This window comes from Boleophthalmus pectinirostris, unplaced genomic scaffold (genome assembly GCF_026225935.1).
Source record: "Boleophthalmus pectinirostris isolate CB_2022bp ecotype Guang Dong unplaced genomic scaffold, ASM2622593v1 HiC_scaffold_3, whole genome shotgun sequence".
Classification (NCBI taxonomy): domain Eukaryota; kingdom Metazoa; phylum Chordata; class Actinopteri; order Gobiiformes; family Gobiidae; genus Boleophthalmus; species Boleophthalmus pectinirostris.
Window position 1 is genome coordinate 25,886,958 of NW_026571299.1, and position 232,500 is coordinate 26,119,457.

The window sequence follows — 232,500 nt, forward strand, 5'->3', positions numbered from 1 at the left end:
CATGGAGACAAGCAGGTGAGGGACCCTCCAACAGAATGTACCCTCCAAGTACATAGAGCAGCTTGTAAGTTACTTTTCCTTGAGTAGTAGATTTTCCAAATACTTTTTTTTATTCTACTTGTGTAATTTCTTGAACCGTTACTTTGTACTTCTACTTGAGTAATATGATTTAGAAGTAACATTACTCTTACTTGAGTACATGTTTTGGCTACTCTACCACCTCTGCCGCAGAGTGACAATCCTGTGCTCTTATGAGTCTTATGTATTTGTTTATTTGGGAATCTAGGGGAGGCACGTGGGGTGTGTGAGCACAGCTGTGGTGAGGGACACTCTGTACGTTATGTAAGAAGAAGGCTTTGGATTACTGCTTTTATGTGACAGGATTAAATGTATGTGAGAGGAGCTGGCTCTGTGTTGGAACAGGGCACTTGTTTTATGAATGACTTGATGAGTTTTGTGTGACTGTGGTGCTTGGTACATATCGCTCCTGTTTTACAGCGGCATATTGGCGGGGTGGCTGTTTGTCTGAGCAGACAGTCCTTCTACATCCTGTGTGAATCCAGGAGGGTCTGTAACTGGAACAACCCTCCTCTTAACTCCAACCACATCCACTAACTTGTAGCACGTGTTTCTCAAATGCAGAAGACATCTCCACTCCAAAATTCTTGTATTGTAACAAAATATATCACTTCTTTTATCTGAGATAAAGAACAGTTAAGTTTGGTCAGAGCATGTGGTTCTGGCTGCAGGAAAGGTGGATATAACTCTCTTGTCTCACAGCAGGATAGTTGTCTGTTTGACTGGCCTGGGCCTTTCAGTGCTGAGAAATGCATGTTCTCCCTATGTCTGACACTCTGGTTTCCCCTATCAAACCAAAACATGCACCACAGGAAAAAGCCTCAAGTTAAGGTAGTTCTGACCAAGACCAGTTCAAGATTTGGAGAGGGGTCCCGGGGTGCTGCACCAACTGCACCTGACAGGTTGCTGCAGCAGCACTGAAACATGTATCAAATGCAAAGGATAGATTTTCCAACAATAATAGTGTACCATTTCCTTAAAATGAAGATCCAGCCAACCAGAGGATATCACATATGATCAAGTTTTGAGTAATCTACAAATACATAATGTGGTACATTATCACATTTATACATCTAGTTTCTACCTTACAGACACTCAAAGCTCTTTATTTCAAGGAGCCACTCTTCCATTCAGACAGACATTCACACACCAATGTGGCAGACACAGGGCAAGGCGAGTAAGGTGTTTTGCCCAAGGACTTAACAGCAGTATTCTGTATCTGTAAGAGCTGGAATCTCACTGCCAATGTGTGGGTCAGGGGATCTCATCACTCTACCACCAACGCTGCTTCATGTGGGGAGCAGTGTGTGTGGTGTGGAAAAGCCGCTGGTGCTGCTGTGAGTATTTTTAGCTCTCATTGTTGGGTCCATAGAAACAGTGAAACAGGATCCTCTCTGGAGTCTGGAGGTGAATGGGTTTTTGCACACGTCACTGTCCCGGGGATAACCTGGCTCTTAGCACGCCTAAACCCCTATAGTCCCCCTGGATTAAACACATAAGTGGACGATAAGATGTACGACTTACAATTATGAAGTGCTCAGAAAGAGAGAAGGTGGTATCTGTCTTCGAGATGTCCTTTTGCTGTTCACGTCCAGGATCAGGCCTGGGTCAGGTTTTAAACCAAGGACCCAGTGTTTTAATTTTAAACAGCTTAATCCCTCTCAGCTTTCATAGTTGGACTAGTTATTGCTTTGTGTTACTGTGGGTAGCCCTCCTCCTGCATCTCTTTAAGAAGATTGTGGGTTGGACTCCCCAAGACAATAATTTGAGAGGTTGGGGATACACTTTTGGAGGGCACGCCACTGGCTTGTTTCTATGGAGTTGTTCCACAATATTGCATTAAATGTCTCTCTCATTCCAGGGAGACAATAAGTGACACTACCAGGCAGTCAAAGGGCAAATGCAAGACACATTTAATGTCATAGTAAGGAACATTCTAAACAGAGCAATAACATCTCCTTAGAGACAAGCAGGTGATGGAAAAGTTACGTCGTGCCCCTTTGAATAAAGATAAGGACATATTTTATTTGCTCTGTTGTGAAGTGTCATCTGTGACCACATTCAGTGTTTATAGGGAACACAATCAAAGCACCTGCTCTACACTTCACTCAACGCATACAATAAAGTGTACTTTAACCTTAAAGGGCCCATACTATGATATTTTCTTATCTACATTGCAAATGGAAAATATTTTGTGATGTTATATGCTAATATAGGAAGTGCTCCATTGTGTTCTTAAACTCCATACAGTCATTTTGACAATTTCACCCCTGTAATTCAATCAGTCAATCAATAAATCAAACTTTGTTTATAAAGCTCTTTTGTAACACAAAGTACTTTACAGTGATTAAAAACAATCCCACATTTCCTTCCCACCCACTCAACTCCCACACCTGCCCGACACACACACATACACAAACATGCCCACACACTCACACACACACACTAACATGCTAAAATATATAAAGCTACACATAGTAAAATGTGAGGCTGAATACAGGTGAACCAGTTGAGAAAGCACTGTCAGAGGAGCCCCCTACACCAGGAGCAGCGAGCTGTCCTCCGCCACCAGGAGCCGCCACAGGTCCCAGGGGAGAGATGAAGCCCAAGCATCAGCCCTCCACCAGGAGCCCAGTGGACAGACTCCGTGAGTCGCAGCCGATCACCGCTCCTGATGCAGAGGGCTCCTACACAGGAAACATTGGAAATCCTAAAAATATGTCTAAAATAAATAAATATAATAAAATGTGTACAATAGAAACATGTAAAAGTATAAGATTTCAAATCAAAAGCTAAGCTAAAAAGGTGGGTCTTGAGCCTGCTCTTAAAAACATGAATTTAACAAACATATAATTGCCAAACTCTGCTGAACTAAAGGTAAAAGGTAGCTGTTAACTTAAAAACTACTGCTTCATGACGTCACAAGGAGAAACAAAGCATTTTGAGCTTTGGAGATATAGACAATAAATTCAAATGAATCAAATGAATGAAACAAAACACAACTCCCTGTATGTTTCTGATGAGGTAATAATAGTAATAAATATGAATACATCTTTATTTAGAAAGCACTTTTAAAAACAAGGTTTACAAAGTGCTGTACAAGCAGCAATGAACAATACAAATAACAGAAAGCTTGCAAAATTAGACAATGAAGTAATCAATTAAATTAATTATAATAAATGGGTTAATAAAATAGAATAAAAATAAATAAGGAATAAAATCAAACTAAAACCAGTTAAAGGGAGGCGAGCCGATAAAAATGTGTTTTAAGAAGTGATTTAAATGATGATACTGATGGTGTGAGCCTTATCTCCTCAAGCAGGTCGTGAAGTGCCTGGACTAAAAAGACTCCATCACCTTCGTCCGGAGCCTGGACTTTGGGACAGCCACAGGGACCTGCCTGAGGATCTGCAGCTGCAGGAGGCTCATGCGGGGTTAAATTTCTGAACTATAACTTGGTGCAAGACCTAAACAAGCTTTAAAAGTGATCAGGCAGCCAGTGAAGTGAAGTAAAACAGGGTCATGTCTTGATGTCTGTTAAACCCAGTGAGGAGCCGAGCTGTGTTCTGAACCAGTTAGAGGCGGAAGGTAGATTTGGAGTCAAGGCTGGAGAGGAGGGAGTTGCAATAGTCTAGACGGGAGAAGAAGAGTGCATGGATGACTTTCTGAGGATCAGGGTGGGAGAGGATAGTTTTGATATTGCTAATTGTGCGGAGGTGAAGAAAACGGGATTGAGTGACTTTTTTGATATGAAAGTGGAAGTTGAGGTGAGAGTCAAAAATGATGCGGAGGTTTCTGGCAGCAGGGTGATGATGGGAGCAAGAGGTCGAGACTGTTGCTGATATGGGAGGTAGACTTGGGAGGATTGATTAAAATGATTTTGGATTTGGAGCTGTTGAGTTGTAGGAAGTTCTGTGCCATCCAACTGTTCACGCCATTGAAGAGGTTTAAAACAGCCAGGCTTCCAGGTCTAAAATACAACCTTGCAGCACACCACAGGTAATGGAGACAGAGAAGAAAGTAAAATTGACTGTAATGACTGCAAATATTTTGTCTAAAAGATAGTAATAAAACCAATCAAGTGCAGTGTCTGATGCCAACCCCGTTTTTGAGGCTGTTCATTAAAATTGCAACACTCTAACATGGCTAAAAGATCACAAGAGTCAGTTTTCCATAATATACGGACCTTTAAAGTCTAACCAGAGCCTACAGTTAGCATGACACTCCCAGGGAATGTTGATGACATCAGCTGCTAAGTGTCAATATAAAGCACATATAAAAGCATTTCTTTGTCTCATGTGTGAAGTGTTCTCATGCACAGAATCTGAGCCTGTCCGTGGTATTAAACAGAGTGACAAGGTGGGTGGAGAGGTGAGGGGGGTTACTGGCCCTTGGCACGCTGCCCATAGTTATTCACAGCATCATGCATGACAGACACATGTAGACAGCCAACACCCACTGAGCCCCAATATGGAAGTAAAGTCTGTGCTCGTGTATCATTATTGACTTTTTGATTTCTCTGACAATACGTTTTATAAGTCACTCTCTGTTTAGTTTGATTTAGTCCTTGGTCCAGTCCTGGTTTAGTCCTGGTTCAGTGGTTTAGTCCTGGTTCCAGTGGCATAAGACTGGGGGGGTGAGCCTTTCATTAAACAGCATAAAACATGAGTCCACCAAGATGATTTGTACCTAGGGCCCAGAATTTGGTTCTACACCCCTGCCTGGTTCAGTCCTGGTTCTGTAATGGTTGTGTCATGGTTCAGTCCTGGTTTAGTCCTTGTTTTACTCCTAGTTTAGTTCTGGTTTAGTCCTGGTTTAGTCCTGGTTTACTTCTGGTTCAGTCCCAATCAATGAACAATTTTGTGCTGTACATTGAATTGGAGTATTTATTTGCATGTTTATAATGTATTTGTACATTGTTATCTTTTCAACATGGTTAATGTTCCGCATCTCTCCCATCACCACCAATCAAGCATTATTCATCCTACCGATGAGAATGAAGTGTCTTGCCCAAAGACACAATGGCAGAGTGCAATGTACAGCAGGCTGCAGCTTGGTCTCTGGTGAGTTACTGTTGGCTCTAATACAGCAAAGCTCTTTTACACAACAGACTTACTATAGACAAACTTTATTGATCTACAAGGGAAATTATTTGGACACAGTGGCTCACACACCACAATATATTAGAATAACAAAAAGCAAATATATAAATATGGTAAAAATACATTTAAAATAAGTAGCAAAAATAGCAAGAGACAGGTGTCAAATAAGGCATAATTATACAGCTGTAGTGGTGGAAGTACTTAATTTTGCTGATTAAGTACTGGCAGAAATGGGCTTCCATATATACCAGAGCAAAGACATCCTGAAGTAAAAGTAAAAGTATCACATGAAAAGATCTTAAAAGTAAAAGTATTTAAGTGCCCATTTAAAAATGTACTTCAAGAGAAGTATTTGGCACAGATTTTGAGGTCTTAAAAAGTTTTAAATTTTGTGATTTTGATAAAGATTTGTGCTGAATTTTGTTCTACAGAAACAACTGAATCAATAGTACATATATTTCCAAGCTGTTTTTCTTGGTTTGATCAAACTATGAAATCCTCAGCCTTCAACAGTCTTACACAAAAAACACTTTTACTTTCCAGTACATTTCAAAAATATATTGGAGTAGAAAGTACAATGCTCTCTAATGTAGTGAAGTAAAAGTAAACTATCCACTTTAAAATGTAGTCAAGTAAAGTACAGATACCCAAAATGTTTACTTACTTTAGTACATATCTGCTCTATATGCAAGAGGTAGTGAGAAGAAATAGTGATTGACAGGACATAAGTTTATCTGTTACATAAGGGTGAGTTGTTGTACAGCTGTAGGGAGCATTATCTGTTACATAAGTTTGAGTTGTTGTACAGTTGTAGGGAGTATTATCTGTTACATAAGGGCGAGTTGTTGTACAGCTGTAGGGAGTATTATCTGTTACATAAGGGTGAGTTGTTGTACAGTTGTAGGGAGTATTATCTGTTACATAAGGGCGAGTTGTTGTACAGCTGTAGGGAGTATTATCTGTTACATAAGGGCGAGTTGTTGTACAGCTGTAGGGAGTATTATCTGTTACATAAGGGTGAGTTGTTGTACAGCTGTAGGGAGTATTATCTGTTACATAAGGGTGAGTTGTTGTACAGTTGTAGGGAGTATTATCTGTTACATAAGGGCGAGTTGTTGTACAGCTGTAGGGAGTATTATCTGTTACATAAGGGTGAGTTGTTGTACAGCTGTAGGGAGTATTATCTGTTACATAAGGGTGACTTATATGGAGTATGGTATGAATGTAGTCCTGTATCTCTCTGTTTGAGCTGTAGGAGCCTGTATCACAATAACATACTAGACTTTTTTAGACTCAAGAAATCACACAGGCATGTCAGTGGATACATACATTTACACTATAATGCAGATATAACAGAACACAACTGATCCTTTGCAGCTGGTCTTATCAACATTCCCTGGGGGTGTAAAGCTAACTGAATGCACTACTCAGTTAGAAGCTCTGTTACTCAAGTTAGACTTTAATCTGAGCTTTGTTTTAAGTCAAGATGACCTGAACAAGCTCACTTAAAAGAACCTATAATAGCTTAGATAAACTGTGCTGTTGAACAAGTCTTTCACACATAAAATTACAATCACACCTAAACTGGACCATGCTCTTATTGATCACAAGCTCCTGAAAAACTGTCAATTTAGATTTTAGTCACTATCATAGACTGTATATATAAATGGGCATAGCTAACCCACTAACCCTACGTTCTAAATAGGAAGTGAGCATGGGCATTCTTCTGGCTCCATCATTTCACATAGACTTTACATTGAAAAATTGTCACCCTCTCTCTGTAACTGCTGTAGTGAGTCTTGTCATTTTGGTCATAAAATGTTCACATTACCCTCCTCTACATGATCCTGGTGTTTTTATTTTTCTATTTTTTCCGTAAATAAATTCCTATTCCTAATATGGAACTGGCTCCAAATTTTGCCCTATAACCGCCAACATCGGTGAGCTTCATTTGACTGGAGCTGAACGCTGTCAGTGGCGTCACTTAGTCCACTTCTTTCTACACACCATTTTATTATATAGTAATACAACAAATTCCAGTATTCAGCCATTGACATTATCAACAGTCAAATGCACAGACACACGGACTTCAACTCTACTTCAGAAGGAGCCCAGTCAGATCAAGTGTCTGGCTCTAAGGAGGGGGAAGGGACAGGGAGCAAGTGTTCAAGGGCAAAGCAAAGAAGTGTAAACCAGCCAACAGACTCCGGGAGGCGATGTACAGCAGCTCATGTAAAAATAGCACCATTAATCAAACATTCACACTCACAACACAGCAGGGACCGCACACAGCCAGTGGGGATCACATGAATGGGTTATGTAACAGATAAGAATAAGTCACATTTCTGGATCAAATCTTTGTTGATTCATCAGGGTAGAAGAAAATGTTCCCAGTTAACAGGAACAATAAATCACTACTATGCAATTCTAATTCCTCTATGCATTTTTTTGCTCATAAAAAATGAAAAAATTAAATAATGAATCTGTAACTTGACCTATAATGCTGCTCTCTGTCTTCATGGAGGGAGATGTATTTAATGCCATGCTGAGGAACATTCCAGGCAATAACCTCCCCATGGACACAAGCAGGTGGCAGACCATTTACCAGAAAAGTTAGAGTTACGAGAGACCATAACTTGTGTCTATGAGTATGACTCATTTCACAAAAATAGAATTAAGATCATTATTTAATTTTACGAATTTTCTTCCAAGTTTCACAATATTTTTGGTTTCAAAATGTACTTTCTGTTTGGAAATCATGCCATTACACTGGGGAATTTCATAACTGTTACCTAGCAACCTGTACACTAGGCCAAAACCCCTCTAATCTAGATAAAAATTATTATTTAACAAATAAAATGATAAGAAAACTAGGTTATTTTGTTAAAATCATGTTTAAAAATCTCAAAAAATTTTAGTTTTTTGTGTATGTAAATTGTGCCACAGAACTCTCCCTAGTGTGATCATCAATATGAAACATGGATCTATGGTATGAAACTCTCTAAAATAAAACTCTACTTCTGTAATTTTCAGGATTTTTATTTTATTTTTTTTACTTTTCTTCACAAATTGCTTCTTGATTTGTGTGAAACTATTTATATTTACAAGGTATTTTCCCACCAAATTAAGTCAAAATTACGCACTGCCATATGTACTTTAAAACTGAAATTCCACTGACATATTCTAATTCTAAGATAATAAAAGATGACAGGGTCGTGGCCTTTTTACTGAATACAGTCCTGAAGCTATCTGAAGTAGTCTAAACCTTCATACCCTATTTAAAGTACATAGCTGCGCAATCTGAAATAAAAATCTTGTGCAGTCTTGTCATATTTCAGTTTGTAATAGCCTCATGACCATAACTCTCTGAGGAAAACCAATGCATTTTCACAAGTCTGACCAGCCAACACCTGTCGTCCATCAGGGCCAAAGCTCTGAGCCAGGCCAAAATGACAGATACAGGAAACTGATATGAGCAGGAGTTTCACAATAAAATCTATGCTAACTTTGCAGATTAAAGTTTCTGCAACATTTAATTTGACATAAAGAACAAGGTAACAACATTAAATAACTGTATTGACAAGAAATTGGTATAGAGGTGCATTATGTAACTTTTCTGATAGGGTATCTGCCAGATGCTTGTTACTATGGTTACTGTTTTACCTGAATGTTCTACAGTATGGCTTAACTTGTGAAACTTGCATGATTAAATTATAGTGTTTTTATTGGTCAAAAATACATTGAATAACTTATTGTGAGTGGGATCACCTTTGCACAGATCTGATTCACCCTCTTATCACATAGATAAATATGTTTAATGTCATAACACAAGAGCTCCTTTAAACAGAACGTTAATATAGCCTTGTTTTTCTTATATGATAACTATATTAATATTAGGCTATTTTATTACTATTTTCATTTGGCCAATTATTATTTAGTGTAACTTATTGTCATGTAGAAACTGTACGAAAAATTTGCCCAACAGTGCCATCCCTCCAGTTCCTTGGCAATGGCAATGTCAGCCAAACGAAAAATGCCTGTTTAGGTTCTAATCATTTTATATTTTTAGGTGTTTTTCTTAAAAAAAAAATAAAAATCATATAATAATATTCATCCATCCGTGCTAGTAAAAAAAAGTTTGGTTTTCTTTGGCTTTTGTTTACGGAAGTCAGGTGAGCGCTCCGTTGAGATGACGTCATGACGCAGCAAAGCCCGTTTTACCAGAATTAAAAGACACGCCTCTTCCACGCACAAAAACCTAACACAAACTCCACAAACTTTCTTGCCCTGGGATTTGTGTTGCTGTAAATCAAAAGTAAGTAAAGAAAAAAATATTGTTTCATCATTGTGACACAGGATCTTTTTGTTTAAGCTGCTAGAAGTTATTGCCTCATACTTTGGTGTTTTAGTTCATTTGTTAGCCTATTTTTTTTCATCACAAACGAAACATTGCTATAAACTTCAACTAAATTTGCACTGCGGTACTCATTTAACTTTGTATTGACATATAAGGAATTGCACTTCTTCATAGTTACAGCATATGTGACAGAACTAGATTGTGGTTGCATTTTCTTTTGTGCTTGTTTCTAGTGATTTGCACCTACTTTCTCCTGTGCAGTTGTTCCTGAATAAAGCATAATAGCATAATACTTCGCCATGGATTCAGTTTTATAATGTAATCACTAAAATATATTGACTAAAGAGCACTGTGCTGTCCTATCTATGTGTGCAGGTTATTTGAGTTCCATCTACTTTCACTTCCCTGTTTTGAACCAGTTCCTCCTGGCAGTCAGCACTTATTAAAAACACATAGCAGAAATTTGTCAGTCTATTTTTAAATTGTTATAGGCAATATTATGTCTTAACTTCTTAATAATGCACAATAGAGATTCAGTAGATTACAGCTTCATTATTAAATCAGGGTTTAGCCGTATCAGTAAGAGTAAACTCTTATGAAAGGTAAGTACATAAAACACAATGTATTTGTGTGGGTGACCCTTTACTCTAGTTGTCTAACCCAAGACACATTCCAACAACATGAGTCTAAGACAATGATTCAAATGTCATTGTACTTGAAATAATTATTGTAATCAATCTTAAAGTATGTATTTTACTCTCTGTCACAAAAAACCTTGGAATCATGAATCACAACACATCACACATAACTAACTCGATGAGTGATATATTGAAAAATGGATAATAGTGCAAGTAGTGCAAGATTTGTCTCGTGTTATTTATCTTTTCTGTTCACTTTCGGTGCAGTCCTGATGGAGGAGGCATACGCTCAGCTGTATCAGGAGTTTGTGCGCCTCAGGTCTCTGTGTCTGAGACAGGCCTCGATGCTCCAAAAGCTCACCGCTGCTCTCAAGCAGCAACAAGGTACTGAATACACAATACAGACCTGAGATAGACCTCATGTAGCTCTGGTTTAGCTCTGGTTTAGCCCTGGTTTGGTCCTATTTGACCCAGGTTTAATCTAAGTTTATTTCTGTTTTTTCCCTGGTTTAGCTCTGCTTTAGACCTGGTATACTCTTGTCTAGTAAAACAACAGGCTTTCATTATGTATTCCATCTGGAGAAAGTGGTTTTGTTTGTATGGAATTCAACAAGAAAAGAATTTCACCTGGCCAGGCAAAAGTATGTCTTGGTTTTAGTTCTAAATTTATTCTCATTTTGTCCTGATTTTGACCTGATAAAACCCCAGTTTATAGTTCTGGATTAGACTTTGTTTAGCCCACCTTTTATCCTGCATATGCTGACACAACTTTCTAGAATGTCTGTAGAGCTGGAGGACAGGTTTGAATTCTATAATGGGCTTTGCTGTTTAACTGTCAGATTGGACGTTTGTTGACCTAGTTTATGATTCATATCTCTGTAATTACTGGGACTATCCACATGAAACAGAAACTGGCACAAAGTTCAGCATTTTCTCTGTCAGCACAAATAAAAAAAATCACTCACTCTCCCATAGCCTTGGAATAGACCCTCATACCATATTTATTTTGACTGCTGCTGCTGCAAAAAAACTACAATAACCATTCTATTGATACAAATACATTGCTTTGTGTATTATACCAACCGTATATAGACCAGCTTTTTTTTTTCTTTTCAGGGGGTTCAAATAAAGATCCTGGAGACCTACCAACACAGTTGGACTCTGAATACCCCGTGTACCTGAACTCATCTCCTCACCCAACTCCTCCTCTCCTCACTCCAGCAGCACCGTGTGGCGTTCAGGAATCTTCCATAAATATTGGAAACTTCTCCAACCTCCTGGCACAAGACATGTCCAAGCTGTCTGTGAATACCAGTGTCCAAAAGAAAGACCCCAAATCTGAGCTCAGCATTCCTCAGTCTCTCTCTTCAGTCTTGACCTTGTCCAATGGAGCTTCATATAATAAATGCCTTCATCATAATGGGGAAGATACAGAGAGAAATGTAAGGAGTTATTCTATATTTTTCTATAGCAATTTTTCAGCTTTACAATTTATATTATATTTGCAAATTTTGAGTTTTCAATTTGAGATTCAGGCCACAGTGCACATTTGAAACATTTCTAGGAGCATAAATTATAAACAACTACCCCCTGCTTTTCTCCATGGAGATGCTTTTGCTTTGCTTGGAATGTCGCACAATATGCATCACCCTCTGTTGCATTTATTAAATTACAGCTGTTTTTATTATTTAAAAAAAACTTACATTCTTATTGTGAGCGAGCTCTCCTCTCCACAGATCTGACCTGTAACTTGCCTGAGTGTTGTCACCTCTCAGGCAAGTTACAGATTAATTCCTTGCTTTTTTTTCCTCCATAAAAATATAGCACAGTTAGGTGTTTGCTGATGATACCTAATACTTACACTGGCATTAAAATTAGTCTCTATACTTTTAGCTCAAGAATACTATGAGAAGCATGCATTTTTACTGTGAGAAGGGTCACCTCTTCACAAATCTGACTTGCAACTTGGCCTAGTGGTATCTGCTTGTTTGCAAAAAGATAGATGAGTTAATTCTTAGCGTATGTCATTAATAATACTAATAAAAACTATTCAAAAATGATTCCACATACAGAAACTTGCAGTGATCTGATTCAGACACTGTAGTGTGGCCAAGAGGTGTCCCCTGCTTGTTTCTATGAAGATAAAGAAAGTTAAATGATATAATGTGGAGAGTTCCAGGCAAAGCAATAACATCTCCATGGAGACAAGAAGGTGGTAAACCCTCCACCAGATAAAAAATACATAGTGGCTCTTTAAAAAAGTAAGAAAGACAATGACACCAATAGTTTCTTTTTCTCTCCAATTGTTTTCTACCCAGACCCCTGTAACTGGCTACCTCAACACCTCAGGGACCCCGTACTCCCACCACCTCCCTACCCCTGGCGGAATGATGATTTCTGATGTGACTCTGCAGTCCCACTTGTGTGAGTTCTGTCAGGCTGTGTTCCCCGCTAACACCACCACCAGGGGGCAGTATCTACAACACCTCTACACACACATCACATAGAAGAGAGCCCATGTGCTGAACTGGTTTCTGTGAATTCATGAATAAATATGGGTAGTTTTTAAATACAGAGTAGTATGTATTGTATGAGCCGATCTCCTTTTCTCTAATGGTGCAATAGGCCAGTATTTGTGTATATTATTTTATTATGATATGAAACGAGAATAATATTGATACATGGCGGCTGCTGTCATCAACATTTCCTGGGGTGTGATGCTAACTGAAAACACTACTCAGATCACAACATTGGTTTTAATCTAAATCTTAAAAATTGTGTGTTTTCTCTTGAGTTTTAAAACTGTTATGTCTATGTTTTCTAATGTGTGCATTGTGTCACCATGGAAAACCTCAGAACATTGTGCCATACATATACATGCTGAACACCCCCACCATGATGTCATTGTAAAGTATCAATACAAATCTGGGACAGAGAATGAAACACCATATATTTGCATATTTTGTTAGTGGAATGTAGTCTCTATTCTGTGCGTTGTATATGAAGTAATTGCTAGCTCTTGGTAAAGTACATTGTGAACACTTTAGATTACTTATGGGCATAGTTAGAACCCTACTAGGAAGATCACCGGTTCAGTACTCTGGACTCATATATAGATGGATACTTTATTTATCCCAAAAGAAACTCATTTTAAAAATGTATTTCATTTAATTTTCAAATTAATTTCTATGTGGAGTACTGAAGTGGTTTAGTTCTTTTTTCTATTGCTCTAGACTGGACTCTGGATTAGCTTTAACTTAATTTTGTAAAGTTGTCAAAAGGGGCATATTTTGCTATTTTCCTCATGTCTCTTACATTTTAACATTTTGCAAATATAAAAAAAAATATATATATTCATAGTCCAAAATGTGATGTCAAAATTGTGAACTGAACCATTATTTATTCATTGTAATATTAATATAAAGATCTTATGTCTCTTGTCTTGATCTCTACCTGATTGTGTACGCACTGTTTGTTATCTCTCGTTTAAACAATAAAGCAGCAGAAGTGGAGGTGTTTCAGTCTGTCCCTTTTCTAATATAAGATGATGTATGATGCATGTTTGTTTAGTTTGTGGGTCTGGTCTTGTGACGATCAGCTGTCTGCTCGGAGGAAATAACAGGAGCTAAGAATAGAAGATGAAACTGTGCGATTAGAGACAGTGACAGATGATCAGAGATGGACGCCTCTGTCATCTCCTGCCAAACACTTCCAACAAGAAACCAGGCTCCAGCCAGCGGACACCTTATTAGGTACATCTCCCCTCAACGCAAATATCAAATTAACGTGGTTCTTTTGACTCTTTTATAGCTGTCCACGGGATTTAGGATGATAAGATAAATTAGGACGGCTGTCATAGGAAAAAGCTATTTAAAACAAAATATCCTAGCATTCGAATGATGTAAAGTCCAATTTTTTTTATTTTATTTATAGCTAGGTTTTATCAGTTACTGCCTCAACCTCTAATATGGGAAGAAAAGTACAGCATGGTTAAATAATATCACTTAAAAAATATAGAAAGTACTTATTATTTACCAGTTTTTGTTATAGTATTTTATTTAGTCACTACTGTCTTTATTTTAGCGTGAATGTAGATCTGAATGGTAAAAGCTTTTTTCCACCTTCAAGATTTAAAGCACTTTACACCAAGGAACCACTCACCCATTCACACACACACACACACACACACACACACCAGTGTACACAAACACTGGAGGCGAGATGGGTTCAGTGTCTTGCCCAAGGACACAATGACAGCATTCATCTGCGGGAGCTATTATGGGAGCTGATAATGTTTATGTCAAGAGCAGGATTCGAACCTCCAACCTTCGGAACAGTGGATGAACACTCTGCCAACTGAGACTGTTAATGACTAGTTACGTAATACAATACAATATAAAAACGGTATTGTGTGTTTGTCCTTTGAGCAGACGATACAGGTGAATCACTGACAACAGGAGCCAGATTGTGACGCATGTGCTGCCAGTCAGTCAGAAACACTCTCTCACTTTAGTGCAATAAAATAACATTTATTATGAAGTAACAAAATAAATAATCTCTAAATCTGCAACATAAGAAACCAAAGAGGTCACTGGTGGTCGCGAGAGGAAAGGCCTGAGTGGTGGTTTTCATCATTGGACTCAAAAAGTACCTGATCAGATTTTTTTTTTTTTTAGTTTTTCTGACTTTTTTTTTTGTATTTTTGGTTTGGATCAGTAGTATCTGAACAGAGGTGGGTAGTACTCAGTTACATTTAAAGTCTGAGTAAGTCTACAAGTGACAAAAACTTGAAAAAATATAACATTATTTGAACTTGATTCAGTGTTTTGCAAATTTTTATGGTCTATACCAGATTTGATTCATCATTTGCAACATACCAGTGCAGTTAGAACAGTTGGCAGTGTTTAGTTAAATATACCTGTTCTTGTTTTTAACATTTTCACTTTTTTCTGACTAAAAAGTTTGTTTATATTGGAAAACAGAATAAAGAAATTCGTTATTTTGAATCATTTTTGTTATGTTTCATTCAGTATTAACAAAGGTGGTTAGTACTCAGGTACATTTAATCAAGAACAATTATCTGAGTAACCTTTAAAGATTGTAATTCTTTGAGTATACATTATGTATACATTTACTCCTAATTGAGTAATATATTTAACAGTGTAACAGTACTCTTGAGTAAAAGTGTTGGTTGCTCTTTGTCTAATTTTTGTATCTATCCTTTGAAAATATGAGATTTTGTGCACTGTTTAATGTTTAGTCCTTCCAAATACGTCCACTTCAAATACAAAATCAAACTCTTACTCTTATTACTTGATTAGTAGTTTACCTAAAAGCATTTGTACTACTATTATTTTAAATCACCGAACAGTACTTATACTTGAGCACAATTGTTGACCACTACCCACTTCTGTGTATTAATTTGTAAGATCTCTACCACTGAAATATTGGGCAATTTCATAGTGAGATACTGAAAACTTGTAGTTTGAATAAAGAAATTACCCCTGAACTGGAGGATCACCAGTTCAAACCCCCAAGTCAGACTAATGGGCCAACTGAAAACCACTACTCAAAGGGTAAGACCCAAACTTAGAAGCTGCTGCATTGAAAATCAAGCCATAAGTTACACATTTTACAATATTCTAAATACAATTCCTGAACATGAGCAAATGCAGTTAATTACAGTGGTTTTTGAGCAAATCTATTACTACAACTTCAAATGTTAGCTGCACAGAATCTACATTTCTTTATCTACAGAAAGCTCTCTCTAGTTTTTATATATACAATACTGTACAATCATCTCTGCATCGTATCCCATTGTTAAGTGTCCCCGTTAACTTATTTTACAAAGTTATACTGCCACCTGCTGCACCATTAAAATAAAACCAGTCAAATGAAATCATGATTGTGCACAGAACAATGGAAGAATAGCTTAAAAGGTCCACATTACACTTTTTTCTGAGCTATGTTATAATGTTTCTTAATCAAAAACATACCCGGAGTTGTGTTTTATTTTGTTCACAAATCTTCACTAGAATCATTTGGATAATTTCAACCCTAGAATATCCAATCTCTACAGAACTAAAGGAAAAACGTTAAGGTGGAACTGAGCATTTTGAGCTTTGTGGATGTAGACTAATAATAAAGAATTACTCAAACATGTGCGAATGAAACAAAACACAACTCCAGGTCTGTTTTTGATGAAGTAACAACATTATAACATGACTTAACACTCACAAAAATCAATTTTGTGTAATACAGAACCTTTAAACTAGTTCTAGAAATTTGTCATAATTTCAGATGGATGGATTTTCCTTCTTTAAATTCACTTCTCTTTTGAAAAAATTAGACAGAAAATCTATCTAATATAAACCCTTTTTAAGGTAATTTTGTTTAGTTTTGGTCATGCAGATGTGGTCATGTGAGTAAATACTAGTGTTATCACAGTACTAATATTTCAAACTCGATTTCAATGCTAAGTAAGAGACTTGATACTCAGTAGTGCTTCCAATATCACAATGATAATAAAAAAACACTATTTCTTTAGACAACTGAATATAATTTTCAACATTAAATCATAGTACTTTCTTTTTCCTGCAATCCCTCAGTGGTCCAGGTAGGTTCCATAGTGGTCCATGGACATATACTAGTCTATGTGCTCTTATACTTGTTCTGATACAGCTCAATATCACTTTAAAGCTGTTCAGGATTCATTTCTGTTCTGTGAAGTTTGTATCGGTTACTATCTAAATTTTGATACTTTTGACAGTCTAGTGAATACAGCACATGTCCACAGTGGAGCAGGGTCTGTAAAGTGTAATGGCAGACTTGTAAAATAAAAGTGTCTAATAGTTTATAATGGGTGGCTGGAGGTGATATAGTCTCTGGTTCATTTGACTCGGTGGTTGGACTCCTCTTTGATTACACTGGGGCTGATGCTTCTGCACACCGCGATGGTTCTTCTGTTGTTGTCGTGTTCTGTGAAGAAAAGAAACAGTCAGTACTATACTATGTACTTTGCAGCTGATGTCACTGTCATCCCCTAGGGCTGTGAAGCTCACTGAAAGCATCGTTCTCTTAGAAGCTCGACTCAGGTTAGATCTAATCTGAGCTTTATTTGAACCAAATCTGTCCAGAAAGAGCTGAGCTGAGTTGGAACTGCAACAGGTGAGATGATTTGTGCTGTTAAACAAGTGCCTCTCAAATAAAATTACAGTCACAAGCTAGCTATCAAGCCAAGAGTTTTTCACTTAGTCACACTCATGTTTTGGTTGAAAATCAAACACCTAAACATGACTATGAAAGCTCATATTGATCACAAATGAAAATGAAAATATGTCCCCATGCTAATGTGTGCATTGTGTCAACATAGTAACTGATGTGAATTCCATCCATAGACATAGGCACCACTCCGAGTGATGTCACTGCAAAGTATCAGTCGGTTTCAGTTTCTGGTTACATTTTGAGAACTTATAAAAAGTGAAAAAAATCATAGCACACACAGATGGCTGATGTCCAAAAGCTTTTTTTTTTTTTTTTATCATTATTCATCGGCCATCTGAGTGTGCTATGCATTTTTTCACTTTTATTTTACTGTTCCTTGCATTTGCACCTCTACAAGAACCTTGTGTGTGTTTTCAGCTTGAGTTGTTTGTTCACCAAATACTAGTACTTAAATAATTACTTAGATTACTGCTTTTTACTTTTTGAGTAATATTCTTTTAAAGTTGCAGTCTGTAAAATTTCTAATGGAGGGTCACCTGCATATCTCTATGGAGATGTCATTGCTTTGCCTGGCATGTTTCACAGTATAGCTAATACCTATATAGCATATAGTATATTCTTCAATACTATATACTTAGCATTTATTTAATCACAGGTGGTTTTATAGTTACAAATCTCAGTGGGGTTTCCTCTCCACTGATCTGATATGTAACATGCCCTTGTGGTGCCCCCTGCTTGTTTCCACAGAGATCCATTTAACATTTCAGGCTCAAAAATAATCTCCATGGAGACAAGCAGGTGGAGGACCCTTCACCCAAAACGTTACACAGTGCACCCTAAAAAGTCAATTTGTACTTGTACTTCAGGGAGCGATACAGGGCTGGAAACAGTATTTTTATTTAGGAAATAAACTGTTGTGTGTATAGGCCTTACCGTGGCACACACACATGTTTTGGGAAACATAAGAACAGCTGTATGAAAAACTTGTGCTGCATACATCCTCCCTACTGCTTCTCATGTGTATTCTCCTGAGTTGAGTTTTTACTTGGAAACACATTTTTTCTGCCCATTTTAAAACAATGTACATTCTGTGCCTGACCCCGACATTCACTCAAGGTTAAGTAAACTTTCAAACACAAACACACAAGTCTGTGATGCAACCAGTTGTTTTTAAACTAAAGCTTCAGGGGAATTTTCCAAGAAATTCTCCCACGCTCATGAAGTCATCATGGTCTGACCAACGCCACCACAAAAACTCATCACTCTGCCAGAAAAAGTCTGTGTAACCTGTACACAAAAAGTTCTGTAAAGTTTTGAATTTCAGTAAAAAGTCTGGTCTAGTGTCCTACTTTAGTCCAGGAACAGTGTGTGAAGTGATGAAATCTAAACATGCAGGATTATAAATGTGTGTGTACTAAAAGAGTTCATATATGTTTCTATTGTATTTTATTCTATTAAGAATTAAGTAGGCTATTTCTTATTTATATATTGATACTTAATTTTCCTTGCCATTGTTGGTATCCTTATGTATTACTGCAATACAATTATGTTACAAGCTATAACAGTGACTCTTTGTCCGCACTTGTAAATAGTTCATATAGTTTAATGTAAAATGTCTAAAAAATTTGAAAGAAAGTTCATTGTGTTAGATTAGAAGAGGGCAGTAAGGTTAAATACATTTTCTTCTTCCCACTCCTTTTTAGGCCAATTTTTTATTTTTATTTATTTTTTGTTGTTGTCATTTCTGCTATGATCTCATTAATGTTATATATTCCAGTGTAACAGAATGTACATTTCTTACTTGCCCAAATAAATACATAAATCATAAATCACTCATACTTTGCAGTGACATAATCCTAGGAGTGTTCAACATGGATCTCTATGGGCAGAATGTTCAGCAGTTACCATGGTGATACAATGCACACACATTATCAAACACTGGCAAAAACTTTGGAAACTAAAGAAACTACACAAAATGGTAATTAAACAACACATTTCAATTCCCAAATTATTCATTATTCATTACTCCAAGCAAATCCATAACATCTTCTTGGAGACAACCAGGTGATAGAATGATTCATCAGCCGGTTTCACTTCGTAGAACCTGTCTGACATCACAGTGTTAGAATTCGTTTGCTTGACGGTAGATAGGTACTTTTTATCATTTAACCAATCGCTGCTATTTGGTCATTCTCTTTATTCTGGCTTTAAATCCTCAATCTCGGGAATCGTTGACAAACACAGAATGTATGGCTCTTTGCTGATTGGCTGGTGCCCGAAATCGCACTTTTTTGGAGTTTTTGCGAACCATCTAGTGTATTCTGATTGCTGGAGAGAAATGAAATTGAATGGAGGCACTAGGTGGCGCCAGCCAGGCTACATGGTAGACCTGTAAGCAGTAAAGTTACAAAGTGTATTTTAAAGGTCCTATCTTACACAAAATTTAGTCTTTTGAGCTTTAAAGGACCCATATTACACTATTTTCTGATCTATGCTATAATGTTTCCTCATCACAAACATACCTGGAGTTGTGTTTTCACATCTGTTTAACACACAAATGTTTTCAAGGAGGTAACAGCATTATAACATGAGTCAATTTAGTGAAATATAAGACCTTTAAGTCATGTTAGAATGTTGTTACCTCTTCAAAAACAGACCTGGAGTTGTGTTTTGTTTCATTCACACATGTTTGAGTAATATTTTATTAATAGTCTGTTGACATCTCCAAAGATAAAAATGCTCTGTACACCCTTGTGATGTAATGAAGCTGAAGCAGTACTTTTGTGTCTAATGACGAAACGACATTGTAACATGAATAAAACCAGTGATCCTTCAAACATATGTGTTGAGTCCTGTTCACTCTGGACTTGTGTGGAGAATATAAAACATGGAGCCATGTCTCTGCCCACTCCTGTCTTAATCTGGAGCTGTGTCACTGTGACTCAGAACAACGCCCCGAAAATTAACTCCCACAGCTCACATCGCCCTTCACACCCACTCTCTCTCCCTCTCTCTCTTTCCACTCTCTCCACTCTCTCTCCTGCTATCTCTTCTCTCTCTCTCCCCTCCTCTTTCTCCTCTTCCCTCTCTCTCCACACTCCCTCTTTCTTTCCACTCTCTCTCCCCCTCTATCTCCTCCCTCTCTCTCTCCACTCTCACTCCCTTTGTCTCCATTCTCTCTCCCTCTATCTCCCCTCTCTCTCTCCACTAGCTCTCTCCCTCTATCTCCACTCTTCCTCTCTGTCTCTCCACTCTCTCTCCCTCTCTCTCTCTGTCCACTCTATCTCTCCCTCTATCTCCCCCCTCTCCCTCTCCACTCTCTCTCTCAATCTTACTACATTATCTCTCTCTGCACTCTACCTCTCCCTCTATCGCCACACTCTCTATCCACTCTCCCTCCGTCTATCTCCTCGCTCTCCCTCTCTCTTTTCTGTCCTCTATCTACCACTCACTTCCTCTCTCTCTCTGTATGTCTATTCTCTTTCCCTTCCCTTCCTCTCTCTTCTACCTCCTCTGTTTCCGCTCTCCTATGAGCCTCCCTCTCATCTTTCTTTCAACCTCCCTCTCTTTCTTTCCCTCGAATTTCTCTCTTACCCTTTTCTTCTCTCTCTTGCCATTCACTTTCTCTGTCTCCTTTTGTCTGTCACTCGATCTCCAACATCGTTTGTGTCTCCTTTTTCCTTCTTTTCTTTAAAATCTTGTCCCTCCTCCTTCTTCTCTTTCTTTCTCTCTCTCTCTCTGTATGTCTGTTCTTCTTTATCTATTCTATCTATTCTTTAACCTGCCTCTTTCTTCTTTTTTCTTTCTATTCTTCTTTCTTTGCTTCCTCCATTACGTCTGATTCTCTCCTCTTCTGATTTTTGACTATCTCTTCTTTCCTTCTATAAATCCTTGCCTCTCCCATCTCTCCTCCCTCTCTTTCTTTCTCAATATAATTCTTTATGATGCATGAGTTTATTGTAGTCACAGTTGCCTTGGGGCAGACTGACAGAAGTGAGGCTGTTTGCCATTGCTGTTTTTAAGAACCAACTCTATTTTTACAACAATATTTTTGTTAAGCCAGTACTTGTGCAAAATTACTATGAAATCATCAAAACAGTGAATATGTCAAGTGTCTGTGTCAATAGGATGATGACTGTGGATGACGACTTTCCTTTGGGAGACAGTAACTCTGACAAAATCTGGGAAAACTGAGAAAATGGCCCAGTTTTCTTCATCTAGATGTCATTGTATTCTTTTTTTTTTTCCTTTTATAAATTGACTATTAATTTGTGTATTATAATTTGTCATTGATGTGATTGTAGCGTTCGCTTATGTTCGGCATATATATCCATAACTTAGTATGTGTGTAAAAACACCCTCAGAGAAGTATCTTACTCAAGGACACAAGAATAATATACACACTATCTATCTCTTTCCTCTTGTTAAACAAATGTGATTAATAAATAGATACATGCATACAACTGTTGTCAAGCTATGACTCCAAACAAATTATCAAAAAATATCTATAAAATTAAAAATACATAGATTGAAGCAGTCACCATATTCCAGTGTACTGTGTTGTGGATTAGCTGCACTTTTCCAATATTAGTTTTATGTAGAATCAATATGAATGCAAACATATCACCTACAGAATATCTGTACATGTTTAATATAGCTTCTCTCGCTCCTCATATCTTAAAACTATAAGTTTTCTGGTTCAGGATCTGTCACCTACCCAGGCTGGCGCCACCTAGTGCCTCCGCTCAATTTCATTTCTCTCCAGTGACTAGGTCAGGAATCAGAATACATTAGACGGTTTGCAAAAACCCCGGAAGTTGTAAACCGCGTATGCACCACAGCAATCAGCTGTGAAGCCATGACGTCAAACTCAAGCACATGTCTGGGTCCCTTTTGTGGTACAGCACAGTAAACAACAGTAAAAAATTTCGAGATGCATGTAGACAAAACAGACATTCTGTGTCGATTCCCGAGATCGAGGATTTAAAGTCGGAACAAAGAGAATGTTTGGTGGATTTTATCAAGAGCAAAGACGTTATTGCCCTTCTTCCTACGGAATTTGGTGCATTACATACATCACGACCAAATAGCAGTGATTGATTAAATAAAAAAGTACCCGCCTACCGTCGAGCAAATGAATCCTAATGCTGCGAGGTCAGACGGTTTTCACAAAGTGAAACCAGCTGATGAATCAGACTGTCTGTCACCTGCTTGTCTCATTCAAACTTTACTGCTTTGCCTGATGTTTTAGCCAGGCTGGCACCACCTACTCTCTAAGCTCAATTTCATTTCTCTCCAGTGACTAGGTCAGGAATCAGAATACACTTGACGGTTCGCAAAAACCCCAGAAGTGCGAGTTCGGGCATCAGCCAATCAGCGAAAAGACATACATTCTATGTTTGCAACGATTCCTGAGATTGAGGATTTAAAGCCAGAACAAAGAGAATGTTTGGTGGATTTTATCAAGAGCAAAGACGTTATTGTCCTTCTTCCTACAGGATTTGGGAAAAGCTTAATATATCAGTTAGCCCCGTTAGCGGCGCATTACATATGTCATGACCAAATAGCAGCGATTGCTTAAATAAAAAAAGTAATCGCCTTTCGTCGAGTGAACGAATCCTAATGCATCAGCATTAGGATTCATAATCCTAATGGTCAGACGGTTTCTACGAAGTAAGACCAGCTGATGAATCAAGCAGGAAAATATTCATGTATAAATGTATAGTATATAGTATATAATGTATAGTATAAATCTCTATCTATCTTTAAATTGTGTTTAAAGTGTTTTTATGGCCAAAACAATTAATGGTCTGTTGGAGTTACCAACTTGTTTTCATGTAAAATGCAAAATTAATAAAATTTTGTGCAAGGTTTTGGACCCTCCACCCACAAAAGTGTATACTGCTCCTTTAAACATCACCAATTTGTAGTAACAGCGGGAAAACGATGAAAGGTAATAAACAAATCATGTAATAAAAATCAAAACATGCAGAAGGTGTGAATCTGTGATAAAAATAAAGATTTAAACTTTTACAGTATAAGCTACACAGACATGGGATTTCTCTCCTCCTCCTCCTCTCTTTCTCGCTCGCTCTCTCTGCTTTGTCTCTCCCTTTCTCTCTCTCTCACGCTCTCTCTCCTCTGTGCCCACGCTAATGCTCGCCCGCCCGCCACTCTGACGTCAAAGCCACAGTCACAGGGAGGGGGCGCCAGAGCACGCCACCCACGGAGCACTTCCTCTCCTCCCCCTTGCTCCCCTCCTCGATCGCCCACGCCTCGGCTTCCTCCTTCTACACTGTCACAACTGCACCTGTCCTGGAGAATTATGGGTCCCCTCCATTCAAACCAGAACAAAATATTATGAGAGCAAAGCCAGATATTCAGATAAAGGAAGCGTATGTAAGATTTCAAATTTCAGTTTTATAAACATGCCTCCAGATACAAGGTAAACATGTTCAAATCAAATATAGCTTTTACTGATAACAACTGGAATACTGATTTATTACTAATTGCAAAAAAAAAACCAACACTGGTCAGGTTGTTTATGTTACATTGTGGTGTTTTGGTTTTCAAGGCGATTATCCAGTTGGAAAACAGAATGAGTCAGATCAGTCTTTCCTTTATGTTGCTAGTTTCAGTGCTCAAATTCAGTTGGTTTAAACCTAAAGTGCCTCTCTCTCTGAATCGTCACTACCTAAACTCAAGTATCTGCACACAATCATGAATCAGAGCTAGTGAAATTCTGGAGGTTTCACATGAGGTACGGCCTGTCCTGTCCATACATTGAGAAAGACAAAAACTTCACAATTTGTAGCAAAAGAAAATGTTGTCCTATACCCGGATTAAGTCAGAACTAAACCAGGCTATACTCACACTTATCCTGGTTGGATCCTTTTTTAATTCCATTTAAGTCTGAATGTAGACATGGTTTGGTCCTGTTCTAGTCCTGGTTTAGTTCTGGTCTAGTCCAGGTTTCGTGCCAGTTTTGATAAAATGTGTGCGTAATAGGGATGTAACAATAACCGAAATATCATGATATTGTATCATCAAAGTTCTCACAATAATATCGTGGACCATCACAATATATCGAATTATAAGTCTCTTTGCTTAAATTAAGAGTTATGGTGCAGTAATATCAGTAATAATAGTAAAAGTAATAGTAAAAAAAACAAACAAACAAACAAAAAAAAACAAAAAAACACACAAGAAACTACATAGACCATGATCCTTTGCTCCATTTCAATGTATACTACATGATGAAATAACAGTTTTAAGCACTACTAAGTTTTAGTTCTTTGGATTAAGTCTTGCCAAGGCATTTTAAGAGGAAAAAGTAGCATATTTACAGTTTGAGCTGTTTAGCCTCTACAAAATATCGCAATAAATATCGTATCGTGAGATGTATATCGTGAAAATATTGTACCGTGAGACGTATATCATGAAAATATCGAACTGAGAGATTTGGATGCATCTCTAATCGTGAGCCTCCCCACCAATAAATATCGCAATAAATATCATACTGTAACGATATCGTATTGTGAGATTTGGATATCGTTACACCCCTAGTGTGTAAATATGAATGCATTATAATTAGGGGTGTCAAATTATCGCGTTAATTGCGATTAATTAATTACAGTCATATTTAGCGCGTTATGTTTTTTAATCGCGTTAATCTAATTTTTATTCTCTAACTTTACTGTTTCTGTATGCGAGTTGCTTTATTATAAAACCTGTTTTTATGTGTTGTTGGGACAACAACAACAACAACACACACACACACACACACACACACACAAAACACATTTATAATTTTTTTTATTTCGGTAATTCCACTCATTGCCGGAAACCCACACAAAACGCGCGCAGTAAGAGCGATGTAAACATTATGTTAACGCTGGCGGCCTCAGTCGCACAATGGACGAGGTCGAAGAGCCAGTAGAACAGAAGCAGCAGTGCACAGGTAAAAACACATTCGTGTCTTGGAAATTATTCTCCCGAAGTGAAATATAAAAGAAAATAACAAATATAAAATCGCCTACAACTTAAATGTCACTGGTGAAAACAACCTGCATAGACTCATGATGTCTGCACTACTGTCCTATAGTGACCTGCCACATGAGAGGACACGCACACAAACACACACAAACACACACAAACACAACACAACACAAACACACACAAACACAAACACAAACACACACCTTCATCATCGTCATTAACCTGAGAACGCGCGGACCACGTTTCCTTCCGTAGTTACTGCGCGGACAACGACGTGCTCCCATGCGCCGCGTGTGGATCGTGTTTTCTCGCGTACGCGGCGTAAACCGCGCTTCCTCCTGTGAACTAACACCAGAACTAACACCAAGACTAAAACCAGGACTTATCCAGTCCAGGACTAAACCAGGTCTAAACCAGGACTAAACCAGTCCAGCACTAAACCAGAACTAAAACCAGAACTAAAACCAGGTCTAAACCAGGTCTAAACCAGGACTAAACCAGAACTAAAACCAGGTCTAAACCAGGAATAAACCAGAACTAAAACCAGAACTAAAACCAGGTCTAAACCAGGTCTAAACAAGGTCTAAACCAGGACTAAACCAGAACTAACACCAGGACTAAAACAGGATTAATCCATTCCAGGACTAAACTAGGACTAAAGCAGGTCTAAACCAGGACTAAAACAAGGACTAAAACCAGTGATCTCATATATAAAGCATTTCTCTATCAATAATATTTTTAATATGGTTAAGGAAAGACTGGACTTTTTATTGTCTTTAAGTAGACAAAAGTTATTATGTTTAGATTTCCTAGTCTTTGCTACTTTACAGCAAACAGTTTCTTATTCATGGAGACTTGGGCTCAACAGCCAATTTGGAGAGATTTGTTAAACAATAAATGACTTTATAAAGTCACTTTTTTTAATCTATATCAGTCTTTTGATCTGCCACAATAATGTAATAATGAATTTAAATGAAAATACCTCAAATTGAAGGCTTTTCTCAGCAATTTTTAGGTGAGATTAAAATGAGATTAATTAGATTAATTAATTACAGATCATAATGAATTAATCTCTCAATTTTTTTAATCACATGACAGCACTAATTATAATAGGTGTAAACTAGATCTAAACTTAGTCTAAACTTGAACTAACCAAGGACTAAATCAAGACTGAACCAGCTATAAAATATAACCCAAATCAGGCGTAAACTGAAACTAAATCAGGACTAAAACTAAAACTAAGTAAATCAAAACCTGGACTAAAATAACAAACCACTACTTTGTCAGAACTATGTAACTTAGTATTTGAGAAGTGTGTGTCTGTTTCAGGGTTATTTTCAGTGTGTTATCAAAGCCTCTCCTCTTCACTTTGTTGTTCAGGCACTTTTTCTTGTGACTCTTGTTGTGAGATTGTGAGATGTGTAATTTTTCACTGTGCGCGTCTCAAATGGAGGCGTCGCATCCTGACTCACTCCAGTTCAAAACAGACCGTCAAATATTCATTGTAAGAGTAAAGGTTAAAAGGATCACTGCCTATGGGATTTTCAACCCAAAACCCTAAGACAAGATCAGTGAGTCACTAGTGAGGAACACGAGTAACATTGTACTGTTTATTCTCAGACAGTGGTGTAAGAAAAATGCAAAATCATACAAAAATACTGCTACTGCAAAATTACTGAAGAAGTCAAATAAGTATATACAGTTGTGAAATGTATTACAATTATAAAAATGCACTGCCACATATTATCTCTATGCTTCCTCTGAAATATTCCATAGCATGACATTAAAATGGTCAATAACTCACTACTGAGGGATAGGAGGAAGGGACTTTGTACTGTTTATTCTCAGACAGTGGTGAAAGAAATATCCAAAATATTCTATAAAATATTTTTACAAGGGCCCTACCGATATATTGGTTGGGTGATATTATTGGCCGATGTGGACACTTGGAGACATATCAGCTATCGGCTTAAATCTCGCCGATATGGGCCGATAGTCCACGTGGGCATGTTATACCTCGTTATAAAGGTTAGATTCCCTATGTTATGTCAATTGAATCCAATTTACAGACAGATAAATGTCCTAATATGTGGTGCTGCATCAGTATTTATCTGCAGAGTCATTTGTCTGTGTGCATGACGCCGTACTGCCCCTGAATGCACCCCTAGAGTCACGTCACTCATGTGCACTTGTTTATAAGATCCATGTGCACAACACTGAGGCGCTGCTTTAATTGTCATTCTGTACTGATCTACAGTACAGAATGTCTGATACAATACTGATGAGAAATAAAAGCGAACTTCATTACAGTTTAAACCTACAACAAAACTACTGCTTGTTTCTTATCAAACTTATTAGTGCAGACTTGCGATCTGAGAGGAGCCTGTGTGAGCGCTGAGTGCTACAAATGTGTTGGTAATGAAGCTACTTTCTCACTGCTTAGTGATTAGCTTCTGTAGCTCCCACACATAAACAGCCTGTTTTCTCTTATATTGGCCTAGTGTAAAGTGACTATAGTGACTGCATTGATATGCAAATGAGCTGTGAATAGAGGTGTGAATGGTCATCATTTACACATATAATTAATTACTGAACACGCAAGCATTTACCGCTAAAGACTAATAGCATTAGTTTACTTACTCTCTTTACTGGCTAGAATGTCATGCAAAAATGACATTAGGCCGACCTACTGTCTTTAAATATGACTGTAAAGAGGCAGAATAACAATAAATGTAGTCTAAATGAACCCAATATTAAATCCAGTAGAGACCTAAGATTAACAATCAACTGAAGATTTACAGTAAATTTTTATACCACTAAATATACTGGCTTTTATATCAGCTATCAGCACCTCCAACTCCCATTTTATTGGGATCATGTTGGCCGCAAAAAAATCCATATTGGTCGGGCCCTCATTTTTCCTATTAAATTATTGAAGTGCTCAAATAAATGTATGCAATTATGAAATGTATTACTTTTGTAAAAGCCATCACTATGAAAGTAATCACTATGCTTTGGAATGTTCCACAATATGACATTAAACTGATCTACCTTGCATTTATTCAACTGCAAATGATTTAATGCTAAAATACCATGGAGATAGATACATTTAAAGCCATACTAAGTAACATTACAAGCAAAGTAATAACATTTCCATGAAGACAAGTGTCCACCATCAAAAAAGTTACAGTTACAGTTTTTACATCAAATGTCCTTCCTTTTACCATCTTATACGATCACTGCAGTCGGATATTGGGTTTATCCACTCTTATATGATAATCTTTGTGTTTACCTGTTGTGTGGTTCCCCTCCGGCCCCAGGCTGATTTTGGCGGTTCGATCATGTGACACCAGTCTGGCTAATCGCAGCCCTTCGTCCATGAGCGTCTGCTGCATCAGATGACGGCTCCAGGTCGCGTGATTGGACGAATCGTTGTGTGGGCGAGGAGAAGGCGACTTGTTACACTGTGACCCTACGTCTAAACAAGAGGAGAGCATTTGAATGATGGGATAATGAACCAATCACAATGCACTGATCAGTTTTTTCAATATATTCTAGTGTCAACTCTCCTTTCTGTTTGAATGCACGGAGGACTGGGCACATACTCTTTAAATGTTCAATCACATACATTTATTTGTAGTACATATCCCTCAAATGATAGTAAATCTGAGTAAAAAATGGGCAACTCTTCCCAAAGTTTTTTCTTTCTTGCATTGCTCTTTTGGACATATATATATATTTTTTCAGAACAGCTGTACCTAATAAAGTGTCCAGTGTCTTCATGCGATTTATTTACCGTGGGAGACACTGTCCAAGCTCTCTGCTGATAAACTGTCTTCATCATTGCGTTGGTTCAGATTTTCTGGACCTTCCACTCCCAAAAGAGACAAGTTTTCAGGAACCAAAACCTGGAACATGTCACAACATTTGGAGCTGACAATTTATTTTGCTAAAGCTGGCAGATATTTGTTAAATAAAATATATTGAATATGAATAAATAAAGTATTGCTACTATTAGTGCTACAGCTCAAAATATTCTACTGTGACTACTATGAGTATCGCTATTAAAAAAACTCTCCTCTACTGCTCCTTTTGTTAATACTAAAAGTGTTATTATTACTAGAGGGCTTTTGCTATTACTACTTCTACTACCACAGCTACTTCTGCTAGTACGACTACTACTTTCTTCTGCTAATACTATCACTACAAAACATTTTACTTATATTGTGTATTACATATTTCTGACAAATAATGTGGAAACTCACCTCATGTCTTGGTCTCTTTAGAGGCAGTATGTGGTTCTCCTCTGGATTGGTCCTGGAAATTTAACAAAGACATTTCAATCAATATATTTTATTAAAAAAAATAAAAATAAATTAGTAAAATAATTGTATTGCTTTTTGCCTCATTTGTATTGCATGTCTTTAAAAGTGCCACAGTCCATAACAGCATATAACAGTATATAACAGTGGGTTACATCTGTGAAGTAACTATAACCACAGCTGCCCTGGAGCAGATTGGTAGCCTTGCCTCCGTCAGTTTGCCCCAGGGCAGCTGTGGTTAAAGTTACTCAGCCCCCTCAACTAAAACCAACACTCACAAGGACACACCCATTCATGTTAGGCAAGATGATAGAAGTGACCTGCACAAAGACACAACAACAGCATGCATTGGAGCAGGGTGTAAATAGTCAATAATCAGTTTGAGTCTTGTTAATGGACATGTCTACATCCAATCCTCTGTCAGTGAAAGCATGTGGTTTGGAGCAGAAGGTCAGACTTTGGAGGAAGAAATCTGTATATCTCTTTATCAACCTTTATTTAACCAGCTGAAAACCCTGTTGAGATAGAAATCTATCTTTCAAGTGTGACCTAGTTTGCCATTTTTCTGTTTTGTTTAATTTCAGACAAGTCATATTTGAAGCCATTTAAAGGCCTTTTAATTCAACAAAATAAACAAGAATTGAAAACTGTGATTGATCAGTATGAGATTTTTTTTCTTTGCTCAGCCCTAGAACTGTTGATTGATTTGTGATTTAGTCTGATTGAAGAGTTATAATTCTTAACAGATTACACACAACTGAAAAACATCAAAACTCATCCTTTTACACCAAAATCCTGACACAAGTCTTGAATGGGGACAAAAATTCACTTAACAGAAGGAAAAATAAGTACAACACGACATGATGTTTTAGAGTGATTCATTCCTTTCACTTCAAGTTGGTCCAAGGTTCTTCATCAATACATTTTATTAATAGCACCAAAACAAGGACAAATTCAAGGTGCAATCAAGCTATCACTGCAGGGGGGGTTTGGTCATCGGTTGCTACGGCAGAGGTGAATAGCACGCTCTTCTAAAGGGCTGCTGTTTCCTGGTGTTAGTTGAAGTATAATAGCACATAGATGAGTAAATGCCCATGAAACACTTTGGAACCAACCTGGACCACTGAGGGATTACACACATATAACACAAGGGAATATAAAAGAAAGTACTATAATTTAATGTTGAAAATCACATTCCATTGTCTAAATAAAGACTGTTTTTTATTTTCATTGTGGTATCAGAATCTCAGTATTGAATCTATTCGAAATTAAGTTTTAAATTTTAGTATCATGACACTACTAATTTGGGTACAGAACTGCTTTCAAAAAAAAAAAAATATTGGATCACGATATGGCCATTTTACCAAAAAGCATATCTTCACAGAAATAAGATCATGATTCGATTAGATCACCATATCTCCCAGTCCTACCTGGCGTGTTTGAGCGTGGAGGTGTAGGCACATTTCCGGGCCACCTGTCGTGCCAAAGAGAACAGCTCCACCCGTCTAAGGAGGAGGGCGTTGTCTCGAATACAGAACTGAGCGGCTGCTTCATTTATGATCAACTGAAAAACAAACAGATGTTCATTACATTTTCAGTTACAGTTTCAGTTATAGTTTTATTTGTTTTTCTAAATATGTGTTCATAATAAGACCTAAGATTGACCAGCCCTATGCATTGGTCCCATTAAAATCCACCTTGACCTGCTACTAACTTCTTGGGCTCTTTTTAAAGACAATACAATGGGAGATGTATTTACCTTATTGAAATCTTCTGAACTGTCACTTGTGCATATCGTGACACTTCAGCAGCAGAAACATGTAAACGAGGTAAATAGATCTCCTACTGTATTGTCTTTAAGAAGAATTCAAGAAGTTAATCCACAAAAGAAGACAAACTGAATGTTTTTGGACTACAACTGCTACTACTTCTGTTACTACTACCAATAACAGTACCACTACTACTACCAAAACAAAACCTTCTACTTATATCGCTGATACTTTCTCCAGCTTTCAACAGTGACATTGAAAGATTGTCCAAATGAGGAAGAGACATTAGTTACAGGAACAATAAAGACTAACCTTAACCTACTACAACAACTACTAATTACTACTACAGAATCTACATATAACAAGACATAATTAATAGGATGCTAAGTAAGTAGTTACTAAGCCTGATTCATTCTTAAAGGTACAGTATGTAAATTTCTGGAGATGGCATGTCACCTGTGTCTGTTTCCATGGCAATAGAAAGTTAAACCACACCTCAGAATATTCTCCATTAAAATAGATAGTAGTGTGTTTGACAAAGTAAACTTAAAAATACACAAATGTCTTTCACTTGTTATATTAAAGGTGCAGTCTGTAACTTTTCTGCTTGCCTCCATGGTGATATTACTGTTTTGCTTTAATTATTCCACAGTAGTAACTTGGTATTCACAATGGAGACAGGTTAATTGTCAGGTCTATGGAGAAGCGAGCCTGCACATGGTAAGAATTCATGTTTTGTAAGGTGTTCTTGAGCGATAAAACACCTGTAATTGAAGAAATACAAGGGGGATATGTTTAATGCCCTACTGTGGGACATTCGAGGCAGAGAAATAACAAGCAAGTAGTGAACCCTCCATCTTAGAAGTTACACAATGCTTCTTTAAAAGAAGTTTCTTACCTCGTGATGTGTGAGCTGTTTCCCCTCTCTCCTTTTCGAATCAAAGCGTCCGTAGATCAAACTGTACTTTCTGATCTCCTCTTCTTTGTTCACATCTTGCGCGCCCATTTTGAAGATATGCCCCACTGTCTTCGCCATCTTCTTGTTCATCCTCAGCAGTGTCTTCACCTCTGTAGGATCTGACCTGGGTAGTGTCCTTAATAGTCTATCCACGCTTTCTATCACTGCTTTGGTTGTATCCGGATCCAGCTGACCCCCGGACCAGGCCGACAGAGCGGAGGAGGAGGAGCTGGGCGAGGCGGAGGGCAAGGGGCAGATAGAGAGCAGAGGGGGGCTGGGGGTATCTTCGTCTGGGCCGGAGGGGCAGTTAGCATCCTGGTCGGGGCAGAGCCATTGTGGGTCCATGGGGGAGAGTTTGTCCCGGTAGTGGTGGTCCGGAGGCTGGGGAGAGGGCTGAGAGCACGGGCTCCTGGGGCTTCCACTGTGCATGGGCGTCAAGCAGGCTCTGTCCTCCCTGGAAGAGAAGAGGAAATTATGTCACTTTTTTACCAGTGGAAGTCTTAGGGTTGGGCAATATGACTGTAATATACTATCACTCTCTATTTTGTCTCTATTTTATTTTTATTCTGAGTCATTAAAACAACATCCTTTATTACACAAAATGGACTTTTGTGAGCTTTAAGTGAAGTTATAATGTTGTTACCTCCTCAAAAACAAACCTGGTGTTGTGTTTTGTTTTATTCACACTGTAGTCTGTCTACATCTCCATAGCTCAAAATGCTCCGTTCTACCTTGTGATGTCATGAAGTGATAGTTTTCAAGTTAACAGCTCCTTTTACCTCCTTTTTCCTTTTTGGCAATTCCGGGGCTGAAATCATCCAAATAATTCTAGTGAAGGTTTTGTCAACAAAAAGCAACTCCAGGCAGGTTTGTGATGAGGAAACAATATTACGACAGATCAGAAAATTGAGTAATATGGGGTATTATGCAAAAGCAATTATTTTCAGCTTTCTAGCATGTTATAAACTTGTTCCCTCATTAAAAACATGCCTGAAGAGGATTTAGATGTCATTCATGCATGTTTGAGTAATCTAGCGATCTCTCCCAGGCCCTACTCAAACCCTGCTTACCATTAGGTGCAAGATTCTGTACAATACTCTGCCCACAAAGCCTCCGTCATCCGTGCTCCCACACGACAAAAATACGCTCACTTGACAAACTTGACGCAAATAATGAGGTGCCGTAGTTTCATTAGGGGGGTGCATGCTGATTGTGTTGTGATAGCGCTCTGAAGGGGGAGCGACTTGTTATTTTCTGCAAATAGCATTTTCAAAACAATAAAAGGTAACATTGTGATCTAAATATGTTATGTGTTACCAGCTCATACCCCATAGAAGTAAAATACCTCCTCTCTAAATTTATTTTGAGGACTATTGAACATTCAAAAGATATAATATTTTCATCATCCTGAGACCTATGGCTAAAAAGTGGCCTATAATGATGCTCAAAGACTTTAAGACTTTAAAACTCCAACTTAAGACAGTTAATAAGGCCCAGATGGACCAGTGCCAGTGAACACTTGTGTCCTCTAAAGTTGCTACACATTGCAAGCTGTTTTTAAGAAATGTCATGTATAAATTGTGAGTGAAAATATGGTATCCCCCACACTTCTCAGCTGTGGGAACACTAGTATAGTTCTCTCCTAAGAGGTAAGGCACCTCTTACTGTTTAAAAAAAATAAAATAAAATGCTTTTATAGTTAGTTTTTACTTTAGTCTCCATAAATATATCTATTCATAGCTGGGACAATTCTACACTCACCTTTCACATGGAGACCCCGGCTGCCCGTTGCTCAGACTCTTTCCTGCTCTGGTCCCTGTCCCATCCACTTTAAACATTGGCAGCGCCCCCAGTGGCACAGAGGACATGGGCTGGCTGAACACAGCGGGGTTAGCAGCCCAGTCCCTCAGTGCTTTCTGCAGACGCCGCACGTGCAGAGGTTTAGTGGCCATTCCCACCAGAGCCATGATCTCCAGAAACTCCTCCTCCGCCGCCTCACAAAGCTGCTGCACGTCGTCGCCGCCCTGCTGGATGAACGTGTCGTAGTAGGAGAGCAGATTGGCCCGCTGCAGCACACGGTACAACTGAAGCTCACCCAGGGTCCGAGGGAGAGACATGGCACTGTGGAAGAAAGAGAAATATGGAGTATTTGGACAGAGAATATACTTTTTCAAGGGTCAAGGCCTATCTTATTGATACTTTGCAGTGACATCACGATGGGGGTGTTCTGCATGTATCTCTATTGGCGGAATGTACCAGGGAGACACAATGCACAATAAAAAAAGTTTTAAGATCATCTGAAAACTCAAGAAAAAATACAACACATTTTCAGGCGCCTGTGAACAGTCTGAGCATTCATGGTCATGTTTAGGTGTTTGATTTTCAACAAAAAGGTGGGAGTGACTTACTGAAAAACTGTTGGCTAATACTAGTTAGCTTATGACTGTAATTTTGCATGTGAGAGGCTTGTTTAAGCGCACAAATCAGCTCACCTGTTGTAGTTGCAGGTACACTGGGCCATATGGTGATAATGATTGAATTGTTGATCTCATCCATGTGACAATCTGCTCTTTTGGTGATCTCACTACATAGTGATTCAGTGGTTGTCTGTTTAATGCAAATCTCAAACACAGATAATTCCCCCAGCCCACGCCACCTACTGGCCAACCTCCTTAAGACTCCACGTGAGTGACAGGTGGAATTAACCAACCACAGTGAAGTATGAACTCTCAGAACAAGCAGAAGACTTTATTGACCACTTAAAGGCAATGGATGGGAGACAGCTAGGTGCCATGTGCCACAGTAGTGCAGCAGTAAACAGTTGTGTCCCAAGACAAGGCACTTCACCCACTTCTATTATAAATGTAGTATGTGTGTGTTGACGGTGGTGGGAAGGGCTTATGATGCCGCTGTGGTTACAAAAGTAGCTTACCACCACCGAGTGTGGAGTGAATGAATAATGTGTGAAACTGTAAAGTGACTTTGAGCGTCTGTAAAATCACTATAAGATACTGGGCCTATTACCATTTACAGTTATACATGTTCCAGCCATTGAAGTTTGTCAGTTCAAAGAGTACATTTTGTGTGCATAAACTAGTACTTTGGGTGGCAAGAGCTAAGTTGGAACATCAAATCTGAAAGTCAGAGGTTCAGTCCCTACACTCAACAATGCATTGTTGTTGTGTCCTTGAGCCACTTCTGTCCAGTGTTTGTGTACAGTGTTTAGAGTGTCCGATAGAGATGGAGTAGCACTAATCTAACTAATGTACATGTGGCCATTTGACCTTGCAGCAATTATCTTAATAATGTTCTGACTCACAATTTAAATAAAACACAGACCAAATGAGATGTCTTTTCTGTTTATATGTAATTGGTAAAATTATAATGTTCAACCTTTAGTGACCCACGCACAGATCCCCCACAACCTTTCAGTCCCCACCCACAACTTGGTAATTACAAATGACTAAAAACTGCAGATGCTTGGTTCAGCAGCTGCCCATTGTCCAAGTCCTCACATGTAGGCTATTACATCTATTTTTATAGGAGAGCATATTCATGGAAAAAAATAAAATAAAATAAAAAATAAAAGAACTGTAAACTCTAGTTGACAAAAGTGTTTTAGAGAGACAGAGAACATTACCGAAATTACCACTGCTAAAAGGCTAGGTAAAACGGCACCAAATTGCTCATTACAATGCATTAAATTACGCATTAAAATTACGCACGATGGCACCACACGTATAAAGCCTCGGCAGATCCAACGCTCACCTTCTTTCGCTCAGGTACACGGACGCGCCGAGAGGGGACCGACGTAATTACGCAAATCGGGTCTCCCCAACGAACGATGACACCAACGGCGCGCTGCTACGATGTTCTGACGCGCAAGACGGACAAAAATAGTTTTACACAGGCATTAAAACCTCAAATGTAAACACGAATTGAAAAGAAATGTAAAATTAGCTTAGGTTTAGTGTTATTTAATTACCTTGCAGTTTTTGCCCAAAGCGTCCTCGGATCAGACTGTTGTGAAGTGGATCCCCGTGTAGCTCGTCTGCACCAGTCAGTGGCAGAAATCCTCCGCGGGCGCACCGTATTGGTTGCTGGCTGCCTTTTTGCCGTGTGTGTGGGCTGGAGAATGGCGGGGGCGGACTGCAGCACGCCATCTGACCGAAAAAGAGCCTTCCTCTCCCGGTAGAGAGGCGGCTTTCAAATTGGAGATGTGGGTGGTGGGCGTGGGGGGATGAAATTAACCCTCTGCGTCTCTCCAGAACTGGCGCTCCTACTTCTACTTCTGCTGCTGCTACTGGGGGCCCCATAGTTCACTCATGTACTTAGACATGTCCAATTATTATGCATTTAATAGACAATTTAACCAATAATCTTACCTATTATATAAAGTCTGTAGAGTTGCCTATGGCCTATTAATTGCACAATAAATCGTATCAACTCTGTAACAAAGCTGGGTCCCCATGGTTCAGTCATGCACTAGACATTTCCAATTATTGTGCATTTAATAGACAACTTAACCAATATTATGATCTAATATAGTCTGTATTGTAGCGTTGCATACTTCTAATTGCATAACAAATCACATTAACTCTGTCCAAACTATGGCCCGGGGGTCAAACGCGGCGTTAAGACTAATTTTTGTTGGCCCTCACGCTCTCTGCTGAATTGGCCCAAATGATCAAAGGCAGTGCTGCAAATTAGTAAGTATTTCTACCACTGTATTATGTTATTATAATGATACAGACCTATACAGACAATACAGATGCGATACAGACCTCTTTTAACTGTGATATAGTGCATTTATATTACTATATTTGATTTATAGTACTTGTACATACATTTATACTGTATAATTATGCCTTATTTGACACCAGTCCCTTGCTATTTTTTATTGCTTCTTATTTAGAAGTTTTATTACCATTTATATCTTTTTTACTCTGTGTTATTGTGATATAATGTGTTGTGTGAGCTACTGCATCCAAGTAATTTCCTTTGTGGATCAATAAAGTCTGTCTAAGTTTAAGTCTAAGTCAAATTCAAACCTAAATTGGACCTGGAGTTTGTGTTACAAGACTTGTTCTGGTTCTGTAAAATACATCTATCTGAAAGTCTAGCTGTACTAAACACCCGTCTATGTCCTCTATTACAAAAGTGTTTGAAAAAAGTTTGAAAAAGAACACATTTCTATACAATAGGCAAGGTGACTTCATGTCTGTCATATAGGCCCACAGTGGAAAATGTGCAAAAGCAAATGACCAAAATGCATGGGGATTTTTATGAGAAACTTTTTAAAAGTACACTATTTCATGTTTCTTAGCTTTTTTCAATGAGATGAAATTGCTTTCCTGAGATTAAATGTCTTCTGTTTCTTGTATTTAACTAAAACACTAGCACACTTTGATAGTGGGAGAGGCTAAGGGGGGCGGTTAGGAATGCATGTGTTTATATATAGGCTATGTTGTTTTAAGAATAGTATTTGAATGATGAGACCCCAGGGAATATCTGCTTTATTTTATTAATTTGCATTTATTGACTCTGTACATTTAATCTGCATTTTCTGTTCACACCAACCGCAGGCTCTACAGGTGTACACGAGCATCCATATAACCTGGCACCAGCATCTCTCCTGTGACTTTTGTCTTGGTTCGGTATTGTTGAGCACTGTCCCTATACAAATAAATGCGTACCATACTATATTATACCATACATGCACTTACTCACTCATACACCAGCGTGTGCATAAACTGGGCGTTATTTAATGTTTTTGAAAGTTAACCAAACTATCAAAAAGCACATTGGGAAAGATGTATGTTATTATTGTATTCTATTTCCCGTGACTGTTACACTATAGGTATGAAGCACACACTGAGACCTGTGCTGCTGCTGCTGCTGCTGTGTAGGTTTATGTTTATTACAGGTGCTCTATATATAGGTCTACAGGGAAATACAAAGCAGAAATTATTGCACAGGAACACAGGAACAATTGCACACTTTTAGCCTATACAATTCTTAGATGTGAGATTATGATGATGATAATAATTGTATCTTGTTTATCTGGGTTAATGTAACAGAATTCATCACCACCCTGGACATTTGAATGCATTGTTAAATGTACTGAATATAATGTATATGAATGTTGTCAGTTTTTCAAATTCAATTCAGACACCAATGTAAAGACAAAAAATAGAAATTTATACATATACTGTATATCTGTCTCCAAATTGGACTACACAAAAAATTGCATGATTATTATTATCTATTTAGACCTGTCTTTGAATGTAATAAACATAAAACCATTCACAATAATAAAAAAAATATTTATATTGATCAATTCATTTGTGGTACAATTATGTATGCATTCGTTCAAACTTGCACTCATTTGGTCCTGGTTGAAGCCAGTTTGGTTCTTATCTAGAATCAAAAAAAAAAAAAAAAGATTCCAAAAATACTCAGATACAAATGAGGGAGCGTCATAGCTCTGAGAATGTAGTGATATAATATTCTGACCTGGCTTGGGGTCACTGTGTCAAATGTCCCAAGCTATGGAGGAAAAAACAAAACAAATACACTATAAAAATGCTTTAAGAAGCTGTAAAATTAAGATCTGAACATCTGTCAAATATCCAGTAGTTTAGTCCTGGGGTAGCCTATGTTTAGTTTCAGATTTAAGTCAAGTTATAATGTTTCGTTAACACATGTTAATCCTGCATTATTAGTCTGTCTGCATCTCCAAAGCTCAAAAGTCTCTGTTCCACCTTATGACATAACAATGCAGTAGTGTTCAAGTTAACAGCTGATCCTAGTGAAAATGTCCTGGGGTAGCCTATGTTTAGTTTCAGGTTTAAGTCAAGTTATAATGTTTCATTAACACATGTTAGAGTAATCCTGCATTATTAGTCTGTCTACACCTCCAAAGCTCAAAAGTCTCTGTTCCACCTTATGACATAACAATGCAGTTGTTTTCAAGTTAACAGCTGATCCTAGTGAAAATGTATGGAGTTTAAAAACACAGTGGATCACTTCCTGTGTTACTACATGACAAGATGGAACAGTGTTTTCTGTTTGAAAGAAGATCTTGGCCTAAATATGCAGGGTTTTTGTGTTAAACATGTGGGAATGAAACACAACTCCAGGTTTGTTTGTGATGAGGAAACATTGGAACATAGATGACAAAATAGCGGAATACGGGCCCTTTAATTCTCTGTTGTGGAGATACACCAAAGGCCCAGTTGATGGCGCGTTTGATTTTTGCTTCTTTATGAATCTCAAACTCAGCACCGTAGAAGAAGAACCAAGGCGGAAGTAAGAGAAGAGGCTAAAATAAACAACACGGACACTTCACAAACTAGCGCAGAAATGCATTAAAAGGTACACGATCATTGACATTTTTCATATCCAAATGAAATATAACATGCATTCTTTTTGATCTGGCAAGCTGTTTAATAAAAACAATTATGTAACTTGTCAAACATTGCAGGAAGGCGTTTATATTAGCTCGACCCTGCTCACTGCTAACTTAGCTTCAGGGTTAGCAACTTGTTTGGAAAAATGGATCAAAAATAATATGAACGAAGTCGATTTTATTGTTACCGTCCCAGCTTTACAGTCGTCGTTAAAGAAGGTGTTTTCCTTTTAATTTCTTGCTTTTTAAACGATGGTAACTGAGGAAAAGCATGCTAAATTTAGACTACTGTGAAATCATACTTGGCAGAGCAGTGCAAGGCTTGTGAGTGAGCTAACATTAGCAATTCAAATATAATCTTTGGATTTGTTTAGGGAAATTAAAGCAACTGTCTAATGAATATCAACGTGACTGTGTGCATACGTAAAGTCCCGTAGATGGCAGTTTTATAGCTTGATTACTAAAATAGAAATGACTGAACGTGATCGCAGGACGTGTAATGCTAACTTCCTCGTAAAAAGGTGTTATTTTCAGCACTTCAGACACATTCTGTAGTTATTATTTAATAGATTATAGCGTGCACCAATAATAAAAAGTTTAATATTTAACATGTAATATCGCGATTGCGTTAATCTTCAAACTTTATCGTGCAATGTGATTTGTATTTCCTCATGTAAACCAATTCGATTTTAATTGATTGTAAAACTCCAGTCCAGATTACTGTCATGCCAAAAGAGCCGTTTAAGCTTGTTTTTGTACTATATTTACAAAGTTAAAAGGTAAATAGTTTCCTTCTTATCTTAACTTAGCTCTACTTTCGCTTTACTTTCTGCGTGGTCAAATGTGCACACTTTAGTTTAACCGCAAAGTATGACTTTATAACACAGACCGATAAAAGCTGGCAAAAGCAGTTTTATTAGTATTTACTATTATTATTTAAATATTACTGTTTGAAACATTTTATAATTATTTTCAGATGATATAAGAATTTTCTTATTTTGCTTGAGTGGTTGAATTATAAAGTATCAGCGTTTGTACTTGGAATTTGAGAACATCACCATTGTATTTTAAAGGTCTCTTGTGAGTTTTATGCCATATTACAATGTTGTTATGTTCTTAAGAACACCTGGAGTTGACACACATGTTTTTACCTTTTAGTTCAGTAGAAATGGGCAATTCCGGGGCTGAAATTATCCAAGTGATTCTAGTGGTGCTGTATAGAGATAAAAACACAATGGAACACGTCTTGTATTACCACATGACATCACAAAGTGATCTCTCAAATGGAGTGTTTTGCGTTTGAGAGGAGATCTCCGCCTAAACATGCAGGGTGTGTGTTTTAAACGTGTTACTATGGAGAAAAATTTTTCTCCATGGTCTTGGGCTGCTCCCTTTCTTCCAACGCACATATCTCAAGTAATTGATGTGCGAAGTTCTCATTCTTTTAAACATGTGTGATTGAAACAAAATACAACTCCAGGTATGTTTGTGATGAGGAAATAGCATCATAATATACAGAAAATAACATAATAAGCCTGCAGTTGATTGACTGAGGTACTAATATATTACTAAGTATTTATACTAAGTATTTACTATTATTGTACACATCCATTAATGAAGTATTACTTTTAGGTTTGGTTTATCAAACATTATTATCGCTTAGATACTAATCAATACTAAAACTAGTATCAACATTAGATAGTACTCATGTGTTTCAGCTTCCTCTTATGTGGTTCCATTTTGAAGATAGACGATAATGCAAAAGATATAAAATCTTGTTTTGAATTATTAATTGGTATGGTAACGGCTCCATCTTTTCATCATTATGAAAACCATGAACACCAAAAAGCATTCATAAGACAGAGTTGGACTTTTCTTAAATAATTTTAGATATTAGACATATTATCACATGTATATTTAATAAACGTTGTGGTATCAAAATTAATATTAAAGGCACATTGTGTAACTTTTCTGGTGGGTCAGTCAAAGGCTTTCATCCATGGAGATGTTATTGCTTTGTCTGAAATGTTTCACAGTATGGTATTAAACATTTTATCTTCGTGGAACTAAACCAGACCAAGTTACAGGTCAGATCTGTGGAGAGGTGACCCCACTCACAGTCAGAATTTCTGTTTTTCTAGGTATTTTTGAGCTATAAAACCACCTGTAATTTAATAAATGTAAGGTAGAGCTGTTTATTGTCATACTGTGGAACATTTCAGGCAGAGCAATGACATATCCACAGAGAAAAGTATTTGATGGACCCTCTGCCAGAAAAGTTACCTAGTGCACCTTTAATTAAGTACATTTAATTTTGTAATATTAAGTAATTTCATCAGAAATGTAGTTTGACATTTTTTGTATTTTGATGACTATTTTGGATACAGATTTTGCTGCATTTACCTTAGATGTTAATATACACTGGTTAGAATAATTAAGAAATGGAAATACGACCTATGTTTTATAACCTGTTTATTTTTTTCATTTTGTGTCCAGGTAAAGAACATAATGTGACATCTGAATCTCTGGACTCCTGGAAACCGCTGCTGCGATGGTGGTGAACTGGGGCTGGACGCCAGTGTCCTGGAAATTGTATCACTGTACAAGTCTGGCATGAAAACTGTACAGACTAAAAAATGACTCCAGGAAATCAAGATTGAGTTTTTGTTTTGTGAATAAGCTGTTCAAAGATGGCGGCAGAAGGCGATGAAAAGGAGTTGGAAGGGCTAATGGAGCATGAGGAGACAATGAGTGGCAGTAATTGGGATACGTCTGTGGGTCAAAGCTTAGAAAATGAAGACGAAGAATTATCACAAGACAACCAAACTCCATCCAGCCCTCATGATTCTGGCATTGGTGAATCCGGTTTCTACGAGCCTAGAGATGACACCGAGGAAGTTACGGAGGAGATCTCAGACGAACTGGACCCTGATGTGGAAAATATGCAAGACGAAGATGATCAGAAGGAGATGAATGGAGAGAGCGGCTGGAGGAATGCAGGAAAAAAAGGCAAAGTTAGAAGCAGCGGATCGATTTCAGAGTCAACTTCTGCCTATGTTCCTAAAGGCAGCAGCGTACCTAGACATAAACAAGCCCGAAGACGCAACCATCATCATCACCAACAAAACCGCGGGCGACGAAGGACTGGCAACCAATTATTTTCGTCTTTTAAGGAAATGCTATCCGAATCTGTTAGTTTATGGTGTATCTCTTGCGTCCATATGATGATTGAAATTATAGTGACTTTGACTCATAACTGCGGTGTGGGCGTGGAAGCCGGGGGAGTAAAACTGTACAACTTTGGACAAAAACTTATTGTTAAAATCTCGGATGTCCCTGGGATGAAGGCGGATGCGACGAGGTTGTACAATTGGACTAAAAGTAACGCTTTGAACTGTAAAGATAAACTAGTCACATTTGGAAAATTCACAATGTCTTCTGCCTTATCTTGCTCTAAGCTTTTCTGTGCACTGGCTTTTCTCACATTTCTTTGGGTTAAAGGAGTTGTAGGACGGATCGGAGGAGAGAGGGGGAAGCGATTTTGCACGTATATTCAAGAATCAAGGTTTTGGCAGAAGTTGGTGGGGTTAGTAGAGAAAGTGAGGAACTGTTTTAGGAGGAAATGTGCCCCTTGCGGTCCTGAGTCGCCTGGAGGTCAAGGGGTGAGAGGAGCACCGGGGCAGGAGCTGGAGCGGCTTCTGGCGTTGGCAGACGTCCCAGAGGAGGAGCTAGACCCCTTCTCTGTGCTTGGGGTGGAAGTGCATGCCACAGAAGCCGAGCTCAAGAAGGCCTACAGGCAGCTGGCGGTGCAGGTGAGGGAGACTTGAGGAAATATTAGCATTAGTTTAGATCTGTTAAAATAACGTGAATTCACAATATAAGTCTAGCTGCTTATATTTAGGGAATTATGTTATATATATTTCTTTCACAGTTCTTAAAAGCTATGACGGTAATCCCAATTTGGAAAGGCTTCCTTTGAAATCGTATAAGAAAGGCATATATTTGCATTTGTTTGGCTCAAGCATGACTCATGACGAGTCCAATTAAAAACACATTTGCAAACAGATTACCTTGAATATTTGAATTAAAAGAACAAAGTGATTTCTATTGCTTTGTTCCTCTTAAATATATAAAGCAAAATTCTAATGAATTTGATCAAGTGTGTTATTAATATATTAATTGCATTAAGATAGATTTGGCCATTAAAAACACTGATACAAAGAGTAGTTTATAAGCTTAATAAGTTTTTAATAAGTGAACAAATTTTGTCAAAATGATTTTGGTTCTAGCAGAAGAAATCTTTCTGAAAATGTAATATTGTCCTTGTCATTGATTACAGTCTTTCTTGTTTTGCCAGTGCACTTCATTTATCATTATTATAATGAATATTACAACACCACTTGTATCTGATTTGTTGATAACTGTGGTATGACAGAGTAGTACTTCCTCCTTGGCATATTACTGAAGAAATATTATAAATGCAGTATTCTGCAGCTGAAACTGAGTGCTGTTTTTTCAGGTTCATCCAGACAAAAACAAACACCCTCGAGCCGGGGAGGCGTTCAAAGTGCTGCGTGCTGCCTGGGACATCGTCAGTAACCCTGAGACCAGGAGGGAGTATGAGCTGTGAGTCTAAACACTGAACACCATCACGTCTGATTACATATTATATATTTTCATGTCAAAAATAATAATCAAAATTAATTTTACCACATTTGTTTTTTTCCCTCATATATTTCTTGTACATTATTTCTATGATATCATTGTCTGCTTTTATTTATTAATTTTTTATGTGACAATAACTTGTATTTTATATTTCCACACAGGAAGAGGATGGCGGCATCTGAGCTCTCTAAGTCAATGAATGAGTTTCTGACCAGACTCCAGGACGACCTGAAAGAAGCCATGAACACCATGATGTGCACCAAATGTGAAGGAAAACACAAGTATGTACTTTAACAACAGACATTGTCTCACTGCTTATACTGCTTTACATTTTAAATATCTGGCCTTCAACATGTCACAGACTACTATTAACATAAAACCAGGACTTAAAATGAGAGTTACGTCTGTAACTACAGTTCTATGAATCATGGATCATCATCCATTAGATGGCAAATGACATTTGTGTGTTCAGGCGTTTTGAGATGGACCGTGAGCCGTCCGAAGCGCGGTTTTGTGCCGAGTGTAACCGTTGCCATAGCGCTGAGGAGGGGGACTTGTGGGCGGAGTCAAGCATGCTGGGCCTCCGCATCACGTACTTTGCCTGTATGGACGGCAAGGTCTACGACATCACAGGTACTAGGACAGTTATGTGTTATCTGTTTACATTCAGCAGTGTCAAATACAAGCACTTGTGAAATATTTCAAACTTGATATTTGGTCCTGTCAGAGTGGGCGGGCTGTCAGAGGATAAGCATCTCTCCGGACACTCACCGCGTGCCGTACCACATCTCGTTTGGAGCCAAGAACAGCAGCTCCACACGACACAGGTCTGCACACTGAACACCCTTACATCAGCTATTTATGTATGTTTATCAGTTGTAGTGAGATGCACTTCATGCTTTTGACCATGGTATGACAGTGTTCTCTCATTGTATTTTGATTGAGTCATGCATGTTTGAGTAATCCTGTATAGTCCTGGGGGTGTACTATGAGGCAAGATAGGTCAGTAAACTGGGTTAGTCAAGCTCAAACCCTGGATTTCCTGTATCCCAAAGGCAGCTCACTTTTCAGTGTGGTTACCTCATTATAGTAACAGAGCAGAGCTATAGCAGAGGTAACCTGGTCTGAGGCAGGTTAAGGAGTTAAGACTTTCATCAGATCTGTCTCTCTTTGAACAAGTCTTTGTGCACATATTACTGATGAATGCTGTAGTGTGAGTGTGTGGCTGTACTCTGTACTCTGGGATAAACCCTCTCCATTACTTTTAATCACTTAGAAACACGAGCATGCAGATGGAGGCTTAACTCACTGAGGCTCAAAGGCACAGCATCCACCAGTGGGGGCGCAGCTCTTCAGTCCACTTTAGCTTCCTAGTTTGATTGTTTGTGCACTGGCAGTGATGTTTACAGTATAATGCCTTTTCCAGTGCATTTTAGACTACAGTTTATGAAACTAAAGCTGTTAAAATCTGCACAAGTAAATTCAAATGAGCAATGATCTGCTAGATGTGGGTCAGTTTACAGAAATCTGTTTTGTTTATTAGTAGCTTTTATACTTGTTTCGATTAGGTTGTTTCAGATCAATATTGCAGTTTACAATGAAAAAATGAAACATTATAATCTATGTATTTTAAAATTTAATACAAAATGCCCCAAAATAAGGATAATGTCTTCTTAAAAATATATTTAGAGGCTCTGTACCTGATTTTTACCAGCTTAAAAACATGAAAAGCTCATTTATTTTACAGTGGTCCAAAGTTATTCCTCACTTACCTTATGCATTCTGCACATCCTAATTATTCACAGTGAGAAGTTTATAAGCATTTTTCACAACTTTCAGAGACCAGAGGGTAGTTTGCCATCACTGTAAAGCCAACAATTAGCATGCTAACTGTGCACTTCCTGGGAAGACGCTTTATCATTAGATGCAGACAGTATACAAAGCAGCAAGACAATTTTTGCTCAAATACATAATAGAAATGGTGTATATGGTCTTTAACTTTGACCTTTTTTTCCAGAGCACCTTCCGAGCACCCCCCAGGCCCCACAAACCCGGCCGACCTCCAGGACTTCTTTAACCGCATCTTTAAGGGAGCGGCGCCCCCCACTGACATGTCTGCCAATGGCGCCTTTTTCCCCTCTGCCCCACACCCTCCCCCGGGCCCCGGTACCACATCTGGCCCGGGCCCTACCTTCCCCCCTCCGCCTCCGGGACCCTCGAGCTTCTTCATGCCCGGAAATCAGCGCTCGGAGCCGGGTGAGAGCTGGGCAGAGACTGGGAAGCAGCCGAGGAGGAGGAAAAAAGTGCGAAAGCCTTTTCAGAGGTGAAGACTTGTGTGTTGTCTGAGGAAGGGACACAGGAAATAATGGCCATTTTGGATCTCACGCGCAGTGGGTCGACAGAGACGCAGCTAGTTTCAATGAAGTTTTGCTGTTGGTGCTTTGAATTCATGCCACATTGTAGATTTTCTCATTGGCTTTGGGGCAAGTTTTGAAGATTATAAATTTTTACAAAAGTACAAATTTTAATAATTTCAAACTCTTATCCTGATGGCGTTGCTCATTTTAAAACCATCAAAAACAATCCAACTAAAATCAAACTCTGGTCACTATGTAGTAAAGTGGAGATGCCAGCAGAGGGCAGTAGGTCTTGGCTCTGTTATGCTCAGTTGAACAGAAAGTGGGACGAAATTGTGTGTCTGATGCAATTTTATTACAAATATAGCTGTTAATAATGAATGGTATCACAACTACAGACACTAGGCCTGTCAAAGTAACACATTTTTAAAGCTACAATATGTCACTTTATTTTTCTTGGAAAGGGTCCCCCACCTGCTAGACACAATACAGATGTTACTGGTTTGTCTGGAATGTTCCGTGGTATAGCATTAAAGATGTCTATTTCGCATGTATTCAATTACAGTTATTTTTACGAAAAAAAAAAAGAAAAGAAAAAATGGCGTTACTGTAAGCAGGGACGTCTTTCCTCAGATCTGATCTGTAACTTGGGCTGGTGGCATTATTTTTTCATATTTTTAATGCTATAGTATGTAACAATCCTGGCAAAGCAATAACATCTCCATGGAGACAAGCAAGTGGACGGACCTTCCAGCAGAAAAGGTACACATTACGCCTTTAAAATCCGTGTATCATTCGTTCATTTGTTTTTCAATATAAAATCAAAAATAAGAAAACGAAAAAAAATCCGTGTATCATTCGTTTTTCAATATAAAACCAAAAATAAGAAAACGAAAAAACAACAGTTTTCTTCGCTATTTGTCTCCAAAACCAAAATGAAAAAACGGATAACGATTCGTTTTTTCAGTTTTCGATTTTGTGTTTAAATGACGAATGGAAAAAACGGATAACGGCCGTTTCCCGTTTATGTGACTTCCGTGACTGCGATGCCGAACTTTTGCACCGCGTACGGACTGAATCAGGACTGATCCAGGTCCGAGACCAGACCGGGACCAGAGCGGGACTGAGACCGGGACAGAGCTGCTCTGGTCCTCCGCGCTCAAGAACCGCGGCTGGTTCCGAGGTGGTGCAAAGCCTCCGACTGACGCATTCACACCAATGAAAATGAATCGAACTAAGAGCTTTTGGTTCAAATGGACCAGGTCCGGGACCAGACCGGGACCAAAGCGCTACTGAGACTAGGACCAGACCGGGACCAGAGCGGGCCTGAGACCGAGACAAGACCAGGACCAGACCGGGACCAGACCGGAGGCTCAGAGCCCACGGCAGGGCCGGAGCTCGAAGCTGAGGCTCGGACCCTGTGGAGGCTCGGAGTCAAAGCTCGGAGTCCGCCCTGGTCCCGCTCTGGTCCCGGTCTGGTCCCAGTCTCAGTCCCGCTCTGGTCTCGGTCTGGTGACGGACCTGGATCAGTCCTGATTCAGTCCGTACGCGGTGCAAAAGTTCGGCATCGCAGTCACGGAAGTCACGTAAACGGGAAACGGCCGTTATCCGTTTTTTCCATTCTTCATTTAAACACAAAATCGAAAACTGAAAAAACGAATCGTTATCCGTTTTTTCATTTTGGTTTTGGAGACAAATAACGAAGAAAACTGTTGTTTTTTCGTTTTCTTATTTTTGGTTTTATATTGAAAAACGAATGAACGAATGATACACGGATTCTTTAACATCATAAATAAAGGTACAGAACGACACATTGTTCTTCTGTTATTGACTGAAATATAGTTGGAGTAATTATTTTGACAGGCCTACTTTTTTTTTTTGTCTAAACGTATTAGCATGCTACAAAGCTCAAACATGTTTATTTAGCATATATCGGTAGGTTTCAGAGTGATGTTAAGTATTGCACAGTTGCCATAGCAATTCAAAGCAAATATCTTCTTGAATGGAGAAAAGCTATCAAACTGGCATTTATAAACGGGAAGCAGAAACACACAACAAATCTCATATTTTCTTTACTTTATCTTTGAGTTTTCAACAAAATTCAAGACAAAATATTTCAAGATTTGACCCAAAGCCACCGAGAAAACGTGTTGATCTGAAGCCTTTTGAGTTCTGATAATTAAGCTGAAATGTTTTTTTTTGTCCTGCCAAAATCGCACCTGCATTTTAATAACAGTTTTTCACAATTTTATGTTGAATTTGCTGAAGAAAGGGATTGTGAAGAAACCGACTTAGAGGCTAGAGTGACGGAGGCACTTTTTATGAAGAATGAATCTAAACATTTGAAATCCATTTTCTTTTCTCTTTTTTTTTTTTTTTTTTTTTTTTTTTTTTTTTACAGCAAAAACAAAAACAAGAGCTGCTTAAAGATTCATACAATGGCACTTTTTAAAGTTTAGTAGGTGCACTGTGTAGCTTTTCTTCTGAAAGGTCCACCTGCTGCTTGTCTCTATAAAGATGTAATTGTGTTGCCTGAAATGTTCCACAGTATGGCATTAAACTATCTATGCATTCAATTAAGTACAGATGTTTTTATTGCTAAGAAATTCTTCGTGTGACTGGGCTTCCCCTTCCTGCAGATCTGACGTGTGAGTTGACCTGGCAGCACCAATTATCGGCCTATGTATAATTAAATAAGTATAATGCCATACCCTGGAACATCTGAGCAAAAAAAACAAAACATCACCATGGAGACACAGGAAGGAGAAACGTTGCATGGTGCACCTTTTAAATAATATTGTCCCAATTTGCCTTTGAAAACCTTATCATTTTTCCACATAACTGTGCATACTTTAAAATAATATAAATGACAGACAGCACCATTGGAGTAATTAAATCCCCTATAATTTGTCTGGCAATTATTTTTTTCTTCATTTTTATTTTACCTCAACTCAAAAAATCTCTGAAAACCTTATTATTGCCTTTTCTATCTACAGTGTTACAACATCCTATTTGGAGTATTTTTTTTGCGAAAATATTCTAGGGTTTGATTCGGGATTGATTTGAGAAAACTTAGAAATTGTTGCGGTTTTACTCCCAGTTGAAGACACAACGGTTCATTTGTTGCTGTGATTTCATGATGTTATTTTTGATGAGTTTCGAATGAAAATCTTGGCTTTTATTTGTGTCATTTGCACAGAGCCTCCTCCAGCTGCAGAGGTGTAGGAGGTGTGTAGCGGTTTCAGGATAACGGCTCAAAAATGTGGTTATTTTTGGGTAAAATTTGAATTTCAATGAGTGACAGGTAATTTTAATAATACTTAAAGAGGGAGTATTTTTTCAGCAAATTTTGCATTTTCAAAAGAATAAAAGGGAACACGGTGATCTAAATATGTTCTGTGTTACCAGTTAATACCCCATACAATTAAAGTACTCCCTCTTTAATAAGTTTATGTTTTGGAGGAATGGACCTGTTTTGCAAAGTGGGTTTAACTGACTCTGAAATGTAAAAAAAGCAGGTTTGACTTACAACTAATTAAGGCAGAGCAGTTTTGTAAATAAATTTGAATTAATGAGATTTTAGTCAAATAAAAATGCTGTAAAAATGCAACAATACAAATTTTAAAGATTCTTCAATGACAAATCCCTTAAAATTGTAAAAAAAAAAAAAAAAAAAAGCAATTCTGTTTCGCAATTTCATCAAAATTTTAGAAAACTTAATTTATTTTGCAGTGGTAAAAATATAATCTGTGAGTTACTATTACTAGTTACAATTCGACTCCTAAAACCAGTTATTTGTTGCTTTACTGTGGCTGGAGTTAGTATTTTTGGAACTATTTCACAATGGCTCAAAATTACAAATAGATAAATAAGCATCAATGTAAATTTTTTGGGGGTAGTTATCGAACACGCTAACTAACCAATCAGAATAGCAATAGCTTCAAATAAGGACGCGAATTAACAAATCAGAGAGCTGCATCAGATCGCTCAAGCTTATTATTCAGAGTCTGAGTTAAACCTGCTTTTTTAAATCAGGCAGAAGTTGTTCCGATTATTTTGTTGCCATGTTTTCGCCATATGCTGACATCATTTTTGTATCGATCAATTACAATGTTCTTCAAGACTGTAGCTATGTTTTTCTATTTCAAATTATTGTTTCTGGTCAGTCGCCTAAAATATCTCTCTTGGTTGTCTGCGAATCTTGTTATGCTTTGCTCTCCTCATGGTTGTTTTGAAGAATGTAAAGGCTGACACAAACGGCTAAAGATGGCACGTCCATGGAAAGGAGGGCAGACCTGTGCAGAGTTTGAGAATTTAATTTTTACAGAATAATATGCAGAAGTTACGCAAAAAATATGACAATCATTGTTTTGTAGGAAATACAGACGGGAGATCCCAGGCAGACAAATTAAGTCCTTTTCCTGCTTTCTCTGGTTTTCAAAATAAAAGTTTCCTACATGCACAATTTGTTTCTTCCCTTTTAAATAGACTGCTTTACTTTTTAAATTTTTTTTATTTCTGACCCAAGAAAATGTGTGCAGTTCCTCTGATTCAAGAACTAAACTTAGTAGTGGAAGTTCTGTACTTAAAGGTTTTATATTACACAAAATTCACATATTATATTGTTATGTTACCTCCTCGAGTTGTGTTTTGTTTCATTCACACATGTCTGAGTAAATATTATAATTCTGTCTGTATCTCCAAAGGCGAGGAGGATTCTACCTGGATGACTGAGGGAGTCTTCACATGAATCTCCAAAGCTCAAAATGCTCAGTTTCACCTTGTGATGTTATGAAGTGGTAGTTAATGGCTGCCTTTGACCTTTAGTTCAGTAGAAATGATCAATTCCAGGTCTGAAATAATCCAAGTGATTCTAGTGGAGGTGTGTGGAGTTTAAAAATGCAATGGATCACTTCCTGTATTACCACATGACATCACAAGGTGGAAGGTTTTCTGTTTGATGGAAGAACTAAATGTGCAGGGTTTGTGTGTTAAACATGTATGAATGAAACAAAACACAACTCCAGGTCTGTTTGTGATGAAGAAACAACATTATATGTAGATCAGAAAACAGTGTAATATAAGCACTTTAAAGGTGCACTGTGTAACTTTTTCACAACCTACTTGTTACTGCTTAACTTGGAATCTTAAATCAAAAATATCCATAATACTAATATTGTACCATTGATGGGAAGATCTTCTTAGACCAAATTGCTACAAGATTATACACATATGAGAAATATGATCTTGTGAGTTTTTCTTATTTATTTTTTCCAAGTTGGAATTTGAGAAAATGGGTTAAAGGGCCCATATTACATTTTATTTTTGGTTTGTTGTAATGTTTCTTCATCACAAACAGACCTGGACTTGTGTTTTGTTTCATTCACACATGTTTAACACACAAACCCTGCACATTTAGGCTGAGTTCTTCTCTTGAACAGATAACAATCTGCTCCACCTTGTGAAATCATTTGGTAATACAGGAAGTGCTCCGTACGCCCTCACTAGAATCAACTGGATAATTTCCTACTGCTACTACCACTACTAATACTCCTGCTGCTGCTACTACTACTACTACTACTACTACTGCTCCTACTACCACCACCATCACCACCACCACTACCACTACAACTACTATGGCTACTACTACTACTATGGCTACTACTACTACTACTATGGCTACTACTACTACTACTATGGCGACTACTACAAGGCTACTACTATTGCTACTGCTAGTACTACTACTGCTACTCCTGCTGCTACTACTACTAACTACTACTGCCACTACTGCTACTACTACTACAACTACTACAACTATAACTAATGTTAATCAAACATGTGAATGAAACAAAACACATCTCCAGGTCTGTTTTTGATGAAGTAACAATATTCAAACATGGCTTGAATCTCACAAAATTCTGCAATTCTACTTAATATAGGACTTTAAACGATGGCTCATTACACCTCTTGAAAAGCCAGAGTTACAAAAAGCAGTCCTACAATGACAGCAAAAATATAATAGGAAGTCTAGAGAAAATTGCATATACTGTATAACTTATGACTCATCATTCTAATTTAGGCATCTGTGTTATCTTTAACTGTGAGAGATAAGACGGATGCCTAAACCAGACCAGTTATAATCGTCACGTCAGACTCTTATTTTGAAAGGGTGTCTCATAAATAGCTTTTGGGAGCAGTGATCAGTTTTCCCTCATATGGCCAGTGTTTCTCTGCCGAAAGGTGTTGAAACAATGGAAAAAGATGAAGATTGCATAAGACCTGATCTGTTCCATATAAGGAGCAGATCGTCCAAGCTCATAATCCTGGAGGCAGATATTTATCTCCCTCTTGTCTTTACTACGCACCACCGGGATGAGAGATGAACACATAAAGGTGCACTGTGTAACTTTTCCGTCGGCTGTTAATGGTCCTATGTTACGCCAAAATGAATCTTGTGGGCTTTAAAGTTGCATTGTGTAACTTTTCTGGTGGAGGGTCCTTCAAATGCTTTTCTCCATGGAGATGTTATTGCTTTGTCTGGAATGTTCCACAGTATGACATTAAACCTTTCTATCGTGATGGAGACCAAACCAGACCAAGTTCCAGGTCAGATCTGTGGAGAGGCAACCCACTCACAGTCTAGTTTTTGTGTGACCTGTAACTGAATAAATGTAAAGTAGAGCTGTTTAATGTCATACTGTGGAACATTCCATACAGAGCAATGATATTTACATGGAAACAAGCAGGTGATGGACCCTCCACCAGAAAAGTTATACAGTGCACCTTAAAAGATCCAATATTATGCAAAATTTTATCGTGTTAGCTTTAAGCCATGTTGTTTTTAAGCTATAACAATAACATACACTACTGCTGCTGCTACTACTACTGCTACTACTACTAGTACTACTAATACTACTGCTACTGCTACTACTACTGCTACTACTACTAGTACTACTAATACTACTACTGCTACTACTACTACTACTTCTACTACTGCTACTACTACTACTACTACTACTACTACTAGTACTACTAATGCTACTACTGCTACTACTACTGTTACTACTACTACTACTACTTCTACTACTACTGCTACTACTACTACTTACTACTACTACTGCTACTACTACTACTAGTACTACTACTACTAGTACTGCTACTACAGCTACTATTGCTACTACTACTACTAATACTAATACTACTAGTACTACTACTGCTACTACTACTCCTACTACTACTATTACTGCTACTACTACTGCTACTACTGCTACCACTACTAATACTACTACTACTACTGCTACTACTACTGTTACTATTACTACTATTACTACTTCTACTACTATTACTGCTATTACTACTTCTGCTACTACTATTCCTGCTGCTACTGCACTGCTTGTGGTCATACTGGCTTGTCAAAGCCTGATCCCATCAGATCTCAGAAGCTCAGCAGGGCCGAGCCTGGTTAGTACTTGGATGGGAGACCAGGAAAATCAGGTGCCACAGGGGGGTGCCAGTTGTAAAAACTGTTGTTGTGTCCTTAGGCAAGGCACTTCACCCTCATTGCCTAGTATGAAAGTGGTGTGTGTGTGTGTGTGTGAGTGATGGTAGTGGTCAGAGAGGGGCCGATGGCGCAGATTGGAAGCCTTGCTTCCGTCAGTCTACCCCAGAGCAGCTGTGGCTACAGCGGTATCAGGTATGGAGTGAATGAATAATGATCTGTAAAGTGTCTTTGAGTGTCCAAAAAAGCTAATGCATTATTATTATTATTACTGCTACTACTACTAACTACCTCTACCTCTACTACTACTACGCTAACGCTCCTACCTGTCTACTACTGCTGCTACTACTAGTTACCTGTATTACACAAATGAATAATGAAAGAGAATAGTGTGTTCATACATTTATAGTGGTACCAATATTTACAGTTTGTATGACAGCAAATATACATTTATTTTTAAGAACAATATTAACCAAGTTACCATAAGTAAATCTTACTGGACATACACTTAAAAGCTAGAAGACAGTTAAATAAAAGGAACAGAAAAAAAATCGGGAAAGAAAAAGAAAAAGAGAAAAGCTGTAAAACATATAATATTAAACTCAGCTCCAACTTTGTCTTACATCATTAAAATCAGACAAAATATACAATGTCATATACTGTATTTATAAGCAAATAGTATGTTAAACTAAATTTAAAAAATCATACTCTGCATAGTCTCAATAAAAGCAAAGAGAAAAATAAACCAAAGTCAGTTATTGCACAAAGCTGTATACGACATATAGAGCAATATCATTAAAAGGTGCATTGTGTAACTTTTCAGGTAGAGGGTTCGCCACATGCTTGTCTCCCTGGCGATGTTACTTTTGAGCAATTAAAAAAAAACAAACATCTAATTTAAAACACAAAATACCTAAGACTAATGCCACAGTGTCAAACATTCCAGGGAAGTCCATAATATCTCCATGGTGACAAGCAGGTGTCAGACCCTCCATTGGAAGTTAGACAGTGCACCTTCAGTTTAAATTTATACAACTTCCTCCACCTGCTTTAGTTTGCATGAAACGTACCACAGTATGGCATTAAGACTATGAATCTTGATGCACACAAGCTGGTGATCTGCGGGTCAGATCTGCAGAGAGGTGACTCAGCTTCAAGCAAGAATGCATGTTTTTCTAAGGTATTTTTGAACAAAAGGTGTAGTTTAGGAAGCAAGACAGATAAGGAAACTAATGCCAAACTGCGGAACATTCTAAACAAAGCAATAACATCTCCATGGAGACAAGCAGGTGGTGGACCCTCTATCAGGAAAGTTTATCGTTTCTTACATTACCCTAGGGTTGCATTATATTCTGTAAATAAAGGCAGCTCAACTGGTACATCTTTTTCAGCCCCATTTTTTCATTCACTTAAACTTTTTGTTACATAAATCATTATTTACATAAAATAATTGCATTAAAAGTCATGATTGCATCCATTTGTTATTAAAATACTGCATCCATAACATATATATATATATTTATCACAAAATCAAGTTCTGGATGTGAAAGACAGAAAAATAAACTCTAAAAACCACACCCAGATCACTCTTTAATCTTGTTCCAGCCTTACTGAGAATCTTAAAAGGACCTATACGGAATTCAAAGTACTGAATAATAGTCTTGGCATTTCCTGTTAGAAAACTATACAAATCAGGTTCTGTACAGGGCCTTTTTCTAACAGTGACACATAATCCTTCTAAGGAGAAAAAAAGGACACAAATAAACCAAAACTAGTGTACCACATGGTGATATTAAATAAAATGTTGTCTCGTGTTGAAAAGATTGATTTCAAATATTTTTATGATCATTGCGTTATTGAACTCAGTGCTAAGTATCAAACTTTATCCTTAATACCAAAGTTGAGGTTTAAATTTTAGTATCAACACTGTCTTAAAGTACTTTTTTGATAAGAATAAAGTGTTATAAGTTTTAATCATGTTATAAGTACTAAAGCTAAATATAGGACATTTTAAATAAAGATGCTAACAAAAAATACTGATTAAATGCAAGAGTCTAGGGTGTTCTCACTCATTTACTGAATGGATGTATCAAATGCAGAGAAGTGGTCAGGATACCTTTGCTGGAGATGCAGCTAACTGCGGTCTACAGCTTTTTAGGACTTAAATAGTGTTGTATTGAAGTCAGTGTACAAAAGGCAGTTCAATTGGTACAGTTCACTTCACAGCATAATATAGAACTTTTAAAGATACCATCTGGAAGTTTATTACATTTTTTTCACCAGTAGATGGCAAATGTGTTCCCCTCGCCCCTCACCTGGCCTTTGTTCATGCTCACCTGTGCTCTCTGCTCTTCTATCAGGCCAAAGCTGGCACACTATCAGACAGCAGTAATGTAGATAGCCTCTAGTGGTGATATGTGAGAATACAACATGGGTCGGTCAGCCAGTCTAATTACAGATGATAGATTTAAAATCAAGATAAAATCCACGTGTGTGAGTGTTTGTCAGAGGGGTCAATGGTCAGTCTGTCCCAGGCAGCTGTGGCTACAATAGTTTACCACCACTGAGTATGGTGTGAATGAATAATGTATGAAATACTATAATTATGAGTGTTGTATTGAATTCCGTGTACAAAGGCAGCTCAGTTGGTACAGTTTTCCTTATTCCTAATAAAAACATAAAATAGAACCTTTTCAATGAAGATCAAATCATTTGTAAAATTCTGTTCAGATGTTGCCTTTCAGCACTGTAAGAAGTTTAGACAGCTGATCCCGGTCCCTGTAGGCTATGAGTCCCCCACTGTTGGCCCAGCGGTCGGCCCCTGCGTGCCCTGTATTGGGCTGGTGATAGGTCAGTTCTGCTTGATTTACTCCAGACTCCAGAGTCTTATTGAGGTCCACCACACCCCCGCCTAAGGCCTTAAGCAGCACATGTGGAGCACACGAGTCCCATTTGAATGTACTGCCCTCTGAGAGTACATAGACATCAGCCAAACCTTGAATCACACAGAGGATTTTGAAGCCTGCCCCTGAAGCATACATGAGTTTATCGGGGTGGCAGATGGAGGACAGGGCTTTTTTCACTGAGGGTTTTTCACTGGAGCTCAGGACCACGGACAGATCCGAACCAGAACCAGAACCAGAACCGGGTTTGGGAGGAGACACAGAGCACAGGGCCAAGCCATCACAGGACACACCCCAGAAGTGCTGCCCACGCCAGCTGTGGAAGAACAAGAGAATATCTTGAGAATCATTAGAAGTAGTAAGTCGGTTCTTGCATATTAAAATAAATGTTGTACTTTTTCTATTAAAATGCCTTGACAAGCTTTTAGAGAGTAGATTGCTTCTACATACTGTGACCTCAATGAGCGATTTTATTTTATCTTCAAATAAAAGTTCCTTTTAACAGAGCAGTGTGTTGGTTACACATACCAGGACTAAACCAGGACTAAACCAGGACTAAACCAGGACTAAACCAGGACTAAACCAGGACTAAACCAGGACTAATCTTGGACTAATCTTGGACTAATCTTGGACTAATCTTGGACTAATCTTGGACTAATCTTGGACTTGAGGGAGAAAGAAAGAATGCCAAGCCCATGGAGCAGGGTGTCCGCAAAAAGCAATTGGGCGAAGGCTGCTCCATGGAGTGCGGAGCTCTGTGCATTTCACCTGTGGTCACCTGACAGTTTACGCGGGCGAACCTTCGGGCCTGTCCTGACACGCAGTCCTGGTTCACTTCTGGTTTAGTCCTGGTTGATCAAACTCCTCAAATGCATCAGGGCTAAGGTGATGACAGAATTTTCCTTCCTTCTTTTTTCTTCAGTCAAAGGCCTTAAGTCATAGTGTGCATACAATACTGAAACCCACAGTATCCCATACTGACCCGCTGCTGTCTGGAGACTTGTGGTTGAATGGTTGGTTGATGACACCCATCACCGGCTCCCCGCTGCCCCGGAGGTAAACCCCAATGAGCACCAAAGCACAGTGCAGCCCTGAGGGACACAGGACCCCCTGCTGGAGCTCCTCCTCCTTACCCTCAATGTACTGACTTGTGGCATCTGCAGCACACAAACACATCTCACATGTAACAACAACATGCACTGATTATGCACAGAGCCACAGATCCTTTTTGAATTGAAAATACATTTAATCAACGTTTTTCTTTCTTTTCTGTAAATGCTATTTTTGTTAATGTACTTAGGACGGCCTTGCAAATGAGACGTTACATCTCAAAGGGTTTCCCTTATAAAAAAATAAAATATGCCTTTACTACAACCTTACTTATTTATGTGTAAATATGTGACTTGCACTCATAGACAGTATATGAATGAATGTATATATCTAGCCTGCTAGCCAATCCACAATAGGAAGTGAGTGAAAAATCATTGACCACTATGGGTGATGTTACACTCCGTCAGTCCACTTCTCTATACAGCCTATGCATGCCATAAACAAAATAAAGATATTGACACTGCTAAATACTGGCCAGAACAACAAGACAAATACCCAATAAGCCCAATCAGGCAATCCTTACTTTCTACTTACAGTCCCGTGTAATAACTCTCTCTTACCTATAGGGTCTATCCAGATGCCCAGTTGTGAGGGCTGCAGGGGGATGCTGAGGTGGTCAGCGTCAGTGCAGATGGAGGCGGGGTCCTGGTGAATGGCTCGAGCCAAAAGTGAAGCGGCCGTTGAGTCTCCATCTAAAACTGTGGACAATAGAGACGCCGTATCTGCTTCAGAGGGACACACGGTCACCACCACACTCTCTCCTGCAACAACAACAGGGAATCAAGTCGAGGTCAAACTTTAAAGGGGGCATGTTATGCTTTTTCAGGTATGTAAGTATTAAAAGACCTATATTAGGCAATTTTAAAAAAATCTCTGTTATAATATTGTTTCTTCATCAGAAGAGTTGTGTTTTGCTTCATTCACTCATGTTTCACACACAAACCTTACATAATTAGATTGTATTCTCTCACTCTGAAAACGCTCCACCTCCACTGTTCCACCTTGTGATGCCATGTGGTAATACAGAAAGTGCTCCACTTTGTTTTTAAATGCCATACACCTTCACTAGAATTGTTTGGATGATTTGGATGATTTGGATGAACGGTAGCTGTTAACAAGAAAACTACCACTTCATGACATCACAACATGAAACAGAGCATTTTGAGCTTTGGAGATGAGAACCAGGAATCCAGGATTACTCAAACATGCAACGCAATAAAACACAAGTATGTTTTTGATGAGGTAACATTATAACACAACTTAAAACTCACAAGAGTTAAGTCTGCGAAATATGGGACCTTAAAGCTACAATCATTATTTTGCACAAGACAACTCAGACATACATGAATCTTTGACTAAACTAATGATGGTGTTTCATAAAAGTTTTTTATATAGCTACTGGGCATCTGGATAGATCCTGTAGGTAAAACAGAGGTAAACCGATTACTGGTAGAATATTATACCATATCAAGAGATCAACAGACAACAAAGTCAGCTTTGGTTCTGAAGTAAAATTCCCATTTTTTTTCCATATACTGAAAAATTTATGAAAATTGTTCTGTGGTAACTCATTTCCATAGTGTGATTATATTCATATCTAAACCTTTAAAATATGGCAACATTTCTGCTGTAGACTTGTACTAGCAGTCACACTTTACACAGACATGATCACTCTTTAGTTCTATTAAACACAAATGATGTGGTGACATTTGCCTTCAGTAAAATCCTGCTGCAGCTCCACACTCACCAAGGCCATTCTCAAACTTATTTGACTCTTCTCCATGAATGAAACCGACCATTTCAGGAAACTGCAAAACAAAATAAAAATACATGTACACAACTGTTCTGTTTTCATGCAGTTATGATATCTACAGAAATAATTAATGAATAAGAAATTATGCCATAATTAGAACAATTTTACAAACAAACAATTGTAACTTCTTTCTGCTAATTGGCATTTCCTCTACAATTACAAATTATGACTTTTATAATTTTTCCATATACAATATTTTTATTCATAAAATCAAAAACTCACACAGCTGTTGTACATTCACCCTTGTACAATCACTGCATCAGTATTGGAACTCAAATAGGACTAAACCCAGGACTTAAGCAGGACTTAAACCAGGACTAAACCAGGACTAAACCAGGACTAAACCAGGACTAAACCAGGCCTGGAATAGGACTGGAACAGGACTGGAACAGGACCATCCTGAATGCATCAAATACAACATTACATTCATGTTGTGTCTTACTTGAGCTCCCACATCATGCCGAATCATCTCCTGAATGATCACATCGGCGAGTGTTTTAAAATCCTGTACAAACTTCTTGTTCTTGTCCGCTCCGGTTTTCTCCTGAACGAGGAGCTGGAACAGTGGTGCCTCCTGTCTGCAAACTCGGGCAACATTAGCTGCCTTCTCTGCCACTCGGAGCAGACACTTCAGCAGGTCTGCCATATCTAAGAACAGGAAAGAAAAGACATATTTTTATTCCAATAATGATCAATATTATGCATATACTCAGTGATGGTTAACATTTTCTTTGGCCACGGCTGCCCTGGGGTAGACTGACAGAAGCGAGGTTGACAATCTGCACCACCTGCCCCTCCAACCACAACTATGTTTTACTGTGAGAGGTCTTGCCTCTGCCCAAAATCTGACCTGCAACTTGGCCTGGTGACATAACCTCTCCATGGATTTAAGTTTATTGCCATACTGTGGAACATTACACCCAAAGCAGTAAACATTTCCATATTTTCTCCAAAAAGAAAAATTACTGCTATAAAGTTTAAATGCATCTTTAAACGTCCAGCATAACCCAAAATACTATACACGACTAATGAAATATTGGTGATGTTAAAGCAATAAAACCAAGGCTGTGGCTCAACATGAAAATAACATTTAAAGTAGATGAATTAACTGATTTTTAATTTTTACTGAAAATAAATAAAAAACACTCAAACAAAAAGCTGATGTGTGTATCAATGTATTTCAGTTAATGTGTCGGTTGGATTGAGGACACTATATTTTATTTTTTACAGTACAGATCATGTGTAAAAATGACGGTTTATAGAAGAGCTTCCACAAACATTACAAAACTAGTATTTCTATAGTATAGAGAGAGGATGACATAGTGTGAGAAAATGGGTGCAGAAAGCAGGCCAGAGTACTAATTATAGGTTGTAAAAATGGGGCACTACAGAAATGGGTGGGGACTTTAAACATTTGTGTTTCAACTGTACAAAACACTGACATGAGAAATGACAGCAAAAGTTAAAATCAAAAACTTAACCAAACTCAAAATGTCTCTGAATATGAATAATACTTGATAATAACATCAATAATGGTAGTTGGATTGAAATACAACAGAAGTACTAGCAGTAATAAGAAATATTAGTAGTAGTAGTAGTAGTAGTAGTAGTAGTAGTAGTAGTAGTAGTAGTAGTAGTAGTAGTATCGGTATGAGTAGAAGTAAACATGAAATTCGAAGTTTTGATTCAAATCTAGATCTCGATTTGAAAACCAGGTTGAGGTGTGTAGTCGTAGTATTTCTTGCATCTACAGAATAACTTTAAAGCACACCAATATTGTAGGTATATTAGGTCATTTTGAAGTAATCTAGTTCGCATTTTTCACGCATAAGGAATAAAAGAGGACCTGTTATAATCACTGCCACGATGGAACATTTGTAAACACAGAAGCTGGATTTTTCAAGGTAGCGTATTTTTCGTTGTTATAATCCTTACATTATTGGATCAATACAATTTAATAGATTTCAAATGATCATGAACAACGTATAGCAGATTGCCACTTGAAAATCAGTGTAGAAGTAAAAAAATGTTGGATAACTTTACCTTCCTCTAGAAAAAAAGGGATTTAACCAGGCTATCTCCCTTGGATCAGTAGCCCCCGGTGCGCTGCCGTGCTCTGTCCGCCCCGTGACTTCTCAAAGGCGGGTAAGGCGTGCAGGTAGACCTCGGTAAGACCCAGAGGTCTGGCTTATTTGATGAGAAATGTGCAAAGTTTCCACTGAGGGAAATAAGGGCTTGGCTTTTTAAGCTCCTGCAGCGGCAAAGTCACAGCGACGTCACCAGGAAGTAAAGAGCACACGTACGACAGGGGGCGCGCACGTAAAGAAAGCAAAAGCACGTGTACGTAAAATAAGCAAACAAATGAAGAAAAAAAATTGTACTTTTTATATAATTTTTACGTATTTTTATTGCTTTCTGTGATAGCACGATTTTAGCATATACAGAAATAATTTTAATAGATCCATGGCGTGCACGTACAGAAAGCAAAAGCGCGTGCACGTAAAATAATCAAACAAATGAGCCAAAAATACGTACTTTTTTATCTTTTAAAAGCAACACATTATAAGACTAACGCAAAACAAACAAAAGAACAATAAATAAATACTCTCTCTCTCTCTCTCTCTCTCTCTCTCTCTCTCTCTCTCTCTCTCTCTCTCTCTCTCTCTCTCTCTCTCTCTCTCTCTCTCTCTGTAAGGGGTGGGGGTTGTGGGTTGTGTGTTGTACAGAGTTTCTCAATTGAGTGTTTGCGTGTGTGTATTTTTGTACATTTTTTGTATATTTTTGTACAATGTACATTTTAGGGCTGTCAATTTGCATTTACATATTTTAAGCACACATACAGTAAATCATACAAGCATATGAATACACACATCTTTAGACAACAGTATATTATTCTGTTTTACTGTGCTTGTCCAAATGGGGTTTTGCCACAGTCCATGGGCCAATAATGTGTTTGTTTTTTGTGTCCAACAGCTGAGCAGCCTGCTCTAGAAATAAAGTCCAAAAAGTCTTTGTACCAATTGTCTATGTCAAAGCACTTATGTTTACATTACTTCCAGTTCATCATAATAATACGTTTAGCTGATAAAAAAGCCAATGATAATATGTGGTCAGATTTTTGGGATGAAAAGTCTTGAGTTTTTATTCCAAGCACAGCAGTGGACATGAAGAGATTTGCACATCAAACATACAAGACAGTCTATCAGTTACAGTGTTCCAATGTAGTGTCACTTGTCACTTTTACATATGCTGCTTGTTTTTTGTGATAGCACGATTTAAGCATATACAAAAGTAAATATTACAGTCTATTATTGAACATGTTATGGTTTACAGTTATAGTAAACAAAAGAAAGAAAGAAAAGGTTTAAATTCAAAGCTTTCTGGTGGTTCACTGGTTTGTCTCCATGGAGAATGAACAAGAATAGAATTAAACATATCATTTATTCAACATGTTATATTGTATTATATATTTGCATATGAAATATACTAGTATATTATGTTGCTTGTAAAATATGAAAAACATGCATTCCTACTGTGAGTGAACTCGCCTCTCCACAGATCCTGACTTGTAACTTGGTCTGCTGGCATCATCTGCTTGTTCCAATGATTAGAGAAAGGCCATATTGTGGAACTTCCCTGGTAAAGAAATAGTATCTCCATGGATACAAGCAGGTAGTAGACCCTCCATAAACATTGCACCTTTAACCTACTTTTCCATGGATGAATAAATACACATGATGGTGTAACTATCGGTGTGTAGAGAGGTAACCATTATAGAAATACACAAATGTATTTTGTTTTGACAGTTTAAAGGTCCTATATTTCCCAAAATTGACTCTTTTAAATTTTTTGCCATGTCATAATGTTATGTCATCAAAATCCTTTAGTGTTAGTCTGCCTACATCTCCAGAGCTCAAAGGCTCTGTTCCACTTTGTGATGTCATGAAGCAGCAGTTTTCATTTTATCACCTTTTGTGGTCATATCGGCTTGTCAAAGCCTGATCCTGTCAGATCTCAAAAGCTCAGCAAGTCCAGGCCTGGGTAGTACTTGGATGGGAGACCACTGGGAATTCCAGGTGCCACAGGAGGGCACCAGTAGCAAAATCCATCATTGTGTCCTTAGGCATGACACTTCACCCACATTGCCTAGTATGAAAGTGGTGTGTGTGTGAGTGATGGTGGTGGTTGGAGGGGCCGATGGCGCAGACTGGCAACCTTGTTTCTGTCAGTCTGCCCCAGGGCAGCTGTGGCTACAGTAGTAGCTTACCATCACTGAGTGTTGAATGAACAGCGCTATATAAATGCAATGATTATTTATTATTATAGAGATTGGCAATTCCAGGGCTGAAACTATCCAAATAATTTTAGTGAAGATGTGTGGAGTTTAAAAACACAGTGGAGCATTTCTTGTATTACCACACAACATCACAAGGTGGAACAGATTGTTTTCTGTTTGAGAGAACAAAATATGCAGGGTTTGTGTGTTAAATATCTATGAATAAAACAAAACACAACTCCAGTCTCTTTGTGATGAGGAAACAACATTATAACACAAATCAGAATGGGCCCTTAGAACATTCATCTACATTTTGTCATTAGGGGTGTGCAAAAATATTGAAATATCAATATATCATATCGCTTAATGTGATGATACAGTATCGATATTGTGGGCTGCTGTATCGATATATCGCACAAAATATTTTTGGTATATTCTACTAAATTATTTTGTTACAACTACAGTTTTGTTGCTTGTTCAGGGGAAGGAAAATCATTCATGCGACACTTTTGACTTCTTCTTTCACTGTTTTGATGAGAAAAATTGGTGTTTTTTATGAACTTTGCACAATAAGTGGTTTAACACTTTTAGTATCACACCCAATATTTAAACTTTATTTTTTATTGAACCGTACTGAATAGTTTTGAAATATAACATATCGAATCGAAAAGCTCACTGTATCGAGATATGTATCGTATCGTGGCCTATGCATCGAGGTATGTATCGTATTGTGGCCTGTGTACTGAGGTATGTATCGTATCGTCAATTTCTTAATGATACCCAGCCCTATTTGTCACATATTTTATCTGTCAAATATAGGATTAGAGTAAACTTTGCTCCTTGTTTACCATATGTTTACTAAATTATAGAATTACCAATGCACACATCACATCACATCTGCTGCTTAATCATTCATTCAATAACTGTCTTTATCACTGAGGGGAAACTTAAATATTTGAAGAAGTTAAAATAAGCAGTTAAAAGACAAGAAAAGTGACAAAAACACCTAAATGTGCAGCTCAACACAAGGTCAGAAGAAGATCGTCTTCTCTCTTTTCAGGAAGTAAAATTGAAAATGCTAACAAACCTGTCAAATTTTAAAAAGGAAATTTTAGAAAATTACTTTTTCTATAAATGTACAGTATATATCCATAATTGTGTAATTATGGGTGTGTATAGAGGTAGCTGTGATAGAAACACACTTTTGCAATATCCTTATGTCCAAAAGTATGCACCCATGCAGTTTGTGTAAAACCTGTAATACTGTCCCCAGTAACCACTTTTCAGAAGAGAGAAATTATGTCTGAAAAACCACTAAATCTATTTATAACTTCCCCAGACCACATCCTTGTCTTAGACAAGAGAGTCTGAGGAAGTGAAGCTATGCATTATGTTCAGCAGGCAAAGTATACACGACAAGAAACTTCAGATTTGAGTCACTGTTTCTGATAGAAGAGCCCCACCTACTTGTCTCCATGGAGAGCTGCTACTTTACCTGAAATGTTCCACTGTACAATATTAACAGTTTATACATTCAGTTAGACAGATACTTTATTTATCCTGTCCAGTGACTGTGCTCTGTGGGGGGTGCTGGGGATGATCCAGGATGGACAGGAACTTGTTTAGAGACCTCTTCTCAGCCACAGATATGAGTGAGTCAAGCTCTGCACTAGGGCTGGGTATCCTTAAGAAGTTGCCGATATGATACATACCTCGATACACAGGTCATGATATGATACATATCTTGATACAGTGCACTTTTGATTCAATACAATATATTTCAAATTTATTCAATACGGTTCAATAAAAAGTAAAGCCTAAATAATGGATGTGATACTAAAAGCCTTTATTTAAACCACTTCTTGTGCAAAGTTAATATCAAACACACCCATTTTACTCACCAAAAGAGTGAAAATGTCAAATGTGTCGCATAAATGAGATTCGTTCATTGGAACAAGTAACAAAACTGTGCAGCCCATGATATCGATACTGTATCAGCACATTAAGCAATACGATATATATATATTTCAATATTTTTGCACACTCCTACTATGCACCGACTACAGATGCTGCCTTCCTCACCAGCTCATCCAGTCGCACAGTTCCTTCCCAGCAGACCACAGCGTTGAAGAGGACACTGAAGATTACTGTCTGGTAGAACATCAACAGGAGCTTCTGTTTGAGATGTTAAAGGGACAGTCTGGAATGTTGGACATAGGCGCTCATTTCCTACCTTGCATTTTAAGGATTTATGTCTGAGCAGCAGCAGGTTGTACTTCCTGATAGAAAGCTTGGCACCGGCGGACTGATATATGAGAAAATAGTCCCTCAACATGCTACGATTCATGCGATGCAAGGTTAGTTTTATTTCAAATATTATTCTATCAACACAGACATTCACATCAATAGTCTGGCAAAATAATAGTTGTGCCTTGGATGTTTTGTGGAGTGGGTAAGACTGTTTTTAGTGGCAGAATAACTATGACCATTGACATGCACTAGCCTAGCACCAGCGACCATTGCAAATGCAAGGACTGGATGGAATATTTTAAAAACTGTCTCCACACATCTCCAACACTCTGGCTCACTAGGAAATGAGGTCTTATGTCCAAAATTTCAGACTGTCCCTTTAAAGGACTTCAGGTCTGTATTCTCAGACCAGTCCAGTCTGTGGTCGAGCTGTAGGCCCAGGTACTTTTAACACTTTATGACCTCCACAGTGTCCCCCTCAATGGTCTCAGGTTACAGCTGTGGCCTGCTCCTCCTAAAGTCCACCACCATCTCTTTAGTCTTTGCAGTGTTCAGATGAAGGTGGTTAACCCTGCACCAAAGTCCTCAATGAGCTCCTGTACTTCTCTTCATCACTGGTCCTAATACACCCCACACTGGCTGTGTCACTTCTGCATGTGACACTGCTCTGAGCTGTGTCTAAAGTCCCACTTTATCATTATTTATTTATTTGTATTAGATTTTATCATATACTGTTATCAGCCAAATATTCTGTAAATTAAATGTTAGTCTTTGTTTACCATATGGTTGCCAACTTACAGAATTACCTATGCGTCACTCTGCTACATCACATCACATCTGCTGCCCAATCAGTCATTCAGTCACTCAAATAACTGTATTTAAATGAGTTAAAATAAGCAGTTAAAACACAAGAAAAATGAGGAAAAACTCCCAAAAGTGCAGTGAACAGAAGAACTGGTCTGGTCAGGAGGTCTGGGGGAGCCACGTCAACAGTGAAAAGGAACGCTCTCTTCTCTCTTTTCTATATCCAACCAAGAAGTAAAATTTTTATTTTCATTGGCACAGGGGAACTTTCTTTTTGTACAAAATTAAATTTTCTTGAATCTGTATATACGTATGTGAAGTGTAAGCCTTCTGGTTTGTTGTGGGTTTCAGCTTTCTGCATCATTTGAGGCCTTCCTCCCACATCTTTTCAATTGTTAATCGCTATGGAAACTGCTCTAATTTGTCATAATTATGAAACCCATGGATAGCATCCTCTACTCCAGTTAAATTCATTATTCAATTTTCCAATCAGACATATTTCCTTTTGAGCCCACATTATCTCTCTCTCTCTCACATATGCACTTTCAGACCACAAGTCCAGGTCATGTGACCAAACCAGGAAATGCATGTGTGTCACAGCACTGACCACAGAGCTGTCCATTACCAGAACGATTATGAGGAGAGTGGGAAGTGTGCACACGACTAATACAAACGATCAATAACAGAACAAGAAAGAAAAAGAAGAGAGAGAGAGTAAAAGAGGAGAAGAGAGAGCGAAGAAAGGGAAGAGGAGAGAGATGGAAAGGGGAGAGGGAAGAGGAGAGAGAGGAAGAAATGAGTTAATGAGAGAGAGAAAGAGAGAAGAGGAGTGGTGAATATGATAGACAGTGGAGTGGACAGTAGAGGGGAAGAGAGAGGTAGAGGTAGAGATGAAGGAAATGAGAGAGAGAGAGAGAGAGAGAGAGAGAGAGAGAGAGGATACAGAAAGAGAGCAGAAAAGAGGAGAGAGAGGATGGAGAGAGGAGAAAGGGAGAGGAGAGGGATGATGGGAGGAGAGAGGGAGTGAGAGATGTAGAAAGAGAGAGAGCAGAGAGAGAAGACAGGAGAGAGGATGGAAAGAGGAGTGAGAGAGAGAAACAGTTAAAAAAAGAAAGAGGAGAGAGTGAGTGAGAGAGAGAGAGAGAGGCAGTAAAAAGGGAAAGAGGAGAGGGTGAGGCTACAGAGGCAGAGGCAGCACTGACACTGATCAACTTCAGAATGGAGGTAAGAAACAGATTTGTCATCATTAGTTCAGTAAAGGAGAGAAAATGAGCACAATAATGAGTGTAGAGTTACTTTTTAATTCTTTGTAGAGTTTCTTTCAATGTACAAGCTCTTTATGTGTCATTATATGTGTGTATGAGGATTGGGTCAGGGTTACTTCACTTGATAACGTGGTAAAAATCAAATCTTACAACTGTGTATTTCAAGATTTAGTTAGATTTATAATAATAAAAAAAAAAATGTGCCTTGTAAATTGTAAATCCTTTAATATTCAAGTATGAAATAAAAAAGAAACTTAATAACCAAAGAAAAGAAATGCAATGAATGAAAAAGGACCAAATTGAAACCAAATTTTGCAAAAGATAAAAGTTTGGGCTCGTCAGTGTTTATGTTTCACTGGAAATCCAACCCTAATCTGATTTCTGGAGTTATCAGATTATTAAAATGTCAGAATAGGTACATCTGATGTGAGTAATCTGATTTCTTTCTCATTGCTCATGTGCAGGTTCTGACAAAGAAAAGACAAAAAATAAAAATGTTTAAGATTGAAATTGAGTTTTAATAAAAATGACTGTAGTTTGTTTTTTGTACTTTTAAACACACCAAAATTCAGATCTAATTATTAGGTTATTTTGCTATTCTAGTTATCGGCTTTTTATTACCTCCGCCAAGGAGGTTATGTTTTTGCCGGCGTTTGTCTGTTTGTTTGTCTGTTAGCAACATAACTCAAAAAGTTATGGACCGATTTTGATGAAATTTTCAGGATTTGTTGGAAATGTGAAAAGGAAGAACTGATTTCATTTTGGGGGTGATCCGGAAGAAATCCTGGATTCTGGATCACTTTGAAATTTTAGTTAACATTGTGGTAAATGGGGCCAAAAATTTTGTTTCTCAATATCTCGGTTAATTATTGACCAAACCCCATGAAATTTGACTCAGGGATGGACAATGGGATCCTCTTTCATATTCCAAAGGCTGATCCGGATCTGATCCAGAAGACTGATTTTATCGCAATTTAGATAAAAAATGGGGGTAGTCTTTGGCGGAGGTCTGCGCTCTCTGAGTGCTTTTCTAGTTGGTATTGTAAATGTACAGTATTTTTCGCACTATTAGGCGCTCTGGATTATAAGACGCTCTGTCATTGAATGGTCTATTTTTAAACTTTTTTCACAAATAAATCGCACTGTACTTTAAACGAAACACAACAGTTGAACGGATGAGTCAGTGGGACTTTGTTTGTCGCATTCACAGTGACTCTGGGATTTGTTCAGTTGTGGCGTGCAGGGAGGGTGCTGTTTTCTGCTCCACCAGAAAAGTTACACAATGTACCTTTTAAAAAGTGTGTTTTCTGATCCCAGGCATCAGAGGACAACATGTCGGAGCTGGAGAACGGAATGTTGGCGATCATTAAAGTTTTCCACAAATATTCTGGACAAAAGTGCAAACTGAGGAAGGCGGAGCTTAAGGAGCTGATCAACAATGAGATGAACCATTTCATAAAGGTCAGATCTGCAACAGAAATGACATTAGTGTTTGCTATCAAATCACAAATTGGATCCTTCCTGAATGTTTTTATAATTCAGTTAAGAAAGTTTGCATGGTAACATTACAGAAACTGCAGTGACTGTTAAAAAATACATTTGCACATAAAATAATGTTATTATGTGTGCACATTATTAATATTAAATGTATATTTAGATAATCATTCAAACCATTACTACAGTAAAACCATGGAATCTTACAATTGCAGGGTTTCAGATGGAATTTTAAAGATATAGATAAAGGGGACAGCTAAAATGAATATTGTTAAAATAATAAACTGCATAAAGAAGTGGACTAAGTGAGTGTGACGTCACCCATAGCGCTCAGCGCCGCGCAAATGAGGCTCGCAATGTTCATGGTTACCGGAGCCAATCTGGAGCCAGGCTCTATGTTATGAATAAAATTTTTCTGATGGACAAAATAGCGAAAAAAATAAATAAATCATGTGTCGTGGGTTAATATGAACATTTTAAGACCAAAATGTCAAGGCTCACTGCAGCAGTTACAGAGAAAGGGGCCACAAGATCCCAATTTAAATCAATTGGAGCCTGGGTCAGAAGGAGCCGGAAGAGCCTCCTGGCGAACTTCCTATTTGGCACAAGGCGGCTAGTGCGTTAGCTATGTCCACTCATATATACGGTCTATGGTTAAAATGCAGATTTGTGTGGTAATATATAAATGGACATGGCTAACACGCTAGACACGTTCCAAACAGTAAGTTCATATGCGGGCACCGGCTCCTGCTCACCCTGTCTCCCACTGACTTACATTGGAATATTGTGGCCCCTCTCTCTAAATGCTAGCCAGGCTGGTGCCACCTAGTGCCTCTGCTCAATTTTATTTCTCTCCAACAACTAGGTCAGGAATCAGAATACAATAGATGGTTCGCAAAAACCCCAGAAGTGCAAGTTCGGGCACCAGCCAATCAGCGAAGAGTCATATATTCAGTGTTGGCAACGATTCCTGAGATCGAGGATTTAAAGCCGGAACAAAGAGAATGTTTGATGAATTTCATCAAAGACGTTATTGTCCTTCTTCCTACGGGATTTGAGAAAAGCTTAATATACCAGTTAGCTCCGTTAGCAGCGCATTACATACGTTACAACCAAATAGCAGCAATTGGTTAAATTAAAAAAGTACCCGCCTACTGTCGAGCAAACGGAATCTAAGGCTGTGAGGTCAGACGGTTTGTATGAAGTGAAACGAAGTAAAACCGGCAGATTAATCAGGCTATGTAACTGCTGCAGAGCCTCATTCATTTTGGTCTTAAAATGTTCTTATTAACCCGCTCTACATGATCCTGTTTTTTTTTTTTTTTTGCTAATTTGTCCATCAAAAAAATCCTATCCATAACATAGCCTGGCTTCAAACTTGACCCTGTAACCGCTAACATCGTGAGCTTCATGTGAGTGGCGCCAAATGCTATGGGTGACGTCACACTCACTTAGTCCACTTTTTTATACAGTCTATGCTCTATGCACAACAGCGCCTGGCAACCACACTCACTACTTCCTGTCCAATTTGATCTCTATGTGGTTTTTGCTGAGTCGTGCAAAAATGAATAAATGTTTAAAGATAAGACAGTGAACAAGGAGCTGAGGGTGGATGTGACTGACATCATGACAACAAAGTACACAAAAAATAAAATGAATACTTCAGTGGAGTACACTTCTGTGCTAAAAGAGATGTTTGTGTCTCAATGCTAACTGTAGCGGCCAAACTTGCCCTGTGCAAGATCTACGGCTGCAGTGTGTGTGGCATGTTGAACATGTGTCTGCCTTAAAAGAGTCAAAAAATAGTGTGTTCCTCGATAGTTTATTGGCATCACTCACAGCCATACACAGATCTAGCCCTCTATAGACCATGACCAAAAGACTGTTTACCTCCACACTACAACACCTGAGTGCGCTTTTTGCTCTCCTTTTATTGGGAAGGTAATTACATAAAAAATTACAAATAGCGTCTCACAGTGGTGGGAGCTACACACAGGCAATATGGCTCCAACACTAACGCTAATGCTAATTTTGAGGTACAATAAATATTAAAACAATACCAGAAATTTAAGTATTCTACATATACAATAACTGAATAAAATCATTCTGTAGTCTTTATTTTCATTAATTAGAATTTGAATTGGTTCTTTATTTTGTATTTTATGATTTCAGTAAAAGCGACTGTTAGCTTTGAGACACAGTGAGTGAGACAGCGCGCTGCTGTGCACAAACTTATTTGTGAACTCCATAAAGGGTGTGTCAAGATTCAAGAACAAACCAGTTGTTTATGTGTTCGTAAAATAAAATGTTTGTTTCCGTTAGCACTGTTATAACTATTACCAAATCTTTTGCATTGTGAAAAAAAAAAACTAAGCAAAAAACAAGTTGTCCCATAGAACCCATGAAACAGCCTTGCAATTCACTGACAATATATCAGGTAGTACTCTGCCTCAGTCCTTAAATACTGATTGTGTCTTTTTTTTTCTTTTTACAGACAATCCACGAGAACGAGACCCTGGACCAGCTCTTCACAGACCTGGACCAAAACGGAGACCAGTGGATCGACTTCCCGGAGTTCATCACCCTCATTGCCATGGTGACGTCTGCCTGTCACGACCTCTTTGGGGCCAAAAATTAGTGTCTATGACAGACTGGACTACTCATTTGTCATTATATTTAGATTTTTCCAACAAAATTTGAAATTCTTTCCCAGTTTGACCATTTTTAAGTTCAAAATTTTACTTACATCACAAAAGGAAATTCCGCAACTGTTACCTACCAACCATGTTATAGAGTGGTCTAAAACCCCTCTAAAGATTATACAAATAAAAACTTAAGAAAACAACTTTATTTTGTTCAAGTAATGTTGAAAGTATCTGAAAAAATGTGTTTCTAGTGTCAAATGAGCTGAACTTTTGGATAGAATTCTCCCTATAACGTGATGTCATGATTTTGTTTTAAAACTCTCTACTTCCTGTAATTTTCAACATATTTTCCACTTGTCTTCACAAACTGCTTCTTCATTGATGTAAAACTCATTTATATTGACAATATATGTTAGCAAGCCAAATTTAGTCTAAATTTGAAAATCATGAAACCAAACATGCAAAACTAAGTGTACAACAGGACTGAACAAATTTAACTGCATGTTTATATAGTCAACTGAAAATGAAATGAAAATGTGAATATTCCTTAGTTTATAGAATGTTTATCGATCATTTATAACATGATTATACTTTAGGTTCTTATGTACAGACCTCCATTAGTTCAAGGTATGAAAAATAATAGAGGTCTGTACATAAAAATCTAAAGAATAATTTGATATGTTTTTGTGATTTTTAGTCATTACTTTTTGTGAGTCTAATTTTTCAGTTTTTAGGATGCTGTTTGTAACTTTCCTAATGAGGCACCTGGCATAGCATGATACATGTTTTCATATTTTGTTTAATTGCCTGAAAAAATGTGCATTTTGCAAAAATAATGGCGCCAAAGAACAACCCAGTGTTGTTTATGTCTCAATAAAACAAAAGTTGCCTGTGGTTTATGTGTCATTCTTTTCAACAACAACTGTTCCAACAAAGAGAAACACAATTTATTTAAAAAGAAACAAAATACACATGTATTTAAAGGCTGAAGAAGGTTGAATATATTGCATGTTTATTCACCTGCTTCTGACCTTATTGAATGACTGCAGCATTTCTTCTAAGATAATAAGACAAATTTGTGTGCAAAGAATGAACTAAATGTTTAGTCCATAAAGGCAAGTTTTAACACATAATGGGATCTAGTGCAATGAATAGTGTCAATCCAAGTCCTTGCTTGGCAAATCCAGAATGAGAACTAGTTGTTTAATTACATAAAGTTATCAGTCTGGTCCCCACTACCTCTGTCCAGGCTTAAGTTATGATCGTCCAGTCAGATTTGTTTTTCCAATGACACATGTGAAACAAAGAAGCATTGGTTAACCATAATTTATAAACAAAATTACATTTCTCTCACCTCAGATTACAAGTTTAGTTTTTAGTGCTTTAACATGATCTAAACACAAAGAACTGACATAGCTGGAACTAGAACAGGTGAGATTATTGGTGAGATTATTTGTGTGGTTAAACAAGTCTCTCACACATACATTTAAAGTCACAAGCTAGGTAGCATTAGCCAACAGTTTTTCAGTTAGTCTTACCTTTTGTTGAAAAAAAAAAAAACTAAACAGGATTATGAAAGCTTTAATTGTTCTCAGGCTCCAGAAAATGTGTTGTTTAAATCCATTTTGTGTTTTTCCTGAGTTTCTTGCTTCTTTCTGCTAACATGTTAAAACACTAACACTACCCCAAAACAATGGTTTAACCCAGTGCTTCTCAATTTTCTGTCATGCCCCCCCTAGGAAGAATAAAACATAAATAAATAAATAATAAATAGTATCATTTGTCTATAAAATTGTTATAAGTACAACTCTGCATAACACTGCCACCTTATATGATGCCAAGAACGCTCGCTGGTTTACTGAAGTAGCAGTCACAAAGCGGGATGATTGTCGGCAATATTCGGCATGTTTTCGCTGAAAAAACTCAAGCGGCTTATCAGAGTGATTGGGGTGTAATGTATTTAAGTGACGCCTTAATTTATTGGGCTTCATGCTGTCGGCTGCCAACATTTTTAGACACAGTAAGCACACCGGTCTTTCCTCGTCTCCCACCGTAGTCACAGTGAAGCCAAGCGCTACATACGCTTCGTCATATTTCCTCGTCTTAGCTTTCGGGAGATTTTCGTTTGTCTCTTTATCTCCGTCTCTCTCCACCTGTCTTCTCATCCCTGTTAAATATTTTTTCATGGTGTCACTTGAGGGTCTGCTACACTTCGTGTCTACACTTCATACTCAAACTCTGTGCTGTGTGCAAAGTGCGCATGCTCAGTGCAAACAAAACTCCTACACCACCGAGCGAATGCTCCCTGCGCACACTCTGCCAATGAGAGCGCCACTTTATTCTAGAACAGTAAAAAAAAATAAAAATAAAAAAATAAAAAAGCATGTTCCCCGAGGTCAAACGCGCCCCCCTTGACGGAGCCTCGGGGGGCACGCCCCACTATTTGAGAAGCACTGGTTTAACCCAAGCCATTTTCCACATATTCACATAATCCTGTTCCTAAACTTAACCATGACCCTAACCATAACCATAATCATAACCAGTTTTCTAACTTCATAAACTTCATCTAACCCATTTAAGCATTAGCCTTTTGCAGTGTTGGGAGTAACGCGTTATAAAAGTAACGAATTACAGCAATGCATTACTTTTTGCTGTAACGCAGTAATGTAAGGCATTACAGGGGAAAAAATAGTAATATTTTACTCGATACAATGTTTTTTTTTTTACCTGGATTGAAGTGGTGGGTTTTTCTTCATACAAATTCGCTAAAATCACCTCGATATCAGCAGCGGTGAAACGCCGGAGATGCGCCCTCATAGACCTTCAGGTAACCGCGGGCGAAAGGACTGACAAAGAACTCCACGCTGTTTAGACCTGGTTTAGACCTGGGTCAGTTCTGGTTTAGACCTGGTTTACACTCGTCCCTCCCTCTATCGCAGTTCACTTTTCGCTGTTTCGCAGATTTTATTTTTATTTTTTTGTGCAATTTTGCATGCCTTTTTTTTTTTTTTTACATTGTATGAATGGGTATTGCGTTCCTCCCGCTGCGTCCTGACTGGCCTAGGGACTCCTGTCTCCTGTACAGAACAGTACAGAATGTGTTCAGCTGCCAAATTTAAATACATGTTCAGTCTCTAGCAGTGTGATTCTGAAGTGCTGTACGGTTGCAAGTTTTCTTCCCGACGAAACCCACAACGTCGACGAAACGTTCTGCACCGACAAAGGCTCCTCCTGCACCCAAAAGGCAGAGGAAGATGCAAACCACCACACAAAAAGTTGGACTTCTGGACACGCTGAAGGAAGGTAGAAGTTACGCGCTGTAACAGACTCTTGCACCGGCTCGGGTACCTGCAAATAGTTGCTGAAATCAGGGCCGCGAGCCCGAGCAGCAGGGTCCATAAAGAGCGATCGGGTGACAGCCGCTCTTACCTCCGCGAGGTGCGGAGCAGAGCCGCTCCTTTCTCCTGCGGTCTCCTTCGAGCCCTTCCCTACAGTGAGTCCTGTTTTAGTCCTAGTTCACTTCTGGTTTAGTCCTAGTTCAGTTCTGGTTTAGTCCTGGTTCAGCTCTGGTTTAGTCCTGGTTTAGACCTGGTTCAGTCCATATAGAGCGCAAAAGTTACTTTGGTGAGAGTAACTTAAAGTAATGCAATAGTAATGTAATGCCTTACATTTTAAATGCAGTAATATTGTAATGTAATGAATTACTTTGAAATGACAGTAATAGGTAATAAATACCGCATTACAGTTTCAAAGTAACTTGCCCAACAGTGGCCTTTTGTGGACTTGATCAGAATATAGAAGGAACAGGCTCGTCAGACAAATCCATTCTAATGGTGTGTAGAATACGCACCAGAATATAAGACGCATCAACTAAGATATATATATATATTTTTTAACATATATAAGTCGCACTTGTCTATAAGCAGCAGGTGTCCACATTCTAACTTGAGATATTTACACAGAAAGATGGTACACAGAAAGATTTTTAAAAATTTGTATTAAATACCAGTACATGCGTTTTCCAAACAGTGCTTGTAACACGGCACTTAAAAGTCAGTATTACGAGAGGATTATTTATTACAAAGAGCCTCTGTCCTGTCTGTATCATGTCAGTGTTTTGTAGGATTTCAGCAGATTTCAGGCTCTCCTGGGGGCGGGGCTAGGTGAATCGAGCATGTATGAGTGGATGTTTGGCTACTGAAGTTTGATATGTTTCTTCTCCTCATTTAAACACTCACCTGCGTTTAACACATACGGGTCATTAAACTGTATCCCCCTCTCTAATGTTAATTTAGCATCATAACTTATTTTAGCACATGTTTTCATGCACTGACAGCTGCACTAGCTAGTGTTGCAACTTCATGTTAACTTCACAGACAGCGGTGCTTTCTGCACTCTGGCTGCAGGCACATCCGTTGTGTTGATAAACAAATAATCCATCCATATATTAGCCACATCGTTGTATAAGCCGCAGGGTTCAAAGTGTGAGAAAAACGTAGTGGCCAGTAGTCCGGAAATTACCGTAGTCAGGTGCCATTTTAATGCCCTACCCTCTGTCTCCTCTGAGGTGAGTTTCCATGAACTGGTGTACCTTTCTCCATGCTTTTTCAGTGTAGTGTCGTACTGGCACCAGTGGAGACAGACTCACGTTTCTTTGGTTTGACGCTCCACAGACCCATTCGGGTGCTGGGGGTAAATGGAGGCTCGACAAGGTGCCCGGCTCCTGGATACGACAGGCGGGTGAACAGGTGACCCTTACCACAGGCGTTTAGGGTCTGCTCCAACTGAACAAGAGGAACAAGTGTTAGACTAATCAGGCAACACATGAAAACCACCTCTGACTCACTGCTTCTTAAAGAAAAGGCGTTCTACTTCTATGGATTCAATCTTTTATCATTTAAAAAAATGCTGTATCTGTCAGAAACAATGTATTAACATGTTTTATAAGTTTCACTTTCTTTTTTGACTCTGAGCCTCCCTTTGCTCTCCATGCTAAGTCACTCCCTCTTCAGAGCGGTATCACAGCTTACATTGTACTAATGAAACTACAGCACATCTCCTCAGATTTGTCGAGTTGTATCATGTTTTTCTATTTATGGAGAATTGTCATGTGCGAGCATGGGCGATGTAGGCTTGTGGGCGGAGCATTGGACAGAATCTTACATCTTAACCTTTACACATATTACTGCACCCTCCCAATGTGCACTAGATTTAGTTTTGTTTGCTTTACTTTGGATTGCTCTTGTTCACATTCACGCACATCATTCACCCCAAACATGCAGCATGAGCCACATGAGAGCCATTGGCTGATCAATTTTTATTTTTTATTTATTTTTATTATTTATATTATTATTTATGGACTTATTTCCATAACACTGGCTTCAAGGGAACAGAGCCCCGTGAATATGCACGCATTCGTGAGGACTATACACGCTGGTGTATAGGCACGTGGCTTTTTGTGCGACATGCAGACAGACCCGGGATCACCTGTGCAGACAGACCCGTTGTCACCTGCGCAGACAGATCCGGGGTCACCAGGTGGTCTCAGAGCTGACTGATAATGTGAATCAGAATGTGGCTGTTATGTTCACACCAGCTGTCAGAGCAAATGCTCTTTTACATCAATTTGACGAGTAGCAGCGTGAAAACCTCAAACTTATTGACCATTCCAGTGTTTGTAAACAGTCCTGATAAATACTACATTCACTTATTGTTCAATATGAATGCTGAAACAATATATTTTGGGGCTAAATATTTATTGTGTGTACAGTTTCTTTGCAATAGTGAGAAGATTTTTATTTTTTTTTATTTTTTTGAGTTGTAGAGGATTGAAAAAATAACTTCTATTATTAGTTCAATCTGCAATTGAATTGTTGCACTTCATGCTTTTTAATGATACAGTATATTTAAAAATAGGTTTACTGGGATTATCCTGCTTTATGTCAGTGGAATAAAGTAGTTTTGCAATATTTCTTTGCAACTATATTATGCTTTGTTTGTTGTTTGTTTTCGTGACCTTTAACTAATGAAAAACTATGATACAAGGGTAAACTGTGGTGCTATTCTTCTAAACCAAAAGTAATTATTCCAAAAACTTGAAAACTATAGGCACTTGAAAATAATAAACAGCCCTTACCAGATCAGCGTTCTCTGCAGAATATGCCATCAAGTCATTCCCACTGACAATATACAAGACCGGACAAGAAATCTTCTCCATCTCAGAAAACAAAAACAAAAAAGCAATCAGTAAAATTGTGAAACAGACTGACAAACACAGAATAAAGTATAATGCATTACTGTGGTGGATACCTCTGCCACCACTTCATAGTGTCAGTATTATTTAATTTCACTTACATTGATTCATTACATTACATATAATTTAATTCCTTTTATTTAGATTTATATTCTAATTTGAGTACACACATTTTAGTTAATATAAATCTGATTTACTTACACTTGTTCTTTTTGGGTTTTTTGAGCACCGGACACAGGATCCTTGGGAGAGACCATCATGACTCAACAAGAAGGGGGGAGCACTATTTAGTTAGTTATATTCAGTTACTTTGTTTAGTTTGTGTTGAGGTCACTTTATTATCATTTATTATTTTCTGTATTATAATTATTTGCCTTTTGTTACTTTGATGAAGTTAGTAGTTTTAGTTAATTAATTAGTGTAATTCCTCCCTCTTGTGTTCAGCTTTAGTTGGTCCTCTGGTATTTAAACAGCCCTGTTCCTTTGTCTGGTTAGGTTAGTTTTGTTCCGTTCAGTTTGATTTTGAGTTACCCCAGTTGGGCCCGGCTTTTTTTGTTAATAATTTGCCTAATTTGAGCCTTTGTTAGTTGTTGTTGGACTTTATTAAATTTAAACTTATTTTTATACCTTGTCTTTGCCTTTCTGTTTGGTCCACTACAGTTACCTTGACTATGTGTGATGGTAGTAGATTCGCCGGGAGGGAGGCTTCCCGGAAGATAATATGGCCATCATAGATGAAATTCCAGTATTTTGGGTGACTAAAACACAATTACCAGTAAATAAAATATTAGTTAATTGTCTTGCTACAAGTAGGTAATCTGTTTCCCATTATCTTTGCATATTACAGTTTGATGACAAGCATAGACCATGAGCAGTGGTGAACCCTCCACACAGCAAAAGCACAACCACATTCTGGTGGTGGCACTTCCGGGGATCCCATTCATTTAAATAAAGTGAACAGAATTAAAATGTACACGGTAAAATCTTGAGTTCTCCCCTCATCGTCAGAGAGTGGAGCGACGCTGCCCACTGGTCCATTTATGCAAATCAAACAAGACAGCTGCAAAAAAATAAAAATAAATAAAGGTGCTGTACATGATTTTTTTCCCCATATATTTGAGCAGAGTTAGTTTAGCTCTAGTTCAGATATATTTTAAAAAAGATGTTTTTATGTCAATAAGTCCACTGTGCACTACCTACATCTACTTATAAAGCATTTTATTGCCAGATAGCATGCTGTTGTTAAACTCCACCTTAAATTCCACTTAAGTCTCTAAAAGCTGTGAAAAAAGTTCATAACATCATGGTGAATAATTAGAAAGCTCTGTATACAAGTTAAGTGAGGAATACATTTGGACCACTGCAAACTGTTTACAACTACTTTTTTCAGGTTTTTAAAGATAGGAAACATCTGGTAGGACTAAGTTTTCAAATAAACATTTTTACAACCTGACATCAGAGTAAAACAATATCAAAAATACTATTAGACCTGGAAGTTTTTTCATCATTCTGTTGCTACTTTGCAGTTGATGTCATCAACATTCCCTGGAGGTATGAATGTAACTATAGGCACTGCTCTGTTAGAAGCTCTGGTACTCAAGGTAGACTTTAATCTGAGCTATATTTTAACTAAAATATAAAAGAGCTGATTTAGTTGGAATCCCATCAGTAGATCTGATTTGTGCTATTTAACAAGTTTGTTTGAAAATCAAAATCAATCAATTTGTTGAAAATCAAACTCCTGAACAGGACCATGAACACTCGTGAAAATGGGTGATTTAATTCCATTTTGCATTTTTTCTTGAGTTTTGTATATGGGTGTGCTACTGTGTGCATTGTGTCACCCTGATAAGTTAGGTAGAACACCCCGGAACAATCTAGTGTGATGTTACTGCAAAGTATCAATCTTTATCAATCTTTCAAAATTAGAACTAAACCAGGACTAGCCCAAAGGATCAAAATAGGACCAAATCAAGTCTAGATCAGGACTGAACCAGACTCAAACCTGGACTAAAAAGAATACTCTTGTGGCATACCTTAATTTCAGGTAAAGTGGCTATTCTCAGAGCCAGGTAACCTCCATAAGAGAGGCCCATGATCCCCACTCTGTCCCGACAAATCTGATCATGGTCCTGGAGGAACTTAAACGCTGTCTGTAAAATGATTTTTATTATGAAATACCACACTGCTCAAGTATAAATATTGAAAAAAAAAAAAATCAAATCAAAAATCAAATCATGTTTTCACAACAGAAAAATGTCAAACTTTATAATAACTAGTCTTGTTATGATACTAAAAATTCTAAACTTAAATAGGCTCGATAATCAATACTGATTCTGATACAACAATGATAATTAAAAACACTCTTTCTTTAGACAATAGAATGTGATTTTCAACATTAAATTGCGCTTTCTTTTATATTACAATGTGGTCTTATGTGTGTAATCCCTCAGTGTTCCAGGTAGGTTCCATAGGCGTATACTAATATATGTGCTCTTATACTTGTTCTGATACGACTCAAGATCATTTTAAAGCTATTCACAAAAGGTTCATTTCTGTCCTGTGAATGTGACTTTTTAGTATCAACCTGCTCAAATGAGTATCTAGTTTCAATACTAGTTTTAGTATTGACTAGTATCAGATTTTCAATACTTTTGACAACCCTAGTAATAGTCTTAGCCTGAATTAGCCTCAAAGCTTGAACAAAGACATCATTCATAATGAACAAATAATTAAGAATTAATTCGATTTAGTAACTACTCACCGTAATTTAAATACTAAACCTAGCTCCTAACCCTAACCCCTCAAGTCCCTACTAAGCCTGAATCATTCTTATTTTCATTGTTATTAAAAGCCCTGTACTAAATTCTTTCCATGTTTTTGAGCAAACTGTGTTTTGCCCCAGTACAGATGTACTGTATAAGCAGCTCTTGAGGTCAAAATACGCCTGCTGACTACATCTAATTAGATAGCGTTCTGATCATCAGGAAGTGCAATTTAGCATGCTAGTTGTGACAGCAACCTTTGCTCTGCTTGTGAAAAAGAGTTTATGAACTTATTGCGATGAATAATGAAGACACTTAATGCATGTGTAAGGAAGTTTTTAAGACTAAAAATTTGGTACATCGCATTTAACTGTTCAAATGATGTTTTTCCTCCTAAATTACAATTTCAGTTTTATTATGAAGTATTTTTTAATGCTATATGGCCCAGATCCATCAAATTATTATGTACTCAAGGTCACAAAATAAATTTTGACATTTGACAAATTACATTTTATATTAAAGCAAAGGAGAACTTTAATTCCATCTGTTAATCTAATACATTTTGCAGTTGACAAAACTGAAGTTCCCCTTTGCTTTGCTAAGTCTTCTATCTGGATGGCAGGGATTTCACAAACATTCTTTGTATATATATATATACTATATATATATATATATATATATATATATATATATATATATATATATATATATGTGTGTGTGTGTGTGTGTGTGTGTGTATGTGCACACACACACACACACACACACAGTGGGGCTTGGAAAATGTAGATAAATATTTGATATAAAACAAATTCAAGTACATTCAAGTTGGAATGGGAGTTCTGTCTCACCTTGAAGTATGTGTTCCCAACATTGATTGTATTTAGCGGCCCGGGCAGATCCTTGTGCCCAAAGTATGCCAGGGACAAGCTAGCGTAGCCTCTAGATGCTAACAAAGCCGAGCGGTACTCCACCAAACCTCCAGCTATCCCCAACAGATCTAAAATGGCTGGGAATGGACCAAGACCTGCAAAAATGTATGCAGTGATTAATCATTTAATACATAGTTTATATTTTGCATATTTGTAGCAGCAGCAAATTAAGTAGTTGTGGTAGGAAAAATAGTAGTAGAGCAGTACAGAGAGGAAAGACCCTCTGGATGTCTGAGGCAGGGTAAGTTTATTTACCATCAGTCTGGGACCCGGTGATTTGAATACTCAACACTGCATGTAGTATTCAAGCCTGACTTTGCTTCCACACAAGGAGGTTTAAATAAAAACAGTCTGGAGACCAGACCAAGGAAACAGATCATGTTAACCCTCTCCAGGCAGGTGTTGCAGATTTGCAACAGCTAAATTCCAAGTACCTACTTACTCTACATCCATATTATATGAGCTTTTTTTACTCAGGAGCCTTTTTCCCATCCATGCTGATAAACGTGGGTGATGCAGACTGTGCAAGAATGGCTCCACGCAAACGGCCTGCCAGAAGTGCAAAATACTTTTTTTGTTTACAAAGGATAAAAAAGTCAGAATTGTATATTACTACCCCATATTATAATTTTCCCCAAATATCAGATTTTTCCTGATACTAAAATTAATTTGAGCCTGAGAGGGTTAAAGAAGGGCAAATTCTGTAACAGTTGGATGACGCCAGAGCTAAACACAGATAAATGCCGACAATAAACCCCCAGCCCCACACTCTCTCAATTTAACATCTTTGTTTGAAATGTGATTGTGGGTAGCAATTTGTCCAGTTTCAATCAAAGGTAATAAAGGTAGTACAGTTGAATTACTTTAATCTGTGTAAAAATAGGACTTGTGTCTGATCACCTGGGGGTAGAAATAAGGTCCCTACAAGTCCATTTTGTCGGATCTCGATCCTCTTAACCCCTGGAGCCATGTACCAGCGCTCAGTGGAGATGGAGGCCAGCTCTGTGTGCTCTGCTCCCCGGTGACCTAGAGAAACGTGGCCCTCCAAAACAGACACTTTAAACACATAGGGAGTGTGCGTGTCCCTCTTTCTCAACCTGTGGACAAACCATAGATTGTATAATGATGACCTTGAGGGTCCAGAAAGCACCTAATAAATAAAATATTTTTTATTATTAAGATTATTAGTCAAATATAAGTGGGCTAAGTGAGTGTGACGTCAGAGCATTCGGTTGCATCCAAAAGAAGATCATCGAGGCTAGCAGTTATAGCAACGAATCTGGAGCAAAATAACTTAGAAAGACAAGCTTTCCTAACTTTGAGTGAGGTCCCCTCTCCGCAGATCTGACCTGTAACTTAGCCTGGTGGCAGTACCTGCTTGTCCACTTGGAAATAAGTAATATATATTATTATTATATATATATTATATTTCTTTAAAATAATATTCAAATCATATGTTTACAATTTTTCAGAAATGTCTTATATTTTTGTATGTATGACCAAAATGTGCCTGGTATTTTTCACAAAATGTGACAATTGGGTTTAGAGCTAGTAGTTAAAGCATATACTAGTATAGTAGTTTCCTCTGGTTCATTATTGATGCTTTCGTTGACTCCTGTATCCATGGTTAATGTTGTAGCCATGGGTTTTCTTCACCTGCCTTAGTCCCTCTCTCTCTCCTGGAGCCGGCGCCAGACTCCAGAACAGCCCCATCGGTTCAAAGCCGACGAATGAGCCCCCGACTGAAGAATGTGTGCACACTAAAGAAGAAGAGACAGAGGAGAAGGAAGTCAAACATATTTGATCACATCAGAGTCAAAGTCACCACATAAAAACTGAAAAATTCCATTCATCCATCCATTTTCTTCCACTTATCCGGGGCCGGGTCACGAGGGCAACAGTCTAAGCAGGGACTCCCAGACTTTCTTCACCCCAGTCACTTCCTCCAGCTCCTCCGGAGGACCCCGAGGTGTTCCCAGGCCAGCCGAGAGACATAGTCCTTCCAGTGTGTCCTGGGTCTTCCCCGGGGCCTCCTTCGGATGGGACATGCCTGGAAAACCTCCCAATGGAGGCGCCCAGGAGGCACTCATAACAGATGCCTGAGATACCTCAGCTGACTCCTCTCGATGTGAAGGAGCAGAGGCTCTACTCCCTGCTCCTCCCATGTGACTGAGCTCCTCACCCTATCTCTAAGGGAGCACCCAGCCACCCTGTGGAGGAAACTGATTTCGAGCGCTTGTATCTGCGATCTTGTCCTTTTGGTCATTACCCAGAGCTCATGACCATAGGTGACAGTAGGAACGAAGACTGACCGGTAAATAAAGAGCTTCGACTTTTGGCTCAGCTCCCTCTTCCCCACAACGGTCTGGTACAGAGACCGCATCACTGCAGATGCTGCACCGATCCACCTGTCAATCTCACGCTCCATCCTCCCCTCATTCGTGAACAAGACTCCAAGATATTTGAACTCCTCCACTTGAGGCAAGGACTCTCCACCCACCCAGAGAGGGCAAGCCACCTTTTTCCGGTGGAGAACCATGGCCTCGGACTTGGAAGAGCTGATCTTCATCCCAGCCATGTCACACTCGGCTGCAAACCGCCCCACTGCACATTACAGGTCCTGGCCTGATGAAGCCAACAGGACAACATCATCTGCGAACAACAGAGATGAAATCCTGTGGTCCCCAAACCAGACCTCCTCCAGCCCTGACTGCACCTAGAAATTCTGTCCATAAATACCATGAACAGAACCGGTGACAAAGGGCAGCCCTGGCGGAGTCCAACATGCACCGGGAACAGGTCTGACTTACTGTCAGCAATGCGAACACAGCTGCTCTGGTCATACAGGGGCTGAACAGCCCTTAGCAAAGGGCCTCGGACCCCATACTCCCAGAGCACCCCCCACAGAACACCACGAGGGACAAGGTCGAATGCCTTCTCCAGATCCACAAAGCACATGTGGACTAGTCGGGCAAACTCCCATGAACCCTCGAGCACCTGATGGGGAGTATAGAACTGGTCCAGTATCTCACAGCCAGAACAAAAACTACACTGCTCCTCCTGGATCCGAGGTTCGACTATCAGCCCGATTCTTCTCTCCTGTACCCTGGCATAGACCTTACCGGAGAGGCTGAGAAGTGTGATTCCTCTGTAGTTGGAACACACCCTCCGGTCCTCCTTCTTATACAGAGGGACCACCACCCCGGTTTACCAGTCCAGAGGTACTGACCCCGACCGCCACGCGATGTTGAAGAGGTGTGTCAGCCAAGACAGCCCTGCAACATCCAGAGATTTAAAATACTCAGGACGGATCTCATTCACCCCCCAGAGCCACCAAGGAGCTTGCCAACCACCTCAGTGACTTCTGCCAGGGTGATGGATGAGTCCACCTCCGAGTCCCCAGCTTCAGCTTCCTCCTCGGAAGACGTGACAGTGGGATTGAGGAGAACCTCAAAGTATTCCTTCCACCGCCGGACAACGTCCCCAGTCGAGGTCAACAGCTCTTCCCCTGCACTGTAAACAGTGTTGGTGAAGCACTGCTTCTCCCTCCTGAGGTGCTGAACGGTTTGCCAGAATCTCTTTGAGGCCATCCTATAGTCCTCCTCTATGGCCTCCCCAAACTTCCTCCCAGCTCTAAGTTTAAGCCTCTGCGCACATCGGTGCCTGTCAGCTGCCTCAGGAGTCCCACGAGCCAACAAGGCCTGATAGGACTCCTTCAGCCTGACGGCATCCCTTACTTCCGGTGTCCACCATCGGGTTCAGGGATTGCTGCTGCGACAGGCACCACAGACGTTACGACCACAGCTTCGAGCGGCCACATGGACAATAGAGTTTGAGTTGGATGCAAAGTGGTTCCTTTGAATCCTTGATGTAATGGACTTCTATTGAAAAAACATCACTCCTGGCACACTCTCCACTGCTTCTCATTCTGGCCTTAAAATGTTTGAACCCTACATGTTAAATCAATGTACAGCGTTTATCTATCTGTCTTTTTATTAAAGGTGCACTGTTTAACTTTTCTGGTGGAGAATTCACCACCTGCTTGTCTCTGGGTTGTTATTGCTTTGCATGGAATGTTCCACAGTATGACATTATGTTAAACTTACTTATCTTCAATAGAGAAATCCAGGTCTCAGTGAACTGAATACAATATTTGAACTCACAGTCGACAGTTCCCTCTGAGTCTGTGTTGTAGTGTGCATAGGACTGCCAAAGGTCTCCGTCCTCACAGAACATCTGAGTGGACAAAGTGACCGGAGCCACAGCAGGCAGGAAACGGGCTCTAATCCACATCTTTTCATCAATGAGCGCCCTGCAGGGGTCAGCAGAGAGCAGAGGGCCAGGTCTGAGGCTGCTGCCATGACGAACATTCACCAAAACACCTGAAGAAAAACAAATATAACGATTCACCTTCACGACCGAGATGAACCAAGTTTAATTTTTTCATATTAATTTTTTACACTGATTTACACCAACACAAATCTGAGCAAAAGTAGGCAACACAAGAGGGCTTTTTGCTCAGTAATATTTGGCATCATAAAAATAACTGTATTGCAATTGTCTGACAGATTCACAATAATATCTCCGTAGATTTTTTTTTTTACAGATGGACATCAGCGTGGCCCCCATCCAGAACCAAATGTGATCATAGGCCTGTCACGATAACAAACATTAAAGTAGAAAATATAGACGATAACTATGCCACTGAAACAATAACTCTCAAGTAGAATTATCCACAAAATACTATTCTAAATTTTCACATACCACCACCAGACAAGTTGTGGAGAATGAGGATCATGTCCAGACAATTTTATTCACGCATACCGCTATAGCGGTGTTTTAAAAAAAAAAAAAATCAAAATATTATGTTCAGTAGATGTCAGCATCAGCTTTACTGTCATGATTTGTCACTTCTCGGTCAGGAGTCATCTTGGTTGCCTTGTTAAACCTTACCCAAATGCTGGTTCAACAGGTTGGGTCATTTCAAGTCTAACTTAATGACAGATATTTTCCCGCCTTTTTCCAGCACCAGGAAGAAAACCACACTGCTCCTCCTGCATCCAAGGTTCGACTATCGGTCGGATTGCCCTCTCAAGTACCCTGGCATAGACTTTCCCGAAGAGGCTGAGGAGTGTAATCCCCCTGTAGTTGGAACACACCCTCTGGTGTGCCGGAGTTTGTCCAACCAATCCACATATGCTTTGTGGATCTGGAGAAGGTGGTCCCTGTTTGACCAGAGCAAGAGCTGTGTTCGCATTGCTGGCAGTAAGTCAGACCTGTTCCCAGTGCATGTTGGACTCTCCCAGGGCTGCCCTTTGTGCCCGGTCCTATTGATTGTTTATATGGACAGGATTTCTAGACGCAGTCAGGGCTTGGAGGGTGGCTGGTTTGGGGACCACAGGATCAGGAGGTTGTCCTGATGGCATCATCATTCATATGCACTTGGGCGGTTTGCAGTCGAGTGTGAAGTGGCTGGGATGAAGATCAGCATGTCCCACTGGGAGGAGGCCCCAGGGAAAACCCAGGACACGCTGGAGGGACAATATCTCTAGGCTGGCCTGGGAACGCCTCGGAATCCCACCGGAAGAGCTGGAGAAAGTGTGCATGGAAAGAGAAGTCTAGGCCTTCCTGCTCAGAATGCTACCTCCCTGACCCAGCACCAGATAAAGCGGAAGAAAATGGATGGATGGACAGACTCTTCAACTGTCAACAGCGGCCACCAAGATTACTGTTGCAAGGCATCAAGTTCAGTAAATGCAGAGTGTGCGGGCATCGTGGACTAACATGGGTTGTATTTTTAGCATCTGTGGCTCGGCACTGGGCTTTACTGGGCGTGTTAGGGTGGCGTGCCACAATGAAATTACCTCAGTATATCACTATGGTTTATTTTGTGTCCCTTTTGTCAAACGTATTTTGTATTGTATGTTAAAAGTCACTTGGTGCATCTAGACTCCTGCTTTTCTGTGTACCTGGTCTGTTCTCTGGTCGTAGCCCTTGATGAAAGGACTCTCTCTCTAAAATCTTCCTCTTGTGGAAGTGCTACTCCAAGGCGCTATATTGACGTTTGCAATGGTCCTAAGGTAAACTCAGTAAACTGAGCCATGTGACCAAATGGACAACGGGCAATGGAAATACTGGACTGATCGAGGATTTGTTTGTTTTTTATTAACTCCCTGTTAAAATGGGTAATAAATTAAATGTGAAGTATATTTATGTCATAAATATACTTGTCATATTCAGTATCAGAGAACCAGTGTGCCTGTAATGTGTGGAGAAAGATAAATTTGAGCTGTATATATTTGACCTGTTTTTCCCTCTGACAGTGGAGCAGACAGCAGTGTGCACAGCCCCTCAGCTCTGGACCCAAACTCCACCCCAAATCTTGTGCTTAATAATATTTCATTTTATGAAGTCTGTGTAGCCAGATATATCTGACCTGTAAACACGACAATTTCTTTCTGTTCTCACCGTGGAATGTCCTTCAGACTGAAACTCCAGTGCTTGAAATTCTGTCACTAGAAGTTGTAAAAGTACAAACTACAAATTAGACAATTTAAATGAACATTTTATTGCTGAATTCATAGTGTTGCTGTTAATGGTGTGACAAGTTCTCATTATAATAATTTTTTAAAAGTAATAATTTCTTAAATATGATTGTTTTGGTGATTATAAGCATTTAACCCATGTGTTGGGTAGAATTAACTCAGCAGAGTAGTAAAATACAACCCAGAATTGAGTAGGAAAAACAACTCAAAAAGTTGGGTTAAAATATTAACCCAAACTGCTGGTCAAAATGACCCAGAGTTGTGTTGGTCCAATTGAGATGAGCACTGGATTATTATTTAACACCGGTTGGATTATTTTAACCAGCATTTTATAGCATGTAGCACAATGAAACACTATACAGTACAATAGTTAGTTTGACCTAGTTTATTTGTATCTATAATGAGTCATAGAAGTTATTTATCCATCTTCTTTACAGCGCAAATCTTATTGTATTACAGAAAAATAAGAAAAAGTTCCCCACAAGTACAAAGAAAAAATACCCATGAGAAATACAGATCCCCAGAAATGATCCATCCATTTAACATATTGAGCAGTATCTCAATATAGTAATATAATTTTACTACTTACACAAATTTTGACAAATTTAACTAAAACAGAGTTAACGTTATTTTTAAGATTTAGCTAAAAATATATATTTTTTTCCCAATTTGGCAAATTTTGTACGTTTTTACTTCCTGGTTGGAAAACAAGGACATTTGAGCTCAATATTCACTTTATTCCAGCAGTTTTGTGTTCTGTCATCATATTTTGTGTTAGTTTGTATTGTTTTGCATGAGGCTGCCACTCTTGACAGCAAATGATTTCAATAGGCCCTATACACGTTTGGAAACATATGAATGACGACTTCCGGTGTAGTTACTGACACTGGGCTCGCCTATGGACTCTGATAAAAGCCCATCGAAGTACGGGGGTGCTGTCTGGAATAATCTCAAAATTGGCATCCTCATCTCTTCTCTTTTGTATGTCGGTGGGAAAATTATTAAAATGGTTGTATGGTTGTAACTGTTCATCTACTGAACATAACAGAAAGCTACAGTGACATCTAGATGAAGAAAACTGGGCCATTTTGTCAGATTTCCTAGATTTTGTCAGAGTTACTTCCATTAACAGAGCCTGCCGGAAGTTCTCATCCGCATGTTTCTAAATGTCTCCTGTTTTTTTTTTAATTGAAGAGTAAATAGGGCCGATACGGACTAAAAAGCTGAAATGAATGGGATCCCTATTTAACTGTAAGTGCCACCAGAAGAAAGCACTGTTTTGGAGCATTTAGAGACAAAAGTGTGTGGGGTAGAATAAGGTCAAGATGGTGCTAGAGGCCTGCATAACATGTATCACAATCAAATCAATTGCAATTTCAGTTTACTGCATAGAAGAACATGCCCTGTGTGTTTTGAGAGAAAAATCTTGGTTTATCTGCAGTTTAGACCTCTACAAGCATTGCTGAAATACATGGAATATTTGTATAGGCCAAAAAGACAACAGCAGTTACCTCTTAAGGCTAAATCGTTGATTTAACAAACAGAAAGTTAGAAAATCAAGGAGTGTAACAGACATCCACATCTTTATAATAATAATAATAAGAGTAATAATAAAAAAGATGAGTTGACTAATACAAAATTTGGTCAGCCAAGACACCATCGACAGATTAAAACCAACTAAAGGCCAACAGCTCTAGCAAAGATTTTTCAATATCTTGCAGTCCTACACTGAAATATGTCAATGTGCAGTCTTACCCAGAGAATGTTTCAGCTTTGTAAATGTTGAGTGAATTCGCAGCCATGGGGTCATCGTCTCAGACTTCACTCCAGACACGGCTCCTGTCTCTGTGTGTAATGAACAAATGAGACTACACTAAAATAGTAACACACACGCTTTGGCTTGTATAACCCCCACGGAAGTCGTAAAATGTAACAAGTATGAACCTTGATCATAATAAGACTGGTCAGAAAGAAGGAGGTCCACGTCACCTAATAATGTTGTTTTGAGCATAGGCTCTATTTATGCTTACCAGAAGATGTCTGGAAACATGTGGATAATGAGTTCCTGTGTAGTTCCCGACACTGGGCATGTGAGAAAACCATGATCTATTACAATAACTGTGGCTAAAACCGTGGATTCAGCAGCAGCAGCGCTCTTCACTATAAGCTTTCCATGGGGGACATGTAATTGCAGCTTCGATGTCACTTACATGCAGGTTTTTTTGTTTGTTTTGTTTTGTTTAGTTTTTTTAAATGAGACAAATTATAATACACAAATTAATAGACAATTTATAAAAGGAAAAAAGAAAAAAACACAATGATGTCTAGATGAAGAAAGCGGAGCCATTTTCTCAGTTTTCCCAGATTTCGTCAGAGTTACTATCCCAACAGAGCCCAAAGGAACTCCTCATCTTAATTTTTTCAAATGTCTTCTGGTTAGTAAAAAATGTACTTGCATTTGTGGTTTTGTGATAGGGCAAGAGATAGTTTTCCTATTGATTACATTGTACTTTTCCATGGACTATCCAAAAGGTAAAGCCACAATTGTTGGATCTACTTTATTATTGATTAGACCCAAGAACTATGCATTTGTACAGCATTAACTTCAGGTGCCCTCATCTGTATTGGGTCCTATGCTCCATTCTAACGTGTTATAACAGGCTAATAACAAAACTACTACACATGTAACTTTTTAACGTTTCGCTGTGTGCCACTTTAATGCCCTACTGTGGAACATTCTAATGCAGCATTATCCCCAGAAAAGCCAGTAAAGTTACTTATCGGTAGTATCTTTAACCCAGACTAAAACACAGCTGAAGATTTTTAACATTCTCACTGAGAAAAAATAAAAATAAAAATGAGGCACCAGAAAACTGGGAAGTTAGATACACTACTATCACATCTTGTGACAAAGAGGGCCTTTGTCCCCATTTAATTTAATTTTACATCTATATCAATATTCTACTTAACAGCTAAATATTACTATACTGGGTTTGTTTTATTTAGTCTTTGTTTAATTAAGTTAATCACTACACACCAATTACTTTAAATACATTTATTTGGTTATACCTATTCATTTTGTTACCATACAACTTACCAGCTCACCTGTTACTCCACATGGTCTGGAGACAAAAGAGGGGGTGTGACCTTGGTCAGCAATTTTTGTAGTCTCTGGGAGAGGATTTGGGCCAGAGGGAAGTTTTATGGATTTTGTTTGTTTCATTTTCATATTTCAGTGTTTCTAGTTTACTTTGAGCACTATTATTTAAAGGGGACTTAGGCCCTTGTAAGAAAGTATGTAGCACATTTTAGAAACAGGTAAAGTTGCTAGAAGAGCTAACCTGTGTTTGTTGCACTGACCTAGAGGGAGGTACTTCCTTTCTGGGGAACTATAAATTTGAGGCAATTCTGCCTGTCTGGGGTTCACCACCAGTGTAGCCATATACATGTGGGTTTTTCATTTGTTTTTTTGTAAATATGTAATTTTTCTTTTTTCCCACAAATCCACAGTGCAAGTAAGAATAAATATTTTTTGGTGAAAATTGACATTTTTTGCATCTGCAACCTACCTACTTTTAACCACTTTGGCCAGCTTCCCCACACTTCTGCAGCATATTCCTGTATTCCTGCATAATGCAATTATCAATGTAGACATGTATTTAAAGTATAGTATTCAATAGGCTGAAGAAGTTTGAATATATTGCATTATTTTAAATGGAGCTGCCAATCTTGACAGTAAATAAGTTCTATCTGGACTACAAACCTGCGGCTAATAATAATAAAAAATAACAACTTCCATTTATATAGTGCTTTTCAAGACACCCAAAGCACTTTACAGTAACACACATGAGTGTGATTAGGTGAGATTAAAATCCAGATGAAACAGAAATGTTTTTAGAAGTGCTTGGAATTGATCAGTGGTTTCAGAGGAGCGTGTTCCAGAGTACAGGGGCCTGGACGCAGAAGGCTGTTTCCCCTGGTCTGCAACCTGGAGTGGGGAACGGTGATCTGAGGAGGAGGAGTGGCGTATCCTTCCTGGGGGGTGTGTAGGTTTGGAGCAGGTCTAAGAGGAACTGAGGGGCGTGGGCATGGAGGGACTTGTAGGTGAGAAGAGGAGTCTTGTACTGGATCGGGTATTTTATGGGAAACCAATGCAGGTGGGCGAGAGTGTTGCCAGGGTTTGGTGTGAGTGAGGACCCTGGCAGCAGAGTTTTGGAAGCCTGTCCAGAAGATTTTGGGAAATCCCAGACAGGACTCTATTGCAATAGTCCAGACGAGAGGATAAGTGTTTGAGCAACCGAGTCCGGGGGAGCTCGACGGACGTGGGAGATGTTGTAGAGGTGGTGAAGGGCAGATTTTGTGATTGATTGGATGTGGAGTTCAAAGGAGAGGGTTGGAGTCCAGGATGATGCCCAGGTTGCGGACTGTTGGGGAGGGGTGGATGTCATTGCCACTGATGATGAGCACCAGATCTCCAACCTTCTGGAGCAGTGGTCTGGTGGCCACAACCATGAGCTTTGTTTTGTTGCTGTTGAATTTGAAGAAGTTGGCCAATAACCTTATGAGTGGAAGTTGAGTCCGTATTTACTTATGATTCGTCCGAGGGAGAGCGTGTAAGTAATAAACAACAGTGGATGGAACACAGAACCTTGTGGTACACTTTGGTCGATGAGAGCAGGAGGAGAGCGGGAGTCATTGAGGGAAATGAACAGTTGGTGGGAAAGGTATGAGTGAAACCAGGACAAGGCTTTAAAGCCTCCCAGAGAATTGGTGCAATGGTGACTTGTCAGTGCATATGAAGATTGAATTTTTTCACAATTCCACCTATTTTATATCATATTTTAGCAGGAAATCTTTTTCTAAAATTCTCCATTGGTATGAGTGGGATTCCCACTTCAAGTGTCTATGAGAGGTTAGACTGCTCATTTTACTAAAACAGTTAACATCATCATATTTAAGATTTTGCTAGAAACTGTAAAAAAAAAAAAAATCCAATTTGGCAGGTTTTTATTTCCTGGTTGGAATCATGACATCACACTATGGAATTCCATAACTCTCATACATAAGCATTTACTGCAAAGGAACTTAATGATGGTGTGTGAATGGTAAAACAATTGTTTTGATACAAGTCACAGCTGCCAACATTTAGATATGAGAGGGGGAGGAGTTTATACTTCACCCTTACTCCTCTTAGAGCATAACTGTACTACAGTAGAATATGTACAATATGATTTCATGATGATATTCAGTATTTCTCAAATAAATGAACAGAAGTGAAACAAACAAACAAACAAACAAAAAAAACAGTTACCTAGAAACCATCTTATACACTGGGCCAAAAATTAAATAATATGCATACAATAAAATATAAGCATGGATTTGAAAATGTATTTGTATTTATTAGGCATGAGTCATTTCATTACATGTTTGTAGAGGTCTACAGTACAGAGTAAACAGGTTTTAGACATAGTCAGACATAAAATATTCTCTGAATGACAGTTTAATACCTGAATGACCACACATAATGGGATCTAGTGCAGTGGATGTCAATCAAAATCCTTAACTAACAAATCCAGAATGACACGTGTGAAACAAAGAAGCTCATTAGTCACCCATAATTTACAAACAAAATGATACATATATTTTTTTACCTCAGGTTAACAGTTTAGTTTTTACTGTTTAAACATAATGTAACCACAAAAAAGTGACTTAGCTGGAACTAGAACAGGTGAGATTATTTGTGCTGTTAAACAAGTTCCTATCAAATAACATTACAGTCACAAGTGAACTAGTCACTCTCACATTTTTGTTGTCCAACTCCTAAACAGGACCACTGAAAGTGTTGATCACAGGGTCCTGAAAAAGTGTTGTTTAAATCCATTTTGTATTGTTCTTGAGTTTTCAGATGATCTTAAAACTTATTTGACAGTGTCGTGTAAGGATACGTTGAGATAAGGCCAGTAGGTGACAAATGTGTTTTTAAAGTAACCTCTGCTAACATGTTACAAGTACCCCAAAACAAAAACAGCTAAGGCTTAACCCAAACCAGAGCCATTTTCCACACCTTCACATAATCCTGTTCCTAAACATTCTACTATTAACCTTGTGTAGTATGTAAATAGTGTCACCATGGTAACTGCTGTAACATAAACTTACATACATCTATGGGGTACATTTGTCTGTGTAGGGTTCTTTATGGGAATAGAGTCAGGTGCCCTTTTTAATGCCCTACCCTCTGTCTCCTCTGAGGTGAGTTTCCATGAACTGGTGCACCTTTCTCCATGCGTCCTCCTGGGCCACAGCGTGAGGGGATGGTTGTCCGCCCCAAGGAATAAACACTAAAAAACATAATCAAGTCATTTACTTAAGCATGTTTTTTTAAGAGGTGCACTGTGAAACTCTTTGGTGGAGATGCCTGTCACAATAATCAACTTAGGCTAATTTTTTCATAAACAGATCCATGCGTTCCACGTAACCGTTACTGCAATTATACTTCCAAACGTTTCTAAAGTCAAAGCTACATTCTCTTACACAACCAGAAGAGGGGGCACAAAGTCAGTTACTGAACTGACAGTCTATGACATTCTTTATACGATCTATGACCAAAACGGATGAAATAGACCAACAAATAAACAAACATGAAGGCACAAACAGCAGTTTTAGATTACATTTGTTGGAAAAGAGTCAAGAAAAATTAGGTGACGGAAGCATTTTTAGCAGTTTGTACTAGTCATGTTTTTAAAAGTTTAGCTTCCACTATGGAGCTGTGTTTTACTGTCCCCAGTGGTCAGCTCAAGTACAGCTCCATGGCAAAGATTACACAAGTTCTGAGGAGACGGACCAAGTGACGGACAGAGCTTAAATGAACCTTTATCGTTCAATACACGACAGATGGAACAATTATTTTTAGGGGTCAGTGTGTATCATGGGTGCTTTTTCTTTGTGCTAGTGGGAAGGTTGTTGTTTGATTAAACCTTTAGCGCTTAAATACCCCATCTGTCATCTCGTATATGCGTGTGTGTGTGCGGGCAGGGGAAGGGGAGGGGTCGATTTCTGAATAATATTCGAATAGCTGTCACTGATTTTCGAATAGTGTTTTTGCCAAATATTCACATCCCAACTCAGCACCACGCACTCTTACTGCCACATGATTGGCTGCAGACATTTTCAAACTAACTACTGTGTTACTGTGAAAGTGTTTCATTGTGCTATTTATTTACTAAACCAGGACTAGAACAGGACCAAATGAAGTCCACATCAGACTCAGGACTAAACTGGGAGCACAAACATGTGTAACATGCCTCTTAACATGCCGTGGCAGTATTTAACAATAGTTGGCAGCACACAATAAATTTGTAACTATTTTAGACACAGAGTTGCTAATTAAAATGCAACTAAAGACCATGAACATGGTTTAGTTGCAAAAAGTGAATTTAGTTGAATCCCACGTTAAACATTTGAATTCAGTGTGGAAAACTGAATGTGGATTTCTTTTTCAGAGTCAGTAGTGCTTTTTCAGTGTAGTGTGGTACTGGCACCAGTGGAGACAGACTCACGTTTCTTTGGTTTGACGCTCCACAGACCCATTCGGGTGTTGGGGGTAAATGGAGGCTCGACGAGGTGCCCAGCTCCAGGATACGACAGGCGGGTGAACAGGTGCCCCTTACCATAGGCATTTAGGGTCTGCTCCAACTGAACAAGAGGAACAAGTGTTAGACTAATCAGGCAACACATGAAAACCACCTTTCATTCACTGCTCCTTAAAGAAAAGGCGTTCTACTTCTTCAATTCAATTCAATCTTTTATTGAAAAAAAAAAAAAAAAAAAAAGCTATATTTGCCAAAAAATAACATGTGGTCTTCCGGTATAAAGGACAGGGTGTAAGGATCATTATATTTTTTATTTTGTGTTAATAGGACCAATATTTCGGCGGGGCAGACGACACCGCACACACACAGGCAGATGCACACACAGAGACAGAGGGAGAGAGACACTGGACTTTTACTCAAACTGTGCAAATTTAAGTCAAAACTTGTCAACAAATGAGGAGACATAAATAGACATGCTGTGACTCAGGTTGCTTTTTCCTAATCAAGAGAGCATAAATCCTACTCAGCACTAGGGATGAGACATGATTTTCGAATAGTCGAATATTCGTCATACGTTCAAATATCGAATAGTAATTTCGAATAAAGACGTTTCCTAACCAATATTTCATGTACGGCATTCGGCCAGAAGGTGGCGCTAACAGACTGTAAAAATCCCTGTAGGCGCGGTAGACTAGGCCGAGTGTAGAGGCTGCTCCGGAATAACAGAAGAAGAAAACTTATCGGGCGGCAGAAGCAAGTAAAAGTTCCGTATGGTCGTCATTTACTTTGTTAAATGACAAAGAGGTTCAGTGTAAAATCTGTCAGGTGAAGCTAGCAAACCATAGATCAACCACTACCATGCAGAGCCATCTGAGAGCGAAACACGCCGAAACACGGGAACATGCGCAAATGAACTCAGTACTGCCAGGAGATATGCCCCTTGCTCCACACTGACCCGATGACATGGTGGAAAACAAACAAACAGAAATACCCCCGACTGGCAAAGTTAGCGAGCGCTTACTTGGGTGTGTCCGTGCCATCGGAGCGAGTCTCTGCAGCGGGCAGCTCAATGAAAGTAGCGCAGTGGGCTACAGTATGTGCTTGGTCACGCGTTTTTAAAACTGAGATAGCCTTGAATATAATTTCATATTGTTTCATGTGGGTTGCTCAATTAAGATGTTCATTTTTGATTTGGAAGGTTGTTGTTTGATTAAACCTTTAGCGCTTAAATACCCCATCTGTCATCTCGTATATGCGTGTGTGTGTGCGGGCGGGGGAAGGGGAGGGGTCGATTTTCGAATAATATTCGAATAGCTGTCATTGATTTTCGAATAGTGTTTTTGCCAAATATTCACATCCCAACTCAGCACCACGCACTCTTACTGCCACATGATTGGCTGCAGATCTGTCATGGACACTCCTAATCATCAAGATTAACTAAAGGAAAGAGTTCGCGCTCTATTGATCTTTCGATGTTTGGCACAGCCCTGCTTGTGACGTGTGCACTCAGTCACCTGAGGAGACAGACCCACTGACTGAGACTGAGGCAGGCTCACCTGCGCAGACAGAAGCAAATGCTCTTTTACCTGACTAATGGCAGGGTGAAAACCACCTCAAACTTATACAACATTTCAGTGTTTGTAAACAGCACAGCAAGTACTATATCCACAAGGCAAGAACAATATATTTTGCGTCTCAGTATTTAACACAATAGTGGGGAGGTTTTTATGTATTAATGCAAGATTTAATGCAAGATGTACATGATTGAAGAAATTATATGGCTAATTTTAAGTTAATTCTGCTACTGAATAGCTGTAACCCATGATACCATATATATATAAAAAAAAAAAAAACAGAACAGAACTCCTGAATTCTAATGCCTGGTATGCTTCCACATGGTAATCCCAATATATGTCTTAGCATTAGCCTACAAACATCACAAACTATGAAAAATCAGGGCTGTGACTAACAATGTTTAAACTGTCTAAAACATTGCTTCCTTGCATGATATCCCTGCATTTTGGATGGAATTTTCTATGTTGATGACATTCTGTTTTAGGACTTACTGCTACTTCCTCACTAATGAAAAACTATAATACAAGGGTAAACTATGGCACTATTCCACTAAACCAAGTAATAATTGCAAAAACGTGAAAACCATAGGCACTTGAACATAATGAATGGTGCAGCGGATTTTAGCCCTTACCAGATCAGCGTTCTCTGCAGGATACGCGCACAAGTCATCCCCACTGGCAATGTACAAGACCGGACAAGGAATCTTCTCCATCTCAAAAAATAAAAACAAAACAAGAATCAGTAAAATGATAAAGCAGACTGACAAACACAGAATGAAGTAATATAATATTACCTTGACTATGTGTGCTGGTGGTATGTTCGCCGGGAGCGAGACATCCTTGAAAGTGACATGGCCATCATCGTTGAAAGTCCAGGGTTTTTGGCGACTAAAACACAAATACAAAGGGCTCGGTAAATCAAATATGAGTGAATTGTCTTGCTAAAAAGAGGTAAACAGTTTCACATTAACTTTGAATATTAGCCTTTTTTGACACACCAGCAGCACCAGCAACTTATAGCAGCAATATGTAACTTTTTGGTGGGGACCTGTACCCACTTGTCTCTATGGAGGTGTCATTGTCATTCCTTTGTCAGGAATGTGAGGCATTAAACATTTCTAATGATCACTTATCCAATTACACATGTTTTTATAGTTCAAAAATAACTTAACTACAGTTTAACGACAAAATGAGACAAAAAGACAACCAGGTGGTAAACCTTCCACACAGCAAAAACCCAACCACCACAGTTCTACTGGTAATTGTATATAAAGTACGGATTGAAATCTTCATCTCTCCCTTCATCATCAGTGAGTGGAACGGTGCTGCCCACTGGTCCGTTTATGCAAATCAAACAGGATGGCTGCAGAAAAAATACAAAATAAATATGAGTCTTAAAGGTGCTGGACTTGAGATCCCATGATTTTGAGCAGAATTAGTTTATCCCCCAGTACAGATATATTGTACAAACAGCTCTTTAAAAACAAAATAAGTTCACTGTGTACTGTCTACTGTCTACACACAGCAAAGGATCAAAATAGGACCAAATTAAGTCTAGATCTGGACTGAACTAGACTCAAACCTGGACTAAAGAGAATACATTTGTGGCGTACCTTGACTTCAGGTAAAGTGGCTGTTCTCAGAGTCAGGTAACCTCCATAAGAGACGCCCACGATCCCCACTCTGTCCCGACAAATCTGATCATGGTCCTGGAGGAACTTAAATGCTGTCTGTAAAACAATTTTTATTATGAAATACCACACTGCTCAAGTATATTAAATTAAATCATGCTTTCACAACAGAAAAATAGGTAAAACTTTATAACACTTCCTTATATCCACCAGCATTCTGACCAGAACTGAAGAAGCAGCTTGGATGAGCTGCGAAACGTCTTCAACCAAACTAACTTTTGTCCAGTTGACAAACTGAATTTTCTCCTCACCATGGATTCTACCTGGACGACTGACGGATTCTTCACACATACTGTGGAATATTATAGCCAAAGGAACAACATTTCCATGGAAACAACAAAAGGATGTCTTCCAGGCAAAAAGTTTGTGGCAATTTTAAAGTGTTTTTTTGTTTTGTTATTTTTTTGGGAAAAGTTACACAGTGGGGGTTTGAAAATGTAGATAAATATTTTATATGAAACAAATACATGCATCACAAATACAAATACATGCATCATGATTTCCGGTCATTGTGCAATCCATACTGGGAAGGATTTTCTAAAAAAGTGAGCATCAAACCTCCATGTTTGTTTTCCCAGTGGGATGCGTTTATTGACAAAGCCAGTCTTTTCTAGTCTTTGGAACCATATCACTTTTGTTTCTGGTTCTGATATTGTCATATTTTAGTTTTGGGATTCGGACATCGTAATTGTTTGGTTATTGGATGTCCTAACAGTCGAAAACAACTCAAGAAATTTATTTGTGAACTTCATAAGTGCAAAAGGAAATCAGATCTGTGTGACTGCAAACCTCCGTTCAAACTGTTTCCCTTCCCAATGGATTTGAAAAATAGTGAAAGATGAAGGAGATGGGCAGTATTGATACACAGGAAAGATGAAAAATATAACCTTTGGCTGCCTAAGAAATCATCCCGAGTTTGCAGCAAACATTTTGTATGTGGAGCGCCATCAAAGCAAAATCCCCATCCCTCGCTGAGTTGGTTACGAATTTAAAAAGTCAATGCCAAATCGAAAGACAGTAGCTGTTCGCCAAGAAACACCTTCCACTGCAAAGCGACCAGGATGTGAAAGTGCGAGTTCAGTCTGTTTGTCTTCTGTACCTCTCGCTTAACAAACGGGATGCCGCTTTGATGGCGCTCCACATACAAAATGTTTGCTTGGAAACTCGGGATGATTTAGGCAGTGAAACGTTTCCTTTTTAGTCTTTCCTGTGTATCAGTACTGGCCGTCGCCTTCGCCTTGCACTGTTTTTCAATTCCGTTGGGAGGGGAAACAGTTTGAATGGAGGTTTGCAGTCACACAGATCTGATTCCCTTTTGCAGTTATGAAATTTGCAAACAAATTTCTCGAGCCATTTTCCGCTGTTAGGACATCCAACAACCACACAATTACAATGTCCGAATCCCAAAACTAAAATATGCCGATATCAGTACCAGAAACGAAAGCGATATGGTTCAAAAGACTAGAAAACACTGGCTTCGTCAATAGATGCATCTCACTGGGAAAACAAACATGGCAGTTTGATGCTCACTTTTTTGGAAAATCCTTCCCAGTATGTATTGCACAATGACCGGAAGTCTGAAATTCGTGATGCATCTATTCATGTCAATTTAAAATGGCTGTAAAAACTGGATGGACTTCTGTCTCACCTTGAAGTATGTGTTCCCAACATTGATTGTATTTAGCGGCCCAGGCAGATCCTTGTGCCCAAGGTAGGCCAGGGAGAAGCTAGCATAGCCTCTGGATGCTAACAAAGCCGAGCGGTACTCCACCAAACCTCCACCCATCCCCCAAAGATCTAAAATGGCCGGGAATGGACCAGGACCTGCAAAAATGCATACAGTGATTTATCATTTAATAAAAAGTAATATTAATTTTTGGCATATTGCATACAGCTGAAGTAGTTGTAGTAGTAAAAATATTCCATTATACGTACTTGTTAAAAATTCACTAAACACAAAATAAACTAAACTGTGTATATGGTGTTTTAACAGCATTTTTACTGTTCCTAGCCATTCCTAGCAATTTAGTGTAACCTGGATATAAACTCGCAGCTTTCTGGTCAAAATTAAACATATAAACTGAAGTGTGCACTGTGTGAGTTTTCTTGGGGAGGGTACACTACATGCTATTCTCCATGTAGATATACTAACTGTTCAGCCTGGAATGTTTCATAGCACGGCATAAGGCATGGCGCACTTCGATGGACATGCGGATCTGTTCACACAAGAAAACATGCTATTAAAGGTATTTCTGTGACAGAATGCACCTCTTTAAATGTGTGCTGCCTCCAGAAACACCTGGCTTCAGGGTTGGAGTGTGGATAAGTGTTAGCAGTATTGGGCAGTAACTAATTTAGTTACAAAGTAGGGGAATACTGTAATCTCATAGATTTTTAGGAATGTGGCCATGTTATAGTTTAAAATTTAGTATTTAGATTACAGTTACTTGGCCCAGTAACTTTTAGTTATCTTTTCCCTGCTAAAAATGTGTGTAATTCAGAGAAGTGTGTTGTAAAACAGATGAACAGGAGCATGGGATGTCCACTTCTGATGTCAGAGGCAGATCAGCCCCAACAGATTAGTGTGAAGAATTCATGCTTTTTGTAAATAGTTTTTTGAACTGTATGTTTCAAAGTTACTTATTTTGATTAGTAATCAAATAGACTATTCAGGCTTATGTATGCAATCTTCATTTTACTGCTGATGACATTTACTTCAGTGGGTTTTATCACAGTCGTTAGGCAAGCCCAGTGTCAGTAACTACACTGAAAGTTGTAATCGCATCTTTCCACAAGTCTTCCTGGTTTGTGACGTAAGCGTGAATAGAGCCTATTACTTTTGAAATAAAGTAATTAGATTAGTACAAAAAAGAGAAAACAGTGACTGCATCACTGGATCAAATAAATATTAGGCAGGTGCTCTTCAATGATCCAGGATAGATTAAAAAGAAATAGAAGGAGATCTTCTTAGGGACTTCCCTTTATGTCTGCCCCCTTGCATTCCTAAATAAAGAACTTTTATCATAAATCAGAGTGCCTATGATCTCCTTCTATTTCTTTCTAATCAGTAGTTTTTATGTGATTATTCTTGGCATGAGTAGTCCATAGTCAGTAACCAGACCTTCCCCCTGGTTACTTTGAATCTGTGTAAAAATAGGACTTGTGTCTGATCACCTGGGGGTAGGAATAAGGTCCCTACAAGTCCATTTTGTCGGATCTCGATCCTCTTAACCCCTGGAGCCATGTACCAGCGCTCAGTGGAGATGGAGGCCAGCTCTGTGTGCTCTGCTCCCCGGTGACCTAGAGAAACGTGGCCCTCCAAAACAGACACTTTAAACACATAGGGAGTGTGCATGTTCCTCTTTCTCAACCTGTGGACAAACCATAGATTGTATAAGTGAAGTGGAAAAAGTGAGTGTGACGTCATAGCCCACAGCATTTGACTGCAACCAAATAAAGTTTATTGAGGCTGGCAGTTACAGTGGCAACCAGGGCTCGCAGAAAGCACTTTGTGCCCATGCTCACATCCTGTTTGTCAGTTAATACAGTCTAAGAGGCAAAAAGAAGAACACCACCACTATTAAAGGTGCACTGTGTAACAATTCTAACTCTGAGTGAAGTTCCCTCTCCGGAGATCTGACCTGTAATTTACCCTGATGGCAGTACCTGCTTGTCCCTAACTTTAATACTGTGGAACATTCTAGTCAAAGTTAAAATATCTCCATGAAGGTAAGAAGGCGATGTATGTTCAGTGCATATTTACAAGAAAATTATATTTTTTGAAGATAATATTCAAATCATATTTTTGCAATCTTTCAGAAATATCTTTTTTTTTATTTTTTTTTTTATGTATGACCAAAATGTGCCTGGTATTTAGCACAAAACATGACAATTGGGTTTAGAGCTAGTAGTTAAAGCATATACTAATATAGTAGTTTCCTCTGGTTCATTATTGATGCTCTTGTTGACTCCAGTATCCATGGTTACAGCAGGTTAATGCTGTAGCCATGGGTTTTCTTCACCTGCCTTAGTCCCTCTCTCTCTCCTGGAGCCGGCGCCAGACTCCAGAACAGCCCCATCGGTTCACAGCCAACGAACGAGCCCCCTACTGAAGAATGTGTGCACACTAAAGAGAAAGAGACAGAGAAGAAGGAAGTCAAACATATCTGATCACATCAGAGTCAAAGTCGCCACATAAAAAATGTAAAATTATATATAAGGTATATTGAAATGGAAATTACAGAGACATTTACAGACATAATCAGGGTTTCCATGTGAAGAATGATGGAATCTGCCATGGTCAAACCTCTGCTTAAAAAGGACAACTTGGACCACTCCCTGCTCAGTAACTACAGACCTGTGTCCAATCTGCCGTTTTTAAGCTAAATTTTAGAGAAAATAGTTTTTAACCAAATTAATGATTTTATGATTGCCAACAATATCTTTGAAATGTATCAATCTGGTTTTAGAGTTCACCACAGCACAGAGACTGCACTAGTAAAAATCCTAGATGATATAAGATCCAACATGGACAAGAAGAACTTGTAGACCACTGTATTTTACTAGATAGATTACATTATGCAGTCGGTCTCTCTGGGTCTGTTTTTAACTGGTTCAAATCTTTTTTAACAAACAGGGATTTTTATGTTAGTCTTGGGGAACACTCCTCTGCAAAATGTAAAATGGAGTGCGGTGTTCCTCAAGGCTCAATTTTAGGTCCAACCCTTTTTAATCTTTACATGCTGCCACTAGGACAGGTCATCAGGAGACACAGTGTTAACTTTCATAGCTACGCTGATGATACCCAGCTCTATATAGCCGTGTCTCCTGGTGGCCTGAGCCCGATCGATACCCTTTTTAACTGCATTTTAGATATTAAGTCCTGGATGGCAGCAAACTTCCTCCAGCTCAACCAGGGCAAAACTGAGGTTTTGGTAATTGGTCCTGAAGCTCAGAGAGAGAGGCTCAAAGGTAGGCTCCAAACCTACTCACTCAACCCCCGTGAGAGGGTCAAGAGTTTAGGAGTTACTCTTGATAGTGAGCTTAGCTTTGAGCCACACATCAGGTCCATCACTAAATCTGGTTTTTATCATCTAAAAAATATTGCCAGAGTCAGACCATTTCTCTCTCAAGCCAGTGCAGAGATTTTAATACATGCTTTTATCACAAACCGTGTTGATTACTGCAATGCTCCCCTTTCTGGTCTTCCAAAGAAATCTACAGCTCCATTGCAGCTCCTTCAAAACTCTGCAGCACAACTGCTGACAAGGACCAGGAAGAGAGAGCACATCGCCCCAGTACTGAAGTCTCTGCACTGGCTTCCTGTGAGCTTCAGGATAGATTTTAAAGTTCTTTTATTAGTTTATAAAGCTCTTAATGGTCTTAGTCCTATTTATTTATCTGATCTGCTTTGATCATATGAACCTTCTCGGACTCTCAGATCCTCAGGTAGTCTTCTTTTAACTGTCCCAAGAGTCCAAACTAAAACTCATGGTGAGGCGTCATTCAGCTTTTACGGCCCCCGTCTGTGGAACAGTCGACCTGAGGATCTGAGGTCCGCTGCGAGTGTTCATATTTTTAAAAGTAAACTCAAAACGTATCTTTTCAATTTAGCTTTTAATTGAAACTTTTATCTGTTTTAACTTAATAATAATAATAATTTATTATTATTATTATTATTATTATTATTATTATTATTATTATTATTATATTTATTCTAAATTAAATTATCATTACTGTTTTAATTTGTCTCCATTTGATTTTAGCTCTCCATTTTGATTTTTATTATAACCTTTAGGAGCTTTATGTTTTTGTTTTTATGTTTAAATTGTTGTATATATGGATGAAACAATGGGGTGGGGTGGGGGGTTGCTCTTGTTTTTAATTATTGTGTTGTAATTTTTCTGTTGCATGTGAAGTACTTATACAAATAAAGTTTGATTGATTGATTAATTGAATCTGAAGTCATGAAGGATGAGCCTGTTTAAACACAATCAGGGGTGTTTTTTTCAGACCAAGTGCCCAAATTAGCATCAATTTTGACAATAGTGGAGGTTTTATACTGTTTTTCCCAAACTGTAAACATTCACTGACATAGTTAACTTGCTAACCGCAGCATTCCAAATAGGAAGGGAGCATGGGCGCAAAGTGGTTCCTTTGAATCCTGGTTGTAATGGACTTCTATGGAAAAAATGTCACTCCTGACACACTCTCTGCTGTTGGGCTTCTTATTCCGGTCTTAAAATGTTAAAATCTTTGAACCCACTGTACATGGTAAATCAATGTACGGTGTTTATCAGTGCATCATTTTATTAAAGGTTGTATAGAGAATTTTCCAAGAAAAGTGAAATACTGCGACTGTTTGTTTGGTCATCATGATTACAAGGCTGCTGCATCTTAATAATGATACTTTGAACTTTCATTGACAATTTGAAAAAATCCACCATTCAACCTTTAAAGGCGCACTGTTTAACTTTTCTGGTGGAGAATTCACCACCTGCTTGTCTCTGTTTGTTGATGCTTTGAATGGCTGGAATGTTCCACAGTATGGCATTATATTAAACGTACCTATCTTCACTGAGACCTGAATTTCTCTATTGAATTAAATACAATATTTGAACTCACAGTCGACAGTTCCCTCTGAGTCTGTGTTGTAGTGTGCGTAGGACTGCCACAGGTCTCCATCCTCACAGAACATCTGAGTGGACAAAGTGACCGGAGCCAGAGGAGGCAGGAAACGGGCTCTAATCCACATCTTTTCATCAATGAGCGCCCTGCAGGGGTCAGCAGAGAGCAGAGGGCCAGGTCTGAGGCTGCTGCCCTGACGAACATTCGCCAAAACACCTGAAGAAAAACAGATATAACTAGTCACGTTCATGACCGAGATGAACTGGATCTCAATTTTTAAAACAATATTCTTTTTTTTTTTTTTTTAAGCACTGATTTACAATGATCCAACACAAATCTGAACAGAAGAAGGCAACACATGAGGGAGCTTTTTGCACAATAACATTTGGCATCATCATAACTGTACCGCAGTTGTCTGACAGATCCACAATGATACCTCTGTATTTATTTATACAGATGGACATCAGTGTGGTCCCCCGCGCACAGTCACATCCAGAACCAAATGTGATCATAGGCCTCTCATGATAACAAACTTTGAGGTAGAAAACATACATAATTATCCCACCGGCACAATAACCCTCAAGTAGAATTATCCACAAAATACTATTCTAAAGCCATTTTCACACACCACCACCTGTCTGGTGGTGTGGAGAAATTATAGACTATATACAGAGTATCCTCCTGACCGAGAAGTGACAGATCACGACACAATGCACATTGTTTAGTACGTTTATAGAAACAAAACTTAAAGACACACAAACGGACTAAAGGACAGGATTTGGTGAAATATTTTTAGGACAGAGGAAAGAGCGAAGGCTGCAGCTGATGGTGTCTGGAGGACATATTTATTCTCTTCCGTGCATGGGTACATATGGAGATGTTGGATCTGTTCACAGATCGTACTGTCTGTGGGGTTTATTGCAGATCTATCTTATTCAGCAGAAACATGTTCTCCCGTGTGCAAACACTCAGGTTATTTATGTATAAAATGGTGAAATTTGCCTTCAAACTAGAGCAGTAGAGGAGACTGAGGAGAATTATTATGATAGTCCATTTTGTGAGTGTTGGAGTTTTTTATTAAACAGCTGTAGGTTTATGTGGCGTCTCCGTTATTCCCACCGCTGGTTGGTCGGATTCTCCAAACGCAGCTGAAGCTCCTTCTTCTATCTGCATAATGCTCTTATGGTTGACCCTGTAAAGTAGCTCAAAAGGTGTTGGGATCGAAGAACTAGGCGCTAGAAACTATGATTTCACGTATTCGGAATTAGCCCTGTTTAATATCTGGAGAGGACACGGTTGGTGCACGTATTCACACAAGAAAGTCTGGAAAAGAGCCGCATGGCACTGCATGTGTGAAAATTGCTTAAATGTACAATATGGTAAAAAAATTTAAATCAATTAAAAAATCTATAAATAAATACTACCTGAAAAATAGTGGATTCTATTTTCTACCCAATTCCTGGGTTAGGGCTGTTGGGACATTTTGCTTAACCCAAATACTGGGTCAACAGGCAAATACAAGATAATGATAGATATTTTCCTGCCTTTTTATGGTCTACCAAACATTGTGGCACAAATGGTTCAAACACAGACTGTCAACAGCAGCCATTATGAATAGGAATTTTTTAATGGCCATATATCAGAAAAAAACACCAGGATCATGTAGAGCGGGTCATTATGAACATTTGAAGATCAAAATGACAAGGCTCACGGCCGCAGTTACGGAGAGAGGCCACAATATTCCAATGTAAGTCAATGGGAGCTGTGGTCAGTAGGAGCCAGAAGAATCCTCATGTGAATGTCCTTTTTGGAACACGGCAGCTAGCACGTTGACTATGTCCATATACTATCATATACTACAGTCTATGGTTCTTCCCTTTAAGACAGTGGAGCAGACTACAGTGTCCACAGCCCTGAGCTCTGAACTCAAACTCAAACATAAATCTTGTGTTTAACCAAGTGTTATGAAATGGACAATTTAAATTAATGTTTTACTGCTGAATTCATAATGTGTTCCTGTTAATGGTGTGACATGTTTTGATTGTAATTATTTATTAAAATTATGTTTGAACATTTTTTAATAATTATTTCTTAAATATGATTGTGGTGGTTAATATTAACCCCTGTGTTAGATAGAATTAACTGAGCAGAGTAGTAAAATACAACCCAGAATTAAGTAGAAAAAAACAAACTGTTGGTACAGAGTGACCCAGTGACGGGTTATTATTTTACACAGGTTGGGTTATTTGTAACCAGTATTTTTTAGTGTGTGGCAGAATGAAACACCTAGACCTAGTTCATTTGTATCTATAATGAGTCTTGGGGTGCTCTCAAACTAGGACTTTAAAACCATGCTGTGCTCAAACACGATTGCGTAGGGTTCTGTGTTCCGCACTCAAACCTGCACAAATGAACTGGGCCACGGCTGATGATGTCGTCACACGGTGCTGTGTGTAGTGGAGAATATAAGTCCAGTGTCATGAAATATCTATTAAATAATGAGGCAGAGGTGCGTCCTCTTATAACACGCGCTCCTCTGTGAGTTTATGAATATAAAAACAGCACAGAGCAGCGATTACAGCCGGAGACGAGGGGCAGCTAAACTTCTGTCAGTCATTATTGAAGGTAAGCATGGATTCGCTGTATGTTTCAAAGTGGACTTTATTCACTGTTTGCCTCATCAGCGCACCTGACGGCTTGTGTAGCGAAGTCATGCGTCCGCATGTACATGAGCACCCGTGCTGTGCTTTGGCCCACAGTTTGATTGCGCTCACACCAGACAAATGTACCACGCTTTAGGCACTGTCTAAAGTCCTAGTGTGAATGCATTAATAAAAGTTATTTAGTCATCCTTCTACTGTGCACAATTTATCGTAGAAGAGACAAATAAGAAAAAGTTTCTCACTAGTACAGGGAAAAAATACCTACGTTAAATATAGACCCCCAAAAATGATTGATCCATCTGACATATATTGAATAATGTCAATATAGTAATTATCGTGTCAGGCCACTCATTTTACTAAAACACAGTTAATATTCTAAAAAAAAACCCAACTTTTTCCCATTTTAAAGCGTTTTAGGTTTTTACTTCCTGGTTGAAAGTAAAAGCCTGAAAAAAAACAAACAAACAAAAAAACTCATTTTAAGGTGATTCCTTTGCAGAGATGAAGGTTGTGTATTTTTAAGGAAATTCTTGACAGAGCAACTGAAGTGGAGTCGTTTTGGCTAGCACCAAGCCAAAATAGATTTGGCTGTAATTTAAACCTGGCTGTATCCTGTTATGGTAAAGGAAAACGGAGATGCAGGGAGGTTCCAAGGTGTATACCTGCATTTAGACAACTCGCTCGGAGGTGTATGTCTGTGTGAAAATTATGAAAACGGAGGCATGGTTGTAACTGTTCATCTGCCAAACATAACGGAACGTAACATTGACATCTAGTTGAAAACACTGGGCCATTTTGTCAGATTTTCCAGATTTTACTACTGCCAACAGAGCTTGCCGGAAGTCGTTATCCACATGTTTCAAAACGTCTTCTGATTTAGTGATGTAATCTATTCGTGATTTGGACTCCCAGGTATTTAAGACAGGAAACAATCTCCACTGCATCTCCATTGATGTACAGAGGTAAAGGGGCATTAGGTTTCCTGTGGAAATCCACAATCATCTCCTTTGTTTTCTTTATATTGATGCACAGATTGTTGGTTTAGCACCAAGCCTCCAGCTGACAGACCTCCCTTCTCTAATTGGACTCATCGTTGTTCATGATGAGCCCCACCACTGCTGTGTCATCAGCAAACTTCACTATATGATTGGAAGAATAGTGAGCGACACAGTCGTAAGCAGTGTATACAGAAGGGGGCTTAAAACACAGCCCTGGGGTGAGCCAGTGCTGACGCAGATGGAGGAAGATGTGATGTTGTAGATCTTTACAGCTTGTGACCTGTTGGTGAGGAAATCCAAAATCCAGTTGCACAGTATCCTGCTTAAGCCCAGGAGAATGAGTTTGTTTACCAGTGTCTGTGGGATTATGGTGTTAAAAGCAGAACTGAAATCCAAAAAAAGGAGCCTAACATAAGAATCCTTTTTTTCAAGATGAGTTAGAGCTATGTGAACCAGTCCAGATATAGCATCAGCTATAGAACGATTTTCATGATAGGCATACTGATGCATGTCCACAGCCACGTTTATGGACCTCCTTATTTCTGTCATAACCAGCCTTTCAAAACATTTCATAATAGTCGAAGTCAAAGCCACAGGACGGTAATCATTCAAGGTTGACACTGTGCTGCACTTTGGGATAGGTATGATGGTAGCTGCCTTGAAGCACTTTGGCACTACTTGCTGTCTTAAGGAAGGTGTTAAAAATGTCAGTTAGTACCTCAGAGAGTTCATGGGCACACATTTTAAGAGCTCGCCCTGGCACCTTATCTGGACCTGCAGCTTTGCGGGGATTCACCTGCTGCAGGGCTCTCCTCACCTCCGAGGTTGTTACAATGAGAGTGGCGTCACTAGGTGTTACAGTGAACCTGGAAGGAGAGGATGTGTTCAGAGCTTCAAACTGTGCATAAAAGTTGTTGAGGGCATCAGGGAGAGAAGGGTCCCCTGGGCACTCTGTCTCCTTCTTTTTATACAGTCCCTGACAAAAGTCTTGTCGCTTATCCATTTTGTAGAAACAAAAGCTTATAACCTGACTTTAAATTAATTGATTGGTTTTAGAAATGTCTCATATGAAAGCTAAAACCCTCCCAAATTATGCTCAACATACTAAAATAAATTTGCTTCACTGAAGAAAGATTGATCATTTAATGAACACAGAAAGATCAGATTTTGGCAAGACAAAAGTCTTGTCGCCTTGTCATATGATGCACCCAATCCTAGATTACAGCCTCACCTGTGATCAGTTACTGATCGATCAATTAGTGGGTGTGTATAAAAAGAACCCCAGCACACCAGACCTTCACATCAACTGCAACTTGACCTCTGACAACATGCCTAAGATCCACCCTGAGACCAAAGCGTTAATTATCAAGAGGCTGAAGACCAGATCCACTGCTGAGGTGGCTGACACCTTCAATGTGTCTCAGCGTCAAGTACAAAGAATAAGAAGAAGATCTGAAATGACTGGAGATGTTTTTGACAAGCCCAGGTCCGGCAGACCCCGCAAGACAACTGCTCCGGAGGACCGTTTGTTGATTAAAAAATCCAAGGCCAGCCCCTTTTCCACTGCAGCAGACTCCACCAGGCCTGGTCACCTCAAGTCCCTGTGTCAACCTGAACAGTTTGTAGAATTCTGTCTCGAAATGGCCTCCATGGTCGAATCAGTGCACAGAAACCAGCACTAAACAAAAGGCAATTAAAAAACCGTGTGGCATTTGCCAAGGCCCACAGCCTGCTAAAAGGATGGACACTGGAAAAGTGGCAGAAGGTGGATTTCTCACATGAATCCTCAGTTGAATTACATCACAGCCGCCGCAAATATTGCAGGAGACCTACTGGAGCCGCATGGATCCAAGATTCACCCAGAAAACAGTTAAATTTGGTGGTGGAAAAATCCTGGTCTGGGGTTACATCCAGTATGGGGGTGTGCGAGACATTTGCAGGGTGGAAGGCAATATCAATAGCCTAAAATATCAAGAAGTATTGGCTCCTCTTACATTCCCAACCATAAAAGGGGTCAAATTTTGCAGCAGGATGGTGCTCCATCGCATAATTCTATCTCTACATCAAAGTTTCTCAAGGTGAAGAAGATCAAGGTGCTCCAGGACTGGCCAGCCCAGTCACCAGACATGAACATCATTGAGCATGTCTGGGGTAGAATGAAAGAGGAAGCATGGAAGGCAAAACCAAAGAATCTTGATGAACTCTGGGAGGCATGTAAGACTGCTTTCTTTGCTATTCCTGATGACTTCATCAACAAATTGTATGAATCATTGTCAAACCGCATGGATGCGTCCTTCAAGCTCATGGAAGTCATACAAGATATTAAATATGGATCTCACAGCACCACTACTTAATTCACTGACATTATGCAACATATTTTTGTATTTCTAGTAAATTATTTGTTCAATTTTCTGTAGGCAACAAAACTTTTGTCTTGCCAAAATCTGACCTTTCTGTGTTCGTTAAATGATCAATCTTTTTTCATTGAAGCAAATTTTTTTTTGTATATTGAGCATAATTTGGGAGGGTTTTAGCTTTCATATGAGACATTTCTAAAACCAATCGATTAATTTAAAGTCAGGTTATAAGCTTTTGTTTCTACAAAATGGATAAGCGACAAGACTTTTGTCAGGGACTGTAGTCTGTTATTTCTCTGATGCCTGCCGACATTTGCCAAGGGTCATTGGTGGAAAAATGACCCTGAATCTTCATAGCATAGTTCTTTTTTGCTCTCTTTATACCAGCATCTAATTTCCTCCTTGTAGCTCTAAGTCCAGTTTCATCTCCAGACAGAAAAGCAGTATTCCTGGCTCTCATCAGGGATCGCGCCTCAACATTTAGCCATGGCTTATGGTTGGGATGCATGGTGATTATTTTTGAAACAGTAACATCCTCTACACATTTGCTGATGTATCCAGTAATGGATGCTGTGTATTCTTCTAGATCCAGATGTCCATTTGTAGTTGCCGCCTCTCGAAACACCTGCCAAATAGTACTTTCAAAACAGTCCTGCAGCATGTCATCTGCCCCAGGGGGCCACACGCTGATGACTTTTTGTATTGGTGGCTGTCTCTTTAACGCACTGTTGTAGGCGGGGACAAGCAAGATGGAAATGTTATCAGATAGGCCGAGGTGAGGACGGAGGAGGGCTTTGTAGGCTCCCTTCCTGTTTGTATAAACATGGTCCAGCGTGTTAACACCCCAGGTAGCAATACCAATGTGCTGATAGAAGTTCGGCAATACATCAGTGAGCTTGGTGTGATTTAAATCTCCCGCGATCACAAACAGGGCATCCGGGTGTTTGTTTTGGAGTTGGCCGATGTTGTCATGAAGCACTTTTAAAGCCTCTTTCGCCACTGCGCTTTGTGGGATGTACACAGCGATAATGAACACAACCGTAAACTCGCGTAGCAAGTAGTGTGGACGACACTTCAGGATTAGAAATTCTATTGCTTCAGAACAATCCCTGACAATGAGGGAACAGTTTGTGCACCAGCTTTTATTCACATAAGTACACAGCCTGCCGTCTTTCCAGATCCAGGTGAAACGCTGAATCTGGCATGGTTTCATTTAGCCACGTCTCAGTCAGGACAAATGCACAAAAGTTCTTCATTTCTTGGTGTCTCAGCCTGAATCTCAACAAGTCCATTTTATTTTCCAGAGCTCGGACATTGGCTAGGAACAGTCAGGGTATCGCTTGCTTATTAACTTTAGCTTTTAACCGGGTTAATCGACCGGCTCGCTTCCCCCTCTTTCTGCCTCGCATACACCGCCGTCTCTTAATCCTGCGCGACTGGAGTTTGCTCTTCTACCTCGATGTCTTGAGGAGCCACAGCCTGCCGAGATCTGCCCTCAGTTTTTCAGAGAGGGGTGTAATATCCCTACAGTTTTTATAGTCCATGAGTTCGGTATAGGTATACCGAATTGTCTTATATGAGTCAAAACCGCTGCTACCTGGAGCGAGAGAAGCCGCTGCACCACTGTGCGCCGCCATTGGATAGTCCAATTGGATTGGCCGCCATATTGACTGTCCCGACGGTAGCTAGCATTCTAGTAACATGGCTTGTCTGTGGTCGGGTCATAAATTCCCCGATTTATGGCAGCCAGTGTGCGAAATACGAGGGTGCCCCCCGACTAACCCATCACACCCCTAAAAAGCCTCAAAACAAATTAATAGTCCAGACTCCATTCCATACAGACCCGGACAGGGTCAGCCCTATGTTCCCGACGTTCCTCCAACTGCGAAAGGTATCTATGTTCCCGTTAAAACTGCGGGCCGTCCTCATCTCAAGTTATCTCCATGAACTCATAAAACAGCAACATGTAGACATTTTTACTCACCGCACATCAGCCAACGGCGCACACAACGCATAGGAGCGGTCACAGGGAACAGGATCACTCACCGTTGCTCACAGCTCCTCAGGATGGGATTGGGGGTCTGGTCCTTGGTCTTGTGCAGTCCTCCGAGCGCGTTGGTCAGATAGGTCCGGAGGTTCCGTCCTCCATGTCCTGGTTCCAGACGGGGCGAGCAAGACCAGTACGCAATGGATTGGGTCCGAGTGGTTCCGTGCCGTCGTCTGCGCGCTGGTTCCGTGTGGGGAAAGCGAGAATGCATTGTGGACTACAGGTCCGGGCGGGCTACTCCAGGCCGAGACACCTAATATCACTCCCCGCTCCAGGTCCTCTAAGCCCGGCCTTAACCAGAGCTGCTCTCGCTGGTTCAGGACTCTTGGATCTAGTCATTTCTCACACTAGGCTAAATTCAGTTCATTATATAAGCTGAATCCATTGAATAGGGCCTATTCAGTTTAGGCTGTCTGTGACATCCACCGTGATCTTTTTCTTTTTTCACATTTGAGTCTTCTCATGTAAAGCGCCATACAAGTGTTATGTATTATTATTCTAATGCTCAACAATTCGGAAATGGGGACCCTGAATATTGACGGGTATTTGGCACACTGATGGCAGCTCCACTTGTCTCATCTGTCAGCTTCAACCGGGATCCGATACAACTGAACCCATGTCTTTATCTCTCTGCTTATTACAGCTCTGTGCGTAACACTTTTCCGGCATAATGTGAAAATTAAAGGAACGACTCGAAAATGTGCTAACTTTACAATGGCGGTCTGTTGGCGGTCTGGCTTGTGAATGTCACGTGCAGGGTCTCTATACAGACTAAAAAGCTGAAATGAATGGGATCCCTATCATGCCACCAGAACAAAGCACTCTTTTGGAGCATTTAGAGACAAAAATGGGTGGGGCAGAATAAGGTCAATATGGGGATAGAGGCCTGCATAACATGTATCACAATCAAATCAATCACAATTTGAGTTGTTTACTGCATAGAACAAAATGCCCTGTGTTTTGAGAGAAAAATCTTAGTGTACCAGCAGTTTAGACCTCTACAAGCATTGCTGAATATATATAATATGGAATATTTGTACAGGCCAAAATTACAACAGCAGTTACCTCTTAAGTCTTAACATCGGTGATTTAACAAAGTTAGAAAATCAACAACTGTAACCATTGGTCAATAACAGACAGATCCACAAAATAATAATAATCATAATAATAAAAAAAGATGAGTTGACAACAAATTTTGGTCAACCAAGACACCATCAACTTATTAAAACCAACTAAACGCCAACATCTCTAGCAAAGATTTTTTTAATATCTTGCTGCCCTACACTGAAATATGTCAATGTGCAGTCTTACCCAGAGAACGGTTCAGCTGTGTAAATGTTGAGCGAATTTGCAGCCTTGGGGTCATCGTCTCAGACTCAGACACGGCTCCTCTCTCTGTGTTTAATGAACAAATGAGACTACACTAAAATAGTAACACACGTGTTTTGACATGTTACAAGTATGAACCTTGATCATAACAACAAAAGACACGTGAAAGAGGCAGAAGTCCACCTAAGTCACCTAATAATGTTGTTCTGTGTATTGTCATATCTGGGTTAGTAAAAAAATGAACTTACATTGGTGGTTTTCAGATTCTGGATTGTGTTAGTTTTCCTATTGATTACACTGTACTTTGTACTTTGTCATGGAACAATAAATGTTGGACCTAGTTTTATAATTGATTAGAACCGTGCATTTGTACAATATTATCTTTAGCTGCCCTCATTTGTATTAAATATAGGGACACATTTTTGAGAAAGGTTCTCTGCTCCACTGTAACATGTTATAACAGGCTAATGACAAAACTACTACATATGTAACTTCTGGTGAGGGGTATGTGGCATGTTGCTGCTTTGTCTGGGATGTTTATGTTAACAATGTTTCACTGTAGAAGTGCCACTTTCATGCTATACTGTGGAACATTCTATTGCAACATTATCCCCGGAAAAGCCAGTAAAGTTACTTAGTATCTTTAACCCAAACTAACACACAGCTGAAGCACTCCTTTTTAAAACTTTCTCACTGAAAAATAAATATAAGGTAGCAGATAAACTCAGAAGTTAGATAAACTACTATCACATCTACAGCCTATTCCTGTCCTGCATCATGCCCTTATTAAAGTACACATGTATTTAAAGTACAGTATTCAATAAGCTGAAGAAACATGCAATATATTGCATGTTTATTGCATGTGGTCATCGTGAATAGTGCCATCGTCATTGGGGTTGTATTATTTTAAGTGGGCCTGCCAATCTTGACAGTAAATAAGTTCTATCTGGACTACAAAGCTGCTATAATAATAATAATAATAATAAATAATAATAATAATAACTTCCATTTATATAATGCACTTTACAATAACACACACACACACAAGTGTGGTTAGGAGGGATGAAGCAGATGAAACAGAAATGTTTCATCTGTAGATCTGGTCTTTCTCTTCTTTGAAGAACAAATCATCAAGTTCAGGGGCCTGGGCATAGAAGGCTGTTTCCCCTGGTCAACAACCTGGAGTAGGGAATGGTGATCTGAGGAGGAGAAGGAGCAGCGGAGTGTCCATCTTGGGAGGTTTGTAGGTTTGGAGCAGGTCTGAGAGGTTCTGAGGGGCCTGGGCGTGGAGGGACTTGTAGGCGAGAAGAGGAGTCTTGTTCTGGATTTGGTATTTTATGGGAAGCCAATGCAGGTGGGCGAGAGTGTTGCCAGGGTTTGGTGTGAGTGAGGACCCTGGCAGCAGAGTTTTGGATGTATTTTGCAATAGTCCAGACAAGAGATAATAAATGAGTGGATAAGTGTTTGAGCAACCGAGTCCGGGGGAGCTCGACGGAGGTGGGAGATGTAGAGGTGGTGAAGGGCAGATTTTGTGATTGATTTGATGTGGAGTTCAAAAGAGAGGGTTGAGTCCAGGATGATGCACAGGTTTTGGACTGTTGGGGAGAGGTGGATGTCATTGCCATTGATGGTGAGCACCAGATCTCCAACCTTCTGGAGCAGTGGTCTGGTGGCCACAACCATGAGCTTTGTTTTGTTGCTGTTGAATTTGAAGAAGTTGGCCAATAACCTTATGAGTGGAAGTTGAGTCCGTATTTACTAATGATTTGTCCGAGGGAGAGCGTGTAAGTAATAAACAACAGTGGATGGAACACAGAACCTTGTGGTACACTTTGGTCGATGAGAGCAGGAGGAGAGCGGGAGTCATTGAGGGAAATGAACAGTTGTTGGTGGGAAAGGTATGAGTGAAACCAGGACAAGGCTTTAAAGCCTCCCAGAGAATTGGTGCAATGGTGACTTGTCAGTGCATATGAAGATTGAATTTTTTTCACAATTCCACCTATTTTATATCATATGTTAGCAGGAAAACCTTTTCAAAAATTCTCCATTGGTATGAGTGGGATTCCCACTTCAAGTGTCTGAGAGGTTAGACTGCTCATTTTACTAAAACAGTTAACATCATCATATTTAAGATTTTGTTAGAAACTGTAAAAAAAAAAAAAAAAAAAATTGGCAGTTTTTTAGGTTTTTATTTCCTGGTTGGAATCATGACATCACACTATGGAATTCCATAACTCTCATACATAAGCATTTACTGCAAAGGAACTTAATGATGGTGTGTGAATGGTAAAACAATTGTTTTGATACAAGTCACAGCTGCCAACATTTAGAATATGAGAGGGGGAGGAGTTTATACTTCACCCTTACTCCTTTTAGAGCATAACTGTACTACAGTAGAATATGTACAATATGATTTCATGACTGAACTGAAACAAAAAAAGTTACCCAGAAACCATCTTGTACACTGGGCCAAAACTCCTCTAATGTACACAGAAATTATGTTATGTTGGTGAAATATTATGTTATTTTGGTGAAATATCATTTAAAGTCTCAAGAATAAATAGTTTCTTGTGTATAAATTGTGCTGATGGAATTCTTCCTGGTGTGATGCCATCAGTACAGAACTCTCTATTTCCTGTCATTTTCAACATATTTTTCAAATTTTCTTCACAAACTGCTTCAGATTTCAATCAAAATACACATCTGAAATACATCCAGGAGCATAAACATTTGAGAGAAAACTTGAAATAAGAAAATCCCATTGATCGCTGATTTTCACAGATTTTATCCTTATTTTTGTTTAAGATCTGTTGAACAGTTTGAAAATTAAATAATATGCAGATAAAATAAAATATAAGCAAGGATTTGAATTTGTATTTATTTTGCACGAGACATTTCAGAACATGTTTGTAGAGGTCTACAGCACTGGGTAAACAGGTTTTAGACATAGTCAGTTATAAAATATTTTCTGAATGACAGTTTAATACCTGAATGACCACACATAATGGGATCTAGTGCAGTGGATAGTGTCAATCAAAATCCTTGCCTGGCAAATCCAGAATGACGCGTGTGAAACAAAGAAGCTCATTGGTCACCCATAATTTACAAACAAAATGACATTTCTTTGACCTCAGGTTAACAGTTTAGTTTTTACTGTTTAAACATAATGTAACCACAAAGAAGTGACTTAACTGGAACTAGAACAGGTGAGATTATTTGTGCTGTTAAAGAAATTCCTATCAAATAACATTGCAGTCACAAGCGAACTAGTCACTCTCACATTTTTGTTGTCCAACTCCTAAACAGGACCACTGAAAGTGTTGATCACAGGGTCCTGAAAAAGTGTTGTTTAAATCCATTTTGTATTGTTCTTGAGTTTTCAGATGATCTTAAAACTTATTTGACAGTGTCGTGTAAGGATACGTTGAGATAAGGCCAGTAGGTGACAAATGTGTTTTTAAAGTAACCTCTGCTAACATGTTACAAGTACCCCAAAACAAAAACAGCTAAGGCTTAACCCAAAACAGAGCCATTTTCCACACCTTCACATAATCCTGTTCCTAAACATTCTACCATTAACCTTGTGTAGTATGTAAATAGTGTCACCATGGTAACTGCTGTAACATAAACTTACATACATCTATGGGGTACATTTGTCTGTGTAGGGTTCTTTATGGGAATAGAGTCAGGTGCCCTTTTTAATGCCCTACCCTCTGTCTCCTCTGAGGTGAGTTTCCATGAACTGGTGCACCTTTCTCCATGCGTCCTCCTGGGCCACAGCGTGTGGGGCTGGTTGTCCACCCCAAAGAGTAAACACTAAAAAACATAATCAAGTCATTCATTTAAACATGTTTTTTTTTAAGGTGCACTGTGAAACTCTTTGGTGGAGATGCCTGTCATCAATTTAGGCTTATTTATGTTCCACTTTCGTAATCCGTGCGTTCCAAGTGTCGTAACTGTCACTGCAATTAAACTTTCAAACGCTTCTGAAGTCAAAGCTGCATTCTCTTACACATCCAGAAGAGGGGGCACAAAGTCAGTTAGTGAATTAACAGTCTATGACATTCTTTATACGATCTATGACCAAAACGGATGAAATAGAGCAACAAATAAACAAACATGGAGGTACAAACAGCAGTTTTAGATTGCATTTGTTGGAAAAGAGTCAAGAAAAATTTGGTGAGGGAAGCATTTTTAGCAGTTTGTACTAGTCATGTTTTTTAAAAGTTTAGCTTCCACTATGGAGCTGTGTTTTACTGTCCCCAGTGGTCAGCTCAAGTACAGCTCCATGGCAAAGATTACACATGTTCTGAGGAGACAGACCAAGTGACTGACAGAGCTTAAATGAGCCTTTATCGTTCAATACATGACAGATGGAACAATTATTTTTAAGAGTCAGTATTTATGCTTTTTCTTTGTACTTGTGAGACAATTTCAAACTAACTACTGTGTAACTCTGAAAGTGTTTCATTGTGCTATTTATTTACTAAACCAGGACTAGAACAGGACCAAATGAAGTCCACATCAGACTCAGGACTAAACTGGGAGCACAAACATGTGTAACATGCCTCTTAAAATGCTCTGGCAGTATTTAACAATAGTTGGCAGCACACAATAAATTTCTAACTATTTTAGACACAAAGTTGCTAATTAAAATGCAACTAAAGATTATGAACATGGTTTAGTTGGATAAAGTGAATTTAGTTGAATCCCACTTTAAACATTTGAATTCAGTGTGGAAAACTGAATGTGGATTTCTTTTTCAGAGTCAGTAGTGCTTTTTCAGTGTAGTGTGGTACTGGCACCAGTGGAGACAGACTCACGTTTCTTTGGTTTGACGCTCCACAGACCCATTCGGGCGTTGGGGGTAAATGGAGGCTCGACGAGGTGCCCAGCTCCAGGATACGACAGGCGGGTGAACAGGTGACCCTTACCACAGGCATTTAGAGTTTGCTCCAACTGAACAAGAGTGTTAGACTAATGAGGCAACACATGAAAACCACCTTTTACAGCTCCTTAAAGCAAAGACATTCTACTTCTATGGATTCAATCTTTTATTTAAAAAAAAAAAAAAAATCTATATTTGCCAAAAATGTCATAAGGATTTCTGGTATAAAGGACAGGGTGTCAGGATCATTATATTTTTTATTTCGTGTTAATAGGACCAATATTTCAGCGGGGCAGAAGCACACACAGGGACAGACGCACACACACTGGACACTTACTCAAACTGTGCAAATTTTAGTCAAAACTTGTCAACACATGAGGAGACATAAATAGACATGCTGTGGCTGTGGTTGCTTTTTCCTAATCAAGAGAGCATAAATCCTAGTCAGCACCACGCACTCTTACTGCTGCATGATTGGCTGCAGACCTGTCATTTAAAGTGGACATGCCTTATCGTCTCGATTAACTAAAGGAAAGAGATCGTGCTCTATTGATCTTTCAGTTTTTGGCACAGCCCTGCTTTGACTAGTGTGACGTGTGCACTCAGTCATCTGAGGAGACAGACCGGATACAAGGGTAAACTGTGGCACTATTCCACTAAAGCAAGTAATAATTGCAAAAACATGAAAACCATAGGCATTTGAACATAATGAATGGTGTAGTGGATTTTAGCCCTTACCAGATCAGCGTTCTCTGCAGGATACGCATTCAAGTCATCCCCACTGGCAATGTACAAGACCGGACAAGGAATCTTCTCCATCTCACAAAACAAAAACAAAATAAGAATCAGTAAAATGATAAAGCAGACTGACAAACACAGAATGAAGTAATATAATATTACCTTGACTATGTGTGATGGTGGTAGATTTGCGGGGAGTGAGACGTCCTTGAAAATGACATGGCCATTATCATTGAATTTCCAGTGTTTTTGGTGACTAAAACACAAATACAAAGGGCTCTGTAAATAAAATATGAGTGAATTGTCTTGCTAAAAAGAGGTAAACAGTTTCACATTAACTTTGAATATTAGCCTTTTTTGACACACCAGTAGCACCAGCAACTTATAGCAGTAATATGTAACTTTTTGGTGGACAAGTTATTGTCATTCCTTTGTCAGGAATGTGAGGCATTAAACATTTCTAATGATCACTTATCCAATTACACATGTTTTTTATAGCTCAAAAATAACTTAACTACAGTTTATAGACAAAGAGACAAGCAGGTGGTGAACCCTCCACACAGAAAAAGTGCAACCACAATAGTTCTACTGGTAATTGTAAATGATGTACAAATTGAAATCTTCAGCTCTCCCTTCATCATCAGTGAGTGGAACGGTGCTGCCCACTGGTCCGTTTATGCAAATCAAACAGGATGGCTGCAGAAAAAATACAAAATAAATATGAGTCTTAAAGGTGCTGGACTTGAGATCCCATGATTTTGAGCAGAATTAGTTTATCCCCCAGTACAGATATATTGTACAAACAGCTCTTTAAAAACAAAATAAGTCCACTGTGTACTGTCTACTGTCTACACACAGCAAAGGATCAAAATAGGACCAATTGAAGTCTAGATCTGGACTGAACTAGACTCAGACCTGGACTAAAGAGAATACATTTGTAGTGTACCTTGACTTCAGGTAAAGTTGCTGTTCTCAAAGTCAGGTAACCTCCATAAGAGAAGCCCACGATCCCCACTCTGTCCCGACAAATCTGATCATGATCCTGGAGGAACTTAAACGCTGTCTGTAAAACAATTTTTATTATGAAATACCACACTGATCAAGTATAAATATTGTTAAAATTAATTAAATCATGCTTTCACAACAGAAAAATAGGTCATAACTAGTCTTGTCACAACACAAAAAATTTATTTTGATGCTAAGGAATAGAATCAATACTCAATACCGATTCTGATACCACGATGATAATTAAAAAGCCTTTTTCTTTAGACAACAGAATGTGATTTTCACCAATAAATTGTTCTTTATTTTATATTACAATGTGGTCTTATATGTGTGTAATCCCTCAGTGGTCCAGGTAGGTTCTAGTGGTCCATGGGTGTATACTAGTATATGTGCTCTTATGTTGATGCTGATATGACTCAAGATCATTCTAAAGCTATTCAGGAAAGGTTCATTTCTGTCCTGTGAATGTGACTTTTTTTTAGTATCAACCTGCTCAAATGAGTATCTAGTTTAAATACTTGTTTTAGTATCTAAGACATTCATAATGAACAAATAGTGTATAAAGAATTATTATGACTTAAGGCCTATTTATACTTCATAAGACCGTAAGAACTTTGTTCTTGCACCCAGGGCTGGCCGAACAAACCAGCTCGTGTTCGGAGTTCTTGTGGCTTGTTCTCGATACCCTGGCTGAGCAGAACTTTGTTCTGCAGTGCTGTCTGGGATCTTTGCTCTGATTGGGTTATCTACTTTCTTGACAGTGGTGAGAAAAAAATATATATATACATTTTTTTTTCTCCCCACCGTCAAGAAAGTAGATAACCCAATCAGAGCAAAGATCCCAAGAGATTTATATATATATATATATATATATATATATATATATATATATATATAATATCGTTTTGAGTCACAGCTGACGAAAATGGTGACAAAATACGACAAAGTATATATGGCACAACGCTCAATGACTATGTCTGGCATAATCTCTGTGACAAGTTTGCGAAAGCCAAAAGGCGGGTCAGCAAAAACAGAGCGGTCAGGTTGGAGGACAAAAAGGAATACCTTCGCTATATACCTCCCTGCAGTGACTGGACTCAGTCATCAAACACAGGGAAATGTCACCAATATGACTCCTATTCCAAGTCAGATGGAGGTAAGATATTAATACTTAGCTAATAGGCCAATGTGAGATGTGTGTGAATGAAAGCTGTGAAAAGCACTTATGAACTCACTGTGTTTGATAATTAAGATGTTTGGAATGTTAGCTCTTTGTTTACATGACATGCCTTGCAGCTTGTTCTTCAAAGAAGAGAAAGACCAGATCTACAGTATGAAGAGTACACTGACTTTGACCGCATTGTGAAAGAAGGAAATGTCTCCATGGTGGAATATATTATTAAGTTTGAACAGCAGTATTCATTTATGAGAAAGTACAAAATGGAGCTACCCGATGCAGTTTTAGTGTTTAAACTGCTGAACAATGCATGCTTAGATTTGGCCGATAAGCCAGTTGGTTCTAACGGCATGCGTGGATTCAAAGTCCGTTCAGAAGAGAAAATGTGGCAAAAAAACAAGTGTCACTATAGAGGGAATTAATGTAACAAGCGGCAAAAAGGCTAATTGTGGCAACAGAATGCCCGACTGGTGATCAAAATTTGCAGTATGCCAAAGCACGTTTCATTGGACCAAAGATTGCCCACACAAAGGTGAGCCCGCACAAAGTCAAATAGCTGATGATGAGACAGAAATGGAAGAGTGTAACATTTCTTTGTACAGCAAAGAATCACCAACAGATGCAGAAATATTCATGGATGTGACTTGAGCACTGCCATGGACTGGGCTCTCTTGGCAAAGAACTGTACAGTCCCTGACAAAAGTCTTGTCACTTATCCATTTTGTAGAAACAAAAGCTTATAACTTGAAAAAAAAATTTGCTTCATTTAAAAAAGATCAATCATTTAATGAACACAGAAAGGTCAGATTTTGGCAAGACAAAAGTCTTGTCGCCTTGTCATATGATGCACCCAATCCTAGATTACAGCCTCACCTGTGGTCAGTTACTGATCAATCAATTAGTGGGTGTGTATAAAAAGAACCCCAGCACACCAGACCTTCACATCAACTGCAACTTGACCTCTGACAACATGCCTAAGATCCACCCTGAGACCAAAGCGTTAATTATCAAGAGGCTGAAGACCAGATCCACTGCTGAGGTGGCTGACACCTTCAATGTGTCTCAGCGTCAAGTACAAAGAATAAGAAAAAGATCTGAAATGACTAGAGATGTTTTTTGACAAGCCCAGGTCCAGCAGACCCCGCAAGACAACTGCTCCGGAGGACCGTTTGTTGATTCGAAAATCCAAAGCCAGCCCCTTTTCCACTGCAGCAGACTCCACCAGGCCTGGTCACCTCAAGTCCCTGTGTCAACCACAACAGTTTGTAGAATTCTGTCTCGAAATGGCCTCCATGGTCGAATCAGTGCACAGAAACCAGCACTAAACAAAAGGCAATTAAAAAAACATGTGGCATTTGCCAAGGCCCACAGCCTGCTAAAAGGATGGACACTGGAAAAGTGGCAGAAGGTGGATTTCTCACATGAATCCTCAGTTGAATTACATCACAGCCGCCGCAAATATTGCAGGAGACCTACTGGAGCCGCATGGATCCAAGATTCACCCAGAAAACAGTTAAGTTTGGTGGCAGAAAAATAATGGCCTGGGGTTACATCCAGTATGGGGGTGTGCGAGACATTTGCAGGGTGGAAGGCAAATATCAATAGCCTAAAATATCAAGAAGTATTGGCTCCTCTTTCATTCCCAACCATAAAAGGGGTCAAATTTTGCAGAAGGATGCTGCTCCATCGCATAATTCTATCTCTACATCAAAGTTTCTCAAGGTGAAGAAGATCAAGATGCTCCAGGACTGGCCAGCCCAGTCACCAGACATGAACATCATTGAGCATGTCTGGGGTAGAATGAAAGAGGAAGCATGGAAGGCAAAACCAAAGAATCTTGATGAACTCTGGGAGGCACGTAAGACGCTTTCTTTGCTATTCCTGATGACTTCATCAACAAATTGTATGAATCATTGTCGAACCGCAAGAATGTAGTCCTTGAAGCTCATGGAAGTCATACAAGATATTAAATATGGATCTCACAGCACCACTACTTAATTCACTGACGTTATGTAACATATTTTTGTATTTGAAGTAAATTATTTGTTCAATTTTCTGTAGGCGACAAAACTTTTGTCTTGCCAAAATCTGACCTTTCTGTGTTCATTAAATGATCAATCTTTTTTCAGTGAAGCAAATTTATTTTAGTTTATTGAGCATAATTTGGGAGGGTTTTAGCTTTCATGAGACATTTCTAAAACCAATCGATTAATTTAAAGTCAAGTTATAAGCTTTTGTTTCTACAAAATGGATAAGCGACAAGACTTTTGTCAGGGACTGTATACAAAGTGTCCATGGTTATAGTCCACATGAGTTCATGTTTGGGGCAAAATCCAAACCTACCCTCTGTGTTGGTTGAAAAAGCACCAGCTCTGGAGAGCACCACCAAAGTGAATGAATGGCCAAGCACATTTCAGCTTTGCACACCGCGAGACAGGCCTTCACAGAGGCAGAGTGTTCAGAGTGAATCCGGAGAGCCATAAAGAAACAACTGTGTGACAGTAATGAGAGGTATGAACAGGGGGGCAAGGTGTTTTACAAATATGTGGACGTGCAGAGTGGAAAGGGCCAGGGGTGGTAATCAGGCAGGACTGTGCAGTTGTGTCTGTTAGGCATGGAGGCATCTGTGTCAGAGTTAACCAGCTTGGGCTGAGGAAAGTCACTCAGAACCTCAGATTAGCTGTGAAAAAGAAAAGAGTGATGAACACTTGCACAACATAAACAAGGAAACAGAAGAGACACATGTAGAAAGCACTGACAATGATCCATTGCCCACTCCTGAAAATTAAGGGGCAGCGAGACAGAATGCAGTCACGTTGTGACATTAAGAAACACTGAGAGTAGTGCTTCACAAACAGCAAAAGTGTTGGGACACACAGGCAAGGCTAAAGGAAAATGTAAGAACTGGTACAACTTTGAGGCAGATCACAGAGAGGCAGTGGATCTACTGAGGTTGGAGAACCTTCAGGTTCAAGGCCCTGCTCCTGACACATGTGAGGATGTTTTTGTGACCAAGGACGTGTCATTTGATGAAGCCAACACCAATGTGCTTGAGGAACTTCAGGACAACAGACAAAAGTGAGACAGCAAGGTTTATTGCACAAGGATTTAAGGAGCTACAAGTTTCTGAGCTACAAAAGGCCTTTCCAACCTGTTTCTGAGTCTTTGCGGCTCCTTGTGGCAGTGAGTTGTAAAAAACGAGCAGCAGAGCTGGGCTTACCTTTCACTGAAGTGGAGAGACATCAGCTTACTGCAAGCTTTGATGCAAGTAACTTTGCATTAAATCTTACAGACTATTAATGAAGCAAACAGAGCCATGTGTAAACTTAAGGTCAAGTCAGATGCCCAATCTGTCAGATGAGAGAACTCAAGGTGGGCACCTTATTTTTTGATGGGTAACAATGGACATTTATCTCATATTTCATGGCAGTCAATGAGAATCAAGAGTTGTCAGAAACACTAGTGATGTGTGAGGGAATTGAGAATGCATTTTTTTCTTTCAACATTGTTTTCTGAGCTCAGTGCTGGCTGTACTGATCTCCCTGTACCAATGTTCTGTTGTTCTTCTTGTTGTTGAAAAAAGACTGCACTTAAAAGTCAGTTCCATCAAAGAGCTGATCCAAACTAAAAAGGTTCAATGGGTGTTGTGGTCAGAAACTAAAGAGCAGCCTGTAGAATGCCTAACCAAAAAAGGAGCCTCCTCAGCTATACTACGAAAGGCTCTCCATGAGGGACTCTGGACTGTTAAATAAATTGAAATTGATGTGCTATTCAAAAACATTTATGTTATACTGCTCCTCATCAGTTCTGGGAACATGCCGAGTTGCTCCTATTGCACCTGGCTTCCTTGGGTTTCACATTAAACTGGGACAAGAGTGTCCTTATGGCAATGCATGAAGTTCATAGGCCTTCACCTGAACTCGCTCACATGCAGGGCAAAACTGTCGCTAGTAATTCCGATGGGCTGTCTTCATATGAGGCTGTTTCAATGGTGTTCTTGTGACACCGGCGTGCACATGCGTCCTGCGTCCTTGGAGATATCAACGTTTCCTCATTAAGGGCATCCCTGTGGGTACAATTATTACCACAGATGCTTCCCTGTGCAGTTGAGGAGCCACGTGTAAAGGGAGAACTGTCAGTGGTTTATGCAGTTCACAGCTGTGAGTATGTCACACAAACTATCTGGAACTTCGGGCCATATGGCTTGCCCTGTGTCCCTTTCTGCCCCTTATAAGGGGATAGCATGTGTAAGTCAAGGTGGACAACACCCCCATGGTGGCATATGTCAACAAACGGGGGCACTGTGCTCCCAACACCTGCACTCGTTGGCACACAATGTGATATTATGGGCCGGCTGTCACCTATTGTCGTGGAGAGTCGCACATGATCCAGGCCTCATGAACCGAGTGAACCTGCTCTCTTGGGGCAACCCTCACTACAAAGATTGTAAAGTTCACAGCGGGGTTGTGAACCGGATATGAGAGACATATGGCAGGGCAGAGGTGGAGCTATTTGTGTCACAAGAGGACACGCAGTATCACCTATTTCACTCTCTGGTGGATCAGAGTACCCCATTGGGTCTGGAATCATTGGAACATGAGTGGCCAAATGTCCTCCTATACACATTTCCCCAATTACAGCTGATCTCACTGGCCTGTAATACACTGGATAGCGGAGATATTCTAGCTATTATGCAGTCGCCCATGGCCTCTGTGCAGGGATCTGGTGTCACAGTGTGGGTTTGGCCCCTAAGAGGTTAAGTCTATCCTCTACCGACAATGACATTACCACCATCCAAAGCGCCAGAGATTCTTAAGGGTGCATGAAGCCTCAAACCAGTCTGGAAGAGCCTGATTGCTCCATGGGATTTGACAAGAGTGCTGAATGCCCTGACTCTCCCACCATTCAAGCCACTACATCAAATGGAGCTGAAATGGCTCTCCTTTAAGACAGTGTTTTTGCTGTTGGCTTTGGTGTCTGCAAAGTGCGTAAATAACATGCATGTCTGTCAACGTGTCACGCTTGCAGTTTTTGAGAAGGAATTCTAAGGTCTACTAAAACCTAACCCTGCCTTCATGCCAAAAGTCTTTAACCCGACTTTGTCATGCCTCTCCATTAAGGTGTCTGCGTTTTCTCCTCTGTCCAATTCAGAGAAGCATCAGCAGCTCCATGCCCTCTGTATACTAAACAGTGTTTGTTTCACTGGATAAGAGAAGCTATAACCGTGGCTTATGACAGCAGTGGGCTTCAGCCCCCTGCGGGTCTGCACACTCTGTCCACTCATAGCTGGATGCATGGCTGCATCTTGGGCAATGTTCCGGGGCACCTCGGTGGAGGAGATCTGTGCAGCGGTAATCTGGGCTACGCCTCACACCTTTGCCAGATTTTATAGACTGGATGTCACGTCACTGAGCCCTCACTATCTCAGAATGTTCTGAGCGTGGGAGCGCCGCCCCAGGTGGTGCCTCACCCCCAATTCACACCAAAGCGCAACGGCGCGTGAGCGCAGCAGCACAGCACACGAGCAGCAGACGCGCTGCTTTAGAACTCCATTTTAACTGGTCTGACAGTGTTACACCGACAGTGTCATACGCGCGTCCAACGAGCGTCTGACGCTGACGCGCTGCTCGAGATAGGTTGGAGTTCTAATTTTAGAGCGTCAACGGCGCGTCTCCAAGGTTTTTAGCAGGGGAAAGAAAGGAAATAAAAACGCGGTGTCAAAATAAACTTCCGATACCCTTTTAAAATAATTTTACCAAAGTCAAGACAGCGATGTAAACAACGCGCACGTGATTTACGATGTCAGACACCAATTCTATAAGGACTCAGGACTAAACCCAGGACTAAACCCAGGACTAACCCAGGACTAACCCAGGACTAACCCAGGACCAGGACTCACTGTCGAAATGTGCTCGCACGTCCTTCCGTGTAGCCCCGAGTGTCCGCGGGCGAAAGGACCGGTGCAGAGCTTGGAGAAGAGGTACGTGCAGCTGTCGCGCTTTTGGAACACCTGCTCCGTGGGGCTCAGGGTTCGCTATCGCTCTCGCTCTCTCCAAGATTAGACCTGGTTTAGACCTGATTTAGTCCGGGTTTAGACCGGGTTTAGACCTGGTTTAGACCTGAATTAGTCCTGAAACGCCCTTAAAATTCCAGAACGTTAAAACTTGCCCGTTTCAGCGACTATTTTCCCTTATCCATCGGTGCAGGACTCTGTATCAACATGTAAACGTATCGGCCTTATTACCTGGAAGGACATATGATTTTAATCACACTCATAATGTATGTTATTTATAGGTGATATTGCGGAGTATGTATCCCAATGCTTATCCCACACGCCGCGGCAGGCTAAGACACGGGGTAAAACACTGTGGACGCGAAACTCGGAACAAATACACATATACACGGTACTTGTTCGTAATGGTAGGCATATCGTTAGAGCACTTACTTTAAAGCTGCTGCCGTCCGTAGCCATGCACCGATTCCTTCTATGCGCAAATCTTTCCTGTTAAAATACGGTCAACAGAAAGTTGCTCCCCATGCTCACCCCGCCGCCATGATCCAAGGCCTTACACTCAACAGGTGAGCGCGCTCATATATAGGCCACACCACACCCACCGTGCCACCCCCAACCACTGCAGTGTAGTGCACAGAGTTAAAGCGCGTGCACATTAGTCACATAGAAAACCCACGAATGGCTCCTACAGGTGATTTTACCTTATTAAGGAAAAAAAAACTGAGGTGTTTAATGTGCGTGCTAATAGATTTAAACCTCATTAAACGCAAATGCGTTGCAGTTGTACACTTAATTCATAATACACTTAATATACATTCTAACTTAATACACTTTAACATAAAATAAATGATAAAAAGCAAGTACAAAATGTGATGTCTGAAACAGTGAGAAGATGTGCAGGCTGCGTAGCAAGCGTCTCTGACGCTCTGGTGTGAATTGAAACTTTGAAATTTACGCGTACGCGCAGCTCCGCCTACGTTAAAGGTTGTATAGAGGATTTTCCAAGGAACGAGAAATCCAGCGACTGTTTGTCCTTTTTCAAATGTTGCGCATGCGTGAAACCACCCCCCTCCCCTACAGCTCCCTACGTAGAAACGCCTTCTCCGCCTCCTCACTACGCCAGAAACAGGTTTGTTTACAGCCGGTGAGCTGCACATGACTTGTAAACAACTAACTACAGTGTTGGTTAGGCAAGGCGGAGAAGTGAGGAGCGGGGGGAGCGGGTGTGCGGACATTTCGTTCGCGGACGAGAAGTGAGGAGCAGGGAGAAGAGCGGAGCAGGGAGAGAGGAGAGAGGAGAGAGGGAGGGGAGCGGTGCGCGGAGATTCCGTGCCCGTAGAAGTGAGGAGAAGGGGGAAGAGCGGAACGGGCAGCGGGGACAGGAGTAGGAAAGGGGAGCAGAGAAGGTTGCGCGGAGATTCAGTGCGAATGAACTAGCTACAACACGCAGCAGCAAGCGGACTCTTTCTTTGCCTTGAAAATTACGTTTTCAGACATAGGATATCGCTTTCGTGTCCTGAAAAACGTTTGACTAGCTCTTGGAAATAAAGTACGTTTTCATAATAAGCAGAAGTTACCTGTCCAGGAGTAATTTGGCGACCAATGCGTCAGTCTTTAGACCCTGCGTCTGCTTCAGTCGCGCCATCGCTGGAATGAATCTACAAGAATCACCTTAGTTTGGCTTCGCTGCTTTTCCCCTTGTCTTCTTCTTTCAGCGACCTCAAAAACGGACTTTCTTTTGCGGCTAACTGCTCCTGGATTCTTGTCTGCCATTGCAACAAACTTTGTGCTAACTGCGAGGAAGATATAGGTCAAAAAAAAGCCGCTAAGAACTGTTGCATTGGTGGAGTAAACAGCGTCTGTGCGTCTTGCGTCTGTGGACTGCGTGACAGGCGTACGTAAACCACGTACCGGCGGCGCGCAGGCAGGTCAGTTACGCTAGAAACGTAGGGAGTTTGATTGATAGCCTGTCAGCTAACAGATAACGAGGCCGTGTCGTTATCTATTGGCAAATGTTTAGCTGGCCCCACCACGTCCAGAGTTGATGAATTTTTATTCTCTTTTTTTTGGTCATCATAATTACAAGGCTACTGCACCTCTATAATGCTATCATTGACAACTTGAAACAAAAAAACAAAAAAAAAAATCCTCCATACAACCTTTTAAGCGCTGCTGCAGCTCCTGGTGTGAATTCGGGGTCAGTGATTGGTCTTAGTTTAAGCTTGTCTGGCAATACGGGAGTTTCTACATCCCATATGTGAGATACCGAAACGAAAGAGGGCTTTAGGTTAAGAAATTATCCCAGATTTTCTGAAACATGAGTGTGGTATCTCACCAGACCGCCCTCCTTTAAGACAGTGAAAATCCAGTACAACGTATTTATCTGTTCCAAAAGCGGCAAATGAGATTTTTTCCTAGATTACAATTACATTTTTAGTATTTTATTCATATTGCTCAGATCCATAAAATTATTACACACTCCAGGTCACAAAATTTGACAAATAACATTTTATATTAAAGCAACATAGCGTAACTTTCTGGAGGTGGCACTTTACCTGCATCCATGTAAATTTATAGTTAAAACCACATTTTGGAACATTCTCCATGGGGGTAATTATGTTTTATGTCATACAGCGGAATAGCGAGGAGAAAATTCAGTTTATCGACCAGACAAAAGTTAGTTTGGTTGAAGACGTTTCGCAGCTCATCCAAGCTGCTTCTTCAGTTCTAGTCAGAATGCTGGTGGATATAAGGAAGTTATAAGGAAGTGTCCACCAGCATTCTGACTAGAACTGAAGAGGATTCTACCTGGATGACTGAGGGATTCTTCACACATACTGTGGAATATTATAGCCAAAGGAACAACATTTCCATGGAAACAACAAAAGGATGTCTTCCAGGCAAAAGGTTTGAGGAGATTTTAAAGATTTTTTTTTTGTTTGTATTTTTGAAAAGTTACACAGTGGGGCTTTGAAAATGTAGATACATTTGATATGAAACAAATTCACATAAATTTAAAATGGCTGTAAAAACTGGATGGACTTCTGTCTCACCTTGAAGTATGTGTTCCCAACATTGATTGTATTTAGCGGCCCGGGCAGATCCTTGTGCCCAAGGTAGGCCAGTGAGAAGCTAGCATAGCCTCTGGATGCTAACAAAGCCGAGCGGTACTCCACCAAACCTCCACCCATCCCCCAAAGATCTAAAATGGCCGGGAATGGACCAGGACCTGCAAAAATGCATACAGTGATTTATCATTTAATAAACTGTGATTTTTGGCATATTGCATACAGCTGAAGTAGTTATAGTAGTAAATGTACTCCAGTATACGTACTACGTAAACTGTATATATGGTGTTTTAATGGCATTTTTAACTTTTCCTAGTCATTCCTAGCAATTTAGTGTAACCTGGGTATAAACTCGCAACTTTCTGGTTCAGCCTGGAATGTTTCATTGCACGGCATACGGCACAGAGCACTTCGAAGGACATGCGGGCCCGTTCACACAAGAAAACATGCTATTAAAGGTATTTCTGTGACAGAATGCGCTCCTGCTGGGTCAAACAGACCCGAAATTGTGTTTTTTCCTTCATTTAAAGCCCTCCCGCTTTCCTGGTGGGTCAAACAGACCCAAAATTGTGTTTTTTCCTTCATTTAAAACCCTACTGCTCTCCTGCTGGCTCAAACAAATCCCAAATTGTTTTTTTTTTTTTTAATTTAATCACTCCTTGGGCCTGTGTACAACAGCTGTGTTTCATTTTATTGCATGCACTACTGACTGCATACAGCAGGGGGCAATATTTTTTATTTTAATAAAGTGTCTATTAAATGAAGGAAAAAAAAAATATTTCGGGTTTGTTTGACCCACCAGGAGAGTGTGAGGGTTAATTGTGTGCTGCCTCCAGAAACACCTGGCTTCAGGGGCAGAGTGTGGATAAGTGTTAGCAGTATTGGGCAGTAACTAGTTACAAAGTAGGGGAATACTGTAATCTCATAGATTTTTTAGTAATGTGGCCATGTTATAGTTTAAAATTGAGTAATTAGATTACAGTTACTTGGCCCAGTAACTTTTAGTTACCTTTTCCCTGCTAAAAATGTGTGTAATTCATAGAAGTGTGTTATAAAACAGATGAACAGGAGCTTATTTTGATTATTAATCAAATAAACTATTCAGGCTTATGTATGCAATCTTCATTTTACTGCTGATGACATTTACTTCAGTGGGTTTTATCACAGTCGTTAGGCAAGCCCAGTGTCAGTAACTACACTGAAAGTTGTAATCGCATCTTTCCACACGTCTTCCTGGTTTGTGACGTAAGGGTGAATAGAGCCTATTACTTTTGAAACAAAGTAATCAGATTAGTACAAAAAAGAGAAAACAGTGACTGCATCACTGGATCAAATAAATATTAGGCAGGTGTTCTTCAAGGATCCAGGATAGATTAAAAAGAAATAGAAGGAGATCTTCTACGTGGTCTTCTTAGTGACTTCCCTTTATGTCTGCCCCCTTGCATTCCTAAATAAAGAAGACCAGTTCCTTCCTAAATAAAGAACTTTTATCATAAATCAGAGTGCCTATGATCTCCTTCTATTTCTTTCTAATCAGTAGTTTTTATGTGATTATTCTTGGCATGAGTAGTCCATAGTCAGTAACCAGACCTTCCCCCTGGTTACTTTGAATCTGTGTAAAAATAGGACTTGTGTCTGATCACCTGGGGGTAGGAATAAGGTCCCTACGAGTCCATTTTGTCGGATCTCGATCCTCTTAACCCCTGGAGCCATGTACCAGCGCTCAGTGGAGATGGAGGCCAGCTCTGTGTGCTCTGCTCCCCGGTGACCTAGAGAAACGTGGCCCTCCAAAACAGACACTTTAAACACATAGGGAGTGTGCATGTTCCTCTTTCTCAACCTGTGGACAAACCATAGATTGTATAAGTGAAGTGGAAAAAGTGAGTGTGACGTCATAGCCCACAGCATTTGACTGCAACCAAATAAAGTTTATTGAGGCTGGCAGTTACAGTGGCAACCAGGGCTCGCAGGAAGCACTTTGTGCCCATGCTCACATCCTGTTTGTCAGTCAATATAGTCTAAGAGGCAAACAGAAGAACACCACCACTATTAAAGGTGCACTGTGTAACAATTCTAACTCTGAGTGAGGTTCCCTCTCTGGAGATCTGACCTGTAATTTACCCTGATGGCAGTACCTGCTTGTCCCGATGGAGATAACTTTAATACTGTGGAACATTCTAGTCAAAATTAAAATATCTCCATGGAGATAAGAAGGCGATGTATGTTCAGTGCATATTTACAAGAAAATAATATTTTTTGAAGATAATATTCAAATCATATTTTTGCATCCATCCATCCATTTTCTTCCGCTTATCCAGGGTCGGGTCGCGGGGGCAACAGTCTGAGGAGGGACTCCCAGACTTCCCTCTCCACACACACATCCTCCAGCTCTTCCAGGGGGATCCCGAGACGTTCCCATGCCAGCCAAGAGACATAGTCCCTCCAGCATGTCCTGGGTCTTCCCGGGGCCTCCTCCCGGTGGGACGTGCCCGGAACACCTCCCGAGGGAGGCGTCCAGGAGGCATCCGAAACAGATGCCCGAGCCACCTCAACTGGCTCCTCTCAACATGGAGGAGCAGCGGCTCTATTCCGAGCTCCTCCCGTGTGACTGAGCTCCTCACCCTATCTCTAAGGGAGCGCCCAGCCACCCTGCGGAGGAAACTCATTTCGAGCGCTTGTATCCGCGATCTTGTCCTTTTCGGTCCTTACCCAAAGCTCATGACCATAGGTGAGAGTAGGAACGTAGATTGACCGGTAAATGGAGAGTTTCACCTTTCGACTCAGCTCTCTCTTCACCACAACAGTCCTATACAAGGACTGCATCACTGCCGACGCTGCACCGATCCGCCTGTCAATCTCACGCTCCATCCTTCCTTCAGCCTGACGGCATCCCTTACTTCCGGTGTCCACCACTGGGTTTGGGGATTGCCGCCGCGACAGGCACCACAGACCTTATGCCCACAGCTACGAGCGGCCGCATTGACAATAGAGGATGAGAACATAGCCCACTTGGACTCCATGTCCCCAGCCTCCCCCGGAATCTGGGAGAAGCACTCCTGGAGGTGTGACTTGAAGATCCCTCTGACAGAGGGCTCTGCCAGACGTTCCCAACAGACCCTCACAATACGCTTGGGCCTGCCAGGTCCCTCCGACTTCCTCCTCTGCCAGCGGATCCAACTCATAACCAGGTGGTGATCAGTTGACAGCTCAGCCTCTCTCTTCACCCAAGTGTCCAAGACACGCGGCCGGAGGTCAGATGACACGACTACAAAGTCAATCATCGACCTCCGGCCTAGGGTGTCCTGGTGCCACATGCACTGATGGACACCCTTGTGCTTGAACATGGGGTTTGTTATGGACAAACTGTGACTAGCACAGAAGTCCAATAATAAAAGACCGCTCGGGTTCAGATCAGGGAGGCCGTTCCTCCCGATCACCCCTCTCCAGGTGTCACTGGCGTTGCCCACGTGGGCGTTGAAGTCCCCCAGTAGAACAACGGAGTCCCCAGTCGGTGCACTGTCTAGTACCCCTCCCAGGGACTCCAAGAAGGCCAGGTACTCTGCACTGCTGTTCGGCCCGTAGGCCGACACAACAGTGAGAGACCTGTCCCCAACCCGAAGGCACAGGGACATGACCCTCTCGTTCACCGGAGTGAACTCCAACACTTGGTGGCTGAGCTGTGGGGCTATAAGCAAGCCCACACCAGCTCGCTGCCGCTCCCTGTGGGCAACGCCAGAGAAATGGAGGGTCCAACCCCCTTCAAGGAGTTGGGTACCAGAGCCCAAGCTGTGCATAGAAGTGAGCCCGACTATATCTAGCCGGTATCTCTCAACGTCCCGCATAAGCTTGGGCTCCTTCCCCCCCAGCGAGGTGACATTCCACGTCACCACAGCCAGATGCTGTGTGTGCGGAGCAGGCCGTCCAGACACCCGTCCCCGACCGCCGCCCAGTCCTCTGTGGACCCAACCCCTATGAACCCCTCTGCGGGTGGTGAGCCCACAGGAGGGTGGACCCACGTTGTCCTTTCGGGCTGAGCCCGGCCAGGCCCCGTGGGCAACGGCCCGGCCACCAGGCACTCGCATTCGAGCCCCAACCCCAGGCCTGGCTCCAGGGTGGGGCCCCGGCTGCGCCATACCGGGCGACGTAACGGTCCTCGATATTGAACTATTCATATGAGTTCTGTGAACTGCTCTCAGTCTGCCTGTTAGTCTGACCTGTTTGCCATGGGAGACCCTACCAGGGGCGTGATGCCCCAGGCAACATAGCTCCTAGGATCATTCGGGTACACAAACTCCCCCACCACAGTAAGGTGGCAGTTCGGGGGGAGCATATTTTTGCAATCTTTCAGAAATATCTTTATTATTTTTGTTTGTATGACCAAAATGTGCCTGGTATTTAGCACAAAACATGACAATTGGGCTTAGAGCTAGTAGTTAAAGCATATACTAGTATAGTAGTTTCCTCTGGTTCATTATGGATGCTCTTGTTGACTCCAGTATCCATGGTTACAGCAGGTTAATGCTGTAGCCATGGGTTTTCTTCACCTGCCTTAGTCCCTCTCTCTCTCCTGGAGCCGGCTCCAGACTCCAGAACAGCCCCATTGGTTCACAGCCAACGAACGAGCCCCCGACTGAAGAATGTGTGCACACTAAAGAGAAAGAGACAGAGAAGAAGGAAGTCAAACATATCTGATCACATCAGAGTCAAAGTCACCACATACAATTTTTTTAATTATATATAAGTTAAATTGAAATGGAAATTACAGAGACATTTACAGACATCCCGTCCTTGAAACGTCACCTTATCGTGGTGGAGGGGTTTGAGTGCCCGAATGATACCAGGAGCTTCATGGCCACCCAAGGCAAACAGGTCCGGGGGCCGGGTCAGATTAAGAACGGTTCAGAAGCCCCCTATATTGAGTGCACCAACGAGGTTAGATACGTCGCCCGGACTGGGGTCACCGAGGCCCCACCCTGGAGACAGGCCTGGGGTGGGTGCTCAACGCGCCTGGTGGCCGGCCCGTCCCCCACAGGCACAGTCCGAAGGAGTGATGTGGCGCCGCCCTTCCGTGGGCCCACCACCTGCGGGAGTCGAAGGCGGGGACCTCAACGACCGGATCTCTAGACATGGAGACTAGCTCTGGGGGCATGGAATGTCACCACGTTGGGGGGGAAGGAGCCTGTGCTTGTGCAGGAGGTTGAGCGCTATCGACTAGACATATTCGACCTCACCTCCATGCACAGTTTGGGCTCTGGAACCCAACTCCCAACTCCTTGAGAGGGGCTGGACTTTCTATTTCTCTGGAATTGGAGCTGGTGCTGGTGTGGGCCTGCTCATTGCCCCACAGCTCAGCCGCTGTGTGTTGGAGTTCACCCCGGTGAACAAGAGGGTCGCGTCCCTGCACCTTCGGGTCAGGGACAGGTCTCTCATGGTGGTGTCGGCCTACAGGCCCGAACAGCAGTGCAGAGTACCCTGGGAGGGGTAATAGACAGTGCACCGACCGGGGACTCCGTTGTTCTACTGAGAGACTTCAACGCCCATGTGGGCAACGACAGTGACACTTGGAGAGGGGTGATTGGAAGGTACGGCCTCCCTGATCTGAACCTGAGCGGTGTTCTGTTGTTGAACTTCTGTGCTAGTTATGGTTTGTCCATAACGAACACCATGTTCGAGCACAAGGGTGTCCATCAGTGCATGTGGCACTAGGCTCCTAGGCTGGCTCCTAGGCTGGAGGTCGATGATCGACTTTATAGTAGTGTCATCTGACCTCTGCCCGCATGTCTTGGACACTTGGATGAAGAGAGGGGATGAGCTGTCAACTGATCACCAGGGGGGGGGGGGGGGGCGGAAAGACCTGGCAGGCCCAAGCGTGTAGTGAGAGTCTGTTGGGAACATCTGGCAGAGCCCTCTGTCAGAGGGACTTTCAACTCGCACCTCCAGGAGAACTTCTCCCAGATTCCGGGGAGGCTGGGGACATGGAGACATGGACATTGTCGATGCGGCCTCTCATAGCTGTGGGCGTAAGGTCTGTGGTGCCTGTCGCTGCGATAATCCCCGAACCCGGTGGTGGAACACCGGAAGTAAGGGATGCCATCAGGCTGAAGAAGGACTCCTATCGTGCCTTGCTGGCTCGTGGGACTCCTGAGGCAGCTGATCGGTACCGGCGGGCCAAGCGTGCTGCAGCCCGTGCGGTCGCGGTGGCAAAAACTCGGAGCTGGGAGGAGTTCGGGGAGGCCATGGAGGATGACTGTCGGACGGCCTCAAAGAGTTTCTGGCAAACCGTCCGGCGCCTCAAGAGGGGGAAGCAGTTCTTCACCAACACTGTTTACAGTGCGGGGGGAGAGCTGTTGACCACGACTGGGGACGTTGTCGTTGGCGGTGGAAGGAATACTTTGAGGATCTCCTCAATCCCACTGTCACGTCTTCAGAGGAGAAAGCTGAGACTGGGGACTTGGATGTGGACTCATCCATCAACCTGGCTGAAGTCACTGGCAAGCTTCTTTGTGGAAAGGCTCCGGGGGTGGATGAGATCCATCCTGAGTACCTTAAGTCCCTGGATGTTGTAGGGCTGTCTTGACTGACACGCCACTTCAACATTGCATAGGCCCGATCCCTTCAACATAGGGATCGGGGCCCTTTGCTAAGGGCTGTCTGGTCCCGGTATGACCACAGCAGGAGCTGTGTTCGCATTGCCGGCAATAAGTTAGACCTGTTCCCTGTGCATGTTGGACTCCGCCAAGGCTGCCCTTTGTCACTGGTTCTGTTCATGGTATTTATGGAAAGGGGCTGGAGGGGGTCCAGTTTGGGGACCACAAGGGGTGTTTGGAGACGATGTTGTCCTGTTGGCTTTATCGAACCAGGACCTGCAATGTGCACTGGGGCGGTTTGCAGCTGAGTGTGAAGTGGCTGGGATGAGGATCAGCTCTTCTAAGTCCGAAGCCATGGTTCTCGACTGGAAAAAGGTGGCTTGCCCTCTCCGGGTGGGTGGTGAGTCCTTGCCTCAAGCGGGGGAGTTTAAGTATCTTGGAGTCTTGTTCATGAGTGAGGGGAGGACGGAACGTGAGATTGACAGGCGGATCGGTGCAGCGTCTGCAGTGATGCAGTCGCTGTATCAGACCGTTGTGGTGAAGAGGGAACTGAGCCGAAAGGTGATGCTCTCTATTTACCAGTCAGTCTTCGTTCCTACTGTCACCTATGGTCATGAGCTCTGGGTAATGACTGAAAGGACGAGATCATGGATACAAGCGCTAAAAATAAGTTTCCTCCGCAGGGTGGCTGGGTGCTCCCTTAGAGATAGGGTGAGGAGCTCAGTCACAGGGGAGGAGCTGGGAGTAGAGCCACTGCTCCTCCACATCGAGAGGAGTCATTTGAGGTGGTCCCACCGGGAGGAGGCCCCGGTGAAGACCCAGGACATGCTGAAGGGACTATGTCTCTTGGCTGGCCTGGCAACGCCTCGGGGTCCCCTCGGAGCTGGAGGTCGTGTCAGAGGTGAAGGAAGTCCGGGAGTCCCGGCTTAGACTGCTGCCCCCGCAACCCGGCCCCAGATAATCGGCTTCTTTGAATCCTAGTTGTAATGGACTTCTATTGAAAAAACGTCACTCCTGGCACAATCTCTGCTGTTGAGCTTCTAATTCTGGTCTTAAAATGTTAAAATGTTTGAACCCACTGTACATGGTAAATCAATGTATGGTGTTTATCAGTGAGTCTTTTTATTAAAGATTGTATGGAGGATTTTCAGAGAAAAGTGAAATACTGCGACTGTTTGTCCTTCAACTGTTGCGCCTGCGCAGTGTTGGGGAGTAACGGATTACATGTACCACCGTTACGTAATCAGAGTACAAATTATGAGTAACTGTATTCCGTTACAGTTACTGTTTCAATGAGTGGTAATTGGATTACAAGGCGGTATTTTCCTGTTTTCACATTTTGTGCTACATCCCATTTATTTATTTATTTTATTTTGGTAATTCCACTCATTGCCGGAAACCCAAACAGAACGCGACAGTAAGAGCGATGTAAACGTCATGTTAAAGTTGGCGGTGTCAGTCACACAGTGGAAGCAGCAGTGCATTGGTAAAAACGCATTTGTGTCTTGGAAATTCTTCTCCCGATGTGAGATATATATAAAAAAAACTAATATAAAATCGCCTACAACTTAAATGTGAAACAGGGGCTACTGGCACTGGTGAAAACAAACATTTTAAAAGTAACCTTCCCAACACTGCGCCTGCGTGACCCCTCCTCCTCCACAGCTCAATAAGTAGAAACGCCTTCTCCGCCTCCTCCACACGCAAGTCTCAGACTCGCGGCCCGGGGGCCAACTGCGGCCCTCGGAAGGATTTTTTGCGGCCCGCCACTTAATTCCAAAGAAGAATGTCAGTGCGGCCCGCGGTAGATGTACGCACAATCCCACCCCTCTACCGCGGGCCGCACTGACAGATGAAGCTGCAATCGGTGCCCATGCAGATTCACAACAGATTATTAGCGCAGTTTACATCCCAAAACTCAATTTACAGCAGTTGTGAAGCAACGAGTCTAAGTGGATCTGTTAATACGAGTACACATGCACATACTGCGTCACCGAAAAACCAAAACAAACCACACATGGTGGTACATGTGTGCGCACTTCACTTTATGCTCCCACAACCACAGTATCAGAGCGCAGAGGAGGCGCTGACAGAATTCCCCTGTTCATAAGTATGGGACCTTTATTGGAGGGGCTAATAAGAAATAAAAAGACATTGACAGTCTGTTTACCTGCTCAATACTCAGTGCGTAACTTGCTGGCAACCTGATGACCAAGCTCCACATATGTGTCACCGAAATCCACGCCCACTCAGTGGCAAACACAGCTGTCCCATCAATATGCAAGCACCACAAAACTGCAGTGATCTATTCCAGAGGCTTGGCGACATGTTAGCAAAAACTATGAGGCAAAAACAAGCCGTCTTCCATCCATGTTTGACATACGAGAAGCAGATACACTCCAGTGTGGTCCGCTTTCACACCGGCAAACGAACCAAAACTGGTCCGATTAACCAGCCTCTGTATCCCGGTAGAACAGCGATATCTCCAGTAACCAATACTGATGTTCCCTGTTAATACCGCGGGCTGTCCTCATCTTATCACCATGAACTCATAAAAAGCACTTTTCACTCCCCGCTCTACGTCATCTGAGCCTGGACAGAACCGGAGCTGCTCCTGCTGGTTCGGGACTCGGGTTTCGATCTAGTCCGACTGTATTTCTCACACTAGGCTAAAAGCAGGACATTTTTTAAAGGTGAATCAATTGAATGGGCGATTGCCTATTGCCATAAAATTATTTGGTTAATTAAAGCCGAAAATAACAAATGCTGGTTCCTACATGATCACGGGGAACACCGGGACCTCTGTGCAGGTCCTGATCAGAAATACACACCCCCATTTTTGACTTGCTCTGATCTTCGTGTGTTACATTCTCTTTATTGGCCATTGTTGGTAAAATAATTCGAAAATGAATCGCGGCTGCGTCTGGACAACAATCTGTTACTGCGCTGGAGTCGTACAGCGCTTCATTACAGGCAAAGGAGACGCGTTTCTCCCATGATGCATTTCGAATAGTTCGTTTGGACCTGCTGTCTATGGTTTGGACTTGGGTTGGCGTTCACACCAGAGGTGCGGATTCAAGCGAAACAAGACCACCTCTTTTTTGTGGTCTCGGTCCGCTTGAGTTGGTCCGGGTCAGAGTCCGATTGACGCTTTCACACCAACGCAAACGAACCGAGCTAACCACTTCTGGTTCGAATGGACCGTTTGGTGCGCACCAAAAACTGTTGGTGTGAAAGCACCTAATACAGGTCAAGGCTCACTGATGAGCATCTTCAATCTATCCTGAGGATCTCATATGCTTCCTCTTGCAAGCCGAATATCTCTCAGCTGTGCAAGATGAAGCATAGCCAGGTTTCAACCAGCAAGGAGTAGGCAAAAGAAGAAGAGTAGATGTATTAGTTTAAACTTACGATCTGAATGCATTTCATATTCTGACCTGTTATTAAAGATTAAGAAAGTGTGTTGCATGTTGTTCTTTCTCTCTCTTTTATTCCCATGCAACCGCTATTTATCGAATACTCAATGCGGCCCAGCCTCACTCAGACTTTCTCTAATGTGGCCCCCAGGTAATTTGAGTTTGAGACCCCTGCTTTAGACCATTTGTCTGCTGCAATGCATGCCATCTCTGGAAAGAAGCTCCAAGTATCACCATAGTTTGGCTTCGCTCCTTTTCTCCTTTTCTTCTTTCTCAAAACAGACCGTCCCAAAAACAGACTTTCTTTTGTAACTAACTGGTAGTGGATTCCTGTCTGCCATTGCAACAAACTTGGTGCTAACTGCAAGGAAGCGACAGCTCAAAAAAGCCACTAAGAACTGCTGCATTGGTTGAGTAAATGGCATTTTGCGTGAGAGGTATACGTAACCCATGTAATCCCAGTGTGCCGATAAGTCAGTTACACTAGAAATCAAACACAAAGCTTGATTGACAACCTAACAGACTTAACAGCCAACAAGTAACGAGGTAGCATCGTTATCTGTTGGCTGATGTTTACCTGGCCCTAAAACATCCACAGTTGATGGATTTTCATTCTTTTTTATTTTGGTCATCATGATTACAGGGCTGCTGCATCTTAATAATGATATTTTGAACTTTCATTGACAATTTAAAAATTTTAAAATCCACCATACAACCTTTAAAGGCGCACTGTGTAACTTTTCTGGTGGAGAATTCACCACCTGCTTGTCTCTTTTTGTTGTTGCTTTGCCTGGAATGTTCCACAGTATGGCATTATATTAAATGTACCTATCTTCACTGAGACCTGAATTTCTCTATTGAACTAAATACAATATTTGAACTCACAGTCGACAGTTCCCTCTGAGTCTGTGTTGTAGTGTGCGTAGGACTGCCACAGGTCTCCATCCTCACAGAACATCTGAGTGGACAAAGTGACCGGAGCCAGAGGAGGCAGGAAACGGGCTCTAATCCACATCTTTTCATCAATGAGCGCCCTGCAGGGGTCAGCAGAGAGCAGAGGGCCAGGTCTGAGGCTGCTGCCCTGACGAACATTCGCCAAAACACCTGAAGAAAAACAGATATAAATAGTCACGTTCATGACTGAGATGAACTGGATCTCAGTTTTTAAACCTATATCTATATATCTATATCTATCTATCTATCTATCTATCTATCTATATATATATATATATATATATATATATATATATATATATATATATATATATATATATATATATATATATATGTTTTTTTAAAACACTGATTTACAATGATCCAACAGAAATCTGTACGGAAGTAGGCAACACATGAGGGAGCTTTTTGCACAATAACACTTGGCATCATCATAACTGTACCGCAGTTGTCTGACAGATCCACAATGATACCTCTGTATTTATTTATACAGATGGACATCAGTGTGGTCCCCCGCGCACAGTCACATCCAGAACCAAATGTGGTCATAGGCCTCTCATGATAACAAACTTTGAGGTAGAAAACATAGATGATAATTATGCCACCAACACAATAACCCTCAAGTAGAATTATCCACAAAATACTATTCTAAAGCCATTTTCACACACCACCACCTGTCTGGTGGTGTGGAGAAATTATAGACTATATACAGAGTATCCTCCTGACCGAGAAGTGACAGATCACGACACAATGCACATTGTTTAGTACGTTTATAGAAACAAAACTTAAAGACACACAAACGGACTAAAGGACAGGATTTGGTGAAAAATTTTTAGGACTGAGGAAAGAGCGGAGGCTGCAGCTGATGGTGTCTGGAGGACATATTTATTCTCTTCCGTGCATGGGTACATATGGAGATGTTGGATCTGTTCACAGATCGTACTGTCTGTGGGGTTTATTGCAGATCTATCTTATTCAGCAGAAACATGTTCTCCCGTGTGCAAACACTCAGGTTATTTATGTATAAAATGGTGAAATTTGCCTTCAAACTAGAGCAGTAGAGGAGACTGAGGAGAATTATTATTATAGTCCATTTTGTGAGTGTTGGAGTTTTTTATTAAACAGCTGTAGGTTTTATGTGGCGTCTCCGTTATTCCCACCGCTGGTTGGTCGGATTCTCCAAACGCAGCTGAAGCTCCTTCTTCTATCTGCATAATGCTCTTATGGTTGACCCTGTAAAGTAGCTCAAAAGGTGTTGGGAGCGAAGAACGAGGCACTAGGAACTATGATTTGATGTATTTCGGAATTAGCCCTGTTTAATATCTGAAGAGGACACGGTTGGTGCACGTATTCACACAAATGGACCAGCACAAAAAAGTCTGGAGAAGAGCCGCATGGCACTGCATGTGTGAAAACTGCTTAAATGTACAATATGGTAAAAAATTTTATATATATATATATATATATATATATATATATATATATATATATATATATATATATATATATATATATATATATATATATATATATATATATATATATATATATATATATATATATATATATATATATATATATATATATATATATATATATATATATTTCATTAAATAAATACTAACTGAAAAATAGTGGATTCTATTTTCTACCCAATTCCTGGGTTAGGGCTGTTGGGACATTTTTTGGGGTTATTTTCAAAGAGTTGCGTTATTTTGCTTAACCCAAATACTGGGTCAACAGGCAAATACAAGATAATGATAGATATTTTCCTGCCCTTTTCTGGTCTACCAAACATTCTGGGTCAAATCATCTCACAACATCCCAGTGAAATGGTTGAAACACTTCAACTGTCAACAGCGGCCATTACTCATCTCATCTACTGCTCCAGAAAAACAACTGTTAAAGGTATTTAAACATGATTATTGCTTTATCTTTGTGATTTTATCTGCAAGTTTACACAATTTAATCATTTAATGTTAAATGTTACTAAGTAAACGTCTGACTTCTGCCTGCGAAGCATCTAGCCCTTTTTTTGAGCCAGGCTCTGTATTATGAATAGGAATTTTTTAATGGTGATATAGCAGAAAAAAAGACCAGAATCATGTAGAGCGGGTCATTATGAACAGTTGAAGATCAAAATGACATGGCTCATGGCTGCAGTTACATTGGAATATCGTGGCCTCTGTAAGTCAATGGGAGCTGTGGTCAGTAGGAACCAGAAGAATCCTCATGTGAATGTCCTTTTTGGAACACGGCAGCTAGCACGTTGACTATGTCCATATACTATCATATACTACAGTCTATGGTTCTTCCCTTTATGACAGTGGAGCAGACTACAGTGTCCACAGCCCTGAGCTCTGGACTCAGACTTCAACACAAATCTTTTGTTAAACCACAAATCTAAGTCTTACAAAATGAACAATTTAAATTAACATTTCACTGCTGAATTCATAACGTGTTCCAGTTAATGGTGTGACATGTTTTGATTATTTAATTATTTATTAAAATGCTTTTTGAACATTTTTGAATAATTATTTCTTAAATATGATTGTGGTGGTTAATATAAGCATTTAACCCGTGTGTTGGATAGAATAAACTCAGCAGAGTAGTAAAATACAACCCAGAATTAAGTAGAAAAAAACAACCCAAAAAGTTGGGTTCAAATATTAACCCAAACTGTTGGTACAGAGTGACCCAGTGATGGGTTATTATTTTACACAGGTTGGGTTATTTGTAACCAGTATTTTTTTGTGTGTGGCAGAATGAAACACCTAGACCTAGTTAATTTGTATCTATAATGAGTCTTGGGGTGCTCTCAAACTAGGACTTTAAAACCATGCTGTGCTCAAACACGATTACTTTTTGAGAGAAAAATCTTGGTGTACCTGCAGTTTAGACCTCTACAAGAATTGCTGAAATACATGGAATATTTGTACAGGCCAAAATTACAACAGCAGTTACCTCTTAAGGCTTAACATTGTTGATTTAACAAACAGAAAGTTAGAAAATCAAATAGTCTAACAATTAGTCAATAACAGACAGATCCACAAAATAATAATTAAAAAAGATTAGTTGACAAATTAAAATTTTGGTTGACCAAGACACCATCAACTGATTAAAACCAACTAAACGCCAACAGCTCTGGCAAAGATTTTTTTAATATCTTGCTGCCCTACACTGAAATATGTCAATGTGCAGTCTTACCCAGAGAACGGTTCAGCTGTGTAAATGTTGAGTGAATTCGCAGCCATGGGGTCATCGTCTCAGACTCAGACACGGCTCCTCTCTCTGTGTTTAATGAACAAATGAAACTATGCTAAAATAGTAACACACGTGTTTTGACATTTATTAAACCCCACGGAAGTCGTAAAATGTTACAAGTTTGACCGGTCTTATCTTGTTATAATCAAGGTTCAAAGAGGCAGAAGTCCACCTAAGTCACCTAATAATGTTATTTTTAGTATTGTCATATCTGGATTAGTAAAAAAAAAAAGAACTTACATTGGTGGTTTTCAGATTCTAGATTGTGTTAGTTTTCCTATTGATTACACTGTACTTTGCCATGGAATATCCAAAAGCCACAAATGTTGGACCTTGTTTTATTATTGATTAGAACCATGCATTTGTACAATATTAACTTTAGGGACACATTTTTGAGAAAGGTCCTATTCTCCACTATAACATGTTATAACAGGCTACTAAGAAAACATGTTATAGTGAAGCACAGGACCTTTCTCAAAAATGTGTCCCTATATTTAATACAAATAAGGGCAGCTAAAGTTATTGTACAAATGCACGGTTCTAATCAATAATAAAACAAGGTCCAACATTTGTGGCTTTTGGATATTCCATGGCAGGCTAATAACAAAACTACTACATATGTAACTTCTGGTGAGGAGTATGTGGCATGTTGCTGCTTTGTCTGGGATGTTTATGTTAACAATGTTTCACTGTAGAAGAAGTGCCACTTTCATGCCATACTGTGTACAAACTAAAACACAACTGAAGCACTCTTTTTAAAAACTTTCTCACTGAAAAAATAAAAAAATAAATAAAAAATAAGGTAGCAGATAAACTCAGAAGTTAGATAAACTACTATCACATCTACAGCCTATTCCTGTCCTGCATAATGCCCTTATTAAAGTACACATGCATTTAAAGTACAGTATTCAATAAGCTGAAGAAACATGCAATATATTGCATGTTTATTGCATGTGGTCATCGTGAATAGTGCCATCGTCATTGGGGTTGTATTATTTTAAGTGGGCCTGCCAATCTTGACAGTAAATAAGTTCTATCTGGACTACAAAGCTGCTATAATAATAATACTATTACTAATAATGATAATAATAATACTTTCCATTTATATAGCGCTTTTCAAGACACCCAAAGCGCTTTACAATAACAACATACACACGAGTGCGTTTAGGGGAGATTAAAATCCAGAAAAAACAGAAATGTTTTGAGAAGTGCTTTGAATAGGTCAGTGGTTTCAGCAGTTTTGTATGTGTGGAGGAAGCGTGTTCTAGAGTGCAGGGGCCTGGACACAGAAGGGTCTGTTTCCCATAAGCGTTTGAGCAACCGAGTTGCTGGAAGTGGGAGATGCTGCAGAGGTGGTAAAAGCCATGTTTTGTGATTGATTTGGTGTGGGGTTCAAAAGAGAGGGTTGAGTCCAGGATGATGCCCAGGTTGCAGATTGTTGGGGAGAGGCAGATGTCATTGCCACTGATGTTGAGCACCAGATCTCCAACCTCCTGGAGCAGTGGTCTGGTGGCCACAGCCATGAGCTTTGTTTTGTTGCTGTTGAATTTGAGCAAGTTATATGTCACCAGGTCTGAAGATCAGTAAGCCAGTTGGAGAGAGACTGAGGGGGGAGATGGGCGGAAGGCTTGATGGAGATGTAAAGTTGCGTATCGTTGGCGTATGAGTGGAAGTTGAGTCCATATTTACTTAGGCAGAGCGTGTAAATAATAAACAAAAGCACAGCAAGAGCACAGAACCTTGTGGTACACTTTGGTCGATGAGAGCAGGAGGAGAGCGGCAATTGTTTTGGCACAAGTCACAGCTGCCAACATCTAGAATATGAGAGGGGAGGAGTTTATAAAGTTCAGACTTCTTCCTACTCCTCTTAGGACATAATTGTACTACAGCACAATATGTACAATATGATTTCATAATAATTGAACTGAAACAAAAACAAACAAACATCTATTTCTCAAATAAATGAACAACAACAACCATCTTCTACACTGTATAAATTGTGCCGATGGAATTCTGCCTAGTGTGATGTCATCAATACAGAGCTCTCTATTTCCTGTCATTTTGAACATATTGTTCAACTTTTCTTCACAAACTGCTCAAAATACACATTTGAAATAGACCCAGGAGCATGAACATTTGAGAGAAGACTTGAAATACAAGATTTTTCAGATTTTATTCTTATTTTTGTTTAAGATCTGTTGAACAGATCAAAAATGTAATAATATGCAGATACAATAAAAATATAAGCATGCATTATATAGATGTGAAAACAGCATTAAAAAAAAAGGAATTATATTTTGCATGAGACATTTCAGAACTTGTTTGTAGAGGTCTACAGCACGGTGTAAACAGGTTTTAGACATAATCAGTCATAAAATATTCTCTGAATGACAGTTTAATACCTGAATGACCACACATAATGGGATCTAGTGCAGTGAATAGTGTCAATCAAAATCCTTGCCTGGAAAATCCAGAATGACACGTGTGAAAAAAAGAAGCTCATTGGTCACCCATAATTTACAAACAAAATTACATTTCTTTGACCTCAGGTTAAACAGTTTAGTTTTTAGTGTTTTAACACAATGTAACCACAAAGAAGTGACTTAACTGGAACTAGAACAGGTGAGATTATTTGTGCTGTTAAACAAGTTCCTATCAAATAACATTACAGTCACAAGCGAACTAGTCACTCTCACATTTTGTTGTCCAACTCCTAAACAGGACCACTGAAAGTGTTGATCACAGGGTCCTGAAAAAGTGTTGTTTAAATCCATTTTGTATTGTTCTTGAGTTTTCAGGTGCCTTTTTAATGCCCTACCCTCTGTCTCCTCTGAGGTGAGTTTCCATGAACTGGTGCACCTTTCTCCATGCGTCCTCCTGGGCCACAGCGTGTGGGGCTGGTTGTCCACCCCAAAGAGTAAACACTAAAAAACATAATCAATTAATTTACTTAAACATGTTTTTTTTTAAAGGTGCACTGTGAAACTCTTTGGTGGAGATGCCTGTCATCAATTTAGGCTTATTTATGTTCCACTTTCGTAATCCGTGCGTTCCAAGTGTCGTAACTGTCACTGCAATTAAACTTCCAAACATTTCTAAAGTCAAAGCTGCATTCTCTTACACATCCAGAAGAGGGGGCACAAAGTCAGTTAGTGAATTAACAGTCTATGACATTCTTTATACAATCTATGACCAAAACAGATGAAATAGAGCAACAAATAAACAAACATGGAGGTACAAACAGCAGTTTTAGATTACATTTGTTGTACAAGAGTCAAGAAAAATTAGATGAGGGAAGCATTTTTAGCAGTTTGTACTAGTCATGTTTTTAAAAGTTTAGCTTCCACTATGGAGCTGTGTTTTACTGTCCCCAGTGGTCAGCTCAAGTACAGCTCCATGGCAAAGATTACACAAGTTCTGAGGAGACGGACCAAGTGACGGACAGAGCTTAAATGAACCTTTATTGTTCAATACATGACAGATGGAACAATTATTTTTAGGGGTCAGTGTGTATCATGGGTGCTTTTTCTTTGTACTTGTGGGACATTTTCAAACTAACTACTGTGTTACTGTGAAAGTGTTTCATTGTGCTATTTATTTACTAAACCAGGATTAGAACAGGACCAAATGAAGTCCACCTCAGACTCAGGACTAAACTGGGAGCACAAACATATGTAACATGCCTTTTAACATGCTGTGGCAGTGTTTCACAATAGTTGGCAGCACACACTAAATTTCTAACTATTTTAGACACAAAGTTGCTAATTAAAATGCAACTAAAGACCATGAACATGGTTCACTTGCAAAAAGTGAATTTAGGTGAATCCCACATTGAACATTTGATTTCTGAATGTGGATTTCTTTTTCAGAGTCAGTAGTGCTTGTGTAGTGTGGTAATGGCACCAGTGGAGACAGACTCACATTTCTTTGGTTTGACAGTCCACAGAGACATTCGGGTGCTGGGGGAAAACGGTGGCTCAATGATGTGCCCAGCTCCAGGATATGACAGATGGTTGAACAGGTGACCCTTACCACAGGCGTTTAGGGTCTGCTTCAACTGAACAAGTGAACAAGTGTTAGACTAATCAGGCAACGCATGAAAACCACCTCTCCCTCACTGCTCCTTAAAGAAAAGGTGTTTTAGTTCTATATGGATTCAATCTTTCATTGCTATATTTACCAAAAACAATGTATTAACATGTTTATTCTTTTTTGACATTTCCCATTAAGAGCGCTTTTCAGGTTGTATCATGCTTTTGTATATTTATGGAGAATGGGTGACATAAGCTTTTATGTGGAGCATTGGACAGAATTTTACAGCTAAAAGTTAAACAAGTTACTGTGCCCTCAGGACTGACCCCAGTGCACACTAGATTTAGTTCTGTTTACTTCACTTTTGGATAGGCCTCATGTTATGTCCGCAGCTTGGGTCTGTACTTTGTGGGTGCATATTTGTGCTGCTGCTGGCTCTCTCTGCTCCTCCCTTCCTGATTCCAGACAGTGGGAGGGCCAACCTAACAAGCAGCACCTGATGGTGGGTGTGGCCCAACACCTTTAAAAGCTGGCTGCTGGAGACTGCATCTCTCTTCTCCCCTCTCAACCATGCGGCCACAATTTTGCTTGCACCCTATTTTTTAATAAATATCTATGCTTGTACCCTTTTTAAACATGTGTGGACTCCATCTTATTCGAACCCTGAGCCAGTTTGTGACACCTCACCCCAAAGATGCATCGTGAGCCATGGTCCAGCTCATTGGGGCTCGATCTGAACCGGAGCTGCTCCCACTGGTTCAGAAGTATGGGTTCGGACTGTTCCTCTGCCCATACAAACTGGGGAACAGCGGTACGCATCCCCACGCCTAACAACAAACTGAGATGACAAAAAAGCCAGTAGCAGCTGAAGTGTGTGTTTTCTTCCGGTCGACGTAAATACATTCGTGTCCCTGTCCAATCAGAACTAAGAATTAAATAAAGCCGATTTAACGTGTTTCCATTAGAGCCCGACCGATATGGATTTTGCTGTGGCCGATATGAAACCGATATAATGGGAGTTGGAGCTGCCGATGGCCGATATAATCGCCGATATATTTAGTGATGTAAAAATTCACTGTAAATGTTGAATTTTTAAAAAACTTAGGTTTGGCTCTGGTGGATTTTAAATTGGGTTTATTTAGGCAACATTTATTGTTATTCTGCCTCTTTACATCATATTTACAGACAGTAGGTTGGCTTAATGCAGTGCTTCTCAATTATTTTCTGTCATGCCCCCCCTAGGACGAATAAAACATTCCCCCCCGCGTGACTATAGATAGTATCATTTGTCTATAAAATTGTTATAAGTACACCTGTGCGTAACACTGCCACCTTATATGACGCCTACAACGCTCGCTGGTTTACTGAAGTAGCAGTCACAAAGCGGGATGATTGTCGGCAATATTCGGCACGTTTTCGCTGAAAAAACTCAAGCGGCTTATCAGAGTGATTGGGGTGTAATGTATTTAAGTGACGCCTTAATTTATTGGGCTTCATGCTGTCGGCTGCCAACATTTTTAGACACAGTAAGCACAGTAAGCACACCGGTCTTTCCTAATCTCCCACCGTAGTCACAGTGAAGCCAAGCGCTACATACGCTTCGTCATATTTCCTCGTCTTAGCTTTCGGGAGATTTTCGTTTGTCTCTTTATCTCCGTCTCTCTCCGCCTGTCTTCTCATCCCTGTTAAATATTTTTTCATGGTGTCACTTGAGGGTCTGCTACACTTCGTGTCTACACGTCATACTCAAACTCTGTGCTGTGTGCAAAGCGCGCATGCTTCAGTGCAAACAAAACTCCTACACCACCGAGCGAATGCTCCCTGCGCACACTCTGCCAATGAGAGCGCCACTGCCCCCTAGAGTAGTGGAAGTGCAATTGCACTTTATTCTAAAGGCCCGTTCAGACCAAAGCGTCCACTTTCTATGTAAAGTCTATGTGGATGCGCGACTAGAGCGTCCTGCGTTTTTGCGGCGCGTTTTCGGCGTCAGCGCGGCGCGAATCTGGCGTCAGCGCAGCGCGTCTTCAGCGTTTTGGCGTCAGCGGCCAAGACGCGCGTCCAAGGCGTCAGCGTCAAGAAGTTGAAAATGCTGAACTTTTCGCGTCAGACGCGCCGCGTCAACCAATCAGGGACGAGTATCCAGAGACGCAGCGACGTTATTATCAGGAAGAAAGACCCGAGAACCAGAACGAGAACCACAAACATGAGCGGAGCATAAATATATACGCCACAATCACCGAGCCGATCGCGAGGACTACACCAGGACCGGACCAGGACTAAACCAGGACTAGACCGAGACTAGACCGAGACTAAACAAGGACTAGACCGGGACTAGACCGGGACCAGACCGGGACTAGACCGTGATTAGACCAGGACCAGACCGGTATTAGACCAGGACTAGACCGGGACTGATCCAGTGTCATTAGCGGAGTAGAAATATATATACGCCCCAGTCGTCGACCCGATCTCCTCCTTTGATGTTTTATGTCATAAAAACACTCTCAGTCTGGTCTGACATTGTTTCGGGAAAAGAGCGGGACCGGGCTCTTGTTTCCAGGGCAACGGACGCGCGTCAAGTATTTTTGTCCCGTTCGTCCACGGCGTCAAAGATGCGCGTCGGGGGCGTCTAAACTCAAATGCAAAGGCTCCAAATAGAGGCGTCAAGGCGTTTTTTGACGCTTTGGTGTGAACGGCCCTTAAGACAGTAAAAAAAATCAAAATAAAAAAATAAAAAAGCATGCTCCCCTTGACGGAGCTTCGCGCCCCCCCAGGGGGGTGCGCCCCACTATTTGAGAAGCACTGGCTTAATGGCATTTTTGCATCACATTCTAGACACTAGTGATGGGCATTCCAGTTCTTTTTAGAGAACCGGCTCTTTTGGCTCGGCTCACTAAAAGCTGCTGGTTCTTTCGGCTCCCAAGCGGCTCTTCAGATTGTTTTGTTGCAAGCAGGTCTAAAGCACGTCTAAAGGACTGAACCAGGTCTAAACCAGAACTGAAAAAGGACTAAACCAGGACTAAAACAGATCTAGACCACGTGTAAAACAGGACTAAACCAAAACTGAACCAGGACTGAGTGTCGGGACTAGGTCTCTATCTCGTGCCCAAGATTAGTCCTGGTTTATTTATTTTATGCTAAACTACAGCCAAATATGCAAGTTTTTTTTATCCTATGTACACGCAAATTTCTCAAAGTTTCGTTTTCAGCCGCTACTGCTGTCAAACTACCACGAGTCTGCATGCGGCGTGAAGAGAAAAAAGTGAGAGAAAGAGAAAACACGGCTCCCAATAAGGATCAGGCTCCCGTCGTTCGCTTCAAAGAGCCGGCTCTAAGAGCCATTTCGTTCGCGACCGACCCATAACTAAAGAAACTAGTGCTGTTAGCCTTTAGCCGTAAATACGTGCGCGCCGCGGTAATTAATTATATGCGCAAATGTCATAATTCACACGTCTATTCACAACTCATTTACATATCAATGCAGGTCCAGTAACAAATATACGGCCAATGTAGCAATTTACAATAGGCCAATAGAAAACAGACTGTTTATGTGCGGGAGCTACAGCAGCTAATCCATAACAAATGACCAAAACTAGCTTCAAAGTCGACATATTTCCAACACTCACCGCTCATACAGGCTCCTCCTCACATCACAAGTCTGAACTAATAAATGTCCTTTTAATGCAGACTCAAACCGATTGTCTGTAAAAAGAATATAATCTCAATGTTTGGATCTATGTCTGCGCGTGTAAACAAACACACGTGAGTGACACGACTCTGTGGTGTGTTCAGGGACAGTACGGACACACACGCAGATAAATGACTCCGCAGATAAATACTGATGCGGAGCCACATATCTGGACATTTATCTGACTGTAAATTGGATTAAATGGACAGAATATAGAGTCTAAGATTTTTAACGACGTATCACATGCCCACGTGAAATATCGGCCCCTATCAGCAAGCATATCGGCCGATAGCCGATATACCTCCAGGTGCCCATATAGGCCGATAATATCGGCCAACCAATATATTGGTCGGGCTCTAGTTTCCATGTAAACCTTAATTCGGAATTATTATTTCCATGTAAACTCGAAGGAGAATTGAATTTCAAATTAATTAATTCAGAATAATTAAATCGGAATTAAAATCATATAAACCTGGCCAGTGATACAATGGTAAACTGTGGCACTATTCCACTAAACCAAGTAATAATTGCAAAAACATAAAAACCATAGGCATTTGAACATAATGAATGATGCAGTGGATTTTAGCCCTTACCAGATCAGCGTTCTCTGCAGCATACCCACTCAAGTCATCCCCACTAGCAATGTACAAGACCGGACAAGGAATCTTCTCCATCTCAAAAAATAAAAACAAAATAAGAATCAGTAAAATGATAAAGCAGACTGACAAACACAGAATGAAGTAATATAATATTACCTGGACTATGTGTGATGGTGGCATGTCCGCCGGGAGAGAAGCTTCCTTGAAAGTGACATGGCCATCATTGTTGAAATTCCAGTGTTTTTGGTGACTAAAACACAAATACAAAGGGCTCTGTAAATAAAATATGAGTGAATTGTCTTGCTAAAACGAGGTAAACAGTTTCCTATTAACTTTGAATATTAGCCTTTTTTGACACACCAGCAGCACCAGCATCTTATAGCAGCAATATGTAACTTTTTGGTGGGGACCTGTACCCACTTGTCTCCATGGAGATGTCATTGTCATTCCGTTGTCTGGAATGTGGGGCATTAAACATTTCAAATGATCACTTATTCAGTTACATGTTTTTACTCACACGCTCAATTGCGTAACTATAGTTTAATTAATAACCCTCATGCTCTCCTCGGGGTCACATTGACCCGAAGAATTTTTTTTTCCTTCCCGCTCTCTTAGGGTGGGTCAATCAGACCCAAAAATTTATTTTCAAATAAATTCTCGTCAGGCGAGAAAATACATTTTTAGGTCTGACTGACCTGCCCCAAGAGAGTGGGAAAAAAATAATTATTTGGGTCAATGTGACCCCGAGGAGAGCGGATGACAAGATGAGACAAAGAGACAAGCAGGTGGTGAACACTCCAGACAACAAAAGCACAAACACCACAGTTCTACTGGTAATTGTATATAATGTACAGATTGAAATCTTCAGCTCTCCCTTCATCAGTGAGTGGAATCGTGCTGCCCACTGGTCCGTTTATGCAAATCAAACAGGATGGCTGCAGAAAAACATAAATAAACATGAGTCTAAAGATGCTCTACCTGATTTTTCCATATACAGTATACTACTACACCACTGTCTACAAAGATCAAAGGATCAAAATAGGACCAAATCAAGTCTAGATCAGGACTGAACTAGGCTCAAACCTGGACAGAATACATTTGTGGCGTACCTTAACTTCAGGTAAAGTAGCTGTTCTGAGAGCCAGGTAACCTCCATAAGAGACGCCCATGATCCCCACTCTGTCCCGACAAATTTGATCATGGTCCTGGAGGAACTTAAACGCTGTCTGCACAAAAAAAATATATAATGAATTACCACACTGCTCAAGTATAAATCTAAATATATATACATACATATATATATATATATATATATATATATATATATATATATATATATATATATATATATATATATATATATATATATATATATATATACATATATATATATATATATACATACATATATATATAATATATATATACATACATACATACATACATATATGTACCCACCATTCTTCTCAATAATGGTCATTAGCCTTCCATTCATGGAGTCTGAAGTGAAGTGGACTGTTTCCTTCACCTTAAATCTCCCATTTACGACGGGCCTACAAGTTCTAAGTAGGGTTTAGGTCAGGTAAAGATTGGTTCATGTCATTATTTTTTCATCTTTAAGGCCTTTACTGGCTATCCATGCGATGGAGCATTGTTCTGCATAAAAATCATGGTCCTCTTGAAAGATGCAGACTTTTTCTGTGCCCCTTACTGATCCAGCCACAGATCAGTCCATAAAACGTTCAGATACAGACGTGTTCAAAATTGTTCGTACCCCTCTGGTAATCAAAGAAAAGTCAACAATGGTCACTGAAATAACTTGAAATTAAGAAAATCAATAATAAATAAAAATTTACTGTTTCTGAATTGTTGTTCAATAGAATAAATTTAAAAAACAAACTAATGAAACTGGCCTGGACAAAAATGATGATACCCCTAGAAAAGATTGTAAATAACCGGACAACAGGAACATGTTAAACTTGTAAAATGTGTGTCCTCTAATTGGCATCACAGGTGTCTTCAAACTTGTCCTCAGTCACTCTGCCTGTTTAAAGGGGGACATGTGTGCTGTTTGGAAACATGATGGAGACAACACTGAACATGGACAAGAGAAAGTGAAGAATAGAACTGTGTCAGGATGTGGTTGAAAGAGGAAAATTGATGACAAATTGAAGAGCTGGAACGGAATGAACGGTAACCAAAGAGCCCAGAACAAGCTCCAAAGAAATGAAATGTGAACTTGAAGGGCGAGGTACATCAGTGTCAGATTGCACCATCCGCCACTGTTTATGCCAAAGTGGACTTCACGTGAGGACACCACTGCTGAAAGCAAATGATAAAAAAGTGAGACTGGAATTTGCCACAATGCATATGGACAAGCCACAAAGCTTCTGGGAAAATGTCCTTTGGACAGATGAGACAGAACTGGAGCTCTTTGGCAAGACACATCAGCTTTATGTTCACAGACGCAAAAATGAAGCACACCAAGAAAAGAACACTGTCCCTACTGTGACACATGGAGGAGGCTTGGTTTTGTTCTGGGGTTGTTTTGCTGCATGTGGCTCAGGGTGTCTTGAATCTGTGCAAGGTACAATGAAATCTCAAAACTATCAAGGTATTTTGGAACAAAATATGTTGCCTAGTGTCAGAAAGCTTGGTCTCAGTCATAGGTCATGGGTCTTCCAACAGGATAATGACCCAACACACAGCTAAAAACACCCAAGAATGGCTAAGAACAAAATATCTGACTGTTCTGGAGTGTTCTTCTGTGAGCCCAGATCTCAGTCCTATTGAACATCTGTGAAACGAACTGAAACGTGCTGTCTGGAGAAGGCACCCATCAAACCTGAGACAACTAGAGCAGTTTGCTCACGAGAAGTGAGTCAAAATACCTGTTGACCAAAGCAGACGTCTTACTGACAGTTACAGAAATAATTAGTTTGCAGATTTTGCCTCGAAAGGTTGTGCAACAAAATATTAAGTTAAGCGTACCATCATTTTTGTCCAGGCCAGTTTCCTTATTTCATTTTTTCTAATGATTCTGTTCAACCACAGGTGAAAAGCAATGTCTGAATTGTGTAGGACCATTTTCATTTTTTTTATTTATTATTGCTTTTATCAGTTTTAAGTTATTTCAGTGACCATTGTTGATTTTTCTTTCATTACCAGAGGGGTACCAACAATTTTGAACACGTCTGTATTTCTTGACCCAGTCTTGATGTTTCAGCTTGTGTTTCTAGTTCAGTGGTGGTCAGGTTTCAGCCTTCTTTGTACTTCTGGGCACTCCAGGTAGGTTGTAGTTCTGGAATATGACAGTGCTGGAGGATGATGGGTTCCTGGTAGCTTCATGCTGTATTCTTGTCAAATTTCTTGCCGTTAATATGCGTCTTGTTTTCTCAACATGCTTCTTGCAACACTGTTGACTACTTGCAACAAAACGTTTGATGGTACTGTAATCACACCCAATATCTTTGTAATGTCAAGAGTGCTGCATCTCTCTGAAAGACATTTTACAATTTTGACTTTTTCAGAGTCAGTTAAATCTCTTTTGGCCCTTTTTCTTGGAGGAAAAGCAGCTGCCTACTAATTCTGCATACCTTGATATAGGTTGTTGATCTCCTAAGGCCACACCCTTCCTCATTAGACAAATACAAGTCACTGGATATGCTTAAATCCAGTAAGAATTAAAGTTTATACAGCTTGAAATTGAAGAATATGCATAAAACTCATGATATGGTCTAAATACCCACTCGCCTAATAATTATGCACACAGTGCAAAACTATTCAGGAGAGGTTCATTTCTGTCCTATGAAAGGGACTTTTTTTTCGTATTGATACCTGCTCAAATGAGTATTTAGTTTGATACTAGATTTAGTTTGGATTAGTAGCTGATAAAAAAAAAATACTACTACTACTGCTGTAGCATTGTGCAACTTGCGGTTAATGGTTTTCTGTGGCAAAATGTCTGTGGAAATATCATGTGTATTCTCCATCAGCTTAATAAATCTGCATGCCCCATCGCTAAATCTTCAACCAGCAAGGTCAACAAAAGATATAAATTCTTCCATGAAGAATTTATCCACAACTATCAAGGTAAGAAAGCTGAAAACTGAAAGGGTAAGAACAACTAGCATTAGCGAACTACTTCTGAGCAAAACTAATGTTATGGTAATGAATAAAACATAAGTAACTTGTGAACTCAGACTGATTTGAGAATTAAAATTAAAAAATCAATGTCATGATGTAGATATTAGCATAGATAGCTTTGTGCAGTTCGAATGCTAGAGAGGTTCACAGATTAACGCTACATGTCTATTTGCGTTTAAGTTTTCATCTTTCTTTCCTTGATAGTTGTGGATAAATTCTTCATGGAAAATGATTATCCTTTGTGGACCTTGTGGGTTGAAGATTTGGTAATGGGGCACACAGATTTATTAAGATAGTGGAGAATACGCCAGAAATTTCCACAGACATTTTGCCCTAGAAAACCATTAACCAGAAGTTCCACAACCCTACAGTGCGGGACTTCTGATCGTTGTGACAAAGGTCTATGTTAGTTCTTGTTTTTATGTTTACCTTCCATGTCTCACAGCCAGGGGGCACTACTGCTCCCTTTACCCGTGTTTTGCATGTCTGTGTTAACCTACTAGGCTGTATAAAAGAAGTGGACTAAGCGAATTTGATGTCACCCATAACATTCAGATCCACTCAGATGTAGCTCCCGATGCTAACAGTTACAGAAGCGAATTTGGAGCCAGGCTCCACATCTGGGAATTCAACTGTGAGTATCATAGATCCTCTGATTGGTCAGTTATTTATGTTCATATCTTGATTTCAGTACAAAATAGCAAAATGAAAAATTCAGGATCATGTGCTTAAGAGTGTCTTAATATAAAAATTAAGACCAAAATGACGAGGCACACAGCAGCAGTTATATTGGGAACTTGTGGCCCCTTTCTCTGTAAGTCAATTGGAGCCAGAGTCAAAAGGAGCCAGAAGAGTCTCCTGGTGCATTTTCTACTTGGCACGTGTTCATGTTCAGCTGACAGGCACCTATAGTTTTCAAAAAGCAATTTTTACCTATTTTTAGGTCATAAACTTTTTCTCAGCTCCTTCAGTTGTCTTCAAAACTGTTTTTTAATCTTCCAACTCTGCTCCGCTCTATCTTCTCTCACTCTGTTTGGTCAAAGTGGTCACATGATACACGAGACCGTGCTCCTTGCGTGTGCTAGTGTACATTCACGTGTGCCTGTTTGACAAAAGAGCACAACTTCACATGTTGAATGGGAAGAGAGCCGCCGGAAGTACCTAGGCGGGCTAGGCTAAATGGAGACATACGCCTTTAGTTAGGCCAAGCCCTGGGGTCTAAACATGGCCGCCCATTCAAGTCAATGGGCCGAACTCAATGTGACATGTCTCCAGATTAGCCTAGCCTGCAGTTTGTGATTACTTTACACTCTATGGAATAAATCCTTTCTAAGCAGGAGGGCTTTTTTACACTGAAGATCCAATGAGTGGCCACTACACCAACTCAAGACAGCTCAAAGTAGCAATCCCCTATCCAGTTATTTCAATAGATCCATGAGCTTGGACCACTGACTTGAATGCACATGTTTAGACCTCAGGGATTGGAATAAATCTGTCTAAACTAAGTGTGGAGTTATTATTTGGACTAACAGGAAAGCATAAGAGAGGAATAAGTTTGAACCACTGCAAACTGTGAACTACTTTTGTTTTTCACATTTTATTACACACTCAAGGTCACAAAATTTGACAAATTACATTTTATATTAAAGCAACACAGTGCAACTTTATGGAGGTGGCACATCACCTGCATGATTCCATGTAAATTTAAGTTTAAACCACATTTTGGACCATTCTCCATGTTTTATGCCATACTATAGAATATTGTAGCCAAAGGAACAACATTTCCATAGAAACAACAGCCTCTCTTCCAGCAAAAAAAATTAGTGGAGATTAGAGGTAAGATCTTAAGACCGAGCCCAAGCCCAAGCCCGACCCGACCCGAAATGTCAATCATTACTTCGGGTCAGGTCGGGCTCGGGCTTCTCTCTCGCTGACTTTTTTTCAAATAAATATATGTTTATAAAATGTATGCTAAAACGATGTGTGGATATTAAACTAAGGAATACTTGTTATAAAATAAATAATATGGATAAAACAGAGAAGTAATGTAATGTAATTGCTATTTAACTACTAAACAGGATCCGCAGAGCCAGAGCTCTGCGCACGTGAACGCCCCCTCTTAATTTAATAATCTTCCCCTCCGCAAGTCTGCATCTATTTTGACCTGGTATCCCCAATATGGAGGAGCAAGAAGTTAAACTAAAGGCAGGAGAACTGAAAAGACAAACACGCACCGGTAAGAGTGAGGTGTGGAAAAGCTTCAAATTGATTGTTGAAAATGCTACAGAAACTTGCGTTGGCTTCGCTGAATGTCGTCAATGTGGCGCTTTGCTTTCATACGAGAGCAAAAAGACTGGCACCTCGACGCTGAGCACTGCTCCTCCTCCCGAGTCCTCACAAATAAAATATGACATTTCGGGTTTGCTTCGGGCTCGGGCCTGCAAATCAAGTTAATTGGTCGGGCTCGGGCCGGGTCGGGTTTTAATACCCGCGGGCCGGGTCGGGTCGGGTCGGGCTGGATTTTTTAGGCCCGATCTCACCTCTAGTGGAGATGCAAGCACACTCATAGTAAAGATGCATGTTTTTCTCCTTTTCATTGCAATACACACAACCAAAAAACATGCTTTTTAAAGTTTTTTGGGGGGGAGAGGGGGGGTGTAGGGGGAAGTTACACAGTGGGGCTTTGAAAATGTAAAAAACATTTCATATGAAACAAATTCACGTAAATTTAAAATAGCTGTATAAAATCTGGATCTCACCTTGAAGTATGCGTTCCCAACATTGATTGCATTTAGTGGCCCGGGCAGATCCTTGTGCCCAAGGTAGGCCAGGGACAAGCTAGCATAGCCTCTGGATGCTAACAAAGCCGAGCGGTACTCCACCAAACCTCCAATTATCCCCCAAAGATCTAAAATGGCCGGGAATGGACCAGGACCTGCAAAAATGTATACAGTGATTTATCATTTAATAAACTGTGAAATTAATTTTTGGCATATTGCATACAGCTGAAGTAGTTAATAATAATAAAAGTACTCCATTATATGTCACTACACACAAAATAAACTTAACTGTGTATATGGTGTTATAACAGCATTTTTACTGTTCCTAGTCATTCCTAGCAATTTCTGTGTAACTTGGGTTTAAACTCGCAGCTTTCTAGTTAAAATTAAACATCTAAATCTAAGTGTGCATGGCTTAAGTTTTCTTGGGCAGACTACGCTACATCATTGTTTCCCAAAGACTGAGTCGCGACCCTCAGGTTGGTCACAAGACATTTTTTGGAGGGTCACCTTGTTACGATCTGCATGCAGGGCTGTAATATACAGTTCTGACACATGAGAGAGCAAGTGAGCTAGCGAATCCCATCTGTCTGCCCTGAAGCTTATGGGTCCGGTCAAGCGGTAATGGAGGGAAACGGGATTTTTTACATTCAAATAGCTCTTATTCAGAAACTAGAGGGACTATTGAAATAAGTAAGGTATTAGAATGTAGGAAAGAGTTAACACTCCAACAGGGTAAAGTTAACCCTGCGATATTCTTTCAAGTTGTTGACAAAAAATGTAAAAACTCATGTCAGTAACGGAGGGAATGAAATATGCAGCACTTTTTGGGCAATAAATACAAACAGCGATAACTACCGGTTTTCACTTACATATCCTTAACAAACTGGTTTGAATATTTGCTTCATATAGTTTTCTACCATATGGTACAAGATTAGGTTGAAAAACCTCTTACTTTTTGAGTAATGAGATTTTTTATTAAGAAAGGTCATGTAACGGAGGGAAAAGTAATGGAGGGAAAAGCAACGGAGGGAAAATTGTGCAAGCAAATAGAAGGTGCATGATTTTGCATAATTTGTCAGCTTTTTTCTTCCAAATACTTTAATATTACTTCAAAATTAAAGGTAACTATTTCTATAAAATATGTCAGTCCTTCCAAGCTAATTTTTATAATTTTAAATAAAAAAAATAAAAAAAATCATGTACCTTCATCAAAAGTTCAAAGATCGAATAACACAAGATATGATGAAATACATCCATTTATTTACATGATTTGCAGGTCTTTGAAATTTGGGAAATAATTTTTGTTCCATGTTTCATAAATGGTCTGTTTAAAACTTATGTAACTTTAGAACCAAAAATGGTACAGAAAAAAGGTAAACAGTTTCATAAACTAGAGTACATATGCTATCTGTTCAATACATTTTTTATATCAGATGCATTAACTTGAATTTTTGGCCTTGCTGTATACTTCTGCTTGACTGGGCCCTTATTCATACTTCATAAGAACATAAGAAAATTGTTCTTGCAGTTCATCAGTTCTTGGGGTTTGTTCTCAACACCTCAGCTGATCAGAACTTTGTTCGGCAGCTCAGCAGCGCTGATCGGCATCTTCACTCAAATTGGTTGGTTATTTAAGTGGTCAGACACAGCCATTAAAATAATAGCATGGCGGAGTTTGTAGGTTCTGCTGCAGAGATCCATATTTAGAAATACTCATTTACACATAAATCTTCTGCATAAATAAACTCAACTTTACAACATATAAAGCATAACTAATAAAGAGCCACATCAGCCCATTTAAAATTATGTTTTTAATGCAGCTTTGCACACATTTGTTTACATTTTACAGAAACGAAACTTAAAACCACATGGTTAATTTCCATAAACTATAGCTCTGAAAAAAACAGCTCGCTCCTTGTGCCACTGATGCAGTCAGCTTCTGTTGAACTAAAAGACACGACTCGGTGTAATATGTGTGTTCTTTCTGTAACAGAGGGTGTGCTGTGATTGTGAGTTTGTCCTGTGCATATAGCACGCTGGAAATGGTTCATTAAACTTTTCAGAGATCATACGTGTGCAGGTTGTATGTGTGCGGCTACCGTTGTGATGCGATAAGGAGAAGGAAAGACAAGGAAGGAGGCATTTCTGCGAGGGAGTGGGGTAGTTCAGCAGCAGAACATCTTTTGAAGTATGAACTGATAGGCCCATACGAACTTTGTTCTTGGTCTTATCACCTCAAGAACAAGAACAATGGATCTGTGACCTGCTTATTCCTTTCAGCACTACATAATTGTGTGAAATGTTTTTTTTTGTGCTCACAAAAAATGAAACAAAGCAAAAAAATTGACTGAATGTTGAGCCTGATATATGTGTTCTGCTCTCTTCCTGTACCTCGGACTGGAATGCACTACAAAAATGCAGACAGGTCCATATATCTCATTAGAAAAATACTGAAATGTTAAGACATGTTTTGTATAATTTCTAATCTTTTTGTAGTTATTTTATTGACTAATTTGTTCAAATATTTCTGGATGATTGAATGTTGGAAAAAAAAACACATGGGCTACATTTAATGTCCAAATAAGCTGCTTATAGATGCATTTTATTGCTGGTTCAATTAGTGTTTCTCACTGTTTTAAACTTGAGTAATAGTAATTGTTTAGAGAGACACGATCACTCAGTCAACAATAAAATATCCTCATTAATGTTCAATAACGCTCAAATCCAACTTTATTTTGTGATTTATGAATAATGTCTATTGACATTACATTACGAAGGTTTGTAACTTTTAAAATATGTGTCCCCAGACAAAAGGTTTGGGAAACACTGCTCTACATACTAGAGCCCGATCGATATGGATTTTGTTGTGGCCGATATGATACCGATAATGGAAGTTGGAGCTGCCGATGGCCGATATAATCGCTAATATATTTAGTGATGTAAAAATTCACTGTAAATCTTGAATTATTTAAAAAAAACTTAGGTTTGGCTCTGGTGGATTTTAAACTGGGTTTATTTAGGCAACATTTATTGTTATTCTGCCTCTTTACATGATATGTCATAGGACTAAAGCAGGTCTAAGGCAGGTCTAAAGCAAGTCTAAAGGACTAAACCAGAACTGAACCAGGATTGAAAAAGGACTAAACCAGGACTAAAACAAATCTAAACCATGTGTAAAACAGGACTAAACCAGAACTTAACCAGGACTGAGTGTCGGACTCGGTCTCTATCTCTCTCCCTCTCTCGACCCCAAGATTAGTCCTGGTTTATTTATTCTATGCTGAATATATATATGCACGTTTTTTTTTTTTTGCCCTATGCACACGCAGATTTTTGAAAGTTTCATTTTGAGCCGCTGCCCCTGTCAAACTACCACGAGTCTGCACGCGGCGTGAAGAGAAAAAAAGTGAGAGAAAGAGAAAACACGGCTCCCAATCCCAATAAGGATCAGGCTCCCATCGTTCACTTCAAAGAGCCGGCTCTAAGAGCCGCTTCATTCGCGACCGACCGATCACCACTGTTGGGCAAGTTACTTTGAAACTGTAATGTGTTATTTATTACCTATTACTGTCAAGTAATTCGTTACATTACAATATTACTGCATTTAAAATGTAAGGCATTACATTACTATTGCATTACTTTAAGTTACTCTCACCAAAATAACTTTTGCCCTGTATATGGACTGAACCAGGACTAAACCAGGTCTAAACCAGGACTAAACCAGAAGTGAACTAGGACTAAAACAGGACTCACTGTAGGGAAGGGCTCGAAGGTGACCGCAGGAGAAAGGAGCGGCTCTGCTCCGCACCTCGCGGAGGTAAGAGCGGCTGTCACCCGATCGCTCTTTATGGACACCCTGCTGCTCGGGCTCGCGGCCCTGATTTCAGCAACTATTTGCAGGTACCCGAGCCGGTGCAAGAGTCTGTTACAGCGCGTAACTTCTACCTTCCTTCAGCGTGTCCAGAAGTCCAACTTTTTGTGTGGTGGTTTGCATCTTCCTCTGCCTTTTGGGTGCGAGCGCAGGAGCCTTTGTCGGTGCAGAACGTTTCGTCGACGTTGTGGGTTTTCGTGGGGGAGAAAACTTGCAACCGTACAGCACTTCAGAATCACACTGCTAGAGACTGAACATGTATTTAAATTTGGCAGCTGAACACATTCTGTACTGTTCTGTACAGGAGACAGGAGTCCCTTGGCTAGTCAGGACGCAGCGGGAGGAACGCAATACGCATTCATACAATGTAAAAAAAACAGGGCATGCAAAATTGCACAAAAAAAAAATTAAAAAAAAATAAATAAATCTGCGAGACAGCGAAAAGTGAACTGCGATAGAGGGAGGGACGAGTGTAAACCAGGTCTAAACCAGAACTGACCCAGGTCTAAACCAGGTCTAAACCAAAACTGACCCAGGTCTAAACCAGGTCTAAACAGCGTGGAGTTCTTTGTCAGTCCTTTCGCCCGCGGTTACCTGAAGGTCTATGAGGGCGCATCTCCGGCGTTTCACCGCTGCTGATATCGAGGTGATTTTAGCGAATTTGTATGAAGAAAAACCCACCACTTCAATCCAGGTTAAAAAAAACACTGTAACGCGCGTTACTCACATTTGTATCGAGTAAAATATTACTATTTTTTCCCCTGTAATGCCTTACATTACTGCGTTACAGCAAAACGTAATGCATTACTGTAATTCGTTACTTTTATAACGCGTTACTCCCCACACTGCCCATCACTACTATCTAGTAAATAAACAATCGGTATTAGCCTTTAGCCGTAAATGCTGCGCGCCGCGGTAATTAATTATATGCGCAAATTTCATCATTCACACCTCTATTCACAGCTCATTTACATATCAGTGCAGGTCCAGTAACAAATATACGGCCAATATAGTCACTTTACAATAGGCCAATAGAAAACAGCCTGTTTATGTGTGAGAGTTACAGCAGCTAATCGCTAACCTATCAGAACGAACCAAAACTATCTAAGTCGACATATTTCCAACACTCACCGCTCACACAGGCTCCTCCTCTTTCAGTCAAAATGTGTTTTCATATAAGGGCAGTGTTCTGTGGAACAGTTTACCACCCACAGTTAGAGACTCCCCCAGCTTTACGACTTTTAAAGGCCATTTAAAGACATGGCTCAGGTCGACACAGGTGTGTGATCATTTACTATAGTTTACAATGTGCAATGGGCAAAGTGCAATATGCTATTTATTAAGTATTTTAATATTTAAATTACGGGCAATATGTAATATACTAAAGAATTTTACCTTCGAGGGCACGTGCAATACATTGTACAAAAGCACTTTATAGTAATTTTAGCAATGGGCTGTGTGCAATATCTATACACTGGCATCTTAACTAAACAAGGCAGCGTGCAATTTTGATCAAATAATCCAACATCCTTTGCTTGACCTGTGTCTGTGATCTTGTGACTGACCAGCTCTTTGTGTCTGTCTATTTGTATTACTGTATTGTCTGTCGGGGTGTATTGTTTTTACTGTGCTTTTGTTTTATGATTACATCAACCTGCCTAGGGACAGCAGATGGAAATTAGCCTTGGGCTATAATCTGATAACATATTTACATATCATGTATATGTTCATTAATGTGTTTTGTCCCTATTTTTTTTAAAATAAATAAATAAAATAAATCCTCACATCACAAATCTGCACTAATAAATGTCCTTTTAATCCAGACTCAAACCGATTGTCCGTAAAAAGAATATAATCTCAGTGTTGCGCACATGGATCTATGTGTGCGGGTGTAAACAAACGCACGAGACTCTGGGGGTGTGTTCAGGGACAGTATGGACACACACACTGACAAATGACTCCGCAAATAAATACTGATGCAGAGCCACATATCTGGACATTTATCTGTCTGTAAATTGGATTAAATGAACATAATGTAGAGAGTCTAAGATTTGCCCACATGCCGACGTAAAATATCGGCCCCTATCAGCAAGCATAGCTTCCAGGTGCTCATATCGGCCGATAATATCGGCCAACCGATATATCGGTCAGGCTCTACTACATACTAGTCTCCATGTACAGTAAATGTACTTAACTAACTGTTCAGCCTGGAATGTTTCACAGCACGGCATTAAACATTAGACTTGAAATAATAATAATAGAAGATCTTCTAAGTGGTCTTCTTAGGGACTGCCCCAAAGAAGACTGTTTGCATGGTCGAAAGGCATCGGTATGTCCACTTAGCCTAAATAAAGTACTCTTATCAGAGTGCCTTGGATATCCTTGTGTTTCTTTCTAATCAGATGAGTAATTTGATTACTCAGATCCTCTCCCTGGTTACTTTGAATCTGTGTTAAAAAAGTGTGTGATTACCTGGGGGTAGGAATAAGGTCCCTACAAGTCCATTTTGTCGGATCTCGATCCTCTTAACCCCTGGAGCCATGTACCAGCGCTCAGTGGAGATGGAGGCCAGCTCTGTGCGCTCTGCTCCCCGGTGGCCTGGAGAAACGTGGCCCTCCAAAACAGACACTTTAAACACATAGGGAGTGTACGTGTCCCTCTTTCTCAACCTGTGGACAAACCATAGATTGTATAAGTGAAGTGGACTAAGTGAGTGACATCATAGCCCACAGCATTCGACTGCAACCAATTGAAGATTATTGAGGCTGGCAGTTATAGTGGTAAATGCAACCAGGGCTCGCAGGAACCACTTTGCGCCCACCACTATTAAAGGTGCACTGTGTAACTTCAGTGGTGGAGAGTATGCCAAAAAACAATTAACAACTAACAACTAACTGTGAGTGAGGTCCCCTCTCCGCAGATCTGACCTGTAACTTAGCCTGGTACCTGCTTGTCCACATGGAGATAAGTAAGTAACTAATACTGTGGAACATTCTTGTCAAACTTAAAAGATCTGTAGGTGGTGTACCCTCCTCCAGAAACGTTACACAGTGCATATTTACAAGAAAATTATATTTTTTGAAGATTCAAATTCAAATCATTCATCCATCCATTTTCTTCCCCTTATCCAGGGCCGGGTCGCGGGGGCAGCAGTCTAAGTAGGGACTCCCAGACCTCCCTCAGCCCAGACAGTCCCAGTCCTCCAGCTCCTCTGGGGGGCCCCTCAGGTGTTCCCAGGCCAGCCGAGAGATATAGTCCCTCCAGTGTGTCCTGGTTCTTCCCCGGGGCCTCCTCCCAATGAAATAAGCACTCGATGTGGAGGAGCAGCGGCTCTACTCTGAGCTCTTCCCGTGTGACTGAGCTCCTCACCCTATCTGTAAGGAAACTCCCAGCCACCCTGCAGAGGAAACTCATTTCGACAGCTTGTATCCACCCGGAGAGGTGGGTAGAGAGGAGGAAAATTCAAATCATATTTTTGCAATCTTTCAGAAATATCTTTATTATGTTTGAATGCATGACCAAAATGTGCCTGGTATTTAGCACAAAACGTGACAATTGGGTTTAGAGCTAGTAGTTAAAGCATATACTAGTATAGTAGTTTCCTCTGGTTCATTATTGATGCTCTCGTTGACTCCAGTGTCCATGGTTACAGCAGGTTAATGCTGTAACCATGGGTTTCTTCACCTGCCTTAGTCCCTCTCTCTCTCCTGGAGCCGGCTTCAGACTCCAGAACAGCCCCATCGGTTCACAGCCGAGGAACGAGCCCCCGACTGAAGAATGTGTGCACACTAAAGAAGAAGAGAGAGGAGAAGGAAGTCAAACATATTTGATCACATCAGAGTCAAAGTCACCACATAAAAAAAAAAAATTATATATAAGTTACACTGAAATGGAAATTACAGAGGCATTCACAGACATAATCAGGGTTTGCGTCTGAAGAATGATGGAACCTGACGTCATAAAGGATAAGCCTGTTTAAACACCATCAGGGATGTTTTTTCAGACCAAGTCCCCAAATCAGCATCAATTTTGACAACAGTGGAAGTTTTATTCTGTTTTTCCCAGATGGTAAACATTCATTAACATAGTTAACTTGCTCAGCTGATCCTGGGCACAAAGTGGTTCCATCAGATCCTGATTGTAATTGACTTCTATTGAAAAACGTTCACCCCTGACACACTCTCTGCTGTTGGGCTTTTCATTTTGGTCTTAAAATGTTAAAATGTTTGAGCCCGCTGTACATGTTAAATCAGCATACAGTGTTTATCAATTTGTCTTTGTATTAAAGGTGCACTATGTACATTTTCTGGTGGAGAATCCACCACCTGCTTGTCTCTGGGTTGTTATTGCTTTGCCTGGAATGTTCCACAGTATGGCATTATATTAAACGTACCGATCTTCACTGAGACCTGGATTTCTCTATTGAACTAAATACAATATTTGAACTCACAGTTGACAGTTCCCTCTGAGTCTGTGTTGTAGTGTGCGTAGGACTGCCACAGGTCTCCGTCCTCACAGAACATCTGAGTGGACAGAGTAACCGGAGCCAGAGGAGGCAGGAAACGGGCTCTAATCAGCACCTTTTCATCAATGAGCGCCCTGCAGGGGTCAGCAGAGAGCAGAGGGCCAGGTCTGAGGCTGCTGCCCTGACGAACATTCGCCAAAACACCTGAAGAAAAACAACTATAACTAGCTACGTTCATGACCGAGATTAACTGGATCTCAATTTTTAAACCAATATATACAGTCAAGCCCAAATGTATTCATACCCTTGACTTAAAGTTACTTTTATTCAACCAGCAAGTTTTTTCTTGATTGGAAATGACACAGGTGTCTACCTAGAGATAGAAAGACAATGTACAAGAGGCATCATTGTGGGGAAAAAAAATCTGCTTTTATTTACATTTGAACAAAAAGCGGCATGTCCAAAATTATTCATACCCTTTGTAAACTGTCAGAGTGTATGGAAAAATCCAAAGTTTTATACCATTCCAAACAGCACAAGCTGTTCTAAAACTTCCTAATTACCCTGATTCATTAGGAGGAGCTGTTTTAAGCAACCCAATAGGTGAAAAACAGCAGGTCTTTGCATTTGGTTTGTGAACAGTCATGGCTAAGACAAAGGAGCTCTCTGAGGATCTACAGCTGTGTAGTGTGGCTGCTCACAAGTCAGGAAAGGGTTATAAGGCCATATCTAAATGTTTTCAAGTTCCAGTGGCTACAGTGTAAAGTATTATTAAAAAATATAAGAAGTTCCACACTGTGGAAAATCTCAGAGGAGCCAAAAGTGACACCTGTGCTGGCCAGGAGGACAGTGAGAGAGGTGAAAAAGAATCCACAGATCACCACCAAGGCCACCCAGATGAATCTGGGCTCTGCTGGTGGCAACATCTCAAGGCAGACAATCCAACAGACACTACATACTGGTGGGTTCCACGGACCAAGGAGGACGCCACTTCTTCAGATAAGGCACACGAAAGCCCGTTCAGTCTTTGCAAATGCTCATCTGAACAAAGAAGACTTTTGGTCTTCTGTTTTATGGTCAGACGAAACAAAAATTGAATTGTTTGGCCACAATGATGTATCCTTTATTTGGTGTAAAAAAGGAGAAACCTTCAACCTTAAGAACACCATCCCCACTGTCAAACATGGTGGTGGGAGCCTAATGCTTTGGGGATGTTTTTCAGCCAATGGTCCAGGGAGTCTAATCACAGGAAATAGCACCATAAAGAAAGAGCAATACGTAAAGATGCTCAACAACAACATCAAGCAGCCTGCAGAGGAACTTGGACTTGGGCACCAGTGGACATTTCAGCACGACGACCCAAAGCACACTGCAAAAGTGGCGAAGAAATGGTTATTTGACAACAGCATTAGCGTTTTGCAGTGACGCAGCCAGAGTCCTGACTTGAATCCAATTGAGAATCTGTGGAGGGAGTTAAAGATCAGGGTGATGGCAAGGAGACCCTCCAATCTGAAAGCATTGGAGCTCATCGCTAAAGATGACTGGGCAAAAATATCAGTGGAGAAATGCAAAAAACTGGTCAGCAATTATAGGAAGCATTTGATTGCTGTAATAGCCAATAAAGGCTTTTCTATTGATTATTGAGAAGGGTATGAATAATTCTGGACATGCCACTTTTTCTTAAAATGTAAATAAAAGCTCAGAAATATTTTTTTCTTTTTCATTCTGTGTGACGTCTGTGTCATTTCCAATCAAGAAAAATGTTGCTGGTTGAATAAAAGTAACTTTAAGTCAAAATTTACACATACATACATACTGTATATATACATATATAAATATACACACAACTCAACACAAATCTGGCCAGATGTAGGCAACACAAGAGAGAGCTTTTTGCACAATAACATTTGGCATCATCATAATAACTGTACTGCAGTTGTCTGACAGATCCACAATGATACCTCTATATATATATATATATATATATATATATATATATATATATATATATATATAGGCCTGTCACGATACCAAACTTTGAGGTAGAAAATATAGACGATAATTATGCTACTGACACAATTACCCTAAAGTAGAATTATCCACCAAATACCATTCTAAAGCCATTTTTCACACACCACCACCGGACAAGGTGCGGGGATATTATAGGCTATATACGAGGGGTCTCCAGCCTGTAGGCTCGGAAGCTACTGGGAGCTCTCCACCCACTTCCAAGTAGCTCAACGGATTTATATTACACGTATTGCGTCTAATTTGACTAATACAAATTTAGATCGACCAGGACACCATTGACTTTTTTTTTCAATATCTTGTAAGCCCTGTTCTGAAATATGTCAATGTGCAGTCTTACCCAGAGAACGATTCAGCTTTGTAAATGTTGAGTGAATTCGCAGCCATGGGGTCATCGTCTCAGAATTCACTCCAAACACGGCTCCTCTCTGTGTGTTTAATGAACAAATGAGACTACACTAAAATAGTAACACACACACTTCGGCATTTATTAAATCCCAAATAAAAATGTAACAAAAATAAACTTTAAACGTAACACGATAAGACCGGTCAGTAATACGGAAGTCCAGGTCACCTAAGGCAATCTCCAAGAGGGTCTGTCTGCAGACGCACGGGGAAAGTGGAGCTGTAAACAGAAAACACGTGACCTCCAACGGACGCATAAGTTTGGAAACACGTCACCTCCACTTTTATGCAGACCTATGGGGCGACGAAACTTTTTATTTTGACAAATAAATGTTGCTTAAATAAAATAGTTTTTACTTTCTGGAGTTTGTTCGCACATATATACACGTAGCAAAAAGCCCGACCGGAGGGCGGAGAAAACACGCTTTTAACTTAAGGAAATCGTCACTAACACAACTGCAAACGTAAAATACGCCTATAACCCACAAAACTGTCAAACAAATTTGTTTTTTACTCCGTGAACCTCGGAGCTTTGAGCTCAAAGTTTGGCTAGTAATCTGCAGCTAATGCGCTGAAACGTCCTCTCAAACTTTCATATTTGGACAGATTTCCATCAAGAAGCCCACGGAGTGACTTGATGAAGCTATAAGGAAGAAATGCCACGTTTTCACGGACATACATTGTAACGCATGCATTTCATTCTGGGAATACATTATCTGCTTTTTACAATCTGCATTGTTGTAAATTAGAAAAAATAAATAATACTGCCTGGGCTGGTCAGATATACGATGGACAGTGGACTCATTTAACAGATTTGTGCAGATACTGGTGTAGATATTACCTGACTGTGTCTGTTATGCCTATCACATCTAATATCATAACAATGAGAAAACAGTTTGAAATGGTTTATATGAATTATATAAGGACACAACACACTGCTGGGGCCACAGAACAGTTGGCTGATGAGATGCTCATGATTCATAAAATGGGTCAAATGCAGATGACAAAGTAAAGCCAGCACTGCGCTGGAGGTGCTGACCCAGACTTCTGCCACAAATTTGGTATGGGGCATGTTGCATTGAAAACTCCAGTAATAATAAGGGCTGCAAATAATCATGCTCATATTGAAATTATTATTTAAATTGTGAAAATATGCATTTCTCAACTGTGTGGAATTCCTCTATTAATTTAGCTGTTTCAATTTATATAAACTTCCTTTGAATGTGAATGTACATGCTCTGTGAACCTAATTTTCCTGTAATAGTTTTGTAGTTTTCTTAATGTGTGTGTCATTACAGGTTTTCACTTTGCAGGACAGGACTTTCAACCAATCAGACGTAAGGCCCATTCTGCTTGTCCTCCTCCAGAAGACAAGTCCAGGATGATGTCCAGGTTGCAGACTGTTGGGGAGGGGTGGATGTCATTGCCACTGATGGTGAGCACCAGATCTCCAGTCTTCTGGAGCAGTCTTCTGGTGGTCACAACCATGAGCTTTCTTTTGTTGCTGGTGAATTTGAGGAAGTTTGATGATAATCAGGTCCGAAGATCAGTAAGACAGTTGGAGAGACACTGAGGGGGGAGATGGGTGGAAGACTTGGTGGAGATGCAAAGCTGTGTATCGTCGGTGTATGAGTGGAAGTTGAGTCTTATTACTTACTTATGATTCGTCCGAGGGAGAGCGTGTAAGTAATAAACAAAAGTGGATGGAGCACAGAACCTTGTGGTACACTTCGGTCGATGAGAGCAGGAGGAGAGCGGGAGTCATTGAGGGAAATGAACAGTTGTTGGTGGGAAAGGTATGAGTGAAACCAGAAAAAGACTTTAAAGCCTCCCAGAGAATTGGTGCAATGGTGACTTGTCAGTGCATATGAAGACTGAATTTTTTTCACATTTTCACCTATTTTATATCATATTTTAGCAGAAATACGTTTTCTTAAATTCTCCATTAACATGAGTGGGATTCCCACTGTGACAGGTTAGACTGCTTATTTTACTAAAACACGGTTAAAATGATTATATTTAAGATTTTGCTAAAAATTGTAAAAAAAAAAAAAAATCCCAATTTGGCAGTTTTTTAGGTTTTTATTTCCTGGTTGGAATCATGACATCACACTATGGAATTCCATAACTCTCATACATAAGCATTTACTGCAAAGGAACTTAATGATGGTGTGTGAATGGTAAAACAATTGTTTTGGTACAAGTCACAGCTGCCAACATTTAGAATATGAGAGGGGGAGGAGTTTATAAGTTCACCCTTACTCCTCTTAGAGCATAATTGTACAACAGCACAATATGTACAATATGATTTCATGATAATATTCAGTATTTCTCAAATAAATGAACAGAACTGAAAAACAAACAACAACAAAAAAAAAACTGTTACCTAGGAACCATCTTATACACTAATGTACACAGAAATAAAGTTGTTTTATAAAAATAATGTTTAAATTCTTGAAAAATAAATAGTTTCTTGCGTGTAAATTGTGCCGATGGAATTTTTCCTGGTGTTTTGATTTAAATCAAAATACACATTTGAAATACATCCAGGAGCATGAACATTTGAGAAAAGACTTAAAATACAAGAATCCCATACTCATGATGCTAAAACACTGATTTTCACAGATTTTATCCTTATTTTTGTTTAAGATCTGTTGAACAGATCGAAAATTAAATAATATGCACATACAATAAAGTATAAGCATGGATTTAAAAATGTATTCAGAATGCATGAGATATTTCATTTGTAGAGGTCTACAGTACAGAGTAAACAGGTTTTTAGACATAATCAGTCATAAAATATTTTCTGAATGACAGTTTAATACCTGAATGACCACACATAATGGGATCTAGTGCAGTGGATACTGTCAGTCAAAATCCTTGCCTGGCAAATCCAGAATGACGCGTGTGAAACAAAGAAGCTCATTGGTCACCCATAATTTACAAACAAAATGACATTTCTTTGACCTCAGGTTAACAGTTTAGTTTTTAGTGTTTTAAACACAATGTAACCACAAAGAAGTGACTTAGCTGGAACTAGAACAGGTGAGATTATTTGTGCTGTTAAACAAGTTCCTATCAAATAACATTACAGTCACAATCTAACTAGTCACTCTCACCTTTTGTTGTCCAACTCCTAAACAGGACCACTGAAAGTGTTGATCACAGGGTCCTGAAAAAGTGTTGTTTAAATCCATTTTGTATTGTTGAGTTTTCAGATGATCTTAAAACTTATTTGACAGTGTCGTGTAAGGATACGTTGAGATAAGGCCAGTAGGTGACAAATGTGTTTTTAAAGTTACTTCTGCTAACATGTTACAAGTACCCCAAAACAAAAACAGCTAAGGCTTAACCCAAACCAGAGCCCTTTTCCACACCTTTACATAATCCTGTTCCTAAAGCAAACCCTAACCCTAACCTTAATCATAATCCTAACGATAACCATAACCAGTTTTCTAACCCTGTCCCAAAACTTCATCACTTCGAATGACCAATCGCAGTAGACCAGCCCGCCCCTCCTGACTTGACAGTCTACCATTAATCTTGTGTAATATGTAGACTGTGTCACCATGGTAACTGCTGAACATTGCTACACAGTCTTACATACATCTATGGGGTACATTTGTCTGTGTAGGGTACATTATGGGAATAGAGTCAGGTGCCCTTTTTAATGCCCTACCTTCTGTCTCCTCTGAGGTGAGTTTCCATGAACTGGTGCACCTTTCTCCATGCGTCCTCCTGGGCCACAGCGTGAGGGGCTGGCTGTCCACCCCAAAGAGCAAACACTAAAAAACATAATCAAGTCAATTACCTAAACATGTTTTAAGGTGCACTGTGAAACTCTTTGGTGGAGGTGCCTGTCACAATAATCATCTTAGGCTTATTTACGTTCCACTTTTGTAAACAGATCTGTGCGTTCCAAGTGTATTAACTTCCAAACGTTTCTAAAGTCAAAGCTGCATTCTCTTACACAACCAGCAGAGGGTGCACAAAGTCAGGTAGTGAACTGACAGTCTGTGACATTCTTTATACGATCTATGACCAAAACGGATGAAAAAGAGCAACAAATAAACAAACATGGAGGTACAAACAGCAGTTTTAGATTGCTTTTGTTGTACAAGAGTCAAGAAAAATTAGGTGAGGGAAGCATTTTTTAGCAATTTGTACTAGTCATGTTTTTTTTTTTTAAGTTTAGCTTCCAGTATGGAGCTGTGTTTATTACTGTCCCCAGTGGTCAGCTCAAGTACAGCTCCATGGCAAAGATTATGCATGTACTTATGACCTAGTGATGGACAGAGCTTAAAGGGATAGTTCAGGTTTTTTGAAATGAATCTGTATGGCATCCCCGTCAGCAGTGTGGTGCATCCACACTGACTTTACCTCCGAAAGCGTCCGGTGAGCCGAGATCCTGGCCGGTTTTGGTGCTGAGGAAAGTAGTTCGGCAAGTTGGCTGGGGACAGTCTAATAAAGCGTTTTTCTTCTCAAAACAATATGTGTTAAATAGAGTGATACATTTGTACCACAAAACCTCCGTCCTCTAAAAAGTCAGACCTCATAATCACTTGGCACTATTTTCTCTCCGTACGTATCACTGCGCGCCAGGTGACAGCCGCGCCTGTTTCACTTTGTTAACTGCTCGGAATGTCAGCAACAACATGTCTGACTACGACATCGATGATGAAGAAACTGATTTTAGCACAGAGCCAATGGGATATCTTTCTGAACCCGAATATACCAATGCCGAAATTCGCCAGAGAGAGTTAGACGAAATTAGGCAGAGAGAGAGAAGAGGCGAACATTCCGAGCAGTAAACAAAGTGAAACAGGCGCGGCTGTCACCTGGCGGCCGCGCGCAGTGATATGTACGGAGAGAAAATAGCGCCAAGCGATTATGAGGGCTGGACATTTTAGAGGACGGAGGTTTTGTGGTACAAATGTATCACTCTATTTAAAACATTGTTTTGAGAAGAAAAATGTTTTATTAGACAGTCCCCAGCCAACTTGCCGAACTACTTTCTTCAGCACCAAAACCGGCCAGGATCTCGGCTCACCGGACGCTTTCGGAGGTAAAGTCAGTGTGGATGCACCACACTGCTGACGGGGATGCCATACAGATTCATGTCAAAAAACCTGAACTATTCCTTTAAATGAGCCTTTATCGTTCAATACACGACAGATGGAACAATTATTTTGAGGGATCAGTGTGTATCGTGGGTGCTTTTTCTTTGTGCTAGTGGGACATTTTCAAACTAACTACTGTGTTACTGTGAAAGTGTTTCATTCTGCTATTTATTTACCAAACCAGGACTAGAACAGGACCAAATGAAGTCCACATCAGATTCAGGACTAAACTGGGAGCACAAACATGTGTAACATGCCTCTTAAAATGCTCTGGCAGTATTTAACAATAGTTGGCAGCACACAATAAATTTATAGCTATTTTAGACACAAAGCTGCTAATTAAAATGCAACTAAAGACCATGTACACAGTTTAGTTGTAAAAAGTGAATTTAGTTGAATCCCACGTTAAACATTTGATTTCATGAGGAAAACTGAATGTGGATTTCCTTTTCAGAGCCAGTAGTGCCTGTGTAGTGTGGTACTGGCACCAGTGGAGACAGACTCACCTTTCTTTGGTTTGACGGTCCACAGAGACATTCGGGCGCTGGGGGAAAACGGTGGCTCGACAAGGTGCCCGGCTCCAGGACACGACAGGCGGGTGAACAGGTGACCCTTACCACAGGCGTTTAGGGTCTGCTCCAGCTGAACAAGAGGAACAAGTGTTAGTGTTCCCATATTGATCAATCTACATTTTTTATTATATTTTCTTCCATCTTAGTAAAACATATACATGTGGACTTCTGGTATAAAGGGCAAGGTGTCAGGATCACTACAGTTTTTATTTTGTGTTGATAGGACCAATATTTTGCACGCGCACACAGAGGCAGAGGGAAAGAGACACTGGACTTTTACTCAAACTGTGCAGATTTAATTCAAAACTTGTGAACACGTGAGGAGACATCAATAGACACGCTGTGGCTCAGGTTGCTTTTTCCTAATCAAAAGAGTGTAAATCCTACTCAGCACCACACACTCTTACTGCCGCATGATTGGCTATGGACCTGTAGAAACAGAACTCCTGAATTCTAATGCCTGGTACGCTTCCATCTGTTAGCCCCAATACATGACTTAGCATTAGCCTACAAACATCACAAACTATGAAAAAGCAGGGTTGTGATTAACAATGTTTAAACTGTCCAAAAAATCGCTTCCTTGCATGATATCCCTACATTTTGGATGGAATTTTCTATGTTGATGACATAGGCAGAAGTATTCTGTTTTAGGACTTACTGCTACTTCCTCACTAATGAAAAACTATAATACAAGGGTAAACTGTGGCACTATTCCACTAAACCAAGTAATAATTGCAAAAACATGAAAACCATAGGCATTCGAACATAATAAATGGTGTAGTGGATTTTAGCCCTTACCAGATCTGCGTTCTCTTCAGGATACAAATTCAAATCATCCCCACTGACAATGTACAAGACCGGACAAGGAATCTTCTCCATCTCAAAAAACAAAAACAAAGTAAGAATCAGTAAAATGATAAAGCAGACTGACAAACACAAAATAAAATAATATAATGCATTACCTTGACTATGTGTGATGGTGGTAGATTCGCCGGGAGTGAGATGTCCTTGAAAGCGGCATGGCCATCATCGTTGAAATTCCAGCGTTTTTGGTTACTAAAACACAAATATAAAGTGCTCAGTAAATAAAATATGAGTGAATTGTCTTGCTAAAAAGAGGTAAACAGTTTCCCAGCACCAGCATCTTATAGCAGCAATATGTAACTTTTTGGTGGGGACCTGTACCTGCTTGTCAAAAATAACTTAACTACAGTTTATAGACAAAGAGACAAGCAGGTGGTGAACCCTCCACAGCAAAAGCACAACCACCACAGTTCTACTAGTAATTGTAAATAATGTACAAATTGAAGTCTTCAGCTCTCCCTTCATCATCAGTGAGTGGAACGATGCTGCCCACTGGTCCATTTATGCAAATCAAACAGGATGGCTGCAGAAAAAACATATGAGTCTTAAAGGTACTGTACTTGAGGTCCCATGATTTTGAGCAAAATTAGTTTAGCCCCAGTAAAGATATACTGTACAAACAGCTCTTTAAAATCAAAATAATTCCACTGTGTACTGTCTATAAAGACCCAAAGGCCAGAATAGGACCACATCAAGTCTAGATCAGGACTGAACTAGGCTCAAACCTGGACTAAAGAGAATACATTTGTGGCGTACCTTGACTTCAGGTAAAGTGGCTGTCCTCAGAGCCAGGTAACCTCCATAAGAAACGCCCACGATCCCCACTCTGTCCCGACAAATCTGATCATGATCCTGGAGGAACTTAAATGCTGCCTGTAAAACGATTTTATTATGAAATACCACACTGATCAAGTATAAATATTGCTAAAATTAATTAAATCATGCTTTCACAACAGAAAAATAGGTCATAACTAGTCTTGTCACAAGACTAAAAATGTATTTTGATGCTAAGTAATAGAATCGATACTCAATACCGATTCTGATACCACAATAATTAAAAACCTTTTTCTTTAGATAATAGAATGTGATTTTCACCAATAAATTGTACTTTATTTTATATTATAATGTGGTCTTATATGTGTGTAATCCCTCAGTGGTCCAGGTAGGTTCTAGTGGTCCATGGGTGTATGTTAGTCTCTGTGCTCTTATGTTCTGATATGACTCAAGATCATTCTAAAGCTATTCAGGAAAGGTCCATTTCTGTCCTGTGAATGTGACTTTTTTAGTATCAATACCTGCTCAACTGAGTATCTGAAGTGCTGTGAAAAAAAAAGTAAAAGTATTTGCCCCCTTAACAATTTCTTACTTTTTTTTGCACTTTTGTCACTTTTAGCCATTTCAGATCAAGCAAACTTAAATATTAGACAAAGATAACTCACAGGTAAACACAACATGCAATTTTAAGTGCCAATTTTATTTATTAAGGGAAACAAAGCCATCTGAACCTACATGGCTCATGTGAAAAAGTAACTGACCCCTAAACCTAATAAATGGCTGATCCACCCTTAGCAACAACAACTGCAGTCAAGTATTTGAGATGACTGCCAGTGAGTCTTTCACATCACTGTTGAGGAATTCTGGCCCAATCTTCTTTGCAGAATTGTTTTAAATCAACTAAACTGGAGGGTTTCCGAAGGCATGAACTGCCTTTTTAATATCATGCCACAGCATCTCAGTTGGGTTCAGGTCTGGACTTGGACTAGGCCACTCCATAACCTGTTTCCTTATTCTGTTTTTAAGCCATTTAGAAGTGAACTTGCTGGTGTGCTTTAGACCATTTTCCTGCTGCTGAACCCAAGTGCACTTCAGCTTGAGGTCACAAACTGATGGCCAGGCATTGTCTTTCAGGATTTGTTAGTAGACAGCGGAGTTCATGGCTCCTTTGCTGTTGGCTTTGGTGTCTGCAAAGCGTGTGAGTGACATACATGTGCTGTCTGTCAATGCGTCATGCTTGCAATTTTAACCCGACTTTGTCATGCCTCTCCATTGAGCTGTCTGCGTTTTCTCCTCTATCCTTTTCAGAGGAGCATCAGCAGCTCCATGCACTCTGTCCAGTGCGCACACTGCACATTTATGTGGACTGGTCATTTTGGGGAACTGAGCAGTTATTTGTGTCTTGGTCTCCAACCCATCGGGGGAAAACCTCTCACTAAACAGCGTTTGTTTCACTGGATAGGAGAAGCTATATAACCGTGGCTCATGACAGCAGTGGGCTTCAGCGGGTCTGCACACTCAGTCCACTCATAGCTGGATTCATGGCTACATCTTGGGCAATGCTCTGGGGCACCTCGGTGGAGGAGATCTGTGCGGTGGTAGTCTGGGCTACACCTCACACCTTTGCCAGGTTTTATAGACTGGATGTCACTAGGCCCTCACTATCTCAGAATATTCTGAGTGTGGGAGCGCCGCCCCGGGTGCCTCAAGACCTGATTGGTCTTAGTTTAAGCTTGTTTGGCAATACGGGAGTTTCTACATCCCATATGTGAGATACTGAAAGAAATGTTGAAAGGGGACTTTAGGTTAAGAAATAAACCCTGGTTCTCTGAAACCTGAGTGCGGTATCTCACCAGACTGCCCTTCTTTAAGATAAGACAAAATCAAGTGGGTCTGGTCAAGCGGTAACGGAGGGAAACAGGCAGATTTTTTACATTCAAATAGCTCTTATTCAGAAACTAGAGGGACTATTGAAATAAGTAAGGTATTAGAATGTAGGAAAGAGTTAGCACTCCAACAGGGTAAAGTTAACCCTGCAAAATCTTTCAAGTTGTTGACAAAAAATGTAAAAACTCATGTCGGTAACGGAGGGAATGAAATATGCAGCACTTTTTGGGCAATAAATACAAACAGTGATAACTACCGGTTCTCACTTACATATCCTTGACAAACTGGTTTGAATATTTGCTTAATATAGTTTTCTACCATATGGTTGATTAATAGATTAGATAGATTAGGTTGGTGGTAATGGAGTGAATGGATGCTAATGGAGGGAAAAGTAACAGAGAGAGCGGGCGGCAGTAGCTCAGTTGGTAGAGCATTCGCCCACTGATCTGAAGGTTGGCGGTTCGAATCCAACTCTCGACATAAACATCACAGGTTGACCGGTCAGATCCACTGACCCACAGGTTGGCTGGTGTGATTCCAGCTCCCACAGATGAATGCTGCTGTTGTGTCCTTGGGCAAGACACTTAACCCACCTTGCCCACAGTGTCTGCGTACACTGGTGTATGAATGTGTGTGTGAATGGGTGAGTGGTTCCTTGTTGTGAAGCGCTTTGAGTGCCTTGAAGGTGGAAAAGCACTATAGAAAAATGTGACCATTTACCATAATTGTGCAAGCAAGTAGAAGGTGCATAATTTGTCAGCTTTTTTCTTCTGAATACTTTAATATTACTTCAAAATGAAAGGAAACTATTTCTATAAAATATGTCAGTCCTTCCAAGCAAATTTTTATCATTTAAAAATTTTTTTTTTTGAAAAATCATGTACCTTCAGCAACAGTTCAAAGATCGAATAACACAAGATATGATGAAATACATCAATTTATTTACATGATTTGTAGGTCTTTGAAATTTGGGAAATAATTTTTGTTCCATGTTACATACATGGTATGTTTAAAACGTATGGAACTTTAGAACCAAAAATGGCACAGAAAAAAGGTAAACAGTTTCATAAACTAGAGCACACTTTCAGAAAGATTTGTGTGCATAGGATAGAAATCTGTGCATATTTGGGAAGTTTGTGAATATTTGGCTGTAGTTGAGCATAAAATAAATATTCATCAACTCTCGAGGTGTTAAGGCTTGGCAGGCCAATACACATCCTTTGTGAGGAGGAAATCCAAACAAATTAATATGGAAAGATTCATTGTAAGACACCCTCATGGTCAAGCAGATTTGGACATGGATGACAGAACAATGACAATGGCACAGGACAGCATTGTAACTAGGGTCTGCAGCTGTGGGAAGGTCTACAAAAATGAAAAAGGTCTCAAGATACATTAGAGTAAAATGGGTTGCCTTCACCACTGAGATGTGCAATGTACAGGGCAACCTGGTGAGATGGAGGAGGAGCTACGTCAGGTGTCTAACCACAGTGCTCAGAACTTCCAAGCACACAATGAGTCTGGTTGCAGCCAGTCCACAACTACTGCTGTATCACAAGACCAACATCAAGAAAGGGAGACCAGCAATGGAGAGCACCAAGCAGTACCACTAAGCAAGGGAGTAGGTTGGAAGCCAGGTTCACTCCTCAGGATGTTTTTTGCTAGATTTTTTCATTATTATTTCCTGTTATCTTATATCTTGGGCCATCACAAGTTGAGAGGGACCAACCCTAACTCAGCCTCGCTTGGTCTCAGGGCCCAAAAAACACCCTTTTTAGAAAAAGCTATTTGCAAAATTATGTAACTGTAAATATTAAGGTACTGCAACCGCATAAATGGTCAAATAACCCTAAAATTGTGCATGGTGTATCCTGACACATGGGGGAAACTAGCAGAAAAATATTCTGGGGTTTGGTGCCTTTCTACTGTCAAACATCACCATCAACATACCCCAAAAAGACAAAAAAAAGTCTGTCCGCCTGACAAATTGTCATCAAAAGGATAATTTGCAAGCATTTTATTGCATATATCACTGCCTCAAATGTACATGAAAAACTTCCCAAGTTTATAAGCTTCAATTTAAGCCAAAGATGACCTTTGTATCTAGAGGGAAACAGGTGCTATGACCAAAGTTCTTCACTGTACCTCAAATCGGCGGAAAGCAGAACTTTCAGGCATTACCATTTCATATGGGATTAAGTATGATTTTTTTCATAGAAACAATATTTGAAAAGAGTTGACGTATGTCCTGCTTTACTGTATGAAATGAATTACATTAAAAGTGAATAACATTAATTACATTAAAAGTGAATAATGTTAAAACTCAGGGTCAGGGTGGAAGATAAAACTATGGTAACCAGGATACACATACAAACACACACAACCCACTCACTAACCAACCAACATCCCATCAGAAGCTATTTTCCAAAGACAATTGTGAGAGAAGCTGATACATTTTTCTGGTTATAAAAAGAGACTGAGTATGTTGGGAGACTGGTGTGCTTTTCTAGATGTCCACGACTAGACTGATAACATTAGCTATTGTCAGATTGTTAGATAACAACTAACCCAATGGAGCTACTGGTGAGAGTAAAGGTGGGAGACAAATTATGGTGTGCATGTGTGTGCGTGCACATGTCTGTGTAATATCATCAGTAGGATCATCAGCCTCTGTTTGAGACCAAACTTCAATGAAATTGGAAACACTGGGTCTCAGTTCTTGTATATTTACACATTATTTCATTGTTGTAATGAATACACTGATTTTCAGAATGGTGTAATACAACAATACACTATCTAAAGCAGACAACATGCCAAAGAAATGACAAAATGATGAAGACTGGACAGCTTGTCAAACTTCCTCAAAGCAGAAACCTCCACCTCAAAAATTTGTCAGGCGGACAGACATTTTTTTGTCTTTTGGGGTATGCTGATGATGATATTTGACAGCAGAAAGGCAGCAAGCCCCAGAATATTTTTCTGCTAGTTTCCCCCATGTGAGTTGGGTTTGGTCCCTATCAACTTGTGATGGCCCAAGATATAAGAATATAGGAAACAATAGTGAAAAAAGGTAGCAAAAAACATCCTGACGAGTGAACCTGGCTCCCGGCCTAGAGGAGAAGTGAGGAAGGAACCAGTGAAGTGGCCAATCGCACCGGCTAGGAAGGAATGAGTGTTAAGTACTTGATGTAGACCAAGTACTTGAATCTGTCTTTGCAAGCAGTATAGACCAGAAATTCGAGGCAATGTCCATAATCATTTGGAATATGGGACAAAATCTGTTTGGGGTAGAGCAGAAAAAGACAAAAGGACAACATGTGAGGCAAATTGACGAACAAGAAAAATTGCAAACTTACAAAGGGATCTGAACAGGTTGCGGAAGGCCTTTCATCAAGCACAGGAGGATAAGAAGCCAGCCTATTCAATGTTGCACAACCACCCTTGGGACAGAATTAAGACCCTGCATTGTGCTGAGTGCCAGTGAAAGGATAGAAGGTGATGATCTAAGTTTATCCAAGTCCCCTTCAAGTACTTGACAAAACTCCTTGGAGGTAAGAGATCTGGAGTGCTAGAAGAATCAAAGGAGGAGATCGAGGACTCTCTGTGGAATACACACAATGATCCAAGAAGGGAAGAACCGCTTGACTTGGGTAACAAGTTGTGTAGGCCAGAGGAGCCAGAGATACCCTTTGACAATACAGAGCCAAGATGGCAGGAGTTGAATGACTTTATCCGAAAGGCTAGAGGACGATCTACCCCAGGACCTAATGGAATCCTGTATAAAGTGTATAAGAGTTGTGAAACATTGAGGGAACACCTATGGAGATTGCTGAAGGTTGCTTGGAGGAAGAAACATCTGCTGGAGTGCTGGCTTGTTGCAGAAGGGTGTGTCATTCCCAAAGAGGAAATGTGTGGAGGAAATGTGGAGGGAAAGGTGTTTTTTTCTAGCAAAGAGTTCCTGATGCGTAACAACTACATTGACATAGCAGTACAGAATGGTGGAGTTCCATGGACGCTAGGGTGTATGGAGCATAAGGCAAGGCAGGCAAGACAAGTTTATTTGTATAGCACGATTTCTACACAAAGTAATTCAAAGTGCTTTACAGAATAAGAAATACATTAAAATCATAATAAAAACAAATCAAAACACAAATAATCATAAAGATAAAAATTAAATACAGACATAAATTAGGGAGAAGAGTGTGGAATGAAACCCTTTCAGTTATATAATATATATAATATACACTATTATTATATTATATAATAGTGTTATCACCTAAATAATTGAGGATGCTAAGAATAATCAAGGTGAGCTGGCTGTCCTATGGCTGGATTTGACTAATGCTTATGGAACAATACCACACAAGCTTGGCGATGCCACCTACCATGTCCCAGAAAGCATCCAGCGGCTTCTCTCGGATTATTTCAGCCGCTTCAAAAAGCGCTTTACCTCTGGCAATTTCACCACCAAATGGCAGTGACTGGAGGTTGGCATTGTCACCGGCTATACTATCTCAGTCATTTTGTTTGCAGCAGCAATGAAACTCCTTGTGAAGTCCGTGGAAAAACCTAGACGAGGTGCCATACCTGCAAATAGAGTTCAGTATGCCCTGATAAGGGCCTTTATGGACAATCTTACAATTACAGCAAGATCAGTGGCAGAAGGTAGATGGATCTTGGAGGATTTAGTAAAGCTTACTGAAGCTGCCAGAATGCAGTTCAAGCCATCCAAGTCATCGCGAAGTGTTGTTTTAAAGAAAGACAGTGTCCAGGATCGGTTTAATTTCAGGATAGGTGAAGAGATTATCTAACTGTGACAGAAAAGCCAGTAAAGTGTCTGGGAAAATGGTACAGAGCTGAGCTAAATAATAAGGCAAGTGTGAAGGAAATGGCCAACCAAGCAGAAATATGGATGAAAGCCCTGGAGAAGAGTGGCCATCCAGGAAAGTACAAGGTCTGGGGTTACCAGCACGGAGTACTTATAAGACTCCTGTGGCCCTTGCTTGTGTATGAGGTCCTTCTTTCAACAGTAGAGCTTTTGGAAAGTAAAATAAACAACTATTTGAGGAGGTGGTTGTCCATTCTCAGGAGTTTTTGCTCTATTGGCCTGCACAGGAAGCAAGCTTCAACTGCCTGTTGTTGAGAGGTTTAAGAGCGCAAAATTAGCTATGATGTTGCAAGCTAGTCAGGACGAAGCAGTTCGACAGGCAGACGGCAGAGTACATACAGGGTGGAAGTGGATGGCCAGTGAGGCATTGAGAAAGGCAGAAGAGCACCTGCAACAGAGACATTGAGAAATTGTGGGAACAGTTAAAAAGGGGAGAATGGGCCTTGGTTGCATCACAAGGGCAAGTTGGAAGGAGGAAAATCAGAAAGATTATCAGAGTATGGTGCAGAGAGAGGAGTGAGCAGTACACAGCAGGACACATTGGGAAAGTGCCAGGGAAAGGTCTCTAAATTGGCCAGAGCTCTGGAACATGGAGGAACAGCAAATATAGTTTTTGCTTTGCTCTGTTTACGATGTGTTACAGACACCAGTGAACCTCCAGAGGTGGAGATTGACTGAAAATCCACGTTGTAAGCTATGTGGGAGAACAGTCAACCTAGAGCATGTCATCTTGCCAGACTGGCTTGACAGAGGGGAGGTTTTGATGGCAGCATGACCAGGTGTTGGCCCAACTGGCTGAGGGATTGGAGAAAGAAAGAAAGAAAAGGAGGACTGGACCCGATACCAAAGGACCCCAGTTCATCACTTTCTTTAGACCAGAGGAGGTGGCCGGGAAAGACACTGGCACTAAGGGGATTTTCACATCTGCAGATGGACAGGGACATGAGAGCAGATCTTGAAAGACATCTTAAATTCCCAGCAGGGATTGTTGAAACCAACCTCTGGCCCAGTATTGTAATTTGGCCAAAGACAACCAAAGAGGTGGCTCTTGTGGAATTAACCTTACCCTGGGAGTAAAGGATTGAGGAGGCACATGAGCGAAAGCAAGGGAAGCATCAGTCCTTGGTCTCTGAATTCCTACAGAAGGGCTGGTAATCTTGGAACCTGCCAGTGGAAGTGGGTTGTCACGGTTTCAGTGTCAAGGCGCTTGGGGCCCTTGGAGTGAGAGGTCCTGCCCGTAAGACGCTGACAGGGAATTTCACTAAGCGGGCAGAAACCGCATCAAGATGGCTTTGGCTTATGAGGAACGAGCAATGGTGCAACCAACGTAGCAGATGAAAGGGAGCATAGAGTTGAGTGGAGAAGATCAGAGGGATGGAGGAAATGGTTCCAGGATGCTGGTTCCGCCGTCAAGCCCCCTGAGGTGTCGTGGGCTAACTGATGAACACCAGTGAAAGGGGGTGCCCACCCAAAGACCAACAAAGTCCCAAAGATTTAAATTTCTCTGCTCCAGAAAAAATATTTGTGATTTATTTTAGGCCAGCCGCCCACAACTATGAGGAGTAATCCCACCAAGTGTGGTGACTGCGATGTGGCATTGTTTTATAGATTATCCAGTCATAAATAAAATATAAAGTGTGTATTTTATCCATACATAATACAAACTGAAAAGTGTCAACATCAAGAAGTACAATCACAAAATTAAAATGTACGATAATGCTTTCTTCAGTTGAATATGAATTCACAGATACAACTTTACTTAACTTTCAAACATACGTCATCACTTCACAGGCATTATTTATTGAGCAGAAGAAACATCGATGGAGATGCAGGACTTTTGCACTGCATACGGACTGAACCAGGACTGAACCAGGACTAAAACAGGACTAAACCAGGTCTAAACCAGAACAGAACCAGCACTTGAGTGTCGGGATGGGCCCGGAGATGTGCCCACGTATAGTCCTGGTTCAGTCCGTATGCAGCGCAAAAGTCCGATATCTCAATCGATGTTTCTTCTGCTCACTAAATAATGCCTGTGAAGTGATGACGTATTTTTGACAGTAAAGACATGTCCGTGAATAATATGCACGGATTTCCCAAATATGCATGAATTTCTATCCTATGCATGAATATATTTGAAAGCTTTCTTACTCCATAGATTTCTGTCTCACCTTGAAGTACGTGTTCCCAACATTGATTGTATTTAGCGGCCCGGGCAGATCCTTGTGCCCAAGGTATGTCAGGGAGAAGCTAGCATAGCCTCTGGATGCTAACAAAGCCGAGCGGTACTCCACCAAACCTCCTGCTATCCCCCAAAGATCTAAAATGGCCGGGAATGGACCAGGACCTGCAAAAATGCATACAGTGTTTAATAATTTAATAAATGGAAAAGTTTCAGAGTGCACCTCTTTTAGTGTGTGCTGCCTCCAGAAACACCTGGCTTCAGGGGCAGTGTGGATAAGTGTTAGCAGTGTTGGGCAGTAACTAGTTACAAAGGAATACTGCAATCTCATTACTTTTTTAGTAATGTGGCCATGTAACTATTTATAATTGAAAATTGAGTAATTAGATTACAGTTACTTGGCCCAGTAACTTTTAGTTACCTTTTCCCTGCTAAAAATGTGTGTAATTCACAGAAGTGTGTTGTAAAACAGATGAACAGGTGCATGGGATGTCCTCTTCTGATGTCAGAGGCAGATCAGCCCTAGCAGATTAGTGGGAAGAATTCATGTTTTTTGTAAAAAAAATTTCCTGAATTGTATGTTTCTTACTGTAAGTAACTGTTACTGTAAGTAACTTATTTTAATTAGTTATCAAACTACTTTCGAAATAAAATAATCAGATTAGTACAAAAAACAAAGGGTGAGCACATCACTGGACCAAATAAATATTAGGCAGGTGCTCTTCAAGGATCCAGGAAAGAAAAAAGAAGGAGATCTTCTAAGTGGTCTTCTTAGGGACTTCCCTTTATTTCTGCCCCAAAGAAGACCACTTGCATGGTCGAAAGACATCGGCATGTCTGATTAGCTTAAATAAAGGTCTTCTACAATCAGAGTACCTTGGCTCTCCTCCTATTTCTTTCTAAGATGAGTACAGTAATTTAATTAGTCTTAGTAGGAGTAGTCAGTAGTCAGTAAAAAGACCCGGTTACTTTGAATCTGTGTAAAAACAGGACTTGTGTCTGATCACCTGGGGGTAGGAATAAGGTCCCTACAAGTCCATTTTGTCGGATCTCGATCCTCTTAACCCCTGGAGCCATGTACCAGCGCTCAGTGGAGATGGAGGCCAGCTCTGTGCGCTCTGCTCCCCGATGGCTTGGAGAAACGTGACCCTCCAAAACAGACACTTTAAACACATAGGGAGTGTGCATGTTCCTCTTTCTCAACCTGTGGACAAACCATAGATTGTATAAGTGAAGTGGAATAAGTGAGTGTGATGTCATAGCTCACAGCATTTGACTGCAACCAAATAAAATTTATTGAGGCTGGCAGTTACAGTGGCAACTGCAACCAAGGCTCGCAGGAACCACTTTGCACCCACCACTATTAAAGGTGCACTGTGTAACTTTAGTGGTGGAGAGTATGCCAAAAAACAATTGTGAGTAAGGTCCCCTCTCCGCATATCTGACCTGTAACTTAGCCTGGTGGCAATACCTGCTTGTCTACATGGAAATAAGTAAGTAGCTAATACTGTGGAACATTCTAGTCAAAGTTGAAATATCTCCATGGAGATAAGAAGGCGATGTATATACAGTGCATATTTACAAAAAAAATAAAATAAATTTAATGATAATATTCAGATAATATTTTTGCAATCTTTCAGAAATATCTTTATTCATATTTTTGTAGGTATGACCAAAATGTGCCTGGTATGTAGCACAAAACGTGACAATTGGGTTTAGAGCTAGTAGTTAAAGCATATACTAGTATAGTAGTTTCCTCTGGTTCATTATTGATGCTCTCGTTGACTCCTGTATCCATGGTTACAGCAGGTTAATGCTGTAGCCATGGGTTTTCTTCACCTGCCTTAGTCCCTCTCTCTCTCCTGGAGCCGGAGCCAGACTCCAGAACAGCCCCATCGGTTCACAGCCGACGAACGAGCCCCCCACTGAAGAATGTGTGCACACTAAAGAGGAAGAGACAGAGGAGAAGGAAGTCAAACATATCTGATCACATCAGAGTCAAAGTCACCACATAAAATTTTTTAATTATATATAAGTTATACTGAAATGGAAATTAGAGGCATTTACAGACATAATCAGGGTTTGCATGTGAAGAATGATGGAATCTGAAGTCATGAAGAATAAGCCTGTTTAAACACAATCAGGGGTGTTTTTTTCAGACCAAGTGCCCAAATCAGCATCAATTTTGACAATAGTGGAGGTTTTGTTCTGTTTTTCCCAAATGGTAAACATTCATTGACATAGTTAACATGCTAGCTGCAGTATTCCAAATAGGAAGTGAGCATGGGCGCAAAGTGGTTCCTTTGAATCCTGGCCACCCTCCCTGCTGTCTGGCTTAAAATGTTAAAATGGTTGAACCCTACATGCTAAATCAATATACAGTGTTTATCAGTGTGTTTTTGTATTAAAAGTGCAATATGTAACTTTTCTGGTGAAGAGTTCACCACCTACTTGTCTCCGGGAGACTGCTTTGCCTAGAATGTTCCACAGTATGGCATTATATTAAACTTACCTATCTTCAAGTCAGATCTCTGGAGAGACAATCTCGGTCACAGTACTGCAACTGCAACTTCATTTAAAACACGCTTTGACCAACATGCTACAAAAATAACTAAAAAAAACAACAACATATGTATAAAAACATCCATTCATTCATTTTCTTCCACTTTATCCGAGGCCAGGTCGCAGAGGCAGCAGTTTGAGCAGGGAGACCCAGACTTCCCTGACCACACACATGTCCTCTAGCTCTATGTGTAATTGAATAAATGCAATATAGACATTATATTATATATATTTGTTTGCCAAAACAAAAATATATTGTACAATATACAATATATAGCACAGTATAAGTGACTGGATTGGTATCAGTAACATTCCTAGAGTCCATCTTGAGTTTTCTATTGAATTAAAAACTGAATACAATATTTGAACTCACAGTCAACAGTTCCCTCTGAGTCTGTGTTGTAGTGTGCGTAGGACTGCCACAGGTCTCCGTCCTCACAGAACATCTGAGTGGACAAAGTGACCGGAGCCAGAGGGGGCAGGAAACGGGCTCTAATCCACATCTTTTCATCAACGAGCGCCCTGCAGGGGTCAGCAGAGAGCAGAGGGCCAGGTCTGAGGCTGCTGCCTTGTCGAAAATTCACCAAAACACCTGAAGAAAAAAAGATATAACTGGTCACGTTTATGATGAGATGAACTGGATCTCAATTTTTAAACAAATATGTTTTTTTTTTTTTTTTTTCACCAGTTTACACTGAACCAACACAAATCTGCACAGAAGCAACACAAGAGAGAGCTTTTTGCACAATAACATTTGGCATCATCATAATAACTGTATTACATTTGTCTGATATATATATATATATATATATATATATATATATTATATATATATATATATATATATATATATATATATATATATATATATATAAAAAAATGTGTTTCTCACCTTCCACGGTGGTAGGTCTCTCTCTCACCCTCATTCAGCTCGGGTCCTCTACCAGAGGCCTGGGAGCTTGAGAGTTCTGCGCAGTATCTTTGCTGTTCCCAGTACTGCACTTTTCTGGACTGAGATGTCCATTGTGTTTTTCCCGGTATCTGTTGAAGCCACTCTTCCAGTTTGGGGGTTACAGCCCCGAGAGTGCTCCGATCACCACAGGCACCACTGATGCCTTTACTTTCCAGGCTCTCTCCAGCTCTTCCTTGAGCCCCTGGTATTTCTCTAGCTTCTCGTGTTCCTTTTTCCTGATATTACCATCGCTTGGTATTGCGATGTCCACCACCACGGCTCTGCTCTGTTTCTTATCCACCACCACTATGTCTGGTTGGTTCGCCATCACCATTCTGTCAGTCTGTATCTGGAAGTCCCACAGGATCTTGGCTCGGTCATTCTCCACAACCTTTGGAGGTGTTTCCCACCTTGATCCTGGGGTCTCCAGCCCGTACTCTGCACAGATGTTTCTGTACACTATGCCCGCCACTTGGTTATGTCGCTCCATGTATGCTTTCCCTGCCAGCATCTTACACCCTGCAGTTATGTGCTGGACTGTCTCAGGAGCCTCTTTGCACAGTCTACACCGTGGGTCTTGTCTGGTGTGGTAGATCTGGGCCTCTATTGCTCGAGTGCCCAGGGCCTGCTCCTGAGCAGCCAGGATCAGTGCCTCTGTGCTGTCCTTCAGACCAGCCCTCTCAAGCCATTGGTAGGATTTCTTGATATCAGCCACTTCAGTTATGTTCCGGTGGTACGCCCCATGTAGGGGTTTGTCCTGCCATGATGGTCCCTCCAGCACCTCTTCCTCTGGACCCCACTGTCTGAGACATTCTCTCAGCACCTCATCTGCCGGGGCCTTGTCCTTGATGTACTCAAGGAGCTTGGATGTTTCATCCTGGACAGTGGTTCCCACACTCACTAGTCCTCGGCCCCCTTCCTTCCAGCCTGCGTACAGTCTCAGGGTGCTGGATTTGGGATGGAACCCTCCATGCATGGTCAGGAGCTTTCGTGTCTTAACATCTGTGGTCTGTATCTCCTCCTTTGGCCAGCTTACAATCCCTGCAGGGTATCTGATCACTGGCAGGGCGTAGCTGTTGATTGCCTGCACCTTGTTCTTGCCATTGAGCTGGCTTCTAAGGACTTGCCTCACTCTTTGCAGGTATTTGGCCGTAGCCGCTTTCCTTGTTGCCTCTTCGAGGTTGCCACTTGCTTGTGGGATACCAAGGTACTTGTAACTGTCCTCAACGTCTGCTATTGTTCCCTCTGGGAGTGACACCCCCTCTGTGTGGACTACCTTCCCTCTCTTTGTCACCATCCTGCTACATTTCTCAAGCCCGAATGACATCCCAATGTCTGTACTGTAGATCCTTGTGGTGTGGATCAGTGAGTCGATGTCTCGCTCACTCTTAGCGTACACACACACACACATATATATATATATATATATATATATATATATAAAATGCTAATTCTGGTCGACCAACAACTGATTAAAAACAGCTAAAGGCCAACAGCTCTAGCAAAGATTTTTTAATATCTTGTAGTCCTACACTGAAATATGTCAATGTGCAGCCTTACCCAGGGAATGGTGCAGCTTTGTAAATGTTGAGTGAATTCGCAGCCATGGGGTCATCATCTCAGACTTCACACCAGACACGGCTTCTCTCTGTGTTTAATGAACAAATGAGACTACACTAAAATAGTAAAACACGTGCTTTGACATTTATTAAACCCCAAAGAAGTGAAACAAGTGCTACAAATATGAGCTTTGAACATAACAGGCTAAGACCAGTCATATTACACACACACTCACACATACACACAAATTCTACCAGAACAAATCCATAAAACCCACCATATATAAATTCATCTCAAAATGACTATCATCAAATCTGCCAATCAAATCAAATAATTACTGATCCTATATATTTTTTTAAAACAGAGCTTTTAGCCATGTAAGAATGCTATTGCTTCCTCAAAAACAGGTCTCGATTTGTGTTTTGTTTCAGTCACACATTTGAGTAACTTCTATTATTAGTCTTTTTGCATCCCTAATCTTATAATGCTTCCAGCTTGTGATGTCATGTAGTGGTAGTTTTTATGTTAACAGCTACCTTTTATCTTTTGTCTATTTTATTGATTGACTGATTGATTGATTGATTGATTGATTTGACAGGAACATTGCACAATAAATTGCACAGACCAGATTAAGGTACAAGCTCATTTTCATGTGTAGTCCCTGGGCAGAGGCAGATGGACAGCAGGTAACACTGTGCAGGGACTTGATTGATTGATTGATTTGTTTTGGTCACAGGGATATTCTGACATTATTTCACAGACAGTCATATTTAACATACACAGACCAAAAACGTATAGGCCCATGAACATTTAAAATACAGCTAAAAAACAAACACCAACAACCAGTCACCAGCAGAGGGAGCAGCTGATCAACGCTCCAAATACAAATGTACAAATATTTACATATATACACCATTCCTACAAACAGATGATCACTAATGGCTACAGCCCTGACTCTCTGTAAGTCACACTGAATTCCAAATGTCTCAAAGAGCTACACTCCCTCACACATACAGGTAGGGAGTTCCAGGCCCCTGTCGCTATAACAGAGAAGCAGTACTGTCCAAACGTGTTGGACCTAACATGTACGTCACAGTCTCCTCTAGAGGAGGCTCTGGACCTCCTGACCGCTGCTTCTTCACACGATCTCACAAACACTTTTAGTGGGGGTGGGGGCTCCTGGTTGTAAAAAATCTTATAAGACACAAGACTAAGATTGGCAAAGAGGATGGCATTCTCAGATGTTAACATTTAATATTTTTAACAATATTGCAGTAATGAGTAAAGAGTTTGTTACCAGTGATCATGTTGTAATGCAATAACAAACCATTTGTGTTATGGAATGTGTATTATGAAATGTGCGTGAATGAAACAAATCACAAAACTCCAGGTATGTTTTTGACGAGAAACATTTTAACAGATTAGAAAATAGTTATCTATGGGCCCTTCAACATAGTTGGTCAGTCATTTTTAAATATCCAAAGTTGGAAGAGAGAGAAACGGAAATAGCTAATGGGTAATTTATCATCTTGACCTATGTATTTAATTATTTATTCAGTAAATTATAATGCAAAAATACACAATAATAACATATGAGAATAAACAAATAATAAATGAAGCAATTCCTTCAAATGTATTATCCTCAACTAACCAACTAGGTTTTCAGCGCATCTTACTTAAATTGTGTTAGATTTCGTTTACTTACTTGTGTTAATGCAATATGGTATTTCTCGTCGGTTTCACGAAGTTAAAAGTTTGGCAAAAAAGTTAAATGTGGCCAAACCTGGTCCGAACTAGTAGTAGCGCCACCTGTTGCGACACTTGACCAGACTCAGAAGGTGGCGATAAACTACAACAAGGATATCTTTCTACTTCCGGGTCACACGCCGGTACTTCCGTGTTTTCATCGTAGCTTCATGTGGCTAAAATCAGGCCTAAATCTCTGAAATCAAGTTAAAATACGGACTGACCAACACTACAGTTTATTCTACACGATTCTTAAGGTTTGTATGAACTTGTTTAATGGTAAAATGTGGTGATTTCCATTGTTTTGAAATATTTTCGGCTCTTCTCGTCTTCCGTGTTGTTGTCCCGTTACACGAAGTCACTATTTTATCGCATATGTTTGGTCGATAGGGCTGTTTTAGTCACATTTAGCTTCGTGGAGTAAAACTGTCAAAGGGTAAACAGTGCTGACAGTGATTTTACAGGTATTTTTTTCTATAAACTGTTATTCGCTTTGATAGATTACTAAATAAAGCCTTTTGCTATCTATCAAAATCAGTGCGCGTCTTCGTAATCCTTTGAACGGTTGTCTTTTATCTAAACTAGGGTGACCAGACGGCCTTATTTACCTGGGACAGTCCTAGTTTTGAGCCCTGTGTCCCCTGTCCCTGCAGATTTATCTAAAACCACTGATTTGTCCCAGTTTTATACAAGAAATGTCCCAGTTGTCCCTATTTTTGACGATTCTGATACCTGCAAATAGTAAAGTAAAGCTGCTAAAAGTGACTAAAACACAGACAAAATGTGACTATATTGAGTCACATGGGTCGAGGGCATAACGATTTTCCTTTATTACGCACTCGTTTTACAATTTTATTATTACAACCACCACAAACCAGGATGTCTCAGTTTTTGATTTTGATAAACTGGTCACCCTAATCAAAACAGCATTAGTTAGAGTTAAACTCATTTCTTTTGAGATTAAGTTTTCATTTTATCATTTATTTATTTACACTGGTTTCATTGGCTTGTCTTAAAGTTTTTGTTTTCTTACTTCAATTGAGAAGTGAGAACCTATTGGAGTAAAGGGCTGTACAGTGTATTACATTTAACGAGATTTAGTCTGATTGCCAGGTATCATCTTGGGCCTTTTTTTTTTCTTGGACATTCAATGCTCCATCGGTAAGCATGTGGTTTAGAGGACAGTTAAGTTTTTGTGTTAAATGGCAAGCTTGTTTTATTTTAGTTCAGGATTGAAAGCTTTATTTTTATTTGTTTTTAATAACACAGCATAGAATTGTGTAGAAAAATGTGATCAATCAATGGCTGGGTTTCAGATGAAATCAAAACATTCTATAGGCCTTTATTATTTAATACAGATGGGGGTGAGCTAAAGTTAATATAGATGAATTGCAGATTTGTGTGGGAATACAGTGAGTTCTTGAGTCAATTCCCTAAAGGAAATGATCAGGTTCAACATTTATGAATTTACCTCTTGGTTATTTTATGGCAAGTACAATGTTATCAACAGGAAAAACTGGAAGTACCATTTGACATCATCACATTGTAGAATGTGAAAACCACCAATATCAGTAAACTTTGCTTGCTTTGTTGAGGTGTGTGGTTGTATTGTACATTAAAATCAGTAAGATTAGGTCAGATAGTGGACAGTGTGAAATTTTCTTATTGTTGACTGAAAGTAATTGCATTGTATAATTTCTTTGTGTAAGTCAAGGACTGCAGAATCTAGCTATTTCACTCTAATCTGGTGTGGAACATCTCTTTTCTTCTGATCTCAATGTCTCTGTACATTGTCCCTTCAAACAAAAACTAAACTACAAAATGTAAACAATTAGTGATGAATATTTTTGTCATATCCCTTAGACCTACATAATAACCGTGATCAATGCTGTTCTCATATTGGTCTAATTTTTTTTTCTCTTTTCCTCTCAGCTCAGTGGCAGTGATCAGCAGCAGGTGTACTGTCCCTGGTTCTCTTCTGTCACTGGGCTCGGTTCTGATCGGTTCAGAATGGCCCATTTCAGGAGTTATATCTGGGACCCGGTGCTGATTGTGTCACAGATCATCCTCATGCAGTGCATCTACTACAGCTTCCTGGGTCTGTGGCTCGCCGGAGTCGATGGTCTGGTCCAAACGAGTCGCTCACTCAACCAGATTTTCAGCTACGAGGTGAGGCTGGAGTTTTTTTTTTTACATTTGCATTATTATTGAGTTGATCTTTAATACAGTATATTAACATTTGAATTGGGATTATGATACTTTACAAAGATCACTGCATTGCCAAATCCGGTTCTTTCAGTGTAGTAATGAATCTTAAAAATTTAATTATAGCATATAGTATATTCATGTGTTTATATTTATACATAATTTAGTTTATTTTTGCAGGTCCTGAGTTTTGCTACGATGCAGGGGAGACTGTCAATGATGGCATTCATATTAAATTCGCTCACCTGGTAAGAACACTATCCACTTTTACTTATTGACCACTGCTTACTGCATCATCTGCAGTGCCTTAAACTACATTAACAGTAAGCTTGTCCTTCTTAAAAAACATAACCTATTTCAAAAGCATTGTTTAATGTGTGCTGTTGTACCCCCTGGATTAAATCAATCACTGATAAATACCTCCTTGTCAACTCCCATTCTGGTCAGATGTCGGAAGTTAAGCAGGGCTGGGCCTGGTTAGTTTGCCCTGATGAAGGCCTAAGGGCCGAAATGCGTTGGTATGATTTGAACTTTATCTGCCATGTGGTATTAAAGGCTTTTAATTATTTTGTACTTTTTGAGTGCCTCATCTTTTTCAACTTTGTATTTGAGACTGGTCCCTACAGTGAAGAGCACTAAAAGGACAATTTTGCAGAATCTCTGTACATCCAAGTAGCACTCCTGCTCTTTAAAATTTTGCTGGGCCTGGTTAGTACTTGGATAGGAGACTTCTGGGAATACCAGGTGCCACAGTGGCTCTAGTGCTAACTTCACCCATCTCTTGAATATGGAGTGAGTAAATATTGCAATGTTAACGGCCTTTGGGAGTCATGAGATGCAATACTGTATTTTTTGTAAATACCTTTATTGTTATATATTTTTTGTCCTCAACATGATCTTGTTTATGAGATTCTGAATTCATCTTGCCACTCACAGATTAATTTAAATAAATAGAAATTTTATGTAATTTCTTTTTTTTTTCTTGTCCCACAGCGCTCTCGGTCTGTGGTTCTTCATTCGGCGTGGAAAACAGTGTCTGGACTTCACCGTCACTGTTCACTTCTTCCACATGATCGGCTGTTGGATCTATAACTCCCACCTGCCCTCCTCTCTGGCCTGGTGGCTTGTAAATGTGGCGTGTATGGCTTTAATGGCGGTGATTGGAGAATACTTGTGCATGCGGACTGAGCTCATGGCAATACCCGTCAACACAGGACCCAAATCCAATCTCTAAAAGCCCACAGACTTCAATGTGAACAAGTATTTTCACTGAAAGAGTATTACGAATGCCCACAAGTAGCGTGCCATGCTAACTGTTGGGTATTTTCTGTTTTGATAATGATGAGATGGACTTCTATTTATTAAAAGCTGTCGGTGAACTGTTATTGAAAAGAATCGGACAATGTTTTTTAAGGGAAACCAATGGAGAGACAAAATCCTGTGAACATAAGAACTTTACACAAGGTGTTTTAATTTGTAGTTGTTGCAAGCTTTCATGTTGGTATTTCTATGGAGGAATGGTTTTAGAGATTCTTTTTTTTTTTTTTTTTTTCCCAACTTGATGGCTTTCAGTAACAGTGGAAGTTGTGGATGGAATTAATAAATAGGCCACTTTATTAGGTACATGGTTCTGAATGCAAGTATTGAATCAACAAATTATGAAGGTAATTCAGTGCATAAGGACTTGTGACACATGTGCATCAGAATGGAGAAGAAATACCAAAATTGGGACTAAACTGGGACCAAATCTGGACCTAAACCAGGACTAGAACAAGACTAGAAAAGCGTCAAAATAAGTCTACATCAGGACTAAACCAGGAAAAGTGTACACCCTAAGGTTTTGGTGGTTGTTTCTATCAAGACTAAACCAAGCACGATTAAACTAGGTAAAACCCAGGATTTTATTTGTCTAAACCAGAACTAAACAAGTTCTAACCCAGGACTAAACCAGGTCTAAAGCCTGAGCCATCTAATTGAAACTGACCGCTGCAGATATGAACTATTATCGGAGGTGGATTAACCTGGTCTTAACCAGGATTGTAGCAGGTCAGGTCTATGAGGGCAGTTCAATGCATAAGGTCTTAGAAACTGTTTAGCCACAGTGTTATTCTATTTTAGACCCAGTTTGGTCCATGGTTAGACTTGTTTTAGATCTAATCTGAACCTATTTTCTTAAGGTGCCATTTTGTGTGAAAAGTTTGAATAATTTTGATAATTTACAAATAGAATGTGGCCCAATAGACACTGGACTAAAACCGGACTAAAACCGGACTAAAACCGGACTAAAACCGGACTAAAACCGGACTAAAACCGGACTAAAAGAGGTCCACACCAAGTTCTTCTCTACCATATGTTCAGTTGATAGATTTTTGCATGTAGAAGAAACCTTTAAACATATGTACCTATAGTACGTGGCCAGAGAGTGAATGACATTTGTGGAGTGACCCATTGAAATACTGTACAAACTACATCATGACAAAGCTTGGTATTTTGTTTATAGCATTATATAACAGTGTCAGTGATGACAGGTTTCATTCTTTATGCATTTGAAAATATTGGGACACTACAACAAAGATTTTAAATAAGAGAAACTATAGAACATAAACAACATTGTAGTGCTGCATGAGTAACTGCGATCAAAATCGTAATTTTATTAGATGCAATTAACAAATTGTAAATCTGCATATTTTTAAGTACCATTCTTCCACACACAAAACCAAAAACTCTATTTTGTAGAAAAAGCTGCTAACCCTGTAGTTTAGATCTATACAAACATGTTCTGAAATATGATTCTTGTATTATTTTATCACTTCATATTTCAGGTATTTTTGTCAAATTCTGTCCAAATGTGAACTTTGGACAGAATTTTATTATTAAAACCTAAATTGCTAATCACAATGACCATGCATGTCAGAAAAATGTATTCAAAATGTGATTTAAAATGCAGATAATTTGACATTTGACATGCTTAAAAAAATGTGCATATACTTATTAGATGCAGAGATTGAGACTTCCCTCACCCCAGCCACTTCCTTTTGGTAATTTCAATAGCAAATTTCAAATGTATTTTTGATCAGTAACACTTGTTTAACCAGCCTTTTGTTTCTCTGGTCTAATTTATGGACTTCAGCTTCCTGTTAATAAGCACCACTTTTGGGTTGCTATGGTAACAGTGCTTATTTTTCCGCTGAAACCCCTGCATGGAAAGTATTTCTTTTTAAAAGGACATTATTTATACCATGTTGTGTATGTTCTATGTGTTGCTGTCACATTTGCAAATTTCAATTTTGGTGTGCCCAAACCAGTTGAATTTGTTCAAATATGTAACATCTGCAAATATTTTCTGTTATAAAGGCCTTTTGGAGCTCATTTGCACAGCTTTCTTTGCTCATGTCCGTATGTTGTTTTATGATGAATTTTCTAAACATGACCACTCTTGAGACATCAACTCATTTTTCCTGCATTTATTTTCTTTGTCTAAAGTTAAAGGAGCACTATGTAACTTTCTGGTTGGGAATCTCCATTGAAAAAGTTAATGCTTTGTTTGGAATGTTCCATAGTCGTTGATCTTATCTTGGATTTATTCAAGTACAGATGATTCTATTGTTTAAAAAAATCAATGTGCAGTGTCACTTCTCCACAGATGAGATGTAAATTCTGGAAAGAAGCACTGCCTAAAGCACTGCCATCATGCCATACAATGGAACATTCTGGACTATGCAATTTCAGTGTCAGTGAACTCCTTCATTTGACCATATCTAGTCCATGGTTTGAAGGCAGTCAAATCTACCTCCTCAGAGTAATACTTTCTGATGGAACTTGACTTCTAGATGGTAGTCAAAATGTTTGTATTTCAAAAACATTGTCCTGGTGTCTCAAGATAACAAGGGCTGAGCAGGCAGTAAGCACAGAAATTGTCTAACGGGAGCAAAACACAAACTTCCTGAAACTCAGTCTCTTCCTGTCTCTGACTACAGACCTGCTTTAGTCTCATCTCTGAAAATCTTGATACCCAAATCTCAGAGTTTTGGAGGGAACCACTCATTTTCATGTTAAATTGTCTTTTTATACATTACAAACTTAACATAGAAAGTCACGTATAGAACATTTTTGCACATACTCGCACTTCATAAATGAGACCCAAGATGACTGCCTTTGCAATCAATTAAAAGGACTGACAGAGACTAATCAACCTTAACGTGCTACACATTTAATTAACCAGAGATCTTTGATCCCCAAGAATCCCCCTCCCCAACCTTGCCCATAGTGCAGATGGTGGTCAGAGGGGCAGATGATTCAGATAGTCTACCCCAATGCAGCTGTACTATTAAAGGTTCTATATTACACAAAACTGACTCTTGTGAGCTTTAAGTCATGTTATAATGCTGTTACCTCATCAAACACATACAAACATTTGTTTCATTCACATGTTTGAGTAATCCTGGTTCATTAGTCTGTCCGAAGCTCTGTTCCACCTTGTGATTATATCAGCCAATACCAGTGCAGCGTTTGAAAACAGTAGACTCTGCACTGTGATATTTTTGGAGCTGACTATGACCAGTAAATAGTTTTATTACATCAACTTGTATTCAATATCTGCGCCGATATCCAATACCAGTATTGTATCGGTGCATCCCTACTTGTGATGTCATGTAGTGGTAATTTTCAAGATTTTCAACAGCTCCTTTTACCTTTAGTTCAGTAGAGATTGGCAATTCCAGGGCTGAAATTATCCAGTTGATTCTAATGAAGGTGTATGGAGTTTAAAGGGACAGTTTGGAATTTTGGACATAGGACCTCATTTCCTAGTGAGTGTTGGAGACATGTGGAGACACTTTTTTAGAAATTCCATCCAGTCCTTGTATTTGCAGAGGTCGCTGGTGCTAGGCTAGTGCATGTCAATGGCCACAGTTATCCTGTCACTAAAAACAGTCTTACCCACTCCACAAAACACCTGAAACAAATCTATTATTACACCAGACTGTCAATTTAAATGTTTGAGTTGACAGAATAAAGTCTGAAATAAAAATAACCTTGCATCACATGAATCATTGCATGTTGAGGGACTATATTGTCATATATCAGTCCGCCGCTGCCAAGCTTTCTATCAGGAAGTACAACTCGCTGCTGCTGCTCAGACATAAATCCTTCAAATGCAAGATTGTTTTTACTTCTAAAATTATTCTATCAACACAAATATTTATATGGACAGTCTGGTGTAATAATAGATTTTCTTCGGGTGTTTTGTGGAGCAGGTAAGACTGTTTTTAGTGGCAGGATAACTATGGCCATTGACATGCACTAGCCTAGCACCAGGGACCTCTGCAAACACAAGGACTGGATGGAATATTTCAAAAAGTGTCTCCACACGTCTCCAACACTTAACACTCACTAGGAAATGAGGCCCTATGTCCAAAATTCCGAATTGTCTATTTAAAAACACAGTGGAGGACTTACCACATGGCATCAGAGGGTCAAAGAGTCTTTTTAGTTTGAAAGAACAAGTCAGCTTAATTATGCAGTGTTTGTGTGTGTTGAACATGTGCGAATGAAACAAAAACAAAATACAACTTCAGGTCCATTTGTGATGAAGAAACTACATTAGAATATAGATCAGAAAATAGGGGCCATACGATAAATGTATTGTTATTATCATTATTACCTGAGGTTAGAAACTAGAGGAGGACCAAAGAAGAGATTTATAGATGTAGTGAATGGAGCTTGAATTTAACTGGTGTGAGAGGACTTATAAAAGTATCATGAAGCGGATTAAAGCAGTCAGGAGATGTTAGCTATTTAAAATAGCTTTGTAATGTGAGGTTATTTGCAGGTTCTGACCCGGGGCTCATCTCCAGGTGCACACAGACAGATGGGACTGGGATAATGAGCGCAGATCTTATTATAACGAGAGTTTTGCTTAAGGAAAAGCTCCAATTAAACCAAGAATTCAACTTGACAATTTAATTAGTTATTTTGAAATGTTGCTATGTTGTGTTTCTGCATTGATGAATTTAATATCAGAAAGGGCACCAGAAGAACAGTGGTCTCCTCACTGCCAAAAGGTCTCCAGTTCAATTTCCAGATGTGGAGTTTACAAGACGCCTGATTGAATATGTTATTTTTTGTCATTTTAACCAGGACTAAAGCAGTTCTAAAGCGTCGGAAACACATCTCAAGAGCTGTACTAAACCAGAACTGAACCAGGTCTAACCCAGGACTAACCAAATCAAAACCAAGGCTAAACCAGGTCTTCGCCAGGTCTTCGCTAGGTCTTCACCAGGTTTTCTCCATGTCTTCTTCAGGTCTTCACCAGGTCTTTACCAAGTCTTCACCAGGTCTTTGTCACGTCTTCTCCAGTTTTTCACCAGGTCTTCTCCAGGTCTTCGCCAGATTTTCGCCAATGAGACTTTTTAAACTCAGGGCACTAAACCAGACTGTAAACAAACTCAACTTCCAAGAAACAGCTATTTATAATTGTGATAAAATGTCATTGTTGTTGACTCAGACTAAGACTAAGACTTGAAAACTAGACAAAAATTAAGAAGAAATAAAAAAAAGTAATAATAATAAAAATGTCAAGATTATGGCTAAAATTCAATTAGAACTGTCTTGTCAAAATGAACACTGCTCCTATATCCCATCCATAAACTGCATCTGCTGCTTGGTTCCAGTCAAATGAAGCTCACTGAGGCTTGCGGTTACAGGGAGAACAGGCAGAGTTCCATATTAGGAATAGGGCTGGGTATCATTATGAAGTTGCTGATACGATACATACCTCGATACATAGGCCACAATACGATACATACCTTTATACAGTGCCCGTTTGATTCAATATGATGTATTTCAAATTGATTCGATATGGTTCAAGAATAATAAAGGCTAAATCATGACTGTGATACAAGAAGTCTTTGTTAAACTACTTCTTGTGCAAGGTTAATGCTAAACACAAACATTTTAATCCTCAAAACAGTGAAAATGTCAAATGAGTCGCTAAACGAGTTCTTCATTTAAACAAGCAACAAAACTGTGGCTCTGTAACAAAATAATTTAGTAAAATATACCAAAAAATACTCTTGGCGATATATTGATACAGCTGCCCATGATTTCGATATTGTATCATCACATTAAACTATATGATATATTGATATTTTGATATTTTTGCACACCCCTAATTAGGAGTAGGAATTTTATCACAGCAAAAAAGTGAAAAACATTTAAGACCAGTTACAGAGAAGGGAGAGCATTTTTCAATACAAACTGAACTGGAGTCAGAGTCAATGGAGCCAGAAGTGCCCATGCTCACTTCCTATTTGGAACACTGACCAGATGACTAGTTAATAGATGCATCACGAATTTCGGACTTCCGGGCATCGCGCAATGCATACTGGGAATGATTTCCCGAAAAAGTGAACATCAAACCGCTATGTTGGTGTCTATTGTCAAAGCCAGTCTTTTCAAGTCTTTTGAACCATATCGCTTTTGTTTCTGGTTCTGATACTGTCATATTTTAGTTATGGGATTTGGTCATCGTAATTGTGTGGTTATTGGATGTCCTAACAGCAGAAAACGGCTCGGGAAATGGGCTTCGGAAGTTTGCGAACTCCATAACTGCAAAAGGGAATCAGATCTGTGTGACTACAAACCTCAGTTCAAACTGTTTCCCTTCCCAATGGAACTGAAAAATAGTGAAAGGTGAAGGGCAGTATTGATCCACAGGAAGAACAAAAAATATAACCTTTGGCTGCCTAAGAAATCATCCCAAGTTTGCAGTGAACATTTTGTATGTGGAGCACCATCAAAGTGAAATCCTGTTTGTTAAGCGAGAGGTGCAGAAGACAAGCAGGCTGAGCTCGCACTTTCTTGTTCTTGTGGTTTTACAGCAACATCATGTCTTGGTCACTTTGCAGTAGAAGGTGTTTCTTTGTGAACAACTGGTGCCTTTCGCTTCGGCATTGACTTTTAAAATTTGTAACCAAGGTTGAGCGAGGGATTGGAATCCCACTTTGATGACGCTCCACATACATAATGTTTGCTGTAAACTCGGGTTGATTTCTTAGGCAGCCAAAGGTTAAATTTTTGATTCTTCCTGTGTATCAATACTGCCCATCTCCTTCACCTTTCACTATTTTTCAATTCCGTTGGGAAGGGACACTTTGAACAGGGGTTTGCAGTCACACACATCTGACTCCCTTTTGCAGTTGTGGAGTTCGGAAACTTCCGAAGCCCGTTTCTCGAGCCTTTTTCCTCTGTTATGGCATCCAACAACCACACAATTACAATGTCCGAATCCCATAACTATAATATGACAATATCAGAACCAGAAACAAAAGCGATATGGTTCAAAAAAACTTGAAAAGATCGGCTTTGTCAAAAGACACGTCCTGCAGGGAAAACAAACATGGCTGTTTGAAGATCACTTTTTCGGAAAACCATTCCCAGTATGCATTGCACGATGACCGGAAGACTGAAATGTATTTGAATTCCCATTAGAATTTCAAAATAAAAGACTTCAAGTGTATTTAAAACATGGTGCTTTATTCATACAAACACATATGTAACTCTGCCATATATTGCTTTATGCTTATTGTCAATAGAGTGCATCTTTTTGCAAACTAAAAAAAAAACATACAACACCACAATATATAATAAGCATCTTCAAATGTTCTGAAATCCAGTACAAATTGTCACTAGGCTTGATTTCCTATGGCATCGCTTCATGCTTCATTTAAACAGCATATGAATTTCGTAATACAGTCCGGTCAATATTGCTCATGCGTTTTATAGACAACTATTTTGAGAACACACAACGGATGACGAAAATGCTACCAACTTTACTTTGTGGAAAACTAAGAAATAGCTAGAGAGAACATGCGGATAGACGGTGGTTTAAGGAAGGAGCTAAACTATAATTTCATGCACGATTTAGCTAACATCAACGAACTGTTTGATTTCCAAAGCACGGTTAGATAAAGATCATGCATTTGTGAGGAAAAAGAATGGATAGAATCGTGAACAAATTCTGAATACTGATTTGAAAATGTGAATTATGAAAAAATAGTAATGCTCTTGGGAAAAAATAATATCAAAATATGAATGAAAATGAATCAAAACAGTTGCGCTGCGTAGCTTTTCTGGTGGAGGATACACCTATTTGTTTCCATGGAGATGATGTTCCGCAGTATGACCTTGAACTTACCTATCTCTATGGAAACAAGCCGGTTATGTCACCAGATCAAGTTACAGATCTGATCTACGAAGAGGCCTGTAACTTAGCAATATTAACACCGACTATGAAATAAATGCTAGATTGATAGATGTAATGCCATACTGTGGAACATTCAAAGCATAGCAGTAGAGTTGTTAAGTGATGATGTAACTTCCGAGTCGATGATAGACCTGTTTGTTTCCATGGAGACGGTGTTGCTTTGCCAAGAATGTTCCACAATACTAGCATGACCTTAAACCAGTGGTGTAGTGGGGATTTTTAAGTGCGGGTATGCGATTTGTGACTGAACCAAGAGGACTAAACCAGGACTAAATCAGGTCTAAACCAGGTCTAAACCAGAACTGAACCAGGACTAAAGCAGGACTAAACCAGGTCTAAACCAGGTCTAAAGCAGGACTGAACCAGGTCTAAACCAGGACTGAACCAAGACTGAACCAGGATTAAACCAGGGCTAAACCAGGACTAAACCAGGTCTAAATCAGGTCTAAACCAGAACTGAACCAGGACTAAAGCAGGACTAAACCAGGTCTAAACCAGGTCTAAAGCAGGACTGAACCAGGTCTAAACCAGGACTGAACCAAGACTGAACCAGGATTAAACCAGGGCTAAACCAGGACTAAACCAGGTCTAAATCAGGTCTAAACCAGGACAGAACCAGGACTGAACCAGGATTAAACCAGGTCTACACCAGGACTAAACCAGGTCTGAACCAGGACTACACCAGGACTAATCTTTGACTTGAGAGCAAGAGAAGAGAACCCCGAGCCAAGGAGCAAGGTGTCCGCAAAACGCGATCGGGTGACAGCTGCACTTATCCCCGTGGGGTTCGCAGCTCTGCACGGGTGGGCGCACCCCTGGGCCCGTCCCAACACGCAGTCCTGGATCAGTTCTGGCCCGGTCCTGGTCCCTCATGTGGCAGGTCACTATAGGACAGTAGTGCAGATCTCATAAGTTTATGCAGTTTGTTTTCATCATTGCCAATAGCTCTGGTTTTACATTTAAGTTACAGCTATTTTATATTTGTTATTTTTTTATATCTCATATCGGGAAAAGTGGGTGGACGGCGTACTCCCACGTACCACCCCCACAACACCCCTGCCTTAAACTTATCTATCTCTATGGAAACAACCCAGTTGTGTCAGCAGGTCAAGTTGCAGGTCTGATCTGTGGAGAGTCCTGCAACTTGACTCAGTATTTTTGAGCGATAAAAACACCTGTAAGATAAAAAGATAGATTTAATGCCATACTGTGGAACATTTGAGGCAAAGCAATAGAGTTGTTAAGAGATGATGTAAATAAATAAATAAATAAATAAAAATAACATCAAGTAGGTGGTGGACCTTCTCTCAGAAAAGTTAAACAGTGAGAGACAGTGGGTCCCTGTTTATACCAATGACAAATTTGTGTTTCTTCTAGAAGGTATTGCGAATGATAATAAATTTTACAATTTTCAAGATTTGTGTCAATAAATAGCAACACATCAACTTTCATATCAAGTTTTAAAAATTCTATATTGCTTCCTCAATGCAATTTCTGGTGACAATGTTGCATCTTGTCTTTTAAAATGGTGAAACTTAACACTCATTTTCTGAACAAAACACTTTCTTATTATAACACATTTTGTCCAATCCAAAATTACATACAATTAGTGATACAGTATATGGCTATATTTGAACACCACCTGCTAGTTATCGCCAATAGCTTTCACTTCTATTCTAATCCATTAGATCAATTCAAAAATTTCACATCGAATTTCACTATATAGCTCATTTACAAAAATACACTCTTGTTTAGACTGCTCTATTGCATACTCTATGGCTAATACATTATGATTAGTGTGGCCACATTATTAGGTACAAATTTTCAACATAAGCTACATCTTTTTCCCATCCATTGGTGATAAAATAAGTACGTGGAGACTTGGTGTGCCTAATAAAGTGGCCAGAAAATGTACATGGTAACTAAATAAATAGGTCGTGTTCACTATTTTGTTTAAAAATATGATATGCAGCATGGATTACATCAAAGATTAGGTGTTGATGTACTGTTGTCTGTGGAAATATTTTCAGTTTAAAACACAAAGTATGAGTGGTGCGTGTTTTGGTGTCTGTAGCAGCCGCGTGACTCCACCTCAGAGTAGTGAGCATTAGGAGAGTACTTCATTTAAATACTGATAGACTGTGATTGTCATTGACACAAATAATACTCTGATGAATTTGAAACATTTTTGGATACATGGAAAACCAAATATACAAATTCTGAAAGAAATATGGGAACTCAATTCTTCATTTTAGAAAAGTGGGGAAAGAAGTCACAAGTGTGGCAAAATGCACAAACCAAATGCAATTTCATATTCAGTTTCATGTGTTTCTTTCTTTTTTTTTTTCAATAGCATTTTTCTGTTTTTGTCTGTTTTTATATATATTTCACTCCAAAAATTGACCCTAAATCTCATTTAATTATTTTATGTTGATCCAAGCAAAACATCTGTTTATATTATATATCTCTTTAGTCAACTGAAACCAACTGAATCCAAAAAAGGTGACCTAATATATGTTTTAAGGCCAGTATTTCAATGTTGTCTTGTTGTCTTTGGCTGTTTGGGTCAATGTTATTTAATTGAAATTTATCCTTTATTTTACAAGGCAAAACAAATATGAACAAATTCTCATTTCCATTGTTGGCCTGGGTATTTTTTTTTTCAGTTGAAATGATTATTCCAGTTTTCTTTAGCATATTACCACGTGTAACATAACATAGTCTCTCATTTCTCATTCAGTGTTGTGACTTTCCCTTCAGGGCCACTATAAAACATATTTGCCTGTTTGTGTCCAAATAGAACATGAATATTTAACACTATAATACACTGAAACAGCAGCGGGGTGAACGGAGCCAACAGTATCCTACAATATACTGAAAACAACAAAGCAACAACCGATCCACAATGTCAAAATCTGAAAATATAATCCTTAAATAAACTATAAAAGCATCACATAGCCATTCATTATTGCAGAGTTTTGTATGTTGCCCAAAAATGTATAGAAATGATTCAGAAATGAGCAAATGAAAGGCTGCCCAGCGCGTTGGATTGGTGATGCATTGCCACAGGTGTTATGGCTCTTTCTCAACATGACTCAGTCTAAACATTGACGGGCCTGTTGCTGCCTGTGGACATCTGTGGCTCTGCTCCCCACCAAATCTTTAATAAAACATTCAGCTCTCTGAAAATCCTTGGCTTTAGTTTGTATTCTGTGCTCAAGAGGACGGCACCATTTTGAAACTCATAAACAAAGGTAGTTTTGTGTCACTTCTTTTTTAAACAAATACCTATTTTTGACACTGGAGTTTGGTAATACGTTTGAGTTGTTTAAATACCGAATTTGGTGCTAGTAAATATTGATGTGCTGAGAGCAGTTTGTGCTTGTGTTTCAAAAGCTCAGACAAGATTGTAACTTCATTTTTTATCATTTTTAAACATAAAACATTGTGCCATAAAATGTTGTATTACATTGATATTTTGCAGATGATATCATCAACATTCCTGGAGGGGGGGGGGGGGGGAAATTATGTTACTATGGTAACTGATGAACATTCTGCCATAAACATACATGTAGAACTCCCTCAGCATGATGTCGCTGCAAACTATCATTATCATTTTTGTGCTTTTTTTTCAAACTAAAATAAATAAAAACAAATATCACTTATTATTTATCCTACTCAATAACACGTTTTTACAGTGTACATTTTGTATTAAACATGACATAATTTATTACTATTTCTTTGTAAATTGAATTAAAATTTAAGTCAATCAGATTTCAGATTGTGTGGGGTTCTCCAGGGGTCGATCTTTGGACCGTTGCACTCAATCATTTTAGACTTTTTTAGAGATGGTATCGAAGTGTAGACAACATTGACCGAAGATAAAGTATATTGATTTAATATAACTCTCTCAAACCAATTAATATTATGGATAGAAATGTGCTTTTAAAAATATGTTTTCAATGCCCTTTAAATTGTAATGGAATGTTAAGTGTGACATCATGGGTCCAACTGTTCGATAGACACAAACCGCAGATATAGCTGAACCTCTCTGAACCTCCTGAATTAAACATAGTAGTACATAGTTTTATGCTAAATAAGATCAATGCATGTATTTCTCACACAACACAATGGAATGTTCGAACAGGTTTAAGGACTAGATTATAATGGTAAAAATATGCTATAATTTGTCAAAAAATCATCTTGAAACTAAGGTACTTCTATGTGCAGTCTAATATTTCAAAACTGCGTTCTACAAAGCCATGGGACAGTTTAAAATTATTAAAATGCAGAAATGATCATCTCTAATTTCATTTAAAACAAAATTTGTTACCAAATTCAGTGTCAAAAATAAACCACTACCTTCATTCTTAGATTTAGATGAACTTTGCCCTCTCCTATACCCCTGCCCAGTCTTGTCCACTGAGCTCCAGGAGGAGGCCCAGCAGCGGCAGCACGGTGACCCAGAGAGGAGCACTGATCCTGGGGGAGGCGCTGGGGCACAGGTCGAACAGACTCCCCTGGAAGGGCATCTTCTTGGAGTCCTGACGCAGCGTCTCCCAGATCAGCCTCACTTCACCTGTGCAGTTGGCCAGAGCTTTGAGGGCGCACGAGTGGAAGTTTTCCCAGTGGCTGAAAGAAAACAAAGAAGAACATATATACATTAGATCACCATAAAGATAACACTAGTGATGGGCAGGTCTGTCTGATTTCTGGGGGTCAATATTTATCCTGGGTACATTTTCTTTGTATTACAACTTGTTGTTATTTTTATGTTCTACAATAAGCTTTGGGCTACAATACAATAATCTAACAATAGTTTTGGAGGATTTATTGTGCCAGTTGCATAAATTACTTTCAAAATTATTGTTTACTGCCTGTATTTTCTTCTCTTCTCTTATTCAAACTTCAAAATATATTATCGTGACAGGTATAATTCATGTTTTTGCAGATTTTCCAAATAAAGTTTAGGCTGGGAAATGTAGAAATCATTTTCTTTGCTCAATCGCTCAATGGCAATTTTACATTTTATTTTGTCTTATTACAGACAATTAAATCTGGCTTTTGTGTTGGGTCCTCCGCCTGTTTGTTTCCATATCCACATATTCCACAATGTGATATTAAACGGATTTACATTTATTAATTGCAGGTGTTTTATTGCTGATAAAAACACACTGTTAATTACATGCTGTGAGCTTCTTGTCTCCATGGTGACAGATACATTTAATACAATAATCTCTGTGAAGACAAGAATGTCCCTCTTCCACAAAAGTTACATAGTGGATCTTTAAGGTTAATATTTGTGGATGTTTTACGCTGGATTTCAGAGGCAATACCACCTTTAAGGATCACAGATACAATAGCAAAATTAAATTTTTTATACTTTAATTCTCAAAACTTTTATCAAGAATGATTGGAAGAACATTGGGAAGAACTCTGAATAGTCGGAATAAACTGAGTTGCATTACATTATAAAAAAAAAAACATGACATATTAATTATTTTTGTTAGTTATGCATTCATTTTTGTCCAATTAGGGATGAAAAATCACACATGCACACACTCCAAGAGCTGTATTTTCTGTTTTTCTCACTAATACTGTGCAGTTCAAAGTCAAATTTGCATGATGAAGTACTGTCATGTATTTTATTTTAGAAATGTAAATGTAAATGTATTCTGAATACCACTAATGGAAAAAGTAACTGCTCCTGCACCACGCTGAGCGAGGCAGCGACTGACCTGAAAGATAAGATCATGGCCCGAATGAACACAAGGCAACCCCGATGCCAGTTACAGAGGCTAAGTGAAGTACCATCTGAAAGTCACTTCAGCAGCAGTGATCCTAGATGTGTTGGGCTATAAGAGCAACCATGGGAGCCATGCGATACAATACCCACCATGGCAAAGACAGTTAGAGGCTAAAATCAAGGAGGTGCGGAGAGAAGTGAGCCAACTGTCAGAGGCCCAGAAAGGTGCAATGAAAAAGCAAGTGCCCAAGAGGTACAACCAGTTGCCCATACCTGAAGCACTCGAAACTGCCAAACAAAGGCTCCAAGCCTTGGCCAGCCGCCTAAAGAGGTACACACGAGATAACGAGGCCAGACGAATAAACCGGCTGTTCGCAACACAACCGGCGAAAGTGTACGCTCAGTGGCAGGGTAATAACAGCAGAGCATACCCACCAAGGCTGGAGACTGAGAGGTACTGGAAAGGCATATGGGAAAGGGAGGCATCACATAACACCGATGCACAGTGGCTGGTGGATCTGAGAGAAGACCACAGCAACCTCCCTGAACAGAATCCAGTCACCATCACAGTGGCAGACATCCAGGGAAGAGTCTCAGGTATGAAAAACTGGACCGCACCGGGCCCGGACATGATCCATGCGTACTGGCTAAAGAAGCTCACTGCCCTCCACGAGCGCCTGGCAGCACAAATGAACCAGCTGCTAAGGGATGGGACTCACCCTGAATGGTTAACCCAAGGGCGTACGATCCTGATCCTAAAGGATCCTTCAAAGGGTGCAGTCCCATCCAACTATCGGCCAATAACCTGTCTCTCCACAACATGGAAGCTCATGTCAGGCATCATTGCGGCTAAGATAAGTGGGCACATGAATCAATACATGAGTGCAGCACAGAAGGGTATCGGCAAAAACACCAGGGGAGCCAAACACCAACTCCTGGTTGACCGAACAGTCGCCCGCGACTGCAGAACCCGTAAGACCAACCTGTGCACTGCCTGGATTGATTACAAGAAAGCCTATGACTCAATGCCACACACATGGATCACTGAGTGCTTGAAGCTGTACAATATCAACAGGACTCTAAGGGCGTTCATTGCGAACTCGATGCGGTTGTGGAAAACCACCCTTGAAGCCAAGGGGAAGCCACTTGCACATGTGTCCATCAAATGTGGCAATATACCAAGGAGACTCACTGTCCCCCACTACTGTTCTGCATAGGCCTGAACCCTCTCAGCCAAATAATCGACCGCACTGGCTATGGATACCGACTCAGAAACGGGGCCACCATCAGTCACCTCCTCTACATGGATGACATCAAGCTGTACGCTAAGAGTGAGCGAGACATCGACTCACTGATTCACACCACAAGGATCTACAGTACAGACATCGGGATGTCATTCGGGCTTGAGAAATGTAGCAGGATGGTGACAAAGAGAGGGAAGGTAGTCCACACAGAGGGGGTGTCACTCCCAGAGGGAACAATAGCAGACGTTGAGGACAGTTACAAGTACCTTGGTATCCCACAAGCAAGTGGCAACCTCGAAGAGGCAACAAGGAAAGCGGGCTACGGCCAAATACCTGCAAAGAGTGAGGCAAGTCCTTAGAAGCCAGCTCAATGGCAAGAAACAAGGTGCAGGCAATCAACAGCTACGCCCTGCCAGAGATCAGATACCCTGCAGGGATTGTAAGCTGGCCAAAGGAGGAGATACAGACCACAGATGTTAAGACACGAAAGCTCCTGACCATGCATGGAGGGTTCCATCCCAAATCCAGCACCCTGAGACTGTACGCAGGCCGGAAGGAAGGGGGCCGAGGACTAGTGAGTGTGGGAACCACTGTCCAGAATGAAACATCCAAGCTCCTTGAGTACATCAAGGACAAGGCCCCGGCAGATGAGGTGCTCAGAGAATGTCTCAGACAGTGGGGTCCAGAGGAAGAGGTGCTGGAGGGACCATCATGGCAGGACAAACCCCTACATGGGGTGTACCACCGGAACATAACTGAAGTGGCTGATATCAAGAAATCCTACCAATGGCTTGAGAGGGCTGGTCTGAAGGACAGCACAGAGGCACTGATCCTGGCTGCTCAGGAGCAGGCCCTGGGCACTCGAGCAATAGAGGCCCAGATCTACCACACCAGACAAGACCCACGGTGTAGACTGTGCAAAGAGGCTCCTGAGACAGTCCAGCACATAACTGCAGGGTGTAAGATGCTGGCAGGGAAAGCATACATGGAGCGACATAACCAAGTTGCGGGCATAGTGTACAGAAACATCTGTGCAGAGTACGGGCTGGAGACCCCAGGATCAAGGTGGGAAACACCCCCAAAGGTTGTGGAGAATGACCGAGCCAAGATCCTGTGGGACTTCCAGATACAGACTGACAGAATGGTGATGGCGAACCAACCAGACATAGTGGTGGTGGATAAGAAACAGAGCAGAGCCGTGGTGGTTGACATCGCAATACCAAGCCATGGTAATATCAGGAAAAAGGAACACGAGAAGATAGAGAAATACCAGGGGCTCAAGGAAGAGCTGGAGAGAGCCTGGAAAGTAAAGGCATCAGTGGTGCCTGTGGTGATCGGAGCACTCGGGGCTGTAACCCCCAAACTGGAAAGAGTGGCTACAACAGATACCGGGAAAAACAATGGACATCTCAGTCCAGAAAAGTGCAGTACTGGGAACAGCAAAGATACTGCGCAGAACTCTCAAGCTCCCAGGCCTCTGGTAGAGGACCCGAGCTGAATGAGGGTGAGAGAGACCTACCACCGTGGAAGGTGAGAAACACATTTTTATATATATATATATATATATATATATATATATATATAATATATATATATATATATATATATATATATATATATATATATATATATATATATGTACATATGTGCTATATGGTTTGGCAACACAGCAGAAGTGTGCTGGCCTGATTGATCAGTTGGTTTCACTTTGTAGAAACCGTCTGACGTCACAGCATTGGAATTTGTTTGCTCGACAGCAGGCGGGTACTTTTTGTCATTTAACCAATCGCTGCTATTTGGTAGTCACATATGTAATGCAGCGCTAACGGGGCTAATTGGTGTAATAAAAAAAATAATAATAAATTTCTCAAATCCCGTAGGAAAAAGGGCAGTAACGTCTTTCCCCTTGATAAAATTTACCAAACATTCTCGTTATTCTGGCTTTAAATCCTCGATCTTGAGAATCGTTGACAACACTGAATGCATGTCTCTTCGCTGATTGGCTGGTGCCCAAACTCGCACTTCTGGGGTTTTTGCAAACCGTCTAGTGTATTCTGATTCCTGACCTAGTTGCTGGAGAGAAATTAATTTGAGCAGAGGCACTAGGTGACACCAGCCTGGCAAGATGCGCGCAGCCTGAGTACAGAAAACACCGTTGTCTGTGCGGTTACACATGGATCTAGGGTTCACATGAAGTTGCTACACTAGCTGGCGATATTGTCAGCTCTTTCAAATTGTTTATTGCCTTGTGATAAAATAAGTTATAATGCTAAATGTACATTAGTGAGGAGGATACGTCTTACCTGTATGTGTAAATGACAAGAACAAACGTCTCAAACTTCAGTAGCCGGACATCCACTCATACCTGATTGATAGAACTATCCCCGCCCCGCAGAGAGTCTGAAATCTGCTGAAATCCTCCAAGACACTGACATGATACAGACAGAACAGAGACTCTTTCTGCAGGAGACATGCGCAGGGAGAGTGAAAGGGAGAGATGGGTGTGATGCGCCGAGGAAGATGCTCATTTGATTGTGTTTTGAACAGTTATTTTGCGTTTCATACACACACCCTCCTCATGGAAAACACGAAGAAATACAGATGAGGCAACTGATGTGACTGTCAAACAGAGCTGCTGCACGTGAGCTCGGCATCAGTGAGTCAAGGGTGAGATTTTGTCGATGGCACCGTGACGAACTGACTCAACGCAAAAAGATGACAAAAGCTTTCAGAGGATATAAAAGCAGACGGTCCGAACTTAATAATGTTCTTGAAGATGTGGACACCTGCGGCTTACATTCAGGTGCAGCCTATATATGTACAATTTTAAAATTTTGTTAAAACTTAGTTGATGCAGTTTATATTCAGGTGCGCTCAATAGTCCGGATTTTACGGTAAATTAATGCAAGGTAGTTTCCAGGCTAAGCAATAACATCTCCATGGAATCAAGCAGTTGGCAGACCCCATCAGAAAAGTTACACAGTGCACTTTAAACTTTTGTGTTATGAGTACTTTCTTATTAATTTCTTCAAACTTTTAATATCGCAAGGATTATTATCAAATATAATGTGAGTCCCTGGATTTTCTGCTGTATTAAGTTTGCTGTGCCAAAGCTCTTTGAATACTCAGTCAGAATGTTTACTTTAATATATGAATTCCCAGCCTGTCTCATATAAGTCTGTTTGAGCTTTTGCTTTCTGTGTAATATACCACACATAACTGAGGTTGTTGTGATGAGATTTTAGCTGAGGCTTTAGGTGTAAATCTCCAATAAAGTGAGTTGTTTTAGGGTCCATGCGGTAACAATGACAGAAGAGAATTTCATTACCGCTGCTGCAAAGTCATAAATTATGGAGTACAGTGGTTCACAGTGTCTCTGCTCCATTCATATCTGTGCTCCCATCTGAGACTGTGGCATCTGCTCAGGCTCCCTCTATCAGACTTTCACAAATCCGAGTTGATTTAGAAGTAAAGCTGTACTATGTAACTTTTCTGGAAGGTGGATGTTACTGCTTTGCATAGGCACTAAGCACATCTATCTCGCAAGTGTTTTAAGGGCCCATATTAAGATATTTTTTCATTTTCTCATTACAAAAATACCTGGAGTTGTGTTTTGTTTCTTTCACACGTTAAACACACTAATCTTCCTTATTTAGGCTGAGTTCTTCTCTCAAACAGAAAAAAAAAAAACTGTATGCAAAACTGTGCTTGTCTGTATTTTAGATTCGCTTTCACTAAAATCATTTGGATAATATCAGACTTGAAATTGTCAGTCTCTGCTGAACTGGAAAACTGTGTCTTCATAACATCACACGGTGGAACAGAGCATTTTTAGCTTTGATATAAACAGAGTAATAATAATTCTTAAAAACATTACAACATGACTTAAAGCTCAATATATCATAGGATATTTAAGTTGCTGAAAAATAACTTGGAACTTGCATTGTTGCTGTGACCAGACTCAGCTCCACAGATCTGACCTGCAACTTAGCCTACTGGCATCACCTGCTTGTCTCCATGGATGTATATCAGTTAAATGCCATACCGCAGAACAAAACTGGGTCTGTTTATAATTAAAGCTGCATTGTGTAACTTTTCCAGGGGTGGGGATGTTATTGCTTTGCTTGGAAATTCCACAGTATAGCTTAGAACGTATCTTAAATCTTCAATTATAGGTGTTTTTATTTTGCAAAAATACATTGAAAATCCTGCGTTCTTACTGTAAGCAGGGTGTCTCTCAAGCTCTGATCTGTAACTAAGCCCAGTGGCATCACCTGCTTGTCGCTACAGGAGGCTCCATCGTTAATCCCTTTTAGACTTGTCCTTCAAGTTAGTCCTGTTTTAGATATCCTTTAAATCTTTTTTATTTAGGTGTGCTCCTTCTATATTCATTATGTTGTTGTAGCTCACTCACTCAGCACTTTGTTCTGACAATGACATTGAAGATTGAGTTTTTCAGAGGGTGCCTGGTCAATAATGGTTTCATTACAATCAATCACAGCAGCTCGGTGTTAAAGGTGCAGAAAACAGAGCACAGACAGCTGTAGCAGGATACAAACCAGACCATTTCAGACTCTAAACCAGGGCTACATTAAGACTAAACCCCATTCATTCAAGTAACAAGACCTTGACAAGACCAGTGACAAGACTTGTCTTGTGGTTAGAGGACCACTGCTTTAGGGCACTTTCTCATTCACTGAATACTTGGGGAGTGCACCACCTGTTTCACACGTTTCATGTACACAGCCTACACCTTTCTGTCTGCGTATGTTAAATATTCGCCAGACTGGCGCCACCTAGTGCCTCCGCTCATTTTCATTTCTCTCCAGCAACTAATCAGGAATCAAAATACAACAGATGGTTCCTAAAAACCCCGAAAGTGCAAGTTCGGGCACCTGCCAATCAGCGAAGAGCCATATTCCTGAGATTGAGGATTTAAAGCCGGAATAAAGAGAATGTTTGGTGAATTTCATCAAGGGGAAAGACCTTCTTCTTATGGGATTTGGGAAAAGCTTAATATACCAGTTAGCCCCGTTAGCGCCGCATTCACGACCAAAATAACAGTGATTGGTTAAATGAAAAAAAGTACCCACCTACCATCAAGCAAACGAATTCTAACACTGCGAGGTCAGACAGTTTCTACGAAGTAAAACGAAGTGAAACCGGCTGATGAATCAGGCTAGTTAAATATGACTGTCTGTGAAATGATGTTCAGAATATACCTGTGACCGAAATAAATAAATCATTCCCATGTCATGATAAAACATGTCCCAATACTCAGTGTATTTGAACCATAATAATACTTCTATAATAATACTACATTCCTGCCTGGCAAATACACAATAATATCTCTGTATTTTTTAGACAGAGGGATATCACTCATCTCTCCCTCCTTGAGTCAGAACCACACATAATCATCCAATCAGATTTGTTTATTTCAGTGGTAAATGTGAAATGAAGCAGCTCATTGGTCACCATTATTCATCATTTTGAGTAAAATGACATTTCTCTCACCTGAGATGAACACAGTTTAGTGCTTCACTTATAGATTAGAGACATTAGATTATAGATGTTTTTCATTCCCTGTGATATATTGTTTCTTTCTTTTTTGTGTGTCCCTGACTGGCTAATCCACCTGTCAATCACAAACATCTAAACTTGGGAAGATTTACAGATAACCAGGACTCACATCTTTGTAATATACTGAAGAAGTGTGTGTGCTGGATGCGAGGCAAACTCCTACTCTGGCAGAGTAGTTGACCTTTTCTGACTGCACTGCAGCCTCATCATGTCGATATTGTGACACAAAGTATTGCCTTATATTGCAATATCATACATTTACATGCAAATGCAACCCCATCATGGCATTGTTTGCTTGGCCAGTCAAAAGCACATGCTTTTACAATACCATAACCATATCCTGTCTTCCTGATTTCCAATGGGTGTGATTGCCACATAACTCAATCAGGGAAATGGAAAGTCTGTTCGTGTCCTAACAAACATGAAAAAAAGAAAAATAACAGAGAACTGAGAAACATGCACAGATTTCTGTAGAAAACAAAAGCACTGATCTCTTCTGTATTTTATGTAAAAGAAGACAAGGCTATAACAGTGTTTGGAGATTTTTTTTCATGCTGAGACTCTGGAGTCTTTGGAAGGAATGTCAGTGTTTCATTGTTTGATTTTCGGTTTGTCAAATCAACAATTTTTGAAATGCTCAAAGAAACCCCTGTGGTGATATTCAGCTACACAGAAATATGTAACCTAAATCTTACTTTATTCATCATTTTTATGCATATCTTTTTAGTTTAGTTTATTCTTGCCATATTTTTTTTTACTTTGTTTGGAGCTGGCTTCCACACAAACCACAGAACTGCCCTGTAAGTTTCCATTTACATGCAAACCATTCAGCAGGAGCTAAACAGAGTCTCAAGATCATGAGAATTTGTCTCATTAGACAAGAAGGTGACACAACAAGATCAAGTTACAGGTCACATCTGTGGGGAGGCGAGTCCATTCATATTAAGAATGCATGTATGTATAGACTGGAGAACTATAAGGAAACAACAGCCTGACACTATCTCAGACATTTCCCTTTTGCCCTGATGAAGATCTCAAAGGCTGACTCTTTATTGAAGCCCTGTGTGACATACAGTGCGCTACGACAGTACAAGGCAGATCTTGTTCTTTGATACTCGCTCAGATATGTTCATGACTTAGTGTGATGAGGCACAGGCCCCTAAACATTTTCCCATACGCCTATCTCCTTTACTCTTCTTGAAGACGATGTGTATGTGTGTCTTACTCGCAGACTGCAGCCACGCCCGTCTCACTGGTCACGTTCTCCTGTTGGTTGTCCAGACTCTGTCCCAGCGCGAGGACACAGTCAGAGAAGCCTTTATATGCACTTTCACACCTCACGTCCACGGCCTGTCCCCACTCCAGCACACACAGCAGCACTGCAATACACAAGACACCAGAAGAATCAACACAGTTCTGTCTCATATTCTGAGGAATAGAACCAGATACTCTGGAGTTCATTTGCACAAACAAAGAAGGGGCATATAAAAATAGAACGTACTAGTTTATGAGTTCTGGGGTACTGCTTTAAAGCTTCATTATGTAAGTTTTCTGGTGGAGGGTTGTACAAGCGTTGTCAAAAGTATCGAAGGTCAGATACTAATCCATACTAAAACTAGAATCAAAACTATTATCGATGTTCATTTAAGCAAGTATCGATACTGAATAAAAAAATCACTGGATAAAAATGGACCTTTCCAGAACATCTTGAGTTTTATCAGAACCCCTTATGGTAAGACCTCATGGTATAATAAACAAATAATATTTTGTGTTGAAAATTCAATATTGTCTAAAAAGGAGCTTTTGAAATGATCATGGGTATCAAAATCAGTATTGAGAATCCCTGTATCATTCATTCATTCGTTTTTCAATATAAAACCAAAAATAAGAAAATGAAAAAAATATTTTCTTCATTATTTGTCTCCAAAACCAAAATGAAAAAACAGATAACGATTAGTTTTTTTCAATTTTCGATTTTGTGTTTAAATGAATAATGAATAAACGCTCGTTTCCCGTTTCCATGACTTAAACTGCCATGCCGGACTGAACCAGGACTGAACCAGGACCAAACCAGGTCTGGGACCAGATTGGAACCAGACTGGGACTGAGACCAGGACTGCGTCTGGGACCAGGACCAGGACTGAAACCGGGACTGAAAATGGTTTAGTCCTGGTTTAGTCCTGGTCCTAGTTGTTTTTTCATTTTCTTACTTTTGGTTTTATTTTGAAAAAAAAAAAAGACAAATGATACACGGATTATCAAGTATTGTGTTTATTCCTTAGTACTGAAATTGCATTTGAAATTTTATCATGACAACACTGCCACCTACTTATCATCATGAAGATTATATTGCATCCCCTGGAATGTTCCACACTGTGGCATTAAACGTTACTATCTGTGCAGTGAAGAGGCAAGCCTGCTCACAGAACACAAAATTGTCAAGGTGAGCAACAAACATTACTTTGTAACACTATGGGCTAAGAAATGGCTTCTCCAGGAAGATTATACAGCAGGTATCAAACTCCCATCCACAAAAGACTGCAACTTTAATGCACAGATATACTGGCGCTTGGTGCTAGGTCTATTTGAAATGTTGTAGTAGTGATTTTGATATTAAGGAATAGACTCTATAATCAATACTAATTCAGATACCACAATGATAACATAAACACTCTATTTCGATGATAGAATGCCATTTTTTACTAAGTACATTATAATACCATGTGGTTTAAGAGCTGTGTAATCCCTCAGTGGTCCAGGTAGGTTCCATAGTGGTCCATGGGTGTATACTAGTCTATGTGCTCTTATACTTGTTCTGATACAACTCAAGATCAGTCTAAATCTATTCACAAAAGGTTCATTTCTGTCCTGTAAATGTGACTTTTTTAGTATCGATACCTGCTCAAATGAGTACCTAGTTTTAGTATCGATTAGTAGGCTGATTTTATATATTTTTAACAACCCTTATTGTATGAATTACGCACACACCGTTAACCAGCTGTCACTGCGCCTCCGCCTTATACGGGAGCAGAGATGAAAATGAACTCGTCGCACTGAGCTCTGTGCCGTTTATTGTACAATGTCCTTGTCACTTACAATGAATAAATAAAGCAATCAATAGTTACGCTAAATAAATATATATGGCGCATTTGTTTTGGATCGATATAAAAATAATGAAATGAAAAAGTGACAACATTAACATCAGATTTAGCCTGTCAACAGTTCTGAGTGTATGCAGACTATTGCAGTAAAGCTAAAGATGAAACAGAAACCTCCAACTGGCAATAATGAAGGTAGATGAAGATGGAAAATAACAAAAGATACAAAATAAAACTAAAACTAAAACTAAAATAGATACATCCATTGTTAAAAGCCTAATTGAGATTAATCTATTTCTGGCACAAGCACATTCCTAGTGTGTCAAGTTTATTCAATGACAATTCTTTTTTTTTTTTTTTTTTTTTTTACCATTAGATTAAAGCCGCACTGTGTAACCTTTCTGAAGGACATTTCTATCTACCTCCACGGTGACAAGAAGGTGACAACCAGATCAAGTTACATACGGGTCAGATCTGCGGAGGGGCAAGTCCACTCATACTAACAGCGTGACATTTTGACACTTTGCGGCAAATGTCATCAACAATCCCCGGGGATGTGATGCTAACCGTAGGCACTGCTCTGTCTCGGGCTTTGTTAGACTTTAATCTGTGCTTTAGTTGAATAAAATCTGACTTTAAGAACTGATTTAGCTGGGATTACAACGCCTGAGCTGGTTGGTGCTGTTAAAAAAGTCTCTTACACATGAAATGAAACAGCTTACAACTTAAATGATTCGTTTTGGAGCAATATAAAAAGAATGGAATTAAAAAGGTGACATCATCATTATCAAGTTGAGCCTACCAACAGTTCTGAGTGTATGCAGAGTATTGCAGTAAAGCTAAAGATGAAAAAGACACCAACTATTGACAATAATGAAGGTAGATGGACATGAAACGGATACGTACTTAGTAGATAGCCTAACTGAGATAAGACTATTTTTGGCACAATGTAACTTTAGCCTTAAACTAGATCATTTAGAGATCATTTCATCTCGTTATGTGATCGTGTAGTAGTAAACGCTGGCTGCACCCCATGCTCTTAAGCCCACGGATGTGTATAGTGGGTGTGTAAAAGAAGATGCTAGCCACGGCGCGCGTTACTATCACGCAGTGCCAACATGCTACGCTCATTCAGATTCACAAAGATCGACAATTATCCAATCATAAAGACAACTAACATTGTAAAACAACGCCATTTTGTGTGATTTAAGATGGTAATAAACGTGGATTTCAATCTCACCTACGGCAATCGCTAGAACACCTCCTGTCTTCTTCTGCGCCGACATATCCCATTTCAGAGAGGCACGGCTGGAGACGCGTGGCTAAAAGCGGCGATGGCGTGTCACGAGGAGGGGAGCATTAGCTTTTCAGAGGTTCCTTCGTGGCTTTACGGGTGAGACAGTTGGTTTAACGCGGTGAAAAGGCGGCGGTGTGGTGCGTAAACCGCTCGCTCCCCAAAAACCACGGCCCTGCGCGCGGTCTTCTGCTGCTGGTGGTGACGTTACCTTGCCCCCCGGTGCGTCTGAGCTCATGCGTCCCCCGATCCGCTCTTCAGCACCGGACAGCTCTCTCCTCCTCCTCCCTCCTCCTCCCTCCTCCCTCCTCCAGGCCAGCTCCGAGCAGCATCAGCACCGTCAGAGACCCGCCTTCCTCCAGCCGAGTGTATGCGAGGATGAACGCGAGTCAACGAGAGGTTTGGGTGCGCCTTTTCTAGAATATTTATGACATGTGAGAAGACACAGCCCATGGAAGCAGTCTGCTATACGGTAGCTATACGGTCCATATACTGTATAGTACATGCACTTTGAAATGTTTATGTTAGGCCTGTACCTACTTCAGTATCTTCGGTTATCTTCGAGTTCAATCTAGATTTAAAAACATAATAAAACCTCTATAAAAGTCTATAAAATAACAGAACCTTTAGGCTATTTGTCCCACAATGAGGAAATTTTAGTGTTGCAACGCACAGTTCAAGAACACCAAGAGAATAGAAACAGGCACTCAAAAATTACGATAAATATTTGATAATAGACCTAAATTTCAAACTGTTTATGTATTTAGCAATTAAACCAACTGTAATTGAATACACAATATGACCGAAAGGACAAGCTGTCGAAATGAGTTTCCTCCGTAGGGTGGCTGGGCGCTCCCTTAGAGATAGGGTTAGGAGCTCAGTCACACAGGAGGAGCTCGGAGTAGAGCCGCTGCTCCTCCACGTCAAGAGGGGCCAGTTGAGGTGGCTCAGGCATCTGTTCCGGATGCCTCCTGGACACCTCTCTGGAGAGGGGTTCCAGGCATGTCCCACCAGGAGGAGGCCCCGGGAAAGACCTAGGACATGCTGAAGGGACTATGTCTCTGGGCTGACCTGGGAACACCTCGGGATCTCCACGGAAGAGCTGGAGGGCGTGTGTGTGTAGAGGGAAGTCTGGGAGTCCCTGCTTAGACTGCTGGCCCCGCGACCCAGCACCAGATAAGCGGAAAAAAATGGATGGGTTTATGGATATTGAATACAATAGAGAAGTTGAAGAAGAAATTCCATATTGAGGAGCATTTCAGGTAAAGCAATGACATTGCCTTTACGACAAGATGGTACATTCTGTGCCAAAAAAGTTACATAGAGCAGCTTTAAGTCAACTTAAAGCTTAACCATTCTTGTGGAGGGTCCACAACCTGCTTGTCTCTATGATTATTGCTCTGCCTGGAATGTTTCACAGTATGGCATTAAACTCTGTGCAAGTAAACAAAATAAAATAAAGGCAAATAAGTGAAAGTCATAGAGTCAAATAGGCTATAAAACATTTTTGCATGTAACATTTTAAATCTTCTAGTCTGAAAAAAATAACATAACCTACATTTTATATATATATATTTTTACAAATCATTATCATTAGGCTGTAATATTCAGGCCTTAAAGCTGATCAAAATTTTCTGGTGGAGGGTCTGCCATCTGCTAGAGTCCATAAATATGGGATTTGTTTGTGCGTAATATTCCACAGTATGGCATTAAATGTATATAACAAGCAGGAGACGTTATCAGGCCAAGTTACAGGTCAGATCTGTGGAGAGGGGACCCTGCGCTCAGTCAGAATCATTTATTTCCAATTTATTTTTTATTTAGCAATCAAAACACACACAAGACAAGCAGGTGGCGGACCCAGACATCAGAAAAGTTACTTGGTGTACCTTTAATACAAAATGTTTTAACAATTTTGTAGTAAAATTTGTAGTCTGCAACCATGATAACTTTTAAAGCCCTAAGCTTTTTCATTTCTTCTTTAATTTTTCAGGCCGTTCATCAGGAGGTTTCTGAATGTCTGAAAACATGTGAAAGAATTTAAAGCAAGATCCGAAAAGCCCGTTCAAATTATGTTCTTTCAACGTGACGTACCGGTACACTCTTTTTGCAGTGAAATGTCTAAAAAGGCTCGGGGCTAAAAGGCTAATAGAAGAGAGTGGAGAGAGATGCAATATTTATGACCTAAAGACAACATTTAGACTGTGAGCTCCAGTCAGGAAATACACCCAAAGCCTGGAGTTTAAAAGGTCCTATATTACACTAAATGGATTCTTGTGAATTTTAAGCCATGTTAGAATGTTGTTACCTCCTCAAAGATGCACCTGGAGTTGTGTTTTAGCTCAAAATGCTCTGTTCCACCTTGTGATGTCATGAAGCGGTAGTTTTAATTTTGTTCAGTTGGAAATTTCAAGTCTGAAAATATACAAATCATCCAAATGTTTCTAGTGAAGGTGTATGGAGTCTAAAAACACAATGGAGTACTTCCCGTATTACCACATGACATCACAAGGTGGAATAGAGTTTGTTGTTCTGTTTGAGAGAAGAAACTAAATATGCAATACTTATGTGCTAAATCTGTGTGAATGAAAGAAAACACAACTCCAGGTGTTTATGACTGAGCTCGCTATGGTCGGGGAAGTAACAAAAAAAAAAAACAAAAAACAACAAGGTGGAGATTGGAATGAATTAAGTAATGTTTAATTAACAGGAATGTAAAAGGTAAATTGATAAAATAGGCTAAAATATGTACAGAAAATAACCTAAACTAAGAAACAAAATAACAGGATTAACATATGAGTTTTGTGCCAAAAAACGCAGGTCTATACAAAACGAGACACAAAACAAAACTAGATCACAAGTGTCCCAAAGTAAAACCACATAAACCCACAAACAGAATTGAGTGACAAAATAAAAAGGCACAAAACAGAACTAAATTAAACAAGTGTCTCAACCATAAACTGTATAAAAAAAATGGACTAAGCGAGTGTGACGTCACCCATAGTGTTCAGCGTTGCTCAAATGAGGGTCTCGATGCTCACGGTTACAGAAGCGAATCTGAAGCCAGGCTTCATGTTATGAATAGGATCTTTTTATGGACAAAATAGCGAAAAAACAATCCAGGATCATGTAGAGCAGGTTAACATGAACATTTTAAGACCAAAATGATGAGGCTCACCGCAGGAGTTACAGATAAAGGGGCGACAAGATTCTAATGTAAGTCAGCTGGAGTCAGAGTCAGAAGGAGCTGAAAGAGCCACCTGGCGAACTTCCTACTTGGCACACGGCGGTGAGAGCGTTAGTAATGTCCACTCATATATACGGTCTATGGTCTCAACACAAACAAAGTCAGACACGTACTAGTACAAATGGTTGGCACTAAAGACACACACAAACACAAAATGGTAGACTGACCACAAAGGCCAGCAGCTCCAAACAGGTGCTGTCAATCTCCTTAAATAGGGGTCGGAGTCTGGAGGTGAGGCAGGATTGGTCAGGTGTAGAAGTGCTCCACCAATCACAGACCAGGGCTCCCACAGCAGGAATCAGGACAGCCAGCAAAAGAAATTAAAACACACAAAACAAGTCAGAACTGGAGGCCTGGGTATGTGATGAAATAACATTATAACATTGATCAGAAAAGAGTGTAGTATGGGCCCTAATGCAGGGATCATGGGAAAAGCTTTAAGAAATTCTTTATCAAAGGATGTAAAGAAGACCGACTGATTGAAACTGAGCAAATGGCTGTGTGTGTTTAGCCAGACTGGTGCCACCTAGTGCCTCCGCTCAATTTCATTTCTCTCTAGCAACTACGTCAGGAATCAGAATACACTAGAATACACTAGTGACTAGACGGATTCGCAAAAAACCCTGGAAGTGCAAGTTCGGGCACCAGCCAGTCAGCGAAGAGCCATACATTCAGTGTTGTCAATGATTCCCAAGATCGAGGATTTAAAGCCGGAACAAAGAGAATGTTTGGTGATTTTTATCAAGAGGAAAGACGTTATTGCCTTTCTTCCTACAGGGTTTTGGAAAAGCTTAATTTTCCAGTTAGCCCCATTAGCGGCGCATTACATATGTGACGACCAAATAACAGCGGTTGGTTAAATGACAAAAAGTACCTGCCTAACGTTGAGTGAACAAATTCCAATGCTGCGAGGTCAGATGGTTTCTACGAAGTGAAACCGGCTGATGAATTAGGCTAGTGTATGCAAACCTAAAATCTGTTTTCTGGAGTTGTCAGATTACTGTAAACTACAAAATTTAATATGATCAGCTTTATTTGTGTCAATGGGGAAAATATTTTAATTTATTTTTTTCTGCATGTTAAAGCATATCGAAATCAAATCAGTATTGTGAGCCATGTATGGAGATATGTATCAAATCATGGGAAAACAGTTTTGTTGCATTCCTGTTATATATAGAGATGAGTGCGTCAAACATGCACTCAACGTTGTGAAAGCATTAAGCCCCACACCCTGTAGGATCTCCGGCGAGAGATAATGATAATCATTGTACTTTGACTTCTAAATACTAGTATTGTTATGCTAAGAAAAAAAAAAAACTGTTGAGGGTTCTAGAGTTCATTTTTACAGCTTCACCAAAATCTGTATGCATTTATCTTATTTAGATATGAAAACAATAAAACAGTAATTACGACTGGTGTAAAAATGAACACACACAGTAGTTTTATTCATGTTTTTGTGTTTTATTTAAACAAAAAGTTGTAAAACACTGTTTGGTTTAGCTGCAGCTTTAAGAAATGTAAATATTTCTCATTAAATGCATAGTTTAGACAAAGACTGCAACCGTATGGGCACATCGCAATAGTGTTCTAAAATGTCAATAAAGTTTGATTTTGTATGACTTTCCTATATTCTTCTTCCTATTTAAAGTCTTTAACCACTTAACCAGATGCAGTGTGCCCGGGTGAGGTCTATAGGCTTTTAGGCACAGTTTGGAGGTGTTTTATAAGTTAATTAACAATATTTCATTCCAACTTAAAGGACAAAATTGAAAACAAAATTGAGATAAACTAGAATGTTCTTAAATTCACAATTCCCTTTAGAGCAAGAAACCATTTGTTCTTTTATGTCAACACTGATATGAACAAACCAGATCATTTTTACAACTTCCTCAAAGAAAAACATTGATTTCAAAAACTCCCTTTAAAATTCTGCTTTTAGTGTCACATTCTTCACAATACTGAGCAGAGCCTCTGGACTGAATTCAGAATCATTATTTTAATTTCTACTTTAAATGTGCACTGTGTAACTTTTCTGATTGAGCATTTGAGACAAGCAGGTGGCATTATTAAAAGACCCTGTGTTTTTGCTTTAAGTTAATGTTACACACTATGGCATTAAACATTTCTGTCCAGAATATAGTTAATTACACAAAAAAACATGAACCTGAAACCTGAAAAACATGTCTGTATTAGTCAAACCTCTCCACAGATCTCACTTGGCCTGGCAACAGTCAAATGTCATACAGTGGAACATTCTAAGCAAAGTAATAACATCTCCATGGAGACAAGCTTGCCCTCTCCTACACCAGAAAAATTACATAATGCACCTTTAATACATCTAAACCGCAAGTCCAAAACTCAAGAACGGAGATCTTTTTCCTTTTACCATGAAGTATCAGGCTCTCAAATTGCCCTCAAAAACAACAATAACAAATGCTGGCTCTGGTTTATTTGAGTGGATATTACATTACACAGACTGAGGCCTGTGCGCTGAGAGCTGTGGTCATGATGGATCGGAGGAGAGGCGTTTATTGATCCGTGCCCGCTGCCCTCTTGGCTCTCTTCCGCGGAGATGTTTTAGGAGACGCCTTATCTGCAACACAAACGTGAATATGAGCAAGAAGTCTATCAAGAACAATAACGCAGGAGATGAAAATGAGGAGAAAGAAGAATGCATTGACGGAAAGTATATTCTCAGTATATGGACAGATCATCCCTCATGTGAAAGCTCAGAACCTCCAGAATTCCCTCATTGAGCTACAGAGGCTGCACTAGCACTGATTCATGTCTGATGCACATGCTGGGGTTTAGGGAGTGACCGTTCAGATCAGAGAGAGGCACTTTAGGTTTAATCCAATTGGAGTTTAGTACTGAAACTGGTAACCCAAATGAATGTGAGGCTCATTCTGCTTTCTGACTGGAGAACCAAAACAGTTCACTGTCAGTAAAAGCATGTTGTTTGGAAATTTGACTGTATTTTTTAAATGGTGATTCAAAAAGTGTCTTATCTTGTTTATGTTCAGTATTAGCCTGTCTTTGGATCAGTTTAGAATGTTGTGATTATGTGATCCTATTGATTTCCTGTTTATAGATTGATTGACAGGTGAGAGAAGCAGGCGAGTCTTACTCATGGCGTTGAGCGTCTCCTGAGGGATCCAGCTGATGTCCACATCGCTCATGTTTCCTGTGCCTTTCTCCACCTTCACAGACAGACGCTTTCTCTGCAAAAGAAATAAAAACACACATTTAAGTTAGATATATGAATTTAATTTGTGTAAAAACATGCCAACTCCACACAGTAGAACCCAGCCAGCCGTCAAGGAGCAGTTCTGGTCGAGGGCTGTTATTGACTAAAGCAATTCTTGCTTCTTAACACATGCTCTGAGCATCTATTAACTAAAAGAAGGCTTAGAGCGCCGCTGGCAAAACTCTCCAATTCATTAGAATCTCACACACAACCATTGTAAATACAGAGAAGTACTGGGAGCTATATTATAATCCAAATAACATAATTAGTACTAAGACACCATCGACTGAGTGATCCTGAATAATGGCTTTTGGACTTTTATAAACAAATGGAGAGCCTTGGTTTTTGGTTGTTCGGTTTTCTAAGCATTTTTTGAGATTTCACTACAGACAACTACAGAAATATTTTTAACCATGGACTGAGCATGTAACTGAATGACTAAAGGCCTACAGCCCTACACTGGTCATGTCCATGAGACAGTGCTATAGGATTAATACACATTGAATAGAAACAAGATAAATAGTGTTGTATTCTTAGTTGACTGCATGACTGATGACAAGACCTTGATGTATGAATTTCAAATCAAACTGAACACATGTTCTGTCCCGGTCAAATAAAGTGAATTAAATACGCACCGTTCTAGACTCCAGGACCTGGTACATGGCAAAGACCATCAGAGACACCAGTCCAATGAGGAAGACGTACATGAAGATTCTGCAGGAGAACAAAGACAGAATGAATACATTTAGAAAAAAGATACTTTCTCATTTATGCATTTAGTTTTGAATTTTTCATTATATTTTTACAGTATAATATGATGAGACAGATGCACACTATTTGTTGTAATGTAGATGAGTGTTATCACAATACTAACATTTCAAACTTGATTTTGATCCTGAAGAAAAGCCTTGATTCTCAATACCATTTTTGATATTACAGATGAATAGAAGATCATTTCCACCACAAAATAATAATGCTTTCTTTACGTTACGTGTGGCTCAATACTGGTGTTGATAACATTACAAAATTACTTTAAAAC

At 39.9% G+C, this 232,500-nt stretch overlaps 13 protein-coding genes and 1 pseudogene across 18 annotated transcripts in view; 6 read left to right on the forward strand and 8 right to left on the reverse strand.

The window, feature by feature from the left end:
* dgkab (diacylglycerol kinase, alpha b) overlaps positions 1–615 on the forward strand; it is a 17,162-nt gene extending 16,547 nt beyond the window's left edge. The window contains 1 exon segment of the mRNA XM_055160323.1: positions 499–615. Coding sequence (XP_055016298.1) covers positions 499–615 — 117 coding nt within the window.
* Positions 616–9,379: 8,764 nt separating this feature from the next.
* Positions 9,380–13,687, forward strand: zgc:113184 (uncharacterized protein LOC553745 homolog). Of its 2 annotated transcripts, XM_020937028.2 has the most exons (4): positions 9,380–9,495; positions 10,443–10,559; positions 11,292–11,617; positions 12,494–13,687. In XM_020937028.2, exons 2-4 carry the CDS (start codon positions 10,448–10,450, stop codon positions 12,680–12,682), a joined length of 627 nt encoding a protein of 208 aa, XP_020792687.1. In that variant the 5' UTR covers positions 9,380–9,495; positions 10,443–10,447; the 3' UTR covers positions 12,683–13,687. The 2 variants fall into 2 exon arrangements, with proteins under 2 accessions (XP_020792687.1, XP_055016599.1); XM_055160624.1 differs by lacking the exons at positions 9,380–9,495; positions 10,443–10,559 and adding an exon at positions 10,681–10,816.
* Positions 13,688–14,689: 1,002 nt separating this feature from the next.
* On the reverse strand, positions 14,690–36,519 carry nab2 (NGFI-A binding protein 2 (EGR1 binding protein 2)). 2 transcript variants are annotated; one of them, XM_020937015.2, is made up of 8 exons: positions 36,432–36,519; positions 34,208–34,567; positions 32,387–32,900; positions 31,150–31,283; positions 29,663–29,714; positions 29,194–29,305; positions 28,690–28,875; positions 14,690–17,153 (listed from the first exon to the last, which is right to left on the reverse strand). In XM_020937015.2, exons 2-8 carry the CDS (start codon positions 34,561–34,563, stop codon positions 17,065–17,067), a joined length of 1,443 nt encoding a protein of 480 aa, XP_020792674.1. In that variant the 5' UTR covers positions 34,564–34,567; positions 36,432–36,519; the 3' UTR covers positions 14,690–17,064. The 2 variants fall into 2 exon arrangements, with proteins under 2 accessions (XP_020792674.1, XP_055016940.1); XM_055160965.1 differs by lacking the exon at positions 14,690–17,153 and having other exon boundaries at positions 28,780–28,875; positions 29,156–29,305.
* Positions 36,520–39,740: 3,221 nt separating this feature from the next.
* dnajc14 (DnaJ (Hsp40) homolog, subfamily C, member 14) lies at positions 39,741–47,754 on the forward strand. The gene is made up of 7 exons (XM_055160945.1): positions 39,741–39,823; positions 42,354–43,669; positions 44,377–44,483; positions 44,684–44,803; positions 44,995–45,155; positions 45,250–45,349; positions 46,540–47,754. Exons 2-7 carry the CDS (start codon positions 42,548–42,550, stop codon positions 46,847–46,849), a joined length of 1,920 nt encoding a protein of 639 aa, XP_055016920.1. The 5' UTR covers positions 39,741–39,823; positions 42,354–42,547; the 3' UTR covers positions 46,850–47,754.
* A 7,012-nt stretch (positions 47,755–54,766) lies between these two features.
* Positions 54,767–62,493, reverse strand: inpp1 (inositol polyphosphate-1-phosphatase). The gene is made up of 6 exons (XM_020937007.2): positions 62,247–62,493; positions 60,646–60,851; positions 60,138–60,198; positions 58,951–59,151; positions 58,263–58,437; positions 54,767–57,596 (listed from the first exon to the last, which is right to left on the reverse strand). Exons 2-6 carry the CDS (start codon positions 60,847–60,849, stop codon positions 57,104–57,106), a joined length of 1,134 nt encoding a protein of 377 aa, XP_020792666.1. The 5' UTR covers positions 60,850–60,851; positions 62,247–62,493; the 3' UTR covers positions 54,767–57,103.
* Positions 62,494–64,173: 1,680 nt separating this feature from the next.
* On the forward strand, positions 64,174–64,291 carry LOC129411127 (5S ribosomal RNA; annotated as a pseudogene).
* Positions 64,292–68,613: 4,322 nt separating this feature from the next.
* Positions 68,614–73,831, forward strand: LOC110171279 (protein S100-B-like). Its single transcript, XM_055160685.1, has 3 exons — positions 68,614–68,757; positions 70,116–70,259; positions 72,787–73,831. Exons 1-3 carry the CDS (start codon positions 68,752–68,754, stop codon positions 72,928–72,930), a joined length of 294 nt encoding a protein of 97 aa, XP_055016660.1. The 5' UTR covers positions 68,614–68,751; the 3' UTR covers positions 72,931–73,831.
* Positions 73,832–77,412: 3,581 nt separating this feature from the next.
* Positions 77,413–87,813, reverse strand: LOC110171280 (acyl-coenzyme A amino acid N-acyltransferase 1-like). Its single transcript, XM_055160325.1, has 10 exons — positions 87,780–87,813; positions 87,048–87,266; positions 84,545–84,644; positions 83,785–83,981; positions 82,804–82,979; positions 81,227–81,343; positions 80,165–80,250; positions 79,855–79,948; positions 79,074–79,154; positions 77,413–77,721 (listed from the first exon to the last, which is right to left on the reverse strand). Exons 1-10 carry the CDS (start codon positions 87,811–87,813, stop codon positions 77,545–77,547), a joined length of 1,281 nt encoding a protein of 426 aa, XP_055016300.1. The 3' UTR covers positions 77,413–77,544.
* Positions 87,814–94,771: 6,958 nt separating this feature from the next.
* Positions 94,772–104,383, reverse strand: LOC110171323 (acyl-coenzyme A thioesterase 1-like). The gene is made up of 9 exons (XM_020937025.2): positions 104,306–104,383; positions 103,458–103,654; positions 101,932–102,107; positions 100,206–100,322; positions 99,870–99,955; positions 99,387–99,480; positions 99,225–99,305; positions 96,986–97,121; positions 94,772–95,767 (listed from the first exon to the last, which is right to left on the reverse strand). Exons 2-9 carry the CDS (start codon positions 103,636–103,638, stop codon positions 95,658–95,660), a joined length of 981 nt encoding a protein of 326 aa, XP_020792684.2. The 5' UTR covers positions 103,639–103,654; positions 104,306–104,383; the 3' UTR covers positions 94,772–95,657.
* Positions 104,384–106,926: 2,543 nt separating this feature from the next.
* LOC110171321 (acyl-coenzyme A thioesterase 5-like) lies at positions 106,927–173,640 on the reverse strand. Of its 4 annotated transcripts, none has more exons than XM_055160401.1 (21): positions 173,364–173,640; positions 170,981–171,199; positions 170,219–170,318; positions 169,003–169,199; positions 162,636–162,811; positions 156,840–156,956; positions 156,583–156,665; positions 155,887–155,980; positions 155,725–155,805; positions 150,233–150,338; positions 144,082–144,300; positions 137,742–137,841; positions 134,837–135,033; positions 133,179–133,354; positions 122,877–122,993; positions 122,541–122,626; positions 122,093–122,186; positions 121,931–122,011; positions 121,128–121,263; positions 120,015–120,120; positions 106,927–107,126 (listed from the first exon to the last, which is right to left on the reverse strand). In XM_055160401.1, the coding sequence occupies exons 1-21, from the start codon at positions 173,416–173,418 to the stop codon at positions 107,066–107,068; spliced, it is 2,601 nt and encodes an 866-aa protein (XP_055016376.1). In that variant the 5' UTR covers positions 173,419–173,640; the 3' UTR covers positions 106,927–107,065. The 4 variants fall into 4 exon arrangements, with proteins under 4 accessions (XP_055016376.1, XP_055016375.1, XP_055016378.1 ...); XM_055160400.1 differs by lacking the exon at positions 150,233–150,338 and adding an exon at positions 151,336–151,471; XM_055160403.1 differs by lacking the exons at positions 150,233–150,338; positions 170,981–171,199 and adding an exon at positions 151,336–151,471.
* Positions 173,641–175,960: 2,320 nt separating this feature from the next.
* On the reverse strand, positions 175,961–196,688 carry LOC110171281 (acyl-coenzyme A thioesterase 5-like). Its single transcript, XM_055160649.1, has 13 exons — positions 196,495–196,688; positions 194,790–194,877; positions 192,651–192,869; positions 191,559–191,658; positions 190,723–190,919; positions 189,705–189,880; positions 180,741–180,857; positions 180,422–180,507; positions 180,083–180,176; positions 179,919–179,999; positions 179,055–179,190; positions 177,108–177,213; positions 175,961–176,600 (listed from the first exon to the last, which is right to left on the reverse strand). The coding sequence occupies exons 2-13, from the start codon at positions 194,845–194,847 to the stop codon at positions 176,591–176,593; spliced, it is 1,380 nt and encodes a 459-aa protein (XP_055016624.1). The 5' UTR covers positions 194,848–194,877; positions 196,495–196,688; the 3' UTR covers positions 175,961–176,590.
* Positions 196,672–202,188, forward strand: sys1 (SYS1 golgi trafficking protein). The gene is made up of 4 exons (XM_020937005.2): positions 196,672–196,792; positions 198,468–198,704; positions 198,921–198,988; positions 199,734–202,188. Exons 2-4 carry the CDS (start codon positions 198,546–198,548, stop codon positions 199,972–199,974), a joined length of 468 nt encoding a protein of 155 aa, XP_020792664.1. The 5' UTR covers positions 196,672–196,792; positions 198,468–198,545; the 3' UTR covers positions 199,975–202,188.
* Positions 202,189–212,402: 10,214 nt separating this feature from the next.
* LOC110171282 (neuritin-like) lies at positions 212,403–224,959 on the reverse strand. The gene is made up of 3 exons (XM_020936972.1): positions 224,914–224,959; positions 221,801–221,954; positions 212,403–212,637 (listed from the first exon to the last, which is right to left on the reverse strand). Exons 1-3 carry the CDS (start codon positions 224,957–224,959, stop codon positions 212,403–212,405), a joined length of 435 nt encoding a protein of 144 aa, XP_020792631.1.
* A 4,695-nt stretch (positions 224,960–229,654) lies between these two features.
* Positions 229,655–232,500, reverse strand: part of LOC110171294 (translocon-associated protein subunit alpha-like) — a 10,113-nt gene continuing 7,267 nt past the window's right edge. The window contains exons 7-9 of the mRNA XM_020936987.2: positions 232,097–232,175; positions 231,342–231,435; positions 229,655–230,807 (exon numbers count right to left, since the gene is read on the reverse strand). Of these exons, the coding sequence (XP_020792646.1) occupies positions 230,743–230,807; positions 231,342–231,435; positions 232,097–232,175 (238 nt within the window). The 3' untranslated portion in view covers positions 229,655–230,742. The remainder of the gene's footprint in view (positions 230,808–231,341; positions 231,436–232,096; positions 232,176–232,500) is intronic.

Excerpts from the sequence above, each read along its gene's own strand:
- zgc:113184 (XM_020937028.2), top strand. The coding sequence starts at position 10,448 with ATGGAGGAGGCATACGCTCAGCTGTATCAGGAGTTTGTGCGCCTCAGG. Across the intron at positions 10,560-11,291 it reads TGCTCTCAAGCAGCAACAAG|GGGGTTCAAATAAAGATCCT; the intron begins GTACTGAATACA and ends TTTTCTTTTCAG. Across the intron at positions 11,618-12,493 it reads GGGAAGATACAGAGAGAAAT|ACCCCTGTAACTGGCTACCT; the intron begins GTAAGGAGTTAT and ends TTTTCTACCCAG.
- nab2 (XM_020937015.2), bottom strand. The coding sequence starts at position 34,563 with ATGTCTCTCCCTCGGACCCTGGGTGAGCTTCAGTTGTACCGTGTGCTG. Across the intron at positions 29,715-31,149 it reads TCCACGCTCAAACACGCCAG|GACCAATCCAGAGGAGAACC; the intron begins GTAGGACTGGGA and ends TTAAATTTCCAG. Across the intron at positions 29,306-29,662 it reads TAAAGAGACCAAGACATGAG|GTTTTGGTTCCTGAAAACTT; the intron begins GTGAGTTTCCAC and ends GACATGTTCCAG.
- dnajc14 (XM_055160945.1), top strand. The coding sequence starts at position 42,548 with ATGGCGGCAGAAGGCGATGAAAAGGAGTTGGAAGGGCTAATGGAGCAT. Across the intron at positions 44,484-44,683 it reads ACCAGGAGGGAGTATGAGCT|GAAGAGGATGGCGGCATCTG; the intron begins GTGAGTCTAAAC and ends ATTTCCACACAG. Across the intron at positions 45,156-45,249 it reads CAAGGTCTACGACATCACAG|AGTGGGCGGGCTGTCAGAGG; the intron begins GTACTAGGACAG and ends TGGTCCTGTCAG.
- inpp1 (XM_020937007.2), bottom strand. The coding sequence starts at position 60,849 with ATGGCAGACCTGCTGAAGTGTCTGCTCCGAGTGGCAGAGAAGGCAGCT. Across the intron at positions 59,152-60,137 it reads TAAGTTTGAGAATGGCCTTG|GAGAGAGTGTGGTGGTGACC; the intron begins GTGAGTGTGGAG and ends TTGTTGTTGCAG. Across the intron at positions 57,597-58,262 it reads AAGTCTCCAGACAGCAGCGG|CTGGCGTGGGCAGCACTTCT; the intron begins GTCAGTATGGGA and ends GTTCTTCCACAG.
- LOC110171279 (XM_055160685.1), top strand. Across the intron at positions 70,260-72,786 it reads AGATGAACCATTTCATAAAG|ACAATCCACGAGAACGAGAC; the intron begins GTCAGATCTGCA and ends TTCTTTTTACAG.
- LOC110171280 (XM_055160325.1), bottom strand. The coding sequence starts at position 87,813 with ATGACTCCTGACCGAGAAGTGACAAATCATGACA. Across the intron at positions 87,267-87,779 it reads AGAAGTGACAAATCATGACA|GTGTTTTGGTGAATGTTCGT; the intron begins GTAAAGCTGATG and ends GTTTTTCTTCAG. Across the intron at positions 80,251-81,226 it reads CCACTTTACCTGAAATTAAG|CTGTCTTGTTTGATTTGCAT; the intron begins GTATGCCACAAG and ends ATTTTTTTGCAG.
- LOC110171323 (XM_020937025.2), bottom strand. The coding sequence starts at position 103,638 with ATGCACACTCCCTATGTGTTTAAAGTGTCTGTTTTGGAGGGCCACGTT. Across the intron at positions 99,306-99,386 it reads CACCAGCACACATAGTCAAG|ATGGAGAAGATTCCTTGTCC; the intron begins GTAATATTATAT and ends TTATTTTTTGAG. Across the intron at positions 97,122-99,224 it reads CTGCAGAGAACGCTGATCTG|TTGGAGCAGACCCTAAATGC; the intron begins GTAAGGGCTAAA and ends CCTCTTGTTCAG.
- LOC110171321 (XM_055160400.1), bottom strand. The coding sequence starts at position 173,418 with ATGACCCCATGGCTGCGAATTCACTCAACATTTACAAAGCTGAATCGT. Across the intron at positions 156,957-162,635 it reads TTGGGAACGCATACTTCAAG|ACAGCGTTTAAGTTCCTCCA; the intron begins GTGAGATCCAGA and ends TTTTTTGTGCAG. Across the intron at positions 135,034-137,741 it reads GGAGAGAGAGAGGGACTAAG|GTTGAGAAAGAGGAACATGC; the intron begins GCAGGTGAAGAA and ends GTTTGTCCACAG.
- LOC110171281 (XM_055160649.1), bottom strand. The coding sequence starts at position 194,847 with ATGATGACCCCATGGCTGCGAATTCACTCAACATTTACAAAGCTGCAC. Across the intron at positions 190,920-191,558 it reads GGAGAGAGAGAGGGACTAAG|GTTGAGAAAGAGGAACATGC; the intron begins GCAGGTGAAGAA and ends GTTTGTCCACAG. Across the intron at positions 180,858-189,704 it reads TTGGGAACACGTACTTCAAG|GCAGCATTTAAGTTCCTCCA; the intron begins GTGAGACAGAAA and ends ATCGTTTTACAG.
- sys1 (XM_020937005.2), top strand. The coding sequence starts at position 198,546 with ATGGCCCATTTCAGGAGTTATATCTGGGACCCGGTGCTGATTGTGTCA. Across the intron at positions 198,705-198,920 it reads ACCAGATTTTCAGCTACGAG|GTCCTGAGTTTTGCTACGAT; the intron begins GTGAGGCTGGAG and ends TTATTTTTGCAG. Across the intron at positions 198,989-199,733 it reads ATATTAAATTCGCTCACCTG|CGCTCTCGGTCTGTGGTTCT; the intron begins GTAAGAACACTA and ends CTTGTCCCACAG.
- LOC110171282 (XM_020936972.1), bottom strand. The coding sequence starts at position 224,959 with ATGTCGGCGCAGAAGAAGACAGGAGGTGTTCTAGCGATTGCCGTAG. Across the intron at positions 221,955-224,913 it reads TGTTCTAGCGATTGCCGTAG|TGCTGCTGTGTGTGCTGGAG; the intron begins GTGAGATTGAAA and ends TGTGTATTGCAG. Across the intron at positions 212,638-221,800 it reads GGCGTGGCTGCAGTCTGCGA|CCACTGGGAAAACTTCCACT; the intron begins GTAAGACACACA and ends GTTTTCTTTCAG.